The sequence below is a fragment of the Dermochelys coriacea genome, chromosome 7 (genome assembly GCF_009764565.3).
Source record: "Dermochelys coriacea isolate rDerCor1 chromosome 7, rDerCor1.pri.v4, whole genome shotgun sequence".
Lineage (NCBI taxonomy): Eukaryota > Metazoa > Chordata > Testudines > Dermochelyidae > Dermochelys > Dermochelys coriacea.
In genome coordinates this window covers 79,090,454-79,378,811 of record NC_050074.1, presented here as the reverse complement: position 1 = coordinate 79,378,811, position 288,358 = coordinate 79,090,454, and the positions used below count along the sequence as shown (strand labels likewise).

The window sequence follows — 288,358 nt, the reverse complement described above, 5'->3', positions numbered from 1 at the left end:
ACTGAGGCCAAATCCACATCCAGGTCACAATCATTGTGCCAAGAAAAGATGTAAAAAGGCAGCCCTGGCCACCACATCATCCAAGACTCCAGGAGCAATCAGGTCCAGTAGTACACAGTACCAAGATTCACCATCACCACCTTCACCACTTCTATTTCTTTGGCTCCTTCCCATCAAAACTCTCACCCCTGCCTCCCATTCTCCTCCTCACTCTGTTTCTTTTCATCGCTCGCCCTCTCCTTCTACTGACACTCAGTTTTATTTTAATCATCTCCTCTGATGTGGCATTTGAGGCATTTGTCTCTCTCAGCAATCTCTCTTCCTCACTCACAGCCCATCCTGAGTCATCACTATGAGCAGGGTGTGGAGATATGGAATGAGATATTAATGCAATTTCTGTTTCATTAAAATGATCAGAGCTGATGCAGTCTGAATCTGGTTACAGTATAATAACCACTGCAAGTCACAGAAGTAAAAAGAAAGAAAAACTACTGTTAAAGTGGACAAAGTAATGGAAATCTCTCTCTCTATATATATCTCTATGGATATTTGTGTGGTCATGGTATTAGTTATTTGTAAGGCTACAATTCTATCACAGAGGTTGCGTAAGTCATGGATTCCATGATGGGATCAGCCCTGGGGTCAGCCACTACTGGAGTGGCCCCAGGCTACTGGCCCCGGAGAGTATCCAAGCAGTGGTCCCAGGGGCAGCCCCAGGGAGCAGCCCCTGGGAGCACCCGAGCAGCGATCCTGGGGCAGACCCGGAGCCAGCCACACCAGCCACTGCTGGAGTGGCCCCAGGGCCAGCCACTCTGACAGTTCCCAGGGCCAGCTGCACCGGCTACTGCCCAGGCGGCCCCGGGCAGCTGGCCCCAGGGAGCGCCTGAGCAGAAGCAGTCCTGGGGGCTGCTGGAGTAGTGGCCCCAGGGAGTACACGAGCATCTGTCTGGGGACGGCCCTAGCGACCACCCAAGCAGCAGTAGTTCTAGGGACGGTCAGAGCAGCGGTCCCGGGAAGCATCCCAGCATTGGTCTTGGGGAGGCCCCAGGGATGGCCCAAGCAGCAGCAGTCCTGGAGGCAGCCCCTGAGGCTGTTGGGAAAGTGATCCCTTGGGGACCTCAGAGCAGCAGGCCCCCCAGAGTAGCCAAGCCCAGGAGCAGAGATTTAGCAATGGGTATTTATAGTAAAAGCCACAGACAGGTCACAGGCCGTGAATTTTTGTTTATTGCCTATGACCTGTCCATGACTTTTACTAAAAATACCTATGACTAAATCTTAGCCTTAGTTATTTGTGAATATTTATACAACTGTTAATATTCATTAACATCCTCAATGTTTCTCATATTTGTACCAGAAATGTGTTATTCAATATTCATTATTTATCATTCATTATTCTCTAATATTTTCAGTCAACCAATTAGAGAACAGAAAATACACCACAAGACTAAATCAGATATAGTAAGCAGCATTAATAAATAGTGCAAATGAACTGTTCCCAATTCACAAAAAATTCTATAAATTATCCTTGCACACTATTGAGCAAATACTTACAAATATGAATAAGATTGGGACTTTTCAGCTTGGAAAAGATGATGACTAAAAGGGGGGTATGATAGAAGTCTATAAAATCATGCCTGGGGTGGAGAAAGTAAGTAAGAAGGTATTATTTACTCCTTCTCATAACACAAGAACTAGGGGTCACAAAATGAAATTAAATAGGCAGCAGATTTAAAACAAACAAAAGGAAGTATTTCTTCACACAATGCGCAGTCAGGCTGTGGAACTCTTTGCCAGAGGATGTTGTGAAGGTCAAGACTATAACAGGTTTCAGAGTAGCAGCCGTGTTAGTCTGTATTCGCAAAAAGAAAAGGAGTACTTGTGGCACCTTAGAGACTAACAAATTTATTAGAGCATAAGCTTTCGTGAGCTACAGCTCACTTCATCGGATGCATTTGGTGGAAAAAGACTATAACAGGGTTCTAAAAAGAACTATATAAGTTCAGGGAGGATAGGTCCATCAATGGCTATTAGTCAGGAAGGGCAGGGATGGTATCCCTCGCCTCTGCTTGCCAGAAGCTGAGAATGGGCAACAGGGGATGCATCATTTGATGATTACGTGTTCTGTTCATTACCTCTGGGGCACCTGGCATTAACTACTGTCGGAAGACAGGATACTGGGCTAGAGGGACCTTTGGTCTAACCCAGTATGGCTGTTTTTATGTAATACATAAGTAGAAATCAAAAATAGTTTGTGAATCATTCACAAACTAAGAGGCCTGTTTGTCAAAGTGTTGGGTCAATGAATACTGTTCAATGAGCTGTAATTACTACAATAGTTATGTATTATATCTATACCAGTCACTCAACTACTCTTAACAAAGCTAAGCAAAAAGGAGGAGATTTCCAAAGGCATTTAGGTGTCTAAATCCCATTTGTGCCTTTGAAAATCTCCTTCATAAATCTATAAATGCTCACCCAAATAAATATAATATAATAAATATAAATGCTCACTCAAATGTATGTATTTGATACTTCTCTGTGTGCAATATTTTCTAAAACAAGTATTTGTATTAAAAACATACATTAAATACATTAAAATAAAATACCATAGCTACATTTTTGCAATATAATTAGTCATTCACTTTTTTCATACCTTGATGAAGATGCCACAAAAATAGAGGAAAACGTGATTTTAAGATCAAATCTATGCTTCAGATAGAAAGTTAAATAGTAAAAAATGATAGATGTGTCTACCACAATTCAGTGGTAGTATTTTTAACCAATACATTGTCTAATGGATACAAAAACTGGAAACTAAACAAAACAGTTTTCATTTCCAAATCACTTTATAGTTATGCATTTGCAATTTAAGTAACATTCTTAATCCTGTCTAATAGGCCTCCTGCCCGATACAACAAGTTCACACTGACCTGGGGGACATTTTCTTCTCTACATATGACATACAGTTATAGCTCTGTGAACCTAAACTATAAAAGAGTTAAACTTAGATAGGATGGTCTCAGAGCACAGGGATGCTCTTCAGTTACTGTTACATAACTAGTTATCTGTTTCCTCAGCTAGGCAAATTGCTGCATTCTGATTGGTGCTGGAAGTATGATTTCCATTGTCACTCTAGTTATTTATTTCTTTCTAAATCCCTGTATGCCAACTGGCTAATAGCAATTACCATCTAATCAGAGTGCAGGTTTTTCAATAATCACTGTATTATCATTTTTGAATTCCTATGCAGTGAATATGAAAGTCCCTTTGTTCTGATTGGCTCTACTAACTGGCTTCTGGACTTACAATTATCAAGTTGTTTCCAGAGATGCCACCTCTCCCTTAAAATGAAACAGAAAAAATCCAAAAGTTACATAAAAATAAAGAAAAAACAACAACAATTAGCAGATAAAAAGGAGGAGTCTACCCATAAAAGAGGAAATTGTATTGAAAATATTGTTATGGCAGGAATCATCAGATGGAACTATTCCACAGTCTTACTAATTCTTTTTATCAGCGTGCAAGCAAGGTTTCAGCCTTTGAAGATATAGTGTATTGTCTTTTGTGAGTTTTATTATGCAGTGATCCTCTGAGAGAAGCTGACAGAGTTTCCTGTCTGCTTTATTAGCTAGATTTAGAGGTAATTCTCAGGACAGAGAAGATTTCTCAGAACTGGGTCATGGCTGTGTGGGCTGAGATTTGTGGAAAAACAGCATGAATGCTTTTTGTGATAGCCTCTGTTACAGGACTGGTGTATTTGTTTAAGTAAAGTTAGTTACACTTATACCTACCCTGTTTCACTGATTTCTCCTTCACTAGGGAGCCAGCCTGCAAGGCCCCAGACATCTGCTACTACTTGGTAGAGGGGGACAACTGCCAAGAAGGGGACACTGGTATCAGAAGAAAGTGCAACTGTATTTTAAAACTGACTAATTTTGCCTTCAGGCACAGTCCCTCACCCACTATAGTTGATGAAACTTTTACCCTTTTATCCAAATCTGAGTCCGACATGCAGCTGAGTATGGGCTATTTCTCTTCAGCTTGATCTCACAATCAACATCAAGAAGACAGAAGTGATGCACCGGAAAGCCTTACGAAGAGCCTGCTATCACAGTGAATGGCCAAACCCTCCAGGCAGTGGACAAATTCATCTACCTTGGGAGTACACTGTCACATGCAGTTCACATCAGTGATAAAACCAATGTGTCCTTTGGCAGACTACATGCAAATGCGTGGGAGTGCAGCGGCATTAGTCAACAAACAAAACTGAAGGTCTACAAAGCCATCATGTTGCCAATTTTGATGTATGTATGTGAAACCTGGACAGTGTAAGATGCCATGTTATGAAGCTGAATCAGTTTCACATGGGCTGTCTGGGGAAACTGGTGAGGATAAGTTGGCAAGACAAAGTTCCAGATACTGAGATTCTCACATGGGCAGGTATTCCAAGCATCCATATTCTGTTGATGAAATCACAGAATCTCACCAGAATGTCAAATAAGCAACTGCCAAAGAAGATGTTTTATGGTGAGCTAAAGAAGGGAGGCCAGAAGAAACGTTTCAAAAGACTCCCTCAAGTTATCCTTGAGGCTTTTCAACATTGACCCAGAGTTTTGGGAAGATCTCGTTCATGATCATTCTACTTAGCAAAGTGTCATCTATTCTGGAGCTGCAGTCTATGAGCAGAGGAGAACTGCTGAGGCCGAGCAGAAGCACCTGCAGCGTAAATCGCACGACAGCAGCATGTCTGCTTTTAATCAAGTAACCCACAGTGACGTCTCTTGTTCAGTGTGCCACAGAGCATTCAAAGCTCAAATTGGCCTGATCAGCCACTCGCGTGTTCACGGAAACTAAATCAACCAGTGATGTCATGGTCATCTTTGAACTTAAAGGACAAACAACAATCCTTTGAAACTCTCTCTCAGTAGAAGCAGGTTCAGGCCATGCTCTCAGCCCTCCCTATGATCCCACTCAGATCTATGAATTGAAAACATAGGATTTATTTGGCACTGATTAGCACCCTTGTTAGCCATCCATGACTTTTTTGTCATCGCTAGTTGTTTGAACTGACTTGTTAGAGGAGCTAACAAATTAATTAACAGGCATGAAAACTAACTTGCCCTCTCAACTCTTAAAAACCAGTATTTTCTCAGGGAATAATGCCATCTCTGAGTCTGATAAGGTCCTCTGTCATCAGATACACTGAAGTTACTTGCAGATTGAGATGTGGGATGGCAAAAAGGAGGACCAAAGTATCCTTACAATTTGGTGTATAATCATTGCTCTTCAAAAGGTTATAGTACAGAGCATTTTATTGATAAAGTGGAGTGTCTGAATAATGATCAGTAGTGTAATGGAAATAACAAAACTAAATGAATTAATCTACTTGTCACCAGACAGCATTAAAAATCCCATGCTTGAATAATAAGAGTATTGCAGGAGGAATATACTATCCACCATCTGACCAGGATGGTTACAGTAATTGTCATATGCTCAGGGAGATTAAAGAGGCTACAAAAACAGAAAACCCAGTGGGAGATTTCAGCTATCTCCATACTGACTGGGTATATGTCACCTCAGGACAGGATGCAGAGATAAAATTTCTAAATATCATTAATGACTGCTTCTTGGAGCAGCCAATGCTAGAACCCACATGGGAAGAAGCAAATCTGGATTTAGTGTTAAGTGAAGCACAGTATCTCATCTAAAAAGGTTAGTATAGTTGAACTGCTCGGTAATAGTAACCATAATGTAATAAAATTTAACATCTTTGTAACAGGGAGAATACCAAAGAAACCCACCATGGTAGCATTTAACTACAAAAAGGGAAACTACACAAAAATGAAGAAGCTAGTTAAATAGAAATTAAAAGGAACAGTTACAATGGTAAAAAGAAAAGGAGTACTTGTGGCACCTTAGAGACTAACAAATTTATTAGAGCATAAGCTTTCGTGAGCTACAGCTCACTTCATCGGATGCATTTGGTGGAAAAAAACTTTTTCCAAAAAAAAAAAAAAAAAAAAATTTTCCACCAAATGCATCCGATGAAGTGAGCTGTAGCTCACGAAAGCTTATGCTCTAATAAATTTGTTAGTCTCTAAGGTGCCACAAGTACTCCTTTTCTTTTTGCGAATACAGACTAACACGGCTGCTACTCTGAAACCAGTTACAATGGTGAAACACCTACATGCTTCATGGAAACTATTTAAAATCCACCATAACAGAGAGGCTCAAACTAAGTATATACTTCAAATGGGAAAAAAAGACTCAGTAAGAGGACCAAAAAAATGCCACCATGGCTAAACAGCATGTGAACTAACTTAAAGACTGTTAAGGCAAAAAAGCATCCTTTAAAAATTGGATGTCAAATCCTACTGAGGAAAATAGAAAGGAGCACGAACTCTGGCAAGTCCAGTCTAAAAGTACAATAAGACAGGCCAAGAAAGAATTTGAAGAGCAGCTAGCAAAAGACAAATATTTTTGCTGCTAGTTTTTGGTAAGTATATCAGAAGCAGGAAGCTTGTCAAACCACCAGTGTGGCCACTGGACGATTGAGGTGCTAAAGAAGCACTCAAGAAAGACAAGGCAGTTGCAGAGAAGAAAATTAATTCTTTATATAGATCTTCATTGCAGAGGGTGTGAGGGAGATTCCCACACCCGAGTCATTCTTTTTAGGTGACAGATCTGAGGAACTGTCCCAGACTGAGGTGTCAATAGAGGAGGTTTTGGAACAAATTGATACATTAAACAGTAATAGGTCACCAGGACCAGATCGTATTCACTCAAGAGTTCTGAAGAAATTCAGATATAAAATAGAAGAACTAACATGGTTTGTAACCTATTGCTTAAATCAGCCTCTGTACCAGATGACTGGAGGAAATAATACAACACCAATTTTTTTTTTTAAAGTCCCCAGAAGTAATCCTGGCAATTACAGACCGGCAAGCCTTATTTCAGTACCAATCAAAATGGTTGAAACAACAGTAAAGGACAGAATTTCCAGCACTGCTTTTGTAAAAGGAAATCATACTGTGATGGGTTTGACTCCCCTTCCGGGGTACCACCTGATGTGCTGGGGTCCCACTGAGCCCGCCTGTGCCACCAGCCTGGGTTCTCCCTACTCTGTGCTGCTGACAGGCTCTCAAGCCCTCTTCCAGCACACATACAGATAGGGACCCAGCTGTAGAATTACACAGAGTCTGCAATGAGCTCTCTGTGGGGGGGGGCTCAGCTCAGGGAATTGCCAGGCACTCTGGTGCACACACCATCTGGAGCGTAAACCCAAAATTATATTGTCTTGCACTGTATCGAGATCTATACAGTATAAACTCATGAAATTCAGCCCCTCCCTCTGTGTGGAGAAAGATATGCTTTCCGCCCCCCCCCCCCCATTATGTATTGCACAAACTCGGTTTAGAATAAACAAAAAAAACCAAGTTTATGAACTACAAAAGGTAAATTTTAAGTGATTATAACAGATATCAAACAGAACAAAGCAGATTAGTGAGCAAATAAAACAAAACACGCAAACTAAACTTAATCCACTAAGGAATACTGCCTACAAATAATAACGTCTCACCCTAAATGTTGTTTCAAGCAGGCTGCAGAGTTTCTTGAAGGCGAACGGGCACTGCTTTCAGCTTAAAATCTCCAGGGATTCATTTTACAGGCTGACTTTTCTTGCCTGGACTCAGCCCCTGCCTCCCCCAGCTTAGTTCCTTTGTTTCTTCAGATGTTTTTAGTATTCTTCCTTCCTGCAGCAAAATGGCAGATGAAATTCATTGACGACAAGAATGCACATTGGAAAACATAATCCCAACTATACATGCAAAAGGATGGGTACTAAATTAGCTGTTACCACTCAAGAAAGAGATCTTGGAGTCATTGTGTTCAAAGAACTATCCACATCTGCTCAATGTGCACAGCTAAACAAGCTAAAAGAATGGTCGGAACCATTAACAAAGGGATAGATAATAAGACAGAAAATATCATAATGCCACTATATAAATCCATGATACACCCACAGCTTGAATACTGCATGCAATTCTGATCACTCCATCTCAAAAAAGATAAATTAGAATTGGAATAGTTGCAGAATAGATCAACAAAAATGATCAGAGGTATGGAAGAGCTTCCATATGAGGGGAGATTAAAAAGACAGACTGTTCAGCTTAGAAAAGAGATAACTAAGCGGGGATATGATAGAGGTCTATAAAATTATGAATAGTGTAGAGAAAGTGAATAGGGAAATATTTACCCCTTCACATAAACACAAGAACCAGGGGTCATCCAATGAAATTAATAGGCATCAGGTTTACAACTGATGTAATAAAGTATTTCTTCACACAACATACCATCAACCTGTGGAATTTGTTGTCAGGGAATGTTGTGAAGACCAGAAAGTATAACCGTGTTAAAAGTTAGATAAATTCATGGAGCATATGTCCATCAGTGACTATTATCCAAGATGGTCAGGGACACAACCACATTTTTGAGTGTCCCTACTAAACCTCTGACTGCCAGAAGCTGGGTCTGGATAACTCAATTGCCTTATTCTGTTCATTCCCTCTGAAGCATCTAGCACTGTTGGAAGATGGTATAGTGGGCTAGATGGACCATTGTTCAAACCCAGTATGGCCATTTTTATGTTAAACTTCCTTGTACAGTTTTACAGTCACAGGATAAATTATGAATTATGTATATTGCACATAATCACGCAGCTCTGGGGGAAGCACTGCAAAGGTGAAATCCATACCTTCTGTTCATGAATGTCAATGCAGCTGAAGCCATGGAAGCCAGTGTAGCTATCAAACTGCTACAAAATGAAAAGAACAGAAAACAGTTTGAATAGATGCTTGCCACAAATAAAGACAGAACAAAAACCTCACTATTTGAGAATAACCAATAGTAGCACCCAACAGAATGGAATCCTAAGGGTCATACAACAAAGTCACTTAGAGTTTTCACAGGCAACCCAAAAATAAATGAAAAAGTATGTCCAGTGTATTCCCTTTGGTTTATCTCATAACAGAGGGAAATGGAAAAAAAAGTCTTCTTTCAGACTTGGTGTATCAGAGTTTCCATCACCAAGCATTCAAAAAATCATGACTCAGACTCCATCAAAAATCATGAGATGAAAAAACCTGACATTACTACATTGCCTTCTGATTCGAGCATTTAAATGAGAAAATCTCCTGCCCCCCATTTGTGCGTGACCTTTTCAAGCTCTGGAATATAGAAGCAGAAAATAGATGAGTAGCAAAGTGAACAGAGAGACTGAATGGAAGATTCAGATAATGGCAACTCAAGATTATTTTGAAATATACATTCTCTCTCTTGTACAAATGTGCATTTCTTGGACACCTTTTCCTCTTTCTTTTGATATTATTCAGGCTACTATTCAAATATTCGCACCTCTCCTGACTTTTCCAGTAAAAGATGTGATGGAACCTTGAACCAATATAATTATCCTGCTTTCTTTTTACTAAATTGAGATTAGCTGTGTTTTAACATATATTGAAACAAGACAATTGACTCTGTAGCTGTGCATGATTTAAGTACTTTGCAATGATAATAATGTTGTAAAATGAAAAAAAAAAAGTTAAATATAAAAAGAAATACAACCTAACTTGCACAAGTGAAAGTCTTTTCCCCAAGTATTAAAAAGCTCATATTCCCTACTACCAATTTGTTTAAACATATGCAGATAATTTGACATTATTCTAGTTCCAAAGTTTTTCCATCCAAACTAGTTACTGTCACTACAAAAAATTTCAAATTCTAGGTCTAGATAAAGCAATGTTACATGTTTTATCATTTCCACATAAGTTGCATGGCTTGCACCTCCTGTAAAGTGAAAAAATGCAACCCAAAGAAAATGGCTAGCAAGTCATATGAATGCAAGTGTGAATGCTTAAAACTGGTATAAATGAAAATGTAAGCATAAATCCTGACAACCAAAATTCTGTACTTTGCAGACTTCTCAGACAGCACAGTCAGCTGTGTTATGGAAATCCAGACCCTTACACCTGAATTTCCCTGTGGGCCAAATTCATCCCACCGTGATTCAGCTGGTCTCAGAGGAATAATGGAGGGATGAATTTGGACTTGTGCTTCCAAACTTGGTACCATATTAACTGTACAACTTGAAACTTACCCCTAAACTTAAAAAATGTTGTTGGGATTTTACCTAAGAGAATACAAAGCTCATGTCAAAAACAGTGGAAACCATGGTGCTAAAACTCTATGAAGTTTTTAAGATACGTTTGGAGTGATTTTTTAAAATCAACATTTAGAAGTAGTAGGCACTACTGGCACCATTTAATACAGCATTCCACATAATCAAATATTTTATTGATGTATATGTACTGCCAAATACCTCATGACACATGATTTGACAAGTGATACCCACAGGAGAGCATTTCATAACAGTGTTGTATATTGAGCTATACAATCATCACTGGCAGAAGGCAGAACTTATTTTTTTCTATTCCTGAAAGAGAATAGACCATAATTCTAATGGCAGGACATGTGGTACATCAAGGAGCCCTTATCATGGAAGAAATACTTGGTTTTGTTTACCCTATGCTTTTGATGAAAAAGTTGGCCCCCAAGAAAACTGTGTTCACAGGATGCTTTGAATGAGATAATCAGACGATCACATGGAGCACATGGTTTGGATGATTATAAGGCTCTTCCAAAAGTGATAGCTGTTCTAAAATAAAATCTTTTCAAAACATTTTTTTGCTTTGATTCTGCCATGAAACCTACAAGAAGGGGGCACATCTACTGTTAAAAAAATCTGACAAAGTTTGAGTGTTGGATGAAAAACAATTTTTTTTACTATTCATGGAAGAAGAAAAGATGTTGGTCCAGATTAGAAACTGATTTGCCTCCAGAAAGCATTTGAAAGAGGTGGTGAGGTTGAGCTTGAATTAATCCATACCTAAATGAAAAAAAAAAAAAAATCTTATGCTACTAAAAAGCAAAACCCCCTGATTTCAAAAACAGTGAAACTATCAGCATACAAATAACTGGAGTTTGTTCATGATGGGATTCCGTGTGTTCTTTTGTTATTCTGATAGCTAATGACCTCCTCCCCTTTTGCATCACTTGGTCTTCTTGACCCTGACAAGTTAAAGAAAAAAAAAAAAGAGAGATAGTTCTGAGAAATAATCTTCCAATAGGCCTCCAAGATTTCACTACCTATTCTAGTAGCATAATTCTAAACTGCATGCTTGTCCAGTATAGTTCTTTATATTTAATTAATTACAATTTTGAAAGTGTTTGTCTGATTCAGGTTCTTTATTGGTTGGGGGGGGGGCAGAAAGGAAGAAACTTAAAAATTCTAAAACAATCTCCTCTCTCTCTCTCTCTCTCTCTCCTCTCCCTTTTTAACTCTAATTTCTATGCTAGGAAGGGACAGTGGGTTGCTCATTTCTTTGGAGCATGCTGTTCAGGAAAGCAGTACAATCAATCTGCATTGTGAGAGCTCAACAATATTTAGTAAAGTTCCTGTGCTCTTAAACTGTTTTTTTTTTTTTGTAACAAACAAAAAAAAGGCAATTCTTATGTGGAATAAATCATGTTCAAATCCTCCCAATCATCTTGTTTCAAAGGGTCCTAGCTGAGACAACAGTTCAAATTTTGAAAGAAGTGATAAAAAGATGGTGCTGGACTACTCCAAATTATCAAGATTCCAGCTGAAATATAAGACAACCTGTCAGAGTGCTATACTAGCTTTCAATGGGAATAAAGAAATTGACTTGGAATTATTCACTCACTTGGGACTTAAGGCATCCAAATATAGAAGGTGGTCTGCTAAAGAAAGCTATTCAAAGAGGAAAAACCAAGACTATCATGTCAAAAAAGAATAGGAATCAAGGGAAGACTTAATACAACTTTACCTGGGGGGTGACTTGTTTCTAAAATCCATGTTCTACAAAAGGATAAATATGACTGTTATATCAAATTGGGGTTCATCTATATGGTGCATTAGTCTGCCCCTCTGGTTCTAGTTCTAGAGCACACTAGTTTGTCACACACTAACTGGCACATGTGGACACTGTTGGCATGCACTAAAAGTTCCCTTGTGTGATTTAATTTCAGACAATGCTACATTAATATGCACTAAGGAACTTTTAGTAAGGAACCTAGGAAATCACACACAAAAATACTACGTTAAGAGAAGATTGTAAAGATTACGAAGTCAAGCACTCAGAAGTTAGGAAATACCAGAATTAGGGTAGCCAGGGCAACCATAGTTCATCTCCCTTGTGATAAGTGTTTAATTACTTAATCATATACTATATTTTCCACAAGACCCCTTCCTCATGCAGTGCACAGGATGGTCCTGTGCTCTGCAGATGAATCAAGACTGAATAGTGAAGGAGACTGCTGTCTGTAGGAAGTCCTTGGTGCATTTGTGGTGAAAGTTGGGAACTGTGAAAGTGAATGAGGCAGGGCACAGGAGGAAGAGAAAGGAGGGTCTCATAATTAAGGCCATTGAATACTGTCCTGGAGAATTAGATTCTATCCGTGCCTCTGCCCCAGGGTTCCTAGGTGATTCTGGATGAATCACTTAAACCAGTGGTTCTCAACCTTTTTTCATTAGCAAACCCCTAGAAAATTTTGAATGGCCCCTTTGGAAATCTGTTGTCTGTATATATAGTTGAATGATGTTCAGCCACTTTTCAGTCTAAGTCTTTCGTGGATCCCTTAGACATAGTCCAGGGTCCACGGACCACAGGTTGAGAACCATTGACTTAAACCAGACTTTCCACATGTTATCATTAACTCATTTTCTGAATCTCCAACTTATTACCATAAGCTCCAGTTTGCAGAATTGCTGAGCACTCACAATCATTACTGAAGTCAATAGGAATTGTGCTTTGAACATAAACTGCTATATAATGCTAAGTATTCTAACGCCTAGTCTACATTACGAGTTTGTCAAATTTAGCAGCATTAAATCGAATTAAACCTTGTCGACATAAAGGGCTCTTAAAATCGATTTCTGTACTCCTCCCCGACGAGGGGATTAGCGCTGAAATCAACATCGCCTTTTTGAATTAGGGTTAGTGTGGACGCAATTCAACGGTATTGGCCTCCAGGAACTATCCCACAGTGCACCATTGACCGCTCTGGACAGCACTCTGAACTCAAATGCACTGGCCAGGTGTACAGGAAAAGCCCTGGAAACTTTTGAATCTCATTCCCTGTTTGGCCAGGTGAGCTCATCAGCACAGGTGACCAGGCAGAGTTCATCAGCACAGGTAACCATGCAGTCCCAGAATCGAAAAAGAGCTCCAGCATGGCCCGAACGGGAGGTACTGGATCTGATCACTCTATGGGGAGACAGATCCGTGCTATCAGAACTAAGTTCCAAAAGATGAAATGCCAAAACATTTCAAAAAAATCTCCAAGGCCATGATGGACAGAGGCTACAGCAGGGATGCAACACAGTGCCATGTGAAACTTAAGGAGTTCAGACAAGTGTACCAGAAAACCAAAGAATCAAACAGATGCTCTGGGACAAAGCCCCAGACATGCCGCTTCTACGCTGAACTGCATGCAATTCTAAGTGGGGGGCTGCCACCACTACCCCACCCGTCTGTGGACTCTGATGATGGGGTACTCTCTGCCATGCCTGAGGATTTTACAGATGGGGAAGATGAGGAGGACGATGAGCTTGAGGAGAGCACACTGTTCTCCCCGACGGCCAGGATCTTTTTATCACCCTGACTGAAATACCCTCCCAACCCAACCAAGCCAGAGAAGGGACCTCTGGTGAGTGTACCTTTTTAAATATAATACATGTTTTAAAAGCAAGTTTTTTTAACGATTAATTTGCCCTGAGGACTTGGGATTCATTTGTGGCCAGTACACTACTGGACAAGTCTGTTAACATGTCTGGGGATGGAGTGGAAATCCTCCAGGGACATCACCATGAAGCTCTCCTGGAGGACTCTAAAAGCCTTTGCAGAAGGTTTCTGGGGAGAGCAGCCTTATTCCATCCTCCATGGTAGGACACTTTACCACGCCACGCTAGTAGCAAGTAATCTGGTATCATTGCATGACAAAACCTGGCAGCGTATGGTCCCGGTGTTTGCAGGCATTCAAGCAACATCCGTTCTTTATCTCTCTGTTATCCTCAGGAGAGTGATATCGTTCATGGTAATCTGGTTGAAATATGGGAGTTTAATTAAGGGGACATTCAGAGGTGGCCGTTCCTACTGGGCTGTTTGCTAGTGGCTGAAAAGAAATCCTCCCCGCAGTTAGCCAAGTGGGGGGGCGGGCATTGGTGCTGAGCTGTTCACATTTGGCTAGCAGGGATCTTCCCTGATACCAGCCACAGTGCGGGGAAGGGGTAAAGCGATCATCCCAGAGACTTGGATGGGGCGGGGGGAGTTTGGTTTCTGCTGCTGCACGTTAACACGAAAACCTCAGCACTAAATGACCAACTCAACGAGCTCTGCTTGGTATGGGAAAGGAGGGCCCTGCTGTTATGAAGGTTGTAGAAGCCGAAAGACTATGGCTTACCATAGCTGCATGCAAGCCGAATTCTATTGCCCGGCACTGCATGTGTGATCTCTAACACCAAAGCTGCAGGCACTCAATATAAGATGCAAAATGTGACCTTGTACTGAAATCACGAGCTATGTAATGTGAATAGTGTTGTTCACCGTTAAAGAGTATAGCCATTGTTCTGTAAAATGTATCTTTTTAAATACTTCACTCCCTTTTTTTCCCCTCCCGCATCTGCAAATGTTTCAAGCTTCCCTCCTCCGTCCCAAAGGCTATCTCAGATAAGGCGGCAAAAAAAAAAAAACCATGCACGATGAAATGTTCTCTGAGCTCATGCAGTCATCTGTCACTGACAGAGCTCAGCAGAATGTGTGGAGGGACACAGTTGCACAGTACAGGAAAGTGGCCAATGAACGTGAGGACAGGAGAGACGATCGAGATGAGAGGTGGCAGCAGGAAGATCAGAGGAGGCGGGATGCAATGCTGGGGCTACTGTGGGATCAAACGGACATGCTCTGGCATCTGGTGGAGGTTCAGGAATGGCAGCAGGATCACAGACTACCACTGCAGCCCTTATTTAACGGCCCTCCCTCCTCCCAAAGTTCCATAGCTTCCTCACTCAGACGGCCAAGAATGCAGGGGTGGGGGGGAGGCTCCGGGCACCCAATCACTCCACCCCAGTGGACAGCCCAAGCAAAGAAGGCTGTCATTCAAGAAGTTTTAAAGTGGCCTTTTCCTTCCCTCCTACCCTCCTCCCACACCCCACCTGGGCTACCTTGTGAGTTATCTCCCTATTTTTAATAATCAATTAATAAAGAACACATGGTTTTTAAATGAAAGTGACTTTATTTCCTTTGCAAGCAATCTGTGATCAAAGAGGGGAGGGCAGGTGGCTTACAGGGAATTAGAGTCAACCAACAAGGGGGCAGGTTTTCATCAAGAAGAAACAAACAGAAGTGTCACACGGTACCCTGGCCAGTCATGAAACTGGTTTTCAAAGTTTCTCTGATGCGCAGCGCTTCCTGCTGCGCCCTTCTAATCGCCCTGTTGTCTGGCTGCATGTATTCAGCAGCCAGATTTGCCTCAACCTCCCACCCTGCCATAAACTTGGATACTAGTGATGAACATCACAGAAAAGCCCATGAGGTAGGTAATAATTCTGTCTTCAGAGTAGGGTTTGGATGGTGTGCAGTAAATAAGGCATGGGGGGGACACACTGATGAGGAGAAAAGAAAAATTTTAATTGCTGCTCATTAGGTGAGCACCCTCCATCCTGTGCGCTGAATGAATCATGGGTCGTATAGAGAAAAAAAAAAAAAAGAGTATGTGATCATATAATTAAAGACTGTATAATAATGCGTACATACTAGGCAGCTGAATTAAGGTTGCAGAAGCAACCTAAGTCTGTCATTCCTTGACTTTTGAGTGCTTGACACTGCAACCTTAATAATTCCTTTTAACATAATTTATGCTTGTGTGATATAATAGAAATAATAAATACTTGGCATGTATACACCATTCATCCCAAAAATTCATCACTTTGCAGGAGGATTATTATAAATATGTTGAAAGTTAATTCCTCTCCTCCACCGAGCTATAGAGGCTGATAACTGTATTTCCTCCATGCTGTAGAGGGGTGGAGGCGTTGGTAAAAGGTTGTTACAAAATGGCCTGGGACAGGACATTCCATCCCACCTCACCCACAGCAGCACAAAAAAGCCATGATGGCATCTCCCTTCAGGGGGTTAGGGAGAAGCATGGCCTTGCTGAGGGAGGAAGAGTCAAGGAGCAGCTGCACTAAGCAGCATGCTTCCTGGGGAACCCATCATTACTTACATGGCAAATTACAATACACATTAACAAGTTAGAAGATGAATGTAGAAACTGCCATAGTTACAAGGACCAACAGAAGAGGCAGGAATTCATAGCAGGTGGGGGCCTAGCCAGTGGCTGCATAGCATGCCACGCAGCTGTGGAGGCAGAGACTGACATACATAGCAGAAGCTAAGCAAGTGGGAATGGCCATGTATTTCCGAGAGGGCCCCTGGCTTCTGTCTAATGGCCTGATGGCCTGTTAGTGCCTTACTTTTATTATAGATGTGGCCATGTGCCCCACCTTGAGGGGATAACAACTCAAGACATTTCAATGCAAAGCAAGCTCCAGTTCCACCCAAGTTTTCCCTTCTACAGATTTTCCTACATTGTTAGCAGCACTGTCCATAATTGCTTAGTCCAAGCCAGGACATGAAGAGATCCTATATTGTGATGCTAGGTAGCACAGACTGTGTTTAGTTATTCTAGAAACTAGAGAAGCAGGGAGAATTACTTCAATACAGAGAACTTCATATTAGTTTTAACCAAGTCTTGTCTTCTCTATTGCAAGGGACACTGCTGCTGCATGTCCTAAAACAAGAGATATAGTAAAGAGAGTAAAAAAAAAAAAAAACCTAAACAAACAAAGGGAGGAAGGATATTAACTTGTTTCCCTTTTTATACCTAGATTTGGTAATAGAGACAGTTACATCACCTCACGATCCAACTCTCTTTACCAGTCTTGAATATTACTAGGACTTCAGCTGGGCAACATGAGAAGCAATTAGGTTTTTTGCTTGAATTAAAATGTGCCCATTAGTGATCAGTAGTTCAAATCATTTTATCTGATAATTAGCTGTGAGGGGCCTTTAGAATAGGGACACTATGCTCTTTTGTTTTCAGTACATTGATCTAACATATTGGAAACTGTTAATATGTATAGATCAGGAGTGGCCACTCTGGCTCACAAGCCACATGCGGCTCTTTTACCATGAAAGTGCAGCTCGTGGAGCCCCCCATGCCCTACCCATTCTCCACTTACCAGACTGGGGGTGGTGGGAGATCAGAACCTCTGCCTTGCAGTGGGGTGGTGGGGTAGGGGCTTCTGCTCAGCAGGGAGAGGGGGGTCGTCTCAGGGATTCTGTCCAGCAGGGTGTACCTGCTGGGCTTCAGGGCTTCAGCAGGAGCGGGGCTGAAGCCCTGAGCCCCATCAAGCAGCTCCCATGGGACTGAAGCCCCAACCCCCAGCATATGTGCCCTGGCTCTTGAACTTCTGAACACTGAGTCATATCCAGCTCGGAGGGCCAGTAAGTTTGACCACCCCTGGATATATACTTTTAGATTAAATCATATCACTCTGCGAGCCTCTTTTAGTGTCTGAGTGTGAGTATGAAAAGTAGGTGTAGAAATGAGCAAGTGGTTTACTTTTTGTTTTACCAGGATGTATGTATTCATTCTTTAAATGTGAAGTTGATCTTTTTGTAGATGGTCTATTTTGTCAGAGTAAGAGGGAGTTTGGAGCTTGGTTTCTGATTTGAGAGTGTAAGATTTGAGAGATTAATCTTTGCTTCAAGAATTTTCACTTGCTCAAACTGGAGGCTTCACCATCACACCACTGTGACTTGCACTCAGTCAGTTGCAAAACCAAAACCAAAAAAAGTTGGGCTTGCAGACACACTGAAGCGCCCTCCTCCTAGGACCCAATATCCTGTTCTCTGTATTATGGCAAAATTCCTATTGATGGCTACATTGTACCTGTATCGGGGTGTTACACTACCCATAGGGAGTTCAGCAGGGGCTTGCTCCTCAGAAATACAATCCATTCCCTCAGATCCCTGGTGCACTGAAGTGAGCAAGGTACACCAGACCTTGATATGGTGCAGTCTGCATCCTCCTATACCGGGGGTCAGATTCACAGGCTGGGGCCTTGGCCCGCTCCTTTCTGGGGTTGCCAACTTTCTAATCACAGAAAACCGAACACCCTTGTCTGCCCCCTGACACGCTCTTTCCCCTAGACCTCACCCCTTCTCCAAGGCCCCACTTCTGTTAACTCCATCCCCCCTCCCTCCATTGCTTTCTCTCCCCTACCCTCACTCACTCATTTTCACCAGTCTGGGGCAGAGAGTTGGGGTGCAGAAAGGGGTGAGGGCTCTGCTTAGAGGTGCAGATTCTTGGGTGGGGCCAGAAATGAGGGGCTCAGGGTGCAGGAGGGCGCTCTCAACTGGGGTAGGGAATTGGAATGTGGGAGGGGGTGAGGCCTCAAGCTGGGTGTGCAGGCTGTGGAGTGGGACTGGGGATAAGAGATTTGGGGTACAGGAAGGGACTCCAGGCTGGAGGTAGGGCTGAGGGGGTTCAGAATGTGGGAGGGGGCTCTAGGATGGGGCAGGTGGTTGGGGTGCAGGTTCTGGCTGGGGATGAGAAGCTTAGGGTGCAGAAAGGAGCTCTGGACTGGGCAGAGAGTTAGGGTGCAGATGGTGAGGGCTCTGGCTGGGGATGTGGGCTCTGGGGTGGGGCCAAGGAGGAGGGGTTTGGGGTGCAGCAGGGGGCTCAAGGCTGGGGCAGAGGATTGTGGTGTGGGAGGGGGTACAGGAGAGGGCTCAGGGTGGGGCTCAGGGCTCAGGGGAGTTGGAGTATGGGAGGGGGCACAGGCTGTGGGAGGGAGTTTGGGTGCAGGAGGAGGTGTGGGGTGCAAGCTTCGGGTGGTGCTTACCTCAGGCGGCTCCAGGAGGCAGTGTCTTGTCTTTCTGGCTCCTAAGCGGCCAGGGGCTCTGAATGTTGCTCCTATCCTCAGGTGCCACCCCCAGAGCTCTCACTGGCTGCAGTTCCTGGCCAGTGGGAGCTGGAGAGCCAGCACACAGGGCTGGGGCAGTGCGCAGAGCCTCCGTGGCCACCTCCAAGCCAGAGGAACATGCAGGCTACTTCTGGGAGCCGAGTGAGGAGCCTGCCAGCCCCGCACCAACTGGATTTTTAATGGCTGGGTCAGCAGTGCTGACCTCAGCCACTAGGGTCCCTTTTTGAGCGGGTGGTCCGGTTGAAAACCGGACACCTGGCAACCCTACACCTCGCCCTGCATTTTTTGAGGTGATGGATACTATTGGAGACTTATGGAGTGGATAACGGTTTCATGGATCTTCACAAAAGTCAGCAACAAACTCATTCTAAATGAGCAGGAGTTTTGCATGAGTAAGACACGGAGAACAGGACCTTTATACACTGTTACAGTGAGCTACTGATATGGAACAGTGACTATGTTTGCAGAAGGAGCAACCCTGAAATAACTAATCCAGCAGACTTTAGCAACTTCCAGTAGAAGGAGAGGGTTATTTTTCCCAAAGACAACAACATCGCACAATTATTTTTGAGTTTGGAAGATACACAAAAGCAGAACATTAAGTTAATTTTTTTTAAAATTACTAGAGATTTCTTTCAGAGTAGCAGCCGTGTTAGTCTGTATTCGCAAAAAGAAAAGGAGTACTTGTGGCACCTTAGAGACTAACAAATTTATTTGAGCATAAGCTTGATGAAGTGAGCTGTAGCTCACGAAAGCTTATGCTCAAATAAATTTGTTAGTCTTTAAGGTGCCACAAGTATTCCTTTTCTTTTTGCGAATACAGACTAACACGGCTGCTACCCTGAAACTAGAGATTTCTGAAGACTAAAATGAGTCAGTTTCAAATAAACAATGAACAAAAAATTCTAATGATGTATGGAATTCTTTTAAAAATTCCCAGGGATCCTTTAAATACTAGTTGTCCTATAGCACTCAGAATTTCCTTTGATTTTAAATTCCACTGTAATCTATAAATCAGAGTTATGAAACTGGATCAAGTTTATGTATGCCAGACTCTGCGGGCTGAGATTTAACATTGTCTGTTCCCTCCCTCTCCCACGCAGATGCATTCCTGACCTCACCATTCTTCTTCCAAACACAGTGAGTCTTCGTCCTGACCCTTAGCTGTGCTACATCCCCACTATAGTCTTCATTAATATCACAGACCATGACATTTTAGTTGAGGTCAAGGGACTCCTGTTTTCAAGAAGTCTCAGAGCCATTTCAACATTGCGGGTTAGAATTTTCCAGAAGAAGCTGACCCTTTTGGTGGCTATTAGCTAATATGTACTTACTTTTACAAAATAAAACACACAACAGCATTTAATAATGTTGTGAAATATGATTCTAAATAACTAAACTCTGTGTAAATGTAAAAAGTAGTTAACTAATGCATACTTCAGTAGTGCCACTAAAAATCAGTAATAATCACTAAACTTAGATTAGCTCTTTGCAGAGAAGTGTAATGAAAACATTTTTGATGAGGTAAGGAGACCTTCCTACTTGCAAAATTAAAGTTAGCAACGTTTTAAAATGTATATCCAGAGTCTGTAGTTCTTTTATAATTCTTTTCATTTAAATAGCTCCTTGCACCCAATGATCTAAAAGCACTTTACAAAAGTTGTTAAATACTGCTATTCCCATTTTACCAACCCAAGGTCACTCAACAAATCAGTAGCACTGTCATATATCCTAGATGTAGATTTATTCTGCGGCTTATTGTGCTTTCTCATTCTTTGTTTTCTTTTTCTGAATCCAATGATAAACTAAGAGGAATTTACTACTCTGCAAATATACAAGATTACTCATCTATTTACATTATGGCATGTTATCACTGTTTATTTTCACTTGTGTATAATCTTCGCAAGTGAAAGAAGTCATTGCTATTTGCAAGGCCCTTAAAAAAAAAAAACCCTATCATCAATCACAAGTTCAGCCCTGGTGCTTGTCAAATCTATTAGGAAAAAAAGTGTCATTTACAGTGCTTTTCATTTTGTGTAGCCCTAACCACTAGCAGGTGGATTGAGATTGCCTTTTCATAGTTCACAAGGGACTTTTACTGCTGTCAGATGTAAGTAAGTCTTAAAAACCATTTCTCAAAGCAAGATTTATTTGAGGGCTAGCATCTGGTGACAAATGAAGGAATAACAAAATCCCTTGTAGTATGGATTCCTTGATGTTCCTGTTTATTAATGTTCATCTTTTCTCAAAACTCAAAGTCATAGCATTGGCCTATGCTTATACACCCTTTGGAGACAAATAAAATGAAACATCTCTTTGCTTCTCCAAATAAGAAGAATCAGCTCCTTAAAAAGTTCACACCAGTTACCCATAAATACATTTAATGGTTCTCCAATGCAACTTTAATATGGTGTCACTACCAATACTTTCATAATATAAAAGAAAGTGATATTCTTCCTCTAGTTTAAAAAAAAAAGGGTATTTCTTTTATTCTTTTATTTTTTAAAAAACTGATCTGTGTTATAAATAGGAACCAGTATAATAGCAGTAATTTCAATACACTCTTAAAATCCAAAGGGGGAATTGTCCAATATGCTGAATATTTAATGTTGCTGGCTATTAGGTGAGGGAGAAGTTTGTCTCTTGCACCAACAGAAGTTGGTCCAATAAATGATATTACCTCACCCACTTTGTCTCTCTAATATCTGACACGGCTAAAACTACATTGCATGCATTGTTGGCTATTAGCAGTTTATTCTCTATCTTTTTAATACATGTTTAATACATGTTCTATGTTAAAGAAAGAACAAAAAAAAAAAAAAAGGGTAAGAGACCTGACCCTGCTGTTTTTACTCAGGCAAAACTCCCATTGCCTCCAGTGAGAGAGAGTTTTGCATGAGACACATCCACAGGTTTAGACACAGAGTCTGGTAGGTTAACTGTAAGGTGGTGAAGGCAAGACTCCCTTCCTTACACAAATGGAGACATATTTGCAACAACTTACTGATGTGTAAGGCACTCTAAATTAGTGTAACTCACATTCTGAAGAGCCAGAAGAAAGCTTTAAGGGCCTGGCCTACTTTAAGTTACACATTCCCATTAGGTGCTTTTGCTCCATTCCTCTCTTCTTGCCCCTTAGTTTCAGAGAGCCAACTTCAGAGGTGGTGGCTAGACCTCCCTACACTAATGTAATCTTTCCTCATAAACCTATCCCTCCAGCTCCATTGCTATTCTTTGAGCCCCGCTCCTTCAGTCAATGTCACACTGATAATGTGGGGCCCAGTAATGGGCATTCTATTCAAGCTACAATAAACACCAGAACCATAAACAAATGCACCATTACCTCTCTGCTACATGAGGAACTGCTTCTGTATATGTAGACCAAACTTCATTGCCCCCTTTTTGCTACCTTGGATAACTCACTGCCAACTATTACCACTCATTCTATGTCAGCATTAATGCTTTCCAGGTTTCCACTTCACATGGAAATTAAAAGTAAATAATGCAAAACATTTAGGGAAATAAAACATATTAGCACCATAACCTGATTCTAAAAATAACCCTTATCCTACTAGGAAACAGAAAGAATAGCCATGTTAACTATGCCCAATCAAAACTAACCAACAAAACTTGAATTTCTAATATTTATTACAAGCTACTTACAAAGAAACAATCTACAGGCTAAGAATTAGGCCCTTGATTCTGCAAAGAGTTACATTTGTGCTTGACTTTACACACTGTAAATAGTCCCACTGTCTTCAGTGGGTGAAATCCTGGCCACACTGGGGTCAATGGCTATGACATTAAGCACTCCTGTATTCACACCCTACAAACTACTGTAATAATCTTTGTACAAAATATGCCTGTGAGGTATCATTTGAAAAGCAAGAACTCACTGATTAATATTCTTGCATGATCTATGTACATGGTAGGTATTAAGAGTTATGGATACATGCTAGAATTATGACTAAAAAGTGTGTTTAAGCCAGGCACGTTAGGAGGAATTGGTAAACAGCTCTGCCTTAGAAAAGGAATGTTTTTGTCTGACCAGCCTGATCCTTAGACAAAGAAGGTCTAGTTACACCTTATTTAAACAAAGCTATTAAGCTGGGGGGGGTCGGGGAGAGAGCAGATCTTCCTTTACCACCAGACTTCATGTCACCGTCCTCACAGTTTGAATAAACTTCACATTGAGGGGTAACCCTCAGAACAATCCATTTCAAAGTTTTACTGGTATATAAAGACAGAGGGTTTGCACCTCAAGTGATAAACAATGGAATCAACTGACTATAGACAATATTACTGTATTATAAAATCATATAGCATGAGGTCTTTTATGAAAGCTTGTGATACACTGGTGATTAATATCATTGTGAATGGTACATATTAACACTACATAAGGAATGATGCATATTCAAAGCACAGGCTTTCCAGTCTGTGACCAAACAAAGGGAGAAACAGCCTTTCCTCCAGATAGCTGCCTTCCCTCCTATCTACCTGTCTCCAGTGAAATTAAGCAAGCTGTGACCTGAAATAATGGAAACCTCATTTACAGAAATCAACAGGGGCATGGGAAGCTCACAGGAGGGGAAAAACAGCATGAGGTCATCCTTCCCCTTGAACAAAGGTCATTGAGCTTTGGAAGATGTAAGCACAGAGAAGCCATCTCTGGCATCCATCATAGGACAGATGCAAGGAAACAAAGCTCTTGCAAGCTGTGAAAGATGGGTCCTTCAACCAAGTGGGGGTTGAAGTCTCTGGAAACTGAATAAAGGTGAGAAAACATCTTGAACAAAGCCTATACCTTACTAGATTAAGTTTTAGACTTTTAGAGTATGGTCTACACTGCAGTTAAAAACCTGCAGCTGACCTGTGTCAGCTGACTTTGGCTCACAGGCTCAGGCTAAAGCTAAAGACTGTTTAATTGCAGTGTAGATGCAGTTCACGCTCAGTGTAGACAAACCCGGTAATGCATGTTTTCACTTTTATTTGCTTCTAGCTTTATTCCTTTTACTTGATATCACTTAATCTATGTTATACTGTTAATCAGTTTATTTTATTCTTACTACAAACCAACTCAGTGTTGCGTTTAAATGAAAAAGATACATGTTCCCCAGTTAATAAACCATGATGTGTTTGTGTCTCTTTAAAGAAAGAAGTGAACCATATTATGTCTCTGAACTGTCCAGGAGAGGACTGGTCATTGCACAACACATGGTTTGGGGAAATTTGGGACTCAGGGTATGTTGGGGTCACCTTGCTGATTGCAACCAAGGTCTGCTGGAAACCAGAGATGGGCTGTAGACAGACCAGTGGGGATAGAACTGCTGAACTGTCTAGCATACAAACATTCTGTGCTTGCACACAACTGGGGCTGTCTAGCATGCAAACTTAGTGCTTGTAGGCTGGCTGTGAGCTACAGTAGCAAAGCATCACACAACACCCAATGTTGCAGGACAAGCGGTGACAACACTTCACTGGTCTGGATTGCACCCCCAAACTGCAGTCACAATGACAAACTCCTGTTTATTTCAATGAGGCCAGAATTTCACCTACGGTCTTCAGTGGGACTACCTACAATATGTAAAGTTAAGCACAGGCACAAATCTTTGCAGGATCAGGGCCTGGTCTACACTACAAAGTTTTACCAGCATAAATTGCCTTCGGTCAGAACATTTGCAGGCATCCACACCCATCAACCCTGTTACTAAAACAGACAAGAATTCTTCTGACCTGTGCAGGATCCATAACTCTGAAAAAAACAATGAGTCGTCCTTGTGGCACCTTATGGAAGAGAGATTGAAAAGCATCACAAGAAGTTGTGCAACTTTAAAAAATAAAATCACATGAAAAAATCTTTATTGAATGAAAAAAAGGGAATTGGGGGAACTTGACCCCAAGCTCCCATAATTCTCTGAGCAAAGTCCTGCTACCCCACAATGAATTGCAAAAACATCCCAGAAGGCAGTGTGCTGGATGGTAGCATGGGGGACATTGGAATGCCTACACATGGTACACTGTAGCTTTTGCCAGCACAACCTCTCATGGCAAGGACACATCACATATGCAAAAGCAACCAACTGTGCACATGCTTTACTGCTACAGCAATGTCAGCAGCTGGCAAAAAGTTCTACTGGTAAAACCTTTTAGTGTACACATGCCCTTAGATTGTAGGCTGTCTGGGGCAGGAACTTCATACATATGGGTCTTCATATGTGTTTGTATAGAGTCTACTATAATGAGGCCCCAATCCTGATATGGGTGTCTGAGTCCCACTGCACTGCAAATAATGAAGTGATGAATTATTTGTAGTAATTATTCAGCAAATCATTTTGAATAGCAAATACATTCAGAGAAATCATCAGCTGCTACCAGAAAATTTGCTGACAGAATAAGGGGATAAATTCATCAAATAAATTATTCACTATGAATTATTTTGCAGTTCCAGTAAATATATGACCTTCCCCCATTTTTATTACCTTCTTTACAGCGGCCATGTTCAAAATGCCAATGATCAGCTGTACAATACATATTAACAGTTCATAAATTAAATGACATTACTCTTCCTGACATGCCACCATTTCTGCAGGGTCCCACAGAAAAGGCACAGCTTGCTTGTTGAACAAGCTCTGGAACAAATAATATGCCTCTCCTTCTTTTAGAAGTGTTTGGTTTGTCAGGCTTTATGGCATATATCCAGAAAGCTATTAGGGCAAAGTTTTTAGGCATATGCAATAAGTCCACAAACACTGAAGAGGAAAAAAAACAGGGAAGTATTTTCTATGAAAAATACCTGAGTTATAGAATTACATTTCAAAAATTGTATATGCGGTATGTATAAACAATTTGTACCAGATGGGCTTGTGTATACAGTTAACATCACATCTCCATAGACAGAAAGCATTATTATTATTTGTATTACAGTAGTGCATAGAAACCCCAGTTACGGATCAGGGTGCCGTTGCGCTAGACACTGTACCAACACAGAACAAAAAGTTGGTCCTTGCTCCAAAGAGCTTCTGATCTCAGTTTATAAGAGGGAAAAAAGGTAGATACAGATTCAGACAGAGGGGGACATAGGCGCTGACTCTGTGGGTGCTCTAGGGCTGGAGCATGCATGGAAAAAAAGTAGTAGGTGCTCAGCACCCACCAGCCAACTGCCAATCAGCTCTTTGGCGGTTGGTGGGAGGCGCTGGGAGGAAGGGGGCGGAGCTGGAAGAGGCAGAGCAAGAATGGGGCCTTGGGAAAGGGGCCGAGTGGGGGCAAAGTCTCGAGCCGGAGTGGGGGTGGAACACCCACCTGGAAAAATGCAATTCTGCGCCTGTGGATTGGGGACCAGAAGGTAATATTGGTCCGCACAATAGGCAGGGGACTCAGCACATCAATGGCCTGTCCATTGTCTAGCTTCTTGTAAGCACCACAGCAAATGCGGGTTTTAAGGAGGGATTTGAAGGAAGATAACAATGTAGCTTTATGAAAAGGAGTACTTGTGGCACCTTAGAGACTAACAAATTTATTAGAGCCTAAGCTTTCGTGAGCTACAGCTCACTTCATCGGATGCATTTGGTGGAAAAAACAGAGGAGAGATTTATATACACACACACAGAGAACATGAAACAATGGGTTTATCATACACACTGTAAGGAGAGCGATCACTTAAGATAAGCCATCACCAACAGCAGGGGGGGGAAAGGAGGAAAACCTTTCATGGTGACAAGCAAGGTAGGCTAATTCCAGCAGTTAACAAGAATATCAGAGGAACAGTGGGGGGTGGGGTGGGGGGGAGAAATACCATGGGGAAATAGTTTTACTTTGTGTAATGACTCATCCATTCCCAGTCTCTATTCAAGCCTAAGTTAATTGTATCCAGTTTGCAAATTAATTCCAATTCAGCAGTCTCTCCTTGGAGTCTGTTTTTGAAGCTTTTTTGTTGAAGTCTAGCCACTCTTAGGTCTGTGATCGAGTGACCAGAGAGATTGAAGTGTTCTCCAACTGGTTTTTGAATGTTATAATTCTTGACGTCTGATTTCTGTCCATTTATTCTTTTACGTAGAGACTGTCCAGTTTGGCCAATGTACATGGCAGAGGGGCATTGCTGGCACATATCACATTGGTAGATGCGCAGGTGAACGAGCCTCTGATAGTGTGGCTGATGTGATTAGGCCCTATGATGGTATCCCCTGAATAGATATGTGGACAGAGTTGGCAACGGGCTTTGTTGCAAGGATAGGTTCCTGGGTTAGTGGTTCTGTTGTGTGGTGTGTGGTTGCTGGTGAATATTTGCTTCAGATTGGGGGGCTGTCTGTAAGCAAGGACTGGTCTGTCTCCCAAGATCTGAGAGAGCGATGGCTCATCCTTCAGGATAGGTTGTAGATCCTTGATGATGCGTTGGAGAGGTTTTAGTTGGGGGCTGAAGGTGATGGCTAGTGGCGTTCTGTTGTTTTCTTTGTTGGGCCTGTCCTGTAGTAGGTGACTTCTGGGTACTCTTCTGGCTCTGTCAGTCTGTTTCTTCACTTCAGCAGGTGGGTATTGTAGTTGTAGGAATGCATGATAGAGATCTTGTAGGTGTTTGTCTCTGTCTGAGGGGTTGGAGCAAATGCGGTTATATCGTAGCGCTTGGCTGTAGACAATGGATCGAGTGGTATGATCTGGATGAAAGCTAGAGGCATGTAGGTAGGAATAGCGGTCAGTAGGTTTCCGATATAGGGTGGTGTTTATGTGACCATCGCTTATTAGCACCGTAGTGTCCAGGAAGTGGATCTCTTGTGTGGACTGGTCCAGGCTGAGGTTGATGGTGGGATGGAAATTGTTGAAATCATGGTGGAATTCCTCAAGAGCTTCTTTTCCATGGGTCCAGATGATGAAGATGTCATCAATGTAGCGCAAGTAGAGTAGGGGCATTAGGGGACGAGAGCTGAGGAAGCGTTGTTCTAAGTCAGCCATAAAAATGTTGGCATACTGTGGGGCCATGCGGGTACCCATCGCAGTGCCGCTGATTTGAAGGTATACATTGTCACCAAATGTGAAATAGTTATGGGTCAGGACAAAGTCACAAAGTTCTGCCACCAGGTTAGCCGTGACAGTATCGGGGATACTGTTCCTGACGGCTTGTAGTCCATCTTTGTGTGGAATGTTGATGTAGAGGGCTTCTACATCCATAGTGGCTAGAATAGCGACTGGGAATGGATGAGTCATTACACAAAGTAAAACTATTTCCCCATGGTATTTCTCCCTGCCATCCCACCCCCCACTGTTCCTCTGATATTCTTGTTAACTGCTGGAATTAGCCTACCTGCTTGTCACCATGAAAGGTTTTCCTCCTTTCCCCCCCCCCCCGCTGTTGGTGATGACTTATCTTAAGTGATCGCTCTCCTTACAGTGTGTATGATAAACCCATTGTTTCATGTTCTCTGTGTGTGTGTGTGTGTGTATATATAAATCTCTCCTCTGTTTTTTCCACCAAATGCATCCGATGAAGTGAGCTGTAGCTCACGAAAGCTTATGCTCTAATAAATTTGTTAGTCTCTAAGGTGCCACAAGTACTCCTTTTCTTTTTGCGAATACAGACTAACACAGCTGCTACTCTGAAACCTGTAATGTAGCTTTATGGAAGTTTATGGGGAACTCCTCCATTGGAGGAGGAGAAGAATGGGAGAAGACAAAGGCACTTGTTACATTTTCAAACAAGTGGGCAACAAAGGCTACCTATCAGAGCAGAAGTGGGAGTCAAAAATCTCTATAGCATGAGGGATGCTGTCAGGATTCCAACAAGGGCAGTTAGGGCCAAGGGGCAAATCAGGGGCAAATCTAAGGTGAAGAGCAGGGCTGGCCTTAGTGATGGGCGAGGGTGGCCATCTCCCATGGCGCTACGTACAATGCACAGGTACATGCTGTGAGGTATCTCCCAGCTGACCTGCTGAGAGCCAGCCAGACTTATGGAGGCAGCAAGGCAGGCAAGCAGCAGAGTCTGGAGAGGGTGGATGGACCCGAGCTGCAAGGGTGCAGCTGAACCAGCCAGGTAACTCCTCAGGAGCAGGGATGCCCCTTCTCTCCCCACTGCCCAGCTCCACTGCTGCTGCTCCTGTACCGCCCCCACCATCAAGCTTCTGGAGACCAGGACCCTGCCTCCTCTCTGCTGTGCAAAGCCAGTGGGAGGTAGGACTGATGTTGGGTTGTACCCCTCCCCCCACCTGTGTACCCAGTCTCTGCTGAGCTGTAATGAATAGACAGGGAGAAGCCGGTCTGTGTTGCTGCCTCTGAGTCAGGAATGGGTGCTGCCAGCAGCTGCTGCCTGAACAAGCATTCAGGCTCTTGAGTGCTTGCTGACACACACACACTCTCTCTCTCTCTCTCACACACACTCCCTCCCTCTCTTACACAGTCCCCAACAAAAACATACACACGCTTTCTCACACAGTTCCCCCAACACATACACACTCTCCCTCACACACATTTGTATTATTATTATTATTATTATTATTATTACTACTACTACTGTTTCTTGGTATTTCCTGTCAAAATGCACAATGCACACATTCTCTGTAATTATATTCTTTCAAAGTTCACTAAGGATTACAGTACTGTTATTTTAGTTTTTTGACTGATCTGTGCATTTCATAATTTTATTTCTCTCTTATGCTTAAATTTAATTCTTTGAGTAGTGAGTTCTAAAATGCCTAACCTCTCCTGGCTGGAGTAATTATCATTATTACTTTTATTACCACATTGTGCTTTGTCTTTCATTATTTAAAGTAGTACAATCAAATAGTAGAATGTACTTCTAGAATGTAAATTTAACTTGTACTCATCTTAGCAGTGCCAGTTTAAAAAAAGTTTGCTAAACATACAACATAAACATAAAACAGACACTGTGCAGGGGAAGGTTGCTTATTTTCAAATTGCATTTTTAGTTATATCTGTAAAATAACAAAATTTGTCCAAAAATAAATGCAGTTCCAAGTCTGATACTAATAGTAATGATGGAATCAAATGTTAGTGAGTCACTTACTTGATTGTGATTAGTAAACATAAATGGCAAAAGAAAAATAAATTCCCATTCTTAATAAAAAGAGAAAAAACTCTTAATCGCCTATGTTAAAATTAAATAAATATGTTTTTAGTGGAGTAAAAAAATTGACTAAAGTAGAGTAGATAATGGTTGTTACACAGTATCTCTGTTAGAGAAAGTAAGCAGATTTTAAGCATCTCGATTAAAGATAGTGTACAAAGTATGAAACTTGTGTTTCTGATATCTGTGTTAAGGCTCCAAAACTCATTTCAAGGCTTGGGATTGGGAATACCTTGCTGTATTACCTCCTGATTGTTCTAAATTTACATATAAACTTAATATATGGCTTTAAATGGTGTTTGTGTACATTTTTTTTTTCTTTCTTTATATACAAATTACATACAGTGCTCCTGTCAGCTAATTTCTAAGTTATTAACTGAAAAAATACCTAGAGTTCTCAGGTGCCTTAGCAGCCCCTAGAATCACAGTTAAGGCTGCCACCCTCCAGCCCCCCAGCTAGTTCTTAATTTGTGCTGGGTCCCAGCGCCTCTTTCAATACCAATTAAGCACTGGGGGGAGGCAGCAGGGCCTAGAGGAGATGGGGGGAACCTGGAAAACCCATGGAGACCAGGGGCACCAAAATACAAGTTCACCCAGGGTGCCATTTTCCCTAAGGCCAGCCCTGGCTAGGAGTAGCCAAGGCGTTCATAGTTCCAGGCCAGAGTCAATGCCAAGGGTCCAAGTCTAAATCAAGCTGAGGTCAAGCCAGAAGTTCAAGAGCATAGAACAGGAATGGTCATGGCAGCTAGAGGAAATCAACGCTTGTTGCATGGACGCTCCCTGAAATGCCCCTTGAGTTTATATAGGGTAGGGAGCCAATCAGGACCGCTACAGCTGCTGCCTGTCAAATCTTTGAGGTGGAACTTCCCATGGTGTGTGTGTGTCAATAGCGGGTCATGGGAAGTGGAGCGGAGGCTGGTTACAGCTGCTGTGCGTGGCAGTCTGGAGATGTCACCTGCCTGATAGCTCTACTGGCCTGGGCTCTAGATGTGTGGGACATTACAGATGATAGTCAGGATGACAGTACTCCATGAAGAGTCTTGAAGATGAATAGTTTGTGTATGATGTGATACAGAAAGCAGAGCCAGTGGAGAGATGCAAAGAGAGTGGTGAGTGGTCAAATTGACAAGCCAGGGGAAATATCTTTGCAGCAGTGTTTGGAATGCATATAAGTGAGGCAAGAGCACATTGGTCAGAGAAGATGATATTGCAGTAATCAAGACCTGATATGAAGATACCCGGGATGAGAGTTTTAGTTGTGTGGATGGAGAGGAGTGGCCATGTCTTAGACATATTCTGGATGTGAGAATCTAAAAAGAGGGCCAAGTTTATGACGACATCTAGGTTACAGGCCTGAGTAACAAGAAGGATGGTAGTGTTGTCCACAGTAACTGAGGAAGGTGGGGGGGCTTCGGTGGGCCCTATTCCTTCCCATTTTGACTTTGTTAGCTCCTGTCACCTGGGATCCTGGAATGGCAAAACCAATGCATTGTCCAGAAGGCAGAACACTATGTTGACTTGAAAGGGTCTAATCACAAGCCCTCCTACCTCCTTAAGCCCCATAAACTTCCTCAGTGAGATTTTCTGCCAGGATCTGCTTGCACTATTCTATACATCCTCTAACCTGGGGATTGCACTCAGTGAACAGGAAGCTATAAACAAAGAATAGCACAACACCTGGAATGGGTTAAGTTTCATTAAGGGATTCACATATGTTCCACCCTGGAATTCCACCTGTTGCAACCCTGCATCTATGCCATGATCCCGCCTTGGTGGGACGTTTTGGTGGCTACAAGACCCAGCACTTAACATCTCGTTTCTTTTAGTGGCCCCAAATCCCAAAGACAAGACTGGCATATGTTGCCTCCTGTAATGTGCGTGCCTGCGTCATGGTGCCATGCAGTAAACCCATGAACTCCTTCAACTTCTAGAAACTCCACTTAGACTCTGGGTGGCTATTGCACTAGACTTCATCATGGAGCTATCTGAGTCCAACAGGTATACAATGATTTTGACTGCTTTTCACAAAGACAGTTTACTTTGTTCCCTGCAACCAACTGCTCTCTTCTGAGGAAGCCATCTGGCTATGAGTGAACAAGGTTGTCCTCCTTCATGGGCTTCTGGATTGTACTTCTGATCTCAGCTCACAATTCATCTCCCATTTCTAGCATGAAGCACTTGCAATATGCGGGGTTTACTTCTGCCTTCTTCTCGCTACCACCCCCCAAACAAATGGCTGGATGGAGAGAGTAAATCAAATACTAGACCAGTACCTACCCTGTTATATCTGCCATCACCAGAACAACTGGTTTTTGATGTTACCCTATTTGGAGTTCGTATAGAACACCACAGAATTGCCTCTACTGAAAAGTTCCTCCCACTTTTTTGTGAAAATTTCAAGTTCCATCCCAATTCCACTGGATCTCATCCAATCTCTCTTCCAATCTCACAATCTCAGATTGGATACAGCCAATTCACCAGACCCAAGAGTACTTAAATAACCACACTGAAGTAATGAAAAAAAATTAAAAGCAGTATGTGGATCCACAATAGCAGAATGGTCCCACCTTTTCGGTAGGCCAGAAAGTGTGGCTCTCAGCTAAACATCTCCACATGGAGAATGTCCCGTAAACTGGATCAGCAATTCCTCAGCCCTATTAGTGTTGACAAGTCAACCCTGTTACTTTTGAGCTCCATCTGCCTCAGTCCCTCAGAATACACCATTTGTCATATGTTGTCCTGAAGCCATGTAGAAAGAACCCATTTCCCCATTGAACCCAACCCCACTCTACCCCCCATCAATACATATCTAGGACCATAAAGAGTATATAATCCATGAGGTCCTCTATACTAAGGTCAAGCAAGGCAAACTTTGGTACTTGATCAACAAGCAGGGCTACAGGCCTGAAGAATGCTTCTGAGAGAAAGTAAGCCCCCCAGAGCTGATGCAAGCCTTCCATAAGAGCTGCCATGAAAAACCCAGTCCAGTAATGCCCTGAAGGTACCCTAGGGGAGTGGGTGATGTGAGGATCCACAGATCTTAAACCTAAGTCTGCAGGCCCCCAGCCAGCCTTCACATCCCAGCCACCATCTGGTGGTTTGTTAGAAACTGGTCGACTGAGTAGCTAATGGAACCCTAGCCCTACCAGAGGCTCTCCACTTACCCACACAGGCCTAGTTCCACTTGTCACTGAAGATGGGAATGGGGCAATGGCCCCATTCCCTCCTTGGAGGCTAATACAAGGGAAGCACAAATACAATGATTGCACCTGGTGCATCAGAGAGGCAGAGAGAATGCATAAACTGCACTTGTGTACACAATTGTACATTCTCTCTCTCTCCCTCTCTGAAGGACTAGGTGCAATTTTAATAAATTCTATAATCCCGAGATCAAAATGTAACTAACTGATGGGGCACTAAAACTCAGAGAAACGTGTGATATGTAAATGCAAAACCTAACTATGTTTATGGCTTCTGTTCCCATGCAGTAAAACTATTTTTTTCCGCTCAGTTAATTTTTTTCTCAGTTCAGAAATCCATGAGACTGAAAAAGGTAATAGTCACAGTGAATAGAAATTCTCTCCACTTGGTTAATGTTACTTATCTAAGTATTTGGAGTTAGTTCATTTTTCAAATACTTTATAATAAAGGAGAGCTCTACTGGGGGCGCCTTTTCTGCAGTTTTACTGTGACCCTGAATTGTGCCTCAGACTGCTACTTGAGCAGTTAATACCTTTCTAAATGTACTATTTCTGTTTGCATTCACTGCCTGGGTCAAAAGAGTCATGTATCCAGCATCCAAAGAACCCTACATACCTGTCTTTTTTCAGGACCAGTAATAAGTACCATATTTATATTGAAAGTAAAGGATATAAAAATACAGAACACCTGCTCGGTGCCTTCTAAAGGACTGCTGGGCCTAAAATGATTAACTGTGGTAATTTGTAAATTTATCAAGCAACAAAGGCAATAAAGTAGGAAGCAACACCACAAACAGAAAAAAAAAGTGGGGCGAGTCGAGGGGGGAGGATGAATAGAGGTAATCTGGCCAGAGGTGACATAGATATTCCTGCTACCTTCAGCAAATAAAACATGTTCTGTCAACCAGAAACAGCATTCTGGCTCTGTCATCCATTTTACAAGAAGGATGGTGTTGAAAGAAGGTCAGCTGCCACTGCTGTAGAATATTTAATGTGGTTTTGCTCTTGTGATGGAGAGTAGTGCTAGGGCTTCTAATAAGCTGAAAGAACTCCATTTTATACCCTATTCAAAAGGGCCAATGGGCAGGGCTTCAGCTGGAATTTCAAGGAAGAAACACTAAAGTCAAACAGCTCTTTAAAATCTAAAAAGATCCTGCCTCATCCCAGGCCATCAGAGTTATAGAATGTGGAGTGGGAAACGTAAGAATTAAACATTATAAGGTGTTCACATGAGCCTTTGCCAGTTCACTCTTCCCTTCTGCCCATTCCCCCTCTCCCTCCCAAGGGTTTATTTGTACTATACTTTCCTCTCCCATCCCAAAAGTTCTTTCTGTACAATGGCCCAGATCAGACCAGGTGTAACCACCATTGACTTCAAGGGAGTTTCACCTGTTTACAAACAGAACGGAGTTTGCTTTCCAAGGATTTCTTATGCTCCTGGAAAGTTTTGACACCAGTGTCACAAATCTAAGTCCAATGAAGATAAAAGAGTACATCAAATCAGTACACACACTTCTCTTCAGAAAACAAAAGAATGTCTGGGGCTCAAGATCCTATCACTCAGAAACCACTATATGAATATGCCCTTATTATGTAGATTTGGTGGGTTAATCTGGATGTGGATCTACCCAGTAATTTGAAGCTTTATTTTTTTTTAACTAAAGATCACATTTCATCGAGATGTGGTAAAATTATGTCTCTGCTGAATAGTAATTACTTGTTGAAATTACAATAACCGTGATCTTTTAAAAAAAAAAAAATAGGCTGCCCTCTTCCCTCTGCAAACAAAAAAATAATAAGGAAATATATTGATGTTTCTTATTTTCATGAGAGTTAATTTTCTACACAGGATGGGGGAGTGGGGAAAGAGTGTATAGCAAGAAAATCAAACATTTACTTGAAGGAGAGCTGGGAAATTTCACACACAGCCCTCCCAGACTTTTGTTCACTGCCCCTAATGCTCAATAACTTCCACCAAAGAAGGAGCTGTTGTTCTCTAGTCAGCATCACAATTTGCCAAATTCTCCTCTAAGGCATGTTGGCGTAAATCTGTAGTAACTCTGTTGGATGTCAATGTAGTAACACAGGTTGATTGTCTTCTCAGATCAGTTTATACCAATAGAGCTCCAGTAACTTCAACAATTTTGCTCCCAATTTGCATTGGTCAATAATGATCAGAAAAAATAGAATTTGACAATATATAGAACACCACTATGCACTTTGAAACTGGCATGTTGCTTCCTCCAAGCAACTGCACAAATACATGTAAAAACGGTGTGGAAAAATCCCACAGTTCCACACAATGTGAAATCAGCCAGTGTACACCACATATATTCCTTTGCCTTTGTTGCGTCTGACAGGTGTGCAATTTGTGATGGATGACAGAAATGGTCTGCTCATCAAGCACAGGGGAGGATTTAAAGATAGAAACCTCGTGAACAGAAGTACTTCAGCTGTGGTGTCAAGTCTGCAATGTCACTTCCAACATGGTAATAATTTGTACTCTATTTTTCTATAATGTAACTTTTTATAAAAATATTAGAGAGATTGTTAAACTGAATTTAAATGCTTTGGGTGGATTTCCCTACTGCATAATAGAACTAAGAAAAGTGAGCACCTGGCAGATTCTGGATATCAGAATGTATGCAGAAGCACCTTTCACCTCTAAACTGCCAATTCAAGAAAATAATCTGCCTCGGTCAAGTGTTTGCTGACAAGAAAAATTAACTGGTAGAATCAGTCCAGCTCCAGTGAAGAGGAGATTCTGATCACATTTAAATCAGTGTGAAATAGGAGTAACAAAACGTTATTGGATGAAACCCCAGATTTTTATTGGTGCAATTGAGATTGGAAAATCATGTTGCTGCTATTGACATTACAGTAACTACCATCATGAGGGGTGCTAAACGTTCATCTCAGCAGAGTGAGCAAGGATTTAATAGACCTACGGACTAGAAGTGGGGTAAACTTTTCAGGGCACCAAACCTATTCGCAAATTCAAGTCAAATTCAACAATTATTTTGGCCAAAAAAAAACGAACACAGAAACGTTGGAAATATTGAAACAGTTTTAGAAAAATTTAAATGAACCATTGAATTTCATTTCAAATTAAAATTTTCAAACGAAATGTTGATTCAAATCAACACTTGAACTGTTTTGTTTCACCCTGAATGAAATTTTCTTCATTTTCTATTTCAGCAAGAAAAAAGAAAAAAAAAAACTTAGAAAAAAATCAGTTTCCTTGAAATGAAGCAATTTTTTAAAATTTTTATTTATTTTATTTATTTATTTGGTTCAGCTACTAAACTGGGCGGGGGGGGGGGGGAGAAAGAGTGATTCTCTCATGTCTGCTAAGGAAACAAATACTTCCTTACACTTGTGGAGATGGTATCTCCAAGCCAGGTTTGGCATAGTGTGGAGAACCTCATCCAACCCCTAGGCTACTCTTGTTCTGCTAACTAATTCTCCAGCATGTTTCACAAATACCAGATTCACAGGGAATGCTTTGGCTTTTCAAAGGAGCTAATAGCATTAGAAGATAATGTTCCACTTAAACAAAGAAAAAGTATACATACCTTATCAGCCTGCATCTCATGAGGTTTGATACACAAGTATCAAGGAGAAAAATGAATAACTGTACAACTAAAACGGCTTACACTCAGTCTAGCTTTAGGACTTGGGTCATTTACATGAGTTGTGTTTATTTGGCAGAAGAAAAGGGCAGAATGAACATTTCCACTGGAAAAAAAAATCTAATTTTGCTATTCAACGTGATTTTTCTACTCTGTAACCAGACTTCTTATTTCTAGATTATGGGAATGTGAAACATAATACTAAGGGGAAGAAGGCACCCTTGTGGAAGCATCATAACATAAAAAAAACTGATGAAAGAAAACCATTAAGGCCAAAGTTGAGTAGGTTTCATGATACTTTAGAAACTCATTTGGATTTTATGCTACTGTAACTTGGAAAAAACAGAGAAATCTCATCAATACTATTTATACTGAATTTTTTGAATGTTAAAGTACAGTACTGTAAGGAATCCCTATTTGGACCTAAGAATTAGGCTGCTTGTTTAAGGCAAGACAATAGCAAATAAAGGGTGAATGCTGTTGGTTATTTTACTCTACTTTTATTTACAAATCCTTGCAAAATGTGTGGCCAGAATGGATTTCAACAATGAATGCAGTTCATGGTTGCACTGAGAGATTAGCAGATTTGTGATCTCACACAAAGCAGGTTACACAGCTCAGAGCCTTTCATTAACAATAGGTTTGGTGACTAAATGGAAACACTGACCATATGCTCCCTTACATGGGTGTGCACAAGATTTGTGCTCTCAAGAACAGCAAGGGCCACTACTCCACAAATATATACACACTGGTTCCTGACCTCCTGCATCTAGGTAACCCTACAGCCATGGCTCCATGCTTGACTTTGACAACAGATCCATGATATGACCTCAGTGGCCTGGGCTTTTTAGCTATGCCCACTATATTTATACCACTCTGGCTTGCACTCATATGAGATGACATGATGCAGTACCATTTCTGACACCACTTCATTTCACACATTAGTGTGACTGTCAGCTCCTCCAGTGTTGATATTAGCAAGATAGGAACATACTACCCTTAATATCAAATTCAAGCGGACACTGAAGAAGGTTCCTCAGAAGTTAATAATTGATTTTACATTCACTGTCATCTGTGGTCACAATAGTTGAATAGCTGGGTCCTGCTGATTCACAGAGAGGGCCAATCTGGCTCCCATTAAAGTCAACAGCAGAACTCCTATGATTGAATCCTACATCCTTTGGTAGGATTCAGGGCTTAAATTGAACTGGAGCTGTCTGGAGCAGAGCTCTGGTAAATATTTTCAAACCCTCTGGAGTTTTATAGCATGTTGAGGGGAAGGCAGGGGGATTCCAGGAAATACTTAAGAATTTAAGCTTTGAGTAGGATACTGAGTATCTTATTGTTATAGAAGCAAAACAATGACAACTTTTCCTGCTTGCACATGCTAATTTTTCCACTTATACAAATACCATTAATATTCATTTATAATATAAACCAATTATTCCCTTATACATACCACAGTACATTGGGAGATGCCCAAAAAGCCACCATACACCCAGATGGCAGTTACTCCATGTGTATTTATGCATGTATTTTTTATTAATTTTCCTTAGCAAACATTGGAACGTATGCTGCAGAAAACAAGGACTCAAGTTATACATGTTGGACAAGGAATCTAAAATAAAAGTAACAATTTTTGTGTGATGAATAAATGTGAACAGCTAAAAGCGGTTGCCAGCAATCACTTTAACAATCAATGCAAGAAAGTAGTGACACTAAATTAGAGTAAAATGTTCAATGACAAGATGTTCTCTGTGCCCTTGAAGTCTGTGTCAACTTAAGTTGCCTTCATGAAATTTCAATATTGTTGGATCTTTGGCTGTTTTACATTAAATCAGAATAACCTTAAACAATGATCACACTTGGGTTTTCTAAGCAGCTATGTTGTCAAATAATATGTATGCAGGAAGAGGGTATTACAGTTCATGGCAACTGCTCCTGTTTTCCCCCTCCATAGTCCCTTAACAGAACCACAATATGCTCTGGGCTCCTCAGCCATCACCTGTCTCAGACAGAGACCGTGTCTCTGTCCCTCATGGCTGGGGTTTTTCCAGGCTGCACTGTGATATCCCTAGCAAGCCAGACTGCCTAAATAGGCTAGTGTCTTCACTTTGCTTTCCTCTTTGAAGGCTATAAATAACTAATTGACACCATTCATCACACAGCTCTTCATAAGCAGGCACATTTATTCTTAAAGTGAATGAATAGAAAAAATTGCTTATACGCGGGCTAAGAGCTTACCAGAAATCATCCATCAATCTCATGGGGAACACTCCCAGCTGCAGGGTAGACATACCCTGAGCTTCAGCCTGGCTGCACTAACTCCAAACTCTGGCTGTCCAAAAAAAAAAAAAAAAAAAAAAAAAGGATTCTGAAGTGCTCTTGAGCAACAGGGACAGAGATCTTAAAGTCTTAGTATCCATATAAAGGACATCCAGATTCAGCACAGTATCACCAGTAGGACTGCGAAAGCACTAGAAATAGAACTCTAAAGCTAACCAATATCAAGGTGATTTCAAGGTCTAGCTCTATTACTGAACAGCCTGCCTAAGTCCAAGAATGTTCACAGCTGTTGCAGTTAGCACCGGTTCTATAACAGCCAAAGATCAGCATTTCCTTGTGTGTATAAAATGTAACGATACTGCATTACTTATTAAAATGAAACTAATTGACAAAAATCCTAATTCATATCACACGAGGTACTTATTTCTTTAAATTTTATTTGTTTTCCATCTTATCCCTTATAAACAATGTAGGCATTGGTGTCAGGCAGCTCACAGCTCATAATGGATATAAATTATATTGGATAGATTCACTATGATACATTTCTTCTTTCTCACAATTTTCAGTGGGAAACTTAAACCCCTTGCACCATCTTGCATGTACCACTGTTTAATTACTGTTACTTTATATATATATTGTACTTTCTTCCACCTCATAATATTTTCAGCTTTGTTAAACAAGATCTCATTTGGATTCCCTAGGTCTGACATGGTGTTAGAATAACTTGTCATAACTGCTTACATTGGTACACCACATTATGCATGCCAGCAGGCAGGATGAACCCTCCCAACCATATGTCAACCCTGCTAACTTCAAAAGGACAGTTCAGTAAAATTGCGTGGTTTGCATTGTTTATCAAAGCACACTTCCTACAGTTTACATTGTTTGTATAAAAGTACAGGAAAGAACAAGTGCATTGGCATTGCCTCTTGCCATGTATGGAGCATGTATGTTCTCACTAGCATAATTCTATTGATTTTTTGTTGTTTATATTCTGAGGATTACATTGCTCTAACTACATAAGAACTGCCATAAAGGATCAGTGGTCCATCTAATATTGGCCAAATGCTTCCAACAAAGAGGCAAGAAAGCCTAAGATGGACAATTATAGAATAACCTGTTCTTAGGGAAGGTTCTCTCTGAACAGATGCTGTCATTTACTGCAAGTAAGAAAATTACTAGGTGCAGGCTATCATTACCTGACCATGCAATAGCCTTTACTAATGACAACACCATTTAAAAAGATTACTCATTTGAGTAAGGGTTTGCAGAACTGGGCTCCAAATTTATTTAGAGACAACGTCTTTTCCAATTCATCATATTAATGCTTTTCCTGTAAAAAAGTTTTTTACTGAGCATATGGATTTTCTTGTGTTAGAATTATTTACCAATTTATTTAATTTGATAAAGACAATTTTAAAAGTATGTTTTCTCTTTTACCATCAAAATAACCTATCATGTATACAGCACAGAGTCTGAAAACTGTAAGATCAGGACCATGTTAAGATTAGGTCTCTAGACATGTTATATAGATTCAACAGTGCCATGTAAATGGGGAGCAAAAATGAACACTATTCTAATTTAAATCAATTGTTAGACATGACAATGGGGGCAGGAGGGAGGAGGAAACTTTCTCTAATCCTCTAAGTCCTTGAAAAGGTAATGACTTAGCATTAGGAGAAGTTAACCATCTCTCTAGATGATGGATTTTGAATGCTAAAAAAATCTAATGTTAGTTCTTCCTATTCAAAGATATTCAGCTAAATCAAGCCATCAGCTTTATCTGTAACTGTAACTACTTAGAAGGCAAGATCTCCAAAAGTGGAAAAATACACATTCAGTTTTTTTCATTATGTTATATTTTGTGCACATAATTAGCAAGCAGAATGCACAACTTATAGCACCCAAGTTATTTTTAGCAAGCGTTGTATCCAATCTGAGATATAATGAATATCCAATCAATCAGAACTCTTTACTCTCTCAACCAGTTCCCACACTGAACAGAGCTATTCAAGATCAGGCATTTTTATTGTTTTTTGCAAACTTCATTAGCATTATCTAATAAATGTAATTTTTATCTTTGTCCTATGATCACATTGCCTCTAGTGAGAAATCACCAGTTCCACAGGAATTTAGATCAAAAACACAATTATTCCTCCCTATACTTGCTGTGCAGAGGTGGCCTTCTGCACAAATCCTCACCATCCCATGGGGCTTTTCTGGATGAGGAAGAGTCATCCACCTCCACATGTTCATTCTCCCCTTCTCCTAGACCCTCCCACGTGGTTGGAGTTCCACTGCTGCGAATGACAATGAGTGGGGCCAGATTGGGAGCAAAGTGGCCCATTCCTACACATACACCCCAATCAAACTTGGGGGGAGGAGAGATTCCTCTTTCACCCTTTCAGATATCCCTTAAAGGGGGGGTCCCTCCAGTATGACTGCCTGGCTTAAGCCCTTGCAGCAACACTCTAATACAGCTGCACTATCAGCAAGCCATGGGAGCTGAAGAACCAACACAGAGACACAGGGCTTCCATGGCACATTTGGGCAGATCTATATCTTCTGGGGCAGTACCACCATCTATTCCATTGCAAACCAAATCCAAGCACCACAATCATGGACTAGCTCAAGGGAAATTTAACAGCATCTTCCTCTCTCCAGAGCCTGCTCCCACAAGTATTTCAGAGGAAAGGACTAATGATTCACAAGCTTTTGTTCATTCATGAAGCCAAGATCAATCATTCAAAATCTGATGCTCCTGTCTTTATTAAGCCTATTTATATTGCTGGGACTGAGTAATTTTTGACAGACAATATTACTAGCTCCTTGGGACTAGCTTCATCTAAAAAAATAGTAGTACTACTATATATTTTTCAGTTTCAGAATTGAAATAACTTAATGCATCACATACTTGTTAAAATTCAGAATTGTAGAGATTATGAGCAATAATTTGGATTTTAAAAAATTCTGATCCTTCAGGTTCAGTCAAGGACTGGTTCAGTCCAGGAATTCTCTCTTGAAACTTTACAAAATAATTACATTTCCTTAAAGACAGTAATAGTTGGTAAGAGTAGATTCAGTTTGTCTGATGTATGAATTGCACTACCAGCACTTCAGCATTTTTTGCTCCATATTACATAGTCTATTTTCTTTTCTTTGAGAACCAGAATGAATACATAAAAACTAATATATCCATATCACTAATTTCAGTGCTTTCATCTTGATTTTCTTGTGACTTTTTCCACACATTTACAACCTATTTGAACATCTCTATTATAATTACGACACTGGATTTTCATACATCCAGTCTACAATCCAATAAACTCATTACCTACAAGACACTTCAGAAATCTACTAATACCCTCCAATGCAGTCGTAGACTTCCATACTGACTAGTTGTCAGAGATAACTAGTTAAACCCAAACTCCCTTTATCCCAAGAGTTTCCATATACCATTGGGCTGGTAATAGATACATTTTCTCAGTGCTAATTACTTGCTACAGTGTTGCTTATTTTAATATTCTGATTCTGGAGCTACTTTTGTTTGTTTGTTCCCCGTGACTCACCTTTCTGAACTTTAGTCTCCTGCACTGCTTTTTTCACATTTATATTTGTGACAAGTAACTGAAGTTTGGCCTATTGTGAGCAGTAAGCTCATGACTGGACGTTACCAGTATCTAATGCAATGGATTTGTCTAGGCTCTTTTTTCCTTCCTTCCACACATTAAACAACATTAATGAAACTGTAACTGCTCTCTCTCATGCTACTGACACATCTAACAATCTTATATTCTGACTTTGAGCAAATACTTTTTTTCTACAAAAAGAAAAGGAGTACTTGTGGCACCTTAGAGACTAACAAATTTATTTGAGCATAATCTTTCGTGAGCTACAGCTCACTTCATCGGATGCATTCAGTGGAAAATACAGTGGGGAGATTTACATACATAGAGAACATGAAACAAGGGGTGTTACCATTTTTATGGCTGACTTAGAACAATGCTTTCTCAGCTCTCGTCCCCTAATGCCCCTACTCTACTTGCGCTACACTGATGACATCTTCATCATCTGGACGCATGCAAAAGAAGCCCTTGAGGAATTCCATCATGATTTCAACATTTTCCATCCCACCATCAACCTCAGCCTGGACCAGTCCAAACAAGAGATCCACTTCCTGGACACTACAGTGCTAATAGCAATGGTCACATAAACACCACCCTATATCGGAAACCTACTGACCGCGATTCCTACCTACATGCCTCCAGCTTTCATCCAGACCACACCACACGATCCATTGTCTACAGCCAAGCTCTACGATACAACCGCATTTGCTCCAACCCCTCAGACAGAGACAAACACCTACAAGATCTCTATCAAGCATTCTTACAACTACAATACCCACCTGCTGAAGTGAAGAAACAGATTGACAGAGCCAGAAGAGTACCCAGAAGTCACCTACTACAGGACAGGCCCAACAAAGAAAATAACAGAACACCACTAGCCATCACCTTCAGCCCCCAACTAAAACCTCTCCAACGCATCATCAAGAATCTACAACCTTTTCTGAAGGACAACCCATCATCTCATTCTTGGGAGACAGGCCAGTCATTGCTTACAGACAGCCCCCAACCTGAAGCAAATACTCACCAGCAACCACACACCACACAACAGAACCACTAGCCCAGGAACCTATCCTTGCAACAAAGCCTGTTGCCAACTCTGTCCACATATCTATTCAGGGGATACCATCATAGGGCCTAATCACATCAGCCACACTATCAGAGGCTCGTTCACCTGCGCATCTACCAATGTGATATATGCCATCATGTGCCAGCAATGCCCCTCTGCCATGTACATTGGTCAAACTGGACAGTCTCTACGTAAAAGAATAAATGGACACAAATCAGACGTCAAGAATTATAATATTCAAAAACCAGTTGGAGAACACTTCCATCTCTTTGGTCACTCGATTACAGACCTAAAAGTTGCAATTCTTCAACAAAAAAAAAAAAAAAAAAAACTTAAAAACAGACTCCAATGAGAGACTGCTGAATTGGAATTAATTTGCAAACTAGATACAATTAATTTAGGCTTGAATAAAGATTAGGAGTGGATGGGTCATTACACAAAGTAAAACTATTTCCCCATGTTATTCCCCCCAACCTCACCCCCCACTGTTCCTCAGACATTCTTGTCAACTGCTGGAAATGACCCACCTTGATTATCACCACAAAAGGTTTTCTTCCTCCCCCCCCCTTCCTGCTGGTAATAGCTCATCTTAAGTGATCACTCTCCTTACAGTGTGTATGATAAAACCCATTGTTTCATGTTCTCTGTGTGTGTATATAAATCTCCCCACTCTATTTTCCACTGAATGCATCCGATGAAGTGAGCTGTAGCTCATGAAAGTTTATGCTCAAATACATTTGTTAGTCTCTAAGGTGCCACAAGTACTCCTTTTCTTTTTGCGAATACAGACTAACACGGCTGCTACTCTGAAACCTGTTCAGGATAATGTCACCCTTCCTTCTAGACACATTGTCAGCTCGAGTACTGTTAAAAATCTGAATTCCTGTGAGCATCTTTGCATTTTTTTACTATATACAATACCTTGTTAAAGGTCCCTTATGCATATGTGAATGTATAAGAATTAGAACAAGCAGCATTATAGATTTACAACATTAAAGGAAGAAAAAAATCTGACACGCTATGTGGTGGTCATTACTTTGGACAATCCAAGGTGAACCATTCCTCAAATTAACACAAAAAAATTATCCACCATTAAGAAATATTATTGTGATTAATCGCAGTTTTAATCGCACTCCCACACATTCTAAATCTATGCACAGCAATTGCTTTGACATTCCTGTGTGCCACTCCCTTGGCAGTGGCAAAATTGGTTACTTATAGCCTACCAAGTTTAATTAGCAAAAGTTGACAGAGCTTGTCTTGAGGTAATTCAGACATTGCAGTTCCTTCCAGAGTTAACTACTTTACAATCAATCCTGTCTCAAAAGAAAAATGGAAAACAAGAGTTTGGTTAACAATTGTTAACTAGAATCTGAATGGAATATTGAGAGATGAGTCTAGCAATCTGCCTGGAGGAAGCATAGCGGGGCATTAGCAATCTAGAAGTTACCCTATAACTGCTGTACTGACTGAAGCTGCATTGCTCATAAAGAGAAAAGTATATCTGTCTGTATTTATTTTTTAATTCTTCAGTTTTTAAAAAGCAATAAGAAACTGGGCATTGAGCATTTCTGCAAATTGATGACTAGCTGGGGTTTGAGATATCAACTCCTCTGAGCTAGATATTAAATCTCTAGGAAATGCCCTGCACCTGAATCATTATGACTTAATTAATAGTTATTCCTCAAGAACATTTACTTTAAAACTGCCTCCTACTGAATATTGCCCATTACAATATGATATTTTTATAAACAAGGGATAAAAAAAGGGTTCAAAACCTCCAAATTTATCATCTCAAAAAAGAAACAATTGTCTAGACTATCAGTTAATAATATACGGTATATCCTTGACAGGTAGTACAGTGGCAAGTTACTTGACACTTAATCTATTATAGTGTCTATATTAAACTGAAAATAGGATTGTTACAATTTGGGGAATCTATGTACAATTTATGAATGCTGGCTCTTCTTATGAAACTGCTGTGTCATTCAGTGCCTCACTATATATGGAGTCAGCCACATACCTGTCAAGGCTGTATCACATATTCCCTGGATCAGAGATAATGGATGATCGTTAAACCTTGATGGCTCCCATCAAGTGCAAGCACCTCAGGACAATGAGATTGCTGAAGCCTAGGGAAAACAGTCTGACCAAGTCTGTGTGTAGGGCTGGCATTTAGAGCAATGGAATTTCCCCAGGAGAACAAAGAAATCATGTGTTAACACTGAGGGCAAGTCTATGCTACAAGCACCGCTGAAGCTATGGCACTGTAGCACCATAGTGTAAATCAGAGGTTACCAACCTGTGGCTCCGGAGCCACATGCGGCTCTTCAGAAGTTAATATGCAGCTCCTTGTATAGGCACCGACTCCAGGGCTGGAGCTACAGGCGCCAACTTTCCAATGTACAGGGGGGTGCTCATTGCTCAACCTCTGGCTCTGCCACAGGCCCTGCCCCCACTCTACTCCTTCCTGCCCCCTCCTTTGAGCCTGCCGGGCCCTCACTCCTCCCCCCTCCCCCCAGAGCCTCCTGAACGGCATGAAAAAGCTGATCGGGAGGTGCAGGGAGAGAGGGGGAGGCGCTGATCAGCAGTGCTGCCAGTGGGTGGTAGGTGCTGGGAGCTGGGGAAGGGGGGCTGCTGACATATTACTGTGGCTGTTTGGCAATGTACATTGGTAAATCCTGGCTCCTTCTCAGGTTCAGGTTGGCCACCTCTAGTGTTGATGCTTCCTACATTGACAGAAGGGGTTTTTCTGTCATTGTAGGTAACCTACCTCCATGAGTGACAGTAGCTAGGTCAACTGAAGAATTCTGTTGACCTAGCCGGGTCTACACTGGGAGTTAATTTGGCTTAACTATGGTGCTCAGGGGTGTGATTTTTTCACACCATTTAATGCCATAGCTAGGTCAAGCTAGATTAATCATTCACATACATTATCGGTTTTACTCTTGGAGTAACAGTGTCATACTTCACCCAGACAATAACCAAAAAAATAAGATCAGCCAGGAATACAAATAACAATAATGATGTTAATAGTGAAGTGTAAATAACAGGCAAGATTCTCTCCTGCGCCAGGAGTTCCATTCAGCCCAGGAGAGATGAGGGCATCAGGGAATCAGTTCCAACTCTCTGATTCTTGGGCCAATCCTGGCTGAGACACAGCTTCAAGCTGCCACTGGGCAACTCTAAGTCATGCCACTGACATCAAGTCCTTAGTGGAGCAGGCATCAGTGGAGGAATGCTGCCTTCCAAGTTCAAATTCTCAACCAGTTCTCCCTATTTGTCAAATCAAATCTAGAACAGCCTCTTCTCAAGTTGCTTCTTCCACCTTCTAAGAGAATTAAACGGTAAGCCACATGGCTCACACCTTGGGATTGAGTTCTGGGATTGGGTAAATTTAAGAGACGGGAATCAAAACTCAGCCATGAGCACAGGGGTGAGGCAACTTGACAACAGGTTCCAGCTTTTATGAGAGCGTGCTAGACAAAGGGTCTGAGACTTGAGAATGTACCTAGGACACTCCTCTCTTAGAAGACGAAGGCAGGGGCTGGACTCTGTTCAGACTGCAGTGTCTTAAAACACCCAGGGATCCAGAAGTTTGGATTTCTTTCACAGCAGTCGAGTGGGTGGACAGCAGGGGGCACATGACTGGATCTGTGACAGATTCCATACTATACAGTAAATCAAGAAAATATGAGAGCTGTTGCACCAAAATTCAGAAATGGGCTGCCCACAAGAGCGTTTATACACTACTCTTCACTTACTTAAAAATACCTGTAACAATGACAGCATAGGTCTTGTGACTCCATTTTATAAAACCTACGTCAGGTGGATAATTTTACAATGGCTGAATTTGACACATTGATCATTTTAGATATTGCTTTCCAAATGAACTTCCTAGTTTTGTTAATTTTCTGAGGCTTCAAAAATCAGTTTCCCAATCAGCCTTAATTCAGCTATTTCCTAACTTTTGAGCATTAGACTTTACGGTCTTAACATTCTCCTAACACAGTTATTTTGAATGTAACACATATAAAGGGTGGCATTCAGACTACCTTAATTTTTTCCTCACTGATCCATGAATAAGGAGACTGGGATTATGCTGCACTCTTGCATGCCTTTTAACTCTGGGAAAATGCCCTTGTTCTACAAAAGTACAGAAAAATATATTTACTCCTACATAATCTTCCCTGGATTTCTGTTCTATGCATAATCCCAAAGGGAGTACAATAGCAGAAGGGTGAAGAGAAACAAAGGGGGGGTGGAAATTAGGTGGCTGATAGCACAGGTATTAACCAGGTCAACCTACACACATTGCACTGAATGACTCTGCTGTTTGCTGACTCTTCACATAAAGATTCTTGCCTCTGCTATATTAAATATTTTATCAGTTCTTTGTTGGCTCTTGCAAGCAAACATGGAGGACTTGCTTAGCAGGGGCTATGGAGACCTAGTAAATATTAAATTATACCTCAGAACCCTCTAGGGTCCCATCCAGTGGTGATGAGAAAGCAGGAGTACTTATTGGGAACCTTGAGGAGAAAGAATTGGAGGCACCTTAGTTAAGCAGTAAAGCCCTTGCAGAGCTTTCTTAACTGTGCTTATCAAACCCAGATTGCCAGCAGAGCTGAGAACCCCTCAGCTGCAAGGAGCCTCAGTCCCTCCTTATATGAAATAATATTTGCAGATCTATTATCAGAAGGTCTGAAGAATTGGTACTGCCATCTCCTACTAGCACACAATTGTCAGCACAAGCACCCACATGCCATGGCTGCGGCACTGGGAATGTTCACTAATTGCTTTCACAGATATTTTCGTAATACAATTTACAGTAACTAATTCCAGTCAGTTCTCCATCAAACATTGGTGATTTTGTTGTGGAATTTATGGGCCCCTAAACCTGTATGGCCACAAGACCCCAGATTTCCACACACTGGCTCCTACAACTTTTACCCAAGCACTTGAGGAACTAAAAGCCATGTGACCACAGTCTGGAGATGAGCAGCAAAGTCTGTTTATCTTTTTCTTTCATTCCTTTTCTTTCCTTGTTTTCCTACCTGAGATCTGGTGAGCTCTGCCTTCCTCTCACACCTGCCTCCTGCAGACACCCAAGCTGATTGTTCTGAGGCAACATCGCCTCTCTCTGCAGGATAAAGAAGAGACTCAGAACTTTCTGGAAGGTTGGATTTTCTCTCTTCTTTTTCTTTCTTTCTCTTCTATCTGTTTGCTCCTTCACTCGCCCTTTCCTGAGTGTTTTCTCCCTTCATTTTCCTTCTCCTCTCCCTTGTCTACGTTCTCCAACATTTTCTCAAACATATCTGCCTCTCCCATCTCATACTCATCAGTGCTGGTCCGGGGCTGCTCGCTAGACTCAGCACAAAGCACTGAAAAGGAGTCAAGCTCTCTTCTTTTGACACATTCCCTAAGATCCTTGTCCTGTCTCTCTTTCCTCCTCTCCCCATTGTTCCCCGCAACACACACATCCCTTCCCAACCCCCATATGTGTACTCATTCCTACCCCACATAATACAACTGTAACACGGTGGCTTTCCCATGGGCAGGAGAGCCTAGTGCTAAATCAAGCCAGCCCTGATTAAAGATGAGTCTCATCTGAGGAGGATCACATGCTGTAATATAAAAGGCAGCAGGAAGCTGCAAGTGTAACTGTGAGAGAGAAAAAGAAAGCAGAGATAAAGAGATGAGCTTTTCCTAGAAAGGGCTGCAGACTAACAACTTCAGGTAGAGCAGACTGACTAAGAGCCAGCTGTAGATGTGGCTAAAGAACCAGAGCTAAGTATGAAGTGCTAAATTATGATTTTGGGCTATGTTGAGGGTTCTTTGGCTTATTTTGTGATTAATGACTCTGAAGTCTGTATGAACTTTATTTGAAATTAAACCAGCCCCAGAAAGGGGCACTGTGAACCACAACCCAGACTGACTGGAGCTTAAGGAGTTAGTCTCTAAGGTGCCACAAGTACTCCTTTTCTTTTTGTGAATACAGGCTAACACAGCTGCTACTCTGAAATCAGAGCTAAAAAAGGCAAGCTGCCTGTAAAACCACAGCAGGGGGCACTCAAGAAGCAGCCACAGCAGTATAGCAACCTTCAAAATTTAAGAGGCCTTACATTTGAACCCTGACTGGTGTCCTTTCCCATCAACTCAAACTACACCAGTTACACAGAACATATGGGCAGTTGCTCTTCTCCAATATCCACATGTCAGAGTGAGGAGTAGAGCACTGATTCCAAGGAGCACTGGGGTGGTAGGCTTGGTAGTATGAGAACAGCACAAAGAGCATCCCATGACTGAGAGAGAACCCAAAGCTCTTGATTTTAGCTTCCATACATGCTCTCTTACCAATTCTATGATTACAGATTAATTCCCCTCAGCAGATTAATGTTATACCCTTTCTTCCTTTTCACTGCTTGTCTCTAGCCAGTCCATTTTTAAGTTATTTACCTATCTTAGGTAGCATAGTGTGTATTTAACAAGAACACCCCATGGTACCTTTTATCATCTTGTCACAAAGCTGTAAGAGGAAACAGCAAAGCAAGAGTCTATTAGATCCAGGAGCTTCTTGTTGCAGACTGCAATGTATTCAATTATTTTCCTTTCCTACTGCAAGAACCTACTAATGAGACTTGTGCACACACAGTGAGGGGGAAACACACACACACACAGGTATATTTGTAAAGGTAAGTTAACAAATACCAACATTATTTCAAGTCTGACACTGCTATACAATGGGATATTTTTTCCATTTGTGCATCCACATGATGAACTTTCATCTTCCTTGCCAAATGTCAACACACCAGTGAAATCAGATTAGTTGAGCATCTATACACTTGCAATCAAAAATATTCTTACATTTTTAATCTCAACTTCATTCAATACATAGAAAAGTTTTCAGATCAAGTAATAAATAATATAGAATTGTGACAGATATATAAATTTAGATCATTTATCTAAATAATTACTACATTAGCATGCCATTGAACACCTGTGCAACTCTGAGGTTTATGATAGCACCAAAAATCTGAGTTAGTAATGAACAGTAATAAGTATTTCTATTTATATAGCACTTTTTATCCAAAAGGAACCAAAACACTTTCATGCTTCATATATATAGAGTCATTTCCCCCCCCCTACAACGAAGCAGCCTCTTCTGGGATAGTAATCTGCAATTATTGAAAGAAAACCACAGAAAGTAGGTAGCCAGAGACTCCCACCGGTAGGGACAGAAGACACAGCCAAAACTGTGACCTTTGGACTTCAGACATTGAGAACTGACTACAGTTCTGACTAAACTTTCTCTGCCTTGTGCTGATTGACTGTTTGCCACAACCCCATAGCTTTTCTCCCCCTCTCCTTCAGGCTCTTCACCTCAAATTCACTCCATCCCTGTCCGCTCACCCCTCCTTCTCCTTCACTTTTCTTTCCATTTTGCTTATTGCCTCCTAAACTCACCCCCCACACACAAACATTTGCTGCCTTCACATTGTTCATGCTGCTGGTGTGTTCTGCCATTCCCCTCCATCCTGGATCTGTCTTGTCGTCTTAGATTGTAAGCTCTTTGGGGTAGGAACAGTCTGCTATTCTGTTTGCACAGTGTCTAGGACAACTGGGCCTCGTTTTTGGTTGGCCCTTAAGCACTATTGTAAAACTGGATGAATATTTGGTAACTGCACCAATATTTCATGTTCTGGGCCAAGGTGCTCAAAGCACCACAGGCCTGGCAGGAGTACTCTGAGAAAAACAAGGCTTACACACAGCTGGGAGTTATTGGCTTTACTGAAGGTTAGTGACCCACCCGCAATGGGGACTCCAAGCGTTGCAGGCACGGAGGCGGGGAACCCAGCACACCGGAGCTCTGCCTGGGACGGAGTCCAGCGGAGGGGCAGACAGTCAGCGTTAATAAGCATTACACAAAAACAGCTCATGAATATAGAATTAGGTACTTCCCAAAGAGGGAGGCTTTCTGCTACCTGGCGAAGAGCCATGCAAAGCAGCTATGGCTTTCAATAACTATCTATATCCCACAATAACAAAGCAGCTGTGTCCTTCAGCTCAAGAAAGCAGAAATTCCCTAGCTAGGCCGTAACAAAGTCTTCCACAGTCCCTTACATTTCTACACAGTAGTTCAGGGCAAAAAGCATTTTATTCAACTGGAACCACACAGGAAACCGAGGAGACAGTATATTTACTTGGTTTTGAATTTAGCCAAGACACCCGCATTAACACTTTTACTCTTAGAAAAACAGCTGTGGAATCTTTTATTACTATAGGTTGTCAGGAGCTTAGTTTTGTCACATTTGAGAGACAGCACTACTGTTTATGCATTTCCCCTTGGACAATGCAAGGCTATTTCTTCAGTACTCACTCAGAGAGAAGAAAGCTACATATTCAGTCACCACTTCCTGCAGTACCTGAGCTTCTGAAGAGGTCTAGTGCAAAGCAAACTCTACATGGTCTGTGAGAACTGGAAAGTTCACAATCTGAGATAAGATTGCAGATAGTATTCACTCTCCTCCTTTGCATACAACTAATTACAAAGTAGAACAGTAATATTTTTACACAGTTCAAATTTTAAGGGAGGTGCTGGAAAGAATATGTAGTCTATATCTGACCAAAAGAATAAAGGATCAAATGTCTACAAGGTGTACTGTTACATAAAACAAAAAAAACTACACAGGCAAGAATTCTAGAATTAAATTACTGTACAAGCTAAAGAGGAAAACTGAGCAAATATAGGCAGGGGCCATAGAAAACAGATTCTGCAGCAGGAAAAATTGCATTCAATTGTTGGTCAGCTATAGAATTTAGGGTTGGCCAGAGAAGCTGCTGAGATGAACTTTTTCTCTAGGTCTCTTCTCCTCATTCACCCATCTCAGGTGTTAGAGATACTATATTAATGAGTGGCAAATAATAAGTAGCTACAAAAGTATAAGAAGAGAGGGAGGCACTATAGAGGAGGGCTGGAAGAGATTAAGAATGTAGGATGGGAAAGGGAGAGTGCTATCCGAGTAGCACGTATTAAGGGTATGTCTACACTACAAAATTAGGTTGAATTTATAGAAGTCGGTTTTGTAGAAAGCGTTTTTATACAGTCGAGTGTGTGTGTCCCCACACAAATGTTCTAAGTGCATTTAGTCGGCGGACTGTGTCCATAGTACCGAGGCAACAGTCGACTTCCGGAGCTTTGCACTGTGGGTAGCTATCCCACACTTCCCGCAGTCTCCACCACCCATTTGAATTCTGGGTAGAAATCCCAGTACCTGTTGGGGCTAAAACATTGTCGTCGGTGGTTCTGGGTACATATCGTCAGGCCCCCATTCCCTCCCTCCCTCCATAAAAGCAAGGGCAAACAATCGTTTTGCACCTTTTTTCTTGAGTTACCTGTGCAGACGCCATACCACGGCAAGCATGAAGCTAGCTCAGCTAACCATCACCATATGTCTCCTGGGTGCTGGTGGACATGGTACTGCATTGCAACACAGCAGCAGTATATTGCCTTTTGGCAGCAGACAGTGCAGTATGACTGGTAGCCGTCGTCAACGTAGTCCTGGGTGCTCTTTTAACTGGGCACCTGGGAAAACATGGGAGTGACTCAGGCAAGTCATTTCCCTTGTTTCGTCTCATGGCAATTGAGTCCTACCAGCAGTCTTTTAATTTGCAGCCAGCAGAAGACGATGGCCAGTAGTCATACTGCATCATCTTCTGCCGAGCACCCAGGAGGTGACGAGGGCTAGCAGTCATACTGCACAGTCTGCTGCCAGTATGATGTATAAAGATAGATGAAGAGGCTCAAAACAAGAAATAGACCAGATTTGTTTTGTATTCATTTTCTCCTCCCTCCCTCTGTGAAATCGATGGCCTGCTAAACCCAGTTTTGAGTTCTATCCTTGAGGTTTTGAGTTCTATCCTTGAGGCGGCCATTCAGTTTCTCACAAAGCCACCCCCTTTGTTGATTTTAATTCCCTGTAAGCCAACCCTGTAAGCCATGTTGTCAGTTGCCCCTCCCTCTTTCTGTGCAGACGCCATACCACGGCAAGCATGGAACCCGCTCAGATCACTTTGGCAATTAGGAGCACATTAAACACCACACGCATTATCCATCAGTATATGCAGCACCAGAACCTGGCAAAGCGAAACCGGGCGAGTAGGCGACATCAGCGCGGTGACGAGAGTGATGAGGACATGGACACAGACTTCTCTCAAAGCACGGGCCCTGGCAATGTGGGCATCATGGTGCTAATGGGGCAGGTTCATGCGGTGGAACACCGATTCTGGGCTCGGGAAACAAGCACAGACTGGTGGGACCACATAGTGTTGCAAGACTGAGACGATTCCCAGTGGCTGCGAAACTTTCACATGCATAAGGGCACTTTCATGGAACTTTGTGACTTGCTTTCCCCTGCCCTGAGGTGCAAGAATACCAAGATGAGAGCAGCCCTCACAGTTGAGAAGCGAGTGGCAATAGCCCTGTGGAAGCTTGCAATGCCAGATAGCTACCGGTCAGTCGGGAATCAATTTGGAGTGTGAAAATCTACTGTGGGGGCTGCTGTGATGCAAGTAGCCAACGCAATCAAAGATCTGTTGATATCAAGGGTAGTGACCCTGGGAAATGTGCAGGTCATAGTAGATGACTTTGCTGCAATGGGATTCCCTAACTGTGGTGGGGCCATGAACGGAATCCATATGCCTATCTTGGCACCGGAGCACCAAGCCAGCAAGTACATAAACCGCAAGGGGTACTTTTCAATAGTGCTGCAAGCACTGGTGGATCACAAGGGACGTTTCACCAACATCAACGTGGGATGGCTGGAAAAGGTACATGACGCTTCCATCTTCAGGAACTCTGGTCTGTTTCAAAAGCTGCAGGAAGGGACTTCCTTCCCAGACCAGAAAATAACCGTTGGGGATGTTGAAATGCCTATAGTTATCCTTGGGGACCCAGCCTACCCCTTAATGCCATGGCTCATGAAGCCATACATAGGCAGCCTGGAGAGTAGTCAGGAGCAACTACAAGCTGAGCAAGTGCAGAATGGTGGTAGAATGTGCATTTGGAGGTTTAAAAGCACGCTGGCGCAGTTTACTGACTCGGTTAGACCTCAGCGAAACCAATATTCCCACTGTTATTACTGCTTGCTGTGCACTCCACAATATCTGTGAGAGTAAGGGGGAGACGTTTATGGCAGGGTGGGAAGTTGAGGCAAATCGCCTGGCTGCTGGTTACGCACAGCCAGACACCAGGACAGTTAGAAGAGCACAGGAGGGTGCGGTGCACATCAGAGAAGCTTTAAAAACCAGTTTCATGACTGGCCAGGCTACAGTGTAAAAGTTCTGTTTGTTTCTCCTTGATGAAATCCCCCGCCCCTTGGTTCACTCTATTTCCCTGTAAGCTAACCACCCTCCCCACCTCCCTTCAATCACCGCTTGCAAAGGCAATAAAGTCATTGTTGCTTCACATTCATGCATTCCATATTAATTCATCACAAAAATAGGGGGATAATTACCAAGGTAGTGCAGGAGGGGTGGTGGAGGAGGGAAGGAGAAGGCCACACATCACTTTAAAAGTTTAAAACTTATTGAATGCCAGCCTTCTGTTACTTGGGCAATCCTCTCGGGTTGAGTGGCTGGGTGGCCGGAGGCCCCCCCAGTGCGTTCTTGGGCGTCTGGATGAGGAGGCTATGGAACTTGGGGAGGAGGGCGGTTGATTACACAGGGGCTGTAGTGGCAGTCTGTGCTCCTGCTGCCTTTTCTGCAGCTCAACCATACGCTAGAGCATATTAGTTTGATCCTCCAGCAGCCTCAGCATTGAATCCTGCATCCTCTCATCACGCTGCCACCACCTTTCAGCTTCAGCCCTCTCTTCAGCCCGCCACTTACTCTCTTCAGCCCGCCACCTCTCCTCCTAGTCATTTTGTGCTTTCCTTCACTCTGACATTGTCTACCTCCATGCATTCATCTGTGCTCTGTCAGTGTGGGAGGACAGCATGAGCTCAGAGAACATTTCATCACAAGTGTGTTTTTTTCACCTTCTAATCTTCACTAGCCTCTGGGAAGAAGAAGATCCTGTGATCCTTGAAACACATGCAGCTGGTGGAGAAAAAAAAAGGGACAATGGTATTTGAGAAGACACATTTTATAGACCAATGGGTAAACTCTTTCACAGTAAACCTTGCTGTTAACATTACATACATAGCACATGTGCTTTCATTACAGGGCTGCATTTTGCCTCCCCCCACCGCGCGGCTAACAGCGGGGAACATTTCTGTTCAGCCATAGGCAAACAGGCCAGCAGGAATGGGCACCTCTGAAAAGCATCCTATTTCAACCAGGTGACCATGAATGATATCACTCTCCTGAGGATAACACAGAGAGATAAAGAACGGATGTTGTTTGAACGCCAGCAAACATACACTGCAATGCTTTGTTCTACAATGATTCCCGAGTACGTGCTACTGCCCTGGAGTGGTAAAGTGTCCTACCATAGTGGATGGAATAAGGCTGCCCTCACCAGAAACCTTTTGCAAAGGCTTTGGGAATATATCCAGGAGACCCATGAATGCCAGGGCATATTAATCATTAAACATGCTGGCTTTTAAACCTTTTATAGTATTTTAAAAGGTACACTCAGCAGAGGTCCCTTCTCCACCTGGTGGGTCCGGGAGGCAGCCTTGGGTGGGTTTGGGGGGTACTGGCTCCAGGTCTAGGGTGAGAAACAGTTCCTGGCTGTTGGGAAAACTGGTTTCTCCACTTGTTTGCTGAGAGCTATCTACCGCCTCCTCATCATTATCTTCCTCATCCCCAAAACCTGCTTCCGTGTTGCCTCCATCTCCATTGAAGGAGTCAAACAACACGGCTGGGGTAGTGGTGGCTGAACACCCTAAAATGGCATGCAGCTCATCATAGACGCGGCATGTTTGGGGCTCTGACCCGGAGCGGCCATTCGCCTCTCTGGTTTTCTGGTAGGCTTGTCTCAGCTCCTTAAGTTTCACGCAGCACTGCTTCGGGTCCCTGTTATGGCCTCTGTCCTTCATGCCCTAGGAGATTTTCACAAATGTTTTGGCATTTCGAAAACTGGAACTTAGTTCTGATAGCACGGATTCCTCTCCCCATACAGCGATCAGATCCCGTATCTCCCGTTAGGTCCATTCTGGAGCTCTTTTGCGATTCTGGGACTCCATCATGGTCACCTCTGCTGATGAGCTCTGCATGGTCACCTCTGCTGATGAGCTCTGCATGGTCACCTGCAGCTTGCCACACTGGCCAAACAGGAAATTGAAATTCAAAAGTTCGCAGGCCTTTTCCTGTCTACCTGGTCAGTGCATCTGAGTTGAGAGTGCTGTCCAGAGCAGTCACAATGGAGCACTCTGAAATAGCTCCTGGAGGTCAATACCATCTAATTGTGTCCACAGTACCCCAAATTCAACCCAGCAAAACCTATTTCAGCGCTAATCCCCTTGTCGGGGGTGGAGTAAGGAAATTGATTTTAAGAGCCCTTTAAGTCGAAAAAAAGGGCTTTGTCATCTGGACGGGTGCAGGGTTACATCGATTTAACACTGCTAAATTCAACCTCAACGCCTAGTGTAGACCAGGGCTAAGAGAAATGTTTGCAGGAATTGTTAGACGATCATATCCTGTCACTCTGTCAGTTCAGGGCACAGCTATAGCTTCTGCATATTTTCTAGTTCATATTTTCACTTTGCTTATAATGTGTTTAAAATGGTACCAAAACTACCTAGAATTTTTATTTTCTGGTAGTTTAATGAAGAATTCCAGATCATTGCTATGGATGTGAATACTGTAGTGCAAACTTTTTTTTGGCATGATCCCATTGATTTACTCCAGGACCCCAGACAGCCTGGGGGGTGCGATATTGCTCAATCAAACGGCATCCTCACCACAGAAAGACTTCACAAGCATCCTACTTGCAAGGTCATGCGGTATGGAGCAAAATGGCACCCTCTGCACAGTAGGGATCAGTGCAACCCCATCTGGTGATGGTGTTACCCCATTTGGGGTCATGACCAAGAGTTTGGGAACTGCTGCTGTAGTATCTGAAGCCAAAAAGAGGAAGAGTTTTTGTTGGGACAAATTAAGTAAGGCGAGAGAGACAGAGGAGACATATTCCCTTTTATTTCCTCTTTTTAACCTTTCGTTGAAGCTTTCTGTTGACACGTTTTTCTGTGTTCCGTTTTTTTAGTACTAAAACTTCCATCATGGGCCAAAAGACCTGTTCCCTGCACTGAGCTTCATCAGTCCAGGATCAGACAGCTGCAGCGGCACAGGAGCTAGCAAACAGAGCTCTAAACAGGGGAGTTTGAGTGGGAGTTTGGAAGGGGGGTTTGTATTGTGGTGGTTGTTTGGGGTTTGCTTTTGCTGGGGGGGGGTGGTCTTTTTGGTGTGGCTTGTGTTTCCCAGATTAACAGGATTTAGGTGGGAAGGAGATGACAGATACGGAGGCAGCTGTGGGAGTGACTCCTGCAGTGAAAGACACATTGAGGATGACTGGATGTGGAAGCTGTGGTATGTACATGATCCTGGAGGGGGGAACCGGTAGAGTTGTTTCTGCATGAAATGCCGTCTGATAGAGCTGATGGAGGAAAAGATCCGAGGTTTGGAGATGCAGGTGGAAAGTCTGGTTGAGTTTAGGAAGGGGTTTGAGCAGATGATGGAGCAAAGATATGAGGTATCTGAAGGGAAAAGCTCAGACTCACAGATGGAACCAGGGCTGGGGAATTTTGAGGAGAGACTGGATGAGGAAAGTGGTCAGTGGAAACATGTGACTCAAAGAACCAGGCAGAGAAAAAGACGGGCTAGTGAAGGAGAAATAGAGCTTAGGAACAGGTTTGCAGAGTTGGAAAATGAAGAAGGGGCTCATCAGGTACTTGTTGAAGGTGGAAGGGTAAGGAAGAAGAGAAGAGAGGCTAGCCCTATAGAAAAAGGGGAAGAGTCAAGGGAGACTACACCAAATATGAGCCCCAGGAGGATACAGGATGGGTTGAAGAAGATTGTAAGGGAAAATAGGAATGGAAAGAACTTGCAGCCAGAGAGAACAGGGGAGACACTGGAGAATAGCACTGTCACCAGGAAAAGGCAGGTCTATGTGATCGGGGATTCTTTATTGAGAAGAATAGACAGGCCTGTAACTAGAGCTGATCCTGAGAATAGAAGGGTGTGCTGTCTTCCGGGTGCTAAGATACGGGATGTAGACCTGAGGTTGAAAAGGATCCTAAAGGGAGCGGGAAGGAATCCCCTAATTATCCTTCATGTGGGAACAAATGATACGGCTAGATTCTCGCTGGAAAGTATTAAGGGAGACTATGCTAGGCTGGGGAAGACGCTTAAGGAAATTGAGGCTCAGGTGATCTTTAGCGGGATCCTTCCTGTTCCTAGAGAAGGGCAACAAAGGTCTGACAAGATTATGACTGTCAACAGATGGCTTAGTCAGTGGTGCTATAAGGAGGGCTTTGGGATGTATGACCACTGGGAGACATTCACGGACAGAGGTCAGTTCTCTCGGGATGGACTTCATCTCAGTAGGGAAGGAAATAGACTTCTAGGATCGAGGCTGGCACAACTGATAAAGAGAGCTTTAAACTAGGAATTGGGGGGAGATGGATGGGAGATGTCCAGAAAATCTCCACACCAGATTTTAGCATTGAGAGGGAAGAAGATGAAGTAAGAATGGATACAGCCGTGGGTAGGAGAATGTATATAAGGAGTGAGGGCGGTGTGGATACTAGTCTAATAGGTTATACTGGATGTAGAATGACTGTGCCTAATAGGGTACAAAATGTGAGCGAGGCCAAACAGCAAAAATTAAGATGTTTGTACACCAATGCGAGGAGTCTAGGTAACAAAATGGAGGAACTAGAGCTACTGGTGCAGGAAGTGAAACCAGATATCATAGGGATAACAGAAACATGGTGGAATAGTAGTCATGACTGGACTACAGGTATTGAAGGGTATGTGCTCTTTAGGAAAGACAGAAACAAAGGTAAAGGGGGTGGAGTAGCATTGTATATCAATGATGAGGTAGAATGTAAAGAAATAAGAAGCGATGCAATGGATAAGACAGAGTCTGTCTGGGCAAAAATTACATTGGGGAAGAAAACTAGTAAAGCCTCTCCTACGATAGTGCTTGGGGTGTGCTATAGACCTCCGGGATCTAATTTGGATATGGATAGAGCCCTTTTTAATGTCTTTAATAAAGTAAATACTAATGGAAACTGCGTGATCATGGGAGACTTTAACTTCCCAGATATAGACTGGAGGACCAGTGCCAGTAATAATAATAGGGCTCAGATTTTCCTAGATGCGATAGCTGATGGATTCCTTCATCAAGTAGTTGCTGAACCGACTAGAGGGGATGCCATTTTAGATTTAATTTTGGTGAGTAGCGAGGACCTCATAGAAGAAATGGTTGTAGGGGACAATCTTGGCTCAAGTGATCATGAGCTAATTCAGTTCAAACTAAATGGAAGGATTAACAAAAATAAATCTGCAACTAGGGTTTTTGATTTCAAAAGGGCTGACTTTCAAAAATTAAGGAAATTAGTTAGGGAAGTGGATTGGACTGAAGAACTTATGGATCTAAAGGTAGAGGAGGCCTGGGATTACTTTAAATCAAAACTGCAGAAGCTATCGGAAGCCTGTATCCCAAGAAAGGGGAAAAAATTCATAGGAAGGAGTTGTAGACCAAGCTGGATGAGCAAGCATCTTAGAGAGGTGATTAAGAAGAAGCAGAAAGCATACAGGGAGTGGAAGATGGGAGAGATCAGCAAGGAAAGCTACCTAATTGAGGTCAGAACATGTAGGGATCAAGTGAGACAGGCTAAAAGTCGAGTAGAGTTGGACCTTGCAAAGGGAATTAAAACCAATAGTAAAAGGTTCTATAGCAATATAAATAAGAAGAAAACTAAAAAGGAAGAAGTGGGGCCGCTTAACACTGAGGATGGAGTGGAGGTTGAAGATAATCTAGGCATGGCCCAATATCTAAACAAATACTTTGCTTCAGTCTTTAATAAGGCTAAAGAGGATCTTGGGGATAATGGTAGCATGACAAATGGGAAGGAGGATATAGAGGTAGATATTACCATATCAGAGGTAGAAGCGAAACTGAAACAGCTTAATGGGACTAAATCGGGGAGCCCAGATAATCTTCATCCAAGAATATTAAAGGAATTGGCACCTGAAATTGCAAGCCCATTAGCAAGAATTTTTAATGAATCTGTAAACTCAGGAATAGTACCGAATGATTGGAGAATTGCTAATATAGTTCCTGTTTTTAAGAAAGGAAAAAAAAGTGATCCGGGTAACTACAGGCCAGTTAGTTTGACATCTGTAGTATGCAAGGTCCTGGAAAAAATTTTGAAGGAGAAATTAGTTAAGGACATTGAAGTCAATGGTAAATGGGACAAAATACAACATGGTTTTACAAAAGGTAGATCGTGCCAAACCAACCTAATCTCCTTTTTTGAAAAAGTAACAGATTTTTTAGATAAAGGAAATGCAGTGGATCTAATTTACCTAGATTTCAGTAAGGTATTTGATACCGTGCCACATGGGGAATTATTAGTTAAATTGGAGAAGATGGGGATCAATATGAACATCAAAAGGTGGATAAGGAATTGGTTAAAGGGGAGACTGCAACGGGTCCTACTGAAAGGCGAACTGACAGGTTGGAGGGAGGTTACCAGTGGAGTTCCTCAGGGATCAGTTTTGGGACCAATCTTATTTAATCTTTTTATTACTGACCTTGGCACAAAAAGTGGGAGTGTGCTAATAAAGTTTGCAGATGATACAAAGCTGGGAGGTATTGCCAATTCGGAGAAGGATCGGGATATTATACAGGAGGATCTGGATGACCTTGTAAACTGGAGTAATAGTAATAGGATGAAATTTAATAGTGAGAAGTGTAAGGTTATGCATTTAGGGATTAATAACAAGAATTTTAGCTATAAGTTGGGGACGCATCAATTAGAAGTAACGGAAGAGGAGAAGGACCTTGGAGTATTGGTTGATCATAGGATGACTATGAGCTGCCAATGTGATATGGCTGTGAAAAAAGCTAATGCGGTTTTGGGATGCATCAGGAGAGGCATTTCCAGTAGGGATAAGGAGGTTTTAGTACCGTTATACAAGGCACTGGTGAGACCTCACCTAGAATACTGTGTGCAGTTCTGGTCTCCCATGTTTAAAAAGGATGAATTCAAACTGGAGCAGGTACGGAGAAGGGCTACTAGGATGATCCGAGGAATGGAAAACTTGTCTTATGAAAGGAGACTTAAGGAGCTTGGCTTGTTTAGCCTAACTAAAAGAAGGTTGAGGGGAGATATGATTGCTCTCTATAAATATATCAGAGGGATAAATACAGGAGAGGGAGAGGAATTATTTAACCTCAGCACCAATGTGGACACAAGAACAAATGGGTATAAACTGGCCACCAAGAAGTTTAGACTTGAAATCAGACCAAGGTTTTTAACCATCAGAGGAGTGAAGTTTTGGAATAGCCTTCCAAGGGAAGCAGTGGGGGCAAAAGATCTATCTGGCTTTAAGATTCTACTCGATAAGTTTATAGAGGAGATGGTATGATGGGATAATGGGATTTTGGTAAGTAATTGATCTTTAAATATTCAGGGTAAATAGGCCAAATTCCCTGAGATGGGATATTAGATGGATGGGATCTGAGTTACTATTGAAAATTCTTTCCTGGATATCTGGCTGGTGAATCTTGCCCATATGCTCAGGGTTTAGCTGATTGCCATATTTGGGGTCGGGAAGGAATTTTCCTCCAGGGCAGATTGGAGAGGCCCTGGAGGTTTTTCGCCTTCCTCTGTAGCATGGGGCATGGTTGACTTGAGGGAGGCTTCTCTGCTCCTTGAAGTCTTTGAACCATGATTTAGGGACTTCAATAGCTCAGACATGGGTGAGGTTTTTCATAGGAGTGGGTGGGTGAGATTCTGTGGCCTGCGCTGTGCAGGAGGTCGGACTAGATGATCAGAATGGTTCCTTCTGACCTTAGTATCTATGAATCTATGAATCTATGTGCAACAGTGGGACTGACAGCCAATTTGAGAAAAAGTTAGCATGTATTTGAATAACATGGATAGAAATGAGCAAAAAAGTGTGGATTTGGCTTCAGAGATTTTTGACTTAAAACTGAAAATGTTTTAAAATGAAAACTTTAAAGAGAAATTGAAAGTGAGAAAGTGTGCCAAATTCCACAACTGTGGAGAACTATTTGCTTCCCTCATCACAACTCACTTTTTCAATTACTTCAAAAACCTTCTATGCTGGAGAAACCTGAAGATTGTTCATGGCAAACTTAGCAAAAGTTCAGCAGGGAGAAGACCATTTTCCCTCCTCTTTACAAAGGCACGTTTCCTTATTTTTTTGCTATGGCCCAGATTCAAGAAAGCACTGAAGCACGTGCATAAGCCTACTCAAGTCACCATCTCACTGCACTCTGACTTCCATGGGACGTAAGCATGTGCTCAAGTGCTCTCTTAAATAGGAAATCCTTCCTGAATTGGGATTTATATGTATGTGACTGTTTATACCTCTTGATAGTCACCAGTAGCAAGTCACTCCAACAACAGCTGGAGGGAAAATGCTACAGGTAACAGGGGCCTATTATGTCTAAGCCCACAGAGCTAAGTATAGTATGTGTTAATAGAAAGGAGGGGTTTAAATACAAATTTTATATGAAGTGTTCTCTCTGTGTCCCACTTATCAAATTTTCACTTTGAAACTTTAGCTTTCTAATCTCTAGTTTAAATGCATTGGAGACAGCACAGCATTTCTGCCTTGGTTGTCATTGTAAATGGAGCCTGGCAGCAGCAAGAAATATTGAAATCCCTGATGTATTTCTGTTGTTTCTTCAAGAGGGACCATCCCTTCCAGTAATGAAAAGTCTTCCAAAAATAGTGCCAGGGATGAAACTTCACTCATCATATTGCCCAAATTTGGCAGTTATGACAGTTTTATTCCAGTGTATTATTAAAGCTTAGGACTATAGTTACATAATTAAACATTGATCTGCTTTTTCTCTCTGCATCTGTCACTCATTTCTGTGGAATCCATTAATTCAATCTCTTCTGCATAAGTGAGATTTAGGATATATCAGGTGGTGTCACTCAACTGTACAAATTGTCCACTTGTAGAAACGTACATGAAATGTTTTAATCATAAAGTCAATACATGGTTGGGATAAACATCAGAGTAAACAGAAGGAAATGTCTGTGTAAATAGCTATGCTTTGGTACATCAGTTCCCATATTATTCAGTTATATGTATTCAACATTTTGAACAAAGCACAGAGTGTCTGTATATCTGATGTAAAAAATGCATGTATCCCAAAGTAATTGTGACATTTATATTAATAAAATACATTTTAAAAGCACCTACACAGAACAGTAGACACTTTCACTGTATGCAATCAAATCATACTAGCACAAAATAGCCTCTGGTTCCTTCTCCTTCCCCCAAACGCCCAATCCAGCCACTAATAGCAGCCTCAGTTTTCAAATACCAGTACTGAAGCCTGGGAAAAGAGATGGACTTTGAAGCTGGCTTTGATGTATATTACATACAAATAGCTGTAAAGGCTTCTCAGTTAAAGAAGACTGTGTAATTCTGTGATAAGTCTTTGGCCTTGAGCCTAGTTTTTTGAGTCCATGTAAGAATCTAAAGAAAACGACTACTTGTGGCACCTTAGAGACTAACAAATTTATTTGAGCATAAGCTTTCATGAGCTACAGCTCACTTCATCGGATGCATGTAGCTCTCAAAAGCTTATGCTCAAATACATTTGTTAGTCTCTAAGATGCCACAAGTACTCCTTTTCTTTTTTGCGAATACAGACTAACACGGCTGCTACTCTGAAACCTGCAAGAATCTAGAGAACAATATTAACACAATATAATTTGCCTTTGAAGAAAAGCACACCACTATTAAAAGCTTTTGGCAATTGTATTTGTATTACTCACAGTGTGATCCAGAAATTGACTCAAAATGAATATCAGGTGCACTGCCCTAGAACAGGCAGATACTATAAATGATCAAGTTATTAATAGAGATGGAAGAGCCTATTAAAATATATTTCAAATTCCATTGAACTTCATGGTCTTACATATATTCAGGGACAAAACTTTTGTATAGTTTTAAGTTTTCTACCATATAAGGTTTCCTTTTAACTGTACAAAGTGCTTGCAGAGGTTGACATCCTCACAAAATTCAAAAGCACTGATTCAGTCAGAATTTGCCTCTTTCAGAGTCAGTTATTTGAGGTTTTCCAGTTAGTTCAAGAAGGGTGGTGTACCACCATTTTAGGATTCTCAGATGTTATCAGGAGGAAGGTTGTACTCTGAATAGGGTAGCAGCAAGAATGGTCCTGTGATGCTTTCCAGGAGTGCCCATGGCTAGGAGCTGATCCACAGCAGGCACAGACTCCACCAGCCCCCGTCCAGCTCTCCACAGACCTCACTCTCTCTCTCTACAGATTAACGATAGAGATACACCAACTGCTTCATCCTCCAGAATGCTCTGTTTCACTGAACTCTTGGGGCTTGTCTTCACTACCGCACTAAATTGGCACCTCGATGCAGTGGCATCAATTTATCAGGGCTGGTGAAGACTCAAAAAGTCAACGGGAGAGCACTCTCGCATCAACAACATAGCGGCGGAAGTTATGTCAGCAGGAGAGCATCTCCCACTGACATAGCACGATGTAGAAACTGTGATAAGTCAATGTAAGTTATGTCGCTCAGGGGAGTGGGGTTTTTTTACACCACTGAGCAAAATAACTTATGTTGACTTAAGCAGTAGTGTAGACAAGGCCTAAGGTCCTCTAAACCCTATGGAAAAGTACACACCAGCTTAGTATATTCAACTGAGGATCACCACTCTACCTAAGACACAGTATTTAGCTGTATTTATAGTGAAAACAAGAATAAGTCTATCATTAAAGACAAGATTCAAATGATAGTAAGTAATATTATTGGAAACTTGATTGCAAAACAAACACATTTTCTAGAGCCTAAACTTAATTCACAAAACCTTCCTCTGTCTCCTGTAGGATAGACTACCCCAATTCCTTTTCCCAGCATTTTCAGCTAGGATGGTTGAGATCCCCTTTTCATAAGTTTAAGCCCGCTGGCAACTTGTCTTCATAGACTGAAGGATGCCAGAGCATCTCTCTGCACCCCCAGCTATATCAGACCTTCAATTTTTACCAGAAAAGAGGATCTCCCCCTTCCCTGCTGTTTACCTCTTCCTATTAATTTCCTACTGAAGTCTTCACAAGCTCTTCATTAGCATTTGATTCAGTATGCTAATAGATTTCTATTGTAGATACACAATGGTCCACCACAGAGATAAGGAGAAGTTTGTCTCACTGCACACCTCTGATGGACCTTCCTTTCACTATAAGGCCTAGAGAACATAATTTTCATCCTGTATACATAACTCCTCCCATGTTTTGCATAATACATCTCTCAAGGATTATGATGACCAGTGTGACACAGTCTTTCATGAGGGGCATTTTTTTTGATGAACCCAGAGGATACCTGTGCCCTCCGTCAGCTGGAATCAAGAGATCCTGGGGTCACAGGTCCTGAAGAGAGACCCTGAAGAAAATTAACATTTCCTCTCCTGTAAAATGAGATTGAGAGAAGAAAAGCACGTAAGCCCCAGTTCTGTCAAGTATTTAAGCACTTGTACATGAGCTGCCTCATTGACTTCAGTGGTACTGCTTACATGCTTAAATGATTTCCTGGATCAGGGCCCTAGAGAAGAGAAAAGAGAGGGACCTAAGAGCATTGGAGTAAGCTTTAAGGTGGGCACAGCCTTAAACAAAAAGAAAGACCCTAACAGATGAAGAGGAAGAATTGGAGGGAGGGGAAGAAGGAAGAGAGAATGCCCTTTAAAAAAAATAAAAAGTTTCTCCCTCTGAGTGGCAAGACCACTAAGGCCAAGACATCACAATGGGAGACACCGAGATATTTGCACAGGAAAGAATCAGAGATTTTAGTTCATTTATATACAAAATGTCATTTCTTTGGGTTTTAAAAAAAAAAAGTGTTTCTGAAAAAAATCAGAAGATAAGCACAGTTGTCAGACAGCAATCCTTACAGGGCCTGAGACTGAGTCGCTGTGTTAAGTATCAGGGAATAGCCATGTTAGCCGGTAGTCACAAAAACAACGAGGAGTCCGGTGGCACTTTAAAGACTAACAGATTTATTTGGGCATAAGCTTTCGTGGGTAAAAAATCCACTTCTTCTGATGCACGAAGAAGTGGGTTGCAGCTGAAGAAGTGGGTTTTTTACCCACAAAAGCTTATGCCCAAAAAATTCTGCTAGTCTTTAAGGTGCCACTGGCCTCCTTGGTGTTTTTGTAGTCACTGTGTTGATCATCATGGAATTACTGTAGCTATTTATCCTGTTTCAGTTGAACCTAATGTGAAAAAAATGGGTTAGCAATTGTTTTGTCCCCTGAAAAAGAAAAACAGGCAGTTGTCCAAGGAGGTAATGAGTGCCATTGTGGAAGTTCTACTGGCCATAGAGAGCTAGTAAATGTGGGGATATGCTCATATGGACTTTACATACAGCTAAATAGGTCACAATTTATTACTAATCTTAATGAGGAATTAGTCAATATTTCTTTGTGAAGAGTGGTGACCTCAATGAAATTACTGACGTAGATTCAGGCACTGATTGCAGAAAGGATGAGAGACCGTGTGTACAGCCCTCACTAGCAGACTTATGAAACGTGTTTTCACAGGTAATGTTATAGTTACTAACTTTTGATATTTCTGTTTCATGGACAAAAAAAGACTTGTTTGTGGATGACGTTTCATGTTTCATTAAAGACAAATCAAATGGGAACACACAAACGCTGTACCAAAAGGACTCAGCTTTATTCGGCCAAATGCAAAAAAAATCTACTTCTCTCATACGCATTGATGCTTAAGGGAGAAGGCACCAAGTGAGTCTCACCATAACTCAGTCAAATGACAGGGAAAAAGTGACACTACTCATTGCAATGGCAGCATCTGGCCACCTTTTGCTAGTCAGAAGAGAGTCCTCCTGATACCACACTCAGAAGTTTGAAAATATTTAGCATTCCTATTCTCATCAGAGTGCTGGAGTAATGATGCACCATTCTGTCAACACAGTGACTGAGCCTGTCACTAGAAAAAGAAAAGTTACCCAAGTGTCCTTCGAATTCACCACAATATTGTCTGACACTTTCGGGATCCTGAACTTCTCCATGGCAGAGACTTTTTTTCTTTGTCAATTATTGTGTTGAAATATTTAGGTCATCTAGTAAATGGTTAGCTCAAGTCTCTCCCTGAAGTTCAATTTTTGTTAACAGGATTGTCATAAATATAAAGGGAAGGGTAACAACCTTCTTGTATACAGTACTATAAAAACCCTCCTGGTCAGAGGCACAAAATCCTTTTATCTATAAAGGGTTAAGAAGTTCAGATAACCTGGCTGGCACCTGACCAAAAGGACCAATAAGGGGACAAGATACTTTCAAATCTGGGTGGGGAGAGGCTTTTGGTCTGTCTGTTCTGTGTGCTTGCCGGACACAGATCAAGGAAGCAAGCAATCCAACTCCATTAGAATTAGTAAGTACTAGCAAGGGAATGCGTTCGCTTATTTTTGTTTTGGCTTGTGATTTTCTCTGTGGTGGGAGGAAGGTGTATTCCTGGTTTTCTTTTTGTAACTTTAAAGTTTGGCCCAGAGGGAAATCCTCTGTGGTTTTGAATCTGATTGCCCTGTAAAATTATCTTCCATTTTAATTTTACAGAGGTGCTTCTTTTACCTTTTTTTATTTTTATAATAAAGATCTGTTTCTTTTAGAATCTGATTAGGTTTTTCTTTAGTGTCCTAAAAAAACTCAAGGTTGGTCTGTGCTCATCTTGCTTATTCTCAAGCCTCCCCAGGAAAGGGGGTGGGGGAGCTTGGCGGATATTAGGGGGGAGTAGGAACTCCAAGTGGTCCTTTCCCTGAGTTTGTCTAAATCACTTGGTGGCGGCAGCATTACCTAATCCAAGGTACAAGGGAGAATTTGTGCCTTGGGGAGTTTTTAGCCTAAGCTGGTAAAAATAAGCTTAGGGGGTCTCTCATGAGGGTCCCTATGTCATACCGTAGAGTTCAGAGTGGGGAGGGAACCCTGACAAGGATGGAGATCACGTTAGGATGCAGATCAATAGTCAGGTTCTGAAAGCTTTAAGACTGACTTGCAGTCATCACAGAATGTGGGGGTATGTGTATTCTTACTTTGGCACTGGCGAAGAATGATCCTCAAAGGATTCAGTTTCACCCAATTGTTCAGATTTTTAAACAGATCTGGAACATAGATATTTTGATGAGAAACTGGGCTGAAAGTCTGATAGCAATAGCATTTCTTCTATGAAGGCTGTTACCGTAGTTTCTACTGCCAGCTGGGCCACAAGTATTGCATACCACTAGAGTGTCCATTTTTGAGGGATTTAGGTAATTATATTTCTGATATTACTCAGAAGCAGAAAGGCCAGTGAAAGTGAAAAGTAATAAAAATATTCTGAACTTTTTCAGTTCTGAGGTTTAAACTTAGCTCAAATTTTGGGCAAAGGGTCACTTGCCACCAGAATACTTTCCTCAGTACTATTCTTGGACTCAAACAGTGATGGGCAGCATAGTGTGCAATACCTATGACTGCAGAGACCTGGAATTCCATGTGTTTATCTGACGCTATGGTACAGCTTCTATGCTCTCCAAAAGGTTTAGGGTAAGATTGATAGAACGTTTCATAACTGGCTAAACATCCCCTTTCATGTGATCTTAGGGAGATCCACAAATGGACGGCTCCATTCACATGCATAGTGTGTTCCAGTGTTTTTGAGTGCTAATATTTACATTGGGTATGTACATTAGAGGTCTAGTCACAGCACCACTCTGTTGAGATTCCCTCTGAGACCGCTTTTCCATTCAGCTTCTCTAGAACCCAGTGTGACTCCAGACTGTAACTGAGATCTTTATTTGGCATACAGCAACACTACACTGAGTTAATTAGACTTGTGGGATGGGTGGATTTAAGGTACATCACAGCTCCAAAGTAATACAGACACCCTCTACCTTTGTGTGCATTGCACATTTTGTTGCAATTATATACAATGCATTACATTTTTCGATTTGCTTGGTTACTTTGCAGGAACCAATCCCTGTGCAGGATGAGCTGTCCACACACTGTCCATGTTCGACCTACTCTTTTCCTCATCTGTCTTCCTAGTTTCTTCACAAATATAGGAAGCTACTACAGGTAGTATTCACTTCAGCTACGCAAAAAGAAAAGGAGGACTTGTGGCACCTTAGAGACTAACAAATTTATTTGAGCGTAAGCTTTCGTGAGCTACAGCTCACTTCATCGGATGCATGTAGCTCACAAAAGCTTATGCTCAAATAAATTTGTTAGTCTCTAAGGTACCACGAGTCCTCCTTTTCTTTTTGCAAATACAGACTAACACAGCTGCTACTCTGAAACTTCAGCTACGGTATCTCTTTTCTGCCTAAGCCACATCAACAACTACTAGAACTGGGCTCTTTGAATGAGTGTCCCTTATAGGCCATCCCAGATCATGCCCCTTTTTTAGGGAATTCTTTTCTCATTTATATACCATGTATGTGATTTCTCTATGTAAACACACAAATCATACAGAACATATGATAATGCTTAAATGAAATGTTTATTCAGATGAAATAGCTAAAACTTCAAAAATATCCAAATTCCTATTTAAATTCAGAGAAGTTTGGGAGCTGAAAACAGAAACTTGTATTTACTATTTTACTAGAAATGATGATCCCATTTAAACACAATCAATAATATAAAGCTTACCCTAGGCTGTTTATCTGCTGATACCTAAAAAATATCATCTTTTCCCATTTTAACTTAGCCATATTCATTTTTGTTCTGTTTTCTAACACTATAAATTGAAGAATTACCATTGTCTGGATACAAAAGAATGTCTCCTAAGAGACAGTTACATTTTCTGAAGTTTTATCTCTTTAATCCCTATCAGAATTTTTTTTGTAAATGCACAGCCTGAAATCCTGACTAGTAAGTGAGAGATTTGTTATGCTTGACATTTGAGATACATGTTTTGCCTTTTGTTTTGGGGCCTACTTTAAAGGGCAGTGAGCATCAAACCTAATCTGACTTCTAATGACTCTAGTAAACATGTCTGAATGAATAAATGCCAACACATTTAAAATACAGTGTTAAATGTACTTGTTTCTGTACAGAAAGAAAGGCAAAACTATAGCACTAGTCAGACATTGCAATTTATAGACAAAGGTGACATTTTATATTTATTTAAATAGCCTTGTCTTGACAATCTACTTGTCTTTGTAAGGCCATTTTTCTCTCCAAATGTTATCTTTGTTCACTGCTGTGTAGTATGCATTGCAGACATTTGGAACAAAATCAGTATCTTTCACATTCAAGAAAATAAATGTTAAGGAATGGCTCATTTTAATTTACTTCACATATCTGTTACAGGTGCAGTGAAATTTAACAGGCATATGCCAGAGGAATATTATACCTGATCACATAAGTTGCTAAGGAAACTCACTGAATACACATTTTAAAATTCTCCCTGAAGGGAAAAGGGGAACGAGGAGGGAGTCAGACAATCTGGGTGAATCCTTTGAAGTGGAAGGAGAGTCTTAGGCTCATCTGGTAAGTGGATTGAAGACTTGCTTAAGGATTGAGTTGTCACTCCCACGGTGTAAATAGCAAGTCCATATGTGCCTTTAGACGGTTGATCCAGGTTGCCAAGGAATAATACCTCCAGTTTTTAAAGGAGCAGTTGGAGGAAAACAAAATCTATGTAATTATTTTTGAACAGGACAAGTTATTATAGGTGGGGCTGGCATCACTGGTCCAGATAAAGCATGACAACCTAATGGTTACTCCATTTGTTCAAGCAGCAGAGTGCTGTCATGGATCTGAAAGTTTCTGACCTTGCTGATGAATCTTGTGTGGGCCAATAGGATCTCTGTGACTCAAAGCACCCTATGCACTATTATAATATCTTTGTACAAAATATACCTTGTGAGGTATCATTTGAAAACTAATAACTTGCTAGTCAATAATACCACGGTGAAATGTACGTACTGTTAATCTAAACCAACAGTGCTGTGTTTGTACGAAAGCAAGCGTCAGCTCCAGTTAATGTGGTAAGCTGTGGGGTTTTGTCTCCTTAAAAGAGCAAATGGATCTTATTGTTCTGAGTTGAAACAGGACTGGACATTGCAGAGTACATGGTCTGGGGAAGTTCAGGACTGGGGACACGTTGGAGGCACCTGGTTTCATTAACCAAGTCTAGTCAAGACAAAAAAGTGTGTCTGTGATAATTGTTAGCAAGATAGTTGGATTCAACCACCCTGAATCAGAGCTGTACAGCATACAGAACATGAAGTGCATGCTGGCTGTATGTCTCCAGTAGAGAGCCACAAGTAGCAGAAGCATTTTGGGGCACTCAGGATTATAATACAAGTGGTGACACAACCTCTTACTGGTCCAAATTTCACCCCAGAATGTGACAGCCACATGATAGAATTTGTCTTTTCAGTTTGCTTTTTTTAAAAACCTATGAAATTACACACAAATCCCGTTAAAACAATGTCATAAAATGTAGTAAAGTCAAGCACTTACAAGTTAGGAAAATGCCTGAGTTAAGGTTGCCTGAGTAACCTTAATTCAGCCCCTTGTACCATCATGAATGCAGTCTTTACACCATTTCATGTTATTTTCCCTCCCTCCACTAGGTCCCTACCATATTTAGGATATGTCTATACTTTGTACACACTTGAGGCAGCCAGCCCCTGCCTCCATTCATGCCACCATGACTACACTTCTATTTTTAGCAAGCTCTCTCAATCAGAGCTCCTTGAACTGGAAACATATATCTTTAGTGCACAGCTTGGACAGCACTCACCAATGACTAGCTATTCAATATTTTGTTTTCTCCTCATTCAGTGTGACACCCACTATTCTATCTTCAGAGCAGGCTTTAAATGATGTCCTCGTGGGCTTTTCTATGGTACTCATTACTATAGTTCCCATGTGAGGTGAGAGACTATTATCCTCATGTTACAAATAGGGAGCTGAGGCACAGAGTATCCACTAATTCTGGGTGCCTGAGATACCTGGGACCTGATTTTTTTCTGTGTACAAAGAGCTATATGCTAAGCACAGCTCCATGGATTTCAACTGCCGTGGTGAGTGATTAACACTTCTGCAAATCTGAAACCAGGGTTTCAAATTGGACATCTTGAAAATTCAGAACACAACCCAAATTAATGGTAAGTGATTTTTCCAGCACTTCACAGGATCTCTGGGGCACAGGTAGTGAGGAGTCAGTTCTCAAGTGTTTTAACCATGTGTGACAGAGTAGAGAGTGGGGAAGATTGACCTGGGGATGTTGCAGGGAGTTTTATTGGTACTGTCTGCATTGGTGATGGGATATCAGGGTGTGACTTCACTTGAGGGAGGATACCTGAGCAAGTAACCTGAGCCCAGGAGGGGGTTAGGGCCAGGTGACACCTTCTGCCCAGGAAACTGGACAAAGGCTGGAGAAGGAGCTGAGGAGGGTGTGGCTGGAGGAGATTGCAGGAGGGGGTTTCAGTTTGGACCTGACTGATGAAACAGAGGGAGACCCAGGGCAGGGATCTAGGCTCCCTGCCTCCCAAGATGGACCAGGCTGAGGGTCCTACAAGCTCTGTACCTACAAGCTCTGTTTTGGACTGTGTTCCTGTCATCTGATAAACCTTCTGTTTTACTGGCTGGCTGAGAGTTATGGTGAATCTCAGGAAGTGGGGGGTACAGGGCCCTGACTCCCCCACACTCTGTGACACCATGAGATGCTGCTTTCTCTTCCTTCAGTCCCCTGACTTATTCACTACTTAACTTCCAGCTTCTGCAACAAATGGGGCCGGGATCCTACAGACAATATCCTCCTTCACTACAGAGCCTTGATTCATCCCCAGAGCAGGTTCACATTGTGCATTGAATGAGGCAGGGGGCCTAGAGAAAAAAAATAAATAAAAATAAAAAAGTTTATCATGTAATTATAGACTGTATCATAATGCGTACTCACAAGGAGTCTGAATTTAGCATGCACAGGCCACAGGAAATGGAGCCATGTACCCTGTATTATCATTTTTATCACATTATGTAAAGTGCTAGAAAGCTCAGCACTGCAATCTTTATTCAGGCCAAAAACTCGCATGAAAGTTAAATCAGCATTTTGTGTAATTAAGAATTTCAGGAATGGGCCCCATCATGAAGGAATTTAGGCATTAAGAAACCAGATCCAAAGTCCATTGAAGTCAAGACTCCCACTAACTTCAATTGACTTTGAATCAAGCCATATATCTGCAGAGAGCTGTGAAATGGAGTTTAACAATGGAAGTGTATGAAAGAATTGTATTGTAGTTTTCTCAGAGAGGGCATTAATCTTGTCTGTTTCCTCCCCCTCTTTAGCAGGCTTATACTTAGGCCAACAGCCTGTGCTTTCTCAGGGTGCTATAATGCATTTTATAGCCACCTGACAGGTAGGGCATAAGATCAACATCTTGTGAGCTATTCTCCTGTGCTAGGCCAAGAACATCTTGTCCTCAGTGTTCCGTATCTGATAGCCCACTGAATGAGAGGACTAAGGTTATTATACAGGTTGTTACCATTTAAGACACCAGGCTGGCTACTACAGCATTAATGAAACAATACCACCAGTGAAGAGGAAATCATAAAAGAATCTAGAGTGACCCCACACAGCACAATTTATTGGATAACAACTAGAATTGGCAAAAGCTATTTTACAAGAAACTTTTTAGTTCATTTTAAACAAAGCTTTGCTGCAAGGACATTTCCAGCTGTTTCAGTCAGACACAGGAATAAAATAAAAGGGACAATGGAGAACATTAGGTCAGGAGGGTAATAGAGGGCTAGATTGTGGTATTCAGCTACAGCCCTGAGTAAGGGGCTCAGAAAACTCACAATAATTCCTAGAGCACCAATCTTGCCTAGGAGATGAAGGGGAAAAAATTTACTAAAGCTAACTAGAAATTTGATTAAATGTTTTCATTAGAAAATGCTCATTCATCCAAAAATATTTTACTTACCTTGCAACTGTGATTCTTGGATGTGTTGTTTACACAGATACCATTCTAGGTTCTCCATAATCTTTTTGAATAGCAACATCCATTGTTGTTGTGTCAGCACCCTAATATGCCCTCACAACCACTGTAGCAGATCTCCTTTGGCAATAAGAATCCCAAGTGGATAAGACTCCAAACTGGTGGGTAGGTTATGCAATCTGCATAGATAGCACATCTCACAGAACCTCAGTTGCTGTAGGGTAAGCAAGCATGCTTTCTTTGAGTGATTGTCCACACAGATTCCACGCTAAATGACTAACAAACAGTTCTCAAACATGGAGATGGGATTCAGAGTAGCAGCCGTGTTAGTCTGTATTCGCAAAAAGATGGAGATGGGAGTAGGAGTTCTACTTAAAGAGTGACTGCAGGACATTCCTATCACAGCTGGCACCTAATCTGGAAGGTAAGTAAAGTAAGTAAGTATGAACAGAACTCAGGCTATACCTACATATTTCTGATATAGTTATCTTACCCAAGAAAACAGAGAGGCTGCCTGAGGCCTAGTGCAGTGGACTCTAATGTGACCCTTTCACAAACAGAACGTGAGCAGTCTAACCTAGCAGACAGAGTGGGAGTCTGGAGTCAGACCAGATCTGGCTGGCAGAACTTGAGATCCCAAGATAGGCCAGAGGGCAACTGGGACTCAAGTGTCATGAGGGAGGCCAGGTCAGGATACTAAGAAGTCAAAATCAGGTAGCAAAGGGAAGCCAGTTGCACACATGACTTCCTGGACCCCTGTTTGGTTTACATAGAAGTAAAGAATCAATCAGATCCCAGGACTGGAGTCTTCTCCTGAAGTTGAGCTTTGAGTTCTGGTGACTGTTACCAGGTTACTGGGTGGCAGGTTGAAACATATTGGCTCCTAAGAGCCTGCTGGATGAGGGTTTGGAGACCTGTGGGGCAACCACTGAACAGTGTTGGATTGGAATTTTGGGGTGGTTCCTATGGAACACTTGTACATTTTTCCAATGGCTCCCAGGTGCACTCCTCAGAGCCATATCCCTCCCAGTTGATAAACAGGGGAGGTTGTGGTACTTTGTTCAGAGTCCAGGACCTTGTAAAGCACAACCCTGTACCTGAGCTGGAGGAGGAGGCGGCGTCTGGGTCATAAGAACATAAGGCCATACTGGGTCAGACCAAAGGTCCATCCAGCCCAGTATCCTGTCTACTGACAGTGGCCAATGCCAGATGCCCCAGAGGGAGTGAACCAAACAGGTAATGATCTAGTAATCTCCCTCCTTCCAACCATCTCCACCCTCTGACAAACAGAGGCTAGGGACACCATTCCTTACCCATCCTGGCTACTAGCCATTAATGGACTTAATCTCCATGAATTTATCCAGTTCTCTTTTAAACCCTGTTATAGTCCTAGCCTTCACAACCTCCTCAAGGCAAGGAGTTCCACCGGTTGACTGTGCGCTGAGTGAAGAACAACTTCCTTTTATTTGTTTTAAACCTGCTATCCATTAATTTCATTTGGTGGCCCCTAGTTCTTATATATAACTTATAACTTTTTCTTATTCACTTTCTCCACACCATTCATGATTTTATATACCTCTATCATATCCCCACTTAGTCTCCTCTTTTCCAAGCTGAAAAGTCCTAGCCTCTTTAATCTCTCCTCATATGGGACCCATTCCAAACCCCTAATCCAGTGGCTCCCAAATTTTAACAAGCTGTGAACCCCTTTCACTAAAATGTCAAGTCTTGCGAACCCCCTCCTAAAAATGAATATTTCCAGGGATTTTCTCCTTTACCTGAATATAAATTATAAAAGCAGTGATCTTGGAAATATAAAATTTGTTTTTATGACATGCTTATTACACACTATTTATTATTAATTATTTGTCACTACAGTATTTTTATTACATTATGCAAACGGCAACACTCTTCCAAGAAGATATCACTTTGAATAAGCCTGTTACAAGACAAGGCTCCTATGTGAAACAGCATCAAGTATTTAAGAAGCCAACTCAAAGAGTTCCTCCTACACAAGCATTCTGGTCTTGTTTGCCTAGACTGCTCAACGCACATTACAACAAAACTTAAACTTGTTCTTCATAATAATTTTAAAAACAATACTAGCTGCCTATTTAATTTAAAAACATCAAAAAATATCCACCTCCCTTTCCATTTCTTATAAGGAGTCTTGAAGTTTAAATCTCCTCAGTGTGATAGATATGCTTGTTTTGATCTGCTTAGCTCTTAGAAGTCTGCTGCTGGCCCCGTGCTGCCTGGGGTCCCTATGGACAGCTCTGTCCACCATTAGGGAATTTTTCCCCCGAGAACCCCCTGTAACATTTCATGAACCCCAGTTTGGAAACCACTGCCCTAATCATTTTAGGTTTCAGAGTAGCAGCCGTGTTAGTCTGTATCTGCAAAAAGAAAAGGAGTACTTGTGGCACCTTAGAGACTAACAAATTTATTTGAGCATAAGCTTTCATGAGCTACAGCTCACTTCATCGGATTTTACTGAACCTTTTCTGAACCTTTTCTAATGCCAGTATATCTTTTTTGAGATGAGGGGACCACATCTGTATGCAATATTCAAGATGTGGGTGTACCATGGATTTATATAAGGGCAATAAGATATTCTCCATCTTATTCTCTATACCTTTTTTAAGGATTTTAACATCCCGTTTGCTTTTTTGACTGCCGCTGCGCACTGTATGGACGTCTTCAGAGAACTATCCACAGTGACTCCAAGATCTTTCTCCTGATTAGTTGTAGCTAAATTAGCCCTCATCATATTGTATGTATAGTTGGAGTTATTTTTTCCAATGTGCATTACTTTACATTTATCCACATTAAATTTCATTTGCCACTGTGTTGCCTAATCACTTAGTTTTGTGAGATCTTTTTGAAGTTCTTCACAGTCTGCTTTGGTCTTAACTATCTTGAGCAGTTAAGTATCGTCTGCAAACTTTGCCACCTCACTCTTTACCCCTTTCTCCAGGTCATTTATGAATAAGTTGAATAGGATTGGTCCTAGGACTGACCCTTGGGGAACACCACTAGTTACCCCTTTCCATTCTGAAAATTTACCATTTATTCCTACCCTTTGTTCCCTGTCTTTTAACCAGTTCTCAATCCATGAAAGGATCTTCCCTCTTATCCCATGGGTCCTGCATGGGAAAGGGATTTTCATGTCAGGTTTCATAAGTGATGCCTGAAACATTGGTCAGTCTTCAAAGATTAGAGTAGTTGCAGTTCAAAGGGACTGGGTTGATCTGTTGCTGGATCCTAGGAACTGAAAGTTCAGTGTATGAGTGGGTCTGCATATGGAGGTGCTCTGTGCAGAGCCATACTTTTCCCCCACTGAATAGGTGAGACCTTGCTGTTGATGCTGATCCACGTACTGTTTGTGGTCTATTCTTGCCTTTTCAAAGTGTTTCACCAGACTCAGGAAAAAGGTAAGGAATCTGCCCCACTAGGTCTCAGGCAGCCAGCTTCAGCGAGACCATGGTAGTTGTGGGTAGAAGCTATATCTGTTTTTTTAAAAGGGGGTGGAGTTTTGACCCATGGATGTATGGTCTGCATTCTTATATGCAAACTCCCCATAAGGGAGAAACAAGGACCAATCATCCTGGTGATGAGTGACACAACATTGTAGATACTGCTTGAGGCTATGGAGATAGACTTCATGGCTAATCCATAGCTGGGCCATTTCCCCAGGGAAGGCAGAGGAGACCTGTTCAGGGAATGAAGTGGTTCAGTACAGTCAAAATTGTTGTAAATTTGTTGAACTCTGGTAATTCTACAATGAAGTCTGTGGTCATGGCTGTCCAGGGATGAGATAGGGTGCCCAAGGCCTGGAGGAGACCACAGGTTTTGTAGTGTGTCATCTTGGGAAGAATTAGGAGAAAATACTTTCCCCCAGAACTGCCAGTAGTTTAATGTTTTTATGCTATGCAGGCACTCCAGTTTGTGATCAATGAATACCTGGAATGGGTGGTGAGCTACTGCCAGATAAAGACTGCCTTTTCATAATGGCAGTGCTATCAGACTTTATCTAGTATTTCATAGTTTAACTCTGCTGGGGTGAGCCTCCTCAAATAATGAGTGCCTGGGTGTAATACTTGTTTGGGTCCAAGTCATGGGGAAAGGACATCCCCAAACGGGAGGCATCACCTTCTACCATGAAAGCTTGTGACACATCTGGGTGAGTCAATATGGACAGAGTGGTGAAGGCAAGTTTCAGCTAACTGAACACATGCTGGCCCTCAGGAAACCAATGGAATTAGACATTTTTCCAGGGGACAGCAGTGAGGGGCTCAATTTGGTACCAAAAAAAAAATAAGGATGAACAGTCAAAAATTAGTTCAACAAAACTAACCCCAGGAAGCATTGCAGGTCACATACCAAGTGGTCATGGAGACAAACATCTACCAAACTCCTGTGAGAAACAGATTTCCTGTGTTTACCACCAAATGAACAAATTGTGAAGGATCAGCCAGGAGATATGGCATTTCAGGGGAAATGCAGAAAGTGAATCATGCTGAAATGTGATGTTTTAGTGTCCCTGAATCCTGGCCACTAGGGGAGTGGTTTCCTCCATTACTGGACAAGATGGCAAAGGGGAAACTTCAATAGTCTCATGAGGTCTGTTGAGGTTCCTTCCCCACTCTGAACTCTAGGGTACAGATGTGGGGACCTGCATGAAAAACCCCCTAAGCTTATTTTTAGCAGCTTAGGTTAAAACTTCCAAGGTACAAACTATTTTACCTTTTGCCCCTGGACTTTATTGCTGCCACCACCAAGCATCTAAACAAATATATAAACAGGGAAAGAGCCTGCTTGGAAACATTTTTCCCAAAAAAATCCTCCCAAATCCTACACCCCCTTTCCTGGGGAAGGCTTGATAAAAAATCCTCATCAATTTGCATAGGTGACCACAGACCCAAACCCTTGGATCTTAAGAACAATGAAAAAGCAATCAGGTTCTTAAAAGAAGAATTTTAATTGAAGAAAAAGTAAAAAAATCACCTCTGTAAAATCAGGATGGTAAATACCTTAGAGTAATCAGATTCAATACAGAGAATCCCTCTAGGCAAAACCTTAAGTTACAAAAAGACACAAAAACCGGAATCTACATTCCATTCAGCACAGCTTATTTTCCTCAGCCATTTAAACAAAACAGACTCTAACGCATATCTAACTAGATTGTTTATTAACCCCTTACAGGAGTTCTGACTTGCATTCCTACTCTGGTCCTGGCAAAAGTTTTGTGTGTGTGTGTGTGTGTGTGTGTGTGTGTGTGTGTAAATCTCCCCTCTGTATTTTCCACCAAATGCATCCGATGAAGTGAGCTGTAGCTCACGAAAACTTATGCTCAAATAAATTTGTTAGTCTTTAAGGTGCCACACGTACTCCTTTTCTTTTTACACAGACCAAGAGAACCTTTGTTCCCCCCCCCCCCTCCAGCTTTGTAAGTATCTTGTCTCCTCATTGGTCATTTGCGTCAGGTGCCAGCGAGGTTATCCTAGCTTCTTAACTCTTTACAGGTGAAAGGGTTTTTCCTCTGGCCAGGAAGGATTTAAAGGTGTTTACCCTTCCCTTTACATTTATGACAAGGTCATTGTAGGGGAATCTGCAGGATACAGGCTGCTGCTGCGTATATGAAGCAGTCAGCTGTGTCCGAGTCACTCAGGCCTGTTAGGATGGGAATTCACCAGGTTGCCCCAGGTATGTGCAACTAGGCCAGCACCTGCATCGGGGAGTCAGGTAGAGCTCAGGGTGTGTTCCAGTCCAGAACAAGATGCAGGGGAATTCTTTTCTTCCAGGGTCCAGGTCAGTTCCCCTTCATGTTCCTGGGCCAACTCATTTCCCAGGTCCCTTGGAGTTTGCATAGGGCAGGTAGAGACAGAATGACCCACTACACCATAGTAGAAGCAGAGATTATGCTAGCGGCAGCATTCCTTCTCTACAGTGGTGAGCTGTTGACAGCCCATATCTTCTTGCATTGATTCAGCAGAAAGTATTGAGGAAAAAGTAACAGTATGTGGTTAAGATAATTTCAGGACCTCCCCCTCCCACCCTTTCTTACCATAACTAGTTTGTCTATATGGATGGTGAGATCCACTAGGGCATCCAGACTCAGGCATCTCCATCCAAGGCCAATTCATCATTAATTTCTACTTGCAGACCCCACCAGAACAAATATAGCTGTGCTACCCAGTGCCAATCTGTTTTGGCCATGAAGCAATGGACATGCACTACATTGGAGGCTATGATACCCTGCCCCTGTTGGAGCTTTCTTAGGGCAGTCTCTTCCATTCGAGCTTGGTGCAGATCATCAAATAGCACTGAGATGGCTTGGAGGAAGACCCCCTTTCCCCCCCCCTGCGCAGTGGGACAGCATATGGCTGTTCAACTTCAAGGGAGAGGCCGTCTAATGCTTCTCCAGACAGCAGGCCGATAATCAGGCTCACCTTTGTACAATAAATAGAACAGGACTGAGGATGCATCATGAACAGGAGGTAGCATTGGTTTATAAAACTTAAGGATTGCTGGTGGTTATAAATCAAAATTGTTTGAGCAGAGGTGTTAGGGAACAGGGCTCCACAGCCTTAGGGTGGCCAGGTGTCTGGTTTTCAACCAGAAAGTCCCATCAAAAAGGGGACTTTGATAGCATCTGATCAGATCTATTGACTGGACACTGCAGGCAGGGGAGGCACCGGGTTGTCACCTGTGCCAGCCCCTACTCAGCCAGGGCTGCCTACCAGCCTCGGGCAGCTGCAGCTCCTAGCCGTAGCTCCATGGGAGAGTCCCTCCCAACCTGGGTAGGGTTGGGATGGGTAGAGAAGGGGAAAGCAGTAAGCGATGAGGGGAGGGGGACAGACGAGCAAATGGGAAGCCGTGCCTTGAGGAGAAGAGGTGAGGCAGGGGAGGTTCCGGCATTCCAGTTGGAGTGTCTGGTTTTTAAATATTACAAAGTTGGCAACCCTACAGCCTCTGTAGAATGCAGCCTTTTCAGCACACAGCTGCCTTACCTGCTCTTGTAGTACCTAGTTCTCCAAGGTGAGCTGGAAGACACAGGTATTCAGGGCTTGGTTGTCCACCTGAAGGTAGGCAGCCCCCCTCGAGCATGTCTGGTGTTTCCAAAGGCAGCAGTTGGGTTGCTAGGTGCATTCTGGCAGCACCAGGCTCACTCTTGTGGCCTACGTGTCTGTACAAACTGTCACAACAATGATGTGAGTAGTCTTATCTAGTGTTCAGAGTAGGAGTCAGAAGCCAGGCTGGGTCTGGATATCAGAATCAGAGCCAGGGCAGACCAAGAGTCAGAGGTAGGCTGCACTAACAGCATCAGGCCAGTAGAGTGAGTGAGTGCACCCTATGGGCTGTCAGTCACGGTGTCTGCTGTGTGACCCGTGTAGATCTGCACATGTGTAGAAAGGATTCCTGGCCTGAGGAGGATGGGACTCCAGGTCCTGTTGTGGTTGTGACTCAGGTGAAGGTTACTAGTTCTACTCTGCCCAACAACAGTTTGATATATAGTTACCAGTTCTTTGGCAAGCATGCCATGCACAGGTGTGTGTGTTTGCCTGACCACAGCTCCAGTGCTTATGGATTTACTTTCATTTCTCTAATAAAAGTTTATTTAAAATACTTACAAAAGATGCCAGAATTTGGAGATCAGACAGACAGGTAACAGGAGAAATCTGCAAAGCAGCACTATTACCTCAAAAGGAAAAGGCTTAGCAGTTCCCAACTTCAGGAGGCAGGCAAAGGTTACCACAAGCCAGAGATCTGAGAGTCAGCATCAAAAGGCAGGCCAGTATATTAGGAGGTCAGAGTCAGGCAGCAGGAAGAGATAGTACAGGAACAGCACTCCTAAGCAGGCAAAAACCCAGTTACTTAGATGGGTTCCTGTTCCTCTGGTTGGTTTAAATAGAAGCAGGGCACCGATCAGGACCCACAGTTTCACCAACCAATCACTCCTTAATCTTCTCTTTAAGAAATAGCGCTCCTTGAATCTATTACTATAAGACATGTTTTCTAATCCTTTAATGATTCTTGTAGCTCTTTTCTGAACCTTCTCCAGTTTGTCAACAACCTTCTTGAATTATTAACACTGAACACAGTATTCCTGTGGTGGTCATTCCAATGCCAAATACAGAGGTAAAATAATCTCCCTACTCCTGTTTGAGATTCCCCTGCTTATACAGCTCAAGATCACATTAGCTCTTTTGGACACAGCATCATATTGGGAGCTCATGTTCAGCTGATTATCCACCATGATTTTCAAGTCCTTTTCAGAATCTTGCTTCCCAGGATAGAGTTTCCCCATCCTATAAGTAGAACCTAAATTCTTTTTTTCCCCCTAGATGTATGATTTTACAGCATGTTTGCTTGTGCCCAGCTTACTAAATGATTCAAATTGCTCTGTACCAGTGAGCTGTCCTCTTAATCATTTACCACTTCCTTGATCTGTGTGTCACCATCAAATTTTTATCAGTAGTGATTGTGTTTTCTTCCAGGTCACTGACGAAAGTATTAGATAGCATAGGACCAAGAACTGATCCCAGTGGGACCCCACTAGAAACATATCTGCTTGATTATTTCTTATTTTCTTGAGGAAAGATTCATGTCCCAGGGAAACCAGTAGGGCCAGGATTGAAACACATACTGAGATGGAGGATGCATGAGGTTAATAGTATCTTAAGGATTCTTTGAAAAAATCTCTACCTTCTTTCTGTGCCTTCCAATGGACTCCTCTTTATATTTCCCACTGAAATCTGGTTGAACCATCCAGGGTTGAGAGTGACGGTGGAAATGTGAGGAACATCCTCTGGGGAGGAAGAAGAGTAGACTTCATCCATAGGTGAAGAAATCCTGTCCAGAGTACCAAGTCTCAGAGAAGGGATGGGTGCCAAGTCAGGTTGAGGCAGAGGAACTGATGGCATGAAGCTCACATCTCAAACACTCCAGTAAAGGAGACGCCAATATTTGATCTATGAGTAGATCAACCTGTACTGTGAAAGGCTTCAGTACCAGAATATTTGCTGCCACAACGTTGATCAGTAGTGTGAAAGTTGTGATCTGTACCAGGGTGAAGAGATGGGTGTTGAAGGTTTTGGTGCTGAAGGCAATGCTAGCAAGCATGGGACCATGATGGACACTCCTTGAAGCCTGACTTGGATTCCACCAGCACAAGAAGTACACCCCTTTATGGGAGGAAAGGGACTTACCTGTAAGAATCCACCTTTTGTTTATACATACATTATATATATATATAAATAAAATGAGATAGTGATGGGGTATACAGAGGTACCCACATGAGTCATAGAAGATTGGAGTTGGAAGATACCTTAAGAGGTCATCTAGTCCAACCCCCTGCTCAAAGCAGGACCAACCCCAACTAAGTCATCCCAGCCAGAGCATTGTCAAGCCAGGCCTTTTGAAAGAAAGAAAGAAAGAAAGAAAAACACCACCTCCCAAGGTAACCTATTCCAGTGCTTCACCACCTTCCTAGTGAAATAGTTTTTCCTAATAACCAACCTAGACCTTCCCCACTGCAACTTGAAACCATTGCTCCTTGTTCTGTCATCTATCACCACTAAGAACAGCCTAGCTCCATTCTCTTTGGAACCACCCCCCCTTCAGATAGTTGAAGGCTGCTATCAAATACCCCCCCACTCTTGTCTTCTGCAGATTAAATAAGCCCAGTTCCCTCAGCCTCTCCTCATAAGTCATGTGCCCCAGACCCATCACCAGTGCCAAATAGAGGGGAATAATCAGTTCCCTTGATCTGCTGGCCATGCTCTTACTAATGCAGCCCAATATGCCATTAGCCTTCTTGGCAACAAAGGTACACTGTTGACTCATATCTAGTTTCTTGTCCACTGTAATCCCAAGGTCCTTTTCTGTAGAACAGCCACGTAACCAGTTGGACCCCAGCCTGTAGCGGTGCATGGGATTCTTCCATCCTAAGTGCAAGACTCTGCACTTGTCCTTGTTGAACCTCCTCAGATTTCTTTTGGCCCAATCCTCCAATTTATCTAAGTCACTCTGGACCTTATCCCTACCCTCCAACATATCTACCTCTCCCCCCAGCTTAGTGTCATCTGCTAACTTTCTGAGGGTGCAATCCATCCCATCATCTAGATCATTGAAGATATTGAACAAAACCAGCCCCACAACTGACCTCTGGGGGCACTCTGCTTGATACCGGCTGCGAAGTAGACATTAAGCCATTGTACCTGATGATCTAGCCAGCTTCCTATCCACCTTATAATCCATTCATCCAATCCATACTTCTTTAACTTGCTAGCAAGAATACTGTGGGAGACCATATCAAAAGCTTTGCTAAAAATCAAGATATATCACATTCACCGCTTTCCCCATACCCACAGAGCCAGTTATCTCATCATAGAAGGCAATCAGGTTGGTCAGGCATGACTTGCCCCTGGTGAATCCATGTTGATTGTTCCTGGTCACCACCTTCTCCTCCAAGTGCTTCAAAATGGATTCCTTGAGGACCTGCTCCATGATTTTTCTGGGGACTGAGGCGAGGCTGACCGGTCTGTAGTTCCCCAGGATTCTCCTTCTTCCCTTTTTTTAAAAATGGGCACTATATTTGCCTTTTTCTTATGTCCCCACCTATTCCCCTGGGGAAAAAAAAAAAAAAAAACAAAACACACACATTGGTGCGAATAATCTAATCCTAATGCAGCTATTCAAATAAATTAAAGGTACAACAAGACAAGATAACTAAAATTAATGATCAAAATGATGACAGCTTTTTAAGAGGTATATTCTACTAGTTGTGTTTTAATTTGTATTCTGAAGCTTCCACCGCATTGGTGTTTCCTATAGTTTGTTGGTGTTCGTTGTCAAATAAGGGAACTTGCTCCTTTCAGCTATTGCAATACAATTTCAGGATCCATTTCTATAATCAGAATACGAGTTTTTAGTTGCATTTACCTTTCTCCTGTGAGGATGGAGCCCAAATGCAGTCTGAAATCCTAACAAAAAATTTCTGGTTTAAAAAAATTCCACACTTTAAAAGTCAAAAATAAGTAGCTTTCATCCTTCTAAACCAGATAAATATTGTATCAAATGATACACAGTAATAAAGATCAATCTCCAGCACTTATCTGAGTTAGGAGAGAATGGCCGACTATAAAAAAAAAAATAATTTTCAAAATACAACTGTTGGCAGAAGTCGGGATGAGAAAGTTGTCAGACAGTATTCAACTAATACGTGTATTAGTTTTGCTAATCCCACTAAAGATAGTTATGAGACTCTTAATACACCATATTGGTGCACACATGCAGGAATGGAAGTGGTTAAATCAGATCAATACTAGACCTTTAGGAATGAAAACATCCTGACAACCAAGAAAGAATACAGTACTTTTCTGCAGAAATATATCACACGCACAAAACAGGTATGGTCAAACAGATCACATTAACCAAGTTTTAAACATCCTCTTTCTACAAAAGCAGTGCAGTTGACAGGGATATACTGTATAAAATTGTCCACAGTTATTATAGTCTCACCAAACTCTTCTGTAAATATCTTAATGCATGTTAAGGCTACAGTTATGTCTATTGCAGGCTGCAAGGACCCAGATCTTCAGCACATGTTAATTGGCAGTTATGTTTTGGAGGTACACTGATTTACCCAAGCTCAGATCTATCCGTTCATTTTTAGATAAAGCAAATGTTGGCAGACATAACTGCTTAGGGGGAAAGAGACTGAAATTATACAGTACTAAAAGTGTGCACCAGCAGGGTCTACACAGACCAATTAATACACAACACATTAGGTACACTAAAGGCATGTGATTTCTAAGGTGCACTATTACCCCACCATGTAGATTAATCCTTAGTCTTTAATCACTAGTTTCAGAGTAGCAGCCGTGTTAGTCTGTATTCGCAAAAAGAAAAGGAGTACTTGTGGCACCTTAGAGAATAACAAATTTATTAGAGCATAAGCTTTCGTGAGCTACAGCTCACTTCATCGGATGCATTTGGTGGAAAAAACAGAGGGGAGATTTATATACACACACACAGAGAACATGAAACAATGGGTTTATCATACACACTGTAAGGAGAGTGATCACTTAAGATAAGCCATCACCAGCAGCGGGGGGTGGGGGGAAAGGAGGAAAACCTTTCATTGTGACAAGCAAGGTAGGATAATTCCAGCAGTTAACAAGAATATCTGAGGAACAGTGCGGGGTGGGGTGAGGGGGAGAAATAACATGGGGAAATAGTTTTACTTTGTGTAATGACTCATCCATTCCCAGTCTCTATTCAAGCCTAAGTTAATTGTATCCAGTTTGCAAATTAATTCCAATTCAGCAGTCTCTCGTTGGAATCTGTTTTTGAAGCTTTTTTGTTGAAGGATAGCCACTCTTAGGTCTGTAATCGAGTGACCAGAGAGATTGACGTATTCTCCAACTGGTTTTTGAATGTTATAATTCTTGACGTCTGATTTGTGTCCATTCATTCTTTTACGTAGAGACTGTCCAGTTTGGCCAATATACATGGCAGAGGGGCATTGCTGGCACATGATGGCATATATCACATTGGTAGATGCGCAGGTGAACGAGCCTCTGATAGTGTGGCTGATGTGATTAGGCCCTATGATGGTGTCCCCTGAATAGATATGTGGACAGAGTTGGCAACGGGCTTTGTTGCAAGGATAGGTTCCTGGGTTAGTGGTTCTGTTGTTTGGTGTGTGGTTGCTGGTGAGTATTTGCTTCAGATTGGGGGGCTGTCTGTAAGCAAGGACTGGCCTGTCTCCCAAGATCTGTGAGAGTGATGGGTCGTCCTTCAGGATAGGTTGTAGATCCTTGATGATGCGTTGGAGAGGTTTTAGTTGGGGGCTGAAGGTGATGGCTAGTGGCGTTCTGTTCTTTTCTTTGTTGGGCCTGTCCTGTAGTAGGTGACTTCTGGGTACTCTTCTGGCTCTGTCAATCTGTTTCTTCACTTCAGCAGGTGGGTATTGTAGTTGTAGGAATGCATGATAGAGGTCTTGTAGGTGTTTGTCTCTGTCTGAGGGGTTGGAGCAAATGCGGTTATATCGTAGCACTTGGCTGTAGACAATGGATCGAGTGGTATGATCTGGATGAAAGTTAGAGGCATGTAGGTAGGAATAGCGGTCAGTAGGTTTCCGATATAGGGTGGTGTTTATGTGACCATCGCTTATTAGCACCGTAGTGTCCAGGAAGTGGATCTCTTGTGTGGACTGGTCCAGGCTGAGGTTGATGTGGGATGGAAATTGTTGAAATCATGGTGGAATTCCTCAAGGGCTTCTTTTCCATGGGTCCAGATGATGAAGATGTCATCAATGTAGCGCAAGTAGAGTAGGGGCATTAGGGGACGAGAGCTGAGGAAGCGTTGTTCTAAGTCAGCCATAAAAATGTTGGCATACTGTGGGGCCATGCGGGTACCCATCTCAGTGCCGCTGATTTGAAGGTATACATTGTCACCAAATGTGAAATAGTTATGGGTGAGGACAAAGTCACAAAGTTCAGCCACCAGATTAGCCGTGACAGTATCGGGGATACTGTTCCTGACGGCTTGTAGTCCATCTTTGTGTGGAATGTTGGTGTAGAGGGCTTCTACATCCATAGTGGCTAGGATGGTGTTTTTACGAAGATCACCAATGGACTGTAGTTTCCTCAGGAAGTCAGTGGTGTCTCGAAGATAGCTGGGAGTGCTGGTAACGAAGGGCCTGAGGAGGGAGTCTACATAGCCAGACAATCCTACTGTCAGGGTGCCAATGCCTGAGATGATGGGGCGTCCAGGATTTCCAGGTTTATGGATCTTGGGTAGCAGATAGAATACCCCAGGTCGGGGTTCTAGGGGTGTGTCTGTGCGGATTTGTTCTTGTGCTTTTTCAGGGAGTTTCTTGAGCAAATGCTGTAGTTTCTTTTGGTAACTCTCAGTGGGATCAGAGGGTAATGGCTTGTAGAAAGTGGTGTTGGAGAGCTGCCTAGTAGCCTCTTGTTCATACTCTGACCTATTCATGATGACGACAGCACCTCCTTTGTCAGCCTTTTTGATTATGATGTCAGAGTTGTTTCTGAGGCTGTGGATGGCACTGTGTTCTGCATGGCTGAGGTTATGGGGTAAGCGATGCTGCTTTTCCACAATTTCAGCTCGTGCACGTTGGCGGAAGCACTCTATGTAGAAATCCATTGGTGATCTTCCTAAAAACACCATCGTAGCCACTATGGATGTAGAAGCCCTCTACACCAACATTCCACACAAAGATGGACTACAAGCCGTCAGGAACAGTATCCCCGATACTGTCACGGCTAACCTGGTGGCTGAACTTTGTGACTTTGTCCTGACCCATAACTATTTCACATTTGGTGACAATGTATACCTTCAAATCAGCGGCACTGCGATGGGTACCCGCATGGCCCCACAGTATGCCAACATTTTTATGGCTGACTTAGAACAACGCTTCCTCAGCTCTCGTCCCCTAATGCCCCTACTCTACTTGCGCTACATTGATGACATCATCATCTGGACCCATGGAAAAGCAGCTCTTGAGGAATTCCACCATGATTTCAACAATTTCCATCCCACCATCAACCTCAGCCTGGACCAGTCCACACAAGAGATCCACTTCCTGGACACTACGGTGCTAATAAGCGATGGTCACATAAAAACCACCCTATATTGGAAACCTACTGACCGCTATTCCTACCTACATGCCTCTAACTTTCATCCAGATCATACCACTTGATCCATTGTCTACAGCCAAGCGCTACGATATAACCGCATTTGCTCCAACCCCTCAGACAGAGACAAACACCTACAAGATCTCTATCATGCATTTCTACAACTACAATACCCACCTGCTGAAGTGAAGAAACAGATTGACAGAGCCAGAAGAGTACCCAGAAGTCACGTACTACAGGACAGGCCCAACAAAGAAAAGAACAGAACGCCACTAGCCATCACCTTCAGCCCCCAACTAAAACCTCTCCAACGCATCATCAAGGATCTACAACCTATCCTGAAGGACGACCCATCACTCTCACAGATCTTGGGAGACAGGCCAGTCCTTGCTTACAGACAGCCCCCCAATCTGAAGCAAATACTCACCAGCAACCACACACCAAACAACAGAACCACTAACCCAGGAACCTATCCTTGCAACAAAACCCGTTGCCAACTCTGTCCACATATCTATTCAGGGGATACCATCATAGGGCCTAATCACATCAGCCACACTATCAGAGGCTCGTTCACCTGCGCATCTACCAATGTGATATATGCCATCATGTGCCAGCAATGCCCCTCTGCCATGTACATTGGCCAAACTGGACAGTCTCTATGTAAAAGAATAAATGGACACAAATCAGACGTCAAGAATTATAACATTCAAAAACCAGTTGGAGAACACTTCAATCTCTCTGGTCACTCGATCACAGATCTTAGAGTGGCTATACTTCAACAAAAAAGCTTCAAAAACAGACTCCAACGAGAGACTGCTGAATTGGAATTAATTTGCAAACTGGATACAATTAACTTAGGCTTGAATAGAGACTGGGAATGGATGAGTCATTACACAAAGTAAAACTATTTCCCCATGTTATTTCTCCCCCCCCCCACCCCACCCCACACTGTTCCTCTGATATTCTTGTTAACTGCTGGAATTATCCTACCTTGCTTGTCACAATGAAAGGTTTTCCTCCTTTCCCCCCACCGCTGGTGATGGCTTATCTTAAGTGATCACTCTCCTTACAGTGTGTATGATAAACCCATTGTTTCATGTTCTCTGTGTGTGTGTGTGTGTGTGTGTGTGTGTGTGTGTGTGTGTGTGTGTGTGTGTGTATATAAATCTCCCCTCTGTTTTTTCCACCAAATGCATCCGATGAAGTGAGCTGTAGCTCACAAAAGCTTATGCTCTAATAAATTTGTTAGTCTCTAAGGTGCCACAAGTACTCCTTTTCTTCTTTAATCACTATTATATTGTAAAAAGTCCTGTATTACAAGAATTAATTGTTCTAGTTATCTAAATCTTGTTCAAAGTTCAAAAATCTTAGTTATATCAATTCACAAAGTCAAATGGACATAATGTTTTGATGTGTTAAAGATTATTTCCTTAACCCCTTACTTTTTATCCAGTTAGAACAAATAAAAGTTTAATGAACGTTTCTACTATTGTGCCAGTGCTGTAAAGGTTTACCAAAAAAAACAAACACTGAGTAGAGACACAGTGCTGTGCATTCAGAAGTGAGCAATGGAATGTTATTAAAATGATGGGAAACATGTTACTCTCCACTCAACAGGAGTTGTAAATAAAAGTTGCAATCTGCGAAGCCAATCTGGAGAAAGAGAACTAAACACATACTTTCTGATATCTTAGCCCTTGCTGCCACCTGCAGCTCTCATAAAAAACAGTGTTTTCTCATTAAGAGTTTCCATTTCAGAGCCCTAGAAACCATTTCAAACACACTAACTATAAACTCTGCATTACAAAACTGTGGTAACAACTTAAATAAAACTATTGCCATGATTGTCAGTTCCAATGTAAGTGTTGTACCTCATTTAATATCCACATTACACAGGAGAATACAAGGGGCCAGACTCTGTTCTCATATACCTCATTGTATATCAGGAGTAATACTACTGAAGGCAATGGTGATAGAATGGTATAATACCAGTTTCAGAGTAGCAGCCGTGTTAGTCTGTATTCGCAAAAAGAAAAGGAGTACTTGTGGCACCTTAGAGGCTAACAAATTTATTTGAGCATAAGCTTTTGTGAGCTACAGCTCACTTCATCGGATGCATTCAGTGAAGTGAGCGGTAGCTCACGAAAGCTTATGCTCAAATAAATTTGTTAGCCTCTAAGGTGCCACAAGTACTCCTTTTCTTTTTTCTATAATACCAGTGTGAGAGCAGAGTCAAAACCTGTATCTTTTTGTTAAAGCCAAGGTTACCGACTGTCTTACCAGGAGTCTCACAATATTTAGTGTTTTTCTAAAAGCCCCAGTTCATGGAATCACATGATTAAAAGAGAATCTCAGCTTTCATTTTTAAGTAGTCTTGTGGTTACAAGGAAAAGCTTGAAAATCTGAATGCTACACTCTAGGCTCAAAAACTAGAAGGCAAACAAACAAAGAGAACCCAAAATGTATCATTTTTAAGATCTCATGATTTTTAAGCCAATATTATGACCTGAGTCTTGAACAGTTGTGGTCAGTAATACATCTCATACTTATCCATGCAGATTGTTGTTGACAGTATATTTTTACAAAGCAGGCTATGAAGGATAATGTACACTATATATAGTGCATTTGATCTGGATCTTCAGCTAACTGGCCTCTCTGAGTAAGCAGTCTGTGGGGTGTGCCCATTTGTCTTCTCCTCAATACTCTGGCACTTTATATTAAATTTTCTGGAGGGAACTTGCCCAGGGTCATTCCACATCTGGACAGTTATCAAACTACACCTACATTCTACTTCGCATCACAGTACTTCGCATCACAGCAAGCTTAGCAGCCCCTTGCTTTGTTCAGTAGCAGGACTAGAACCTGGCACCAGACCGGTGCAGTCTCCATTGTGGCTGGGAGGCTCCTGGGTTCAGCTGCTCCCTGAATTACTTCTGCCATTGAATATTAAGCCTGATTTGGGGAGCAGAGAAGATATGCTAGTCTGAATAACTATGGTTATGGCTACTCTAATCGGGATTTACCAGGTTGGTCCTCCAGGACTCCAACCACAGAGACCCATCCATGAGGGCTCTACCCAAAAAGATGTAGTCCAGAACATTGTTTCCTCACCTAGCAGGTTGCAACTCCAGAGGGTCACAGAAAGTAATGGGGGGCAGGGGTTGGATAGAACAGAAAATATTACTACTATTTAAATCAAAGGAAGTCTGACTTCTCTATACCCCACACACTCTTATCCTTTAAGGCCATATGTTCTCAGTCACCTTTCAAAAACCCACACAAATAAATTGTATAGACTTATCATGGGGACAGTTTTTACTCTTATTTTTATAGCAAGTGTAAACAGGACACAAAAGTGTTTTGACTTTGAATAAGAGATTGACAACCTGAGAAGGCTGAAAAACACTGGCCTTTCTAGCACATCATCTCACAGTTAGCCATAGCTTGGAGCTACGGCTAGAGCACCATCTCTCACCCATGCCTGGGAGCAATAACCAGGGAAAAGCAGATAGAGCTCATCCCACAAACCAGGGTGCAACCAGAGCTAGACACCCAGCAAGGGACCAGTCTCCCTGCCAGACCACCCCTCACAGACCAAAGAAAGAACAACTGGCAGTAGGGGCTAGTAACCCCACCCCAGCCTTCCACCCACTCAAAGGTTGGAGCAACCACTATCAGAGACAAGGATGTGGGTAGTAATACCTACTGGCTACAGCAGGAGTCAGTGCCAGAGCCAAAGGTCAAAGCCAAGGATCAGGAATCAGAGCCCAGGGCCAGGATCAGAGCCGAAGTCAGAAATCGGAACTGAATGTCAGAATCCAGGTTACCTGGAGCAAAGCAAGGGTAAGACCAAGGTAAGTGCAGGGCTGAGAACAAGCAGACACAAGGGCTACCACAGCCATAGGCAAATGTTTAGAGTAGCTACTATATTGCTGCTTCTGGGCTTAAAACCTGATCTGCTGACACTTCTAACCAATCAGGCAGTATAGCCTGTCAGGCAACCTACTACAGACCAACTGCGCTTGTTAAATTGCCCAGAGATCGGCTCTGCTGCAGAGCCTGCTTCTAGACTGACTCTACTGCAAGCCCTGATTCCTGACACTCATCAAAGTTTTCTGAAGAACAAAGTCAGGGAGATGGCCCAAAAAGCCTGCCAGAAGCATAGCAAATCTTATGTTCCTGAAATTCATGCCACACTGTAGCCTTGGCAGGCTTAAGTTCCAGCAATCAGAATATTTGCTATTGCTTCTGTAAATAAGGCAGTACATATTCAGATTTACAGATTAGCATTTTGAGTCATTTGCATAAAATCTCCACATTTTTATGCCTTCAGCTGTGACAGGCATTCCTGGGACCTTCATGCTACAGCACAGATCATTATCACTTTACAGAGCATGAATAATATCAGGAAAAGGTTATCTGGTAACAACTTATGTGTCCATGTAATCCATTCATTGCTTTATGGACAAGCAGTCAGTTCAGCATCCAAATCCATATAATATTCCTGTATGTTACAATTTCCATTTTGATTGCTGACACATGTGAAAAACTATCTGTTACCACACACCTCTTCTGTGATTACATACCTGCAGCTGCTGAAAAGCACACGTTATTCCAGCTAAAGTCAGCATCAATGCAAGCTCAAAATGTTTCATTCTGATCCACTCTCTGCGACTATATATTACAGTTTAGTGTTTTATTTTGTGTTTTTTAAAGATTCCACTAACTTTTCCTCAGATCTCTTTCAACACAGGTAACAAAGGTCTCCAGATCTTTTTTATTTTTTTGCAACAGAGCAGCATAGAATCTGAGCCCAAGAAGAGAAGATGCTGTCAGGTTTTCAAACACATAAGTAACATGACATTTCAGAAATATGCAGTGCATATTTATTTATATTAATATGTCATTAATATTCTAGCATTTGGAATCATATTTAATAAAGCATTTTGGAATGGAGTTAATTCCTGTTTTCCCCAACTACTGTCTATTTTTTATTATAATCACCACCACTCTCCTACTTTTTCTAGATCAGAAGGTAGACAAGCAACTTTATCAAGATTTGATGCTGTATCTCAAATCATTGTTATTCTGTGCTATATCTGAAATGCAAGCTAGTGTGACTGGAAACATGTCACCATAGGCATTAGTCAGAAAAATATTTTTCTCCATGTGAGTATATTTTACAACCATGGCAGAAACAATGTTCTAATTTGCTCTTCAGATATTATCATTTAGTTTATTACGATAGAGTCCAAAGACTCCAGGGCCCCACTAGTGCTAGACACTAGACACTAGTGCTAGACACTGTACAAACACAGTAAGAGACAATGCCTGCCTCAAAAAGCTTACAGCACACCTCCCAAATGTTCTAAATTTCCCCCCAAATCTCCTGTTCCAGTTAAAGCAGGGCATTTCCCATGTTCAGGGACATCTGGGGGGCAGTTTGCCCCAAGTCCCCCATTTGAGACCCCATCATGAGGGCCCTCAGATCAAGTGGCATTGCCACCTGGCACACAGGGTCTCAGTGCCACTCTGGTTTGGTCTGGCCACCCCTCTCTCTCCATTTACAGAGTGGTGGCCAGGTCAAACCTGGGTGGTACTGCTTCCTGCTTTAACCACTTGAAATGCTGGGAGGTATGTTACAGTCTAAATAGATAAAACAGGTGGGGCAGGGAAGGAACAGAAGCTTACCCAAGGTCACAAAGCAAAGAAAGGAATAGAACCCAAGTCTCTTTTGTCCTAGTGCAGTGCCCAACCACAGGACCACTGTGCTTCTCTAATGCTTAGCCACTCATCTAGATGTTGCAATCAAATCTAGCTGCAAAAAGATTCTATGCTTGTTGCCATGTATTAGGAATAATTAGGGAAACAACATTCTTAAAATATAATGCCTTTATGGTAACACTACTGGCACTTGTTTTCTTAAGTCAGCCATTTCCTCATTTCTAAAAACCTTCACTCCAGCAGTAGGGAAGCAGGAATCAGAGGGGTAACCGTGTTAGTCTGTATCCACAAAACCAACGAGGAGTCCGGTGGCACCTTAAAGACTCCTCGTTGTTTTTGTGGAAGCAGGAATGGTTCTCAATAATAAATACAGTGATTAATGTGTTGGCATTTATTATGTCTACGCTGCAGTTAGAAGGGTGTTTCAAAGTGTGAGCAGACAGATTCACGCTAGCTCCGCTCAAACTAACACACTAAAAATAGCAATGCAGCTTGTGGCAGCATGGGCAGTGGCTTGTACCCAGGCAGAGCAAGCACACATCTGTCCATCCATGCCAGGAAGCATGCTCCCAGCTGCAGTGTAGACATACCCATACATAGGAGTTAGTTCTCCTCACACTCTTTAGCTTACCTAAGGAGCACTAGCTATCTTTAGATGCATGAAGCAACAACATAATGTACTGGGGTCGACTTGCTGTTGAAATGATAGATTTCATTATTCTAAGCAAAGGAACGGGTGAGAGCAGCAGAACAAGGACAATAGACTTCAAAAAAAAGCAGACTTTAACAAACTCAGAGAACTGGTAAGTAAGGTCCCATGGAAAGCAAATCTAAAGGGAAAAAAGAGTTCAAGGGAGCTGGCAGTTTCTCACAGAGACAATATTAAAGAAACAACAGCAAACTATCCTGATGCAAAAGAAATAGGAAGAACTGTAAGATGCTAATAAGGCTGCATCAGGAGGTTTTTAATGACCTGAAAATCCAAAGGGAATCCTACAAAAAGTAGAAACATAGACAAATTGCTAAGGATAAGTACAAAAGAATGTTACAAGCAGGTAAGTACAAAATCAGGGCATGTCTACACTACGAAATTAGGTCGAATTTATAGAAGTCGGTTTTGTAGAAAGCGTTTTTATACAGTCGAGTGTGTGTGTCCCCACACAAATGCTCTAAATGCATATAGTCGGCAGACTGTGTCCACAGTAATGAGGCAACAGTCGACTTCCGGAGCTTTGCACTGTGGGTAGCTATCCCACAGTTCCCGCAGTCTCCACCGCCCATTTGAATTCTGGGTAGAAATCCCAGTGCCTGATGGGGCTAAAACATTGTCACGGGTGGTCTGGGTACATATCGTCAGGCCCCCGTTCCCTCCCTCCCTCCATAAAAGCAAGGGCAGACAATCGTTTTGCACCTTTTTTCTTGAGTTACCTGTACAGACGCCATACCATGGCGAGCATGGAGCCCACTCAGCTAACCATCACCATATGTCTCCTGGGTGCTGGTGGACATGGTACTGCATTGCTACACAGCAGCACTTTATTGCCTTTTGGCAGCAGACAGTGCAGTATGACTGGTAGCCGTTGTCGACGTAGTCCTGGGTGCTCTTTTAAACGGGCACCTGGGCAAACATGACAGTGACTCAGCCAGGTCATTTCCCTTGTTTCGTCTCATGGCGATTGAGTCCTACCGGCAGTGCACTGTCTTTTAATTTTCAGCCAGCAACAGACGATGGCCAGTAGTCATACTGCACCGTCTTCTGCCGAGCACCCAGGAGGTGACATGGCTAGCGCTCATACTGCACAGTCTGCTGCCAGCATGATGTATAAAGATAGATAAAGTGGCTCAAAACAAGAAATAGACCAGATTTGTTTTATGTTCATTTTCTCCTCCCTCCCTCTGTGAAATCGACGGCCTGCTAAACCCAGTTTTGAGTTCGATCCTTGAGGTTTTGAGTTCTATCCTTGAGGCAGCCATTCAGTTTTTCGCAAAGCCACCTCCTTTGTTGATTTTAATTCCCTGTAAGCCAACCCTGTAAGCCATGTCGTCAGTCGCCCCTCCCTCCGTCAGGGCAACAGCAGACAATCGTTCCGTGCCTTTTTTCTGTGCAGATGCCATACCATGGCAAGCATGGTGCCCGCTCAGAGCACTTTGGCAATTAGGAGCACATTAAACACCACACGCATTATCCAGCAGTATATGCAGCACCAGAACCTGGCAAAGCGAAACCGGGCGAGTAGGCGACATCAGCGCAGTGACGAGAGTGATGAGGACATGGATACAGACTTCTCTCAAAGCACGGGCCCTGGCAATGTGGGCATCATGGTGCTAATGGGGCAGGTTCATGCGGTGGAACACCGATTCTGGGCTTGGGAAACAAGCACAGACTGGTGGGACCGCATAGTGTTGCAGGTCTGGGACGATTCCCAGTGGCTGCAAAACTTTCGAATGCGTAAGGGCACTTTCATGGAACTTTGTGACTTGCTTTCCCCTGCCCTGAGGTGCAAGAATACCAAGATGAGAGCAGCCCTCATAGTTGAGAAGTGAGTGGCTATAGCCCTGTGGAAGCTTGCAATGCCAGATAGCTACCGGTCAGTCGGGAATCAATTTGGAGTGTGAAAATCTACTATGGGGGCTGCTGTGCTGCAAGTAGCCAACGCAATCAAAGATCTGTTGATATCAAGGGTAGTGACCCTGGGAAATGTGCAGGTCATAGTAGATGGCTTTGCTGCAATGGGATTCCCTAACTGTGGTGGGGCCATGAATGGAAACCATATGCCTATCTTGGCACCAGAGCACCAAGCCAGCGAGTACATAAACCGCAAGGGGTACTTTTCAATAGTGCTGCAAGCACTGGTGGATCACAAGGGACATTTCACCAACATCAACGTGGGATGGCTGGGAAAGGTACATGATGCTCGCATCTTCAGGAACTCTGGTCTGTTTCAAAAGCTGCAGGAAGGGACTTCCTTCCCAGACCAGAAAATAACCATTGGGGATGTTGAAATGCCTATAGTTATCCTTGGGGACCCAGCCTACTCCTTAATGCCATGGCTCATGAAGCCATACATAGGCAGTCTGGAGAGTAGTCAAGAGCTGTTCAACTACAGGCTGATCAAGTGCAGAATGGTGGTAGAATGTGCATTTGGCCGTTTAAAAGTGCGCTGGCGCAGTTTACTGACTCGGTTAAATCTCAGCGAAACCAATATTCCCACTGTTAATACTGCTTGCTGTGCACTCCACAATATCTGTGAGAGTAAGGGGGAGATGTTTATGGCGGGGTGGGACATTGAGGCAAATCGCCTGGCTGCTGGCTATGCACAGCCAGACACCAGGGCAGTTAGAAAAGCACAGGAGGATGCGGTGCACATCAGAGAAGCTTTAAAAACCAGTTTCATGACTGGCCAGGCTACGGTGTAAAAGTTCTGTTTGTTTCTCCTTGATGAAATCCCCCGCCCCTTGGTTCACTCTACTTCCCTGTAAGCTAACCACCCTTCCCACCTCCCTTCAATCACCGCTTGCAGAGGCAATAAAGTCATTGTTGCTTCTCATTCATGCATTCTTTATTAATTCATCACAAAAATAGGGGGATAATTACCAAGGTAGCCCAGGAGGGGTGGTGGAGGAGGGAAGGACAAGGCCACACAGCACTTTAAAAGTTTAAAACTTATTGAATGCCAGCCTTCTGTTACTTGGGCAATCCTCTGGGATGGAGTGGCTGGGTGGCCGGAGGCCCCATCAATGCGTTCTTGGGAGTCTGGGTGAGGAGGCTATGTAACTTGAGGAGGAGGGCGGTTGATTACACAGGGGCTGTAGTGGCGGTCTGTGTTCAAAAGTTCGCGGGCCTTTTCCTGTCTACCTGGTCAGTGTCCTTCATGCCCTGGGAGATTTTCACAAATGTTTTGGCATTTCAAAAACTGGAACATAGTTCTGATAGCATGGATTCCTCTCCCCATACAGTGATCAGATCCCGTACCTCCCGTTCGGTCCATGCTGGAGTTCTTTTGTGATTCTGGGACTCCATCATAGTCACCTCTGCTGATGAGCTCTGCATGGTCACCTGCAGCTTGTCACACTGGCCAAACAGGAAATTGAAATTCAAAAGTTCGCGGGCCTCTTCCTGTCTACCTGGTCAGTGCATCTGAGTTGAGAGTGCTGTCCAGAGCAGTCACAACGGAGCACTCTGGGATAGCTCCCAGAGGCCAATACCATCTAATTACATTCACAGTACCCCAAATTCGACCCAGCAAAACCGATTTCAGCACTAATCCCCTTGTCGGGGGTGAAGTAAGGAAATCAATTTTAAGAGCCCTTTAAGTCGAAAAAAAGGGCTTCGTCATGTGGACGGGTACAGGATTACATCGATTTAACGCTGCTAAATTCGACCTCAACGCCTAGTGTAGACCAGGGCTCAGAAAGGCTAAGGTACAAAATAGTTATACCTAGCAAGTTACATAAAAGCCAATAAGAAGAGGTTCTATAACTATCTTAGGAAGAAAAGAAAGATGAAGGAAAGTATAGGAATTTTAAAAATTACAAAAGAAGAAGTACATGTAAGTCCTGAAAGGGTGGACTGCAATTAGAACTTTATAAATTACATTTGCAGCAACGTCTTGCATAATTCTGACAAGAGAGCAGATTTTCAAGTTAAGAGCACATAAAGGCTGGTGGTCTCTGGAAACTTAGTGCCATCCAGTGCATCAAGATGAACACTACATGATGTATACAAAGATGCTAGTAGAAGGAAAATTAAGGAGGCAAGGTGGTGAGGTAATATCTTTGATTGGACCAACTTCTGCTGGTGAAAGAGAAAAGCTTTTGAGCTCACACAAAGCCCTTCTTCAAGTCTGGGAAATGTACTCAGAGCACCACAGCTAAATACAAGGTAGTACAGATTTTTTAGCATAAGTAGTTACTAGTTACATATTTCAAGGGGCCATTCAAGATGAAGTGGCCTGTTAATGCCTCTCAAGTCATAAGGGGTAAAGGAAGGGGAAGGGAAGGACAGCTGGGGAGGGAGGTTGTTAGAGGAAAAGTAATTTTTTCTGGCAAGTATGGTGTACTTGCTAATGAATTCTGACTAGTAGAAAACTTGTGGTTTTTATCGGGATACCACAGAGTAGGGAATTTTTTAAAAAAGTTTCTCTATTATGACAACACTGGCTAAAATACAAATTGAAAGAAGTCAGACACATTTCAGTAGGATTTTTTAAAATGTTTGTTTTAGAGGTGATGTGATAAGATACCTGATATGGTAGGGAGACAAATTGATGAATGATAAGATTATACAGCAGAAGAGGAATAAGTCTTTCAGATAATTCATATAATTTCATCACCCATGTTTCTATGCCAGACATAGAATGTGAAAAAAAAAATCCATTTACTTCAAGAAATTTTTAAATAAAAATTAGCATAATGTTGAATCTGTGTCCAGCACAGGCTGACAAGAAATAATTGTGGGGTTTTTTCCTTCCTATTTGTAAGAGGCTGAGAATAAATGGAAAAAATATCAGTGAGTTACTCAGAACTTCATTACTTTTTAAAAATAATTGCTAAAGCATTTTAGCTGCAAAGAAAAGGACAAAAATAAGGATGAAAGTAATTCTATGTGATTCATTATTTTGGGAATAAACTAGCAAAGCACATTTTCTCTACATATAAGACTGAATCCAAGTGCCATTTAAATCAATGGCAAAACGCCTCTTTGACTTCACTGGGAGCAAGATCAGGCCCATTATAAAATGACAAAAGAAAGCGTAGGGCCTGCTATTCCTCTTTCCCAGTTTCTTAAAGAATTTCCAGTTAGCTGGACATGTTGGGTATAATTGAAATTGGCTAATTGTTAAACTTGCACGAAGGCTTTGAGGGTTTTGCTATTCATTCATTTCAGAGGATTCTGCTGTTTTAGGTAACGTATTGTAATTTGGTAAATGGATAATACGTTTTTAATAGATCTATTCTTACATAATATCAATTTTTCTTGCATTTTACTTTTTGTGTTCTTGAGGTTTATTCTTTTAACTCAGTGTTCATTTTCTATGTTTTCAATGTATTTCTGGATGGATTTTGATTCGGTGCATGGAAAATATAATTTTAACTTTCTATTCCTTTACCAGGAATCTAATCACTGTGACCTCTGTATACTTGTTCCACTACTCAGTATGTACCATGAACCAGAAATTGTAAAACGGAAATCAGATTTGGAAAAGGATTATACTGAATGCCTACCATTGTATCTCATAAGCAACAAAAGCTTTTTTCTGAAAGATGAGGAGACTTCTCCTGATGGGAAGAAAGAAAAAGGGAATCGTGTACTGTAATGAGAAGGATGAAGAACATGAATCAAGCTGTCTCACATGAAGGCATATACAAGTTATTATAACTGTGAATCACACGGTAGGTGAAGCTCTAAGCCAAGAATAGCAAGGAATGTGAAGTGAGAAGAGAAAAGCAATTTCATATTGAAAGCAGCAAAACAAAAGTAAAAATCAAGCCTATCCAAACCATAGAGTTTCTGAAAGCCATGTTTCAAACTCTTTGACTTTTATTTACAAATCCCATAACATGATCCACATTTTTGCACAAACACAATTTTACTCAGCACAAAACTAATGAGCTTTGAAATTCATGAACAACAAGTTCATAATATATGAATCATGTCATTACCCCAGGCTACCACCCTATTTTCAAATTGGAAAAAAGAGTACACAGGCTGATAGGTTCTTTCATAGTAAACATTTTACATTCACCATGGGAAACTGGTATTTTTCACTTAGCACATAAAAAATGCAAATTATGTCATGCCATACGTAAATGGAAAAAAAACGGTCTCACCATAGTGGCACAACAATGTGCTGCATCTGTGAAAAAGGCTAATATCATTCTGGGGTGTATTAACAGGAGTATCATGTGTAAGACATAGGAGATAATTGTCGTGCTCTATTAGGCATTGATGAGGCCTCATAGCTGGAGTACTGTGTCCAATTCTGGGCACCCCAATTTAGGAAAAATGTGAACAAATTAGAGAGAGTCCAGAGGAGAGCAACAAAAATGATAAAATGTTTAGAAAACCTGAGCTATAAAGAAAGATGAAAAAACTGGGCATCTTCAGTCTAGAGAAAAGAAGACTTAGGGGAGGACCTCATAACAGTCTTCAAATAGGACTGTTATAAAAAGGACGGTGGTCACTTGTGCTCCATGTCCACTCAATGTAAGACAAGCAATAACGGGCTTAATCTGCAGCAACGGAGATTTCGGTTAGATATTAGGAAAAACTTTCCAACTATAAGGGTGATTAAGCTTTGGAATAGGCTTCCAAGGGAGGTTGTGGAACCCGCATCAATGGAGGTTTTTAAGAACAGGTTAGACAAACATCTGTCAGGGATGGTCTAGATTTACTTTGTCCTTCCTCAATGCCAGGGGCTGGACTTGATGACTTCTCAAGATCCCTCCAAGCCCTACATGTCTATGATTCTATGATACATACATACAAATAATATTTTAGTTGGAAAACCACAATCAATTCATCAATCCATATTTCAGCTAAAGGAACATGAATTGCTGAAGCAAAACTTGCTCTTCAAAAACAGCAAACTTTTTCCTTTTTTTGTTGCAAAATGAACACTAACAAAAACAGAAACTCCCCTTATAGACTTGGGGTGACACATGTGAAGTGACACTATACCCCAACATTTCCACACACATATTTAGTTTTCCTGCCCTCTTTAAGATGTCTTATCATTGGATGAGGAATGAATCAGAAAGGCCTTATGTTCACCAAATACTGAGAACCAAAAACCTTGAAAAGGTCATAAATTTGGCTTTTAACATTCTGACAAATCAAGTTCTTCACTGGGTCAATATCCATCATCTATCTCGCGGGCCACAGAATCTTCTAAGGTGTAAAGGGCTTCATCTGTCCTGCTATTGCACAGCTCATTATTACAACTAATCAAAACACAGAATTTCCCTTCTGTGGGAAATTTCAACATTTTAAAATTTCCAACAACAGAAATTCCATTAAATTTTCATTTTGGAAGTAATGACACATGGTGCTTCTGAAACAAAATATGTTCTCTGAAATCCCAGTAATTTCTGTTAGATGGTTGTTTCCAGGACCTCCATTTGGATTCTGAAGAACTGAAAACATAGCAACTTCCTCATAGCCCAAACAGATACTGCTGGCCAAAAGAATCTTAACTCACATGCACAGAGCCCATGAGTAGCATGAGTGTGGACAATCACTTAAAAGAGGACAATAAGATTCCCTAAATACTCTCAATTAATCTTCAGACAATTTCACCAGTTTATTATTCAATCAGATTGGGGAGAATGTAATAGGGTTATATAAGGAGAAAGATCCTACTAAACATTTTTTTCCACAAATAAAATTAGCATTTCCTGAAAGCAAATTTTTTCTTCTTTGCTGATGGTGTTCACAAATATAATTTTATGGCTAATAATATAACCATAAATTCTACTGTACAGTATTCACTTTCAACAGCTCAAGGTCGGAGATAAAGAAAGCATCTATGAAATTTCAGGAAGTTAATAGCCTCCTGTTCTAAAAGCTCAGTTGTTTTCTTCTTCTTGCTGAAGAATGTCTTAAGGGGCCCAGCAACTTCCTGCTGAGGCCAATCAAGTTTACCTTCAAGAGATGTTCCACTATTGCACCATGGGTACTGTAACTGACCCCAGGGCAGAGTATGGCTGAGAGTGTTGTGGTACTCTAGGCCCTAGGTGTCTGGTAGCATGCTTGATGTACCACAGCCTTGGAGGCAAGTACTGTTGATGCCCCAAGCGCTACACTGTTCAGGCTCCAGCCCTCTGTTAGTTCCCAAGAACACTCACACACTTCAAGTAACCAAGAATGTTTCTTTACTAGAGTCGCCAGAAATGAGAGCTGCAAACAGCCTAGGCAACATTGTTTTAAGTAACAGCATGAAAGAGAAATAACAGTTTCTAACTCAGCCACTAAAGGCAGCCCAGTGCAGGGCTGGGAAGGTAAGAGTACAATTGCAACCCTTCCACAATGTCGTCCTGCCTGCAGGCCACTACTTTGTATGCTATTGTAGCTACTCCTGGCCACCTGCAAGCAATAGGCTGTGTTCTGGTCAGCTTTCCTGGCTGCCTGTTATCCAGCACTCCTTCCATAGCCTGCTTCCATGCTGTGCCTCCAGCCTCCCTCATCTGCCTGGTCCACCCTGACCTAAGGATATTAATTCTCATTCCTGTGGTTAAGGGATTATGGAGCCCACTACTGGCTAGAAGTTAAACTGGGTGGGAAAAGTGCCCAGAAATGACCTAGCAGGTTGCAATACAGAACTGCAGTATCTGTTTGGCATACCTGAAGACTTAAAAGCTTTTATTATGTTGGTTCCATTGTTTCAGGGGGCCACACTGATAACGTATCCAGCAATCTGCCATTTATCAAGCATGACTAGAAGTGTCTCCAGAATAAACGTGCCCATGAGTTTGCTATCAAAATCCTTGGTGTGCAGCACAACTGTGTTTCTTATTAACTCGTTGTCTACCATGATATTGCTTCATGTCCACATATCCACAGTAAGATCCCAATCAAAGAACTTAAGACACTGCTTCACTTTAAGGATATGAATAAAAGGCAGTGGGGCTATTCACATGCTTAAAGTTAAGCACATGCAAGGTGCTTTGTGAGATTGGGGCTTATAGGAGTAGAATTTCATGCTTTTAAAATCTAATTTATTTGCTTCCAAACATTTTCACACATCTAAGACGTAACAGCATGGGGGGAAAAAACTTTGGGACTGGAACAGGTAATGAGGATCTAGTAGTTTGATGTGCTGACCCAAACACAAATCTTTAGCAACTATTGCCCACTGAACAAATTTAGCATTGAGGACAGTTTCTCTTCAGGTTTGGAAAATAAATTTACCAAGAACTCCTTTGGGCAGCATACTTGTGTGTAGTCTGTTCTTAGTGATGTGCTTATCTTGAGTTGGATTACTCTTCTAAAAATTCAGTGCTCTCATAGTATGGTTACATTTCAGGAAACCTGATCTCCACATGTCCTCATAGCAGTTGTGGCAGAATCTGATACTGGGTTGTCACAGGAGTTTGTAGTTTTGCATTCATGTAATCAGCTTTTGGTAGATTTCACAACAGAGAAAATCTGTTATATTATAGTCTGCTATTTTCACCTAGTCTTTTTAATGATATTTCAGTAACAAAATTAAAATATATTTCATTAATATACAAGCACAAAATAGTACAGTGCTTTTATACTATAATCATAAAAAAATTAATGTATCCATGAGAGAGGTGAAAACAAAATAGGGATACCACATGAAATTACAAAACTAGTTGTTGCTAATTAAATGGATAATAACCAGTAGCAAAAAAGAAAAAGCAGGGGAATTAATGTGTTCCATGCTCCAAATGTTCAATTAAGCTTCACTTCTGCACCCAGCACTACTGTTCATGCATCTTTGTCCATTTCATCTAGCAGTTTGAATATCACCTGACTTTACTCCCTCCAAAAGATGTGTTCATTTCTGCTATTTCCACCCTGAATTTTGCAAGCTATACAAGGATAGGTTCATCTTTTTCGTCTTTACAGGCTATGATTATAGGCAGATGTTGTCTCTTCCTGAGTTAGATGGCCATGGTCAGAAAAAAACAGAATGACCCTACAGATGGATTTCCTTGCCCAATCACATAGTCACTAAACTGGGGGAGGGAGGGTGAGATTACTTGTTTTAATGAGGATCTGATCATCTAAAGATAATTATATTACTGGAACTAAATTCTCCACTGATTTGTACCCCATATAATTCCGGTTATATTAGATTATTTATGAGGTGTCACCTAAGTCTGACATCCTGCACGATACAGGCCATATAATAATAATATAAAATAAAACCATATTGTAAATCAGCGGAGAATTTATCACAGGAGAAATCAAATCCGGTGGCAATTTGTTGGAAAAATGATATTCTATCTGGGTCCCTGCCTGAAAAATGGGTTTTCCAGAATCCATTGTCCCAGGAAAGGCAACAAGATTTGCCCCTTCTCCCTAAAAAGCCAATACTAACATTACAGTAACACTCTATTTTCAAGTATTTTCTTCTTTAAATTTAGCATTTTATAACTTTTCAGTGGGCTGTCCAGCAGCTTCATTATAAACAAGGATTAAAATAAGGGAGGGTGAGGCAGAGTTTAGTTTCCTTCCTTCCTCCCTCCCCTGACCTTTATTGTATCACTGTGACCTTTGGTAAATCTTATCTATACTCCAGAGTGCTAGTCTTGTTCTCCCAGTTATTAAGCCAGTATTCAACAACCCCAAGATTTTATGTGGCTCATTTTTCACTGTATGCTTTTCATCCTCCGAACAGTATTTTCTAGTACGGTGGCTGATGACTCTTTCCTTCCTCCTAGACTTGTAATGGATTGCACCTTGTGGGAATTTCAATATACCAGTGGTTCTCCAACTTCATTGCACCGTAACCCCCCCCCCCCCCCCCCGCATTAGAATCACCATCACTGTAGTTTCTGGGTAGGAAACATTTACAAAATCCTAACCCCCGGACTTGAACAGAGGGATTTGAAATTGATAGTGCTGTAGCAGTAGTGCTAGGCTAAGCAGTCTGTTTTGTCACTGTAGATGTCCCCATTAGCCCTCTGGATTTACGCAGGCTTCGCCTAAAACTGTTCAAGAGAAAAGATCCTACCTGGTGTCCTGAAGCTGGGGAATAGTGGGTGGACGATAATGTTCACCAAGAATGCAGCCCCAAATATGCTGAACTGAAGGAGCAGCAGTTGAAAGTTTAGAGAACACTCTGTGATTTCTATATTTCACTTATCAACTGAGTCCTCAAAGTAAAAATAGCAAATGTCTTATGCCCAAATCTGCCTCCACTGAATGCTCAAAGTCCTATCATGACTTGCAAGAGAATATGCATGGTATGCCACTACAACATCACTGGCAATTATAGCTATATATTTCTCAAAACCTTACGTGCGTAATTCCAGATACCTTCACTATCAGTGGATTCATGTACTACATGAATTTGAATTGGGAAATATTAGCCCCAGAATCTGTACCTGCAGCCCAGTTTTCAGAGCTTACCCCTTTTCTCTAACCAAATCTCAAATCACTGCTGTAGCTGTTCTCTTAGGAGAGCAGTTGTAGCTGCATGCCAAAAGGGGAGATAGAAGACATTTGCTGGGTAGACAAATAGGCAGGGAGGTGCAGTTGCAGAGATGGCTGAAGAATGCTGTCCTGAAAATAGAAAGTGTACTGTAACTCTTATCTCTAAGCTGTTCCCGAGAAGCTACTAAATTGTTTTTTGGGGACTAAAGGGCTAAGTACACTGCAGGGATAGAACTATATAAAATTCTCATTCTCTGTCAGACTCATCGTGTTATCCTGCAATGCAGCAGGAAAAGACTTGGTGCAAATGTAGGGAGCCACTTTTCAGAAGGTAAATTAATGAAACACCTCACAGACACTTTGTCAGGTTGGTTCTTCCAGGTGACTACTCGCATCTATTGTTCAGATACTAGCAGATAGCTAGGCAAGCTCAAGTGTGGTACTTCAAAGACTACGTATGCTTAGTTTAGATTTTTTTTTAAATGAAGTAAATGGTTTATTCTGAACTTTTAAAAACATTTACTTCAGCATTCATACGTTTTATTTCATGGGTAAATGTGAAGAGTATTAATTGCTCCACTTGTACTGGTAAACATTCTGCATCATACCATGGATCCATTTGAAACCATCCATCAAACGTGCAGTCATTTTTTCTGCACATGTACCCTGCCATGAACATTCTATTTTAAATGCTACCCATTATTCCTCTATGCTAACTGCATATAGCAGTTATAGCAAAGGGCCATTTGCCTACTATCTCTTAAAATGTCTTCCAAATGCCTTGATTTCCCAAAGCCTCTCTAGATTTACAGTGTACTGACTTTTGGAGTCCATACAATGGGGAGAATGAACGTGAATGAAACTCTATTCAAAATAAAACTATAAATGTTGCTCTTAGCATTCAGATACTCAGCAAGTTATTCAGTGAGTGACCTTTTCACAGCTGGTATTCTATTTCACCGGTAGTGCTACCAGTTGTGCATTACCTTTCCATTGAAATCAATGTAATATTAGGCTATAATGGGTACATTCACTAACACAATAGATAGTTATACCTAGCTGTACAATGCCTATAATATTTCTCAGCACTCAATTATTTAACACATTTGCCTTTCATTTCTAGGGTTAGGTTTAATCCATGGCAAGGATACATATGTGATATGAGTTTTAGTTGTTAAACCTTTGATCCTAGTTATTGATTTCTGTGTAACATTTTGGTTTAATCATGGTTTGATATACAATACTTTCATACCTACAAAATAAATGCTAAACATTTAGTTTATTATGGGTTGCAAATGCATGTTGGCCCTATTCTCTTCTAAATGATGGTAGCATGGCTATAAAGTGTATGTTTAGACCTTCCTCTCTCCTTCACAAGAGCATCCGGTCTTTGGCTTCGTCAAATACACCATGCAAACCACAGACCTTATTCCAAAGCTCCTTCCTCTTCTGCAAAAGTCACAAAAATCTTCTCTGGTTCTCATAATCCTCCACTGCAAACCCCTGACTCTCACCGAGCCAAGCCTCTCCAAATTCAGGGCTGCAAGATTAGTCCCATAATTTAAACAACTGTGAACTTTTTCTTGCAATACATTCAGATTAGGCTTCAGTTCTGTTTAATAATTTGCAGAGGGCTTCCAGCTCACAGAAAACAGACTTCATTCACCAATTGCAGTTAATTAGCTTCACTTCATTTTCTGACATGCATGAGGAAATTTATCCAGTTTTACATTTTCTGAAATAATTATTTCAATATTCCACACTACAATTTTTGACAAGTTGATTAATGGCCTAGAAAAAACAGTGACATTTTTGGCATATTATTACATGCATAGCATATTATTGTAAAAGTGATAATGTAGTCTTTTGAGAAACAATTTCTCATATTATAAATACTTTGTGATATGCATGCTGTAAATCCTGTGCAAATTTAATTATTTGTAATCAGTTAGTTGTGTGTTTGTAAACCTAACAGTTTAATCATGTTTAATTAGACTCATTGTCATTGAAACATTTGATAGCTGCATGTCATCTTGTTAAACTGACGAACACCTGGAATGTGTAATTAGTTCCACCAACAACAAATTAACTTTAACTAAAATCTGCTATTAATAATTATTTCCCTTCCTTCCTTATTGATGACTAGGCAGAGGATCATAACAAATATCCAGTTTACAGCCAATGTAATTTATTTTAAAAAGAACATGGCTGCGTAAGCCCATCGACTACCAACTTTACTCTTCAGAAGCACATTCTAAAATACATGGGTGCCTTAACAAAGATGCCTATGTATTTTGCCCAGGGCATTGTTTCTCCTGTTGAAAAAAACAGCAGACAAAAGTTTACTTGTATTTCCAACACTAATTTTCAAACTCTAGAGATTAGGTGAGGCATAAGTGGGTGGGTGGGTAGAAATCAAACAAAGGGGAAGCCCTTGATGATACATTTTTCATGAACTTCCTCAGCACTGGGAATTCTTTCATGACATTTTCAAGTAGTCTTAGGCTCTGGCAGCTATTTTGATAAATAACTTGAAAGAGCAGGGTTTCTTCTGTAAAAACTGTCCATCAAAACCAAAATTAACAAAATAGTCATATGTGAGGTTAAGATTTTGAAATGGTTAATTTTAGTAAAAGTCATGGACTGTTGTGGGCAATAAATAAAAATTAATGGGAGCTCTGACTTCTCTGTGACTTTTACTAAAAAGAATGGGAGAGAGAAGGCGGGTGGGGAGAGGAATGACAGCTGGAGCCCCACAGGGAAGGACTGACAGCCCCAGCCTCATCCCAACCAGCACAGCCCCAGCTCCAGCTCCTGCTGTAAACAGAGGAAAAGGGCTGCAAAGCCCTAGCTCTGGCCCCAGCTGACGCCGCGGGGAAGGGGTGCACAGCCCCAATTCCATTACTAGCTGAAGCCACGGTGGGCAGGAGAACCCCCACAGTTCCCTACTGTGGCAGCAGCAGGGGGATACCTGCAGCTCCCCGCCACGGGGGGAGGGGAATGGCTGGGGATCCCTGAAGCTCTCTGAGTCCCCATGAGTGGTGGGGGGCCACAGAGCTCTCAGCTACCCGCAGCTGCCCAGTCCCTTCCCATTTTATCATGGATATTTTCAGTAAAAGTCAGGGACAGGTCACAGGCTTCCATAAATTTTTCTTCATTGCCCATGACCTCGCCCTGACTTTTACTAAAAATATCCATGACAAAATCTTAGCCTTATCTATGGTACATCTCCAGCCTTAGTGGAAATTACTACTGTAACCGTGACTCGGAGCCAATGGACACTTATCCCTGTCATGTGACATTAACCTTTTGTAATCCTGACTCATGTTAGGTGGCTGGGGAACAGGACATATGGCCAATGCCTTCCCAGCACTCCTGTGTTCCACATCCTTTTCACAACTACAGCCCATCTTGTGCACTTCTTCTAGTCACAAAGAAGAGAGAGAAGAAGAGGACAAGAGCCTCTTCTCTTATTTTACTATACAAATTTCAAAAAAATGTATCTGCTGCACTTTCAGGCAGGAAGTGCCTTCCACTGTCAAATGCTGCTAAGAGGACATTGGGGGCACTGCACCCAATCAATCAGTCCTTGTTCAATTAATAGTTACCTTCCTTATCTTCTCTCATCCTTCTACCTCCCATTTGTCTCAAATAAAATTGAAGGAGGTACACTTCAGCCTAATGCACAAAGAGTTCTCTCTGGCTACACTGCATTTGTAATCTGTCTGCCAGGGATCAATACTCTGGCTCCATGATCCCTTTAAGGATTTTCCCTCTCTGATTTGACAGTTAGCTAGGGAATACAAGCCCACATCTAGGGTATTGGTCCTGTTCAGTTTAATTTTAGTCATTATTCACTATATATAGCATGAACTTTCAAGAAAAATCAGCCCAAAGTAGACACATAACATGGAAAATTTCAACCCAAACAATCAAGTTTCACAAAGTTATAAGCAACTGAAAACTGGGTCTTATAATGGAAACTGTCAGACAACCCTAATTAAGCACATTACTACCTGCACTGCCTAGAACACAGAGCACATATGGCCATTAGGAGGTGTCAAGGTTCCTTCGCCACTCTGAACTCTAGGGTACAGATGAGGGGACCTGCATGAAAACCTCCTAAGCTTACTTTTACCAGCTTAGGTTAAAACTTCCCCAAGGTACAAACTATTTTACCCTTTGCCCTTGGACTTCCACTGCCACCATCAAACATTTGACTAGGTTTACTGGGAAAGCACTGTTTGGAAACGTCTTTCCCCCCAAAATCCTCAAAACCTTGCACCCGCTGCCTGGGGAAGGCTTGATAAAAATCCTCACCAATTTGCATAGGTGAACACAGACCCAAACCCTTGGATCTTAAGAACAAGGAAAAAAGCATTAAATTTCTTACAAGAAGAATTTTAATAGAAAAAAAGGAAAAAGAATCACCTCTATAAAATCAGAATGGTAAATACCTTACAGGGTAATTAGATTCAAAACATAGAGAATCCCTCTAGGCAAAACCTTAAGTTACAAGAAGGACACAAAGACAGGAATATCCATTCTATTCAGCACAGTCTATTTTCTCAGCCATTTAAAGAAATCATAATCTAACGCATATCTAGCTAGATTACTGACTAAGTTCTAAGACTCCATTCCTGTTCTGACCCCGGCAAAAGCATCACACAGACAGACAGACCCTTTGTTTCTCCCTTCCTCCAGTTTTGAAAGTATCTTGTCTCCTCATTGGTCATTGTGGTCAGGTGCCAGCAAGGTTATCTTAGCTTCTTAACCCTTTACAGGTGAAAGGGTTTTTCCTCTGGCCAGGAGGGATTTTAAAGGTGTTTACCCTTCCCTTTATATTTATGACACGCCCCCTCAAATCACAGTTAGGGTGAAACGTTGGCTGGGATTTCTTCCTGGAGCTCTAGGAAAAAACAGGGTTAATAAGACACATGCACCTCTAAATATACTACCAAGTATATAAAGACTAACAATATTTTCCACATCTCAAGGACGATTTTAACCAGTTGATTCGGGGAAACTTTCACAGGAGAGTGCATCAGCCACTTTGTTAGAAGCTCCTGAGATGTGTTGGATGTTGAAATCAAAATCTTGGAGAGCTAAACTCCACCGAATAAGTTTTTTGTTATTTCCCGTGGCGGTATGAAGCCACCGTAGCGCAGCATGGTTGGTTTGCAGGTGGAAATGCCGTCCGCAAACATATGCGTGTAGCTTTTCCAGAGTGTAGACAATGGCGTAACATTCTTTTTCACTGAATGACCAGTTGCTTTCCCTCTCAGACAGTTTTTTGCTGAGAAACATTACAGGGTGGAATTCTTGATCTGGTCCTTCCTGCATAAAACTGCTCCTACACCACTCTCGGACACATCTGTGGTTACTAGGAACGGTTTGTAAAAGTCTGGGGCCCTTAGTACAGGGTCAGACATGAGTGTCGCTTTAAGTTGATTAAAGGCCTTCTGATCCTCTTCGGTCCACTGAATGGCATTTGGCTGTTTCTTTTTGGTTAGGTCTGCCAGTGGGGTGGCGATTTGGCTGTATTGCAATACAAACCATCTGTAATAACCAGCCAAGCCTAAGAAGGATTGAATCTGTTTCTTTGACTTTGGGACAGGCCACTTTTGGATAGCATCCACTTTGGCCTGTAGGGGGTTGATAGTTCCTTGACCCACCTGGTGTCCAAGGTAAGTCACTCTGTTTAAGCCTATTTGACACTTCTTAGCTTTAACAGTTAGTCCTGCCTCCCTTATGCGCTCGAAGACTTTTTGTAGATGTTCCAGGTGTTCTGCCCAGGAATCCGAAAATATGGCCACATCGTCAAGGTAGGCGACTGCATATTCTCCTAATCCCACTAGGAGACCATCTACAAGTCTTTGGAAGGTGGTGGATGCATTCCGCAGCCCGAAAAGGAGTACATTAAATTCATACAGCCCGACATGTGTGGTGAAGGCTGACCTTTCCTTGGCGGATTCATCTAGCGGTACCTGCCAGTACCCCTTGGTTAAGTCCAAGGTAGAGATGAACTGGGCCCATTCCAGTTTCTCTAATAGTTCATCTGTGCGCGGCATTGGATAGTTGTCTGGGCGAGTTACAGCATTTAGCTTCTGGTAATCCACGCAAATCTTATCTCCCCATCTGGTTTGGGAACTAGAACCACTGGAGATGCCCATGCAGTGCCAGAGGGGCGGATTACACCCATCTGTAACATATCCTGGATCTCCCGTTCTATAGCAGTTTTAGCTTGAGGAGACACTCGGTAAGGTTGCACTTTAATTGGGTGAGCATTACCTGTGTCAATGGAGTGGTATGCCCGTTCAGTCAGTCCTGGGTTGGTTGAGAACGTCGGCGTATAGCTAGTGCACAGCTCCTGGATCTGCTGTTGCTGCATGTGCCCGAGGGTCATGGAGAGGTTCACCTCTTCCATGCCACCAGCACTTTTTCCTTCACAGTAGACACCTTCAGGCCACTCAGCGTCATCACCTCCTGGGCTGTAAACTGACAAACTTTTAATTCTCTGGAATAAAAGAGCTTTAGAGAATTAATATGGTATACCTTAGGCTTTTGGTTGGAGGTGGGGAATGCTATGAGGTATTTAACAGCTCCGAGGCGCTCCTGGACCGTGAATGGCCCTTCCCATGACGCTTCCATTTTATGGGCTGGAGCGCCTTTAAGACCATAACCTGGTCTCCTACTTTGAAGGAACGCTCTCTGGTATGTTTATCATACCAGGCTTTTTGCTCTTTTTGAGCATCCTGTAGGTTTTCTTTAGCAAGGGCTAGAGAGGTTTGGAGGGTGTTTTGTAGGTTGGTTACAAAGTCCAGAATGTTAGTTCCTGGAGAAGGTATAAATCCCTCCCATTGCTGCTTCACCAACTGTAATGGCCCCTTAACCTCATGGCCATATACAAGTTCAAATGGTGAAAACCCTAAACTGGGATGTGGTACACCTCTGTAGGCAAAAAGCAACTGCTGCAACACTAGGTCCCAATCATTGGAGTGCTCATTTACGAATTTACGTATCATGGCCCCCAAAGTTCCATTAAACTTCTCCACCAGGCCATTTGTTTGATGGTGGTAAGGAGTGGCAACCAAGTGATTTACCCCATGAGCTTCCCAAAGGCTTTCCATAGTTCCTGCCAGAAAATTAGTTCCTGCATCTGTGAGGATGTCGGAGGGCCAACCTACCCTGGCAAAAATGTCTGCTAGTGCCTGGCACACACTTTTAGCCTTGGTGTTGCTTAGAGCTACTGCTTCCGGCCATCGGATGACAAAATCCATGAAAGTCAGTATGTACTGCTTTCCTCTGGGTGTCTTTTTCAGAAAAGGACCCAGAATATCCACAGCTACTCATTGAAATGGAACTTCAATAATGGGGAGTGGCTGCAGAGGGGCTTTGACCTGATCTTGGGGTTTTCCCACTTTTTGGCATACCTCACAAGACCAGACATAGGTAGAAACATCCTTGCTCATTCCCTCCCATTGGAATGACCTCCCCAACTGGTCTTTGGTCCTGTTCACCTCAGCATGGCCACTAGGATGATCGTGGGCTAAGCTCAAGAGCTTGACCCGGTACTTAGTTGGAACTACCAACTGTCTCTGAGGATGCCAGTCTTCCTGGTGTCCACCAGAAAGAGTTTCCTTGTATAAAAGTCCTCTTTCTACAACAAACCTGGATCGATTAGAAGAGCTGAGAGGTGGTGGGTTGCTCCATGCCGCCATCCAAGCTCTCTGGAGGCTTTCATCTACTTCCTGTTCAGCCTGGAACTGTTCCCTTGATGCTGGAGACATCAGTTCCTCATTGGATTGTGGACTTATTCTTGGTCCCTCTGGAAGCGATGTAGGGGATGGGGCTGTTTCCGTTGACTGTGAACCACTGGTGCACTATGTTGCGGTTCAGGCTCCGGCTGAGCTTCTTGTGTAGGGTTATCGGCTGCTGCCAGTTCAGGTTCAGTGGGGCCCTCTGGGGTTGGGGTAGCAAGTACTGGATTCAGTGCTGGCAATGGGTCTGGTGCGGGTTCTTCCGCCGGTTCCGGTTCTGGGACTGGATCCACTACTGCTGTTGCAGACATTGGCCTGGAGTCCGGGTCCATCACCTCTGACCTGGTCCTGGTAGAAGTTTCCAGAACAGTGCTAGGCGTGACGGCTGGTTTAGTCTGGCTGTGGGTGACCATTCCCACCCTCTTGGCTGACTTCACATGATTGGCCAAGTCTTCCCCCAACAGCATGGGGATGGGATAATCATCATAGACTGCAAAAGTCCACGTTCCTGACCAGCCCTTGTACTGGACAGGCAACTTGGCTGTAGGCAAATTGAAAGAGTTGGACTTGAAGGGTTGAATCGTCACTTGGATCTCTGGGTTGATTAAATTGGGATCCACTAAGAAAGTATGGATAGCTGACACTTGTGCTCCAGTGTCCCTCCACACGGTGACCTTCTTCCCACCCACAATCACAGTTTCCCTCTGCTCCAAGGATATCTGGGAGGTATCTGGGCCTGAGGACCTCTGGGGTGATTCCGGTGCAATGAACAGTAATCTGTTGGGGTTCTTGGGGCAGTTGGCCTTTACATGCCCTGGCTCATTACATTTAAAACATCATCCAGCTGACGGGTCACTGGGGCAAGGTGGGTTGCTGGAGAATGGTGTGGCGGGACGATAAGGTGGCTGGAGGGTTCCTTGCAGGGGTAGGTGGGGCTTTGGGCGGCCCCCGGTAGTAGGGTGTGTTCTGAGGTTGTCCCTTCTGGTATCCGCTCCAACTGCGACCAGTTTTTTTCTTCTCTGCCACCTCCACCCATTTGGCTACAATCTTCCCCGCCTCGATTACAGTTTTGGGCTTCCCACCTAGGATGTATCTTTCTATTTCCTCAGGAACACCCTCTAAGAACTGTTCCATTTGCATTAAAAAGGGCAAATCTGCTAGAGATTTAACACTTGCTCCTGATATCCAGGCATCCCAATGTTTCACAAGGTGGTAGGCATGTGGGTTTAAATGACACGTCTGGTTTCCACCTTAGGGCTCTGAACCGCTGATGGGAATGCTCGGGGGTTAGCCCCATTCTGACTCTCACCTTGGTTTTACACAGTTCATACTGGTTCATGCGTTCCTTAGGCATTTCAGCTGCCACCTCAGCTAAGGGTCCACTGAGCTGTGGCCTCAGCTCTACCATGTATTGGTCTGTAGAGATGCTGTACCCAAGGCAGGCCCTTTCTAAGTTTTCTAAGAAGGCATCGGTATCTTCCCCTGCCTTGTAGGTGGGGAACTTTCTGGGGTGGAGAATGCCTGGAGAAGGATTGCTAGGGTTGTTGGTATATTCTGCTGAGCCTTTGCCTTCTCCATCTCCAGTGCATGCTTCCTCTCTTTTTCCTTCTCCTCCTCCACCTGCTTCCTCTCTTTTTCCTTCTCCTCCTGTTCTTTGGCCCTTGCCTCCATTTCCATCCACATGACTTCTATCTGCCTTTCATGTTCCTTTTGTTTTTCCTCAGCCTCAAATCTGGCTAATTCCAGCTTTTGTTGAACCGTGGAGTCTGTCATCCTAACCTCTCTGTTTTTAACTAACTTTACACCCGAGAGTTAGACAGAAAACCAAAACAAAAAAAAACTTGGCTTGTAAAATTTTGCTGTGCTGAATATGATACCTATATTCTCTGATAGTGATTGTCAACCTACAGAGAAATCCTAAAAAAAAAAAAACCTAACACCTTTGGCTCCAGGAAAATAGGCAGAAACCCCTTCTAGTTGCTCTTAGGAAAAAAAAAATTCAGGTCTGTGAAGACTGGTGAATTTCCCTGCAGGAGGTTAACTATCCTGCCTTTAGGTAGAAAAAACTCCAGCTCACAAAAAACAATTCCCTTTTGTCTCTGCTCTGGCCCCAAAGCAGAGAGACGGACTCCAACTACTTCCAGTTGGAAACCTGCTTTCTAGCAACCCAAAGGAAAAAAAAATTCCTTTTAAAATCTGTTCTCCTTGTTCAAAAGAGCAAAATTCTAAAAAAACAACAACAAAAACTAACATCTTTGTCTTCAGGCAAATAGGCAGAAAACCCCTCTAGTTGCTCTTAGGTAAAAAAAAACCTTCAGGTCTGTGAAGACTTGTGAATTTCCCTGCAGGAGGTTAACTATCCTGCCTTTAGATAGAGAAAACTCCACCTCAAAGAAGACAATTCCCTTTTGTCTCTGCTCTGGTCCCTAAGCAGAGGAAAAAAAAATGTAACTATTTTCAGTTTAACCTGCTTTCCAGCAGCCCAAAGAAAAAAAAATTCCTTTTCAAATCTGTGCTTCTGGTTCAAAAAATCTCAAAATGATTTCAAATTGATCCCACCGCTTTGCTACTGTGTCAAGGTTCCTTTCCCACTCTGAACTCTAGGGTACAGATGTGGGGACCTGCATGAAAACCTCCTAAGCTTACTTTTACCAGCTTAGGTTAAAACTTCCCCAAGGTACAAACTATTTTACCCTTTGCCCTTGGACTTCCACTGCCACCACCAAACATTTGACTGGGTTTACTGGGAAAGCGTTGTTTGGAAACGTCTTTCCCCCAAAAATCCTCACCAAAACCTTGCACCCCCCTGCCAGGGGAAGGCTTGATAAAAATCCTCACCAATTTGCATAGGTGACCACAGACCCAAACCCTTGGATCTTAAGAACAATGAAAAAAGCATTCAGTTTCTTACAAGAAGAATTTTAATAGAAAAAAAGGTAAAAAGAATCACCTCTGTAAAATCAGGATGGTAAATACCTTACAGGGTAATTAGATTCAAAACACAGAGAATCCCTCTAGGCAAAACTTTAAGTTACAAGAAAGACACAAAGACAGGAATATCCATTCTATTCAGCACAGCCTATTTTCTCAGCCATTTAAAGAAATCATAATCTAGCTATATCTAGCTAGATTACTGACTAAATTCTAAGACTCCATTCCTGTTCTGTCCCCAGCAAAAATATCACACAGACCGACCCAGACCCTTTGTTTCTCCCTTCCTCCAGCTTTGAAAGTATCTTGTCTCCTCATTGGTCATTTTGGGTCAGGTGCCAGCAAGGTTATCCTAGCTTCTTAACCCTTTACAGGTGAAAGGATTTTTCTTCTGGCCAGGAGGGATTTTAAAGGTCCCTTCCCTTTATATTTATGACAGGAGGTATCAAGTTTGTCTATTTCCCTGGACTGGGACTAGGCTGCCACATAAGAATGACACCAGAATGACATCACTGGCCTGAGACATCTGTGACGAAGGTGGAAGGAAATTGAAGCTAGACAAATTTAGACTAAAAATAAGAGTTTTTTGAAAAAAACAAACAGTGATTGCAATTAAGTATTGGAACAATTTATGAAAAGTGGTGGCAGATTGTCTATCACTGAAAATTTTTAAATCAAAACTGTATTGTGATTGAAGCGGACCAGATAGGTTATAAGGCTCTGAATACTATAGGTGTTGCTCTGTATTAATCATAGAATCATAGATACGTAGGGCTGAAAGAGACCTCGAGAGGTCATCTAGTCCAGCGTCCTGCACTTAAGCAAGACCAAGTACATCTACACCATCCCAGTTAGGTGTTTGTCTAACTTATTCTTGAAACCTTCCAGACATGGGATTCCATAACCTCCCTTTGGTCACTCATCCCAGTGCTTAATTACCCTTAAGAGTTAGAAAGTTTTTCCTAATGTCGAACCTAAATCTCCCTTGCTGAAGATTAAACTCGTTATTTCTTGTCCTGCTTCAGTGGACATAGAGAGCAATTGATCACTGTTCTCTTTATAACAGCCTGTAACTGGGGTATAGTGAGGGCCAGCCGTGGTCACCCAATTAGGGTGAACTGCAATCCCCAAAAAAGCTGGTGGATATTCCAATACTTAGATTTATCAAGCCAGAATAAAACAGCTTCTTTATTACCTCACTGGTTACTCAGAAGTCCAAACAACACAGTTCCCTTAAAGTGATCCAGCCTCAGGCCTCCATCCAGGTATCTAAGTCAAATATGATGATTTCTGAAAACCTTATTTCATCATATAAAAGAAAAGTTTCTACCAATCCCAAAGGATTGGACACACTCCCTCCCAGGTTAATGAATGTTTTAGATCTTGCCCAAATTCTTATTAACTAAACTAAAATTTATTAAAAAACAACAGAGAGAGAGAGTATGGTTAAAAGATCAATATACATACAGACATGAGTTCAATTCATTGAGGTTCAGATTCATAACAGAGATGGTGAGCTTTGTAGTTGCAAAAGAGTTCTTTTAGAAGTAGTTCATAGGTTATAGTCCAATGTCCAAATATCATATTCAGGGCATACCAGCATAACTGGGACCAAAGTCTTGTGACTCAAACTTCCCCTGATGAAACCTAAGCAGTTCTGAGATGACAGAATCAGGACCCAAGGGTCTTTTTATACAGTGTTCTAGCATCCACTTGACCACACAGTCCTGGTTAAACAATAGGCTTTTGATGTAACCAATTGCGTTCTAAACATCACCAGTAATTAGTTACACAAATTAACATAGGACAATTTATTCATTAGGCAGTCTATTACAAACTTCAAAGGGTATGTCTACACTATGAAATTAGGTCGAATTTATAGAAGTCGGGTTTTTAGAAATCGTTTTTATATTGTCGATTGTGTGTGTCCCCACACAAAATGCTCTAAGTGCATTAAGTGCATTAACTCGGCGGAGTGCTTCCACAGTACCGAGGCTAGAGTCGACTTCTGGAGCATTGCACTGTGGGTAGCTATCCCAAAGTTCCCGCAGTCTCTGCCGCCCATTGGAATTCTGGGTTGAGATCCCAATGCCTAATGAGGCAAAAACATTGTCGCGGATGGTTCTAGGTATGTCGTCAGGCCCTCCCTCCCTCCGTGAAAGCAACAGCAGACAATCATTTTGCGCCTTTTTTTCTGAGTTACCTGTGCAGACACCTTACCACAGCAAGCATGGAGTCCGCTCAGCTCACTGTCACCATACGTCTCCTGGGTGCTGGCAGACGTGGTACTGCAGTGCAATAGGCCTGATAACCATCGTCATCATGTCCGAGGTGCTCCTCGCCGCCTCGGTAAGGTCGGTCAGGAGCGCCTAGGCAGACATGGGTGCAGGAACTAAATTAGGAGTGACTCGACCAGGTCATTCTCTTTAGTCCTGCCGGCAGTCCTATTGTACCATCCTATGGCAAGCAGGCAGGAGATGAGGATGGCTAGTAGTCCTATTGCACCATCTTCTGCTGAGCAGCCAGGAGATGAGGATGGATAGCATTCTACTGCACTGTCTGCTGCCAGCCAAAGATGTAAAAGATAGATGGAGTGGATCAAAACAAGAAATAGACCAGATTTGTTTTGTATTCATTTGCTCCCCCCTCTCTCCCTCCATGAAATCAACAGCTGACAATCATTTTGGTGAGGTCTGTCAGGGGCACCTTGAAAATTTTAATGGAGATTCAGTCCTGCCTGAAATACAGGAGGAAGGGATAGCTCAGTGGTTTGAGCATTGGGTTGAGCATTGGCCTGCTAAACCCAAGGTTTTGAGCTCAATCCTTGAGGGGGACATTCTGTTTTTGTTTCTCTTTGATGTAAACCCACCCCCTTTGTTGATTTTAATTCCCTGTAAGCCAACCCTATAAGCCATGTCGTCAGTCACCCCTCCCTCCGTCAGAGCAACGGCAGATAATTGTTCGTGCCTTTTTTCTGTGCAAACGCCATACCATGGCAAGCATGGAGCCTGCTCAGATCACTTTGTCAATTAGGAGCACATTAAACACCACGCACATTATTCAGCAGTATATGCAGCACCAGAACCTGGCAAAGCGAAACCGGGCGAATAGGCAATGTCAGCACGGTGACGAGAGTGATGAGGACATGGACACAGACTTCCTCTCAAAGCACGGGCCCTGGCAATTTTGGCATCATGGTGCTAATGGGGCAGGTTCATGTGGTGGAACGCAGATTCTGGGCCTGGGAAACAAGCACAGACTGGTGGAACCTCATAGTGTTGCAGGTCTGGGACGAATCCCAGTGGCTGAGAAAATTTTGCATGCGTAAGGGCACTTTCATGGAACTTTGTGACTTGCTTTCCCCTGCCCTGAGATGCAAGAATACCAAGATGAGAGCAGCCCTCATAGTTGAGAAGCGAGTGGCAATAGCCCTGTGGAACCTTGCAACACCAGACAGCTACCGATCAGTCGGGAATCAATTTGGAGTGTGAAAATCTACTGTGGGGGCTGCTGTGATGCAAGTAGCCAACGCAATCAAAGATCTGCTGATATCAAGGGTAGTGACCCTGGGAAATGTGCAGGTCATAGTGGATGGCTTTGCTGCAATGGGATTCCCTAACTGTGGTGGGGCCATGAATGGAATCCATATGCCTATCTTGGCACCGGAGCACCAAGCCAGTGAGTACATAAACCGCAAGGGGTACTTTTCAATAGTGCTGCAAGCACTGATGGATCACAACGGATGTTTCACCAACATCAACGTAGGATGGCCGGAAAAGGTACATGACACTCGCATCTTCAGGAACTCTGGTCTGTTTCAAAAGCTGCAGGAAGGGACTTTCTTCCCAGACCAGAAAATAACTGTTGGGGATGTTGAAATACCTATAGTTATCCTTAGGGTCCCAGCCTACCCCTTAATGCCATGGCTCATGAAGCTATACACAGACAGCCTGGACAGTAGTTCAACTACAGGCTGAGCAAGTGCAGAATGGTGGCAGAATGTGAATTTGGACATTTAAAAGCATGCTGGCACAGTTTACTGACTCGGTTAGACCTCAGCAAAACCAATATTCCCACTGTTATTACTGCTTGCTGTGCGCTCCACAATATCTGTGAGAGCAAGGGGGAGACATTTATGGCAGGGTGGGAGGTTGAGGCAAATTGCCTGGCCGCTGGTTACACGCAGCTAGATACCAGGGCAGTTAGAAGAGCACAGGAGGTGCGGTGCACATCAGAAAAGCTTTGAAAATCAGTTTCATGACTGGCCAGGCTACGGTATGAAAGTTCTGTTTGTTTCTCCTTGATGAAAACCCCCCACCTTGGTTCACTCTACTTCCCTGTAAGCTAACCACCCTCCCCTCCCCACTTAGATCACCGCTTGCAGAGGCAATAAAGTCATTGTTGCTTCACATTCATGCATTCTTTATTAATTCATCACACAAATAGGGGGATAATTGCCAAGGTAGCATGGGATGGGTGGTGGAGGGGAGAAGCACCGGGAGGGGTGGTGAAGCAGGGAAGGACAAGGCCATACAGCACTTTAAAAGTTTAAAACTTATTGAATGCCAGCCTTCTGTTACTTGGGCAATCCTCTGGGGTGGAGTGGCTGGGTGGCCGGAGGCCAACCCAATGCGTTCTTGGGCATCTGGGTGAGGAGGCTATGGAACTTGGGGAGGAGGGCGGTTGGTTACACAGGGGCTGTAGCAGCGGTCTGTGCTCCTGCTGTCTTTCCTGCAGCTCAACCATACGCTGGAGCATATTAGTTTGATCCTCCAGCAGCCTCAGCATTGAATCCTGCCTCCTCTCATCACGCTGCCGCCACCTTTCAGCTTCAGCCCTCACTTCAGCCTGCCACCTCTCCTCCCAGTCATTTTGTGCTTTCCTGCACTCTGATATTGTCTGCCTCCATGCATTCGTCTGTGTTCTGTCAATGTGGGAGGACAGCATAAGCTCAGAGAACATTTCATCGTGAGTGCGTTTTTTTCACTTTCTAATCTTCACTAGCCTCTGGGAAGGAGAAGATCCTGTGATACTTTAAACACAAGCAGCTGATGGAGAAAAAAAAAGGGACAGTGGTATTTAAAAAACACATTTTATAGAACAATGGGTACACTCTTTCATGGTAAACCTTGCTGTTAACATTACATACATAACACATGTGCTTTCGTTACAAGGTCGCATTTTGCCTCCCCCCACCGCTTGGCTAGCCCTTACCTCCCCCCCCCCAGTGGCTAACAGTGAGGAACATTTCTGTTCAGCCACAGGCAAACAGCCCAGCAGGAACGGGCACCTCTGAATGTCCCCTTAAGAAAAGCACCCTATTTCAACCAGGTGACCATGAATGATATCACTCTCCTGAGGATAATAGAGAGATAAAGAACGGATGTTGTTTGAATGCCAGCTAAAATACACTGCAATGCTTTGTTCTACAATAAGAAAAGGAGTACTTGTGGCACCTTAGAGACTAACAAATTTGAGCATAAGCTTTCGTGAGCTACCGCTCACTTCTTATGCTCAAATAAATTTGTTAGTCTCTAAGGTGCCACAAGTACTCCTTTTCTTTTTGCAAATACAGACTAACACAGCTGCTACTCTGAAACCTCTTTGTTCTACAATGATTCCCAACTATGTGCTACTGGCCTGGAGTGGTAAAGTGTCCTACCATGGTGGATGGAAAAAGGCTGCCCTCCTCAAAAACTTTTTGCAAAGGCTTTGGGAGTACATTGAAGAAAGCCACCAATGCCAGGGCACATTAATCATTAAACATGCTTGCTTTTAAACCATGTATACTATTTAAAAAGGTACACTCACCAGAGGTCCCTTCTCTGCCTGGCAGGTCCAGGAGGCAGCCTTGGGTAGGTTCGTGGGGTACTGGCTCCAGGCCCAGGGTGCGAAACAGTTCCTGGTTGTCAGGAAAACTGGTTTCTCCGCTTGCTTGCTGTTAGCTATCTACAACCTCATCATCATCATCTTCCTCATCCCCAAAACCATCTCCATTGAAGGAGTCAAACAACACTTTTGGGGTAGTGGTGGCTGAACCCCCTAAAATGTCATGCAGCTCATCATAGAAGTGGCATGTTTGGGGCTCTGACCCGAAGCGGCCGTTTGTCTCTCTGGTTTTCTGGTTTGCTTGCCTCAGCTCCTTAAGTTTCACGCGGCACCGCTTCGGGTCCCTGTTATGGCCTCTGTCCTTCATGCCCTGGGAGATTTTCACAAATGTTTTGGCATTTCAAAAACTGGAACATAGTTCTGATAGCACGGATTCCTCTCCCCATACAGAGGTCAGATCTCGTACCTCCCGTTTGGTCTATGCTGGAGCTCTTTTGCGATTCTGGGACTTCATCATGGTCACCTCTGCTGATGAGCTCTGCACTCACCTGCAGCTTGCCAAACTGGCCAAACAGGAAATGAAATTCAAAAGTTCGCGGGCCTTTTCCTGTTTACCTGGCCAGTGCATCTGAGTTGAGAATGCTGTCCAGAGTGGTCACAATGGAGCACTCTGGGATAGCTCCCGGAGGCCAATACCATCTAATTGCGTCCACAGTACCCCAAATTCGACCCGGCAAGGCTGATTTCAGCGCTAATCCCCTTGTCGGGGGTGGAGTAAGGAAATCGATTTTAAGAGCCCTTTAAGACGAAAAAAGGGCTTTGTTGTGTGGACAGGTGCAGGGTTAAATTAACACTGCTAAGTTCAACCTCAACTCCTAGTGTAGACCAGGGTAAAGAGACATATAGACAATGACATTATTTTACCCAAGATTCATCTAAATGTTAATATTCCCTTTTGAGCTCTGAATTAGTAGGTATAGTGACAGACAGGAACTGTTTGTTTACATGAGTAGCATTTAAGATACACACAATTAATATTACTTTTAACTTCTAACAATATAGATTTGCATTTCAAAGTTCTAGCCTACTTAGCATGAATGCCCTCATTACCATTCACATACCTTTCTAACATGACTTTAAAGTGGGTTTTGGGTCATTCAGCTTGCTAGCTGTTTAACCCTTTCTGGCCATGAGTTATATTTTGTATAAGGACAAGTTTCATAGTAGCAGCCATGTTAGTCTGTATTCGCAAAAAGAAAAGGAGTACTTGTGGCACCTTAGAGACTAACAAATTTATTTGAGCATAAGCTTTTGTGAGCTACAGCTCACTTCATGCATCCAATGAAGTGAGCTGTAGGTCACGAAAGCTTATGCTCAAATAAATTTGTTAGTCTCTAAGGTGCCACAAGTACTCCTTTTCATTTTGTATAAGATTTGCTGCAATTATATGGCAGTGGTAGCAACAATGGTTTGCATGGTTATATGTTAATTAGACATGTCACACAACCCTTAACATATTTAAAGACCAGTATGGGGTCCCCTCTCAGTTTTCTTTTTTACAGACTGAACGTGCCAAGATTTTTTAACCCTGTCCTCATAGGTCAGGTTTTCTAAATATTTTATGATTTTTCTTGCTCTCCCTTGACTCTTTCCAGTTTCTCCACATCTTTCCCAAAGAGTGGCACCCAGAATTGGACACAGTACTCCAGCTGAGGCCTCACCAGTGCACAGCAATACAGTACAATTACCTCTAATGTCTTACACACCACACTACTGTTAATAAACCTCAGAATATTTGAGTTTTTGCAACTGCATCACATTATTCACTCATATTCAGTTTCTGATCCATAGTGACCCCCAATCCTTTTCAGCAATATTACTACCTAGTCATTTATTTGCCATTTTGTATTTGCACATTTGATTTTTCCTTCTTAAGTACACTACTTTGCACTTTTTTTTATTGAATTTCATCCTATTGACTTCAGACCAGTTCTCCAATTTATCAAAGTCATTTTGAATCCAAATCTGTTCTCCAAAGTGCTTGTAATCCCTCCCATCTCGCTGTCATGCACAAATTTTATAAGCAAACTCTGCACTCCATTATTCAACTCTTACTTAATACTATGTGACCCAGAACAGACCTCTGAAGGACCTGGCAAGATACACCCTCCCAGTTTGACAGAAAACCACTGATAAATACTCTTTGAGTATGGTTTTTTTAACCGGTTGTTCATCCACCTTATAGTCATTTCATCTAGACCACATTTTGCAAGTTTACTTAGGAGAATTTCATGTGGGACAATCTAAAAACCTTAATAAAATCAAGATAAATCATATCTACTACTTCTCCCTAGCCCCTAGGCCAGTAACCCTAACAAAGGAAATTACGGTAGTTTTGTATGATTTGTTCTTGACAAAACCATGCTAGCTATTCCTTATAACTTTATTGTCATCAAGGTAATTACATATTGACTGTTTAACAATGTGTTCTAGAATCTTTGCAGGTATTGAAATTAGGCTAGCTGGTCTGTAATCCCCTGGGTTCTTTGTTCCCCTTTTTAATGATAGATATTATGTTTGCCCTTCTTCAGCCTCATCCTCAATGAGTTAGCAAAGATAATCGCTAATCATTCTGAGATTGCTTCAACTAGTTAAGTACCCTAAGATGAATTTCTTCAGGCCCTGATGACTTGAATACATCTATCTCATCTAAAAATGTTCTTTTAGTTATTCTTTCCTTGTTCTGGCTTGTATTCCTTCTCCCTTATTGTTAATATTGGGTGAAATATCTGGCCACAATAACTTTTTTAGTGAAGTCTCGCACAAAGAAGCCTTCTTAGTATCATCTGTTATTATCTCTCCTTCTCTTCTAAGTAGCTGACCTACAATGTCCTTCATCTTTTTCCTGTTCCTAACATATTTATAGAACTTATTATTGCCTTTTACATTCATGCTAGTTGTAGCTCACTTTGAGCCTTAGCCTTTCTGATTTTATCTCCTCTACATGCTTCCACTATTATTTGCACTCATTCATAGCAATTTGTCCACATTTCCATTTTTTGTATGATTCTTTTTTGATATTCAGTTCATTAAAATGTTCCTGATACAGTCATATTGGCCTCTTACTGTTCTTATCTTTCCTTCACAACAGGATGGTTTGCTTCTAAGCCTTTACTATTGTCTCTGAGAAACTGCCACCTCTCCTGAACCCTTTTTTCCTTTAGATTTTCTTCCAATGGGATCTTGTCTACCAGTTCTCTGACTCTTATCAAAGTCATCCTTTGAGTCCATTGTCCTTATTCTGGTATTCTCACTCCTTTCTTTCCTTAGAATCATGAAATATCGTGCAAATATACCCAAGCTCCCTTCCACCTTCAGACTCCCAACCAAATCTCTCTGTTAGTCAGAATGAAGTCTAAAATGGCTGCCCTCCCAGTTACTTCCTCCACCTTCTGAAAGAAGTTGTCCCCAACAAAACCTTATTAGACATTTTGTGCTTTGCCCCATTACTACTAGACCTCCATTATTGCTGTAAGAAAAGGAGTACTTGTGGCACCTTAGAGACTAACAAATTTATTAGAGCATAAGCTTTCGTGAGCTACAGCTCACTTCATCGGATGCATTTGGTGGAAAAAACAGAGGAGAGATTTATATATACACACACACACACACACAGAGAACATGAAACAATGGGTTTATCATACACACTGTAAGGAGAGTGATCACTTAAGATAAGCCATCACCAACAGCAGGGGGGGGAAGGAGGAAAACCTTTCATGGTGACAAGCAGGTAGGCTAATTCCAGCAGTTAACAAGAATATCAGAGGAACAGTGGGGGGTGGGGTGGGAGGGAGAAATACCATGGGGAAATAGTTTTACTTTGTGTAATGACTCATCCATTCCCAGTCTCTATTCAAGCCTAAGTTAATTGTATCCAGTTTGCAAATTAATTCCAATTCAGCAGTCTCTCGTTGGAGTCTGTTTTTGAAGCTTTTTTGTTGAAGTATAGCCACTCTTAGGTCTGTGATCGAGTGACCAGAGAGATTGAAGTGTTCTCCAACTGGTTTTTGAATGTTATAATTCTTGACGTCTGATTTGTGTCCATTCATTCTTTTACGTAGAGACTGTCCAGTTTGGCCAATGTACATGGCAGAGGGGCATTGCTGGCACATGATGGCATATATCACATTGGTAGATGCGCAGGTGAACGAGCCTCTGATAGTGTGGCTGATGTGATTAGGCCCTATGATGGTATCCCCTGAATAGATATGTGGACAGAGTTGGCAACGGGCTTTGTTGCAAGGATAGGTTCCTGGGTTAGTGGTTCTGTTGTGTGGTGTGTGGTTGCTGGTGAGTATTTGCTTCAGATTGGGGGGCTGTCTGTAAGCAAGGACTGGTCTGTCTCCCAAGATCTGAGAGAGCGATGGCTCGTCCTTCAGGATAGGTTGTAGATCCTTGATGATGCGTTGGAGGGGTTTTAGTTGGGGGCTGAAGGTGATGGCTAGTGGCGTTCTGTTGTTTTCTTTGTTGGGCCTGTCCTGTAGTAGGTGACTTCTGGGTACTCTTCTGGCTCTGTCAATCTGTTTCTTCACTTCAGCAGGTGGGTACTGTAGTTGTAGGAATGCATGATAGAGATCTTGTAGGTGTTTGTCTCTGTCTGAGGGGTTGGAGCAAATGCGGTTATATCGTAGCGCTTGGCTGTAGACAATGGATCGAGTGGTATGATCTGGATGAAAGCTAGAGGCATGTAGGTAGGAATAGCGGTCAGTAGGTTTCCAATATAGGGTGGTGTTTATGTGACCATCGCTTATTAGCACCGTAGTGTCCAGGAAGTGGATCTCTTGTGTGGACTGGTCCAGGCTGAGGTTGATGGTGGGATGGAAATTGTTGAAATCATGGTGGAATTCCTCAAGAGCTTCTTTTCCATGGGTCCAGATGATGAAGATTATTGCTGTGAATCTTAAAACATGATAATGGTACTAAAACTGTATGTGACCAGGTGAGTGAGAGAAGTTATTTCATATTCAGTTATAAGACTTTCATGTGTGATTGCATTAATCTAAGTTGTATTGGAATAAATGGAACATTTATTAGATACCCTATAATGCTTGAAATCAATGGGATGGCAACACAATGGCTTCCCAGATAAGAATACCTAGCTGCACACAACAGAGAGGCACTGGGGGCAAGTTGATAGCTTCAAAGATCTTTTATCTTGTCTCCAACATGCTGTAAACCCAATAGTGTAATGCTAGGAACTACCAGACCAAAGGGCAATAAACCATTTAAATGTGTTTTGATTCCTGGAATGGGGCTTCATTTGTGAGCAGCTGTCTAGGGAGAAAGGCTGGCACAGACAGGCTCTGAGGAATAATCTGAAGGAATTTGCCCTCCCCACATCAGATCCAGACAATGGTAAGCCTTACACAACAACCAGATATGTATAGTATTCTTTATTGTTTTTAAGATATGCGTCACCAGCTATTGGTTGAGAACTCCTGATGTAGGCCACCTAATAGCTGTCAGTAGTTAGGACTTCTTTGATACAATATGATTTTTGAACAAAACCAAATTGTGTATATTAAATGTCCAAATGTGAATTTACTCTATTGTCTGTCTGATTTCATTGGAGTAATCATGACGTATCAAGTATTTAGATGTTGGTTTTTCCTTTGTGTTTTTGTTTTTAAATGCATCTTTAAAATTAATATAATTGAAGTAAATTCACGAAAAAATGTAAGTTAGGAAGTCTAGCTCCTTCTAACACAATCTGGTGTGCATACATGGTGTGCTAACAGAAATCTCAAAAGTGGCTGATATTTTGTACAGCTTGTATATTGCAATACCACCTCACCCAAAGATTCTCCTTTTGTGCAAAGCAAGGAGAAATTAATTCTGTTCTGCATTTACAAAATAAAGCAGGGGTAGGCAACCTATGGCATGCGTGCCAAGGACGGTAAACAAGCTGATTTTCAGTGGCACTCACACTGCCCGGGTCCTGGCCACCGGTACGGGGGGCTCTGCATTTTAATTTAATTTTAAATGAAGCTTCTTAAACATTTTAAAAACCTTATTTACTTTGCATACAACAATAGTTTAGTTATATATTATAGACTTATAGAAAGAGACCTTCTAAAAATGTTAAAATGTATTACTGGCATATGAAACCTTAAATTAGAGTGAATAAATGAAGACTTGCCACAACACTTCTGAAAGGTTGCCAACCCCTGTTCTGTATTAATATGCCTAATAAGGAATCTGTTTGTGAAAAAATATTTCCTGATCTTTTTTGTTGTCTGTATTATTACAGACATAATTGCTAACAGGTATTTTCAAATAAATTACCAAAATAATTGCAAATGTCAGGATTACATTGTGTTAATTTTGATGAATAAAATAAGCAGAATTTTGCAGAATTTTAAAATATTGTGCACAGAATTTGTTATGTTTTGGCACAGAATTCCCCAGGAATAGACTTTCACAAAATGTCAAATTTACAAAAAGCTTAGTAAATGCTGAGCAGGATACATTACAAATTTAAAAAAATTGGGAGATATAAGCACATTTTAAATACAATTTATTTTTATTACCTGTTTTCTACAAGAACTGGAATAAAAGGATGTGGAAATTCATTATTGAGGCTGATACATTAAACATCTGGCAGAACGGGGACATGAGCCATTCACCATACAATGATGTATTTATGGAGATCCTATCTCAATGTGTTACTTCTGCTTCTAAGAAAACAATACGTTTAAGATTCAATTTTTATTACCAAAAAAATAAGAATCAACAGCTTTTTGTAATAAAAAGTTCTAAAGCTCCTCTTTACATTTCCTTGATGATGTAATTATCCTTTGAAGAGGTATCCTCAGTTGTTGTGGTTCTGAACATTAAAGGAAGGTAAGAGACTACTAGAAGGTATTCAAGGACACTTTCACCAGATGAGTTCTAAAGCCGACAAAAATGGAATATAAGGCAACTAAATATATATAAGAAAACAAGAATTGTGTGCTTAGTGTTACTTTGAACTTTGGCACAGGACTTAAAACAAACGCACATATATAGATGTTTTATGCAATCTAAAATCATAACTTTCTCTGCAAACTGTAGTTTGTGATTTTAAATATTTTTATACAATTCAAGGATTCAGTCAGGCCATTTATAACACTCAGATGGACTGTTGTGCCCCTACAGACTTTACTAGGGTTCTACAGAGCACAGCAGTCTGCCCATTTGTTATAACTTGCAGGCTCATAGTCTAAATATGAAAATTATGTCAAGATGCAGTGGCTTTTCCTACCAGATGCATTTCACAAAAGGACTAAAGTCCAAACGATAGGAAATATCCTTATAAGAGCATAACAAATTTACATGTAAAAGAGATACTAATTTTATATTTATATATATTTTTTTATTTAAATTACAATACTGTTTTGGTGAACCAATCATAACAACTATGATATCCCTACTCCAAAATAAATATTTTAATTGGTAAGTGAAATCTATTGAATTTATTTTTCTATTGCAGATATTTCCAATTCTAATTGAAAATAATAATTTTTGATTATATATCATATTTGATACATTTTTGACAATTTTATTCTAGTTTTGCAATTATAACTAACATTTAGCTACTGGATAATTGCATTTTTTGAATTAATATTTCACTAAATGTTCAGTACTAATTTACTTCCTCTTTTACATGTACCTTTTGTCTGCAAAGACCTCATATTATTCTTTCCACCGTTGCAATTTTTCAAGTTAAATTTCTTTGTTGTTCAACTGGATCTTATAAAAAAAACCCTACTGTATCCGGCATTAAAGTTAATTTACTTTCCTTTGAAATTTCCTGATCAATTTGATTGAGTTTCTTACATTATTAGTGTTACTGTTACAGCAATAATCTATACAAATCTTTGGTCTTTTTGTATTATGAGGTATGCAGTAGTTCAAAGCAAATGAAAAAAGAAAAAAGAAATCTGTTGAGTACATTAGCATCCATAGGATACAATTATTTCTAACAATTACAGAATACTTGAATATACTAGGCTGCCCTGCAACCTTTCAATCGGAAAATATCTTTTAAAAAACACTTATTACATACTACCTCAATTTCATCATTACATTTCAATTCCCAGCTAGCAGTTACATCTTACAAAACAAAATAAGGAATATTACATTTTTTTTATATATAAAAACTGTATCTTGTGTCCTAAGAGTGTGGTTAAGTAAGTCATTAAATTAATGCAAGAATTTGCCATCTCTTTTTTCACAAATTTTGGCAAACTTTCTCCATTTTCTCAATTGACCTCCAGATAAAAATAAACAGTGCAGCATACTGGAAGTGGCATTATACTTTATGTCCCTTGACGTTTCCATTCTGGTATCTCAGTGGCTCCACACTTTCACCATGAAAGCACTTTACTAAAAATGCTTGATTTTTCACCAGAAAGACGTTTTTTGAAATTGTAAGTGTTTTCTTCTAATTGGTTTACCTGTTAAACAGATGAAATAAAAATTATTAAAACCATTTTAAGTGTCTTATTTTCCTGATGTTCACAAGTTAATGTCAAATGGGGAAATCAGCACACATTCAGTTGATCAAAATTCAAAAATTAAGTGAAATTAAAAAAAAACTGCACAAATATGTGTATAAGAAAAAACAATGAGAAGTCCTTGTGGCACCTTAACAAATTTATTTGGGCATAAGCTTTCGTGATCTAGAACCCACTTCATCAGATGCATGGAGTGGAAAATACAGTAGCAGGTTTAAATACACAGCACATGAAAAGATGGGAGTTGCCTTACCAAGTGAAGGTCAGTCTAATGAGACAATTCAATTAACAGTAGCCAATTAACAGATATCAAGGCAGGAAAAATCACTTTTGTAGTGGTAATGAGTGTGGCCCATTTCAAATAGTTGACAAGAAAGTGTGAGTAACAGTAGGGGGAAATTAGGTTTTGTAATGAAACTGTTTCTATTTCTTTTCATTTCAACTGAATTCAGTACTACCAAATATTAAGCTACATTAAGTATATATGGACTTTTAATTTCTTAAAACTCATTAATTCTTTAGTACAATAATTAACATAACTAACAAAACTCATTAATTTGTTCGTGTGTTAAGGACTCTTAGTATTCTTTTATTTCCAAGCTACCTGTGTTGACTTCATAGGATAACCTTTGTTGTTGTCATTAGAAATCAGACCATTCATATTCATCTGAGTAAGACGACATACGCAAAAATCTTTGAATGTGTTACACATTCTATATCATGAGATAATTACGTTTTGATTCTTCACAGTAAAGTTTGTTTCAGAGTAGCAGCCGTGTTAGTCTGTATTCGCAAAAAAGAAAAGGAGTACTTGTGGCGCTTTAGAAACTGTAGCTGTAGAGCTGTAGCTCACGAAAGCTTATGCTCAAATAAATTTGTTAGTCTCTAAAGTGCCACAAGTACTCCTTTTCTTAGTAAAATTTGTGTCACCATACACGATTGGAGGGGAAAATGTTTTTGTTTCTACAGTATAACAGTGATAGATTGAGGATTGCTGATTTCTTTGAAGAGACTTTATGCAAATTCCATCAATTTGCATGAAGTCACTGTACTGTTAACTGTAGTAATAAATTTCAGCTAAAATTAAAGCTACAGTATATCTTTTCAAATGGTCCTTGTTGTACTTTTGAAACTACCATTGTTGACCATTAATCAGAGAAAACTAAGTTACTTTTCAGTTTCAAAAGTTTTATTAGGCATTCATCTACTAGAGGAAAGTATTCCAAGTGCTTCTAACAATAGAGGAAAAATAAATAAGGGATTAAACGCTCACCTCAAATATCATACACTGTTTTTTTAAATACTATATTCTAGTAAGGGACTTGACATAATAAAAAGGGTACAATGCAATACATGAGAGTGACTTAATTGCCTTACTGCAGAAGTATGAGTTATGTTACCTACAGTATCAACTGTGACTATTTCAGGTTGCTTTTTATAGATTCATAGATACTAAGGTCAGAAGGGACCATTCTGATCATCTAGTCCGACCTCCTGCACAGCGCAGGCCACAGAATCTCACCCACCCACTCCTATGAAAAACCTCACCCATGTCTGAGCTATTGAAGTCCCTAAATCATGGTTCAAAGACTTCAAGGAGCAGAGAAGCCTCCCTCAAGTCAACCATGCCCCATGCTACAGAGGAAGGCGAAAAACCTCCAGGGCCTCTCCAATCTGCCCTGGAGGAAAATTCCTTCCCGACCCCAAATATGGCAATCAGCTAAACCCTGAGCATATGGGCAAGATTCACCAGCCAGATATCCAGGAAAGAATTTTCAATAGTAACTCAGATCCCATCCATCTAATATCCCATCTCAGGGAATTTGGCCTATTTACCCTGAATATTTAAAGATCAATTACTTACCAAAATCCCATTATCCCATCATACCATCTCCTCTATAAACTTATCGAGTAGAATCTTAAAGCCAGATAGATCTTTTGCCCCCACTGCTTCCCTTGGAAGGCTATTCCAAAACTTCACTCCTCTGATGGTTAAAAACCTTGGTCTGATTTCAAGTCTAAACTTCTTGGTGGCCAGTTTATACCCATTTGTTCTTGTGTCCACATTGGTGCTGAGGTTAAATAATTCCTCTCCCTCTCCTGTATTTATCCCTCTGATATATTTATAGAGAGCAATCATATCTCCCCTCAACCTTCTTTTAGTTAGGCTAAACAAGCCAAGCTCCTTAAGTCTCCTTTCATAAGACAAGTTTTCCATTCCTCGGATCATCCTAGTAGCCCTTCTCCGTACCTGCTCCAGTTTGAATTCATCCTTTTTAAACATGGGAGACCAGAACTGCACACAGTATTCTAGGTGAGGTCTCACCAGTGCCTTGTATAACGGTACTAAAACCTCCTTATCCCTACTGGAAATGCCTCTCCTGATGCATCCCAAAACCGCATTAGCTTTTTTCACAGCCATATCACATTGGCAGCTCATAGTCATCCTATGATCAACCAATACTCCAAGGTCCTTCTCCTCTTCCGTTACTTCTAATTGATGCGTCCCCAACTTATAGCTAAAATTCTTGTTATTAATCCCTAAATGCATAACCTTACACTTCTCACTATTAAATTTCATCCTATTACTATTACTCCAGTTTACAAGGTCATCCAGATCCTCCTGTATAATATCCCGATCCTTCTCCGAATTGGCAATACCTCCCAGCTTTGTATCATCTGCAAACTTTATTAGCACACTCCCACTTTTTGTGCCAAGGTCAGTAATAAAAAGATTAAATAAGATTGGTCCCAAAACTGATCCCTGAGGAACTCCACTGGTAACCTCCCTCCAACCTGTCAGTTCGCCTTTCAGTAGGACCCGTTGCAGTCTCCCCTTTAACCAATTCCTTATCCACCTTTTGATGTTCATATTGATCCCCATCTTCTCCAATTTAACTAATAATTCCCCATGTGGCACGGTATCAAATACCTTACTGAAATCTAGGTAAATTAGATCCACTGCATTTCCTTTATCTAAAAAATCTGTTACTTTTTCAAAAAAGGAGATTAGGTTGGTTTGGCACGATCTACCTTTTGTAAAACCATGTTGTATTTTGTCCCATTTACCATTGACTTCAATGTCCTTAACTAATTTCTCCTTCAAAATTTTTTCCAGGACCTTGCATACTACAGATGTCAAACTAACTGGCCTGTAGTTACCCGGATCACTTTTTTTTCCTTTCTTAAAAACAGGAACTATATTAGCAATTCTCCAATCATTCGGTACTATTCCTGAGTTTACAGATTCATTAAAAATTCTTGCTAATGGGCTTGCAATTTCAGGTGCCAATTCCTTTAATATTCTTGGATGAAGATTATCTGGGCTCCCCGATTTAGTCCCATTAAGCTGTTTCAGTTTCGCTTCTACCTCTGATATGGTAATATCTACCTCTATATCCTCCTTCCCATTTGTCATGCTACCATTATCCCCAAGATCCTCTTTAGCCTTATTAAAGACTGAAGCAAAGTATTTGTTTAGATATTGGGCCATGCCTAGATTATCTTCAACCTCCACTCCATCCTCAGTGTTAAGCGGCCCCACTTCTTCCTTTTTAGTTTTCTTCTTATTTATATTGCTATAGAACCTTTTACTATTGGTTTTAATTCCCTTTGCAAGGTCCAACTCTACTCGACTTTTAGCCTGTCTCACTTGATCCCTACATGTTCTGACCTCAATTAGGTAGCTTTCCTTGCTGATCTCTCCCATCTTCCACTCCCTGTATGCTTTCTGCTTCTTCTTAATCACCTCTCTAAGATGCTTGCTCATCCAGCTTGGTCTACAACTCCTTCCTATGAATTTTTTCCCCTTTCTTGGGATACAGGCTTCCGATAGCTTCTGCAGTTTTGATTTAAAGTAATCCCAGGCCTCCTCTACCTTTAGATCCATAAGTTCTTCAGTCCAATCCACTTCCCTAACTAATTTCCTTAATTTTTGAAAGTCAGCCCTTTTGAAATCAAAAACCCTAGTTGCAGATTTATTTTTGTTAATCCTTCCATTTAGTTTGAACTGAATTAGCTCATGATCACTTGAGCCAAGATTGTCCCCTACAACCATTTCTTCTATGAGGTCCTCGCTACTCACCAAAATTAAATCTAAAATGGCATCCCCTCTAGTCGGTTCAGCAACTACTTGATGAAGGAATCCATCAGCTATCGCATCTAGGAAAATCTGAGCCCTATTATTATTACTGGCACTGGTCCTCCAGTCTATATCTGGGAAGTTAAAGTCTCCCATGATCACGCAGTTTCCATTAGTATTTACTTTATTAAAGACATTAAAAAGGGCTCTATCCATATCCAAATTAGATCCCGGAGGTCTATAGCACACCCCAAGCACTATCGTAGGAGAGGCTTTACTAGTTTTCTTCCCCAATGTAATTTTTGCCCAGACAGACTCTGTCTTATCCATTGCATCGCTTCTTATTTCTTTACATTCTACCTCATCATTGATATACAATGCTACTCCACCCCCTTTACCTTTGTTTCTGTCTTTCCTAAAGAGCACATACCCTTCAATACCTGTAGTCCAGTCATGACTACTATTCCACCATGTTTCTGTTATCCCTATGATATCTGGTTTCACTTCCTGCACCAGTAGCTCTAGTTCCTCCATTTTGTTACCTAGACTCCTCGCATTGGTGTACAAACATCTTAATTTTTGCTGTTTGGCCTCGCTCACATTTTGTACCCTATTAGGCACAGTCATTCTACATCCAGTATAACCTATTAGACTAGTATCCACACCGCCCTCACTCCTTATATACATTCTCCTACCCACGGCTGTATCCATTCTTACTTCATCTTCTTCCCTCTCAATGCTAAAATCTGGTGTGGAGATTTTCTGGACATCTCCCATCCATCTCCCCCCAATTCCTAGTTTAAAGCTCTCTTTATCAGTTGTGCCAGCCTCGATCCTAGAAGTCTATTTCCTTCCCTACTGAGATGAAGTCCATCCCGAGAGAACTGACCTCTGTCCGTGAATGTCTCCCAGTGGTCATACATCCCAAAGCCCTCCTTATAGCACCACTGACTAAGCCATCTGTTGACAGTCATAATCTTGTCAGACCTTTGTTGCCCTTCTCTCGGAACAGGAAGGATCCCGCTAAAGATCACCTGAGCCTCAATTTCCTTAAGCGTCTTCCCCAGCCTAGCATAGTCTCCCTTAATACTTTCCAGCGAGAATCTAGCCGTATCATTTGTTCCCACATGAAGGATAATTAGGGGATTCTTTCCCGCTCCCTTTAGGATCCTTTTCAACCTCAGGTCTACATCCCGTATCTTAGCACCCGGAAGACAGCACACCCTTCTATTCTCAGGATCAGCTCTAGTTACAGGCCTGTCTATTCTTCTCAATAAAGAGTCCCCGATCACATAGACCTGCCTTTTCCTGGTGACAGTGCTATTCTCCAGTGTCTCCCCTGTTCTCTCTGGCTGCAAGTTCTTTCCATTCCTATTTTCCCTTACAATCTTCTTCAACCCATCCTGTATCCTCCTGGGGCTCATATTTGGTGTAGTCTCCCTTGACTCTTCCCCTTTTTCTATAGGGCTAGCCTCTCCTCTTCTTCCTTACCCTTCCACCTTCAGCGACTACCTGCTGAGCCCCTTCTTCATTTTCCAACTCTGCAAACCTGTTCCTAAGCTCTATTTCTCCTTCACTAGCCCGTCTTTTTCTCTGCCTGGTTCTTTGAGTCACATGTTTCCACTGACCACTTTCCTCATCCAGTCTCCCCTCAAAATTCCCCAGCCCTGCTTCCATCTGTGAGTCTGAGCTTTTCCCTTCAGATACCTCATATCTTTGCTCCATCATCTGCTCAAACGCCTTCCTAAACTCAACCAGACTTTCCACCTGCATCTCCAAACCTCGGATCTTTTCCTCCATCAGCTCTATCAGACGGCATTTCATGCAGACAAAACTCTTACTGGTTCCCCCCTCCAGGATCATGTACATACCACAGCTTCCACATCCAGTCATCCTCAATGCGTCTTTCACTGCAGGAGTCACTCCCACAGCTGCCTCTGTATCTGTCATCTCCTTCCCACCTAAATCCTGTTAATCTGGGAAACACAAGTCACACCAAAAAGACCACCCCCCCCAGCAAAAGCAAACCCCAAACAAGCACCACAATACAAACCCCCCTTCCAAACTCCCACTCAAACTCCCCTGTTTAGAGCTCTGTTTGCTAGCTCCTGTGCCACTGCAGCTGTCTGTGCCGCTGCCTGACTGGCTGGCTACCTTTATAGGGCCCCTAGTCAGAAGCCCTACCCCCTAGGCAGGGCTCAGCTGCTCTCTCAGCACAAAGCCCCACCCCCTAATCAGGCTCAGCTGCTCTCCCAGCACAAAACCCCTACACATACACACACACACACAAATACAAATACTAAAAATAGAAAACCAAGTACAACTACCTTCTCCTCCAACAGAACTCCCACTCAAACTCCCCTGTTTAGAGCTCTGTTTGCTAGCTCCTGTGCCGCTGCAGCTGTCTGATAATTTTTAAAATTATGTTCAACAGTAACAAAAATGCACTATGGCTTATGTGCTGTATCACATGCACAGATGAAAATGAGTGCAAGAAAATTTATTTTAAAGCTTTCTTGTTTGACATACAAACTATTTTTAAAACTCTATTTAACAAATACAGAGCAAAGATGTTATTAATAAAGAAAAAACAGAAATTTAAGATTAATGCCCAAGTTGAATAACTTAGAAATGTGTGCTACAGTGGGACTTGCGTAAGATGTATGGAAACCTCTTTAATAAAAAACTAGATTAAAAAAAAGTTTTTTTACTCTGCCTTTTTGTTTTTAAGCATTTGGTATACAGGACTCTGAAGGTCTTCAATGCTCTCTGCAATTGGCTTATTAAGAGTTTCCGGAAGAAGAAGAGTCAAGAATCCTGCTGATACTCCACTGATTCCAAACACCATGAAAGGTACAGATGGGTGAAGAGATTTCTGAAATTAAAAATCAGTGATAAAAACCCAAAATTAACTCATGCCCCAGTATATTTCTAAAAATATTGCAGCATTATTTGTTCATGTTTCATAAATATATTTCAATTAATTATACACAAAAACAAGTTATATCAAAAGATCTGTTCTTCACAGCATTCTTGTATGTAATATCCATTAACAACAACGATAATTATTTAGACATACATTAAGAAAAGAACAGATCAAAAACTCACTATAGAAGCAATTATTCAGATCAAAATCTCCATTATGAATGTTCGCAAGCCAAAGAGCATTCAGGTACTAACTAGGTATCAATACAAAATTTGTTTACAAAGACAGCAGTAGCAGATAAATACTAGGTAACTCACTTAATGTAAAAGATAAAATGTTAATTTGCTTTTTTCTCAAAGGAATGAAGTTTTATAAAAAGATATACTATTTTGTAAATACAAAAAAAAAACCAACAACCCCAAAACACACAACAACCAGAACACCCTCTCTCATTAGTTAAGTCTGGAATTTGACTATATCAATATACTGTAATTAAATAGAGCTTAAATATACATTTGCGGAGGTATGTATAAGTATCCCTTGAAAAAGATCTACCTGCCATGCCAGAATCATGAAAGCAATTCTGAGATTATGCCAATAAACTAGAAGTCTTGGGGGGGAAAGTGTCAGTAATTAACATGAATAAAATAAAAAGTTAACTTACCATGGATGGCACAAATGGAGCCAAAACACCACCAAATCTGCAAGTCATTGAACAGACACCCAAGCCAGCATTTCTGTACCAAAGGGGGAAAAAAAGGATGTATAGTTTCACAACATATGATATGATTAGAACGAGCCCTTAACAAGCAATTCTATTGTCAGGTATCATCCAAGGTTTATTTTTCTTTTTTAAATGAAATTTATACAAATACTTTTTTAAAATGTCAGTCGATGACTCGAGAGAGCCTGACAATGGTTGGGGTTTGTTTTTTTTTGGCGGGGGAGGGAGGGGGAGGGTAGAGGGGAAATCAGTCTATTCATGTAATTAATAAAAGTCCAGCAGGTAAATCAACTGTGTAACTGTAAAAATTACTATAACCAGCCAATGAAGAAAATATCCCACCTATCTCCCAAGGATATCCATGCCAAAAAACCCATCCTTGGATGCAATCCAGTACTTCCCAAAAGTCTGAACAAACAGATAGGCTTTACATCATGCCCTAGAAATCAATAAATGTGGGCTACTTTGGACTGGGCTACAGAATGAATTCCAAATGATCTAGCAAGTCCCTCCCTTATAAACTGCGTAAGCTCCATCTTAAGGACCTCTAATGCAATATCTCACAGGGAGAGAGGCAGTCTCTGCGACAGGCAAGGTCCTAAGTCATACAAGTCTTTATTGATCAAAAAGAAAACCTTAAAGTTCACAAAGAAGCCAGTGGCCTGTCAGTGCAGATCCCGGAGCACCAGTGTATCATGTTCCTAGAGAAATACACCAGCTATCAACTGCGCTGCTGCATTCCACTCAGTTTTCAAATTAACTTTAAAGGTACAACATCATAAAGAGTGCACTGTAATAGGACATGGATAAGTGTAGAAAGATCCACCTCAGAAATAAATGGCTGCAACTTCCTGATCAAATAGTAATTCTTTTTGGGCCACTGCAACTACATGACTGCCTAACAGCAGCTGGGAGGTCTATTAATACCACTGGTTGTAAACCTGAGTGACAGAGAATAGACACAGATGATATTATCTTCAACAAATCTTTCAGTTGCTTCTCCCAACCTATCATCACCTCAGTCATATCCGGTCTGAGCTTCAGCCTGGTTGTCCTCATTTCCCTAATCTCAACCACAACCTGGCTACATCACTGAACCACAGCTAATGGATTAAACAAGACAGATATAAAATTAGTGATAGGTCACCAACATACCAAAATGACTGAGGTCCAGGTCTTCTCCTCACTAACTTCTAAAATCCCTTTACCCATGTTGAGCAAAACAGATGACTGCAAAGAACCCCATGGAAGCCCACACAAGAGTAACTTTGGGTTTTAAAAAAGAAGCAATTCACTACTATCCTCTGGCATTCTCCCAAAAGAAAAATAAGGAAGTCACTCAGAACCTCTGCATCTACCCCTCTCATGTTTGCAGGAAAGCCAATAATGCCTCAGGCAACTGTACCACAAGCAGCTGGCACATCTAACAGCAGCAGTGTGGACATCTGATCTTTGGCCACTGCCAGGAGGAGTTCTGCCAACAAAACTCAGGGCAAACCCATGTCTTCTCGCAGGATTACATGGGTCGAAAATTCTTAATTGTCATCCTTTATCAGGTATGGTTAATATTCTCCCAACCCCTCTAGATGACCACCAGCTCCAAACACCTCCTTTCTCTGACAGAATCCATACAAAGAACAACCAGTTAACATATTGAACAAAAAATCATAATAAAATTAATCTTTCCTCTCTTTTCCATAAAATCTAGGTCTCTCAAATCCAGAATGTTAGTGGATTTTGTAACTATAATGGGGGAGAACAGAGTGTTCTAAATGCAAAATACTTATTTCTTTTGTATGCAGATGAAAATATGAGTCCATTAAAAAATTAGTACTTAACTAATCTAATCCAAAATTCAACAGAATGTTGCTCATGTAAAACACTGTCACTACAACTTAGAGAACTGAATCTATTAGCATTCCAGAATAATTTAGGGAATATTTTCTAACATGGTACATTTTGCTCTGACTGACTAGAACCTCCATTACCTCAATAATGTATCTACTGCAGGAACTATCAAAACTGAAATGAAGGATTATGGTTAATAAACAAAGTATAGAAAGCCTATGCCAAAGCAAACCATGGATAAAAAAGGCAAGTGTGTTTTGAAGAACAAACATATCTACCATCCTTCTCCTCCATTGTTTACATAAAAATTTTATGACACCTTTCAGACCATTGTGAAAGCAAGTCTTCAGATGCCATCTCAGACAGTCTAAAGGCCTGATTCTGAGATCAGTGTAATTCCAGAGTAATTACACGTAGTCAACAGAATTACACTGGTGTAAAACCAGAATCAGGCCCTAAATGTTGTTCTAATTAGAGGTCATTTAAAATTCACCTGTCAAGTTTATTGTTTTAGTTCTACTACATCGTTTATACATCAGGATTGTGGAAGCACCATATAAAGCTTCTCACTCAAAAATGGTGGTAAACTTATTATATCCAATTTATCTATCATTTAGATAGAATTTAGTGGCAGGTAACTGAAAACCAGAAGAACATTTAACATTTCAGTTCAGTGGATACAAAAATTCATCAAGCAAAAAGGAAATCTACTCCCCACATTCTTAAAATTGATGATTTGCAAATGCTTGAGTTTCATATACAAACAAGAAATAAGTATTGATAATATACAGTTTTGTCTATGTGGTTGCATTAGGGTGAATGACAATCCATCCAAAGGATTTAAAAAAATGTTAATACATTAACTTTTGTTGGTCCATCTTCTATTGGTGAAATAGACAAGCTTTCAAGCTTAAAACAGAGCTCTTCTTCAGGTCTGGAAAAAGCTCTGTGTAAGCTTGAAAGCTTGTCTTTTTACCAAATGGATGTTGGTCCAATAAAAGATATTACCTCTCCCACCTTGTCTCTTTAATATCCTGGGACCAAAATAGCTACAACAACACTGCAACCAATAGATTAACTGGAATTAACAGAGATTGCTCCACTGCCTATATATTGAAATAAACTGGTGTATAATATTCTGGGAGGTTCACATATACATATTTTCTCCATGGTTTTATCTTAATGAATTCTAATGATTAGTTCCACGCATCTGAGAGTCTACAGTACATTACTATTGTTGAGGCTGAAGTTCTCGCTACAAATATTCTGTTCACAGTATGTACTCTTAAAGGGTAAGGTGCTAAAACATATTCTCAATAATCAGAGTACTCATTTTCTGAAAAACTATATATCCTATATTTTATTAGTCTATGAAGAATCACTGACTGATATGTTCAAGAAGATTAAAAAAACAAAGAAAAATGATCTCTTATCAGCAAAGACCACAAACGGTCTAGGGGTGTTCCTGAATGATTTTGTCCTGTCAAGGTAGTACCAATGCTCTTACTACAACTAGAGTACGTAACTTAGTTTCTCCAGGGTTGAGTGAGGCTTTGGGAAGAAAATTGGGAGATGAATACACTGGTTCATATGAACTTTAAACAACTTTGGGCAAGAGGCCTGAGAGCAATCCTGTCCTTAGAAAATCATGTGTAGTAAGATGAGGCCCTGAAACATAAACCTTTTGGTATCAGAGGCACGGTATGAGACCTAAGGCCTGAGATAAATTAATGGTCAAGACTTTGCTGACATAAAGCAAAGTTAAGCTGTGAGCCAAAGGCAGGCCCTGCTCACAGAAGCTGGCAAGGAAAGGGATGATGTTGCAAAAAGATATGCTGTTGCATAAACATATATCTAAAGTGCATTAGATACCAGAGCCATACACAAATGGTACAAGAATGTTCTTCTACCGTCCACATAGATAACAAGGACACGGGCAAAAGGCTAGTATGATGGATAGAGTTGTTTTGTTTGAACCAACATGTACAAGGTAAGAAGCAGCACCTTACCACGTAGAAGGGTGGTGCATTGTTACGTAAAAGGGTTGCACCTCACCACGTCAGGAGTGTTATGTAACTTGTTTGTACCTGTGTATAAGAATACATCCCTGGGGCGGCGGTGTCTTTTGTCCGGCCTAGGGCGCAGTGGAAAGTCCCACCACTGACTGCGCTGAGTCCATTGCCAGGGAGCACAAATTCATAGTATGCCCTGTAGAGTCTACAGGGAACTATTATTGTGCTTCGTTTGACAATAAAACTGGCTGATGTTCCTTTGTCCCTTACTAGAGTCTGTGGTCATTGGGGGTTCTCTCCGGGTCTGCTATGTTAGCTATCCGCGCAGAGCTGGGGCAGCACTCATGCACGCAGCCGACTTATCATAATCGAACAAGAGCAGAGCACCACACCAGAGCTACTGACATCATCATGTATAGTGGGGACCTGGCATAAGGGCCTGAATCTCCCATACCCTTCAAGCTGAAGTAAGGGCTCCAAAAAAGTCTTCACTGACAGGTGATACAGTGAACAGGTTGCTAAGGGCTCAAAGTAGAGGACCCATCAACCTCATTAATGCTATACTGAGGTCCCAAAAGGAAGAAGACTACTGAACTAGAGGAAAACCATCAATAAAAGCCTTTTAGGAATCTAGCCATTGGAGGGTGAGAAAATACAGTGAGGATAGCCTTGGAGAGGAAGGTGATATGCAGATATTGCTATTAGATGGACTGTTGTGGAATTAATGCAAAGATTGTTTCAGAGCTAGTAAACAGTCCAAAAACAATGTTGAGAAAGGAGCCAGCTGGTGCTGAGACACCCAAATAGAAAAACCTTTTCCACTTCAGCTTTCTAAGTCAGTCTAGATGAGACTTTCCTGCTTGGGAGCAGAATGTTCTTTACTTCAGCTCAGTAAGTTGTTTCAGTGGATATCAGCCAGTCACATATAGGCCGTCAGACATAATTATGATGGGTTTGGATGGAGAATGACCACTATTCTGCAAGACTATGTCAGGCAGAGCAGAGAAGGTGACTGGGGCTGCATTGAGACGCTGGTGAGGAAGACTGACATCTTACAATAACCTGCTGTGGTCATCTTCCTCAGAGCAACTCATGAACAGACTATGGGCAGACTTAGATCACTTGTCTCTAAACGTGTGGCTATCTCTAGCAAGCAGTTGGTGAACACTCTCAGTGCTATAGAAAGACCAGAGGACAGGACCCTTCCCTAGAAGTGAAACATTCCCACCAGGAATCTGAGGTACATTCTGTGAGCTGGATGTTGAGACATCGAAGGTACAGGGGTAGGACTTCAACCCTCTTTCTTCTTTTGAATGAGAAAATAATGGGGAATAAAAATCAGAATCTCATGAAAGAGGCTCCTGACGAGGAACAGGGAAGGTGGGTGGACATGGTGGTAGAGAGATATTAAAACATGTACAGTACCGATTGCTAACAAATCTCCTGGTATTCCCAGTCCAGGTGTCCAAAAAAAAAAAAAAAGGCAGCTGCCAAAAGTGATAAGGTTGTAGCAAGGAAGTGATCTTCAAAAAGTTCTGCTAGGCTTTCAACAGTGGTGTAGAAACTGCTGTTCAGAGGACGATGTCAGGTGGGCTGTAACTGAGAAAGGTATCTATGTTGCAACCTCTTTATTCCTCAGTGGCTCTGAAGCCTTCTGTGAATTAAAATGAGGTCACTGTCCACCATACTATCTGAAGGAAGTTTTAGGTCTGGCTTGCTTTCTCCTTGGATAGAGTATACAAGCCCAGTGAGAATGCAAAAGTAGCTCTAAAGTCCTTTAATGAATGAAGGGCTTTATCAATTTTTGACTTGAAGAGACTGTGGCCCTCAAACAGAAGACCTGCTATGGTGGTTTGGACCTCGCTAGGTATTCTCCTGATGACTGGAGCCAGGAGGATCTTTGCATCACCTCAGATAGCTACCCCCCCCCCGCCTTCTCCCCCAGGCCAGGCTCTCAGCTCCCCGCTCTCTGCCACAGCCGGGCAACTGCCCACATGCTCCCAGGTCTCCGCTCAGAGCCTGCCGGCTCCACTGGAGTCCAGGAGCCACCCAGACTCGAGGCATGGAGCTCACAGCAGTAATTACTGCAGTGATTGTAAGACGACCTACGTTTCTAGTGTAGACATGCTCTAGTCTCCACAGGAATGCGGCTACCAAAGACATATGTTTTGTGAAAACTTGAGAAGCTGCCAACAGGCTAAAAGGAGCACAGTGGATTGGTAATGTGAGTGCTTCACTGTGACCTGAGAAACTTCTGTAACCTTAAAATATTGCCACATGAAAGTAAGTGTCTCCTAAGTCAAGGGAAGAATATCAGTCTAGCCCTCCCAGCCCCAACACCTCTATCCAATGCTCCCCCACAGTGGCTGAAGTCCCAAACACCCCCCGCCCCGAGAAGCCCCAAGGCGTGCCCCTGTGGCTGGAGCCCTGAGCACCCCCTCTGCCTTCCTATGGCCGGAGGAGCCCCGGGCCGGTTGGAGCCCTGCTAGCCACACCACACCTCCTCTCCCGAGACCCCAAGCCACGCAGCAGGAAAAACTTATGTCTCTTCTGAAGAACCTGAGCTTTTTATATGTGTCATGCAGCTTCCAGGGCAGCTGAGGAGACAGTATGTGTTATTTAGCTTCCTGGGTTCATCAGTAATCTCCTGGAGTTCAGGGAGATTACTGATGAACCCAGGAAGCTAAGTAGCACATGCAGCCTCCTCAGCTGCCCCAGAACATGCATGGTGCATAATAACAAGCAAAAACTTTCTGACAAACTCCGCAACCAGCATCCAACAGCCACAGCTGTGCCAGGGAAGGCTTAGCCTGCACTGACCTATTATACCCACTGTCTATGGTCTGCTGCAGGTAGAAGTGCTTCCTGGAAGGTGCTGGAGTATACAATCACAGGGACTTTAAGGTTGTCCTCAAATGCTTCAAGCCACTGAGCTTAAGAGACTGCTTGATCTGAAAAGAGCAAAGACCCTTCAAAGGACTGGTGCAGTAAAGTTTGTTGGACCTGCAACCAGGCGCTCCTGCACATGGCCACTGAAGAAACCAGGGACCTGGTCATCAAGTCCACTGCATGCAGTACACCTTGCAATGAAGCTCTTCAACACAGATTTCCCCTCGTCCACTAATGAGAAGAACTCCTGCTAGCTTCTTCTGGGAGCAGGTCTCTAAACTTGGGCATAGAGTCACAGACATTAAAATCATATCAGCCCAAGAGAACATGCTGGTTGGCAATTCTAAATTGCAACACCCCCCCCACCCCAGTAAAATAAAATTTCTTACTAAAGAGATCTAATTTTTTGCATCTTGATTTGGGGGTCACGTTTTGATGCCCATCATTCCCTCTCATTGGCCACGGATACCACCAGCGAGCCAGGGGGTGGGGGAGATGAGAAAAGGAGAACCTCAGATCCCTGTGCTGGCACATAGCATTTGCACGTGGTCCTTTTGAGGTGGGGGAAAGAGACGAAGATCTGCCAGAGTGTCTTAATGGGATCCATAATTCCCCATTGAGAGGCAAGACCACTCTGGAAGGACCTTCTGTGGCCAAAATATGTTGTGAGGGTGTAAGAATTCTTTCACTTACTCCACCTGGATGACCAGGTTCAACGTCACCCTCTTTAACAACTCTTGGTGTGCCATATAGTCATCTGGGGGACGTGAAATGCCTCCTGAGGAGGCTACCTCATTAGGAGAGGATTAAGAGGAGCCCAGCGCAGGTTGGGACTGCTCTTCCTCAATCACTTGTCCAGCGGGGTCCACCTGAGCCAGCTCTTGGTGCTTAGTACTGGGCTTGTTGCCAGGCTCAGGAACTGGTGTTCTCTGTTGAATAGGTGCTGTATGCCTCTCCGAGGCCACTGAAAAGGAATGCCTCGAATATGGTCTGGAAACCGGGAAGGGGAATGCCACAGATTACAAAAAGGCCAGTGGACAGGTTTAGGACCCCAATGACCTCCTGGCCATCCACTTGATAGTGCTCCGTCTGAAGGATCCATGGCGGGGTAAGTAATGCCTCAGTGGGGAGTAGTGAGAACAGCTGTGAGGTTGGGAAATGTAGGATTCAACCTCTGAATCAGAGCAGGATAACTCTCCTTCCGTTGACTGACGGTGCCAGTGACTGGTGCTGAGCTGGAAAAGGAAACAATGTAGCAAGTGTTGCAGGCTTCCCCTTTGACAGTACTGAAGGATGAGCCATATGAGGCAATCAGGGCTGACCTGGCACAGAGTCCTGCAGTGATATTGTTGCAGCTCCCAGGTCTGCCGGTACCGAGAGCACAGACTCCTGTACCATTGGCAATATCAGTATTGAGAAGCTCAAGAGATCTCTGGCAGCCACAAACGTCTCCAGCGTAATCGGTGCCAAGATGGTGTCAGTACAGTGTGGTGCTGCAGATGTGGAAGGTGCTCCCTCAGGCTCCAGACTCAACAATACCTGCCTCAGTCCTGGAGTCAATGGTCCCTGTTTCTGCATTGTCAGAGAAGAGATGTGCTTGGACTTTGGCAGCACTCTACTCTTAATTGCACCTCTAGCAGATTTCAGTCCCAGAGATCTACTCTCAGCAGGCTACTTGGAGGCCTTATGCCTCTTCTTAGGCAATGGAGAGGGTGAACAGTGTCAGGACTCAGGCAAGCAGGAGATGCATTCCTCACTGAAGCCAAAGCACTCAGTGCAGAGTCCAACTGACCTGGCTCTGACAGAGGTCGCAAGCCCGCCTCCATAAGTAAAAACTTTAGTCTCTCTTCATGGCCCTTGTTTGTGTGAGGCTTAAAATCTCTGCAGATCTGGCAGTGATGCCAAATACAAACTTCTTCCAAACACTTCAAGCAGCCTAGGTATTGGATGCTCGCAGGCAGCAGCTTACTACAGGTAACACAGGGGCTTGAAGTCCAGTGACTGAGGCATCCCTCTGTACCTGGTATTGGATGAAATCATCAGGTATGGTAACACTTAATCTAACTACACTAATAACTAACTAATAACTTTAATAATACTATAAAACCATTTACAATAAAATCTAGAAAGAGCCTATTGAGAATCCTTGCAAAGGCAAGGCTGGGTGGTAAGAAGAAACTCAAGGGGCTTGAAGGCAGCTGGACCCTTTATATTGGTGCCCAGAGGGGCATGACAGCTTGAACTTGAGCCACCCCAACAGGTTTCATTAAGGGAAAAATTTCCAATAAGTGTAAGCTGAGTGCACAAACACCAAGAATGGAATGCATCTGTGCAATCACTCAAATAACTTCTGTTTCATGAACTACTTTGAGATTTTGAAATACAGGCTTAATTTCAAATCTGAACAAAACCCAAATTATTCAAAATTCTCTGAAGGAAAATTCCAGAAAAAACTGTTTTGGATTGAAACATTTTGTTTCAGCAGAACTGATTTGTTTTGGCTTTGACCTTTTATTATTATATATTATCTTCTAATTTATAATACAAAAAAGAAAAACAAAGTAATTTCTAAACAAAAATTGATTTTTTTTTCATTTTACTTAAAATTTCTCTGAAAATAAAACTTCAGAGTTTCAATTTTGACCAAGCTGTATTCTCCCTCAGAAAATGTTCTGTCAAAATGTTTTTATAATCAAACCTATTAATACCTATCTATGAAAAATTAGTATGAACTAGTACAAACTTTAATTTTTTATAAAGCCAAGAATCAAACTAAAAGTTACAGTAACACAAACTGTAACAGAGTCACAGAGAAGCTCACGGACACTGCAAGGGTTCACAGGTGATAAGAAGGATCTAAGTGACAATTGGGCCTGCCTCTACACTTTATGACCTGGGAGTGGGGAGGTGGAGAAAAATCTAGGGTTGGGGTGTGGCTGCAACAGACACTTCTGGCCAAAAGAATCATCTTGCATATGGCTGGGGTGCTTGTGCACCCAATAATAATGAACAATTATTTGAAGAAGAAACATGTGTTCTTAGTGGGTACTGTAGATTTGTGTTGGTTCTAGTAAACTATATTCCTAGACTTAGTCATTTTCTGCCATTGTTTCTGTTAGGATTAGTCTCTGGACCAGCAGACAATGCATTTTTGTTTTCTTTCCATATTTTCTGGATGTTGGGAGTCTTTGGCACTAAATAGGTGTTAACTGAACTTAAAACCTGCATGTATTTTACTAGTAATAAAATTGAAGAAATGGATTATATTATGACATCTCTGGTTTCCTCTATGTTTTTAAATTTTTGCTTTTGAACAAAATATTTAATTTAACATACAGCATAGTTACACTTCAATATAAAATGGGGAAAGGAATACTGAAGATGTCTGCAAAAGTTCATAATACCACGAGGTGGTGCTAACGTTTTGTTTTCAAATTAACCATCTGGCACAAAAATTGAAGTACTAGTGTGACATTTTTCTTCAATAAAATAATGAAAATATTTGAAACTGATTAAAATATCAAGAATATATAAACATATTCATGTTAGTGACATAATCACTAACCTGTAAGTGAAAACAGTTTTAGTATAGAACGTGCGATGCAATAGCATACTGTTTTATTAAACGTAATCAAATTTGAAGAATGAAGATAGTTTAGAAAAATGGTACTCTTCCTCTCCCCACCACTACACTCCACCTCTCTAAATATAACATTTGGTTATTTCTGTTCTAGAAATAAGTGTACAGATTCTCCAGGGGGACAGAGCTGTACCTGATTAACTCTTCTCCGCACTTCCCCCCGCCCCCATCACAAAGGGCTTATTTCAATTACAATTGAGTATTGGTATAATTCTCAGTAAACATGAGCTGTTGCATATCTGGCAATAGCAGCAATATGACTTATGAAATAAAACATTTAAACCATGTGATCACTGTGAAACAAACAAAAGCCAAGAAATTAAAACTTATCACTCCAGGCTTAACTTGCACAATTCAGACTCAGAGAATGATAAGTACAGGATGAGGAGGCAAACATTAAAAATACACAAAAGTTTTGTAACAAAACCCAAATTCAACTAGTTTTTAGTTAAGTTAGTTATAAACCTAAAACTTGGCCCAGGTTTTCAAACACAGGGATTTGTTTCATGTAAAGCTCCTCCCATGGTCTATGACAGAAACTGCAAAATCCTGAAGAGTCAGAGTGTGCAGATCTCCTTCAATTGTGATATCTTATAAGATGAGAATTACTATGAACCTTTAGTGCTAAGTGCAGTTCAAGGTGTTGGTGACCATTTTTAAAAGTTCTGGCTCTCCTATGACCACCCTCAACTCAATGTTAACACACTTACTATTAGCTGGGATGCTTCTGCTGTAATTCCTAGCTTATAACTCTCCAGGAGCATCAGTGGGTTTTCCTTAATGGAGGGCCTCAGCCTATGGAATTTGCTCCCATTGACTGTACCCTAGAGCCGTAGATTCATGTATTTCAAAGCAGAACAGCATCTCCTGGGTGTGCAGCCAGCTCCAATGAGCTGCAGGGAATTCGAAAGCAATACAGCTTGGAACAGCAATGACAGCAGAGCAGGCAGAGGCTCAGCCAAAGGGATTTTAACTACCATGTTCTCCTGACCTCTACAGCTAATGAAATCAAACTGATTTTTACTATTTGAACTCTGAACATTATTATCTGGTGTTTGGCCCAACCTCTTCCAACCCCTCTCTCTCACGTTCCTTCCTCTATGTATATAAATCTCCCCACTGTATTTTCCACTGAATGCATGCGATGAAGTGAGCTATAGCTCACGAAAGCTTATGCTCAAATAAATTTGTTAGTCTCTAAGGTGCCACAAGTCCTCCTTTTCTTTTTTGCGAATACAGACTAACACGGCTGCTACTCTGAAACCATTCCTTCCACTAACAGCCTCACTCTCCTTGTCTGCTGCTCCTCCCTTCCCTATTTCACTCAGCATCCCTACCCCCTTTCTTACTATTTACTCATCTCCTACTGCTATTTCTCCCTACCCCCTAATAAAGAAAAATGAATAAAAGGAAAAAGAAAAGGAACTAACAAGCAGTGTGCCTACCATATTCCTGATGACTTTGCTTATATGTGGTTGCCCCTCACCTCTTTTCTCCTTACTTATTGTTTTATTGTCCTTTCTGACTGTAAGCTTTCTGGAGAAGGACTCATATCTTCCTTTATGTTTGTTTACACAGTGGCAAGCACAACAGGGCCCAAATTCTGACCAGCATTTTTGGGGCACTACTCCCATATAGATGATAATATTTTGGCGGCATGGGAAAGAGGGGAAAAACAGGAAGGGTATTGTGTACTTCACTTCTGTAACTTGGCTGTTAACTTACTCTTGATAACAGGTGTGATAATTCACAATAGATTGACAAAAAACTATGTAATATATGATGGGGTTTTCAGTTCATTTGTTTGCATATTATACTTCTGTAAAACAATGTGTGGTTGCTAAGGCTCTATATAAATTATTTGTTAACAATACTTAATTAAACAACATGAAGGTATAAATAAGTAACTTTTTTTCAAAAGACATCACATAATTACTACATAAGGGACTTTAATTATACAGCAGTGTTATAAGAACTCAGCTTTTTATTGTATGTGCCATACTGAAGAATTAAGTTAAAATGTTCTTCCATCATGTCAATTATGGTATTTTGTATAACAGCAAGACAAGGGAGAAGTCATGGAGTAGAAATTTGTGATGGAAATAGGAAATATATACCTAGGGTTATATTTAATTAAGGAACGATTTTTATTTTTCACATTTTTAAAGTACATTTAGTTTTTGTGAAAGTTGCCAGTTCAAAAGCTATGTGGAATGAAGTCCTCAACCCATCAAATGGCGTAGAACAGCAGTCCCCATCCTTTTTTGTGGGAATAGCATATTGCCAGAAGACTGTGGTGGGTGCCCGACACCCTGCCGCTGAAATACTGACACCAAGAAGCATCGCCGCTGAAATGCCGCTGAGAAACGGAAACGTTTCTAGGCGGCATTTTGGTGGCGGGGTGTCCTGAGGGCACCGCGTTGAGGACCCTTGGTGTAGAACATGTGTCTGACATAAAAAGTATATTCAAGTAATAAATTTTATTATCAGTTGCCTTGATAAGTGTGAACTCATGTTATTTTACTAAAAAATTAACAAACAGAAATGAAAATAACCCAGCCACTAGTAACTCCTTTTGTGTGAAAATTGTTTACATTTACATACATGCTATATCAACTGTTTCAGACTCTTTAGCCTAACTAAAAGAAGGCTGAGGGGAGATATGATTGTTCTCTATAAATACATCAGATAGATAATACCAGGGAAGAGGAGGAGTTATTTAAGTTCAGGGCCAATGCTAACACAAGAACAAATAGATATAAACTGACCATTAGTTAGTTTAGGCTTGAAATTAGACTTCCATAAGAGGAGTGAAATTGTAGAAGAGCCTTCCAAGCGGAGTAGTGGGGGCAAAAAAAAAAATCTAACTGGCTTCAAGGATGAGCTTGATAAGTTTATGGAGGGTATAGTACGATGAAACTGATACAATGGCATGTAGTTGATCTGTGACAACTATTAGCAAATATCTCCAACAACCAGTAATGGGGGACACTAGTTGCAGAGGGTTCCGAGTTACTACAGAGAATTCTTTCCCAGCTACCTGGCTGCTGGATCTTGCCCACATGCTCATGGTCTAACTGATCACCATATTTGAGGTCAGGAAAAAATTTACCATCAGGTTACATTGGCAGACATCCTGGGATTTTTTGCCTTCTGCTGCAGCATGGGGCATGGATCATTTGCAGGTTTAAACTCATCTAAATTGTGGGTTCTCTGTAACTTAAAGTTTTTAAATCATGATTTGAGGACTTCAGTAATTCAGCCAGAGGTTATGGGCCTTTTACAGGAGTGGGTGGGGCGAGATTCTGTGGCCTGCAATGTGTAGGTCAGACTAGATCAGACTCAAACTTCATTGCACTGCGACTCCCATCTAACAACACAAATTACTACACGACCCCAGGAGCAGGGAGTGAAACCTGAGCCTATCTGAGCCCCACCACCCCAAGTGTGGGAGCCAAAGCCAAACCCTGAACCCCACTGCCCCAGGCAGGGTGGGGGGCAAAGCTGAAATCCAAGGGCTTCAGTCCCAGGCAGTGGGGTTCAGCTTCAGCCTCAGGCCCCAGCAAGTCTAAGCCAGCCCTAGTGACCCCATTAAAATGGGGTCTCTACTCACTTTGGGGTCCACACCCACAGTTTGAGAACAACTGGACTAGATGAGCATGATGGTCCCATCTGGCCTTAAAGTCTATGAATCTAAATGTTTTCATTTGAGCCAAGATTAACAATTAATTCAGTAATACAAATTTAAACAAATCATTAGCCAGAAGTTACATTTCCTATGTCAAAAATTATTCAGATCTAAATTTTCAATTACCTCACTACTGTTGGGTAGAGTTCAGAAGTATAAATATACACTATATTGAAGGCAGCACTGACGGTCAATTTTCCACACAAGGCTAACAGGGTTGGACTGAAGAATAACCCTTTGGAAGAGAGAAAATAAATAAATGTGACTTTAAAGAAATATATACACTTTTCTGGGGTTTTTTGTACTAAGTTGAAAACATGGTCTTTTTCAAGAGACTTAAACACAAGTATTGCATTTACACTTTGCTACTGAAGTTTGTTCGTCCAGCGTAAAAGCTATCTGTCCTGTCACTTACCAAATATCCTCCTGAACTGGGATAGGAAGGAATTAAAGACCTCTTTCCTGAAAAAAAAATAAAAAAAAAAACCCCTACAGTTCACTAATTAAGTGTAGACCTTTTTTAAAAAATTATTTTAAACCACTTGTAAATGGGTTTTGCATAGTAATATTTTTATACATTTGTTGTCTGACCTCGTGCATTCCCTGTGGGATCATAAATTGATGCCCTAGCTGATATACTCAAATTTATGATGCTACTGCACCACATATACAGGACTTCATCACACTGACAGATGTCTTTCTGACAACTAAAATCCTTGCCTCCAGAGAAAACATATATTCTGTCATGTGACTAAGATGTATATTTCTTACCAAGAAGTCTCCCCCAATGCTTTTTGGGAAACCCAAGGTTACAAGCAATAATAATGACCCCCCCGCCCACACACACACACACAGAAAGAAAGAGAGGGAGGGAGAGAGGGAGGGAGAGAGAGACACACACACACATACATACACACACAAGAAAAGGTGGGACTTTTTAAAGTAAAAATGAAATAAAAACATGAATATATTATGACAATACAAATACAAAATCATGTACTATGTGACTGAATTCATAAGCCTATTCAATCAAAAGGCATACATTTTCTAAAAGGAAAAGCTTGAAATTCTGTAAGTAAAACCAAGAATATTGTAATTGATACCCTAATCTACTAATTAGATAGGCCTACAACTCCCTTGTATTTTTCCTTAGATAATGACACACTTAACACTTTATTTGCCTTTCACTAAACACACACTCAATTGATGCTACATTGACTGGAGAAGAGTGCAGATCTTTTCAAATCTGAAAGAACTAAGTTTAACTCTCCTGTTAACATGATTTTACTTCCACCATTTTGATAAAACAAACTATGACACAAACTCATTTGTAAAAAGATGTTTTGAGTAGAAATCTGGATCTTCAATTTTACTTGCTAGAAAAAAAGGAAGAAAGTCAGAATTATGTTCCAAGAACTGTATTTCAGATTCTTCTCCAGTTCTGGGTTCAACTTATTTGGATCAAGTCATATTGGCTAAGTATTGGAAAAGATTGTTTCTCAATTGTTTATTTTGTCCTTGTATGATTCCAATTCTTTTTAACTGGATCAAGCCAGATTTCTACTTGAACTGAAATACTAGTGAGACCTCACCTAGAATACTGTGTGCAGTTCTGGTCTCCCATGTTTAAAAAGGATGAATTCAAACTGGAGCAGGTACAGAGAAGGGCTACTAGGATGATCCGAGGAATGGAAAACTTGTCTTATGAAAGGAGACTTAAGGAGCTTGGCTTGTTTAGCCTAACTAAAAGAAGGTTGAGGGGAGATATGATTGCTCTCTATAAATATATCAGAGGGATAAATACAGGAGAGGGAGAGGAATTATTTAACCTCAGCACCAATGTGGACACAAGAACAAATGGGTATAAACTGGCCACCAGGAAGTTTAGACTTGAAATTAGACGAAGGTTTTTAACCATCAGAGGAGTGAAGTTTTGGAATAGCCTTCCAAGGGAAGCAGTGCGGGCAAAAGATCTATCTGGTTTTAAGATTCTACTTGATAAGTTTATGGAGGAGATGGTATGATGGGATAATGGGATTTTGGTAAGTAAAAAGAAAAGGAGTACTTGTGGCACCTTAGAGACTAACAAATTTATTAGAGCATAAGCTTTCGTGAGCTACAGCTCACTTCATCGGATGCATTTGGTGGAAAAAACAGAGGAGAGATTTATATACACACACACAGAGAACATGAAACAATGGGTTTATCATAAACACTGCAAGGAGAGTGATCACTTAAGATAAGCCATCACCCACAGCAGGGGGGGGAAAGGAGGAAAACCTTCCATGGTGACAAGCAGGTAGGCTAATTCCAGCAGTTAACAAGAATATCAGAGGAACAGTGGGGGGTGGGGTGGGGGGGAGAAATACCATGGGGAAATAGTTTTACTTTGTGTAATGACTCATCCATTCCCAGTCTCTATTCAAGCCTAAGTTAATTGTATCCAGATCTTTAAATATTCAGGGTAAATAGGACTAATCCCCTGAGATGGGATATTAGATGGATGGGATCTGAGTTACCCAGGAAAGAATTTTCTGTAGTATCTGGCTGGTGAATCTTGCCCATATGCTCAGGGTTTAGCTGATCGCCATATTTGGGGTCGGGAAGGAATTTTCCTCCAGGGCAGATTGGAGAGGCCCTGGAGGTTTTTCGCCTTCCTCTGTAGCATGGGGCATGGGTGACTTGAGGGAGGCTTCTCTGCTCCTTGAAGTCTTTAAACCATGATTTGAGGACTTCAATAGCTCAGCCATAGGTGAGGTTTTTCGTAGGAGTGGGTGGGTGAGATTCTATGGCCTGCGCTGTGCAGGAGGTCGACTAGATGATCAGAATGGTCCCTTCTGACCTTAGTATCTATGAATCCATGACTAGTCTCATCAGCATATACACTGGAACTCTGAAACTTCCTTCAATTGCTTTTCCAAGTTTCATGTCTTCTTGCAGAAACCTTTGTAATGTAAAGTGGATACAAAGATTATTTTAAAAAATCCTCTATGTGCTCAATGCAAATTTCAACATAGATCTAATAGCTGGATGCAAATGCAGAAACCCAGTCTTCCTGATAGTTACACTGAGTGTAACTGAGAAACTGGGGCATCAATTTTCTTTTTTCAATCAACAAATCATGAATCTGATGGTGGCTGCAGTGCATTTTAGAACTTCAATTATTACTGCTTTTTCAGTGAGGCTTAAATGATGTGCTGAACAGCAATACATTAGACATTTAGGATTACTATACCCGAGATGTTATCATGTTATTGCTGAGGCAAAAGATTCACTTGCCATATTCCCCTTTGCATTCCTGGATGGCATTGTTAGCAACTCTGACACAACATTCCTTGGCCTTTTTTCCAGAAGTAGAATCAACAGCATTAAACACATTTTCTCCTGAATGGATGTTGGTAGCTATCAGTGAGGCAATTCTAATTTTCAACCAGCAACTTCACATCAAGTGTCAACGTGAAACCTTTCAGTTCTTCCTTTATTTCTTCACCTGAAGCATCTAGTGGCGGCCTTGTGAATTTAAATCTGTCTGGAAGAATATATCCAAAGGGAAGTTCTTCAAATATTTCTGAAAATGGGTAATTTTGTGCTACTATTTTGGGCAGAATTTTGTGAAAATGATGTTAGAAAATAAGAAAGTTCCAAGTTTCTTATCAAGCTCAAATATTTGCCATTCAGTTATTTTTTTTTTGTATAATCACCAGTTGGTTGATCTTTGCCATTTTGTGTGTGTCAGAGATGACCAGAGATTGCTCATAAATGAAGTTGATTTAAAAAGCTACTGGAGCACCTGGAATAGGGAATGGTCACCATGACTATGCTTTTATGATAATGGCATCAAAAATGTTGCACATAGAATATCATCATACACATTAATGTTTTGCTCTTCTACTTCAGTAGGCAAAGTTTCATTCAGTGGCACTTTCCATCTTGAAGAATGCAAATATATGTTTACATTTTACTTTAGAAGAACTATCCATGCAGGAAAGTGTAGCTCTCAAAGTCCCTATTACAAAGATTAAAACTCTGTCTGGCACTCACAGTCAAACACTAAGAAAAAAGTCCCAGGATATGATTAATTCAGTATGAATTGCTTTTAAAAAAAATTTCCCTCCCAGATACACAAAATAACTTTCAACTTCAATGGACCATTGACATCAATGGAAGAGCTGTACAAGTTAAAAGAACATGCATGTTGTGTACTACCACGCAAATCTGAGTAAATAATTTTCTCCTGGTTGGAACTTGCTACCTTTGTTCACCAGAGTCCATTACAAGAGATGAAAATGGAGGAAGCTGCTCCTACCTCTTAGAATTATTTTTGAAATCAAATAAAATTATCACTTAGTTTGCCCCATCTTCCAACTCAGAGTTCTTATGAATGAATGTCTTAATCCTAAAAGAAATGTCTTAATCCTAAAAGAACGGGAAGAAGGAGTGGAGTGGGAACTATAAGAAAGTTCTAATTTTGTTTTAATTTAAAAAATAAGTTTTTAAATTGACCAATAGACATCTTTAATGGCTGAAAAGTTGTAATTTGTCTTATTCCACATGTGAAATTATTTGGATCTATTTTGGTTGATAAACAAGCTGAGCTATCTAGAAATCAAGTTTCTGATAGATGAGGACATGCAGTGCATGTGTTTAGTACCTAATTATAATTTTAAATTCACTATAATAAAAATCAAGATTTTTTTTGTTAAATACTTCAAGGAACGCAGACTCAGGCTAATAAAAATTGCTTTGTTCTAATAACTACAGGGTCAGATTAGAGAGGGAACAATCCTCACTTCATGCTGGGAACTGAATCAGACTGTATGATGCTGGGAGCTGAATGGTTTAACTGACTACAATCATTCTGGGCCCAAGAACCAACTTTACTCAGACCAGGCTAGAAACTGACACATACATAGTAACTTTATCAGCCACCCACAACATCAAAACTCCAAACGGAGTAGGTTTTATGAAATTCAGCAGTGCTTTAGCAATCATTACTCTGTGCTGGTGCACTATCTTTAAAGAAGATTTTTTTTTTTTTTATTTTTACTCTTGCTCTGACACATGGATGAACAGACCTACATGCTGTTTTTAAAAAATCATCAGAAAAAGTAAAAAATTAGTTTGGATTGAAAGTGATTGAAATGAAATGAAAGTCAGTCCATCACATAAAATAGCAGAAGCTACTATTTATTTCCGCCTGCATGCCAAACATAAATATAACTTTTTCTTAAATCAGTCTATTTTAAAAAGTGGTTAGAATTCAGTGTCTATGGAAAGCTGATATTTGGGGCTGCAGCCCCACATTAGCAGAATAAGCTACCTGTTGCACTGAAACTGACACCAATGTTATATGGTTTTAATAAATGTTTGATCCTTCACTTGCTCACCAGTATAATATAAATGGAGGTTGCAAATGCTCAATGCAGTTTAATAATTCAGACTGAGTGATCTTACATTCTATTACCATTGTATTGAAGTGTGTTATGGTAATATAGTATATCTTATCCTCCTCAAGCACTCACGCAAATGAGATGTGTATCTCATGAGGCTATCCCATTGAGAAAAGTTCTACATTAAAAAGGGGAAAAAATGCTTACTTGTACTTTTGTTTCTCTGAACATATAATTCCAAAAAGATTTCCATTCCTAAGCCTTAGGTCATTATCACAAGCCTGGAAGAACTACCTCAGCACTTAAAGAATTTTGACCCTTGAGGCTTGCAGTTGTAGACAGAGAGAGAGTCAAGTCCCCTACTGGCTGATGTATGCTGGATATAAATGCTTCCCTTTGAACATTCCAGTCAGTTCCTTTGGTTTCACAAAAACAAAAGGAGTACTTGTGGCACCTTAGAGACTAACAAATTTATTAGAGCATAAGCTTTCGTGAGCTACAGCTCACTTCATCGGATGTGAAACTCCCAGGATGGTCATCCAATTCAAAATGGTTAATTAGGACTCAAAATAAGTCCCACCCCCAAAACACAAAAACTAAGTGCAAATTCTGAGGCATCTTAAAAAGGGACTAACCCTCAAACTCTGAGGGGAGTTATGATTGCTGAATGAGAATCCCTTCATAATGGTATCTCCAGAGAACAAGACTTACACATAAGTAATTCTTTCTTCTCTAAATATCCTATCCATCATGATTCTTACTCCTAAACAGTAAGAACCGGGAAGAATGTCCCAAAAGAAAAAACAGGCAATATTGATACATGCAGCAACAACATAGCAATTGCCAATAGCGAGAAAAAGAAGCAGGCTTAGTTTTAATTACGACTGAGTTCAGCACTTTGATGACAACTGCCTATCTGGTCTTAGTCAGGGGAAGGATCTACAGCAGCATGGGAGGCGTTAGCACTGAGTCCTGGAGCTCAAAAGCTGTGGCTAGCTCAGGCTTACACTTTGAGAATTTACCCTTTGCAGTACTCTAGTCTGGCCTTGGGCTAGACTTACAGGAATCCCTGAGCTGTAGCTCATGACAGCTTATGCTCAAATAAATTTGTTAGTCTCTAAGGTGCCACAAGTACTCCTTTTCTTTTTAGGAATCCCTAGAATGCCTTAAAGAGGGATTTCAGGCACTCCAATATCTTTTTCAGTACACTGGGTAACATCAGCAGGCAAATTGACATACCCACATATCAAGGTCAACTCCTAGGCAAATGACATACCAAATACAGTTATGCAAACTGGACACAATCGTGTTGCACTAATATTCATATGTTTGCAGAACTTAAAACTACAATATCTTTCTAGTTTCCATTCTTATATTATTTTCCATTCAGTACAAACTAAAAATTCATACAGACAATGACTTGTTTATATTGCTCTATATTCTATACACTGAAATGAAAGTACAATATTTATATTCCAACTGATTTATTTTACAATTATATGGTAAAAGAAGAAACTAAGCAATTTTTCAGTAATAACTTGCTGTGACACTTCTATATTTTTATGTCTGATTTTGTAAGCAAGTATTTTTTAAATGAGATGTAACTTGGGGGTATGCAAGACAAATCAGGCTCCTGAAAGGGGTACAGTTGTCTGGAAAGGTTGAGAAACTCTGCCGAACTGTATCTCAATAGTAACACTACTATTTTGTAACATTAAGTAAAATAAAATTTACATATGAGTAGATAGCTCAAGGTTCTACAATGAATCTGGTAGGATTTTTTAAAAACTACTGTAATTGTGCAAATACTGTTTGTCACAACTTTATTCAATAGTTTGTACCATGTCCAGTTCTAATGCAATCAAAACATCTCCAAAATATACAGGTCTTTACTAGAAAAAAGAAAAGGAGTACTTGTGGCACCTTAGAGACTAACAAATTTATTTGAGCATAAGCTTTCGTGAGCTACAGCTCACTTCATCGGATGTGATGAATGCATCTATATAAATAATAAATTTCATAGAATCATAGAATCATAGAATATCAGGGTTGGAAGGGACCCCAGAAGGTCATCTAGTCCAACCCCCTGCTCAAAGCAGGACCAAGTCCCAGTTAAATCATCCTAGCCAGGGCTTTGTCAAGCCTGACCTTAAAAACCTCTAAGGAAAGAGATTCTACCACCTCCCTAGGTAACACATTCCAGTGTTTCACCACCCTCTTAGTGAAAAAGTTTTTCCTAATATCCAATCTAAACCTCCCCCATTGCAACTTGAGACCATTACTCCTCGTTCTGTCATCTGCTACCATTGAGAACAGTCTAGAGCCATCCTCTTTGAAACCCCCTTTCAGGTAGTTGAAAGCAGCTATCAAATCCCCCCTCATTCTTCTCTTCTGCAGACTAAACAATCCCAGCTCCCTCAGCCTCTCCTCATAAGTCATGTGCTCTAGACCCCTAATCATTTTTGTTGCCCTTCGCTGTACTCTTTCCAATTTATCCACATCCTTCTTGTAGTGTGGGGCCCAAAACTGGACACAGTACTCCAGATGAGGCCTCACCAGTGTCGAATAGAGGGGAACGATCACGTCCCTCGATCTGCTCGCTATGCCCCTACTTATACATCCCAAAATGCCATTGGCCTTCTTGGCAACAAGGGCACACTGCTGACTCATATCCAGCTTCTCGTCCACTGTCACCCCTAGGTCCTTTTCCGCAGAACTGCTGCCGAGCCATTCGGTCCCTAGTCTGTAGCGATGCATTGGATTCTTCCATCCTAAGTGCAGGACCCTGCACTTATCCTTATTGAACCTCATTAGATTTCTTTTGGCCCAATCTTCCAATTTGTCTAGGTCCTTCTGTATCCTATCCCTCCCCTCCAGCGTATCTACCACTCCTCCCAGTTTAGTATCATCCGCAAATTTGCTGAGAGTGCAATCCACACCATCCTCCAGATCATTTATGAAGATATTGAACAAAACGGGCCCCAGGACCGACCCCTGGGGCACTCCACTTGACACCGGCTGCCAACTAGACATGGAGCCATTGATCACTACCCGTTGAGCCCGACAATCTAGCCAGCTTTCTACCCACCTTATAGTGCATTCATCCAGCCCATACTTCCTTAACTTGCTGACAAGAATGCTGTGGGAGACCGTGTCAAAAGCTTTGCTAAAGTCAAGAAACAATACATCCACTGCTTTCCCTTCATCCACAGAACCAGTAATCTCATCATAAAAGGCGATTAGATTAGTCAGGCATGACCTTCCCTTGGTGAATCCATGCTGACTGTTCCTGATCACTTTCCTCTCCTCTAAGTGCTTCAGGATTGATTCTTTGAGGACCTGCTCCATGATTTTTCCAGGGACTGAGGTGAGGCTGACCGGCCTGTAGTTCCCAGGATCCTCCTTCTTCCCTTTTTTAAAGATGGGCACTACATTAGCCTTTTTCCAGTCATCCGGGACTTCCCCCGTTCGCCACGAGTTTTCAAAGATAATGGCCAAGGGCTCTGCAATCACAGCCGCCAATTCCCTCAGCACTCTCGGATGCAATTCGTCCGGCCCCATGGACTTGTGCACGTCCAGCTTTTCTAAATAGTCCCTAACCACCTCTATCTCTACAGAGGGCTGGCCATCTCTTCCCCATTTTGTGATGCCCAGCACAGCAGTCTGGGAGCTGACCTTGTTAGTGAAAACAGAGGCAAAAAAAGCATTGAGTACATTAGCTTTTTCCACATCCTCTGTCACTAGCTTGCCTCCCTCATTCAGTAAGGGGCCCACACTTTCCTTGGCTTTCTTCTTGTTGCCAACATACCTGAAGAAACCCTTCTTGTTACTCTTGACATCTCTTGCTAGCTGCAGCTCCAGGTGCGATTTGGCCCTCCTGATATCTTTCCTACATGCCCGAGCAATATTTTTATACTCTTCCCTGGTCATATGTCCAACCTTCCACTTCTTGTAAGCTTCTTTTTTATGTTTAAGATCCGCTAAGATTTCACCATTAAGCCAAGCTGGTCGCCTGCCATATTTACTATTCTTTCGACTCATCGGGATGGTTTGTCCCTGTAACCTCAACAGGGATTCCTTGAAATACAGCCAGCTCTCCTGGACTCCCTTCCCTTTCATGTTAGTCCCCCAGGGGATCCTGGCCATCTGTTCCCTGAGGGAGTCAAAGTCTGCTTTCCTGAAGTCCAGGGTCCGTATCCTGCTGCTTACCTTTCTTCCCTGCGTCAGTTAGTCTCTAATTAGTTAGTCTCTAGTTAGACTTTGTTAGTCTCTAAGGTGCCACAAGTACTCCTTTTCTTTTTGCGAATACAGACTAACACGGCTGCTACTCCGAAACCAGTCTTTACTAGGTCCTTACTATTTCCTAACAGATTAGTTGAGTTTAATTGTAAAACAGTTATCTGTAGATAGACTAGCTCAAGTTTACTTAGACAACAGTACATACTCACCAGAATTTTCTGGTAAAAACATGGTAAACATACATGTAAACCCTGCAAATATCAGGAAAAAAGTTGTAGTTTTACGTCTTCCAGACCTAAGAGGAAAAAGAGTACATGGTTAGATAAGGTTAAAATCTAATCTCACCAAGACAGAAAATTTGCCTTTTTGTATTTGTCTGTGAAAAGCCCAGGGCTGTAATAATAATAATTATAGACATATTGTACCATGTTTCAGACAGCGGTTTCAGTTATATAATTATATACTTTTTTAATTACGATGCATTAGTATTCTCAGAGACTGCTTTCTAGCAAAATGTTTCATTTTTTTCAAAAAAGTTTTAGTGAATTCATTGTTCATGAAAACCGTCATCTTCTGCAACAAATGAGCGAGGGTGTCCTACAAACAGCAGCCTCCTTCACTACACAGCCTTGATTCATTCTGTGAGCACAATCCATTCTGTACCAAGAATGAGGCTGGGATCCTGTGGAAAATATAATACATGATCGAGTAATTAAGAGATTATATACTAATGCATACACACAAGGGGACTGAATTAAGGCTGGATAGGCAACCTTCATTCTGGCCTTTCTAACCCGAGTGCTTGATATTAATACTCTTTTACATAGTTTTTGTTGTACTATAAAGTAAAAAGTATACAATTCATTTTATATTTAAATTTTGACAAGAATACATATGACTCCACAAAGGCTATTTCCACACCTGTTTACCCAAAATAAAAGTGAAGTGGACGTGACTGAGAAGCACCAGCCAACAGTCATATTTGCAGTACTATATTATATACAATTGATATTTACTTGCAAAGGATTACAAATAAATTTGATTCTCAGTCAGTAAGTTAGAAAATCACCGATAGTTCAACTGAAAAGTTAAATATATTCCTAGAATAGTGAATGTGCCTGTTACTCAGTTTACACTGTAAAATATGTTAGCTATATCTACAGATTTCTCTTAACAGCAGAATTCTGGATTCTTTACAATCAATGTTGAATATTTGCATTAAAATGATCCTTTTCACCCTTTTGAAACAAAATGTAAGAATTTCTTAATACGTTATAGATTAAGGCTAATACCAAACTTCAGGCTATCTGGCTTGTTACAGATAATACCTTTTAAACTTTTATAACTACATACATCATTATGCCCTCATAATAATGAATAAAAAAAAAGTTCTCAAATACAGATGAATATATTTTCAACAAACTGCACAGGGACTAAACTGCTTATATCCCATGAATGTATGTTATGCAGTTTAAATTGAAGTCCGTGATCATGTTAGCTTGGCAATACAAGCTCAGTGAGTTTATATGTGAATTCCTGGCCCCAATGAAGTTAGTAGAGTTTGCCACTGATGTAAATAGGGCCAGGACTTCACACCAAGTTCCCTGAATGGCAGTGGGACTGCAGTTTTACATAGCTTTGGATTTCTAGAGCTAATGCTTAGCTTTTGGCACTGACAAAAATTTTTGTAACTGAGGGCCTCCAAAAACAGAGAGAAATATGAAAAATTATGGACTAAGTGATTATGACTTTAAAAATACTGAACCAGTTTTTCTTCATAACTGGCTTCATTTTTTAATGCTTGATAAAAACAAGCTAAGTTCAAAGTTTTTGCTACTTCAATTTGTTTAGTTATTTGGGTGCAAAATTTCTAATCCTGTGGGAATTCTGCGCCACTGCGCGTGTACAGAATTAATGTCCCTGACAAATTTTTTTGTCTCTCTAAGCCCCTCTACAGTTAGATTCTGCTGGGCTGAGCCTGCTGCCCATACCTGCTGTGCCTAGCACAGAATGGCAGGGCCTGGGGTGTTTCTGGGACAGGCCTAGCCCTTGTGCTGTGTCAGGGTTGGGTACAGCCTCACCACTGAGTCCCTGCCTGGGAGTAAGGGGGCTGCAAGCTGATCTCCCACCTCCATGCAGTCAGTGGCCTGTGCTCCTCAATGCCATGCTGGAGCCTCCATATTTATATATTGATAACATTTGCAAAATTTTAAAATATTGTGTCCAGAATTTTTAATTTTTGGCACAGAATTTCCTCAAGAGTAAGATATATAAAAAAAGTATTCTATCCATACTGACAGGTTTCAGAGTAGCAACCGTGTTCGTCTGTATTCGCAAAAAGAAAAGGAGTACTTGTGGCACCTTAGAGACTCAAATAAATTTGTTAGTCTCTAAGGTGCCACAAGTACTCCTCTATCCATACTGACAATTATTTTACTCAGATTTTTCCAAAAATAAAAAAAGTTCATACTTAGGCTGACACTAAACATTGAAAAATTCTACCTAATAGGACAAAGTTAGGTGACACCAAAAAGAGAGGGGTGGGAAATGCTGAACACATTCCTACCTTAAGTACAGGAGGCCCTACAGTTAGCTGCCTCCCAAGAGAAAGACAAAGAGGACAAGGTAACATCTTTTATTGGGCCAACTTCTGCTGGTGAAAGAGACAAACTTTCAAGCTTACAGAGAACTTTTCAGGAAAAAACAGTTTCAGAAGTACATAGTATCTTACCATTAGGAAAAAAAAAGAAGCTAAAATAAGCTTTTCCCTATCTTATATATATGATTCTAGCCTTATAATATAGACATAAAACTATAAAGTTACTATTCTTACCAGGATTTCTCAATAAAAAACATGCAGAGAGGAAATGCAGGAACTTCTATAAGGCCATAAAGAGCTACATTTAGATATAGATTTCCTCCTAATTCACCGGCATTGAATGTTAGGCCATAGTATACAAGGCTGCAGACATACCTGAAAACATCCATAAAGTTGTATTAGTTTTGATAATAAGCATTTAAAGCTAAGATCTTAAGTTAAAATTTCTTTAAATACGTACTAGTAGTACAAAGAGAATTATTTCATACACAGCATTATGGATCCATTCAAAGAAAGAAAAGATACCACAGATTCTACTTAAATTCACAAAGAAACCTGATCTTCTTGCCAAAGTACCACCATAAATATTATATAATATTTTATATATATATTGTGACAAAGCTCTGTCCTTGCCTCCGTGGGTCCCGCGTTTGCTGGTGGATTTCGCTAGCCTCAGAGGCTCACTGTGACCCTCAACGTAACCCTTCTTTCTCTAGAGACAAGGGTCACAGACTACTGAGCCATTTTCATCATAAGCCAGCGAGGGAGGTGAGGAGACGTTATCCTTCCTTGAACTGTCTCTGTCATCTTCCAGTCTCAGTGATTAAACAGGGGGCAAAGGTGGGTGAGGGGAAAGCCTAGGCCCACCCTCTACTCCGGGCTCCAGCCCAGGGACCCTAATAGTATCAGCTATGGTAGCTGACCTTTTAGAAACATGACATGTACAATTCCCTGGGCTACTTCCCCCACAGCAGCCCTCACTTCCTCAAGCTCCACTTCACCCTTACCTCAGGGCCTCCTTCCTTGTGCCTGATATGGTGCGAACTACTCAGCCTCTCCAACAGTGCAACTTTTTCCCACAGCTCCTGACATGCACACCCACCTGACTGACTGGGAGGCTTTTAACTAGTTTCAGCCAGCCCCTGATTGGCTTCAGGTGTCCCAATCAACATAGCATTCTCTCAGCCTTCTGGATAGTTCTTAATTGGTCCCAGCTGTCTTAATTGACCTGGAGCAGCTTCCATTTCACTTAACCTGGTACCAGGGATTTGTTTAGCCTGGAGCTAATATATCTATCTTCCACTACTTTTCTATAGCCATCTGGCCTTGCCTGGTCACATATCCTCCCTCTCTGCTCAACACCATAGAGTTGGGTAACTTGGGACGCCAGGCAGTATGCTCGTGACAGACCATCAGCGTTACCATGGTGGCATCCAGCCCAGTGCCGTATACGGAACTGGAATGGTTGGAGGGATAAGAACCACCTGGTGACCCTTGCATTCTTTTCCTTATTCCGCTGCATCCACTGGAGGGGTGCATGGTCCGTCACAAGAGTAAATCGCCGGCCTAAGAGGTAATAACGCAGTGTCTCCCTAGCCCATTTGACAGCAAGGCATTCTCTCTCGACTACTGCATATTTCTGTTCTCTTGGGAGAAGCTTTCTGCTTAGGTAGAGGATCGGGTGTTCCTCTTCTCCCACCATTTGCATCAGAACGGCTCCCAACCCCACCTCAGACGCGCCTGTAAAATAAATTCCCTGTTAAAGTCTGGGGCTATGAGTAGGGGGTCATTACAGAAGGCCGTCCAAAGGTCTGTAAATGCCCCCTCTGCTGCGTCGGTCCACTTTACCATGTCTGGACTTTGGGTCCTCACCAGGTCCGTTAGGGGACTTGCCCTAGTGGCGAAGTGGGGAATAAACTGTCGGTAGTAGCCTACCATGCCTAGGAACGCACGGACCTATTTCTTTTGGGTCGGCCGCGGCCAGTTTTGAATTGCCTCTAGCTTATTCGTTTGGGGCTTCACTATGCCCCTTCCCACAATATATCCCAGGTACCTAGCCTCTGCTAGCCCTATGGCGCATTTAGCGGGATTAGCAGTGAGGCCAGCCCACCTTAAGGTGTGCTCAACTTTTTCCAAGTGGGTTCCCCAGTCTGGCGTATGGATGACAACATCATCTAGGTATGCAGTTGTATAACTAGTATAGGGGCGCAGCAGCTTATCCATGAGGCGCTGGAAGGTGGCTGGAGCCCCATGTAGCCCAAAAGGGAGGACAGTGTATTGGAATAGCCCATCCGGGGTGGAGAACGCTGTCTTTTCTTTAGCTTCTTTGGTCAGGGGAATCTGCCAGTACCCTTTTGTCAGATCCAGTGTAGTCAAGAATCGGGCACTACCCAGTCGGTCAACCAGTTCGTCGATGCATGGTATGGGGTATGCATCAAACTGGGATATTTCATTCAGTCGGCGAAAGTCATTACAGAATCTCATGGTACCGTCAGGTTTAGGCACTAGAACAATTGGACTGGACCACTGACTAAGATTCTTCAATAACCCCTAATTCTAACATTTTCTTTACTTCGGCCTTGATTTCCTCTCTTTTGGCTGCTGGGATTCGGTAGGGTCTCAATGTTACCTTGGCTCCAGGGATCATGCGGATATGGTGATAGGTCTCAGTTGTCCGCCCTAGTTTTGTAGAGAACACATCTCTGTTGCGATTAATCATGTCGGCTGCCTCGATCTTTTGGATCGGCATCAAGTCAGATGATATCCTCACTTGCTCGTGTAAGTTATCCTCCTGTGGAAGGGTCTCCTGCATGACTAAGCATGCCTCTCGATCGTGCCAAGGTTTTAGAAGATTGATGTGGTAAATTTGCTCCGATTTCCGGCGGCCTGGCTGCCGCACCTTATAGTTCACCTCTCCCAAGGCTTTGATTATTTCGTAGGGTCCCTGCCACTGGGCCAACAGTTTACTTTCTGCTGTGGGCACCAGTACCATCACCCAATCCGCTGGTTGGAACCATCGAAGCTTCGCTTGGTCGTTATAATGGGTTCGTTGGATCTCCTGTGCTCTCTCCAAGTGTTCCCATACAATGGGCGTAACTCCACAATTAAAGTTGTCAGCTGACATAGGGAGTAGAGGCATGATAGCCTTATCAGGGGAAAAAGTGAAGAAATGGAGTGGCAGTAGAACTTCCTCTTCCAGTTCTTCTTCCTCATCTGCTATGGAGAGCGGCTCAGTCTCTGGTGGTCAAGAGACCAATGGAGATGGCAAACTTGTAGGCCTTCGGCTTTGCTCTATGGGAGGCTTCCCAAACTATGCTCTATACATGTCCCAAGAATCCCAGTATGGCCAATATGGAGGGAGTGGCACCTGGGGTTGCATCCATGGCAGTCCATACCAGGGCCCTGGTCTGGTTGTGAATAGTGAGTACATGTAGAGGATGCCTTTTTTGCCTGTCCCGAGTATGAAGGTGGGACGGAGTACTCCTCCTCCTCTTCCTTGCTGGGAAAGGGCAGTGCTGTCCTCAGAGGGGAAAGAGAGCAATGCTGAAATTCCAGAGAAGAGGACAGAAGCAGAGGGAGGTTGTGTCTGAGTAGTGGTGACTCAGGCAGATCAGATACAAGCAGGTCCTTGGAGTATCTGAACTCCTGGATGCAGGGGAGGAGCATCATCAGCACTGGCGGATGAATCAGTGCCAAGGGAGAGGTTCATTCTCTTGAGCAGACAGTAGATGGAGCTGAGCACTTGCTCAGTGTCAAGGATTTGCTCGGTGCTGAGGACTTGCTCAGTACCAGTGATTTCACCTGTGCCATGGTGCCTGAAGTTGATCTGGCTGGAGTGGTCAGCACTGTTCTTGAAGGTCTTAGTCCTGTCTCTGGTGATGACAGCTGTAGGTCTGCCAGCTTAGGGTCTTTAGATCTGTGCTTAGCTCTGGCACTGGAGGTACTTGGATGGTCCCTGGAGCTATATTCCCTTTCTGAGGATGTCGAGGCAACTGACCTTGCAGGGGGTGGCGTTCTGGTGGGCAGAGCCTCAGAGTGTGATGAGGGAACCTGTTTCTTCCCATCAGCACAGGAAGGAAAGATTTTCTTTTAGAAGGACATATCAAATCAGGGCCAGTGAACGACCTAGGGGAATGTGAGAGCTGCCCAGGGCAAGTGGCTCGGCCAGAGTCTGATGCTGGACGCAAAGATCTCTCCACAAGGAGAAGTCGTAACCAAACGTCCTGGTCTTTTCTGGACCTGGTAGTCAGGTTGTGGCAATGAGTATACTTTTGTAGGACATGTCCCTCTCTTAGGCAGCGAATGCCCCGTGGGTGACCATTAGTTACCGGGAAGGCATTCTGGCAGAAAACGCACCTCTTAAACCTGGAAGTTCCAGGCATAAGGGTGAGGGGAAAAGTTTCCCGAAAGATAGACAGACAGATAGATAGATAAATAGATAGAAAAAGCTAAGAACTACTAAACTACACTAAAACTAACAGGTTTCAGAGTGGTAGCAGTGTTAGTCTGTATCAACAGAAAGAACAAGGAGTACTTGTGGTACCTTAGAGACTTGTGGTACCTTAGAGCTTATGCTCAAATAAATTTGTTAGTCTCTAAGGTGCCACGAGTACTGCTCATTCTTTCTGCTAAAACTAACAGATAAGATGCTATCTAACAGGTCAAAATGAGAAGTAGGCTCTGTGGCAGATTCCATAAGAACAGCCATACTGAGTCAGACCAAAGATCCATCTAGCCCAGTATTCTTTCTTCCGACAGTGGTCAATGTCAGGTACCCCAGAAGGAATGAGCAGAGCAGGTAATCATCAAGTGAACCATCCCCATCCCAAACCAAAGATAGTAGAGAAGGAACTGGGCAGTGGTTGGGCTGCACAGCGCTATATCTAAAGGTAAGAAAGAAATCCAGACTAATTTTTTTTCCTGGCATACTGAAGACTTCCAAAAACATAGACTATTAGTTAGTCATAGATTAGAAGGTTAGTGATAGGTGTTCCTGATCATCTTACACAAAGTCAGAGCTCTTCCCATGGCTTATTGCTGTTCTGGTCCAGGGCCTTTATTTCCAGATGTGTGATTTTTCTCTCCCATTATGGGCCCATTTTTGAAACTGTGCTTGATGCAATCAAGGGCACTAAGCCCAGTGCATTTCCCAGTGCATATGTATATCAAGAGTGCACCCACATCTGATATTTAAAAAAAAAAAAAAAGTTTGCACCTGCATTTTGTCTTTTATGTAGCTCTGTAGTAATTACAGCAGTAATTAGAAGATAAAGGGGTAAGAAACTAACAGCAGGAATGCAAGAGACCTACAGGCCTAAATCTATAAATACAGCTTAAGCATTTAGCATAGGCATAAGGCCTTAGGGAGCCTGAATAGGAATAGTTGCTCAATATATTAGCATAAGTAAGTAAACTAACAATGACCTTAAGAAGGCATTAGACTTTGTTTATTGTTTTGTAACAATCACAAGTGCTACAAACTGCTGGTAGGTAACTACAAGAAGGCAGTTTATATCACTTTAAAGTATTTTTGGAGGGGAACATTAGCAGATGCTCAACCGCAGGTAACCATAGTAATCCAATTGACCTATATGTTAATCAGCTTTGCTTAATTAATATACTAACCTATAGGATAATGACATCCCAATATTATAAGGGCGAGAAAGGTAAGATACGGTAAAGGAGGGAAGAGTTATGCATACATATGCATGAGGACCATCAAGGACTATAAAACATCTGATTTTATGTACAACCATTGGAGTGCTTCATCAGCATGCCAGAGTTGGACTGGATCTGTCTCAGCTTTTAGAGCTCTCCCCAAGGATAGAGTGAGTATATACCTGTAATGGAGCCAGTCGCACTGACAGTGTTCTATTACATAACTTCACTTGTTTGGATTGTTTTACTTATTGGACTAATCATTGTAATAATAAAACTTTCACAGTTACAGGTCTTCCCTAAGTAGTGTTGTCACTGCAGTGCCCCACAGGCAGTAATTCTGACAAGAATCTAACATATTAGAGTGCTAATTGGACAAACTAATCAATAATCTAATCAATAATTAATTAATAAATCAGGCAACAGGTGAAAGCTCATGACTAGATGGTGTGCCCACACTTTGCCCCCACTTACATCTACACCGGTCTATTTTGAGCTTTGTGTTTCATTTTTACACCTATATTTTGACAATTCATATATTTAGTATATATTCAGTCAGAATGTAAGATGGAAACAATTATTAATTTCTGCATTAGCATTTAATTTTTTTAATGTTTTGTTGTCTCCAGCTAATGTCTTATTAGTCTTTGGAACAGTTTCCAGATAATACAACTTGATCAAAGGCATTACAATGGAATACCAGCACAATGTTTCAGAAAACCAATGCCTGGAATTACTAACAGAAAAACTCAGAATTTTATTCCGAGAATGCTATTATTAAATGAAGGGAAGAAATTGAAAATCAGTTTCTCATCTTTGACTAATTCATGCCATCTCAGCACCACTCCTTTTTACTACTTACCAGATATACATCAAGATGATAGTTCGCCACCGAAGGACTGGGTGTTTTACTAGGTTTAGGACACCAGATGCTGAGTCATTCTTTTTCACTGTTCCTGCACATGGTTTCAATTTTATAGTCAACCTTTCTTTTCCATTACCACAGGCCAGGTATTGAAGCACATCCTCTGCTTCTGCAGTATTCTGCTGGGAATACAGCCATCTCGGTGATTCTGGAAGCATACTACCAAGGAAAGATACAATAGTGAAAGTTCAGTCCTACCAACAAACTACTGTATCAATCTTCTTTCTCTGCAAAACACCTCAAGTGTCATCTTGTAAAGCAACTGTATATTAAATCTAAACATTTGAGATCTAACTTATAGTACAAGTAAGTTAAAACCCAGATATTTTCTCAGTCATTTTTTATCAGATATCCAAATTCTTTTTTTTAAAACCATGTAAAATATTGTGGGCAAAATGCTATGTCGTCTAAATATTTGTAAAATGTAATTTAAAGCCAAATCTTGACCTCTGCTGAAATGATGCACAAGGGAACAAAATAAAAGAATACATCAGAAACCTTCTCAATTCCCATTCATTGTGCTGCCCAAGGCAGAATTTTGTCCTTTATGTTAAAAAATGTCTTAACTCTTCACCCCCGAACAGAATACCCACATACTCATACCCAAGGAAAATACCCTCACTTAGTAATTACCTTGACGCTATACCTCAGTACCAATTAATCTCCAGTCTCAGAAAAATTTGGAACTTTAGTTCCACAGTAACATTAAAATGTTTAAAGCCAACTCCAAAACAGTATAAATCATAATGAAAAATAGTAATATTGAATTGTTAAAACAGTTCACTAATTCAAACAAACAAAAAGCTAGAGCAGAAAATTAGGTCTTGCTGCATTTGATTATAATCAACATGATCTTTTTCACTTTTGCTAGCCTAGCAAATAAAATAATGTTTCTAAAATTCTCTGCTCTTCAAAGTCAATATATCTAAAGGTAATAAAGAAATCCAGACTAATTTTTTTTCCTGGCATACTGAAGACTTACAAAAACAAACACGTTTGCCACAAGACAAAAGCATACAAGATACATGCATAAACAGACTAACTTAATATTTACTTATTTATTTTGTATTTTAATATTTAATATTTATTTAATTGCTGATTTAAATTATAACAAGCCTCCTAGATAATGTTTGGCAAGTGAGGAATCAACTTCTACAACAGAAAATTCATTTAAAGACACCATAAGCTAGTATTTCTAGAAGAGACAGACCAAAGCTGAACTGATTTAGTCAATATGACAAAAGCAACATTAATAAACTAGGCTTTGATATTGTTTTAGTGCCAGTATAATACTGAATTGCTACTTGTCTTAACAGTATCCACCTAATTTAAATATGTGGAGTATTATTTATTATTGCAGCCTAGCTCATGTTGTAGATGGGGACCTGATATGTGCAAATGGACTAGAAGTCACCCCCATCCCCATTTTTTTTTAAATAAAAAAAGGAAAAGGGTTTTCCTATTGTAGCTCTGAGTGACAAAAGTTTTGCCAACAAAAGTGCAGTGTAGACATAGCCTAAGTAATTTATCTTTCACTTTTGCTCTAGATGCTATTCTCTGTGTCTGAGAACATGAGTTTTACAGAAGAATTCTAGGTAGCACTGCATGCAAATTTAAGGATCTTATTTTCTTCACTGGGAAAACAGTTCTAACAAATAGTTTTAAAATAGAAGATCAATTAAATCTGATACTCAGTAAGTCTAATTTTTTTTGCAATAGTATAATAGTTTACAGTTTACAGACAATATTTGTTGATTTCTTACCACTTGATTTCTCCAGTTTTTAGAAGCATATCTTGCTAGTCTACATTGCGAGACAAAAATTTCTCACCTCTTATTTGTTGTTTTAAACAGGAACTAATATATAATGTCTGCCTGGAAGTATTTATCAGTATTTATACTTCTAACTTCTCAAATGTAACAGTGCAAAGTGAAAATTCTATCATCCCCTCATTATTTTCCCAAAATGTTATTGGATTAAAATGGTCATCAAGAAGAAAAACTTTAAATTGCCTATCAAAATGGAAGGAGTGGGTTCTCTTAAGACAGCTTTATCCCATGATTCCTCCCCCTTTTACATTTCTATTTGGACATTTTGGTATTGTTTTTGCACAATACTGTTCCAATAAAAGTCATAAAAAACAAACTAGAAAATATAAAAACATTTTAATTTAACTTGGTTTTGTTCCATGTTGTATTTTGGTGTATAAGTTACTTTGTCAGATACCTTGAAACCAAAGTTAAACTTTGCTCATTTCAAAATCTCTGATGCTCTTTAATTAAAATGCAATTAATTTTATTAATTAGGTGGTGAGTAGGCTCTTGGAAATAATATTAAAAAATGAAAAATAGGTTTGATAAGACTACATACATTTCAATTTCTGAAGGAAATTAAATTTTTTTATATGGGCCTCTCCTTTTCATCAAATTAATCTTGGGCCCTACAATTAAGTATCTCAGAAAATAAATTCTATGTCAAAGAGATAGCTCCATTTCTATCATAAATATAACATGCTAGAGAAGCAAATAATGTTAGATGAGGCGTCCCCTCAGCTCTCCCAAATCTGCTTTTTGGGGGGCGGGTGCAGGAGAGGATTTTTGTACACTGCAGTATCTTTGCATGACCAGTAATTTCAAAGGCAGGCCTATGTGGAGCCAATATCATGAAGGTGAAACATTGTTTTTGATATTTATTTAGTGTGCATACTTTTGTATTTCTATGACGATACTATATTATGCTAGCAGCTTTAACTACAGTTTTCTGATAATGTGTATATGATGCATGATTTCTTTTCACATAATACTTCTAAAGTGTGTCCTGCAACAGCACAAGTCAGACAAAAATTTATTCAAGTCTTTAAATATTCATGTATCTAAAATTCACTCTATAAATAATCTGTATTAAGAGAATCAATTTAGTATCATCCATCTATCATATAAACAGCAACGACATGTGCTACTTTCAGAGCCAGGAACACTCAAAACAAGCAAATTCTCCCCTGACCCTTTAATTATACATGCAGAACTCAGTGAATGCTAAAATTATTTGATAACAGAGCCCACTCTCTTGGCTAGCTCACAGCTCATATCCTCTGGCAGCCCTCATCTTCCCTCTGCAGATTTGCCACTACATTTTCTTGGACAGTTATCACACAACTGCTTGCTCCATGGGTCTTTGTCCACCACAGCTTTAACAGCATGCTGGCAAACCATCTCCTCTTATGACAGGTTTCAGAGTAGCAACCGTGTTAGTCTGTATCCACAAAAGGAACAGGAGTACTTATGACACCTTAGAGACTAACAAATTTATTTGAGCATAAGCTTTTGCGGTCTACAGTCCACTTCATCGGATGCATAGAATGGAACGAACAGGAAGAAGATATATATATATATATATACACACACACACACACACACACAACATGAAAAGGTGGAGTAGGAGGCTAATTAATTAAGATGAGCTATTATCAAAAGGAGAAATCTCTTTTTATGGGTTCCGCTGTCCCTACCCTATGCTGCTCCTGTCCTCTTATTCCTCCATTTTTACCCCAGCTCCTGATGAGTCACTTGTACTTCACTTATTACACAAGTCAGAAGGAAGAGGTTAAAAGATTTCTGTGTACCAGCACTAACCAAATGGAGACATATTTAACAACATTAAGGCAAAGCTTCTGGCTTCTAATGCTTCAGTGTCAATGAGGTTAATATCTCTAAAGACAGGGAGGGTAGGCTTCTTTTTGCATCTTTTCTTCAAAGTCAAGTAAAATCTCAAAGCCTTTGTTTTATTAGTGAAAATATCTGCCAAAAAAAACCTCTTCCACCTTTGACCTCATATATGCACTAATCTTGTCTTGCTTTGAATATAAAAATCAAACATACTTCCATTGCTCTACCTTTCAATAACAAAATAAGGTATTTTTGTTAAACTGCTACACATTATATTCTTATACACATAAAAAATTTGAACTACTTACAAAGAAAGAAGAAAGAAGAAAACCCCTGGAGAATTTGATACAAATGCGAGGAAGCGCCATTCTCGTATGTAGTAACCCAGTAAGGCATAAACTGCTATGCCGACTGCAAATGTTAAATTTGTTAACGAGCCTGAAAATAAAAATAAAAAAAAAAGCTACTACATCAAACAATAACAAAAACCCACACTCAGATGCCTCAAATTTCTAAGCAGTGAAATACACTAAGTATATACTCTTCCTACAGTACATAAAGACTTTGCAACATTCTTGTGCAGTTATATTGCTTTGAGTTCATTTGAATAAATTAACGGATTCTGATAGCATATGGATTATGTACATGTATTTACTGAATTTTAATATGTAATTGTTTTGTGGGAGGCAATAAAAGCAAAGCTCAATGTAAAAACTGTATAGAGAAGCTGAGGTGGGAGAGGAAGTGAAAGGAAATACTACAACGGATTTAATTGGATGCATGATGACAATTTGGAGTGATCGTGAGTCAGACAAAATTGGAAGAGAACTCTAAAACTGGAAGGGTAGTTAGTGTTGTATAGAAAAAACATGAACTTGACTGATACTAGGGTAAACTTACCAAACTTTCTGAAGAACAAATATCTATAAAAGGTGTTATGGAAAATATACAGTCAATGTCCATCACTAAAGCCTAAGAGCAAACTTTTTCAGTCAATTATGTGAGATATAGTACTAAACTGGAAGTTCTCAAACTGTGGTTGATGAAGCCTTGGCCACTGCTGCTGGCAGCTAGAAACTCTTCTTTAGCACTGCTATCAGGAGCATTATTATTAGCTCCCTCTCCCTGCCAGCCATTGATCTGTTCTTCAGCACTCCCTACTCAACAGCTGAGAGGTACTAAAACAACAAAGCACCTGAAATGGCAAGGAGCGGAGTATCTCTTCAGTCCATCAGGGGCCAGCCCTGCAGGGGAAAAGACTGGGAAGAGCTGAGATAGACAAACAGGAGGCAGACAGAGACAACGTGAGTTGGAAAAGCAGAGACAAACAAATGGGAAGGACCATTAGGGGAGAGGGGGGAAAAAATCAGTAATTGAAAGAACAGGAAGATAGAACAAAAGAAAAACCTACTCCCTCATTCCCAGAAGGCAAGAAAATATAAAGAAACAAAAAAAAAGAGTGTGTGTAAAGATTGAAGAAATAAATGGGGAAAATAAGCTCACAGCCACTACAGTTAAATATTTAGAGCCAAATTCTACCCTCAGTTACTCCAGTGTAAATCCACTAAAATTAGAGTTTCTCTACATTTACAACAGTGTGATGGAGAGCCGAATCTCAACCTTTATAATTAAATGTACATTAAATACTCGCACTGTCAGAACAGAGAGACATTTTTAAAACATTTGATTCAATACAGAATATGAAAAAAGCCCCAAGTATGTGCTATCTTATTTTTGTGGGACAGGAGAAATAAACTATTTTTAAAAAAATGGTGATGGGGGAAGGAGGAAGACTTCTTGCCATCGTAAATATTTTCTCAAAACACTGATGGTGAAATCGGGAAGTTGGGGGGAAAGGGGGTTTCTGGAAAAAAATTTGTAATGCAAAATAGTCCAGAGATTGTTTTGGGAATCATTATGCTAATCTTGAAATATCACCACTACACTGTTGTTAATCACACTGGCCCCAATCCTGCAGTCCTTATTCAAGCAAAATTTTCACTAGAATCATTGATATTTTGGGCGGAATATTACATTTATTTGACTCATGATAGTCTTTAATATGTACTAAAATAACTTCATACATTTAAAATTATTTCTAAAATTGCAAGAATTTACAAAAAAGAAAGTTTTGGGTAAGATATTAGCATCATTCTTAAATCTTACCTGTTAATGCCCAGAAAGACTTTCCTACATATTCTTGTGTCAAGACAAAAGACACTAGAGACATTCCACCATTCATAATCCCAACAATGAAGCGTGACATTGCAAAAATTTCATAACTTGGAGCGAATGCTGTGACATATCCAAAAATGACATCGAAGAACAGACCTGAACAAAACAGAGTATAAAAATCTGGTTTAACAGTCTTCTCAAATAGTGTAAATTTAGAAAAGAGAGAAGGAAGGAAAGAACAGGACTGAATTATTTACCATAACTAGTGTTCTAAAGGTAGTATCTCTGTGGATTCACACACTTGGGGTTACAAACATCTCGGATAACATGAGGACTCCAAGGGGCTCCAAATTGTTAGTATCTATTACCTCATCTCCAAGTCACACACCTGAGGTTTGTAATACCAAGAATGGATATCTAGAAGAGGAAACTTACCTTTAGGCAATACTATCATTCAACACTAGACCCTTCAGCTGGAAGTACAACTACAAAATAAGTGACCACGACATGAATTGTAATCTGAAAATTAAGTCCAGATCAATTAACTCACACCAACACCCCTACCAGCAGGAGCTACTGGTAACTAGATAATGTGACTGGTTGATAGCAATTCAGCGATAGCACAATTATCACGTAACCCCAGTGTTCTAAAATATACTCTAAATCAATTAACAAAATGGTTTAAGAAAATTACCATCTGCAGAAAATGACGATTACACAACTAAATTTCTTCCTTCAAAATTAAGTACAACCATTGGCCTACAATCTTCAGTTCTGAACTTTAGAGCTAAAAGGATGCTTCATACAACAATTTAGAAATCAGGAAATTGAGTCCATAGGGAACCATGGGCACAACTATTTTATTTCATACAAAGATTAAAAATGCAAAGAGCAACTATAATTTAAGAAAATGCAACTGTGCCTCAAGAACCTCTTAATGCCAGCTGGCAAAGGGGCAGAGAAGTAGTGCACAGAGGTTCCCGAGTCTGGCATGTACATTCTAGTTCTTCAAAGAGAGTCACGTGAGGTCTCTACTAAAAGCTTATGTCATTCTGAACCACATCATCACTGAGAGATGTACATATGGATGACATCAGTGGAGCTGTGGATATGTACTGAAAATAAGTTTTAAAGTTTACCAGAGAGGAAAACAGATATTCTTCCAGACAGCAGGTAAGATGTGTGTATCTCTGTCAAAATGTAAGTTAAGCATTGTAAGCCAACACAGTGAAATCCCAGTTTACATACAGAGTCAACAGGAAAGGCAGCACACCAGAGAATAAACTACAAGGGGATCATCATGACTCTGGGGGTACAAACAATGAACTTGGGGAAATATAAGGATAAAGCAAGGAAGACACCACTTTATCCTGCACCTATGAAGTAATCGAGCAGTATGATTACATACATGAAAACAGGTTCTCAAGTAGGCTTGGTTGAAAACGCTGCAAAGGACATGTTGGGTGAGATAAACTTATTTTGATTGGAAGTTAGCCTAAGTTAAATTTAGTCTCTAGGAATCATGTTATGATTTTGTTTTATATGTAACCCTTCTAATTCCGTTACCCTTACTCACTCGCTCTTAAATCTTGATCTTTGATAATAAACTTGCTTTCACTGTAAATATATCTCAGTGCTATGATATTATACAAGGAGCTGATGCTTAGTTGAATCAAACAAGTTAGTGTGTACATTGTCTCCTTGGGGACAGCAGGCGTGATATATCTGTGTGTGTTAGGAGGATAAGGGGCTGGACACTTCTGGGAAATGCTTTGAAGAGGCTCAGGGACTGAGTTACACCTATTGTTAACCTGCTAGGCAAAGTAAGGGTTGGCATAACAAACTGGAGGTGTCAGGGAGCTGATACCCATTTAAAGCACAGCAAGTCTCCCTCTTGCTGGAGGCAGGAAGATAAAGTGATTCTCAGCTCTGGTACTCCGAGAATCATCACAACAAGGTTTTATGGTAGTAATACACAAATTAAGGAGATATAACTAAGTTTCTGGAGAAGGAGGAACTGTAAAAAATCAAGATGGAATTAAAAAACTCATGATAAAAGAACCATGATAAAGAAACTATTGATAAGGTTTCTTTAGAGCATATGGAAGCTCTGCAGTATGTGTCTGATCAATCTTGAAAATATCAGGCCAGGACATAGACTTTCCTTATTACTCAAAATGGCTTGGATGCTATCCCTTTATTCAAATAGAGTCCCTGATGCCATGTGGTTTTGTGCTACACAAAGGGGTCCTAGAAATGGAAGTAATCTTTTCTGAGAAAAGCAAAAGCAGGCCCAGGATTTCAATGGGACTAATTGAGAAATATTATAGGGATGGTAAAATGCTACCTCAGTTGTGAGGTTGCAAGAGAGTGTGGCTGAAATTGACTTTCAAAAAAAAACCTGAGAAGTGAATTCCAATGGGATGAAACTGTTCTGTTTAGACTACACATTAATATATTTTGACATCTTGCCCTGAGACGTGAAAAGCTGCTACAGAGAATTAGTCCCAGTACTACTAACTGTATCTAGACGATCTGCTTTAGTTTAAGTAGTAGGATTAGTGATTTGAGATCCAAATGTTCAAATCATAGAAGGGCTGGATTTCTCACACACTGGCAACAGTGTCTCTTGAGGAGCTCAAATCACTTTAAAAGCACAAGAGGGACAAGGTGGATGAAGTAATATCTTTTGTTGGATCAACTTCTGTTGGTGAGAGAGAAAAACTTTCAAACTTACAGAGAGCTCTCTTCAGGTTTAAAATAAGAACACTCATGACACAACAGGAAGAAAATATATTGTATTATGTGCTGGAGAAAGACTTAGCTTTACACATCTGAAATTGATGGGTCTGTGTGTTGCAAATTCTACCAGAAATTGCAACATATTTTCTTATCTTTTTATGGATAGGCAATGATTTGTGAAAACCCACAGTACCAACTCCTCTTATAATAGACAATAATTAGTGGAAGGCTGGAGAATGCAAGTCAGGTTGCATTCTAGCTGGCTAAGAAGTAGTAAATTCAAAATCCTATGCTGAGGTCTCAAACATGAAGAAAACTCTGGAAGTTTAACATATTGTGCTATACAATATAGCCAATTTGAAAATATTTTAACCAGGAAATAGATTGCCAAATAGTACAGAAAAACAAAACAAACAGACCACAAGTTCAAATGGATCCTTTTTAAACCACAGCTGGTGGAACACCACAATCAACACAAAACAATACAAGCTTTCTTTCCAAATACTCTTGCCTCAGAAATATTCTTATCCCCATCAAAGAAATAAACTTTTAATTGAAAAGTGTGATGAAATGCATACACTGTGTACTTGCAATGGAAAAATATGAAATGCTCTTATTCTGGCCCTCATTTCCTTCAGATTCAGATATTATGTCCAAATTGAAAACGTATAAGAAACAATTATTTTACTTTTATCTTACCTGACATGTACACTGGTTTCCTGCCCAATTTATCTGACAATGGTCCAAAAATTATATTTCCAATAAGCAATCCAGAAAAATACAAGGATGATGCCAGGTTTACTTTATAGGCTTCATGTCTGATTAAGTACCACTGTTGAAAATAAAGGAATCTATAGTTTAAAAACAGTAATATAAATTCATTGGCTTCTTGAAAATATTGAAGAAAACTTAATACTTTTACAACTATGGACTATTTCATGCCATAATTCTGTATTCTGATCTTATGTTATGTTCAACTGAGTTTTGTTTAAAGCTCCATGGCAGATTATGGCCCAACAACTTTTTAAATTTACATACTTCTGTCAAGAAGTTTCATTACAATATATTTCTCATGCTAAGTTTCAATGTTATATGTTCAAGCAAAATAGAAATGCATCACAACAACTTTGGCCCATCAACAGCAACACAGTCAAAGTTATTAGAAATAGGAGATACTGAATTTTTAATAGCATGAACTGGAAATCTTCAGACTTGTTTCTGAAGCACAGGCTTACAATAATAATATGCTATTAAAGCCATTTTGACAGCTTAAAATGGAAAGATGAAAAAAATGTTCATCAGGAACAAAGCAATATAAGATATGCTTTACTAGACTATTGTCTTGCCCAGAACAGTGTTTCTCAGACCACCAGAGGTCCATGGAGCTTTTTCTGATAGTCTGCAGAATAAACCACTGAAAACCAAACAGAAAGGGATCAATCGATTGCACAGGAAGGTGGTGTAAGAGAATCCGTCTCTTATGAGAATAAGTTTGAGAACCATTAACCCATATTACTCTATATCAGGGGTCGGCAACCTTTCAGAAGTGATGTGCTGAGTCATCATTTATTCACTCTAATTTAAGATTCTGTGTGCCAGTGATACATTTTAACGTTTTTAGAAGGTCTCTTTCTATAAGTCTATAATATTGTTGTATGTAATTAAATTAAAATGCAGAGCCCCCCCACTGGTGGCCAGGACCCGGGTAGTGAGAGTGCCACTGAAAATCAGCTCGTGTGCCGTCTTTGGCACGTGTGCCATAGGTTGCCTACCCCTGTTCTATTTTGTAAATGCAGAACAGAATTTATTTTTCTTTGCTTTGCACAAAAGGAGAATCTTTGGGTGAGGTGGTACTGCAATATACAAGCTGTACAAAATATCAGCCACTTTTGAGATTTCCTGTTAGCACACCATGTATGGACACTAGATTGTGTTAAAGAAGGAGCTAGACTTCCTAACTTACATTTTTTTGTGAATTTACTTCAATTATATTAATTTTAAAGATACATTTAAAAACAAAAACACAAAGGAAAAACCAACATCTAAATACTTCATAGGTCATGTTTACTCCTATGAAGTCAGACAGACAATAGAGTAAATTCACATTTGGACATTTAATATACACAATTTGGTTATTTGTTCAAAAATCATGTTGTATCAAGGGAGTCCTAACTACTAACAGTTATTAGATGGCTTACATCAGGAGGTCTCAACCGATAGCTGATGACACCCTGGAAGATCACAAAAAAAGTTTTACTGGGCTTGTAAACTACCCTCTTTCTCCCCATTTTTCCCTTGCATTTTATATATATACATTGTGACAAAGTTCCAAGCCTGAAACTGTGGATCCCACACTTCCTGACGGATCCAGGGGCCTCAGACACTCACTAAGGTTCAAACGTGACCTTCCTTTCACAGGGTAGTGGCAAGAGTCACAGCCTATTGAGTTACTTTCATCACAGGCCAGTATGGGAGATGGAAAGGGGAAATACCCCACAGTCTTTGTCGCTCTGTAGAGCTCAGTAGGCACAGTTCAGCCTCCTGAATGAACCGAGTCTTGCTTCCTCCCTCAAGGGGATCTCTGTAGAGTATGGGCGGGGGGGAACCTGGCCCACTCTCTATTCCAGGTTCCAGCCCAGGGACCCTTATGGGGCTTCGCCCGCCCACTTCCTGGATCCCAATAGGTCCACTCTTATACCTTTGACCGCACTCCTGTCCCGGTTATTTCATTAGTTGTCCCATGTACTCATTTGGTTTCCACGTCCTGTGGACCCCCCTCTTAGGCTGGGGGGGATCCTTTAGCAGTGGATCCTTTAGCCCTCCCACTTCCCGGATCCCAATAGGATCACTCTCTTATAGCCTTCTGGTCTGACTCCGTCACAACATACATAATCTCTAGCCCTTGAAGTTGCAGAGATAACCTTGAAAATGTGCACCAAGCATAAACTGAAGCAGTGATACCAGCCTGAATCTACAGATAGCCTGCAAGAGCAACTCTGAAAGGTATGAGCTGCCCCTTTTATCTATTCTGTATCCATAGAATTTGACTTTTTTCCCAATATGCCATGGAATTCAGCATTTCATTGTTTTGTTTTAGTTAGAGCTCAATATTTTGGTTTGGTCCCCCTGCCCTGCTGGCTGTTGCCTCTGCATTCTCAGCTTTCCCACTCAGGGGAAGATATGTGGATTATAGGGCATGCCTCCTGCACTGTTCCATAGAGCCAAACAACAAGGCAGACATGGCTATCCTCCATTTCTTCCCTCTTCTATGGAACTGGCTCTTTCAGCCAGACTTTCCTCTCTGATAGCTTCCTACCAAAATGCACATCAGAATACTTATCAGCTATTACACCTATTCAAAAGGGTGGCTGCAATATCTGACAAAGGATTCAGGGGCATATACATAGCCACTAGAAAGAGAGCACTCTGCCATTTGAAGGCTAAACGTACATCTTTCCAAAATAATCTCCTGAATTCTTCAATCAAAAGTTTACAAAATCAGGTGACCTTCATTATATGGCAATGCTGTAAACATGAAAGCCCTTGGAGAATCATACTTGGTGTCATCCCAAATAACAAATGTCTCAAAGTCTCATAACTAGGGAACCACTGATTGTTCCCCTAGTCTCATATATTAGAATCAAGTGCTGCCAGGCCAATCAAAGCACTGTGCCTTATTCAATATCAGTCAGCAAGATGACAAATTAATGACATGGCTGCTGCTGTTTGGAAACAGATGTTTAGAAGCCAGTAGTTCTCAACACAGAAACTTTCAATATTTGTCCACTATGAGCAGCATGGACTTCCTGTTTTGCTGTCCACTGAGAGGATGCACTACAAAGGAAAAATATCTTTGAAGCTTTTGTTGGGATCGATTGGTATCGCTGTACTTGATATTCAGCAATGATGATGCCAAAGATATGACAGGAAAACACACTGGCTTTATGTCCAGGATAGCTAACCAAGCCATTGGAACATGTCGATCAATTCAAGGGGAAGCTTTTGGTAGCAAAGAGGATGGCAACAGAACTGAAAACTGGTACTTGGAAGAGAACTTTATGTTATGTTATGAACTTTACAACTTCTTATCTATATTATGTGAAGAAATGGGCATTCAACATGAGCAACTCCTCTTCCACAAAGAAGTTTGCTGGTTTTTACTCTGAAGTTTTGAATTTCTTTTCTGAGCCCAGAGAAGACCTTTTAATTTGGCTCTGCCCTTGCAGAATAATTCACAGATCAGCATTCGATTATTCTGAATACTTCTTTCCAGGAATGGACCATGGCATGGGTTCTCAAACCAGGAATTCCAAAATCCTGGAGTGGGTACTTCCCATATTGCTAAATGGAAAGAGACCCTGTGTTAAATGTTGCCATACCAGGCCAAGATTGAGAACCACAGGCCTACATGAAGTGTGCTGGCATATTCAGCCCAGGTCATAGTGATCTGTGTCCACATACCTAAACTACTACCACAATTATCACAAACTGACATTGTTGTTGTCAGTCTCTCTAGAGAGGTCAAACTAAACAGGTATGGAAGTGAACTATCCTCTCCATCCCTAGATGTGGCCTCTTCAGGTCACAGTTAGAGCAAATTGAAGGGGATTGTGGGGAAGCATGAGTATCATATAAGATGCATGACATCTGGCAGTCTGAGAAAATAAGCATGGAACCCCAGGATGCCATTTTCACACATACAGTAACTCCTCACTGAAAAAGAAAAGGAGTACTTGTGGCACCTTAGAGACTAACAAATTTATTTGAGCATAAGCTTTCGTGAGCTACAGCTCACTTCATCGGAATTAAAGTCGTCCCAGTTAACGTTGTTTCGTTGTTACATTGCTGATCAATTAGGGAACATGCTTGTTTAAAGTTGTGCAATGCTCCCTTATAACGTTGTTTGGCAGCCACGTGCTTTGTCCACTGCTTGCAGGAAGAGCAGCCTGTTGCAGCTAGCTGGCGGGGGCTTGGAACTAGGGTGGACGAGCAGCCCTCCGCTCCCCTAAGCTCCCTGTGCAGCAGTCATCCAGCAGGCTATCAATTGCCAGCAGTTCAGCTATCCCTCCCCACGCTGCCATGTGCTGCTCCTACCCTCTGCCTTGGAGCTGCTCCCAGGAGCCTCATGCTTCCTGTGTGGGGGAGGGAAGGATGGGGGGAAAGAAGGGAGATGGGGGCTAATGTCAGGGTATCCCCCTCCCCCCTGCTCCTGCCCCCCGCCTACCCCTTCTCCATATAGAGCAGGATGGGGACAGGACAGGGCTCAGGATGGAGAGAGCTTGCTGGCTGCAGCTGCTGTCTCAACTTCCTGATACATTGCCTTTTTAAGTGTACTTAGAGTGGTGTCAGCGTACTTAAAGGGGTAATGTGCATTTCTCTCTTTCACACACACTCACACACACACACACACACACACACACACACACGCACTGTACGTCTCTGTCTGCCATGTTGTTTCCCCTCCCTCTATTCGTGCTGCCTTGTAGAGTATGAGGCTACATTAACAACGTGTTAACCCTTGAGGGCTCAGCCGAATGCTAGTTCATCATTTAGCAAGTAAGGCATCCCCTGGGAAATATCCCACCCTCTAACTTCACCTCCTCAAGGAGCTTCACAATCATCATTGCTGTGTACAGTATTAAATTGTTTGTTTAAAACTTATACTCTGTGTGTGTGTGTGTATATATTTTTTTTTCGTTGGTGAAAAAAATTTCCCTGGAACCTAACCCCCCCTTTCCCCCCGACACATTTACATTAATTCTTATGGGAAAACTGGATTCGCTCAACATCGTTTCACTTAAAGTTGCATTTTACAGGAACATAACTACAACGTTAAGCAAGGAGTTAGTGTACATATTTCATATCTGAACTTTAAGGAGACTGAGCAATTACTGCAAATTCACAATAAAATATTCCATAGCCATCTTCAAAGGATCCATACAATCAAGTCCTAGCATCTTTTGCAAAACAGATTACACACACACAGTTACTGTTGCTCATGTACATAATATGGAAAATAAATAAAATGGGAAGTTGTCTAAAAAAAATATTGATAACCATCCCATTACTTTCAAGAAAATCAGAGATTTTTTAAATATTACCATTAAATAACGTACAATATAAATTGATAACAGTTCAGCCCTATTTTCCAAGTGAATTGGCAAAATTCAAAAAATGATCTGATCATGACAAAATGTAGAAAAAAGAAATAATTAAAAGTCAAAAGTGGAAAAACAGAAGTATATGATAAATAGTGGCAAAAATCAAGTCTTATTTTATATTGTAAAAACATACTATCAAAATATTAAGAAATGAATTTTAAATCCAAAACTCTGTAACCAATCAAGTAATTATAAATGATGTATGTTTAACTGACTTCTAGATGACAATTATTGTAGTTAAGTACAAAGCCTGAGAAAAACTAAAAATACTGCCAAATCTTATTTACTGGGTAAAAAATCATTGGGACAACCATGCAAAAGGTTGACAGCAGGCTCTTTATGTTCACACTGAGAACATTATGTAGTCCTTACTACAGGAGGTAAAGCCCCTCTTGAATAAATCTGGAGCTCTGCTTAAGAAAAGACAATAGAGTTTAACATTGGTTAAGTGACTAACAAAACGTCAAATTTCAGAGTGGTAGCCATGATAGTCTCTGTCAGCATCTGATGAAGTGAGCTGTAGCTCATGAAAGCTTATGCTCAAATAAATTTGTTAGTCTCTAAGGTGCCACAAGTACTCCGAAATGTCAAATGGACTGCATAATGACCACATTTTAACAGCTGGACCTCATTTCAGTCTGTGGCTAGAAAGTTTTGGATTTGAAATACATGATGAAGTCCTTGATACGTAGGTGAAACATCAGTATAAAAATACATTAAGCTATATCCAGGCACGTTTATCCAAGAAGAAAGGATCTAAGCTACCGGAGCCACTGCCTTGATGGTAAAATTTAAATGCAGAGGATCAAAACTTGCATTGTAAATGATGGGGTAGCAACTAATTATGCCAGAGAAAATATCTTCACTTACATATCCCTAATTCAGATATTTAACTTTTGGGATGAAAACTAGTTTTCTATAGTTTCTCACCCTTACTCTCAGAACATTTTGAGACAGTTTGGAGAAAGAGAGGAAAATATGTTTACATCAATTAGTTTTCAGACAATTCTTGGTGTAAATGAGTAACTCAAAACAGCTTCTTTTTAAAAGTTGAGAACTTACCAGTTATGACAGCAATATAACAGAAAAGTCAGGAAAATCTAAGTTGTAGATCCACAAAACAATCTTAAATATATTATATAGTGTGGCTGAATTAATACACAGTAAAGAGTATATCAACTCAAATAAGACAGATATCGCTGAAGGAAAAGGGCTGAACTTGGAGGAATATCTAGGAAATGCAACCTCAATCTTCATTAATGGCATCTTCCAAGTGAATATCTGGACAGTCTGAAAATTCAAGACATTTAACTTTTCATGGACACAGCAGCAGTAGCCAGAAACATCTTGTTTCACCTTCTACTAGCCAGGAGACTGTGCTCCTTTTTCCCAAAGGCAGACTTGTTCACAGAGATCCACGGTTTGTCACCTCAGACCTAAACTTCCGCAACATGCTATACTTTGATGTGATTCTCAGACGACAGATTGCTCAGGGCTCATAGCACACATGCTAAATAAAGCAGGGTTGGTAAAAATGGATGATTTTTTTTTAAAAATACAAAAACAAATACAAAACAAAAACAAACAGATTTTTTAGACTTCATTATTTAAATTGTAAGTTTTTCTTTTTAAAAATGAACCTGTTTATAATAAGTTTAGGCCTTAACATATTTTACATTAAATTCAGATTTCATTTTAATCTCTTAAAATATTTAAATAAAAATAAATATGCTGAATTCATGAGCCTCTTTCAAAACCTTTGAGTTAAATGCTGCTTTTCTATATAAAGAAAGAATCGGGGGAAAACATCCAATTTTTAAGATCAAAGTTTATAAATATGGCACAATAGATTATGTACTGTATTAAGATCCTGATCCTGTGGGGGACTCAAGGGTTGGGATACTGGGTGCAAGAGACTGGCTAAGTCTTCACAGGTGTTGGGATCCAGCCTCTGGCTCCAAGTTAGACACCATCATGTATCTCATCAGGATCATCCACTGAGCCCACGTGGGTGTCTCATACTCCTGTTTTATAGCTTCTCCCTACCTGAACTGTGACTAAGTTCTCAAATTATGAATATTTATGACTCTACTCACCACAGAAACTTACTCTCCAGCTCATGGAAAAACACTGAAGTTTAGGTATCCAAAATACTGAAGGTTGTTTTGTTTAATAAAAATAAACTTTATATGCTGTTTGGTGTATTTAATTAAATTCCATTTACTATCCTAATGCAGCTTGGCACAAATCATGATCAAAATGTTAATTATCTAGTATTTATCATTCAACATTTTCTCACACACTAAAAATGTACAATTAACAAAAATCTAAAAATATTAAGCTATATAATGCTTAAATAAATGTACATAGCTATAGTGTACCCTTCTAGGTAGCAAAAAATATATACCAAATCTAGTATAAAGGCTCTACTTAGTTGTAAATCTACATGTTTTAATGGTTATATCAATCAATGAGAGTGCACCTTTCCTTAGAAAATAACTGAAGTACAAATAGAAAAGTTGATTAAAATTGATGACATAAATTGAGGTTTTCCACTTGGTGATTTAAATCTTACACTGTTTGCAGTGTTGTTGAGTCATGTCAGCCCCAGGATATTAGAGAGACAAGGTGGGTGAAGTGATTTTTTTATTGGAAGAACTTCTGTTGGTGAGAGAGAAAAGCTTTCAGGCTTATGCAGAGTTCTTCTTAAGATCTGGGAAACGTAGGCTGTCTATACTGTGCACCTTACAATGGTGAGGCTGTACCACTGCCGCCAGGCTGTTGTAAGGCAAGCAGTGTAGCCGCTCTTTGTTGCTGGGAGAGAGAGCTCTCCCTGTGACAAAATAAAACCACCCTCAATGAGGAGCGGTAGCTTTGTTACTGGGAAAGCATCTCCAGCCAACAAAGCGCTGTCCACACCGAAGCGTTTTGTCGTTAAAATTTTTGTCATTCAGGGGCGTGTTGTTTTTTTTCACATCCCTGAGCAACAAAAGTTTTAATGACGAAAGTGCAGTGTAGACATAGCCTTATTCAGCCAGGTATACACCAGAAACTTCCACTGGTATAACTACATCGCTCAGGGGTGTAAAAAATTCACACCCCTGAGCGATGCAGTTTTACCGAACTAACACCTGTTGTAGACAATGCTATGTCGATGAGAGGGCTTCTCCTGTCAACACACCTACTGCCTCTCATGGAGGTGAATTACTACACTGAGGGGAGAATGTCTCCCCTCAGTGTAGTAGCATCTTCAATGAAGTGCTGCAGCTGCGCCACTGCAGCGTTTTAAGCATAGATCTGCCCTCAAGTGTCACACCTAAATACAAGATGGAACACATTGATTTAGCATATGTAGTTAACATATATTTCAATGGACCATAGAAGGTGAAGTGGCTCATCATCAGAAGCAAACTCCTCACAGATACTCTGAAGTTTCCTAAAGAAAAGCTCTGTGTAAGCTCAAAAGCTTATCTCTCTCACCAACAGAAGTTGGTCCAATAAAAGATATTACCTCAGCCACCTCATCTCTCGAAGAATATATACCGTCATGCTCCAAATTGACTGTCAATACAGTTCTTAGCACAGTTCAAGTTCCTAGATCTTGTTTTCAAAACACTGCAAATGTCATGAACAAGCCACCTCAAGACACTGTCTCTCACAGGGAGAGACCTCAGAGTGGAATCAATTACCATAGGAGATGAATACAGCTCTTGCAGCCTTCTGATTGTGATACAAGACTTAGCTCTTTCAGAAGAAATTCCCTTAATAGCCAAACAATAAAATAACTCCAGCTGGTGAGCATACAGCAAACAAGCTATATCCAGACACTTGTATATGGCTCAAAATACTGAGGAGGGGAAATACCAGGCCAAAAGAATCACGTCCCTAATTTTCAATGTATGTAATGGTGCTAAGATACTGCCATGATGGAAACTTTAGAAATGCCTTTTTTAATAAGATATTTAAAATACCACCACATACTAGAATACAAAATACAAATTAACAAAGCTATGGTTCTTATTGCAACCATTTACAATTTATGTTATGCATATAGTAATACAGTACACATGGTACCACCAAAACTATGTGGTCTGAACAATCTCAAGGATTTTCTTCAAAACTGTTGTATAGTTTTCAACATGGATTACTTGACTGTAAAGTTCAGATATGCATGCAATCATCTTTTTCTTTTCATAAGTTATTTCTCAGTTCAAATTTGGTACGTTTTATTTATTTTATATTATTATATTGTAAAAAAGATGGGAAAGGAAAAGTTATGGAAGATTGAACATATACCTACAAAAACATCTGTAGTCAGTTGCAGGTACATTACAAATTTCAACAAGGAATATATTTAAAAATTATAAAAAAGTTAATTATAATGTTAAAAATAGATATGCTTTTAAAGTTATCTACATTCTCCTGAAATTCCATGCAGTAGCATTCCAAAACAGTAAGGCTTATCTCATGTTTTTAAATGTTTGAGAATCTGTTTCTTAGTCCTGAAGGTAGCCCTGCATTAGTGCTGAATTAATAAAGATCTCTAAATATATTAAGAATATTGAGTCCTTGATTGTTCTAGACTGGAGAATCATGTTTATCTTTAAATATTTCTACCAGAAAGATTTCCACCTATTGCTCATCCACATAATGTTTTTCTTTTGCTTTACACACACACACACGATAATACATTTTAATTTGATGGAAAAACGCTCTTAAAATACCACCTCACTACTGAATTTCTTACATATAGGTTCATATTCTCTGTGGTGGCTTTGCAGATCACATTACCCCCTTTTCTACAGATATAGAAAGTTGACTTAACCTACATAAATTTTAAAAAATTAGAAAAAATTCTGATACCAAATCCCAGTTTAATCTGTTTATCACCTTACAGAGAACTAAGTAAGAAGTGTTCTGCTTGAATTAGAGGATGGCTACTTGTTCATCAGTCATATATTCTAAAATAGTCTTCCTTTGTTTTAATCTATTCTTCAATGTTTTTGTAGTCTTCTAGAAGCTTGAATATAAAATTGTGGTGGTCTTCACTTGTGGGGAGCATTGTCTAATGGTCAGGGCTTAGGCCCTTCAAAATGCGGAGGGAGTGGGGGGGGGCAGGTCTCCCACTACACCAGGCTCCAGTCCGGGACTCTGCGAGGGTTATCCAAATTCTGACAGCCAGGAATGCCTAAAGGCTGCCCTCCCTGGGCATCTTCCTACCACCCCAAGCTTGTCCAAAGTTTGAAATCTCTAGTGAGGAGATGCACAGCAGGTCAGTTCACTGCTTGGCACCTCCTTGTGGCCACGTGTGGCAGCTCCCTCTTTCTCAGGGCAGTGGCTGCCTCCTCATGTGGCTTGGCCCTCGGCCAGGTCAGTTCCAAGTCTCTCCTCTGCTGGGTGGTCTATAAACAAAACAAGGGAAATTGGCACAAACAAACTGAGTCCTTTGGGTGGGGCGGGAGGGGGGAAGAATGCTTCTCTCTCGGGTTCTATCAGAAGCAGGTCCTCTGTTCCCTCAGGGAGGGACCTTTGGGCAGTTGTTGTAAGAAGAGATCCTGCCTTTCCTCAGCTCTGTTCTCAGGAGCTACAAGTCTTCTCTCTTCCCTGGTCTGCCCCAAGGGTACGTCTACAGTACGAAATTATATTGAATTTATATAAGTCGATTTTTCAGAAGAGATTTTATACAGTCGATTGTGTGTGTCCCCACTAAGCGTGTGAAGTCGGTGGAGTGTGTCTACATGCTAGCATCGACTGTCGGAGCGGTAAGCTATCCCACAGTTCCTGCAGTCTCCGCCGCCCATTGGGTTAAGCTCCCAGTGCATGATGGGGTAAAAAACAGTCTCACGGGTGTTTCTGGGTGCATGTCGTCAGTCACCCCTCCCACCATGCAAGCTACGGCAGACAATTGTTTCACACTTTTTTTCTGCCATCATCAACCGTACACCACCGTTTCCGCTGCCATTCTGCTCTCCTGCAGCAGATGGTGCAGTAGGTCTGCAAAACTCTGCTGTCCTGCAACTCGTGCAGTATGCCATCGTAAACCGTACACCACTGCTTCTGCTGCAACTCTGCTCTCCTGCTCTCCTTCGTTTCACGCCTTTTTTCTTGGATTATCCGTGCAGGCGCCATAGCACAGCAAGCATGGAGCCCGGTCAGCTCACCGCTGCAGTTGTGACCATTGTAAATACCTCCCGCATTATCCAGCAGCATGTGCAGAACCTGCAAAACTGGGCAGGGAAACGACGACAGCGCGACTACGATAGTGATGAGGACATGGACGCAGAAGTTCCTAGAAGCACGGCATGTGGCGATTGGGACATCATGGTGGCATTGGGCCAGGTTCATGCCATGGAACGCTGATTCTGGGCCTGGGAAAAAAGTACAGACTGGTGGGACTGCATAATGTTGCAGGTATGTGATGATTACCAGTGGCTGCGAAACTTTTCCATGCGTAAGGGCACTTTCATGGAACTTTGTGACTTGCTGTTCCCTGCCCTGAAGCACAAAGATACCAAAATGAGAGCAGCCCTCACAGTTGAGAAGCAAGTGGCAATAGCCTTGTGGAAGCTTGCAATGCCCGACAGCTACCGGTCAGTCGTGAATCAATTTGGGGTGGGCAAATCTACTGTGGGGGCTGCTGTGATCCCAGTAGCCAAAGCAATCATTGACCAGCTGCTATCCAGGGTAGTGACTCTGGGAAATGTGCAGGCCATTGTGGATGGCTTTGGTGCAATGGGGTTCCTAACTGTGGTGGGGCCATAGATGGAATGCATATCCCTATTTTGGCACTGGACCACGAGAGCGGCCAGTATGTAAACCGCAAGGGGTACTTCTCGATGGTGCTGCAAGCACTGGTGGATCACAAGATACATTTCACCAACATCAACGTGGGATGGCTGGGAAAGGTACACGACACTCGAGTCTTCAGGAACTCTGGTCTGATTGAACAGCTGCAGGAAGGGGCTTGCTTCCCAGACTAGAAAATAACCGTTGGGGATGTTGAAATGGCTGTAATTATCCTTGGGGACCCAGCCTACCCCTTAATGCCATGGCTCATGAAGTTGTACACAGGCAGCCTGGACAGTAGTAAGGAGCAGTTCAACTATAGGCTGAGCAAGTGCATAAATGGTGGTAGAGTGTGCATTTGGCCGTTTAAAAGAGCGCTGGCGCAGTTTACTGACTAGGTTAGATCTCAGCAAAACCAGTATTTCAATTGTAAGTGCTGCTTGCTGTGTGCTCCACAATTTCTGTGAGAGTAAGCGGGAGATGTTTATGGAGGGGTAGGAGGTCGAAGCAAATCGCCTGGAGGCCAATTTCGTGCAGCCAGATACCACGGCGATTAGAAGAGCAGAGCAGGGCGTGCTGCGGATCAGAGAAGCTTTGAAAACCAGTTTCATGACTGGCCAGGCTACAGTGTGACAGTTCTGTTTGTTTCTCTTTGAGGTTACCCACCCCCTTTCTTGACTCTAATTGCCTGTAAGCCAACCGCCATGTATTCTTTATTAGTTGATTAAAAACACAGGGAAATAAATCACAAGGTAGCCTGGGTCGGGTGGAGCGGGGGGGAGGAGGGAAGAACAAGGCCACTCTACAAATCAAAATTTAGGATATGCCAGCCTTCTGCTGTTTGGGCAATCCTCTGGGGGTGAAGTGGGTGGGTCTCCGGAGCCTCCCCCCTCCGTGTTCTTGGGCGTCTGGGTGAGGAGGCTATTGAACTTGGGGAGGGAGGGCGGTTATACAGGGGCTGCAGCGTCTGTCTGTGCTCTTACTGCCTTTCCCCCATAAGATCCACTAGACAGCGGAGCATGTCAGTTTGCTTCCCTATCACCTTGGGCATGGCATCTTGCCTCCTCTCATCGCGGTCAATGAACGTTTTCCGGGACTCTGCCATTGTTTCCCTCCACGCATTCAGCTGGGCCCTATTAGTGTGGGAGGACTGCATAAGCTCTGCAAACATGTCATCCGGAGTGCATTTTTTCCACCTTCTAATCTGGGCCAGCCTCTGGGACGGAGTTGATAGGGGGCGCGTTGAAACATTTGCACCTGCAGAAGGAGAAAAAGGGAGGGTAGAAGTTTAAAAGATACATTTTAGAGAACAAAGGGGAGACTGTTTATTAGTGAAACAAGCAATTCATAGTACCTAGCACATGTTATTTCTGTACAAGGTCACATTTTGTCTTTTATATGGAGTGGTTGCCAGTTTGGTGTGACTGCATCACACGCGGCTGGGCAACAGCGTTCAGCTTGCAGGCAGCCACTGTAAGCCCTAGGGGCACAAGGAATTCTGCTTCTTCCGCATTCATTACAGTGCTTTCGAACTGCGGTGCCCTCCTTTCCCATACCAAGCAATGCCTGGTGGGTTGGCCATTTAAAAGGAGGGCCTGTGGTCTCTCTGGGATGATCGCTTCACACACACACACACACACACACACACACACACACACACACCCTCCGCACCCCGTGCCCTTTACGTCAAACGCCAAGAGGCCAGCGTGGATGGATTTCCCCTCACCCCCACTGCGGGGCTCTGACCCTTTAAGCCAAACGCAAACAGACTTTTCCTGTAGCTGTACTGGACGCGAATGCATCCCAAGTCTTCAGGGCAAATGAATAGTAAACACACTTTCTTTAAATCCTGTATTGTATTTACAAAGATACACTCACCAGAAGTGAGTCCCGGAGCCCACCTTGGGAGAGGGTGGAGGGTATTGACTCCAGGGTGATGAACAGTTCCTGGCTGCCAGGGAGAACAGATTCACCACTTGCTGCCCGTGCACTGTCGTCCTCCTCCTCCTCCCCATTCCGTGAAAGTCCCCCTTTGCAGGCGTCCATGGACAGTGGTGGGGTAGTGGTGGCGTGCAGCTCATCGTAGAAACGACATGTATGGGGCTGTGAGCTGGAACTCCCGTTTGCCTCTCTAGTCTTTTGTTAGGCTTGCCTGAGCTCCTTGATTTTCATACGGCATTGCTGTGTGTCCCTGGAGTAGCCTCTGTCCGTCATGACCTGGGAGATTTTCTCAAATTTGTTTGCGTTCTTTTTTTTGGAATGGATTTCAGCCTGAACAGATTCTTCTCCCCAAACAGTGATGAGATCCCCTACCTCCTGCTTGGTCCATGCTGGAACTCGTTTGCGCATCTGGGACTGCATGGTCTCCTGCGCTGGTGGACTCTGCATGGTCACCTGCGCTAATCAGATCTTCATGCTGGCCAAACAGGAAATGAAATTCAAAAGTTCCTGGGGCTTTTCCTGGCTACATAGCTAGTGCATCTGAGTTGAAAGTGTTGTGCAAAGCGGTCACAATGGAGCATTCTGGGATAGCTCCCAGAGGCCAGTACCATCGAATTGCGTCCACAGAACCTCAAATCCAGAACAGTGATGTCGATTTTAGCGCTACTCCCTTGCCAAGGTGGAGTACAGAAACCGGTTTTAAGAGACCTTAAAGTCGACAAAACCGGGTTGGTTGTGCGGATGGATTTAGTTTTAATTCGATATAACACGGCTAATTTTGATACAATCGTGTACTGTACACCAGGCCTAAGTGTGCTGTTCTGCTCCCAGGTGGGGTGGGGTGGGGTGGGGCTGACCTTGTTGCATTCTTTTTGATCACATTTTCAATATCATTCTGCTTTTAAGCTCAGAAGGGATGAACATATTGAAAAACTGACCACAACAGTCACAAAATCTGTCACTCAGAGGACTTGAGACAATGTTGCATCATTTCTCCAATTGCATGTAGTCCTTAAACCCTTCCAGACAAATATTACATGGCCAGGTTTTGGGACAGCAGTAAGAGAGGAGAAACAGATGAATAGTTTCTCTAGATCAACAAGTCCCAGACTTTACCGGTTCACATACCAATGCTTAAAAAATTGTTGTCAAGTGAATGGATGGGCCAACACACTCACGTACCAAAGTTTGAAACCCCCTGGCCTAGATAACATTCCCTAGCAAGTTAACTGAAAATTGGCAATCGGCATAACTCGTTTCTACGAGAATCCACGCAACCCTCTCGAAAAAAAGTTTTGATGCAGGCGGGGATGTTCTTAAGGCATGTATTTCCTGGGTGATGGGGGCCCAGGAAGTAAGACAAAGAACACCTGGCTTTGAACAAATGCAACAAAACACATAAAACTAGAGGGTAAAGTGCTCTGTCCAGTCCCCAGGATGCAAACCCTGGTCCAGTCCACCTCCACTCCTCAAGATGGCATGATATTTTGGGAAATCCAGAAGAGTTGTGTGAACTTAGTTTTCAGAATAATTTTAATCCTCCTATAGGGCAATCTATGGGAGGACATGATGCAGCTATAGTAAGATTTATTACACCGAACAATACAAAACAGAACAAAGAAATCATTCCAACTCATTAGCTCTTCCTGAGTCATAAGTATTTCTTCAGAGGCTGAATTCATTTTCAGTAGGAAACTGACTGTATAGTGGGCTGATGTAAGATTTCAAACATGTAATTAAATGATGTAAGCTACAGTAAATTGTCCTCTTTAGTGAAGGGCTCAAAAAGATCTGGGATGAAAAAAAAAAAATCCTAAAAATCATGAAATTAAGACCATAAAGCGAATTTAACCTAAAGCGAATTTAACCCCATTTTTCTCCGAAGAATACTGAACTTATGCTAAGTAAGCCAAAGATAATAGTATGCATAATTTGAACAATTAGACACGATTACAGATTTAAGGAAACTGAAGGAAATAGTAATAAAGCAGACACGTGAGTTATGGTAAGTCAAAAAGTGAGAGACCTGGCCCAAGTGACCTTTTTATCTTCAGTAATTCCTATGTCCTCATGTACAGAAGAATTACAATTTGTGCAAGGCAACATATTCAACAAAGTCTTCTTCAGGCTTCACAAGAAGGAATCCTGCACTGATGATAAATGAATAAACCAGAGCACAGAAAAAAATAGTTAAGAAATGATATAGCACAAAGTACTTGCCTCAGTTGCTATAGATGTGAAGTTATCTGCAAATCGGACATGTCTGGCAAGCTCCTCTGTGCTCGTAGGAATTTCTCCCTGGTCAATATGATACTCTGGCACAGCTCCCACTAGTACAATAAGCATAGACTGACAGGCCACATATACCTAAAAAGAAGAGACAAAATTGTTTAGGATAAACAATTTACATGATATTTTGCCCTCTTGTTTATCATAAATATTTTAACCTCTTCATTGAACTAATATTTAAAACTTGAGCTACAATAGTTCTCTTAATTCAAAATCACAACAGCTCAGCTAGTATATTGTCTTTAAGTCCCTGGACAGGAACACACAGGCCAGGGCATTCTGGAGAGACAGCAATCATGTCATATTTAAGATTTTCAGTGGGTTTCTATTAACATTTTGATTTTGCAACCCTCCTGCAAATTTCAAAATTCTTCAAACTTCTCTTTTGCTGCTTTGTAGAACACAGAAAGGAGATTATAAACTACTTTACTAGGGACTTCTAGCTAACCTAGCACCAAAGGCCAAAATTTAATTCAATTAAAGCTTGTTTCCAAGAGTTACTAACATTTTATTTAGTAACATCACTAAGGAATACCAGTTCCAGAAACAAATCAGTACAGCAAACCAATGAAGTTACAAACCTCTAGCTTTTCTCCTTGCAGAGACTGAACCAGATCACTAGGGAGGTTAGATCAGGGGTAGTCAAACGGCCGCATGCATTTCTTTAACACTTAAAGTGTGGCTCACAGAGCCCCATCCCCCCCCCCCCCACATTCTCCACCTAACAGACTGGGGTGGGAGGGAACTTGAAGATTCTGCCCTATGGCAGAGCAGTGGGGCTAAGGGCTTCTGCTAGAGACAACCAGTGCCTGCTGAGAGTGGGGGAGCACAATGTAAAGGTTTCCCCCAACAGCTGGAGTCACACCCATAAGCCCTCGGCATGCCTCCCCTTACCCTCAACAGCCCCTCCCTGCAGCTCCCAGGCATTAGCTCTGCATGGAAAATCAGTGGCAAACAGCTGGAGCTGCCACTTTAGCTCAGCGGGGAGAAGCAGCAGCAGAAGCAGTGGCTCTCCCTGCATCTCCCAGCTGTTTGCCATAGCCTCTCCCCCTGGCTGCAGCTCCCAGCTTGCTGGCTCCAGCAGTTGCCATGCAGGGAGGGGGCCCTCCAGCACAGAGTGACTGATTTGGTCCAGCAAACCCTCGCAAAAATCCGGGAGGGCATGTGAACCCTATCTGCCCTCCCACACACGTTACCTCTGTTTTCTGCCCACTAGGATGCGGGGGTCTCAGGGCTTCAGCCCCATGGGACACAGCTGCTAGGACTCAGGGCTTCAGCGGGAGTGGGGCTGAAGCCCCAAGACCCCCTGTCCCCGCAGAGCTAAAGCCCCGAGCCCCATGCAGGTGCCTCTCACAGTGACAGGACTGAAGCCCCAAGACCAACTCTGCAGGGAGGGGGAAGCCCCAAGCCCCAGCAGGGGCACCCCATGGGGCTGAAGCCCCAGCAGGCGCTCCACGGTTCTCGAACTTCTCAAGTTTGTCGTATGTGGCTTGGAGGTTTGGCCACCTCTGGGCTACATAGTAAAAAAAGAAAGTTTTCCATCACAAAGCTTATGAGGAGACTCTCCCTTCCTGCAGGCCTCAGGAGGTCCACAGTAAGTTTGAATGCCTTCTACGAGAAGTGCAATCTTAGTTCTGTATTTCTAATTTTTTTTTATTTTAATTATTATTTTATTTTTTTTATTAAAACCAACTTTCTTGAAAAATAATATATACCCAAACTTTAACCACTTTTTGATGCTGTATTGTCAATGGAAGGAATTCAACTCCAGAGCTAGTTTCCCCCAATAGGTCCAGCAGGGCCCAATACATCTAGTCTTGCAGTTTGATTTGGAGATTGGATCTGTTTATATTTGGATTAGCCAATTTTGCCGTTGAAAACAATGTGTTTACATGACTAGTCATAAATATGATTTATGCATAAATAGATGCAGTTTTAGAAATAAAAATAAAAAAATAAGTATGCTGTACTCAGGAATGAAACAAAATTATACATTTTTTCCTAAGGCTTGAGATTTTAATGAACTAAGTAAGAGAAGTATTCAATTAAAAAGGTCTTATTTAAAGAAACACTTAAGATACACTAATCATTGAAAAAATGTTTTTAATATTACCTCTTATGTTTTAAAGTATTTATATTTCATATCTGTCTTTTTAAAATGGCACTTTTTTAAAAAAAACAAAACAAAAACAGTTTTCATATGAACCATGCCCAACTTTCTCAAAAATGGGTACCTAACGTTAGTCAGTAATTAGGTCAATGGACGTTACTGGGTATTTAGATCTTCTGAAAAACCGGATGAGCTAGAGACAGCTGCCTGGCATCCGCCCCCAAGACTTATTGGCAGAACAAAAAACTTAAGTGCTTCTATAGCCAAAGACAATCAGTCCTGAAGAAGTTACAAAAGAACAGTGAGGACTGAAGAAATACTACAATAAGCATGCCAAACAGTTCAATTACAAATGCAAGAGAATGTTAGATTTCAAACAGAAAGCAGCCAGCAAACTGCCAAGGTAAGCTATTCTATCTACACAAGGTCCTAAATCATCTTGCGGCTCATTCCTACTGGCAGAACCAAAAACCATCTATCTAAAACCATGGAAGACGCTACCTCTTATCTCCAGATGAAATCTAGAAAAATGATAGCGTTTTCTTGATGAGAGAAATTCACATATGCCCCCCAAATACCTCACCACATCTCCGACAATGAAAAATGCAAGGAGCAGCAAACATAAGGTTCATCTAGCAACTCCATCTCAGATCATTGCAGAAGAAATCCTGAAGAACAAGAAGTGGTCGTGATCAAAGACACTGGTGGTTTGTTTGTTTTCTTTACATTTGATTTTTTAAAAAGGAATGATTTAGAAACAGTAAACTCCAACACCTTCATCTATCTCATGTGAGTGGAGCTATAAAAGATCAGCAGCTTTTCCAACACCATTCATGCTGTTTTGTTACACTGTACCTACAAGGCAATCTTCCTGGAGTTCATCTTGAAAGGCCAGTTGTAAACTTTGCTACAGAAAAATGTAGTAATTATTCTCCACAATCCTACAGGATATTTAAGTACTATCCCAACTTTACAATAGGGAAAAATAACATGTAAAGAACTTAAAAGACTTGCCCAAGGTCGTACAGCAGGTCACTGACAGATACGAGAAGAGAACACAGGAGTTCTTGACTTGCAGTACTATGGCTCAATCTACTGATTGCATGGGGTGGTGGGAGCAGGAGATTACTTTTCACATTGTGTCAACATATTCACAGGCTGAAATATAAAACTTACTACCAAAGATTATTTGTATCCTGGCTCTTGCATATCCAGGCTTCCTCCTTATATTAAAGGTTTCAGAGTAGCAGCCGTGTTAGTCTGTATTCGCAAAAAGAAAAGGAGTACTTGTGGCACCTTAGAGACTAACAAATTTATTTGAGCATAAGCTTTCGTGAGCTACAGCTCACTTCATCGGATGCATTTGGTGGAAAATACAGGTGTATATCAATCTCCCCTCTATATTTTCCACCAAATGCATCCGATGAAGTGAGCTGTAGCTCACGAAAGCTTATGCTCAAATAAATTTGTTAGTCTCTAAGGTGCCACAAGTCCTCCTTTTCTTTTTCCTTATATTAAAACAACACATGTAAATTTTACCATCCTGGCCTTCCAAAGTCCAAGGGAACTTCAAAAGATAAACAACCAATAACAACATCTGTTTAAGGGGATAAAGACTGGTTTGCACTGTAGGGGATGTACGAACAAGGAACAGCCTAGTTTAATATTCAATAACCTTCTTGCCTAACGATATAAAACTATTCTGACACAACTTTCATCCGACATCTATTTTTATAGTACAGTATCCACATCGTTTCTTTTGGAAGCAGTACTCGGATAGGCTGCACTCCTGTGAGAGAGCCAGCGAGAGCTTCTGGTTGTTTGTTAAAAGAAAAAGGAGGATTCGTGGCACCTTAGATTTCAGAGTAGCAGCCGTGTTAGTCTGTATTCGCAAAAAGAAAAGGAGGACTTGTGGCACCTTAGAGACTAACAAATTTATTAGAGCAGAAGCTTTCGTGAGCTACAACTCACTTCATCGAATGCATCCAATGAAGTGAGCTGTAGCTCACGAAAGCTTCTGCTCTAATAAATTTGTTAGTCTCTAAGGTGCCACAAGTCCTCCTTTTCTTTTGGCACCTTAGAGACACACATTTATTTGAACGTGAGCTTTGGTGAGCTACAGCTCACTTCCTCGGTTGTTTGTTAGTGCAAACGTCCCAGGAGGTGGCAAGGCGAGGCCAGCGTTGGCGTCAGAGCAGGGCTCCGTGCCAATAACCCCGGCAAGAAAGCCAGGCCCGCGGCCGCGAGAGAAAATCACGCTCAGAGCCAGGACTCCTCCGCCAGCCACGCCTCGCTCTCCGCTGGCAGGGGGACGCGGCGCAGCCACTCAGGCTCCAGTTTGGCCCCCCGCCCGGGGCTCACGGAGGCTCTAACACGCGCACAGCCGGCGGCGCGGACGGACGCTTGCTGGAGCCAAGGGAAAGAGCCTCCTGCGCCCTCTCCTCCCCCACGCGCGTCCTCCGGGCAGCCGCCCCCCGCCCTCGTCCCATGAAATCCCGCCGTGCCTCCACAGCGCCCCGCCCGCCCCAGCCAGCGCCCCGCGGCTCTCCACCTCCACGCAGCGAAGGCGGGCAGGCCACCGCCCGGGACCGGGGCAGGCCGGGCTGAGCAGCCGCGCGTCCCCCGCCCCCGCCCACCTGCAGCAGCGCCAGGAAGGCGGTGAGGCGCTTCTGGCTCCGGCCGAACTCGCCCACCGAGCCGAACGCCTCGTCCAGCTCCATGGCTCCGCTGCATCCCCAGCGAGCGGGGCGGCGCCCTCTGGCGGCAGGAAAAGCCTCCGCTCTCGCAGGGGAGGGGAGAGGCGGCGGGCGACGGCCGCGAGGCACCAGCGGTCTCCTCCCCGCGCGCGGGGCTGGCGCGGCGGCCGCGGCCCGAGAGGCGCCGCCCCCCGTGTGGGTGGGTGGGAGCGTCCGCCCAGCAGCGCTGCCCAGAGCTCAGGCGGGGGCGTTGTATCTTCCTGGGGCCAGGCACGGGGGAGGGGGGTCGCCGCGCCGCGCCGCGCCTGCAGAGGGAGGCGAGTAACCGGCCGCGAACAGCCTGGGCGGCGCTGAAGGGACCCAACCGCTGGGTGACCAGATAGCGTGAAAAATCGGGGGGTGGGGAATAGGGGCCTATATAAGAAAAAGCTCCAACTATTGGGACTGTCCCTATGAAATCAGGACGCTTGGGCACCCGAACTGCCCCAAACAGCAGGGGCAGAGCCTGGGGGCTCGGTGGGAAGCACATGGCCTGAGGCACAGTAGCTTAGAGAGCAAAACAGGAGCGAGGCCCCAGCAGAACTTGTGGCGCGGGGAGAGGAGCTGAAGGCTTTGCCTCTGTCTACACTGCGGCGTAAGGCCAGGGGTCGAACTGAAGCCTGTCCCCCTTCCAGCCACACTAACCTAGGGCTCAGACCTGCCGGCCCCTGGGAATGGAGACTCCACACCTGAGTCAAGCGGGGAATCAGGCTTCAAGCCCTGTGGTTTTGCAGGCAGGGTAGAGGCAGCGGCACCCGAATCGGAGTCTACTGAAAGTAACGCCCAGGCTGACTTTCTTATTTTCTCCATAGGCACCTTTGATGGACAGTTGGGGTTTCCCCTACTGCACGGAGAACAAAGGGCTAGAGTGGCCATATTTTTGGATTCAGAGTAGCAGCCGTGTTAGTCTGTATTCGCAAAAAGAAAAGGAGTACTTGTGGCACCTTAGAGACTAACAAATTTGTTAGTCTCTAAGGTGCCACAAGTACTCCGTATTTTTGGAGAGCACGAAGCAGTCCGGGATGTGGATGGGTGGATCTGGGCTTGCCTAACGCAGTGTAGATGTTGGAGCCCTAGATTGGGACCGCAGGGTTCAATAGTTCTTAGCCTGGGCTCACAAATGAGTGTAGACACTTAAGCCTTAAATTAACAAACCCAGTGTCCGTTAACTCAAGTTCAGCTAACCCTGGGCTTACAGTGCAGGGCAGATATCTGCTCTGAGGCCCACTAGGAACCATGTTACAGCAACTGTGGGTGCCAGTTTAAACCCTAACATATATTTGGAGGAACTATACAAACAATAGCCAGTATGCTGACAATCACACTATTTCTCCTGAATTAGAATGTATGGCTGATGCAGCCGTTGTCCAGATTAGCTTCAGCTTTCTTTCGTTCTGTGATGGTATTCTTTTTCCCCCACTCTGAAAAGACACAAAGAGTTGGTATTTGGCCCAGTCACCACAGGTGATCTTGAATTGGAGATTTATTTTAGTCCAGCTCCATAGACCAACAATGAGATGCCCGAACATCACAAAATTGCTATCACAGAGTTTTCTTTTGGAGGTTTGCAGCTCTCAGCTGTAGCAGAAGCATTTTGAGAGGTAAGAAAAGATTTCAGCAGCAGTCTCTTCACAGGGCAGACCAGGACACCCATTCTTACTACTCTGTGCTCCTCAGGTGGAGAGGCCAATGTGAGTAGCCTCTTCCCCAACAAAGTCCATTTCCAAATGTCATACTACATTGTTTTTTTTTCTCTTGATATCACTGCTGCTTCTCTGTTGCTCTCATCTGTATCTTTTGCTACTAATTTCTGTTGCTCCCAGAGCCAGTCTAACTTCCCTTAAGATATCATAGTCTCACCAACTACAGCAGAGTTGGATCGGAACCTTAGGACTTATCTACACTGGCAATTTACAGTGCTGCAACCTTCTGGCTCGGGGTTTGAAAAAACACGCCCTTGAGCGCAGCACGTTTCAGCGATGTAAAGCAACAGTGCACCAGTGCTGGTATCCATGCCCCTCGTAGGCATAAATAACATGTAAAATTCCCATCATGTGGGAGGAGATGCATAGTTATAAAGTTATTTGATTTCTTATTAGTAACGCTCTCTAAAATTCTCCTTTGTCGGTCCCATCAGATCTGTTGTTCCAGGTTTCAGGCCACAAGAGATCCTGGGCAGTACTTGGCCAGAACTCAGGGTAGAGGTCTGCTCCCTTCCATTGCCTGTCCTTTTTTGAACTGCTCTGCTTCCCTTTTTAAGCCCCATCTTCAGTTTGTGCAGGCTCAAAAGCAAAAAGGTGATGACTTTCAAGCATGAAGTATGGTGCCATGGAAGGAACAGTGCCTCTTTTCCCACATCTGTGAAGTTACTTTTCTTTGTAATGTGCTTTGAGTTCTATAGATGAAAAGAGCCAAGTATTTCATTAAGGGGATGTTAACTGATGCATACGAGGGTCTTTCACCTTCCATATTCATGGAAACGGAATTGCAGAATCTGACTGGCTTAGTGAATGTAGAATTCCCATATTATGCTTTGGAGAGGGGAAATGCAATCCAGTCCTCTGCTCCCCTAGCCCTCTGCACCCTCCCAGTTCCTTGCATAGCTATATCCAGTGATCCCAGCTGTAACTTGTAGGGAAGAAAAAAAAAGTAGTTTGTTGGGAACAGAACTGTTGTTCTGCACTTCCTTAACCAATTGCAGCATTTGATAGCAGCGCAATATTAGGACAGACACATTAAACAACTGAAGGGGCAGAACATTGTTAAAGAACTGTGATTCATAGATTCCAAGACCAAAAGAGACCACTGTGATCTAAACTGACCTCCTATATAACGCAAGCCCCAGAACTTCCCCAAAATAAGTCCTAGTGCCAGAGCCGTCATGTCCATAAGGGTTGGCCCAGGCCCTGTGCTTCAGGGAGGCGGGGCGATAGGCAACTGCCACAGACCCTGTGCTTCAGGGAGATGAGGCGAGGCCTGGAGGGCCTGGTACTAGCAGCAGGGGTCAGGACTGCCGTGCACTCACCAGCCCGAGCGTTTATTTCTTTTTCTTGCTTGCAGCCTCTCAGGCTCAGTCTCTGTGGTAGCAGCAGCAAGCGGCGCAGCCCCAGCCTGCTCTGCTCCGCTGGCTCCCGGTGTTGCCTGCTGCTGCAGGCTCCTAGCACCGCTCCCCCCCCCCCCAACCACTAGTGCGAGGGTAAGTTGACCCAAGCCGAGCCTGACCTTCTGCCTCAGACGGACCCTTCCCTTTTCCAGCAGGATCCTCCACCAGCACAGGGGGGCCCCCTAGCACAGGTGAGTGCCAGCCATTAGTCTCCATCATCCGTGGCCCAGCATTGATGTCCCCCAGTGCCCCACACCTCCCCCTCCCACTGCTCTTTCTCCCCACTCCCAGAACTGGGTGGGGTCCTCTGCCATCTCTAGGCCAGTGCCAGACCTTATCACTCTCCTGCCTCAGGGTCCTCCTTGCCTTTCTGCTCTCCAGCTTTGGGGTTCACCTCCCCGCAGTACCAGGACCTGGAGTCCCACAACTCTGCTCTCTTCACGACCCACCAGGACTGGGGTCCTCCATCCATCTGCTTTTCCGCCTTCCCTCCCCATCCCAGCCCCCAGAGAAAACCGATCTTAGAGCCCCTGCTCCATGCTGGAGGGTCCTGGGGTCCCCGAGCATGAGGGCACATATAGGCCTTCTAAGAAGCACCCAGTTCCTGAGGCAAGGAAGTCCAGGAAGGTGGGTTTCAGAATGTAAGAGGTGCAATTCTGATCATGATCAGTGAGGTTTTTTTTAAGTATAGGAACTTAGATTCATAGATATTACGGTCAGAAGGGATCATTATCATCATTTAGTCTGACCACCTGCACAACACAGGCCCCAGAATCTCATTCACCCACTCCTGCGATAAACCTCTCTCCTATGTCTGAGCTATTGAAGTCCTCAAATCATGGTTTAAAGACTTCCAGGAGCAGAGAATCCTCCAGCAAGTGACCTGTGCCCCATGCTACAGAGGAAGGCGAAAAACCTCCAGGGCCTCTGCCAATCTGCCCTGGAGGAAAATTCCTTCCCAACCACAGATATGGCAATCAGCTGAACCCTGAGCATATGGGCAAGATTCAACAGCCAGATACCCAGGAAAGAAGTCTCTGTAGTAACTCAGATCCCACCCCATCTAACATCCCATCACAGGCCATTGGGCCTATTTACCATGAATATTTAAAGATTAATTAATTGCCCAAATCATATTATCCTATCATACCATCTCCTCCATAAACTTATCGAGTTTAATCTTAAAGCCAGATAGGTCTTTTGCCCACACTGCTTCCCTTGGAAAGCTATTCCAAAACTTCACTCCTCTGATGGTTAGAAACCTTCATCTAATTTCAAGTCTAAACTTCCCGATGACCAGTTTATATCCATTTGTTCTTGTGTCCAAATTGATACTGAGCTTAAATAATTCCTCTCCCTCTCTGGTATTTATCCCTCTGATATATTTATGAAGAGGGATCATATCTCCCCTCAACCTTCCTTTGGTTAGTCTAAACAAGCCAAGCTCCTTGAGTCTCCTTTCATAAGACAAGTTTTCCATTCCTCGGCTTATCCTAGTAGCCCTTCTCTGTACCTGTTCCAGTTTGAATTCTTAATTCTTAAACATGGGAGACCAGAACTGCACACAGTATTCCAGGTGAGGTCTCACCAGTGCCTTGTATAACGGTACTAAAACCTTCTTCTCTCTATTGGAAATACCTTGCCTGATGCATCCCAAAACCGCATTAGCTTTTTTCACGGCCATATCACATTGGCAGCTCATAGTCATCCTATGATCAACCAATACTCCAAGGTCCTTCTCCTCCTCTGTTACTTCTAATTGATGAGTCCCCAGCTTACAACTAAATTTCTTGTTATTAATCCCTAAATGCATGACCTTATACTTCTCACTATTAAATTTTATCGTATTACTATTACTCCACTTTACAAGGTCATCCAGATCTTCCTCTATGATATCCCGGTCTCTCTCTAAATTGGCAATACCTCCCAGCTTTGTATCATCCGCAAACTTTATTAGCACGCTCCCACTTTTTGTGCCGAGGTCAGTAATGAAAAGACTAAAAAAGATTGGTCCCAAAACCAATCCCTGAGGAACTCCACTGGTAACCTCCCTCCAGCCTGACAGTTCACCTTTCGGTATGGCCCACTGTAGTCTCCCTGTTAATCAATTCCTTATCCACCTTTCAATTTTCATAATGATGCCCATCTTTTCCAATTTAACTAATAATTCCCCATGTGGCACGGTATCAAACACCTTACTGAAATTTAGGAAAATTAGATCCATTGCGTTTCCTTTGTCTAAAAAATCTGTTACTTTCTCAAAGAAGGAGATCAGGTTGGTTTGGCACAATCTATCTTTTGTAAAACCATGTTGTATTTTGTCCCATTTACCATTGACCTCAATGTCCTTAACTACTTTCTCCTTCAAAAATTTTTCCAAGACCTTGCATATTACAGATGTCAATCTAACAGGCCTGTAGTTACCCGGATCACTTTTTTTTCCTTTCTTGAAAATAGGAACTATGTTAGCAGTTCTCCAATCATACGGTACTACTCCTGAGTTTACAGATTCATTACAATTTCTTGCTAATGGGCTTGCAATTTCAGGTGCCAATTCCTTTAATATTCGTGGATGAAGATTATCTGGGCCCCCCGATTTAGTCCCATTAAGCTGTTTGAGTTTCGCTTCTACCTCAGATATGGTAATATCTACCTCCATATCCTCATTCCCATTTGTCATGCTACCATTATCCCTAAGATCCTCTTTAGCCTTATTAAAGACTGAGGCAAAGAATTTGTTTAGATATTGGGCCATGCCTAGATTATCCTTAACCTCCACTCCATCCTCATTGTTTAGCGGTCCCACTTCTTTCTTTTTCTTTTTATTTATATGGCTATAGAACCTTTTACTATTCATTTTAATTCCCTTTGCAAGGTCCAACTCTACTTGACTTTTAGCCTGTTTCACTTTATCCCTACATGTTCTGACCTCAACAAGGTAGCTTTCCTTGCTGATCCCTCCCATCTTCCACTCCCTGTATGCTTTTTCTTAATCATCTCTCTGAGATATTTGCTCATCCAGCTTGGTCTACAACTCCTGCCTATGAATTTTCCCCCTTTCTTGGGATGCAGGCTTCCAATAGCTTCTGCAGCTTTGACTTAAAGTAATCTCAGGGCTCCTCTACCTTTAGATCCGTAAGTTCTTCAGTCCAATCCACTTCCCTAACTAATTTCCTTAATTTTTGAAAGTCAGCCCTTTTAAAATCAAAAACCTTAGTCGCAGATTTATTTTTGTTTATCCTTCTGTTCAGTTTGAACTGAATTAGCTCACGATCACTTGAACCAAGATTGTCTCCTACAACCATTTCTTCTATGAGGTCCTTGCTACTCACCAAAACCAAATCTAAAATGGCATCCCCTCTAGTCGGTTCAGCAACTGCTTGATGAAGGAATCCATCAGCTATTACATCTAGGGAATTCTGAGCCCTATAATTATTACTAGCACTGGTCCTCCAGTCTATATCTGGGAAGTTAGTCTCCCATGATCACACAGTTTCCATTAGTATTTACTTGATTAAAAACATTAAAGAGGGCTCTATCCATATCCAAATTAGATCCCAGTGGGCTGTAGCACACCCCAAGCACTATCACAGGGGAGGCTCCAGTAGTTTTCTTCCCCAATGTGATTTTTGCCCAGATGGACTGTGTCTTTTCCATTCCATCGCTTCTTATTTCTTTACATTCTCATCATTGATATACAATGCTACTCCACCACCTTTACCTTTGTTTCTGTCTTTCCTAAACAGCACATACCCTTCAATACCTGTAGTCCAGTCATGACTATTATTCCACCATGTTTCTGTTATCCCTATAATATTTGGTTTCACTTCCTGCACCAGTAGCTCTACTTGCTCCATTTTGTTACCTAGGCTCCTCATATTGGTGTACAAACATCTTAATTTTTGCTGTTTGGCCTCGCTCACATTCTGTTCCCAATTAGGCATGGTCATTCTACAACCAATATGACCTATTAGAGTGGTATCCACACTTTATAATTATAAAAAACTACAATATAACAACAATCATACAGCGGGGTGCTATCAATAGTTAACCTGCAGCTAGCAGCTGCTCTTGAAATTCACTGTAACCAGATTTCACCTGTATAAAAACATGTTAAGGGAGGGTCCCATACAGGCTGATTTGCTCCAGCCGCTGTACCCCCCTAGGGACAGCCCTGCCTAGAGCCTATCTTTTCGGAAAATATCCAATCTTGGTTTAAAAATTGTCAGTGATAGAGAATCCCCTGCAACTCTTTGTAAATTGTTCCAGTGGTTAATTAACTTAAAAGTGTACATCTTATTTCCAGTCTGGATTGATGTAGCTTAAACTTTCAAACCATGGGATTGTGTTATACCTGGCTTCCTCTACTAGACTGAAGAATCCATTTATATATTTGTTCCTCATGCAGGTAGTAGTAGACTAACTGTCACCCCTTAAACTTCTTTGTTAAATGAAAAAGATAGTGCTCTTTAACTCTAATCACTATAAGGCATGTTTGCTAATCCTTTAATCATTCTTGTGAGTCTTCTCTGAACCCTCTCCAAGTTATAAACATGCTTCTAGAATTGTGGACACCAGAACGAGACATAGTATTCCAGCAATCATCAGTGGCACAGACAGAAGTAAAATAACCCTCTCTACTCCTACTCAAGGTTTACTGTTGATGCATCCAATGATCACATTCGCTCTTTTGGCCATACTATTGCACTGGAAGCTTATTCAGATGATTATCCACCATGACCCCCCAAAAGGTTTTCAGAGTCATGGCTTCTGAGGATAGAGGTTCCCAACCTATAAGTATGCCTACGGTCTTTGTTCCTGGATGTATACATTTAGCTGCATTCAAATGCATATTGTTTGCATTAGTGACTCATTCTCTTCATTGTTTAGGATCACCACCAGTTATCCTGGGAGCTGGGTGGAACCTCAGTGAAGTTAGACATGATAACATATCCTGATGAAGGGTGGCTAAGCTCCATTTGGAATAAGGGAGCTAAAACAATAGGACCACCACCCAAAACACAGGCCATGTGAGAGACTGGGGGTGGGGGCGAATGCAGATACTATATCTATAATGGCCTGGGATCTGTGTAATAGGATTCCTTAGAAGTGCTACCTCTTCCTGGTACCCCTTTCCTCTCTACCCGTTTCCCCTCAGGCTTTGTATATCAGACCACCCCAAACTCTTAAATGGCAATGCTCTGTGATGGACAAGACTGACCAGTAGGCAGTAATACCTTTAAGGGGCAGACTATCCCATCACCATATCCTAGAGCAGCACCATAATGCAGGACATTTCCTCTATTGCCAGTTTTTTTCCATGATAGTTAATTCATCTCTTCCAGAGGAAGAAGCTAGGTCCACAGAAGAATTTTTCCACTTACCTAGTCGCATGTATAGTGGAGGTTAGGTCAACTTAACTACAGCATCTAGGGTCCAAAATTTTGCACTGCATTGAGCAATCTTGCTAGGTGAATCTAATTTAAGGGTAGACTACTCCTAAGTTTAAGTAAAACAATACACATCTTGACCTTTTGTAGTTTTAATCCTTTTCTCTCAGATTGCTAATTTTTATGAAAATAAAACTGTTTTGAAGAAAGCATTTTCAGTATCTACCACCCTCAACTCTAAGAGGGAAGTATAAAGGAGGGAAAACTCCAGCTGCCAACTGCTGGTAAACAGGGATGCTGTAATTGGGAGACTCACTGTATAAGTAAGGTGAATCACAGATGATGGATCTGGCCTTTGGAAGGATGTCTGTGGAAAGGAGCAAGGGGTCACAGATATGGCTTACTCTGGAACAATGACACTATGTAAATATAGAACAGTGATTTCCAGAAGGTAATTCACAAAACACTGGTACAATCTAGGATTCATTTAAAAGTTAAGAATATTTAGCCACTGTTTACCAATATACATTACTTTTGCCCTTGCACTTGAAATACACATTTCTGGGACACTGGCATTGCTGAATATAGGCTTAAATCAGCTGCAAAGGTTTTGTGTTTCCTTTAATGTCATTGTTTCACTAATTCTGACTTCAGCATAAAATCCTCAAGGATAGCCAGGACCTGAATTTCTAGTGGAAAACACTGAGGGGAAGAAACAAAAATTCCTTAAAAGAGCAAAACTTTCAGTGTCTTCAGTATACATCATAAAGGAGCAAAAGAAAAAAGGTCACAAGCTCTTTTCGGGTCCTTTCCCCAACAGAGCATCAAGCATGGTAAGTAGTACCTTCATTAGTGAGAAGGGCACTTGTTTACGGCCTACTCCTGATAACACTTTGTTCTTCTTAGTAGAGAACAGCGTCTGCTGGATCAGGCCCAAAAGCACTTGTCTACACTAGAGAAATTTTCTCTGAATTTCCCACCATTGCTACAGCTGCTTCATCTCAGTCAGTGTTAGCAATGCTGATTTGCCATCTGACACCACTTAACATTGACATGTTTTCTATGGCTAAATAGATTTCAAGCGATATTTGAAAGCAGACAAGATTAAATAGTTTTAAATGCGAGTTGAGAAGAAATAGGAGATACATACTTCGTACATACATCAAGGAGCATGCTACCTTAATTTCCATTGTCATGAGTTCTTGTTCAGTAAAAGCTGTGCACATTTGAATTCTAACAGAAGAGATCCACAGGTCACAAGAATGAACTCGACATGTACCACCAATAACTAAAGTAATGATGGAACCAATCAACGAATGAAGCTTCACAACACAGCAAAATTAAGTTAGCAAGGTTTTTCATTTGGGATAAGGAGCAGGCATGTAGCAGTAACCTTTAAAGGTTATACAGCACCCCCTACTGGTTAATCTGTGAAACTTTATTTTGACTTCAAAGATAACTCTTTACCTTTGTCAGATGAAAAGCATGGGTGCCATTTCAGATTTGGGGAATGGGGGGGGGGACTTCAACCATGATGCCAGGAGCTACTTAGGAACCTGAACATTTTCAGGTTTTTTTGCATGCATGCGCAGATAGCTAATTTAAGTTGTCAGGAGCATTGTATTGAATTCCTATATAAAGAAAAAAAGTATGACCACCACTTAAAGCCATATTGTAAATTTATATGAAGTTTAAAACAGGTAGGTGATAATACAGCAAGATATTCCCAAACCCTAACCTTGAGGTATCAGTTCTGGAGCCTTAACACATATCAGAAACACAAGCTTGGTAATTCATACACTCTTTAGTAGAGAGAAAAAAAATCTGCTTACCCCTGCCATTATTTTTAAATGCAGTGGAGGACAGATCTGAAGCAACTCAGTGCACCTACTTAGTGGAAAAGTAGATGGAGATTTTAAGTATGAACAGGAATGTCAAATTGACAACTTGTTTAAAAAAAATACACAAAGTAGGGACATTTAAATAGCTTTAATAAAAAAATAAAGGAGTCTTCATCCAAATCAAAGATGCTTGGAATTGGAAGGTCTATTTAAAAGTCAAACTCCTGTTGGATCCCAACCATAACCCTGTGAGAATAATTAGTAGTAACCTCCAGGGCCTGAGCATGGAATCTCTGGTTATGAAGCTAAATGATTTATTACTATTGTCTAGATTACAGTTCAGACAAACTATATTTAAACCACATTACATAATAGTAAAGGGTTACTGTAATAATAGGCTACAAATAAAGACTTCTCTCAATGTTTTTCAAAGTATGTCATTGGAGGAAAATAAAGCTTTGCTTTTTGATTTAAATGAGCTGAACTTGCCAGTTATAACTTTACCAACTTCAGTGGAATACTCGGACCAATATTGTTAATTAATAAACAAAACAGTCTTCAAAGAGTCTCAAAATTTTACAGAAGTTTATTTCCTGTTTTCTAATAGCCTTTAAAAATATTAAAATCAAATTTCTTTCCCGCTATGTTTGCTTGATTTGTATATTTCATTCAACTTGGCTAATGAAAACAGCTGTGTGCATTGCCTGTTTAGGTATCTGTCCTCTAGTTCTTTCACAATACTATAATTTCGAGTTGCAAACATGACATGGAGAATGTCTGAATGGGAACAGAAACCAGCTCTCTCTCTCTCTCTCTGTGTGTGTGTGTGTGTGTGTGTGTGTGTGTGTGTGTGTGTGTGTGTGTGTGTGTGAGAGAGAGAGAGAGAGAGAGAGAGAGAGAGAGAAAGAAAAAACATTTGTTAATGTTGGGTTTGGTATACAAATAATTTTAAGCAAACCTACAATATATATGGAGATGAGACTGTTTTTTTTTTTTTAAACTGACATCCTACCAAAGATATTGGTAGCAGTCTTAGGGGAAGGTGATTTATGCACCTCATTGAGTAGGGCATATTAGGGAATCTCCATGCTACACACCAACCTGCCAATTTCAGGCCTGATTCCTAATTCCCCCTTCTAGTCCCATCTGACTGATAACAGCGTGCTGGAATCAGTTCCTTAACTTTCCTGCTTAGAAAGGTGTTCACCTCCTGACTTCCCAGTCTATGGCTAGGCTTCACCACAAGAGCCTCCCAAATGCCAGAGAGGTTCAGCACTGCTTCTAGCCATCCCAAAGAGGCCAAACATGAGTACACTGAGCTGGTGTACTTGGGAGATACTGGCACTGCTTTAGCACCTCAAGTGCACCATACAGACACCATTGAATGAGGGATGGAGAGCACTGGGTCATAGGGAGCATGAGAGCAATTGGAGCTCCACATAGGTCTCTTCACCCAGGAGAGCCCGAGGAACCCTGTGCTTGAGTCGACGGTGCTTCCACAAGTGCGAAGCTGGCAAAGTACCAGGCTCTCTCTGAACTGAGCGAACCAGGGAGATGCCCCCTTGGCCACACCACTGGCCAGACTTCTACCTTTTTCAGAGGACTCCTTAAGGTGTAATGCCCCTGTGTGAACAAGTGGCCTCTTTCCCCAGAGGCTCCAGATGCATGGCTCAAGCTGCCTACCTGCAGCTGGAACCAAGCGGGGCCAGCCAGAGCTCAACTTGCTCAACTCCCCACGTGCCAACAGGCCCATCCCCACCAAGCCATGGCAGGGGCAGCACAGGAGGAAACATGCTGCAGCTGCCTCCCAATGCTGCTTCCCACCAGGCAACTGCACCCATAAATGTGGCTTGGGGAAGGTGAGAGTGGGGCACTGCCTGGAGTCACCTAGCTCTTCATATGCCTCCTTATGCCCTAGTATGTGAGGGAGAGGAGTATGCTGTCTGAGGAAGTTGATAGATCTGTGACTTCTGAATTTGCATGTAAAATTATTGAATATGAAATAAAACTTGGGGGTCAAGTGCCCTCCCCCCTCTGTAAATGGTGCCCCTGCATAAAAGCAGCTTCAAAAGAAAAAGGAGTAGGAATGAAAGGCTTAAAGTATGTTAGTTAAAATGACATGTTTAATTTAAAAAAATCCACTTGAATATCCTAATTGGTAGAATACCTGAGTAGACTTGCAGTTTAAAAACCAAAAAACAAAAACAAAAAAAACCCCCACAAACCCTGACATTTGCTCATCAGATAACTACTCATTTTGTTTACACACTTAAAAATGTTTTACCTATTTCAAGTCTGCATTAATGGAACAACAAGCTTTTATGCACACAATAGCCTCCTCTCTCTCTCTCTCTCTCTCTCAAATCAGGCACTCCAAAAATATTTAGTGACAATTTAACCATACGTCAAACATTCTTTAAGGAGCTCCCTACAGTTAGTGTGCGGTTTCAGATAAGGAATTTATAATAAAAATACAAACAAGTTAGTTTCTAGTAAGTCTGCAGTTTATTTTACATTGTTTTTAAAAGTCATACTTACGGTAACCTATGCACTGCATCCTGCTCAGAAAGTAAAATTTACAAAAGAATTTCAAGAGACGTGGATAAGTGTTTAAAAAGCTCTCTACAATACAAATATGTAAACAAGTTGACAGTAATTTAATTTTACAATAAAAAAGTTAAAGCTTTTATTTCATGATTTTTAAAGCTACTATCTTTAGTCTCAATGCAGACTAATTTGGGGGTTCTTATAGCATTACAGAATACGAGTTCTTGAAAATGTTACAATATTCCCTTCACAAACATGCATCCTTTACAGAAAAAATATTTTCAAAAAATAATGAAGTCCCAACTGATAAAATGAACATAAAAAATATAAAATGCATCTAGTCATGAAATCACTGCTAAATACTTTAACATTTACTTTGTCATTCTGTAAACCGAATTTTTCAGTTTTTCCTATAGTGCTTAATAACTTAAGTTCATTAATGTTTGTGAGGTGTTCAAGATATCCAGTCATCTGATAGGCAGGGAAGTAACAAATAAAATAGTCAACACTGGTAATTGCTTTGCTTTCATGGTTTGCATTAAGTTTTTCAAAGACGCTTATCAACGGTTCACTCTTTAGATTTCTATTGGTGTTTGTACATGTGACCAAGATGAATCCGTTAAACATTAATACAAAGCTGAAACATTTTCCAAAATGTATGTTGCTTCTCTGGCTAATCTTGTTTTGTCTGGTTTTCAAATCTTGCATAAATTGTGATTTTAAGTAACTAACATTATAAATACTGTAGATGGCAGACAAGTCCAGAGTTCCCTGAAAATGCTTTCTTCTTTATATCATATTTGGGTCATTTGTTTATATATTTAATTTGCATAGACATTTACTGATAGAATAAAGTGCTAGTTTCCTCAGAAGCAGACTTAGATTTCTCAAAAAATGTTAAATAAAAATGTAATAGCTAGAACTATACAGATCATGTTCAACATCGCTCAAACTAAATCCTCAAGATACTCTGCCACTAATGTTTGAAAGATTGCACAATATTTCAGATAATTGGCTGACACAGTTTATCTAGCATGGTAAGAGGACAGCCAATAAATTGGCATAGTTTGGTTAAACAATGACTAACAGAACAACGAGCCTACACTTTTGAAGAGTGTAAACTCAAGGAATGAGAAATTTACCATTGAGTCATAATTAAAAAAGAAGATTAATTTAAAAGAGAAAAGCATAGGCTGTCAGAAATGACTAGGTAGTAAAAGCTATTAGATTGAAAAACAGTGACAGGAAATAGTCTGAAGCAATTAAAATTAGATAGGACAGTATGCAAATACCTTAATTAACATGGCGCTAAGGTTGCCAGCATCCCCATCCTGCAATTCTCATGCCCTTCCAGGATAATTTAATTCCCAGAACTCAAACACTGGAAAACTAGGAATGCAGACAACCGTTTTCTGTTCAGCAGCACAGCACAGTAAGTTACTCGGGGCACATCTGCACTACAGACTTAAGTTGACCAGTGGCTGTAAGTTGACTTAACATAGAAGTAATTACCATGGTGACTGACGTCCACACTACCCTCCTTCTGTCAGTGGTGCGCACCTTCACTTGGAGCACTTCCACCAACTGAAGAGGGGCGGTGTGGGGAGCTGAGCCAAGAAGCCTAGCTACCCCCTGGGCTCAGCTGGGAGCAGGGAGCAGCTGCCCAGCTTCTCGCCTACCCGTTCACGACTGAGAGCCGGGGCCAGGCTTCTTCGCTCTCTGAGTGGGGAGCAGGGAGGCCGGGGCAACAGCCAGGCTTTCTTGTCAACTTCATGGCCCAGCATGGAGCCATGAAATTGACAAGACGGGCAACAGCAAATACAAGTAATTCAGTGTCTACACAGGGACTGTGTTGCCCTAACTACATGGACATAAGTGTTATTCCTCTCATGGAGGTGGTATTATGTCAGTGTAGTAGGGCACTTACATCGGCGGAACAGGGCTGTAGCATGTACACGGATATAATTAGGTTGATGTAAGCTGCCTTAGGTCGACTTAACTGTATAGCATTGCCCAGGCCTCAGAGGAGCAAACCCCACATCACCCTGTGTTGAGTGAGACTGACTATGAACACAGCTAAAGTACCTTCTTACTTAAGTGCTAAATACAAAATGCTCACTCAGTGGTGTAGTGCTAATCAAGTTTTGTTGCAAGTGCAATATGTTATTAAAGTATTTAAATAAGAGGAAGCAAATATGGTAGAAGAAAAGTGATTGAGCCATACTAAGAAAGAGGAATGAGTCGCAAACCACTGAGAATGGGATGAGAGGCAAAAAAGAAGGTGTGGGTTACAATCTACCCCCACTACATTTTGTATCTTCAATGGAATAATTATTGAGCCACAAGACCACTTTATTATAATATAAATGTCTGGCTAAATCCTTATGGTTGAGATTTTCAAACTAATGCATCTAAACGTCTGTAGAGATTCCTGCATTACAGAAGAAATGCTGCAAAAATGATCTGGGAAGTTACTGAGCTTGGCAAGTCAAGTCAGCCACAGAGAAACCAATCTTAATGGTCCCATGTGTAACAGACTATGTGTAATGCATATGGCTGTGCAATTGTGTTTCAGAGTCTAAGCTTTTTTAAATTAAAGTCTCTAGCTCTTAAAATCGCAAATACCCTTAAAATGCGAAGAGGATGTAAACTGGAGTAATTATGTGCGAGTAGGGAGATCACCTGAAACTTCAAATTTGATAGGTGAGAATTGCCCCATTCCTCTACAAGGAATGTTAACAATGATGCCTAATGAGAATACCTTTACAGCTATCATGTTATCAGAAAATGAAAGCTAATGTTAGCAATTATTGGTGGTTACAGTAGCAAATATTAGAGTAATGAGATGGGGAAATGAGGTATTCAAATGTCAGTCTTTTCAAGTTTAAAGTCACCTCTGCCCATCCAAAGAAGGGACAGAGAAAGATGCACTTCCTCCAACTACGAAAGCCTCAACTGATTCCCATGTCTTCCCAAGTGTCACAAGGCATGAACATCCCCTCCTACCCTTTTGTCAGGACAACCAGCCTTAACATGCCACAACAGTTACAGGGTTTCAATACAAAAATATGCAGCATACTGAAAGTTTGGGTCTGGTATTAGATCAACTGAATTTATCAAAATAAAGGCTACTATGTTAGCTAGACTAGGATATCCGGGAGAGAAAAGATTTAGGAAGGTGGTCAAAAGAAAATCAAAAGGTCCCTGCTGCATAATTTAAGTCTAATGGGCAGCAAAGGACACAATGCCCAGCTAATGGTGCTCAGATACCATGGCAATAGGAATGGTATAAGAACTTACGTAGAACAGAATGGCAGAACAAGTCTCTAACAAAAACTGTTGCCCAAGTATGTAAGGAAAGAGACTTTACCCCCTTTATAAAATTGGGACTAGTAACCTCAGTTTTATTTGGTAGCATGACACTGGCATCAGTGGTACTATACTCATTTGGGAGAGGATGGATGTCATCTGGTATGTCATCAAAACTTTTAGTAAAGCTGTGTGAATCTTAGCCCTTTTAGTCCCTTATGGAATGTAACTGGTACCAACTGAAGTGTTTCTGAAACCCCCTTTGCACAATATTCCCACTGTTCCCATCAGTATTGTCTCTCTTGTCTATAAAACTGTGTCTGCAGTAATTTCACCTAAATTCCTACAGTTGCAGCCCCACTGATTATAATGCTAACATAAACCAGCCCTCATTTTCAACTGTGTCATTTAACTCTGCTCAGAGATGATCTACATGCCACTGTGCTTAGAATGCCAGCAGCTGCCCCAAAAGATGCTCTCACTAGTGGAGCTGCTGGCAGTAACAGTAGGAATAAGAAAAATTCTAGCTAAAACAAGTAGGCTGTAGAGGGGGTTGCTTCTGAATGGGGGAGTGAGGAGTTCCAGAAAGAAATGTGATTTTACTGCCCTCTTACAGTCTCTACTTGGTGTATTTCTCTCGTAATTGGGAGAAGGTTTGCAGGGCAGGAAGTTTTTGGAAGTGATCCTATGACATACCTTCTTTTAAATTGAGAGAGTGACTTCTGTCAACACAATACATTTTAAATTCCATTTAATTTTTAAACATAGTATTTTCCTTCCATCCCTACTGGCTACAGAGATATTTGTATAAAAAACTCACAATAGTATTTTCCTTCCATCCCTATTGGTTAGAGATATTTGTATAAAGGATTTTTAAAATTAAATAAAATCATATGTCAATTGGGTTACAGCATTCCTGACTGAATCAGCAAGAAGACAGTCTTGTAAAGAGCTATTTATACACAAATACCTTAATAACTTCAGGAATAATGAAAAGTATATATTTTAAACATTTGTCAGAACTCAAGTTTGATATCTAACAGCTATTCTGAAATAGAATATTGTAAAGTAAGCCTTAGCAAAAACCTATAATCTAGGGCCTGAACAGTCCCTCAGATGTGACTGCATTACTCCCATTCATTTCAATGGTAGTTGATCAGACCCCCGATATCTAGCAGTTGCTTCTAATTTGTATCTACCACAATTTAAAATTGAGAACTGGCTATTAGTCATAAATCACTTTACATCTGAATGTGCTGGCGAAAGTACTCCCCCTAAAACACAAAAGGCACCTGATGAAATTCTCTAAAGGTTAGTAGCAGTTATCTATAGCATCTTCCATGAGCTTAAGTAACCAAGAGTAAGATGTGGTAATACAAGGATTAAATTGCTGCCATTTAAAAATACATTGGTGAAACCTGGTTTTTTTTTTAATCACTAAAATTACATGTTTACTGTTTTACAGCTGTACAAGTATGCAAAACTGTTTTATAGATATCAAAGTGCACCTATTAATATTTAAAATATTAGGAAATAAGGTGCAAGAAGTTCTTTTAAGGACATACCAAATATAACTGGCTTTTCCTTTTCCCACCTTCATTCAACTGTCCTCTAAAACTGTACATTTTTACACAATTATGAAAGCTTTTTCAGGAATCGTGGTTTAGAAAAAAAATTCAAGTATACCTATTTTTGCATTGTAAACTAGGAAACACTATGAGCTTAAGTTTTGTAAGAGCTGAACACCACCAAGTTCAACTGATGTTAATGGAATTTGCAGCTGTTCAGTATCTTTGAAAAAAATCAGGCTTTGTTTCTGTCATTCATTAAATTCTTACAAAGTTTAATGAGTGCAGAAACCTAGAATTTTTCCTAGCCAGATTTAACAGTCAAGTCAAAATGATAAGCCATTAAAGATTGGAAGCATCTTATACAGCTGTTTAGACTGATAAAAATGAGTCCTACCACCATGCTTAAAGTTTTATATATACACACACACAAATCCTGAACACATGATATGCTAAGTAAAGTTACTGTAGTACAGCATTTTGTCTTTAAAGTGTAGTACACTTAAAAATACACCGCAGGCCTCTTCTTTACTTTATATTTTAATGAGCCGTATCGTATCTGAAAGAGAAAGTGGTGTAGGAAATCAAGTGTTACCATTTAAGTTGCATAAAAATTACCAAGACAAAAAGGTGATTTTTTTAAAAAAACAAACATTTGTTATGATTCAACTTCAGCACATTTCAATTCAGTTGCCACAACCGAGTATTAAATAGGATTAGACCACCTGATACAGAACTAGATTAAATAAATTCATCCAGCTATTACAGGGGCGGGCAATCTTTTTGGCCTGACAGCCACATCAGGTTTCCAAAATTGTATGGAGGGCTGGTTAGGGGAGGCAGTCTCCCCGCAAACAGCCAGGCGTGGCCCAGCCCTGGCCTCCTATCCGACCCCCCTGCTTCTCACCCCGACAGCTGCCTCATCCAGCCCCCCCAGTCCCCTGACGGCCCCCTGCTCCATCTATCACCCCCAGACTCCCCACCCCTGACTGCTCCCTGCCACGCCATCCAAACCCCCCCCCTCATTCCTGACTGCCCCCCTCAGGACCCCTGCCCCATCCAACCCCCCGTTCCCTGCCCTCTGACCACCCCGCCCCCTATCCACACCCCCATTCCCAGACCACAGCCCCCGAACTCCCCTGCCCTCTATCCAACCCTCCCACCCCTTTACCACGCTGCCTGGAGCACTGGTGGCTGGCGGCGCTACAGCCACATCACGCTGCCTGGCCGCCCAGAGCATTGCACCAGTGGCACAGCGCACTGAGGCTGCGGGGGAGGGAGAACAGCAGAGGAGGGGCTATAGACTATCCTCCCAGGCCAGGACCTCAGGCGCCGAACAGGAGGGTCCCCACAGGCCATAGTTTGTTCACCTCTGAGCTATCGTGACAGGGACTGAACATGTTACTTGTTAAGATCTTACAGCAGTCATGAAACTCACAGAGAGTGATTTACAGAATGTGCCCTTCTGCCCAGGAGCCTCTTGTGTGGGATTCTGATAGTACAAAACAAAACTTATATATATATATATATATATATATATATATATATATATATATATATATAGGGTTACTAGGAAGTTGCCTGAGGAGGCAGGATGCTAATACCCAGCTGTTTATCTCACCTGATTCCACCAATGCTAACAAACACTTTACTCAAGGTTAGGTAGAGGTTGGGGCATAGAAGACTAGCTGATTGAAAGTCAGCAAGACCAAGATATATTGGCAGGCTGGAGAAGTAACCAGAATATATTCCCTCTTACTTATGGTTATGTACCGGCCATCTAATATTAAAATTCATTGCCTGGTGATACTGCAGGATGCCCAGCTGATGTTACATAGCCATCCAATAGCGAGAATATTTATTTCAGCTACAGCTGGCTTGAAACATGGAGCCATTTCTTTTGTATAAAGACCCTGTTGTTGCCATCCATGCATCTGTCACCTCCAACTCAGATTATTGCAGCAGACTTTACTTGGAGCGTCATCTTAAATAAACTCAGAAGCTAAAGTGTAAAAATGGCATAGTCCACAGCAGCTCACTTGGTAAAAAGGTATTTGAAAACACGACGCCAATACTCTAGGATCCGCTCTGGCTGCATCTTGATTTCCAGACAGAATTTAGAGTGATGTTTTGAGTTACAAAGCCCTAAATTACCTGGATGTGTATATGTGAGAGACTGCCTTTCCCCCTTTTGTTCTGGTGCTTGAGCATGAGAGGGGGCTGTCAGCCAGGCATTCTCTATGAGGGGCCCTCAGCTTAGAAAGCTACTCTTTCCCTTTCCCACCTCCATTTGCATCTAGAACAGGCCAAAATTTGTTGACCTTCAGGATGTGCTGAAAAACCCAGACTTCTGAAGAGCAGAAATGTTGTTGTGAAGAGGGCTTCCATGTGTGTTTACGCTGCAATATTATTGGTTTGTAATTTGTTTGATGATACTCCTGTTTTCACACTGCATCTTTAAATCTGTGTGAAGAGCATGTAGAGCCCTGCATAGGATCTTTTCCTCTTTGCCTTATAAATCAAAGTACAGTGTTTATTGGCACTTGTTCAAAGTATCCATAGGATACAACAAAAATGTGAATGGTCCTATACCTTATAGGATCCCTGTATGCATAGTGAGGGACTGTATTGGTGTATCAACCACACCTCAAATGAGATGTCATATAGGCTCCCTCCCTCCAAGCTGTTTCTAGACTCGGGGCCTGTAGTTCCACCATTACTATGATAAGTACACTTTTGAGAGATGATGCTCAGAAGTAAAGAGCTTAATTTCTTTTATTCAATTATATTTATATGTTCATTAAGTTTTTTCCCTTTGTCTTGTATAGTTGACTAGCTTATTCTTCTCTCATTTCCCTTTAGAAGATAAACATGAGTGGTGGCTTTTGGAACATAACTACACCTGTTGTGTTCCACATTCCACTTACAATTTAGAACCACCCTATGTCCTTTATAAATAAAATATTCTGATTTCTTGGACTATTATATTTTCAAATTACATTGTTATTAATGGAATGCAATACTTTCACGTAAAACGCTGCACTTGCCTCTTTACGGCCTTTAATACTTTTCACAGATTTCATGCTTTGTGATCGTCTGAGACCCCTCTGAGCAAACATTTCATCTTCTGAATGAGTCCCCTCCATTTCCTCATCTGTATTATCATCTCCAGAATCTTTTTTCAATGGAATTCTGTAACCTAAAATAAAGCACATCAGGCAGAAGTTTGTATGCCGTAAGTCTGTAGAAATAGCGGTAGCACAAACTTTAAAGTAAGTATTTGTAGAGACAGTGCAAATGAGGACATTCAGGAAAGTTAAAGCTGTTTCTTAACTCAGATGCTATAAGAGCTTTTCAATTTATTGAATTTTTCTGAAAAAACATGAAAATTTAGTCCATTTTAACATGTATGACATTCTTTATTCATCTAAAACGCAGAAATCATAGCTATGGGGAAAATCCATCAATTGTCATTCTGCCATCTGTTTCAAGATCGGAGGGCAAACAATAGTACACTATAAAAATGTCAGGCAGCACAAAAGCCATTCATTGGCCCTTAAAAGTAATCCTTAAAACTATGCTGGCCATGATACAGTGATCTCCTTTAAGTGTCTCTACTGGCAATGTAATTGTTTATATAGTGAAAATCAAAGCTACCCTACCACCATTTGCTGTTTTCCTAGAGGAGTTTTCTTGAGTCATTGCAGTTTGGGATTAACACCAAATACTGCACACTCATGGCAAGTACAGAGCTGCCTTTTAAGAAATACTTGAAGTTTCAAATCAGTTTTTTGTATTGCTGTTTTAAAGGGGACATTTTTTAAATGAGCTATTTCAATTTTCAGATAAAAAAATCCTTTATGTAGCACATCCTGAATAGAGAAAAACCTACTATGATTAAATGACAAGGTTCCAGAGATTATTCAAGACAGACAGACAGGTATCCTTAAGAAAATGGAAATGCAGTCCTAATAAAGCCAATAGAAAGCAGCGTAAACTATGGCAGGCAAAATGCAAGATGGAAGGTAGAAGGGCTATGATAGAACTTTAATAGTCAAAAATATAAAAGAAGAAATTATGTAACATCAGGAAAAAAACCAAACAAACAGTTACCTACCTTTTCGTTACTGTTGTTCTTTGAGATGTGTAGCTTATATCCATTCCAAGTAGATGTGTGTGTGCCACGCACACAGTCATCGGAAGGTTTTCCCTAGCGGTACCAGTCAGGTCAGCTTAGATACCCCCTGAACTCACGTTATCATGGCGCCGCATATAGGTCCCTGCCAACCTGCTGCCTCCTTAGTTCCTTCTTGTTGGAGGCTCCAACGGAGGGGAAAGTGGGTAGATCTTGGAATGGACATGAGCAACATATCTCGAAGAATAACTGTCACAAAAAGGTAGGTGACTGTTTTTTCTTCGAGTGCTGCTTCATGTCGATTCCAAGCAGGTGACTCCCAAGCAGACCGTCAGAGGAGGGTTGGAGCTCATGAATTTGCTGAAAAGTGCCATTCTGACGAAAGTTATCTCGTCCCTGGCATGCTGACATAATGCAAGGTGAATGTGTGGATTGACGGCCAGATTGCTGCCCTGCAAATCTCCTGCATAGAGACTTATGCCAGGAATGCGGCCGAGGAGGCCTGCGTCCTTGTGGAATGCGCTGCTAGCGCTGGACTGGCACTTTCACCAGGTCTTAAGCTCAAATGCAGAACATGATCCATGATGAAATTCTTTGGGATGATACAGGGAGACCCTTCCTCCTGTCTGCTAGAGCAGCAAAGAGCTGGTTAGACTTTTGGAAGTGTTTTGTCCTTTCAATATAGAAAGCTAGTGCCTGCCTGATGTCCAGAGAATAGAGCCTTTGTTCCCAGCTGTAGGCATGTAAAACACTGGGAGGAAGATGTCCTGACTTGCGTGAAACTGAGGTACTACTTTTGGCAGGAAGGCTGGGTGAGGCCGCAACTAGATCTTGTCTTTATAGAAGGCCATATATGGAGGCTTGGATGTCAAGGCCTTGAGCTCAGACACCCTCCTGGCTGAAGTTATCGCTATCAGGAATGCTACTTTCCACAAGGAGATAGAGGAGCGAGCATGTTGCTAAGGGCTCAAAGAGAGGTGCCATTTATCTGGAGAGCACCAAGTTAAGGTCCCATACTGATATCAGATGGTAGACTGGAGGATATAACCTGTCTAGGCTCTTGAGAAAATGACTACCATCGGACCTACCAAAGATCGATCAACCGTCCACCCCGGGTGGAACTCCGAGATAGCTGCCAGATGAACCTTTAAGGATGACACCAGACCTGACTGCTTCAAGTACAACAAATAGTCCAAGATGAAGGGTATTGATGCTTGAATTGGAGATGTGCCCTTCTGTGTCACACAAATCGAAAATCTCTTCCACTTGGTTAAGTAGCTCTAATAGACCGCTTTTGGCTGCCACGTAGTACCTCCCTGACAGATGCTGAGCATGCCAACCCCATGTGGTTTAACCAAGAAATTTCCACGCTGTGAGGTGGAAAAACTTGAGGTTGGGACGCTGGAGGCGACTGTGGTCTTGAGTGATGAGGTCCAGCACCTATGGCAGAGTGATCGGAGAGACTACTGACAGTTCCAAGAGTGTTGTATACCAGTGTTGGAAGAGCCAGGCCAGTGCTATCAGGATCACTGATACTGTCCCTTCTGACCTTGTGAACGAGTGTTTGTGGGGGAAGATATGCATAGAACAGACAGTCCTTCCACGGTGTCTGCATTTGAGCCTGAGCTGTGATTCAGGAAGGAGCAAAACTGCTGACACTTCCTGTTCAGTTTCATCACAAACAGGTCCACCTGAGGAATTCCCCACCATTGGAAGATGCTATTCACAATGTCTGGGCGAATTGACCACTTGTGGCCATGGAAGGATCTGCTGATGGTGATCCATCAGCTCATTCTAGGATCCCGGAAGTTAAGACACCTCTAGGTATATTGAGTGAGCTATGCAGAAGTCCCATAGCTAAGGGCTTCCTGACATAAAGGAGGAGAGAGCTCCACCGTCTCTTTATAGAAAAGAAAGATCGGTGTTGTATTGTCCATCATAACCGATGCACACCTGCCCTCCAGGTGGGCTTGGAAGGTTTGATAGGCTAAGCGAACCGGCCTCAGCTCTCTGACATTGATATGGAGTGAGTTCTTCTTGGGACCAGAAGCCTTGCATCCTGAGGGCCCCTAGATGCACACCCCACCTCAACATTGAAGCATCTGTGGCCAGCGACATCGATGGTTACCACCTGGAGAAGGACACTCCTGCACAACTGCTTGAGGGTTGAGCCATCACTGGACGGATTTAACAACCCGAGTAGAAAGCGAGACTACCCTGTCCAAGCTGTCCCTGCTTGGACAGCATACTGAAGCCAGCCATATGTGCAAGCGGCCATGTTACTGAGCAGCTCGGTGCCGTCGTGGTGGGGAAAACGTTGAGTCTCCTCCTCTATTATGGAGCACATGAAAGCAGAATGCCCTGGCTTGGGTGGAGTCTAGGACTGTTCCTATAAACTCTGGTTTGGGGATAGGGTGTACTTGGGCACATCCAGCAATAGACCCAGACATTTGAAGGTCAATTGCATCAGATGTACATTTGCCTCTACCTGAGCCCTGAAGTGGCCCTTGACAAGCCAGTCAATGAGACACAGGAACACCTGTACCTGCCGTATTCTAAGGAAGGCGGCCACGACTGTCACACATTTGGTGAACACCTGAGGGGCAACTGACAGGCCGAAGGGAAGGACTGTTAACTGGTAATGGTTACGATTCACTACAAACCTGAGAAAGTCTGTGGGATGGGGCTATCGATACATGCAAGTATGTGTCCTTTAAGTTCAGGGTGGCATACCAGTCCCCTGGATCCGGGGAGGGGATGATGGTAGCCAAAGAGATCATGCTGAACTTCCATTTCTTTATGAATCTGTCGAGAATGGGTCCGAGACCCTCTTCGGCTTTGGGGTTCAAGAAATATTGTGAGTAAAAACCCTTGCCCCTTAGGTCCTGAAGGACGTCCTCTACCATTCCTGAGACTAGGAGCCTTTGCACCTCCTGCATGAAAAGAGTCCCTGAAGAGGGACAGGGAAGGGGGATGGGAGGAAGGGGAGAAGTAGAATTGGAGAGAATATCCCATGTCTACTGTGCAGAGAAAACTCAGCGTTCTGAGGATATCTGGACCCACACAGGATAGAAGTTTCAGAAAACAGGGAGAAGGATCCAGTGACTGGACTGGTGCATTGCCCCTGTGCACACTATCAAAAAGGCATGCTTGGAACCGGAGGACTGCCTCTTCAAGCCCTGGCCTTGATTGATCTATTATTCCTTCCCTGCTTCCTGGAGAAGTCCTGCCTAGGCTGGGGGACAGGAATGCCTGGGAGGATGGGCCTTAAAATGCTTTCTCTGGGTAGCAGGAGTATGCAATTCCAGGGATTTAAATGTTATCCTTGCGTCCGGGTGGAGTACACCTTTCTGCTGAAGAGGTCCAGCTTCTTAGAGTCCTTGGATTTTGGAGTTGGGCCCTGTTGCCCCATCTTTCTCTCATTCGCAGCTGCTGTCACCAGTGACATCAGGTGTTGATGAATAAAAACGGTATTCGTACCCTTTTGAAAGTACAAAAAGATTTCCTTTTTATCCACTTAGCTGTATGTGGGATAGAGGCATGAGTCTGCCACAAGGTGTTAGTGGTGGTCTGGATAGTTTTTATGAGGGGTAATACCACCCTTGAGGGCCCCTTGGTGCTAAGATGTTCACCATGGGGTCCACTGACTTGACCACTTCCTCAGCCTGGAGACCCATGTTTTGGGCCACCCTGTGCAACAGCTCCATAGGTTCGATTGTCAATGGGGGTGGGAGGGTAGCGCAAAAAGGCCACCACCTCTTCACTGCCTCATCAGCAGGACGATGACAAGGACACCCTGGGCGTTACCGGGCCCTTCTGACCCCCAGCTTTCATCCTCCACAGTGCCCTGTTTGGTGCCGGGGATGGTCTCAGTGCCAGCATCTGCACAGGCCTCTTCTTCAAGGTCCAAAGCTGTCTTTGTGCCTCATGGTAGAAGAAGGTCCCGGGGTGGTTAAAGGGACTGGGAGCCCCTGGAATAGGTACCCTGGGCCTGATGGTATGCCCACAGGGTCCAGAATGGCCATTGCTTGGGCCTCTGCCACTGCACTGGCCACAGTACCATGGTGGGTAGCTTGACCTCCCTATAGAGGCGCCATTCTGACCTGTGCTGGCTGCACCTTGAGTATTAAGACTCTGCCTCTGAGTCCAGTGAATGACCAAGCACAGAGACCATGGTGATGCCAAGTGGGACAGTGCTGGGGGGTGGGAAGAGGAAGGAAGGCAAGCGGTGCTCCATCACTGCTAGCTTGCCTCTGGATGGCGCCGTACCTTGTAGGGCCAGAGGTCTCTCTCACCTGGCAGGGGACTGTGGTGCCATCATGGCTGCCTCGAATGTGTCTGGGGTGGAAGGGAGCTCCAACTCCTCCACCTGGCATTCCCTAACAGGAGAGTCCACTGGCGCAAACTCTATGGACCCCTTCTTGTGCCTCTGGTCAATGCCAACTGCATATGTGGACTTCGGTGCCGGGGAGTGACAGTGATGAGAGTCTCTATGCGTAGAGTCCTTCCTCAGTGCTGTAGCACCTCTAACCTCACAGAGGTGCTGTGTGCTGTGTCCTGCTGGCCTGGAACTGGTTGGGGACAGAGGGCTGACTCCATGATGAATTGCTTGAGCCTGAAGTCCCTTTCTTTTTCAGTTCCAGGGTGGAATCCTTTGCAGATCCTGCAATGATTTGTTTGATGGGATTCCCCAAGGCACTTTAGGCAGGAATCGTGAGGATCACCCTTTGGCATGGGTTTGTGGGAGGTCCCGCACAATTTAAACCAGAGGTCTCACATTCAATTTATCTTAGGACCAGTGCCAGTCCTCAAACCCTCCCAGAGGGTCAATAATGTCACTCATGCTGCCCAGAACCTGCCCCACAAAACTCCACCCCCCCCAAACTCTGCCCCCCACTTGCCTAAGGCTCTAGGAGGGAGTTTGGGTAAGGAAGAAGGTCTGGGGTAGGGGATTGGGGTGCAGGCTTTAGGAGGGAGTTGGTGCAGAAGGGGTGAGAGGTTGGGCTCTGGAGGGAGTTTGGATGGGGGAGGGTCTGGGGTGCAGGCTCTGGGATGGCGTTTGGGTATTGAGTGCAGGCTCTGGGAGGATGTTTGGGGGGAGGTGTGGGGACAGAGACTGGGAGAGAGCTGGGGGCAGGAGGGGGTATGTGGGGAGGGGTGGGGTGCAAGCTCTGGGAGGGGGTCGGGGGTGTGGCACTTACTTGGGGCTCCAAGGCGGGGCAGGCCAGGGGGCCTCCATGCGCTGCTTCCCCAGGCACTGCCCCCGCAGCTTCCCATTGGCTGTAGGAGTGGTTGGGATGGGGGCAGCGTGTGGAGGCACAGCCCCGCCCTGGGGCCACAGGGAGGGGCCAGGGGCCACATGGAGCGAGCAGGCACAAGCCACGCAGTTCTGCTGTGCAGCTGATGGTGGGTGGGGCCCCGAGCCATTGTAAATTGCCCAGGAGACTTGCCGTGGGGGGAGGGGGGGAGAAGAGAGAGAACAGAAGGCAGGGCCAAGGGAGAGACCCGACCCCAAAATTGCTGGAGCCCTGTGGACCACATCAGTGAGATTCTCGGGCTGCAGATGGCCCGTGGACCGGGAGTTTGAGACCCCTGGTTTAAACCCTTGGGATCAAGACTACCCTGAACTCTAGAAGGGAAACAAATTGGGGGAGGGGGACCCGAACACAAACTAAATATAACTAATACTAAACTATTTAACGATTTACAGGTTTGGAGATAAGAGAAATCACTAGAGAATTGCTTGCCGAAGCAAGAGAGACAGCTCCAACAACCGTCACTGGCGGTGGAACTGAGGATGGGGAGGGTTGGTACTGGACTTCTATGCTGTGCCATGAAGGAGCAACTCCAGGAGATTCCTCAGCTGACCCAACGGGTACCTTCTGATGACTGTGTACATGGCATGCACACACCTACTTGGAATTGACATGAACAGCACTTGAACATACATACATACATTTTTGGTTAACTGCACTGTTCTTGAGGGTTTAAGATGGCTTACATTTTAAACGTCTGTAATCAACCTTACTGATGTTTTGTATTTGGGAATATATATTTAAAAGAACAACCCACATCACTAGCCTCCCTGCCCCAGTATTAAGAGACTTGCAGTTAGAGATCACCTTATAAGATTTAGAACAGGCAAGCTCCTAATACAAATAGTTTTTCAAATTTCTGTGCATAGAGGATAAGCACAAGACATCCTTATTTCTATAAACACAGTGCCAAAACTTGTTTCCACTCAGGTATAGTATCTCCTGTTAGCTAAAGAAATAGGATCAAAACTTCTTTAAGAAAAGGAACTCCTGTTTAAGCACTGAGGAAAAGGACAACAGGTCCCACCTTTTGCATGCTGAGTGCAAATTATGACTGTACCTAAATTTAACTGAGTTATTAAGATTCTCACCAGAGGGCGCAGCTGTTTCCAATATACAATTTCAAAGCTTAGCTACGACCTTTCTGAAACATTTTATTTTGTATCTAGGAATAGAAAATACATATAAAATGCAAAAAACAAACAAGTAGATTACTAAATGGATCAAGTTTAAACAAGACTAAATATTTTATGATTTAATAATACAGATAATTTAGATTAAACTAATTTGTATTTGGATAAATGTTCTTTTCCTCAAACAGGAATGTCAATAGATCATTGTCAAACAATTCAACAGATAATCTATTAGTTATCTAGAAACACCATGTACATAGCAGCTGCATCACCTGTAATACAACCATATATACACATACAATAGGAATTTGTAAGCTTTTCCACTGACCAACTCTCATATTTTATTTAGATGATGGTCTCTATGCCAGGCACTTCCTGGGAATTGATCCTCAGCTCAAGCTAATATCACCTCCTCCAGATAGCTATTAATCCCCAGGAAATGCCCTATATGGATATTATTTAAATAATGAAAGCCATTTTTCATGTAATACTTACCTTAGGCTTTTCAATACTTAAATCAGGGGTAGTCTATTTTGTGTCAAGGTCCAAATTTCTTGGTCAAAGATATAGTCAAGGTCTAGCTTCCAGAGAAAAATAATAATAATAATAATCATAATAATAAATCAAACACTAATATAATAAGTAAATGAAAAGATTTTGGGGTCTGTTCAAAAGTGTCTGGCGGTCTGGATTTGGTCCACAGTCTGCCTATTGACTACCCCGACTTAAATGAAACAGAAAGGAGGAAAATAAAGCAGAACTATTCCTTTGTAAGAGGCAGCAGCTACTTTATAATTTTAGTCAGACTTCAGCTATAAGTAAGGCTACAGTTATGTCACGAAGTCATGGCATCCAGGGCTGAAGCTCCCAGCCATCCTCCTCAGCTCCCATCCCCCGCCCTGGCGGGGATACTGCAGCTGCCCGGCATGTGGCGGGGGGACCACCCCACAACAGCCCAGCCGCAACAGGGGGACCTTGCAGCTCCCAGCTGCCCCAAGGGCAAGGGGACTCCACAGCAGCCCAGCCCCGCAGGCAGGGGACCCCAGAGCTCCCAGGCACCACAGAGGTGGGGGACCCAGGAGCCCCAGCAGCACTGTAATGAACCCACCTACCTGTTTTGTCAGGGATATTTTTAGTGCAAGTCAGAACAGGTCACAGGCTCCCGTGAATTTTTGTTTATTGCCCGTTACCTGTCCAGGACTTTTACTAAAAATATCCATGACAAAAAACTTAGCTATAAGGGATGATTTCTACCCTTCTGAACTTTTTCATTTTCTTTAAGGTAGCACAGAGATTCATAAGCGCTATTCATTAATAATGGAAGTTGTGATACCTTCCAGAAACTTTACTATTTAATCTAATGTCAAAAAATTCTGGAAAACCACCTGTTAACTTGTGCATTTGCACTTAACATACAGCACAGAAACTGAAATGCTGCATCATTAAGTACTATTCTTCACTCCCAAATTTTAATTTTCCTATGGCAACTCCTCAGTGGACTAAATTTCTTTTGTTGCTACAAACATGTTCACTTTTTAACCATCTTTTTAAAAAGCCTGTTACATTCACCCTTTTCTCATTAGTTTGTTCTCTTCCGATTTATTTAATTGCCACAACTTTTCACATGTTCCATGACACCAACAGCGACAATTATGAGTAGCATCCAATAAATCTGACTTGCATTTCAGCATTTCTTTTATTTATTTTTTTTAAAGTTAGCAACACAAACCACAGACTCAACAAGATAGATAGCAAATAGATTATCCTCATATCTCCCCCAGTAGAGCCACGAAGAGAAAAGAACTACCAAGAAAAAAAAAGAGTTTTGATGGATATAATCCTAGTTGAAAATGTTGCATATCAAGACAAATCTATTCAAATTTGCAGGAAGAGATTGGGGATTTTTCCACCACAAATATTTAAGAGAATAAAAAAGTTCTGCTCTTTCCACTTCCTGGCTTTTACATATCAGAATTTAACAACACAAGTACCCCAAAACTTTAAACAAGATACATACCCAGAGACTCACTGACAGAACTTTTGGTTTTCTTTTTGATTTCAGGTAAAGTCTGATAGGGTCTTTGTCCCACTGGCTCATCTCCTTGAATAGCTGTTAAGTCATGCATACTGAAACTTCTCAACCGTTCAGTTATTGCTCCTTGACCCTGGAACACAATGATAGCACTTTTCAAGAACAAATGGAGAAACCTTTAGATTTGCTCTTCAAATTGAGGTAAGGGTAAGTACATGCTTTCTTGCTGTATTACAAAATTCTCTTAAACAGAGACATGCAGTAGATGTTCATTTGTTTTGAGCAGCATTTACATTTGTGTTTTTTCCTCATGTAAATACTGTGACATACTATGGACACATGGAATATTCAAGACTATCAACTTTATAAATGTTACGCGTGTCTTTATGGGATTGTATTCTGGCTCCACTGGAAAATTACAGGAGCTTCCTGCAGGAACTAAAGTCACAGGGCAAACCCTTAGACAAGGAACAAGTCTGAAGAAGCTTTGCCCTCTAGGGAGATCGTATATACTGGCATGACCTCATTAAACAGGCTGTCAAAGAAATAACAAAAAACTATACAATGTGACCACCCTAACATGGGAAGAGAGGTCATTCCCCTTGATCCAAGAACTGACAGACTTCAGGTCCTCTCAGAGGGCCTGCCCCTCTGGGCCCAGTCTGAAGTACTTTAAAAATCTACTAAGGTCCCCATGTGGAAGATGGGGGACACCTGGGAAACCAGACATGCATGTAAACAGTTTATTGTTTTAAGATGTGTTCTCTACAATGCTTTTGTTCCAAATACATACTTGGCTTTACAAAGGCTGACTGATCACGGATTAACTCTGTCATTGCCCCTGAGAGAACAGGACTAAGTGCTAAACTAAATTCAGACCTGCTGAGATGATCACAGTGAACTGAAGAATTGCAGCCTAAATCCACAGTCTAGACAGAGAGAGTTGTGGGACTCCATCCTAAGAAAGATAATGGCTAGAGGCCTGATGCCTAGTGGGGTACCCTGAAGGAGGCCACAAAGGGGTCAGAGGTGCAGTTACCCTGAGAACTGTGACAAGGAGCATTTTGTTCAAGCTTAATATTAGACTATATCTTGTAAAAGGAATTTTTAAAAAATCATGAATTAAGTTAGTAGTCCCAATTCCTAATGCTTTTGGACACTGCTTTTTATTTCTGATTTATTTATTCCTTATTCTAGGTGGATTAAAAGATTTTTCCCCCCAAAAAAACCTTTAATGCCCAATCCATTAGACAATGTACCACCTAGTACCACTTTTCAAGTATATGAATGTAGTTGTAAGAGCCGTTTAATTAAAATTACCAAAACATATTACATAAAGATGGACTTGTACTTGTTTCTCCACAGTATGAAAAGTATTTGATACAGAATATCAATCAATAAACATGAAGATAAGATACTATACTTTTATCCTATATACACAGTAGTGTGTTTTGCCTAGGGTCACCCTTGTGTCTGTGCATTGCAATACAATCTGCATGCAGTGAATGAGGCAAAGGAGATGTATTTTTATCACTGATCAATAAGTAGACCCCAGCTTCAATCACTACACAATACCCAATCTTTGCAGTGAGGGACCCAAAATGAAGAACAGGCCCACATGAACACCCATTTACAATCTAAACTCTTTCACTAAGCATTACCTAATTATTTCCATGGAACTAATATAATATATGACAACCAAATGGACTACTGTAATGCACATGCACAGAGAAGAATTAGAGTTGCAATCCTAGTATTTAACGTTTCCCAATTTTAGTCATCTATTTTGCAGCTATATTTTTCAGTGTAGGTTTTGGATAGAACTTTTAAGTTTATTTTCAAGAGAACATAGAAAAAGCAGAAGTGTTTGGCAGAGAGGAAAGTAATGCTGTGTCCTATGAAAGCTGTGCACTCTGAGGCAAGGGCTCTTGTGGAGCACTGCCTCATTCAATGTGCATATAAAAGATGATTCAGAATGGCTCCATCAGGGCTCCTTCTTCCCATATATACCCTCCAAGATTGAAAATGTCAATCAACTTTGTTATGCAGATAGCAAATAAAACATTGGAAATCTTTTTTATTTTTGTTAAATGAATAGGTCTTGCAAATCCTTAATTACATTTTATGGAACACAGAGGATGAAACTGGAATAACTTTCATATACACTATTGGAGAGCAGTGACTTACTACACACGCTCACTGTGTGCAGCACAATAGATCCCTATCCTGATTGGGGCCTCTAAGCAGTGCTGCTAATGATCAATAATGAAGGAGCTACTGAAGAAACAATTCTATGGCAGACTATATAGCAGACCAATATTATTCTTCATATCATGATACAATGGAACCCAAAATGACAGTCAAAAAAGCCACTTCTAATTACTAGAATGTAAGGATCACAAAATGATGAGATATTTAATAGAAAAATATTTTTAAATAAATAATGCATTCTTCAGGATCAAGTCTTTTCTCTCTCTGCAGCTCAAATTTCCACAGGAACATTAGTTTACTACATGATGAAATACCCTTAAATCCCAATTCTCAACTACACACACACACACACACACACACACACACACACACACACACCTGTGACTTAGTTGATAATTAGTTAAACTCTCACTTTCCAGCCTGGTATTTCCCACTACACTGCCCAAAAAGCATAACACCCCTCTTCAGGTCTCAGACGCCATGATTTTGTAATGGTGGCCTGGCTAATTATTCAAAGGCAACAGGAAGCCTTGAACCAGCTCCAGGAGCTGGGCTCCCTGAGCATCGGCGGCTATGCTATTTTGCCAGTCTACACCTCTGACTCCTCCTGCTCCCTAGTTCTGGCTCTCTGACTCCCTGGTGCTTGGTCCATTGAACACTGCAGGGAGAATATACTGTAATTAACTCCCCCTCATGTGGAAAGTTGGAGAGGAAGAGGCAGCTGCAGGCAAATCCTGGCAGGCCAGGGCAACAAAGCAAAATTTTATCTGCAGCAAATTGATGTATTCCACAATAAAAGTGCTGCAGTGTGAAGTCCATGGCATCTTGAAAAATGCCAAATTCTGCAATTTCAGAATCCATGAGCTCCTGATTGAACTACCCCATTCATCTCACACAGCTACTGTTACAGACTCTCTACGGACACAGGCAAATATTGCTGAATCAGTTTACACTGCACGTTTTCAAGGCTATCTCCACATAAAGATTAAAATTCTCTTTTAAAGGAATAAAGATTTTTGAAGCACAATTCCACATGAAGGGGTTAATTACGCAGCTATGGAATCACTGAATACCTGGGACACCAAATATACTCACTAAATAAAAGATTAAAATACAAGCCTTGTATTTAGGGCTTCCTCACCATAGTGCACTGCTACACAAATTAATCCATGCTTGTGTTTTTGTTTTAATTAGTTTCTTAAAATGTTAAGACTGTGTTATACCTTTATGATTCAAAATCCAGGAAGAGAGGTGCAGGCAGAGCTTTGGGTTCAATATCACTATGGATATTCCCCGCACACAAGTCGACATGTAAGCCTCTCAAATGATATATTTAAAATATTTGACATGCTCTGACAAAAAGCATGTGGTCACTGCACATAGACTAACTTCACAAAAACCTGACCAAGGGCACCTCTAGACTAAGAAAATTGACTGTTTTAAGTTGCGTTAGCTAATGCAAGTTAACTAACAGTGGTTGAAACATCAATTAGCACCTACTGTAAACAAACAGGGACATTTACACACTTGTTAGCCGATAGTGGTTAACAGGGGGGGGGGGGGGTGCATGCCTCAATTTACCTTCATGTTGTTTACTTAAGATGGAAAAAGTAGCTGTGTGGTCTAAGCTCTTCCTTGGGGCAAAAGCAATAGTTTTGTCCAAGGCCTTGTTTTCAGGAAAATCTTTTCCCTGGGCTATACAGTGGAAAGAGTAAGTCTACCCCATTAGGCTGAGATTAGTACAGAACAGAAGGAGAGCTGCCTGTGATGTTGCAGCCCTATGTTCCCCTTATCTATGAAATGCTTTGGCTGCTGGAGTTCTTCACCAAAAGCAGCCCTACTGAAAGGTTAAGTGACCAATCTGGCCTTGAATGTCTGATCAGCCAACCACTGCTTCAGCCAAAGAAGCCTTTCCACTGTTATAAAGGCCATTATGGTTCTCAACACGGTCCTAATGATGCATGTAAAGTCTGACAAAGATGAAACTGCAGACTGATCATAGAAGCCTCTGAGACTGTTTTAACTGTTCAGCCCTCTCAAATGCAGCTGAGTATTCCTCTAGCAGGATAAAACGTTTAGATAGCCATATCAAAAGCTTGGCCAGATAATTCAAAATGATCTCCCTACATGACCTTGGGCAAGTCACTTATCTCTGTGCCTCAGTTTCCCCACCTATAAAATGGAATATTAATAATTTACGACCTCACATGATACTGTGAGGGTGAATACATTGAAAATTGTGAGGTGTTCAGATACTAGAGTGATGGAGCCGTAAGTACCGAAGATCTCTTTCAAAAGTAGACTCTACCTTTGTTGATTTGCCCTGAGGTAAACACCCCATTTAACAGAAATTTTTGTCCATGTAATTCTCCAGACTCCTTGAGGAAGGGTATTCTCATTTACCAACCAAGCGCAACTATCCTCGCATCGTCCTCTGGGGATCAACCTGGGTAGATGCTGGGAGGCAGATATACTAAATCCAACACAAGAAGTCCACCAAGGCAGAGATACAGGCAGGCTCAAGGCCATCTGTAACACCCTGGGTATAGATGTGGAAAACTACAGTGTGGGTTGTCCCAGTCGTAAAAGAATTTCTGGAATTGCAAACCTCCTCCTTCAATGTCAGCTGTTAAAAGGTATTGTTCTCTTATTTGTTGGAGGCAGGAACAGCTGACTTGGGCAAACTAGCAAGTCCTTTATATACTAGGAATGAAGTCTCCAGAAAGAACATATGTGCAATCTCCAAGTGCAAGCATGAAGGAATTACACCCAAGCTTTTGGAATGGCATAGGGCATTAAAGAGAGAATTTCGGCTATTAATATAGTTTAAGAGTTGCAGGGAGTTTGCTCTCCCTCTCCCTCCTCTTTACAATCACATTGATACTATGACTGTCATTTTTCCCAAGCAACTTATTTGCACTGGATTAATTGTACAAATATTCATGAGGATGCATAACAAAATTAAAAACAGAGTAAGTATCCTTCCATTCACAATTGAATGGCTTTGAAATCTAAACCTCATTGACGCTGAGGCAGAAATCATTTGTTACTTCAGAGAGAAAGGAATAGCTGGGTCTGAATGTAACTTCAAATTCTGTATCTTTGAATATTTCTGGCCAGCCAGAAGTAAATCATTGTGATGTAATCATGGCCGGCCAGCCAGATATTGGAGGGAGGGAAATGACCACAAAGCAGTCGTGTAATACTGCAGGTGGTCATTTTATCTTTTCAGAGTGCAAAGTGTGGCAAATTAAAATAGGAATGTTCTGCTCAAACAGCAATACTAACCTCCTTTTTAAAAAGAGTTCACATTCGTTAAAAACAGCTATTTTTGATATTCCCTCCCAGCCCCCAATTCCCACTCCGATATTTAGGGCATACTGCCATAGGAATATAATTTGTTTAAAATTGTTATGGCTTCATGCATGTAGCATTAATAACTTTAAATGATTAATACATGAGAACAAACAAACAAACCACCACCAATATGAAACAAATGTTCAGCAAACAAGCTCACCATGCACTTTTCTTTATAATTACAATGATCTTTTGAAGCACCACTCAGGCAGAAAAATCTCACTTTTAAAGAGTTAAGGAGTCCTAGAAAATAAAAGTTTGGATACTTTTTCCCAGTCTTGTTTAAAAATAAACCTTTACACAAAAGAATGTTTTCTTAATTATAATATTTTAAAAGGTGGACAGTTGTTTATACAAACTCTACAATAGTATGAATTACAGTATTCACCAATTTTATTTATATTATAAGTTACATTTAGGTAATAAAAGACATAAGGTGTGTTAGATGTTGGGATAGCAACAGGCTAGTTTTTTGCTGGGCTGACTGGCATCACACCAGAGACTGCTGAATCAATTTATCACATCTTAATGAATGATACAGGTAAATATTTAGGTTTATAGATCTAAATTTTAAATTTCAGACCAAGGAAAATGTTTTATAATTAAGAAACCAATGGAAACTTTAAAACACATTCTGTGCAGTGTCTGAACATCCCAAACAGTGCAACATGCACTAGTGTATGAAAACCAGAAAATGAAACTGCTTACAATGTTGTCAAGAGAAATACCAAAATCAGGGCAATCTGGGACATCCTATCTGACAGATGTCTTTAAATGGTAATGTGAAAATATTCCTTTTATGGAAGTCTGTTTAATTTTCTTCGTTGGATCCAAAAACCCAACAGTCAACATGTTTCTCCCAAACAATAGGTCAACTGTGTTGCCATTTTAAGATGTTTACATAATATTTCTATATATTACTTTTAGTGGCTTTTTTGGAGCTTTAAAAACTTTTCAATAACATTACTTTAAGCATTCTAATTTCACTTGTTTTCACTGGAAATTACGCCTGAAATTGTTTACCAAATCAGAATGTATGAATTCCTAATGCTATTTCCTGCATTTTTTTTTTTTTAAGTAAAAAAGTGCAGTTTACACTTCAAAGATTACACTATACTAGTCAGTTCAACCTCTTCAATCTTCTATGTTAACCAAAACACATCTTTCAAGCATACAGATTGTTTCTAGACTTATTTCACTAATTAAAAGTTGACAGCTTTCTTGGTTGCCTTCAGTTAGTGGCTTTTCAATCAAATATTTTGAGAAACCCCCTTCATTAATTTCAGTTAAGTGGCAGGTAACCATGAATATGTACAAGTTATTAAACTGACATTACATTTTATTCAGCTCTACCATTCAATATAAAAATGCTACTCAAAGCAAGAATATGCAAATCAGACAACTATGAGGCAAGCTTTCATGTAGTGCATTACTTTAAAAATTGGATCTGAAATTATGAACTAGGAATTAAATAGCACAAAACAGCTTTTATCTGGGGTAGTAGTATTTCATGCCTTATTTTGCAGATGCAGTTACCTCAACTTGATTGAAGAAAGACCGCAGAAAGAAGCCAGAAATCCTGTAAATAGTGTGATTACCAGCAAGAAAGTGCAACAAAGACAGAAAAAAAGAATGTTCATCTTTCACTAATAGCTTGAACATAACATTGTAGTCTATATTTTGATTTACCACACTCAACGGATATCCATGATCCAAAAATTTTACACACTACTCATTTTAAAAACTAACAGACATGGTATAAAAATGCTCACAAAATTGCAGTCCTTAAATTACATCCCCCTATTTTTAAACACGTTACTTTTAGAATGAATTCTTTGACTTAAGATGGGTAAATATCCAATACCACTTCACTTTTTTGTGCATAATATTTACTCTGAACAGTTTAGTGTAAATGAATTTACCTTTACAGCAGCAGTCACTGCAGCAGTAGCTGCCAAATTTAAACCCTGTCTCCCAAAATTCACCATAGTTTCATAACCTCGTTCTTTGGCTTGTACAATATACCCATCGATCTCCTAAAAAAAAAAAAACAAAACAAAAAAAAAAATACATATTTAAGTTTGCACACAAAATACCTGAAAGTCATGAAGTAATGTTACCCCATAGCATTATTTTATCAAAATTTTGATAGATGAAGATGAAATATAAATATATTTTGAACTTGTATTAAGTCTATTAGGCTATGTTTATACTACAGACCTTACAGTGGGACAGCTGTACCAATGCAGCTGCACCACTGTAAGATCTCTCATGTAGCCGCTCTATGCCGACAGGAGAGAGCTCTCCTGTCAACATAATTAAACCACCCTTAATGGGTGGCAGCAGTAGTTACATCAGTGGGAGAAATGCTGTGCACGCTACCACTTATGCCAGTGAAACTTATCATTGAGGGAGGTGTTTTTTCACGCCCCTGAGCAACATAAGTTTCGCTGGCATAAATGGTAGTGTAGACATGGCCTCAGGTAATATATTAACGTTTTAAGCACAAAAAAAGGATTTAATTCTTGCATTTAATGCCAAACTTTGAAAATAATAATTTCTTACCCGTTCCTTTGAAGAAAGGAGAGGATGGAGAAACCTCCTATACATTAAACTTGCCCCTCTAGTATATGGAGAGAGCAGCCAAATAACAAAAGCGATCTTCAACTCATAATACAATGGAAGCCTGCAGATAAAAAGTTATGCAAGTACTCTGATAAGAAGGTAGATATTAATTCACTACCAAAAACAAAGCCTTGTAAAAAAAAGTGTAACAAGTTTGTTTTTTTTGCAACAAAATGTTACACTATCTTTTCATCTAAGATTCTTAACATCTATATTGATTTAAAATTAACTATTTAAGAGTATTATCTGTTTCGTTGACTTTTATTTGGTTTTCATTTAATGTAATACCATCAAAAGCAGAAAGGGTAAGAGATTTAAAAATCTTTCCATGTTTTCTTGCATTATACTATTTTATTTATGACACCAGATTTTTTTTGCATGACTTTTACAACTCCATTCTCCTCTCTTGTGCTTTACTGCATGGGTAGCATTTTTCTATCCCCACTCTGTAAGGAATTAAAAGGCACCGCAAATTTAGAAATGGGGGACATTATTCATTATGCAAGTTCCTTACAGCAGTTTTTGGAAATGTCACCTATAAATACTAGTTAGTAATTGTATCATCATCTCTACATTAAATCATCAGAAAAAAAAAATTATACCATCTCCCATGTTCCATATTATGCAAAATCTTACCAAGAGATCATTAGGTCTGCTACTGTTTCAGTAACTGTATAAAGAGCAAACACAATCCAGTACATCATCCATCGAACCTGAGAATGAAAAGACATTATCTTTAATAGAAAAGTTTTAATTTATATTTCCACTTCTACAATGAAAAACGTTTAATTGCTGCTACAACACAAGAAATTGAGCAGCGTTTTTCCCTTGCTCATATTGAGTGACTTTTTTTTTTTAATTTTTAAAAACACCACACACACACACACACACACACCCAAATTACCAAATCACAAGAACAAATAGGTTTTGTTTTGCTTTGTTTTGCTGTTGTTCTGAGAAGATGGTCTGGAGGCAACTGTCTAAAGCTGCTGGTATCTTCAGCAGTGTGATCCCACTCAACCTGTCTTGACTGACACATCTGGTTCTGCTTCCAACTAGCTGCAAATAGGGGGGGAAAAACCATTGTATAATTAAGCTGTGGATCTCCTCTACAAAATGGTCATCAAGTGGAAACTCCTACTGTGTCTGCTGTCCACCACCAAAAACAGGGAATCAGACTTGAAAACCAATCATTTAGATGCTCTTTTCAAAAAGCAAATCTTTACTGAACAAGAGAGTCCCAAAAAGCCTAAACTAAAAACTTCTCCTCACTATGTGCAGCTAAAAACGATTAAATGTTCATTTTCCATCATGGTTCTACAAAATAGCTTCTTCCCCACAAGGCTGTAGGTGGAAGAGAATTCCCATTATGCTGGATATGACAATATGAAATTAGGTTGGTAAACTGGTGAAGGACATGAGTCTCTAATGCAGGGGTGGCCAGCCAGCAGCTCCGGAGCCGCATGTGGCTCTTCAAAAGATAATATGCCGCTCCTGCCAGGAACCAACTCTGGGGGGGAAAATGGTGGGTGCTCAGCATCCACCAGCTCCCCTATCAGCCCCCTGCCCTTCCCCCAGCACCTCCCGCCTGCAGACACATGCCCCCAGTCAGCACCTGCCCCTCCCTCATGCCATGATCAGCTGTTTTACAGTGTTGAGGCAGCTCTGGGAGGAAGGCTCAAGGACACAGTGCCCAACCCTCCCCCCCCACGATCAGCTGTTTTGCAGCATTGGAGGCGTCTCGGAGGGAGAGGGGCTGGGTGCTGCACCCTTGCTCTTCCCCTCCCCCCCCCCCCAGAACAGCATCAAAGCCATGAAACAGCTGATCCTGGCTGGGGGAAGGACGAGTGAGGTCTTCAGTCCCCGTGCCTGCAGCATGCTGCAAATCAGCTGTTTCATAACAGCAGGAGGCTCTCGAAGGGGAAGGGGGAGGAGCAAGGACACAGCTCACTGGGGGAGGGGGCAGAATGGGGCAGGAAGAGGCAGGTGGGGATGTGGACTTGGTGAAAGGCCAGCAATCCCTGGCCAGAGCCTGTGTCTCCTTGAATCAAGTACACAGCGACTAGCTGGTGTGGAAATATTTAATCAAAATGTCTCTTGCCTTCCATTGTTAAATAGTGTAAGAGCAAACAGAAAAAGAAAATACAGATAAAAAAATTAAGGCTTCCAACAGGTGGGAGAATAAAGTACTTTTTTGTTGAATGTAATAAGGTCATGTGTCTTCTTTGCCAGACATGTATCTCTCAGTTCAATTCTTCAAACTTGCAGCGTCATTCCGCTTCTAGCCATGCATATATGGATCAAGAATTCCCACAAGGTTCTGAACGCTGCACTTTAAACTGAAAACTTGGGAGGGGGAGGGAAGAGACACCCACCACGCAGATGTAGAAGCCCAGTTCCTCTTCAGATTTGCCACCCAATCACAGACTGTAACATTAGCCTCCTATTATGTGTCCTGGCACATAACCCATACAAAAAAGCCCTACTCTGAAAGTGAGTTTATAAAAATGTGCTTCACTGATGTGATTTCAATCCTGTCACCAAAGAAAGAGAATCTACAGAAGAAAGTTTCTGGCCTGCAGCTTTCAAGCCACACAATAGAAAGGAGAATCTCCAACCTGAACAGCAACATCGAATCACAACTGCAATTGCAACTTCAGCAGTGAGAGTATTTGAGCATCTCTTTGGATGAGTCATGCGATGTACAAGATAAACCTCAATTACTGGTATTTGTCCAGACTGCGTCTGACAACTGTGTTGTAAGGGAAGAACTCAATATCATGGCACTGAAGGACACCACTTCCCTTTACAGAAGCTCATGCCATCAAAGGATGGCAATAGCACCCCATAATCCAAAGCTCCTATTAAAGGAGAGCATTATCCACTGCTATGCGCGAGAAAAGAACAAAGCCACTGAATAGCTACCCCATCCACTATCACCAAGATCTGCAGGTGAGTCAACAGAACCTTATGATTAAAAGTACTGAAGGTATCAGATAATTCCAATATCAGCAAAGACACATTGGTCAATACAACCAACGCAGTCTGTGACAAAACCATATCTGTACTAAGGCTGACAATGACCAAAAGAGACCTGAGGCATCTCGATAAAGAGAGTTCTCACTACAACCTCTCTCAAAAATATAAGATGTGATATGTTACTGGCCACAGTCAATATCAAACAATTGTTTCATGAACAAAAGGCTATACCACTGCTTCCTTCAAGGCAGTAGTCTTTAACTTTAAGACGTTTATGATCTGCATCAACAATAGATGAGGAACTTTACCAGCCAAGGCAGACATGGGTTTAGGGCAGTTTGTAAAACAAATTTCTCTCAACATTTCAAATCTCTCAGTAAGTGACAATTCCTCAACTAAAAGACTTTATATACCTTCGTCCTCCCCCACACCACAACCTGCACTTGCCTAAGTAAGTTATGGCAGCTTAGAGTCAGCAGAATCCAGAACTCCCCACAATATTAACACCTGTTGAATTAACAGAGGTGGGCAAACTACGGCCACATCCGGCCCGTGGGACCACCCTGCCTGGCCCCTGAGCTCCTGGCTGAGGAGGCTAACCCCCGCAGCCATGCAGGCAGCACAGCTTGCGCCCACCCACCTCACAGGCTTTCCAATAAGCCTGTCCTGCTGCTCGGAGTGGCATGGTAAGGGGGCAGGGGAGGAGGGTATTGGATAAGGAGCAGGAGGTCCCGGGGAGCAGTTGGGGGCAGTTGGATGGGGCAGAGGCAGGGAGGAAAGTCAGCAAACAGGGACCGGGGGCAGGGGGGTTGGATAGGGGGTGCAGTCCTGGGAGGGCGAGGATAGGGACCGGGGGCGTTTGATAGCGTGTGGCATCCTGAGGGGGCAGTTAGGGACGGGGGTCCTGGGAGAGGGCGGTCAGGGGACAAGGAGTGTGTGTGTGTAGGGGAAATGGATGGGTCGGGGGTTCCAGGGGGCCTGTTAGGGGCCGGGGTTGTGGATAGGGGTCAGGGCAGTCAGAGGACAAGGAGGGTTGGATAGGAGGTGGGTTCCTGGGGCGGTGGTTAGGGCCAGGCTGTTTGTAGAGGCACAATCTTCCCTACCTGGCCCTCCATACCATTTCACAACCCCAGTATGGCCCTCGGGCCAAAAAAAAGTTTGCCCACTCCTGAATTAACAGGTTTATCTTCGTAAACAGGCAAGCAAAAACAGGTCGGACAAGGACTGTGCTAATCCAAAATTATTAATGTCTGCTTGAAGGACCATCTTTTTCTCAAAGTAGTTGAGTAAGAAAATCTACATTTTGTGAAACAGAATGACTTCAAGAAACTATGATATAAATAACAGGGATCAAAAAAAGGTTAAAGACAGAGACTGACTGGCATAGATATGACACTTCAGTCACTATGATGCTGACTAGCACATGAGACAGTTCTGATGTCCCATTCTCCAGAACAGCTACTACTACAAAAAATAAGAAGTTTGTAGATTTGCTAAAGTAGCCATACTCTAAAAACCAAGTCCCTATTCATATATCTAGAGGCCTGCTTCTAGAATAGCCAATCAGACATCATTCTGAAGGACAGTATATTACCAATAAGATCTGATAAGCATGTGCAACCAAAACCTATTTGTTCACTATTGTGCTCCATATTGCTCATGTCAGGTGTAGACTTCACTGACCATTTCATTAAAAATCACAGCTCTAAATTTTATTACTTTGGTGGACTTTTTGAAACCCAATTTATTCCCAGTAAGTAAAGGAACGACAAGGGATTTGGTTATGTGATGGAAGCCAGATACATAATCTCCAGACATACGAATTCTCTCCTCTGCAATAAAACCTCATTTTCAGTACAGAATGCTGTCTACCAATGCCAGTTAACAAGTCACTCTTAAAATTGTACATAACTATACTTAATTTTTAGGCTTATGCTGTAGTATTAAGCCAAACATCCTAATTTGTGGAAGACATTCTGCAAGTTGTCAGTAAAGGTAATACATATCTATAGCACTGCTTGCCACAAGCAAAGAGTGGCCTGCTCTTAAGTACGGTAGATGAATGAAAATATTATTTTTACTACCAAGATTATGTAGATATAGCTGTGAGTAAAGTTAAGCACATACATGTTTGTAGCTTGAGGGGCTAAAATTTTATTTTTATTAAAAATTTCAGAGGAATAAAAGTTTGTCACTTCTAAACAAAACTCCTTCCGTGTTAACAAAACAACATTTAGACTTTGAATACATGAAAGCTATTCTAAACATTTCACACACACACACACACACACACACACACACACACCCCTGAAGTGTTCAGAAATAGAGTCCTAAACCCATGCTGAAGTGTTCAAATATGGATTTTTCCTACATGACATCAATGATTCAGGTGTCAAAAAAGTCAATCTGAAGTGATAATTTAGTAAGTTTCATGCTTCAAATGCTCATCTGCAATGAAAAAAAGACAAGTATGGGGGGGCCTCATTAGCATCCTTACTGTGGTAACACCACAAACTCAAAGGCAGTTGATAAGCAAATACCTCATTCTATGTTTGCAACTACCACCACCTTTATATTGTACTTCCACAAAATAGGAAAGCCAAAATGCTTCAGCCAGATTTATATTTTATCAGGGTTTGTAGTTCGAATTTAGGCTCCAGAATGACTTCAAATGACTTAGGAGCACAAATTTCGGTACTATTGTGAATACTTTGGCTTGTGTGTAAACAAAAAATGCATATACACCACATTTCTAGTTTAAGGCTTTAATCTAAAATAGAAGCAAAAGTTCTCAAATTACCTTTATGATCTTTTGACATGATTTTAACCTTTTTCATTTTAAATCAAGTGACTTAAATTATATTGATATAAATTGTTCTACTCTGCTACAAAGCAATATTTCCATTTCATGAAATATTTGTGGATCTAAATTAACTAAATGGGAAGTAGTATAGATACATAATACCTCACTCCAATAGCAGTATTTTCATTAAATATTTTATGCATTGAACATTAAAGAAAGAAACGCTAACTGGACTTTGCCATAAAAACACTAAAATAAAAAATGGAATTCAATATTATTTGGCATTACTTAACTATCATTTCAATTGTCCTTGTCACGTAGCTGAATCAATCTAAAAAGCTATGATACTCTTTTAATATGCAAAGCCTAAAAAAACCAAATACTTTATTAAAGCTGTACTGAATCACAAAGTGATTTATTAAGTATTCACAAATCTAATCGGTCTGAAAGGACCTTCATTAGTAATTTAGATCCAGGTATGTAATCACCATTCATCTAAGTGACCTGCATAAAGTAAAGCAAAGCTAAGCACACTTCAATAATTGCTGGAAGAATGCATTTATTCAAAATCCTTTGAGTTTTACAACCATCCATTTTATCTTTGAATGGTACTGGAGTAAAGCCAAATGCAGCTTCATATTTGGAATCTAATTATCAGAAAAAACCTAAGTGAAAAACTTTAAACAAACAGCTACTATACTTTACAATTGGTTCTCTCTCCATTTTAACATTGGACAATTAGTTTAAGCAAAGACCGCAACATTAAATTAAATCACGGCTTTGTTAGAATAGCAAAATAAATCTTGCAACTGCTCCCCTGACTTCAGTCAATCAGGAAAGCTCAAAAATCAAACCCAAGCATTCAGAAGAAAAAAGTCAGCAGTTCTCAATTTAGGTAATATCTTAGAATACAGAAGAATCTAGAAGCCTTGCTCCCCTCCTGATTACAACTGTATATCATCCCTCTGGTAATTACAAAAATTGCTTACATGGAAGAGTAGTAAGAAAAAAACCTATGTATTTTTAGATGTTTAATTGCAGCATAGTTAATTACACTGTCTAGTCCAGCATGGCATTTTATTTCCCCTCTTATCTGTTCTGTCCCCTCCTATGCTACCTGAACCCCCCTTTGTCTTGTACTGCCTAGTCCTCTTCTCCCTGTACATTTGCTTTCTCTCCTGGACATGCCACCTAGACAGCCTCTTGATTCTCTTCTCCCCTTGCTCTCTCGGGTAAAGTGTCCCACTGCTTCAATCCCATCTCCACAGCTCTCCTACATATTCCTCTGCAGGTGGCTGGAAGCTGCACTCTCATTATTGGCTCTGTCTCAGAATGGCAGCTTCCATTTTCCTCTCTACTTAGGTGGCAGCAGACCCTACTCAGAGACTTTTAGGCTGGCTCCTCTTCCTCATTTTTAGTAACTAAGAGACTTCCAGGCTCCTCTTCCAAATGTAAGAAAGGGTCAGGACACCATGTGGCCAGCCATATACAGAGCATCTGTGATAAATGAAGTGGGGGGAGGGTAGCTCCCTTTTATGAACGCCTTGCCAGCAGCTATAAAATCCCTCTTAGTAGCAGTCTCTAACTGCTCTACATGTAAAGGGTTAAAAAGTCTTACTGCTATGCACAGATAAAAGAAATGAGTGGACAGCTGGCCAAAAGAGCCAATGGGAAGGCTAGAACTTTTTAAAATTGAACAAAGACTCCCCTTTTGTCTGTCTGTTCTCTGGGGGAGAGGCGGACAAAGCAACAGGTATGCTGTGAGAAGCTTGGGCCAAGTATGGGGGGGAGGGAGGGGGAGAAGAGACAATATCATACCTAGAAACTACTCATTTAAAACCCCAGATATGTTCTTAGATCAGGAAAGGTCTAGGAAGACGTGATTAGGTTTATCCCTTTTATTTCTTTATGGCTTGTGGATTCCTCTGTGCAAACCCAAGTGCTTTTGTTTTGCTTGTAGCCTTTAAGATGGATCTCAAGGAAAATATTCTTGATGCTTAGACCTTGTAGTTGGTCTTTTTTTTTAAAAAAAAATAAAATCTAGCAATAGCCTGAGTTCCCAGATGTATTTTCTTCTCTCTTTTTTTTTTTTAAAATAAAAATTTACCTTTTTTAAGAACAGAATTGGATGTGTGGGTCTCAAGAGGTTTGTGCACATGTTTAATTAGCTGGTGGAAACTGCTGATTCCCCTCCCCCTTCTCAGTTCTTCCCTTCCTGGGGAAGGGCGGGGTGGGGCTTGAGGGTACCCCACAGAAAAGAATTCTGAAGTGTGCCTTCCTGGGCTCTCAGAGGGGTTCTGCACTTGTGTGGTGGCAGCATCTACCAATCCAAGGTCAGAGAAAAGCTGTTACCTTGGGAATTTAATACAAGCCTGGAGTGGCCAGTATTCATTTTTAAAATCCTTGCGGGCCCCCACCTTCTGCACTCAAAGTGCCAGAGTGGGGAATTAGCCTTGATTTACCTAAAGATTAATTTATTTAACCATGGGTTTCAGAGTAGCAGCCGTGTTAGTCTGTATTCGCAAAAAGAAAAGGAGTACTTGTGGCACCTTAGAGACTAACAAAATTATTTGAGCCTAAGCTTTCGTGAGCTACAGCTCACTTCATCGGATGCATTTAGTGGAAAATACAGAGGGGAGATTTACACACACACACACACAGAACATGAAACAATGGATTTTTTATCATACACACTGTAAGGAGAGTGATCACTTAAGATGAGCCATAACCAGCAGCAGGGGGGGGGGGGGGGGGAAAGGAGGAAAACCTTTCATGGTGACAAGCAAGGTAGGCTATTTCCAGCAGTTAACAAGAATATCTGAGGAAGAGTGGGGGTTGGGGTGGGGGGGAGAAATACCATAGGGAAATAGTTTTACTTTGTGTAATGACTCATCCATTCCCAGTCTCTATTCAAGCCTAAATTAATTGTATCCAGTTTGCAAATTAATTCCAATTCAGCAGTCTGTACACACCATTAAGTTTCACTCAAAAATTCAAAATATACTACCTATTTATTTCAAATGGAAGACTGTTCCTTTTCAGCATGCCCACTGCCATACTCTACAAATTTTAATTAAAAAGATAATTTTCACCTCCATTGTAGAGCTAGCCATCAGATGGTCAATCAACATGGAGCTCTAGTTATCTTAACTCTGCAGAAAACTGGCACGCAAGAATCCTAAGGTAGGTCTATCCTACCCGCTGCATCAGTTGGTAGGATTGATATATTGGGGGGTCGATTTATCGCGTCTAGTCTAGACGCGATAATTGATCCCGAGCGCTCTCCTGTCGACTCCAGAACTCCAGCGCCGTGAAAGGCGCAAGTGGAGTCGACAGGGGAGCGGCGGTAGTCGACTCACCATCATGAAGAGACCGTGGTAAGTCAATTTGGGTAGGTCAACTTCAGCTACGCTATTCTTGTAGCTTAAATTGCATACCTTACATTGATTCCTCCCCTCCCCCCCATGTAGACCAGGGCCTAGGAGCTGCAATAGAGGGAAACCACACCTCATTACACCGTAGCTATGTGTTTCCTTAATGCCTAACTAGTTCCCCTTACATGCAGTCAGTATTAAAGGAATACTGCCAAATCGCATTTTATGCCTGAAAGTTTTTTACCTACTGTTTACAAGATTACACAACTTCAAAATTAGGATATCACTTTTGTCTAGTCAGCTTCACTGTTTCCCCTGGGTAGTCAATGTCACGTATTTGGAGAGTCACAGATCAGCAATGGGAAAAAATGCTTAAAGAGGGAAATGTGGTTTTCAAGCCACAAAAACTGTCCAGGGAAAACAAGATCAGGTTTAAATTAGGGCTGTCAAGCAATTAAAAAAATGAATCATGATTAATCACCACTGTTTAAAGAAACAGTATTTTATTATTTAATATTTTCAGATGTTTTCTACATTTTAAAATGCATTGATTTCAATTACAACATAGAACACAAAATGTACAGTGCTCACTATGTTTTTATTACAAATATTTGTGCTGTAAAAAAACAAAAGAAATAGAATTTTTAAATTCACTTCATACAGAACTATAATGCAACCTCTATCATGAAAGTTGAACTTACAAATGTAGATTATGTACAAAAAATAACTGCATTCAAAAATAAAACAACGTAAAACTTTAGAACCTACAAGTCCATTCAGTCCTACTTCTTGTTCAGCCAGTCACTCAGACAAACAAGTCTCTTTACGGCTGCAGGAGAGAATGCTTTGCGTTCTGTAGTTTCTGCATCAGACTGTTGCTCTTTTAAAACTTCTGAAAGCATGCTCAACACCTCATCCCTCTCTGATTTTGAAAAGCACATCAGATTCTTAAACCTTCGGTCGAGTGCTGAAGCTATCTTTACAAATCTCACATTGGTACCTTCTTTGTGTTTTGTCAAATCTGCAGTGAAAGTGTTCTTAAAACGAGTATGTGCTGGGTCATCATCTGAGACTCCTATAATACGAAATACATGGAAGAATGCAGGAGAAACAGAGCAGAAGACAAACTATTCTCCCTCAAGGAGTTCAGTCAAAATTTAATTAATGCATTTTTCTTTTTTAAAAAAGTGTCATCAGCATGGAAGCAAGTCCTCTGGATTGGTGGCTGAAGCATGAAGGGGGATACGAATGTATAGAATATCTGGCAATACTAGCTACAAAAGTCCCATGCAAACGCCTGTTCTCACTTTCAGATGACACTGTAAATAAGAAGCGGGCAGCATTATCTTCCATAAATGTAAACTAACTTGTTGGTCTTAGCGATTGGCTGAATAAGTAGGACCGAGTGGACTTCTAGGCTCTAAAGCAGGGGTAGACAACCTATGGCACACATGCCAAAGGCAGCACGCGAGCTGATTTTCAGTGGCACTCCACTGCCCGAGTCCTGGCCACCAATCTGGGGGGCTCTGAATTTTAATTTAATTTAATTTTAAATCATAGAATCTCAGGGTTAAAAGGGACCTCAGGAGGTCATCTACTCCAACCCTCTGCTCAAAGCAGGACCAATCCCCAATTTTTGCCCCAGATCCCTAAGTGGCTCCCTCAAGGATTGAACTCACAACCCTGGGTTTAGCAGGCCAATGCTCAAACCACTGAGCTATCCCTCCCCCTTCATTAAGAAATGAAGCTTGTTAAACATTTTAAAAACCTTATTTACTTTACATACAACAATAGTTTAGTTATATATTATAGACTTACAGAAAGAGACCTTCTAAAAACGTTAAAATGTATTACTGGCACACAAAACCTTAAATTAGAGTGAATAAGTGAAGACTCAGCACACCACTTCTGAAAGGTTGCCGACCCCTGATCTAAAGTTTTACATGCTTTTATTTTTGAGTGTAGTTATGTAACAAAAACAAAATCTACATTTGTAAGTTGCACTTCCATGATAAAGAGGTTGCATTACAGTACTTGTATGAGGTGAATTCAAACACAATTTCTTTTATCATTTTAACAGTGCAAATATTTGTAATAAAAATATAAAATGAGCACTGTAAACTCTGTATTCTGTGTTGTAATTTAAATCAATATATTTGAAAATGTAGAAAAACCAACCAAAAATATTTAATAAATTTCAATTGGTAGTCTATTGTTTAACAATGCGATTAAAACTGCAATTAATCATGATAAATTTTTTGGAGTTAATCGTGTGAGTTACCTGTGATTAATCAATAGCCCTAATTTAAACATTAAAAATTCTTTAAAAAACTGAAGTTTGAAGTTGGTGTCACTTTAACATATACTACTTTGAAACATGGACTAAAGCATCATTGGGCTATTTTCATAGAATCATAGAAATTTGAACTAGAAGGGGCCTCAATAAGTCATCTAGGCTGGTCCCCTGCACTGAGGAAGGATTAAGTATTACCTAGACTATCCCTGACAGGTATTGGTCTAATCTCTTCTTAAAAAACTTCTAATGACAGAGGTCCCACTACTTGCCTAGGTAATTTGTTCCATTGCTTATCTGCCCTTACAGTAAAGTTAAGCATTAAGAAAAAGCTTCCTAAATCTCCCGTGCTTCAATTTAAGTCCATTACTTCTCATCCTGTCCTCAGTGGATATCACCCTCTTCTTTATAACAACCTTTCACACACTTGAAGACTTATGTCCCCCCTCAATCTCTCTTCTCCAGAGTAAACAAACTCAAGTTTTTAATCTTTATCATGGATCATGTTTTCTAGACCTTTAATCATTTTAACTGCTCTTTTCTGGACTTCTTCCAGTATGTTCCACTCCTTTCCACAGGTGTGGTGCCCAGAACTGGATACAATAGTCCAGCTAAGGCCTTATCCATGCTGAGCAGAATAACTAGTTAGTGAAATACAAGTATACAACTCTCAACCAATTTGGCGTTTGTGCTCTACTTCTTAACAATGTGTCCTGAGGTTGCTAGTCACGCTCTGGAGCCAGCGTGAGATAGCTTGACAGAGAATATCTGCACCTTGGATGGTATTATTCCTAGGGATGTAAAAGTTTAAACTGTTAACCAATAAGCTTAATGCTTATCAGTTTCAGTTCTGCTGTCGCCCCGCGCCTGGGGTGGCAGGCAACAGGGCCCCATGTAAAATGTGGGTGTGCTGCAGCACCTACCACATCCTTAGTTCCCTGGTTAAAATGTTTAACCGACAGAATTTTAATAGGTTACATGGTTAGGTGTTTTATATGCTATTTACATTCCTAGTGGTTCCACCTTTCATTTTCTGAGTTCATAGGTGATGGAATCTTAAGACTCCCTAATGCTACTTGATTAGCTAGCTGCAATGCCTCACACACCCTCTGTCCATTCAAGACCAGAAAGATGCAATTATTTCTTTGCATGCAGACCTTGCTATTGTCATTCATGCCTTTGTCACTATGGGTTTGTCTACACTACCTGCTGGATAGCGATCCATCAAGCGATGGTCGATCAATCACGTCTAGCATAGATGCGATATCGACCGCTGAGCCCTCTCCCGTTGACTCCAGTACTCCACCAGAACGAGGAGTGCAAGCCGAGTCAACGGGAGAGCGTCAGCTGTAGACTTACCGCAGTGAAGACACCACGGAAAGTAGATTGAGTACATCAACTTCAGCAACGCTATTCACGTAGTTGCAGTTGTGTATCTTAGATAGACCCCACGCGGTAGCGTAGACAAGTCCTGAGACTGGACTAATGCAGTGTAATGTTAAATCCACGACCTATGATCTGCATTGCCTGCTGTCCGGTTTCTGGGTGGAACATAAGGTGTTGGTTTCGAAGTGCTAGTTGGCCTAGAAACTGCCAGAGACACCATTGATTATTTGTTGCAAACCCCAGCTATAATTTTGGGAAAAGGGAGACTTCATGCTCTAATGGCCAGGAAAAATAAAACTATGTGGACTAAAGAAACTAATAACTGGCATTACTATACATGTTTTCTTAACTATTAAGGACACCTAAAATTATTGGTAGGAGACCTTCTTATATTTTATGCATAATACAAATAGTAATATTTCTGCGGGGTTAATGAAAGCATTTGATATTTGCAACCCCTTGGTCTTCACAAAGTTTTCACAGCACAGACAGTTGTGGAGCAAAAACAGTTATGTTGACATAAAATGGAGTAGAAATCTGCTCAGTCTTGACTATTTTGTTTCAGAAGTGCTAACATTAGAGAAAAGCTATAAAAACCTCATGGAAGTCAGAAGACATGACATGACTGACTATACCAAACAGAAACATTTGTTGAGTAAGGTGGTAAAGCATGATTCTACTTGAAAACTTAAATAGCACCAACCTCTCCAAACAATACTTAATGTTTCATTAAGGCAGCATAGTTAAGATCACAAAGGCTATATCTACACTACTGCCAGATCAACACTCCTGCAATCGATGCACTAGGGGTCGATTTAGCGGGTCTAGTGAAGACCCACCAAATTGACTGCAGATCGCTCTCTGGTCAACCCCGGTACTTAACCACGAACGAGAAGAGTAAGGTGAGTTGACGGGAGAGTGTCACCTGTCAACCCAGCGCAGCGTAGACACCACAGTAAGTTGACCTAAGCTACGTCAACTTCAGCTACGCCATTCATGTAGCTGGAGTACTGCAACTTAGATCGACTTACTGCAGTTGTGTAGACATAGCCTTAGTCAGGAAACTCAAACTAAACATCTTACAACATCAGTCCACAATCCTGTAAACACTTATGCACATAAATAACTTTACACACAACTACACCTAATAAAGTCAATGAGACTACTCAGAAACACAGTCATATAACTAAGTTGGCAAAATCAGGGACCTAGCTTGACCATGGTACATATTATTGGAACATATTTTATGTTGTTCTTCATATACCATAATTATGTGTGTTATGCTGTGTGATTTATATGGAAACCTTAACTTCATTTCTAAATTAGCTAAGCATTCATAAGCATATATAATGATGTTACAGTCATAATTTTTGTACCTAATATTTATGAAGATATATTAAAGTCGTGTCACGCTTTCATGTGACCAATATGTTACACTGAATAACTTGGTGAAATTTATTTCTGCTAAGTTTCAATTGAAGCATTATGTTTCATTGGACAAACAAGACAGAAGTGGGACTTACATATTCCTTCACATTTTTTGTCTTCACAGCTTTGTAAGAATAATAAGCAGGGTACAACATCCCAAACACCAGCCTATGGAAAAATAAACAGTTTTTAAAATCTGACAAACTGTATATAAAACAAAGCAATAATCTCAGATATACAATTAAAAGGGTGAACAACCTAGCAACAGCACTCTAACAGCTTAAAAAAAAGATTTTACAGCAGTTTGAAGGAAGCTTTGGGCAATGTATAATGGCCTTGCTTTAACTCAGGGATGGCTAAAATGACCCTGTAGAGACTTATCTATTTCTTAGGACCTGTCTCTTTAACAGAGGACGGTAATATTGCCAATTAAAGAAAGTGCACTAGTAGCAATGGTACTTTCAGCAATGGTTTCAGGTGTCATTCTACCACATATCCACATGTAGCTCCATGGTAAGTGTTGTCATAGCATTGCTCTTCAGGGAACTATTCTGCAAGTGCAAACCCAGCTCCTTGAAACAATGATTTGTGGGTGGTTTTGAAACAGATTCTACACTATGAAGAGAATTATGGAAAGTCCAAATCCATTTTTCTGGAACTCAGGAAGCTCAGTCATTTCTACAACATATTGCTGAGATGGAGGCTAATCCAAATGGAAGAAGCTCAGATTTTGCGCAGACAGCTAATTTCTGCTCCAAGTTTTGAAAGTTCTGCACCCCTCCCAGTCAAAACAGAAAAAAAAGATGACCCAAGAGTGTGTCCCAGCAATGCATGCTGAGAGTCAGAGCAAGACCAGCAGATAACTGAATTCACACTACAGCCTGCCTCATGAGAGGCTGTATTCTCTTCACCCCTACTAATTTGTCATGGTAAAGAGCTTTTAAACGAGAGCCCCATAAGCATGGATTCGTGAGACAGTGAATTGAGACATGGAATCAGCAGCAGTGGCTAGAGCAGGGGCCAGCAACTATGGCACGTGTGCCAAAGACGGCAAGCAAGCCGATTTTTAATGACATGCTGCTGCCTGCCGGGTCCAGCTGCCAGCCCCGTTCAGCCCGCTGCCGAACCCAGGCCAGGACCCCAGCAGGCCGCAGCGTGCCATTAAAAATCCTGTCTGCCCCGGCCCGTTCTCCTCCGCCCCTCGGCGGGATGAAGAAGCTTGGTCCTGCTGGCTACTGCTGCAGAGCAGGCAAGCTCCAGCTTCCCCAGCCTCTTCCTCCAGCATGCTGTGTTCCTCCCCCTCCTCCTCTCCCTGCCCTCAATCAGCTGATGGCCCTTGTGAGGGAGGTGGGAGAAAAGGAGCCACAGTGCGCTCATTGCTCTGGGGAGGAGGTGGAGAAGAGGTGGGGGTGGGGAATCAGGCCTTATCCCCTCCAGCCCTTGCCATGAGCTGCTCTGGGCAGGGGGCTGGCAGCACCCCCACAACCCCAGCCCTCTGCCCGGACCCCTGCACCCCCCCCACAACCCCATCCCTGCACCTCCCACACATACCCAGCCCCCTCAAACTGCATGTCCTGACTCTTGCACCCCCCACATTCCCACTCCCACCCTGAGCACCAAAAAGGAGCTCCTGCACCTCCTCCCACCCCCCCATTCCCACCTGCACCCCTCACACCAAATGGGAGCTGCCCAGGTAAGCACTCCACACCCAAACCTCTTGCCCCAACCCTGAGCCCCCTCCCTCATTCTAGCGCCTGGCCAGACCCTGCACCCCAACCTGCTCTTTCATCCCCAGCCCTGTGCTCAGTGCACTCCCACTTCAGCTCAGTGCAGAGAGAGAGAGAGAATGGACTAGAACCAGGGAGAAAGTAGTTACCCACTCTTGGGAGCAGGGCTGGGATCCCAGACTGGCAGCGGGCTGAGCGGGGCTGGCAGCCGGGACACTGGCTGGCAAGAGCAGGCAGACTGAACCCCAGACCGGCAGCAAGTTGAGTGGCAGCGGACTGAGCCGCTCAGCCCACTGCCAGTCTGGGGTCCCAGCTGCTGGCCCCTCTCAGCCTGCTGCCAGTCTGGGGTTCTGGCTGCCGGCCCCTTTCCAGCCAGGATCCCGGTCGCAGGCCCCGCTCAGCCTGCTCCCAGCCTATGTGAACAGAAGCCCAGGCTGGCAGTGGGCCGAGCGGGGCAGCGGCATAAGATCAGCATTTTAATTTAATTTTAAATAAAGCTTCTTAAACATTTTGAAAACCTTGTTTACTTTACTTATGACAATAGTTTAGTTATATTATATATATATATATAAACTTCTAGAGAGAGACCTTCTAAAAAATGTTAAAATGTATTACTGCCAAGCGAAACCTTAAATTCAAGTGAATAAATGAAGGTCGGGAACCTTTCAGAAATGGTGTGCCAAGTCCCTGGGCTAGAGAATCCCTAAATGAGGAAAGAACTCTAACTTTGCAACACCATTATGAAATCACAGTTCATCGAGAGAGAGAGAGAGAGAGCGCACGCGCGCCAATTAAATCGGAGAAGTTAGTGCCAGTGACTGCAAAGTATGCCCCAATGCTGATAAATCTACTGTAGATGCAGTTTTGCTGGAGGCAGACATGACCATATTTTAAGCACTACAGGGGTTTGTGGTCAAGGGGGCAAGTGATTGAGGATTTTGAACAGCAGGGAGATGGTATCCATGGACCATCCACCTATTTTGTGCCCACCCTACCAAAAGGGAATAGACAAACAGAAAAAAAGATCAATACAGTAATGCAAGTTTTGACGGAACTTCATGCTTACTTCTTGCATCTTTACAATATATGGCAAAGGAAGTTGTAATATGCCAGAAGTTTAAAATCTCTTGGTTTTAAGACCCAAACAAAAGGGCAAGATGTTCATCTATATGCCATAGGAGCAGTAGAATCTGTTTATGACTGGCTAAATAACTTTAAATTCTGCATAACCTCCATACTAGCACATATACAGCATAGATGCACTGAATCATTTGTTTCAATCAGTTCAACACAAACAGCTGAAGCATAAGCTATTGCAGTTACTAAGGCCTTGTCTACACCAGACTTGACAGTCAGATTAAATGGTAAAATGATGAATATACTCCCAGGACTAAAACCCACTTTTCCCTCCTCCTCAACACCTGCCCTGACCTCCCGCATCTCCCAGGCACTCCATCCCAACACACCATAGGTACTCCACTCCAGATGTTTCTACTCCATCCTCTTTGGATATTGGACATGGGTAACACAGTGTAACTTAGCACCCCATTTTTAAACTGGAATGTCTTAATGAGAAGCCATGTTTAAAAAAATATGCATGGTAAATAATGTATCCAAAATATAAATCTACTTCTGAGCAGTGAGCTGTGCTAAATTATGGTCAGTCAAATCTCCAAATTCATCAATTGTGGATATCAATGAAACAACAGGATTGCAGTTTAAAAAGAAGCTTTTTTAGCAGCTATTGGAATTCTTGCTGGTTGCCTTAATTAAAGCCATGTTATTTGCATTTTGACAAATAAAAAGGAAAATGATGGATGGGGGAGGTGAAGCAGAAATGAGATAGAGTCAACACCTTCTGTATAATGTTTGGATTCAAGCATGAGGAAGGGGTAGCTGGGAAATATAAGGCTATAATGCCATCACGGATTTTTTTTTTGTGACATCAGTGATTGGGTTGCGGGTTTTTTTGGGGGGAGGGTAGAATAAGTACTTAATTTCAGCTTTGCATTATGGAATCACATAGTAGAGAGGAGGAGGTTATTTACCTGTTACTGAAGGTTCTTTGACATGTGGTCCCTATCTGTATTCAACATGTGGGTGCACATGCATGCCATGTGCCCGAGTCTAGAAGTGTTTCTTAGCAGAGTCCTTTGACCCACACGTGTCTCCTCGTTCTCCCAGCGCTGAGGGTATAACAGGTAGTGTGGGTGGACGCCTCTCCAGTCTCCCTCTTACCATAATGGAGTCCAGTCTGAAGCAGAGGGGATGAGGACAGTTAATAGAATACAGATAGGGACCAGGCGTCTCAAAGAACGTCCAGTCACAGGTAAGTAACCTCCTCCTCTTGAGTGATGATCCCTATGTATATTCCACATGTGGGTGACTCGCAAACAGTTATCAGCATGGAGGTGCATGCACAGGTGCCAATGGAAGTGCAGTATGGCCTGACTCACAGTAGTGTTTGTTGCTCCTGCTTGTGTGACGTACTGTGTCGTGGACATGCGGAGTCCAGCGAGGCCAATGTGGTGGGTTGGGCTCTGTGACGTTGCACTCCACATGTTTATGGAAATATGCGTAGGAGAGTAAATATGATGTAACTGGAATATGCTTTATGCAAAAGGTCTCTTGTAAGGTATCATTACAAAACTTATAATCTACTCAGTGTGTTCATCCTATGTGTATGACTGTATCATTCTTGTATCTGAAGCTAGAAATATGAAGTGTTACTCTGAACTCCTATTGTAACTATGCAAAGCGTGGACCATTAATGGTGGTTTAGAACAGTGGTCCCCAACACTGTGCCTGTGGGTACCATCGTGCCCGCCAGGGCGTTTTTATGCACCCCCAGGACATGCCACTGGAGAACTGGCCACCGAAATGCCGCTGAGAAGCATTGCCGTTTTTCAGCAGTATTTCCACGGCCAGTTTTCAAGCAGCCGCACTCATCGGCGGCATTTTGACGGCGGAGTGTCCGACGCCCACTATAGCCTTTTCAAAATAGCAATATGCTATTCCCACAGAAAGGTTGGGGACCATTGGTTTAGTATCTTGATGGCTCCAATTAACCAGGATAATTGATTGTAAATGGCTGTTTACTTGAAAGCCTTCCTGTGTTCATGCGAGTCAGGCCGGAAAGAATGGACGCTTGGGGTCTCACAGGACATGTGATTATGTCACCTGGTACTGCAATCCATCTTAAACCTGGTGCTTTTCCATTTAGAAGGAGGGGTGGGGTCCCAGAGAGAAAAGATTCCCACCTTGTGCCAAAGCCATAAAAGGGGGCTGCCAGAAATGAGAAATCCCCTAGTTGCCACCTGAGCTAGAACTAAGGGCTTGTCTATATTGGCACTTTACAGTGCTGCAACAACAAAACACATTCCCCCGAGAGCAGCAAGTTTCAGTGCTGTAAATTGCCAGTGTGAACAGTGCACCGCACTGGTAGCTATACCTCTCGCGGAGGTGGTGGTGTTTTTTTTTTTTTGTTTTGTTTTTGTTAAGAGCGCTGGGAGCACTTTAGCATGCCAGCACTTTAGTGTTGCCAGCGTAGACTAGCCCTAACAAGAACAGTACCAGGGGAAAGGATTGGGACTGACTAGGAAGGAATCTAGTTTGTGAAAAAAGCTTATTGGAACATCACTGAGGGTGAGATTTTTATCTGTAATCAGTTTCTAAATATATTAGGCTTAGACTTGCATGTTTTATTTTATTTTGCTTGGTAACTTTGTTCCATCTGGTATTAGCTGAAACCTCACAAATCCTACTTTTTATACTTAATAAAATCACTTGTTTATTAACAAACCCAGAGTAAGTGATTAATACCTGGGGGAGCAAACAGCTGTGCATCTCTATCAGTGTTATAGAGGGCAGACAATTCATGAGTTTACTCTGTATTAGCTTTATACAGAGTATAATGGATTATTTGGGGTTTGGATCCCATTGAGAATTGGATGTCTGGGTGCTGGAGATAAGTAACCTGCTGAGTGGTTTTCAGTTAAAGCCTGCAGCTTTGGGGGTGTGGTTCAGACCTGGGTCTGTGTTGCAGCAGACTAGCTTTGCCTGGCTCAACAAGGCAGGGTTTTGGAGTCCCAAGCCACCAGGGAAAAGGGGCTCAGAGGTAATTTCAGCACATCAGGTGACAGTCCCAAAGGGGTTTCTGTGACTAAACAGGCTCGTGTTGAGTGTACTGTCATTCTATCAGATGGAGGTATGATGGATTGGTTTTAGCATTCGCAGACGCACCCAGAGACCCATTTGGAGATTCATTGGGACGAGAGGGCTTCACCACTGGACTTCTCAACTATGGCTACAAATAGCTTTGGTGATGCATGAAAGGGTCGAGTCCTGTGGAATGCCAGTGCACAACGGACATCAAGGGAGCACAAGGCCTTGTCAGTAAGGGAGGAGTGTGGTTTGGGGCAGAAAAACAACAGGTGTATGCACTGATTTGGCCGGAAGGAAATGGGGGGGAAGCGTAGCACAAATTGCCTGTCCAGAGGAAGAGAAGAGCATTGCTCTGAGAGTCCTCCCTTAGAGCAATTGAGAGTCTCATGAGTAGCAAAGAGGTCCCATCAGGGAGGGAGGGTGCCCCACTTCACAAAGAGGTACAGGAGCATGACATCGTGTAGCTCCCACTTGTGACTGAGTTAGACTCCTGCTGAGCATGTCAGCCAGTGACTTCTGGATGCCTGGTACGTATCGTGCTTAAAGCGTAACATGGTTCTTGATGTACCAGTTCCAAATCCAGACCAAATCAGAGCAGAGGGAGGGAAACCTGGCACTGCCCTGCTTGTTGATGTACACCTCTGCTGCTATGATGCCGGAGAACAGTTGAATGTGGAGGCACTGAATGAGCGGGAGGAAGGCCTGGCACACTTACTGGAAGACCTAACACATTTATGTGCATCCTGGCTTCCTGTGGCATCCACACACCCCGAGCAGTGAGATGGCCTAAGTGGGCTCCCCAACCCGCGAGAGAGGCATCTCTCATGATGCTGGCCTGTGGTGTGAGAGGAGTAAAGGGGGTGCTGATCATAATCTTGGAGAGATGAGACCATCCTGCGAAGGAAGACAGCATGGCCTGGGGAACTGACACCCTGGACTCTATAAGGTTTCTGTTGGGTCCATAGATGTAGAGGAGCCATGCCTGAAGACAACGCATTTGGAGACATGTGTGCAGTGTCATGTAGGTGCAGGTTACCATATGACGAAGAAGGGAGAGGCAGCAGCTGACCATGGTGAACCGTCTGTGACACATACCCGCTATGACAGCTGTCAGTACTACAAAGTGATCTGCCAGGAGAGAAGCCCTCTCCACATTTGAGTTGAGTTGCACCCCAATGAAGCGTATTGGTGTGTGTGTGTCAAAACTGACTTTTCCTCATTAACACAGATACCTAGAGATGCCAGAAAACTGAGGATCGTGGAGATTGTTTCCTATCACAATAGCGACACAAGGAGCCAGTCATCGAGGTAAGGGTATGAGTAGGATAGTTGGCGCATTTGTGATGCTAGCAAGGCAAAGACTTCAGTGAACATTCTTGGCACTGTTATACCAAATGGGAGGACCCAAAATTGGTAATGCTAGTCCCCTACCTGAAAATAGAGGAACTTGCAGTGGGCTGGGTCAAAGTGTAGGTGAAAGAAAGTGTCTTCTATGTCAAGAGTCACAAACCAGGCTCTCTTGGATAGGGAGCAGGATAATCAAGCTAATGTCTGATACTGTCTGATAAACATGTTGAGCACCAGAAGATATAGAATGGGGTGGTGCCCTCTGCACTTCAGGATGATGAAGTAAGGCGAGAAGAAGCCTCAGCCCTTGTAGTGAGGTGGGACAGGTTCTATTGCCTCCTTGAAGAGCAGAGTGTGTTGCATCTTGTTGGAGGATCTATTGATGGGATGGGTGCAGGGGGAGGGGAGAGGGAGTTTGATACAGCAGGAAGGAGAGGAACTCTATGGAGTCTCTGGGGTGAATAATCTCTAGTACCTGTCCGTGGTGATCTTGCCCCAATAGTGAGCAAATAGGGCAAGACAGCACTCAAAAGACAATAAAGGATTCTAGGGGTGGCATTGGTGGAGGTTCATTGGGTCTCAACCTGCATGTCAAGCTGAGGCTCGGTCTTCTGCTGGGAGGTAGTTGAGGAGATGGCTGTGGCAGAGGTGGGAAGGAAGGCTTCTGTGATTGGTGCTCTTGTTGGTGTAGACAGTAGATTGGGCAGGTAGTATGTGGGGGTGGGCAGAAGGGTTGTTTCTGCTGTCTGTGTCTCAGGGCCAGAGTACATATACATCAATGGACCATAGTGTGGCTGTGGAGTCCTTCAGCAAGTGGAGGGATTCATCCCTCTTATCATTGAACAGCTTGCACTCATCAAAAGGGAAACCCTCAATTGTATTTTGGGCCTCACTGGGGAAGCCAAACGATTGTAGCCAGCAGTCTCTTCGCATAACAATCCCGGTCACTAGAGAGTGAGAGGACATGTTGGCCGCATCCACAGCTTCCTGAAAGCCCACGTGGGTGACCATTATCCTTTGTCTAGCAGCACCTGGAATTGCTGCTGGTGCTCCAGTGGCAGCTTGTCCTTGAACAATAATAGGCTAGTGTAGTAGTTAAAGTCCTACTTGGCTAGCAGAGCCTGGTATTGGTGATGCAGAATTGTAGTCCTGCAGAAGGTTAGACCTTCCTGCCCAGGAGATCCAGTCTCTTAGCTGCCTTGTCCAGCAGAGTAGACTTTTATGGTTGCTGCCATGCCCATTCCATGGCCGCTTGGGCAACCAGGGAGCTCAGGGCAGTGTGGCCAATGGATGAAAAGAAAATCTGGCCCTTTAGAAGGCACAAAATATTTCCTCCCAACCTGTTTAGGTGTGTTTGGGAGGGGGCACAAAGCAGGGGTATGCCACACTGCTTGCGCCAGCTGGAAGATGGCCTCGTTGATGGATAGGGCTAGCCTAGATGGCCCCTGGGTTGGATAATGTCCAGAAGTTGTTGATGCGAGTCCTGAACCTCCTCCCACAGGATTCCCAGGTCTGCCACTACTCTCTGCAGCAAGTCCTAGGATGACCACTGCCAATACAGTGAGAAAACAGGAGGAGGATGATCACCTCATCCAGCAAGGACAACGTTCCAGTCGGGGCCAGTAGTATTAGTTTGATGTCTCCCTCTTTTCCGTACACTGATGGCACTGGTGGGTGTGCAGGAGACAGCCAGTAGGATGCCTGAGATAGTACCTGGTGCCTGCGGTAAGGATCCCAAAGTCCCCAGTATGGTCTAAAGCAGGGTCTCAAAACACACAGAGCTATTTCCTGCAGCCCAGCATAGGTGCCGACTCCCCACCTCTGCCCCCTCCCCGTCCCGCAGTGTGCCACATGCCCATTCCTCTGCCTACCTCCCAGTGCTTCCCGCTGCCAAACAGCTGTTTGGCAGTGCTTAGGACTTCCCGGGGGGGGGGGGGGCGGAGGAGCAGGAATGCAGCACGCCCAGGGGAGGAAGTGGAGAAGAGGCGGGGCAGGTAAGATGTTAGCTGGATCAGGAAAATATAACCCACTTCTGGCCCTGCTGCTGCCAGCTCTCCCACACATGCTCTGGGGAGGAGGGCAGGCAGAAGGGCTCTCGGAGGTGCTGTTTAAGACAGTGTTTAAAGTCACTCTCACTCGGGGGGGGTGGGGGAATGTATGCTGCATGCATTTCAATGAGCCGTTTCCACAGTCCTCTGAAGTTTATCTGAGTCAAACTTCCCAAGCTTAACAAACAGCCTTGCAGCTCCAAGCTCCCGACCAAGCCATTGAGCCTGCTCTTCCTGAATCCCAAATCCCCCGCTCCAGCTATACCCGGACTCACACTAACCCTTGGCCAGCTCCTCTGCCACTCTTCAAATCTCCCCTCCCTCAAGGGAAGGCCAAACACACCCACCATTGAAATCTGTCCCCATTGATCCCATGCGCAGTGTGAAATGCTGGAGGAGAAGGGAGCCAGGAAAGCAGCAGCAGCCAGTCACTGGGAAAAGTTCTTTTCCTTTAAGACTGGGAGGGAGGGAAAGGGAAGGTGAATCAGAGAAATATCATGGGGGGGACGGGACTTTTAATAGCATACTATATGAGAAAAGTATAATCAAAAATGAAGAGTATCATTGTATGAAAAGGTTTCAGTGATGTGACCCTCGGGCCAACGTACTAGTCCTCATGTGGTTCTCGTGGTGATTTGAGTTTGAGATCCCTAGCCTAAAGGAACGGCCCCTCAGATGTAATGGGCCCCACAGAAAGGGGTACCAGGCCTCTGTCGGATCATTTACCCAAGGGTAGGGCAGTCTGGGGTGTACATCCAGACTCCAGCATGACGTCTGGAAGACAGAAGGTTCCAGCTCTGAGAACTCCTGGACTCTGAAGACTGTTTCAGCAGGGTGGGGCTGGGGGTGGACTGTTGGTACCAGAGGGCTGCAGTGTGACAGAGGAACAGTCTTCTCTGGCAACAGCAGAAGGGGCTTGTCCTCTGGAATCGGGATGTTGTGGGTGAGCAGGGGGCTGGATAAAAAGGGAAGACTGAGTAGGGGAGGATCAACTCTTCCACCAACAGAAATGCCTCTGAGTGTCCAGGCATCCATGGGGTACCTGTGGAGATGTTGAAAGAACCTTGTGGAGTCTGCAGGGCTGGCCTGTATGGCAAGCACACAGGTAGTGGTGGAACAGGCAGCACACATGCCGGTGACTTTTCTGAATACTTGGGTGCAGAGATCACCATCGGATCCCATTTGTGCCTGGCCTTACCCTCCAATCTTGGGCACTGATCCAGTCTGATCCATAATGGACATGTCACCCGACCTGGCATGGCTTGGGGAGGAAATGCTTGGGGTATCTGCTCTTGTGCCCATGAGAGTGTTTTTTTGCTCTGATGCTGGAACTTCTCCTTGGTCTTCAGTATCACCAGTTCCAGGGCATTCAGAGTGCTTGAAGGGGCACTCACCACTGTGTGATGGCCACACAGGAGTCTCCTGGGCCCAGAACCAAGTACACCTTGGGTCTCATTCCTTCAGATATTTACGAAGGTGGAGCTCACGAGATTCCCAGATCTGGGGCAGGAAGGATTTTCAAAGGGCACAGTGAATCAGGATGTGTGCCTCACCAAGGCAATAGAGGCACCGCTGGTGCTCACAGAAAAGGAGCACAGGCTGGAAACAGTTTTTGAAGCCTGGAAACTTGGGCATAGTCCCCAGGTGGGGGTGTGGGGAAGAAGTCCCCAACCAGGGGAAAGAAGAGCTACACTAACTAAACACTATAAAAACTAGTTACAACTATTTACCACAAAGCAGAAGTGAATCACTCTCTCAGAAAACCAAGAGCATGAAGCAACAGGGTGTTCTGACTCAGGCCATGGAGAGGTCAGAAGAAACTGGAGAGGCGTCAACTCTCACTACCGCTTATACCCTTGGCTGGGAGCACAAGGAGACACAGTAACCGTGGGCAGGACAGACACTGCTAAGAAACACTTTGGGACTCCAGCGCATGGCATGCACATGCATCCATTTGTGGACTCTCCGTAGGGATCATGACTCAAAGAAAAATCTTTTTTCTGCGAATGAGATCATAGTATTCTAGATGGAGAAGATCTACTATGATAATAACTATGATGAATAACTTTGGGGACAGTCCAGTTGGGCAGTGCATCTCAAGCATGCATGCATCTCATCCAAAGTACTTGGAACAGTCAAAGAAGTCATTCATTGCATACAACTACTACTGGATTGCAGAGGTCTCCCTTTATAGTAATCCAGAACTAGAGCCATACATTCAATTTAAACCTTACTCTTCACTGATTTCAGAAGTATCAAGAGCAGCCTGAGTGGGAAACAGTACTACACTGGGGCATTAAATACTGCCTTTTCATTTGAGTTATTCTTCAGAGGTTCATATGTCTGGAGCTTCGATTTAAATGCCTTAGATGAATCACAAATTACAGCAGAACCTCAGAGTTGCAACACCAGAGTTACGAAGTGATCTAACAACTTCATTTTGAATCAGAAGTACACAAACAGCAGCCAAGACAAATGTAAACTGCTTTAAAAAAAAAAAAAAAAAGAGAAATCAGAATTTTTCTTCAGCACAGTAAAGTTTCAAAGCTGTATCAAGTCAATGTTCAGTTGTAAGCTTTTGTAAGAACCACCATAGTGTTTGTTCAGAGTTAAACATTTCAGAGTTATGAACATCTGGGGAATGGAGGTCGTTTGCAACTCTGAGGTTCTACTGTACCCCTCCAGAAGCGCTCTGAAATTGTCTGGTATAAGCAAAGACTACATTATGCAGAATTTCTTGAAGACATAGATCCTGGAAGAAATGATCTTCAAACTCCAATTTAATAAAGCACAAAGTTCTTTGATTTACATTAATTAAATCTTCATGATAAAAAACAAACAAAGTAAGGACAGGAGAACCAAATACAATCTAAACCAGCTGTTGGGATGCTCTTGCTGGGAAAAATACAAAACTAAATTCTGGTCTTGGCAAGTAAGAGAAAAATAGATTTTCACATTCAATAAATCAATGCATGATTTATGGTGGTTGATCAAGACATCTGCACAGTTTAAGGAAGAGTTTAAATTCAACAATAGTGGTTTTCAAACAACTTTTTATTTTTAAAAAAATTTGAAGGACCATATGAAAACATGAACCAAGCATTGAAACGTAATTTTCACTCTACAGTAACCAGAATCATATTAGCTAGATAGTCTAAAACCCTAGTTCATAATTCTAGCCTGAAGTCGGCTAAAATTACGTTGGAATTAAGATGGGAAATAGTAAGATAAAGTCTCAGACAATGTTTTTCCTAATCTTATAGTCAGATTTTAAAGCCAGAAGGGACCACCAGATTATCTAGTCTGACTTCCTGCATATCACAGGCGACCAACACAACACAACCCAGCACCTGCACACTAAACCCAGTAACCGAAAGTAGACCCAAGTATTACAGCACACAGGAGACTAGACTACTACATGCAACAGACAGAAAACAGTAGGGACTGAGGTGCCTGAGGACTCTCCAACGGCACGAAAATGATTAAGTAAGATGTACCCTCACAATCCTGGCAAGTGACCTGCACCCACACATTGCAAAGGAAAGTAAAAAACCCTGAGGTCACTGCCAGTCTGATCTAGGGCAAAATTTCTTCCTGACCCAAAGTATGGCCATCCATTAGATCATGAGCCTGTGAGTAAGAACCAGACAACCCATCACCTCAGAGAGAAAATACTCCGTGCCACCTCAGAGTCCTAGCCGCCCAAGACTATCTCTAGCCATGGCCATCTCCGATGCTTCAGAAAAAGGAAATTAAAAAAATATGTACATTTTTGGGAGAGAGGTGATCCCTGCAAGTATCCAGCTGAAACCCTGAAGAATTAGATTTTAGCAACGTAAGACATGAACTGAAAATGATCCCCAGCGCTGTTGAGCCCACCCTCTACCATCACAAGCAACCCATTGAAAGAAAAAAAAAATCACAAATAGGGATTGAGAGCAACATATTTAGCCAATTGTGATGCAAGCAGGAAGTGTGAAGTTTCCCCACATGGCTACCACTGGTCCTCAGTCAGGACATGAAAAATTCATCTAATCCAGAGTCATCTGGAAAGTATACCAGTTACGAAACTGACATTTTTGCCCACACCTATGACCTAAAAACAAAGAATATATATTTTTTTAAATGTTTACTTGCATCTTCAGATTTGCTTCCAGATCTATAGAGAGGGATCAGTGTGTGTGGGGTGAGGGGCTGCAGCTGACTGGGTACTGAGGACAAGCATTGGATCTCAACATTACACAATATTGCTGCCACAGCTCCAAAGAGTGCAGCATCTACTGAACTCTATTCCCCTGCAGAAACCAACATTAAAAAGTCCCAGCATTTGAGGAACACTTAAATATTCCACCATGTGACAAAGATTTCCATCCTTGGATATAGATATTGTGGGAATATCTAAGACAATTTAAAGGACAAATCAGATTGTGTTTACGCTTATCCAGCTTGTGTGCTGCAGACCTTAAAATTATTAAAAGGAATTTGTGTTTAATAGTTGATATTGGTGCATTGCTCATGAGAAGATAAGATGAGCAGATGAGAAGAAAGACAGCTTCTCAAACTGAAGCTGTTTTCAACTGAATCTAATTTACTTTATTCCACACTGCTAGATTTATAGGTAATCCTGTTTACTAGTGTGTTTTTACTGCTAGTTGTAGGCATGGCTATTTCATTTTTCCAGATGTATTCAACATTAATGTAGTACTCTTAGCAACATAGCTTAAATTCCCTCAATATTTTCTTAGACTCAAATATGGCGAGAGCAGATGCTGATGCACCTTGACTCCATCCTTCCAACTGAAGATCTGCCATCAGCTCATTCAAAATTAAAAAGTTAAGAATTTCATAAACATCTCCAACTGACATCATCTTCAATTCAGATCCAAGCGGGAAAGCATGCAAGCATCAAATAGCCAAATTTGAAATTGAACTGAGAAGGCTCTGATGCAGCTGAAAGACAACAGGAAAAGAAAGAAAAAAAAAGAAATTACATTTCATAAGTTCCACAAAGTCCCACTCATGGACTGACCCTCTCAGGGGCACACACCATTACAAAAAAATACCAGTGGAAATACCATCATGTTTCTTATTGATACCATTTATCACTCACTTTTTTTTTCCCCACCAAACGCATCCGATGAAGTGAGCTGTAGCTCACGAAAGCTTATGCTCTAATAAATTTGTTAGTCTCTAAGGTGCCACAAGTACTCCTTTTCTTTTTGCGAATACAGACTAACACGGCTGCTACTCTGAAACCTGTGATTATGCAAGGCACTGAATTTAGCCGTATAGAGTGGAAATCTGTCAACTTCATGAAAAAACTCACACAGATACAGACAGACATCATCTTCCTCTCCAAATGCAAACAGATGGACATCATACCGAAAGGACTGAAGGTAAAAAATCCATTACAATCTACATACCACACAGACTATGCTGACAGCTTGTGCCACACACTCTCAAGGAAACTGCGGAACCACCTGATCAACATCCTCTACAGCAAACAGGGAAAGATTAAGAATGAGCTCTCAAAACTGGATACTCTCATAAAGAACCAACCTTCCACACAAACTTCCTCGTGGCTGGACTCTACAAAAACTAGACAAGCCATTTACAAAACACACTTTGATTCTCTACAAAAGAAAAAGGACACTAAGCTATCTAAACTACTATATGCCACAAGGGGCCACAACAATGGTTCCCGTAACCCACCCAGCAATATTGTTAATCTATCCAACTATACTCTTAGCCCAGCGGAAGAATCTGTCCTATCTCGGGGCCTCTCCTTTTGCCCCTCCACCCCCACGAACATGATACAGTTCTGTGGTGACCTAGAATCCTATTTTCGACGTCTCAGACTCAAGGAATATTTCCAACACACCTCTGACCAACATATTAACCCACAGAGACCTTCCTGCCAACACTACAAAAAGAAGGATTCTGGGTGGACTCCTCCTGAAGGTCGAAAGGGCAGCCTGGATTTCTACATAGACTGCTTCCGCCGACGTGCACGAGCTGAAATTGTGGAAAAGCAGCATCGCTTACCCCATAACCTCAGCCATGCAGAACACAGTGCCATCCACAGCCTCAAACAACTCTGACATCATAATCAAAAAGGCTGACAAAGGAGGTGCTGTGGTCATCATGAATAGGTCGGAGTATGAACAAGAGGCTACTAGGCAGCTCTCCAACACCACTTTCTACAAGCCATTACCCTCTGATCCCACTGAGAGTTACCAAAAGAAACTACAGCATTTGCTCAAGAAACTCCCTGAAAAAGCACAAGAACAAATCCGCACAGACACACCCCTGGAGCCCCGACCTGGGGTATTCTATCTGCTACCCAAGATCCATAAACCTGGAAATCCTGGACGCCCCATCATCTCAGGCATTGGCACCCTGACAGCAGGATTGTCTGGCTATGTAGACTCCCTCCTCAGGCCCTTCGTTACCAGCACTCCCAGCTATCTTCAAGACACCACCGATTTCCTGAGGAAACTACAGTCCATTGGTGATCTTCGTAAAAACACCATCCTAGCCACTATGGATGTAGAAGCCCTCTACACCAACATTCCACACAAAGATGGACTACAAGCCGTCAGGAACAGTATCCCCGATACTGTCACGGCTAACCTGGTGGCAGAACTTTGTGACTTTGTCCTGACCCATAACTATTTCACATTTGGTGACAATGTATACCTTCAAATCAGCGGCACTGCAATGGGTACCCGCATGGCCCCACAGTATGCCAACATTTTTATGGCTGACTTAGAACAACACTTCCTCAGCTCTCGTCCCCCAATGCCCCTACTCTACTTGCGCTACATTGATGACATCTTCATCATCTGGACCCATGGAAAAGAAGCTCTTGAGGAATTCCACCATGATTTCAACAATTTCCAACCCACCATCAACCTCAGCCTGGACCAGTCCACACAAGAGATCCACTTCCTGGACACTACGGTGCTAATAAGCGATGGTCACATAAACACCACCCTATATCGGAAACCTACTGACCGCTATTCCTACCTACATGCCTCTAGCTTTCATCCAGATCATACCACTCGATCCATTGTCTACAGCCAAGCGCTACGATATAACCGCATTTGCTCCAACCCCTCAGACAGAGACAAACACCTACAAGATCTCTATCATGCATTCCTACAACTACAATACCCACCTGCTGAAGTGAAGAAACAGATTGACAGAGCCAGAAGAGTACCCAGAAGTCACCTACTACAGGACAAGCCCAACAAAGAAAACAACAGAACGCCACTAGCCATCACCTTCAGCCCCCAACTAAAACCTCTCCAACGCATCATCAAGGATCTACAACCTATCCTGAAGGACGACCCATCACTCTCTCAGATCTTGGGAGACAGACCAGTCCTTGCTTACAGACAGCCCCCCAATCTGAAGCAAATACTCACCAGCAACCACACACCACACAATAGAACCACTAACCCAGGAACCTATCCTTGCAACAAAGCCCGTTGCCAACTCTGTCCACATATCTATTCAGGGGATACCATCATAGGGCCTAATCACGTCAGCCACACTATCAGAGGCTCGTTCACCGGCGCATCTACCAATGTGATATATGCCATCATGTGCCAGCAATGCCCCTCTGCCATGTACATTGGCCAAACTGGACAGTCTCTACGTACAAGAATGAATGGACACAAATCAGACGTCAAGAATTATAACATTCAAAAACCAGTTGGAGAACACTTCAATCTCTCTGGTCACTCGATCACAGACCTAAGAGTGGCTATCCTTCAACAAAAAAGCTTCAAAAACAGACTCCAACGAGAGACTGCTGAATTGGAATTAATTTGCAAACTGGATACAATTAACTTAGGCTTGAATAGAGACTGGGAATGGATGAGTCATTACACAAAGTAAAACTATTTCCCCATGGTATTTCTCCCCCCCACCCCATCCCACCCCCACTGTTCCTCTGATATTCTCGTTAACTGCTGGAATTAGCCTACCTTGCTTGTCACCATGAAAGGTTCCCCCCCCCCCCCCGCTGCTAGTGATGGCTTATCTTAAGTGATCACTCTCTTTACAGTGTGTATGATAAACCCATTGTTTCATGTTCTCTGTGTGTGTGTGTGTGTGTGTGTGTATATATATAAATCTCTCCGTTTTTTCCACCAAATGCATCCGATGAAGTGAACTGTAGCTCACGAAAGCTTCTGCTCTAATAAATTTGTTAGTCTCTAAGGTGCCACAAGTCCTCCTTTTCTTTTTGCGAATACAGACTAACACGGCTGCTACTCTGAAACATGTTCACTACTGTTATTCAATATATTACTTTGATGCAGAAATAAAGCCACTGTTATTTTTCACTGGTAAACTGAATCTAATATGTTCAGTTGTAAGACATTGCTACATTCCAACTATACCACTGATGAATTTGAATAGAACTCTGACATACCCCGGTTAAGACGGGGGGAGGGAGGGAAGAGAGAGAGAGCGGGACACATCCCTTCTCCCCCTTGAAGGCTGAAGAATTAAAAAATTTAAAATGTTCCTCATTATACTGGTTCTATTTAACTTTTGACAGTGAGACAGCTTTAAATACTCATCCCTCATTTGTACTCCAAGCAGCAATTATCCATTCATCCTCCTGAGGAAAACAATCCTTTTGTTATTTAAAAGGTCACAGGGTACAGAGTCATCCTTCCCTTTTTCTCGGATATATTTTTCCAGCGTTATATTATTCTCAAGACAGACAACATAGTCACTATTATGCTAATCATTCTGTAACATGGAAGAGTTTCTTAACTTCTGAATCTTTTTGTGAATAATGTTAAAGTATCTGTTAGGAAAAACTTAAAGTTACACTGTTACGTGATTGAATGTCAGGTGGTGGCAGTTACCTATGTAACCTATCCCAGGGCATTATGCATTTAAGTTATGATTAGCTGTTAATCATACAACATTATTGTAATATAATACACCAGAAAGGGCAGAGCTACCCTTCATATTTTTCCAAGTGGCAGCTGCAGGCCTAAGGTTAGACACTGATGTTTTCATTAAGCTTATCTACCAGAGGCAAGCTTTGGTTATAACTGGGCTCCTGTTGGTCTAACTTCAGCACCAGCATGTGAACTACTTCAGAAAAGGGAATTCCATTCCTTATGGGCAAGGAAGTCACACTTGACTGGCAGTACCTAAAGAGACTAAAAACAAGTTGGAATGCATCCGATGAAGTGAGCTGTAGCTCACGAAAGCTTATGCTCAAATAAATTTGTTAGTCTCCAAGGTGCCACAAGTACTCCTTTTCTTTTTGCCAATACAGACTAACATGGCTGCTACTCTGAGAACTAAACAAGAATTTCCTTCTACAGACTTTTCACCATAGATTCCTTTGAGGCCTGGATATGAAAGTTACATAAGGAGAAAATTATGACAACAGCCAGAACAAAATACCAGAGAGTGAATGGGAAGGAAAGGAGGGCACATTTTTCCTTATCTACTCTTGGCTTCCAAAGCCAGGATTTCTATTACAACAGCCACATTAGCAAAGGGAAACAAAGCAAAAAGCATTATATTGGAACTCTTCACAGAAAGTTCTTCTGTCTTGGATTCTTGCACTTAAAAAAAAATAAGTAAAATAGAAATTAAGTAAAAGCAGGGGATACACATTTCTTTCCAAAAAACTTTAGCTCAGATGAAATTGTGACATCTGGACATGGGAGCAGATTGCTGATCTGAAGTTAGAAAACAAATGGGGAATGTTCAATATTAGTTAACCCCTTTTCTCTCTGTCTATACTCATGCCTATTTGAGAGTTCCTTAGTCTTGTTCACAAAAGTAGTTGCCTCATTATTTTAACAAAATTGTAAAATGCTTCCTAATTTGAATTATTGCTACCTACTACACGTTTATGCTGAAAAACAAAGGCTCAATGTTTGGTTTAATATTTTGCACTTCTGGAAAACATTTTCCAAAAACGTTACATTCAAATAGATAATGTACCTTGCACGTCTTTTGCTGGTTACATTCAAATCATATCTGCCATCAAAAAGCTATATTCTTAAAGGAATAAGGACTATTTCTGTATCATTACAGCATACACCTGTGTCTGTCACAGGGATGATTTTCCAGCGGCAAATTGGCACCAAATTGTTTAGCATCACTACTACTGTAGCCAATAGTTTGCTACAACCCAAAGAAACACCTTTAAATTCAAAGATAATTAACATCCCTTTGAAGTGTCTAATTCATGTTCTTTTCAATAGTCTTCAAAATCTGAAGTTTCTATCATGGCATGTTATTTTCACATAGTGAAAATTCTGGAATTTCATGACAAATTTCAGTTGTCTTTTAAAAGATCAACCAGCTTGTCCACAGCAAAGAGATAGCTTTCCTTTAAACACAAAACATATGGGAGAGAGGTTGTTTGTTACACATTCACATCTTTTAGAGACCTGTGTTTTTATGGACTTGGTCATCAGGGATTAAAAGCCATCCAGATCCAAAATGCACATGAGGTATTTGGATACCAGATTTAGCTTTGGACCCTTAAATTCCTGAAATGTATCTGTATTAACGTATTAGTTTTTGGTTTCACATAAGATTACAAAAGATAAACACTTCCATACCTGTGGTGGAATAATTTATCAGCTTGAATACCTCAGTTAAGCATATTCTGGATAGCAAAACATGCATGAGTGTTGTTTTGTATGCCACAACACAATGCTTTTGGTATTCTTCCATCTGAAATGTGGGAGATACATACATTTAAAAACAGTTTGTAATCTGGAATATATACCAAGAGCATTAACTAAGAATGTCATCCCCCACAGAATACATTTAGCCATTCTCCATTTGATCCAGGCATGCTTCAGCCTCTCAGTTTTTGCTATGGGTCAACTGCACTGAGCATGCTTCCAGCCCTATAGAGTTCCCTATGTAGCACCAGAGAGTATATAGGCAAAGCAGCAGCTATAAAATACCATTTGAACTAAACAAAAGGTGTGCTGGGCTGCAGAGCAGAAGACTAAATTCCAGCATCAGCTCTACTCCTGGGGGAATTTTGTGAGACTGCATGCCTGCAGAAAACACACACCCTCCTGCAGAATTCCTGTGCTTCCCTGCAGAAAACAGCAGTGAAGCAAAGGGAAGCCATGGGGTAGGGGGGGAAGACTACCCCAAAAACTGTGCCCATGGGAGAATGCACCCCCAACAGAGGCAAGGCACAGGGGCCACACGTGGTTATGAGCCACTGCCCCCATCCCCCATTTCTGCAAGCAGCAGAACTGCTCAGCTGAAGGAGGCTGCATCTGTGACTCTGCAGATGAATGCCGTCTCCTAGGTCCTAGTGCCAGTCATGCACCCTTTCTGTGTGCTAGAAGCCTTTCTGGTTTCTGTGCAACAGAGTGCGCCTACGGTGGAGCGGGATATGGGAGGGTAGGGGGAGCAGTGGAATAGGGTAGGGGAATGTGGGAGTGAGGAGAATCACATGTTGGGGGCGGGGGAGCGAAGAGAAGCACAAGCACAGCATGTGGCATCCCCTCAGCAGCAGCCGGAGCTCCCCCATTAAGCAGGCCCATTGAACCCTCACCCTGACAAGCCCTACCCCCCTACACTTGGATTCCTCTGACGAGCCCCCCACATCCAGACCCCCAACCAGCTGCATCTGGACCCCCACTCCATCAAGCTCCACTCCTCCAGCACCCAGACCGCCCCCATTGAGCCCCCCCAAATGCAGACATACCCCTGCGCTGTGTCCCAACCACCTTCTTGTGGATCCCCTGCAGAGTCCCATTGCCCCTGCACCCAGAATTCCCCCCCAGTCCCTGTGCCTCCAGACTTCCCATTGAGCCACCCACACCCAGACTGCCCCACACAGAAACCTCTCACTCCACACCTAAATCCTGCCAAACTAAGCCCCTCCACACTTGGATCCCACTGGGCTGAACTTGCCCACCAACACCTGGTGCGCTTGGCGCAGAGCCCCAGGATGTTTCTGGGGCAGGCCCAGCCCCTGTACTGTGTTAGGATCAGATGCAGCCTCACTGCCGAGTCCCTGTACTAGAGGAGGTGGGAGCTTCAGGGTAATCTCCCACCTCAATGCAGCTAGTGGCCTGTGCTCCCCACTGCCATGATGGAGCCACATTTAATTGACAAATGAGATTTGCAGAATTTTAAAATATCGTGCACATAATTTTTAGGAACAGAATTCCCTCACGAGTAACTGATCCCATTACTCTCACCCATTCACTTCCTGCAGCATGCAGTTTACTATCCCAAAGACTGATAAATTTTAGTTTAGCTTCAGGTTTTGGTCTTAATATAGTGGTATCCAGGTGAAAGATATGGACATATGACATACAGGAGGTCAGACTGGGAGATCTAATAGTCCTTTCTGGCCTTACTCTATGAAACTACTATCTCTGTGTGTTGTACGGAGAAACTGTTTTTATTCCTTAATGCTATCAGAAGCATTCTGAATCCATTTCAGGCTCCAATGCTTTTGATAGTAACAGAGTGATGGGCAAGCGGGAGGTGGAGACGGTACTTTACGCTTATTGCTGTACACCCAAAAAAATTGCACTGCACTCTGCAGAAAGTAAATTACCAATTTTTACAGATACAGAGGGCAAGTCACTGACAAGTTCACTTAAGGTCACACGTTAGTGACAACTGTGAATACAACCCAAGTCTTTTGGCTCTTTTGCATTTTGTGTTCTCATCACTGGACCATATTATTGTTTCCCTTTAGAGCATGCACCCTCAGTTCAAACGATGTATTATGTTCCAGGCTTTGGAAATTCAAGGAGACAAACAAGAAAACTTTTTGCCATGCTTCCCAAAGGTTTAACACAACTCAACATTATAAATCATTTGTTTGGTGCAGACAATGGAAGCTTCAACCCAAAGTGGTTTGTACAAGCTTCTCTTCAAAACATATAATTTAAAACAAAACCAAGCAGCATTTCAAAGTATTACACGATGTTGGCTATTTTTATCATCACTAACAAAACTTTTATTCAAACATCAATTTCCCATATTTTGGGAATATTTTATTTAAAACCAGTATTAAGAGTACAGTAGAGGACAAAACTGGGAATGGAGTTGCAAGTCAGTGTGTCACCTCAGTTAAATACAGACAATTGCAAAATGTAGGTTAGGTGGACACACGTTTTAAGCAGTGGACTGACACTAACATAATTCACCTATATGGTGACTGGTCAGTGTTTTAGCATCACTATCAGACCGAGCCACATCTTAATCGTGGACAGAAGCTGAGACTTATCTACCCTCAGAGCCATTCAGATGCCTCCAAAGTAATTAAACAGCTACGAGGTTTTTGTCAAACACCACATTTAAAACACATTTCTCAGTGGACTGAGAAAAACGCTTATTTAAAAAAAACAAAACAAAGACCATATTGAGAACAATCCTACTTTGGAAGGTAATACACTACATGGCACAACCCATCTATCACCAGCTTCTACACTTAAGTGAATTACCAGAAAAATTCCAATAGTGTCTCTGGGCAAAGGCAAAGCTATGTTTAACTACAGTATGAATGGCAGCATACTAACTCCAGGGTTTAAAGGCTGCTGCACTTACCCATCCCTCTCTTCCTTTAATATTCCAGGTTAGAGAAATAAATCACGATTAAGGCTACGTTTTAGTCATGGGTATTTTTAGTACAAGTCATGGACAGTAAACAAAATTTCACAGCCATGACCTATCCATGACTTTTACTACATACCCGTAATTAAATCTTAGGCCAGGACCCCGACTGGGGCTCAACGCGTGTTCCAGGACCCCCGCTGGGGCTCGGGGCAGGGCTGGCAGGCTCCCTAGCCGGCTCCAACTACTGTGTCCCTGTAGCTCCTAAGGGGAGGGACAACCAGGGGGGTTCCAGGCACTGCTCTTGCCCCAAGCGCTGGCTCCGCAGCTCCCATTGGCTGGGAACTGCAGCGGTGGCACCTGCAGGTGGAGCCCCCTTGCCCCTCCACCTCAGAGTTGCAGGGTCATGGCCGTGGGAGCTGCCCCCTCTCCCCCGTGAGGTAAGTGGAATCCGTGACTTCTGTGACAGACACTCAGCCATAGTCTTGATGAGTTCTATAATAAGTACAAGTGACAGGGAGCCAAGAGAATCTTCAGTTGTAATATGGACCAATAAATCATCTTTTGACAATCTGACCTTCCAACTCAATTGACCCAGGTGGCTAAGTTGTACGTACAATATTACTTTTTCTCAGTTAAAAAGTCCCATGTATGGGAGACCTTTCGTTTCTGAAGAGCATAACGTGGTAACTAGGAAAAAAAAACAGTTTGTTTTTCACAAGGTTTGGGTTTTGTTTTGTTTTTTTAAATAAAGAGGACATTACTTTTGTTTATGTAGGACACATCACGTTATTATTATTAGTGCCAAACATGCTGCTACAGAATAGTCTCATCTTACCCATATCAGGCTGTAACTGACACCTAGTATATAGATAATTTAGTTTCAAGTTTGACAACATATTGTCTTCCAGTAACTGATATATACACAATTGCTAAGACCCTACAAGTGAGAAAGAATGCTTTGATTCATAGTTCAAGTTCAGTGAAAGTAGTTTTTAAACAGTAGAAGTCACCAAAACATGTAGGAACAAATTCACTCAGTCCTACTTCTTGTTCAGCATGTGACTCAGATAATAAAATGAACATTCGTCAGTCTGCACTGCTTTGGATCATTATCAAGCAGAACCCATTATTAGCATGGAAGCATGCGCTCTGGAATGGTGGCCAAAGCATGAAGAGGCATACGACTATTTAGCGCATCTGGCACGTTAATACCTTGCAATGCCAGCTACAACAATGCCATGCAAATGCCGGTTCTCACTTTCAGGTGACATTGTAAACAAGAAGCAGGCAGCATTATCTCCTGCAAATGTAAACAAACTTGTTTGTCTGAGCAATTGGCTGATCAAGAAGTCGGACTGAGTGGACTTGTAGGCTCTAAAGTTCGACTGTTTTGTTTTTGAGTTCAGGGGTTTTTTTTTGTTGGTTCCCCCCCACCCACCACACAATTCTACATTTGTAAATTCAACTTTCATGATATGGAGATTGCAATACAGTACTTGTATGAGGTGAATTGAAAAAAATGCTATTTATTTTTTCATTTTCAAGTGCAAATATTTGTAATAAGACAAAATGAGCACTGTACAATTTGTATTCTGTGTTGTAACTGAAATCAATATATTTGAAAACATAGAAAAACATCCAAAAATATTTAATACATTTCAATTGGTATTCTATTGTTTAACAGTGTGATTAAAACTGGGATTAATCACAATTAATTTGAATTAATTATGAATTAACTGCGATTAATTGACAGCCCTATAATAAAGCATTTGCTTAGACAAGTTCAGATATTTCACGAAGGATTCATCCAAGCACTGACAATATATGGGCCAGTTATTTTAACCCCTTCTAATATTTTTCAAGACTGTCCACATATTAGTCAAAAGTATGTACTCCAGTCTTGGCTCTGATCAGATTCCTTCCAGCCCTAGCAGTCACTACACATCACTGTAATTTTACTAAATCTGAGATTAGACTTCAATTTCAGGAGACTCTTCTAGAGAAACTATCATTTTAGGTTGTTTTGTTTTAAAGACACTTGGGGCAAATATAGCAAATCCACTGTCTAACAGATCAGCAGAGGGCCAGGTTATGTCTGCTTCAGATGAATCTACTGCACCTTTTCTGGCTACCAAATAGAAAGCAGTACGTCAGCCAGGAGGCAAAGGTTCTATGGCAGTTGGGACAACAGCTGGAGACCTGGAGGGACACCAATAAAGGCAGCTGTTCCAGGAGGCTGCTCAGGATGAATAAAACCAGGGTTTCTGGAGTAGTTTGTGTGCAATCTGGTCTGTCTCTATTTAAAATATACAGGACTCATGTAGATATTATATAGATAAGAACAACCGCACCATACGCAATTCAGTTACATGACTTCCCTTTTCAAACACTAGACAACTCAACTTCTGCAAGGCCCAGAGATAAGCACTGTTTGGCTGAGGGGCACCAATGTTTATATCTTTCCCACTGTGTCATTCCATTTCCAAACCCACAAAACTGGGTCCAGCAGAACAGGGCCAGGGGAGGAGGGACAGGGCAGGGCAGAGGAGCAGATCAAGAAGCAAGAAAGGAAGGAATCAAAGACTGGAGACCATTTAATTGAAAGCCGGCTCTTATAGCTGGGGCCCTACCAAATTGAAGGCCATGAAAAACGCGTCATGGACCATGAAATATGGTCTCCCCTCCCCCACGTCAAATCTGGTCTTTTGTGTGCTTTTACCCTATAGTATACAGATTTCACTGGGGAGACCAGCGTTTCTCAAATTGGGGGTCCTGACGCAAAAGGAAATCACAAGGTTATTTCAGGGGGATTGCGGTATTGCAACCCTTACTTCTGCACTGCCTTCAGAGCTGGGTGGCCAGAGAGTGGCAGCTATTGGCCGGGCGGCCAGCTCTCAAGGCAGCACCCCACCAGCTGCAGCACAGAAGTAAGAGTGGCAATACCATACCCTGCCATTCTTACTTCTGCTCAGCTGCTGGCAGCAGCTCCACCTTTAGAACCAGTCTCCTGGCCTGCAGCCACTGCTCTCCAGCTGCCCAGCTCTGAAGGCCGCCACCAGCAGAAGCAAGGATAGCAATACCGCAATGGCCCTACAATAACCTTGCGACCCCCACAACTATTTTTGGGGTCAGGACCAATCTTCCCTCTAATTTTTGACAGGCCGTGTGCACAAAAAATTTCTTCTGTGCAAATTTTTGTGCATGTGGTGTTTCGCCGTGTGTGCAGGGTTTACGATCTGTGTGCGCATGCACACGCACACAGCTTAGCAGGATCAGTGGTCAGGACCCCTAAATTACACCACCATGAAATCTCAGATTTAAATAGCTGAAATCATGAAATTTAGGATTTTTTTTAGATCCCATGACCGTGAAGTTCACCAAAATGGACAGTGAATTTGCTGGAGCCCTACTTGTAGCATGCCCCATACCTTCTCCTGATCTACTTCCCCATTTCCCACTCCAGCTCCAGCTCCCTTCCCTCACCAACTCCATTTCAGTTTTTACTCCCCTAGCCTCACAATCCCTTAGTTTACCCTCCTGGATGCAGTCATCCATCCTCCTGCCTCCACCTTTCTGAGATACTGGATATAGCCACTTTGTCAGGGATCTGCAGCTAGGAAATGGGGCAAGCTGAGTACGAAGCGGGTCTTAAGACCTGTACTTTTAAACATCTCCCCTTCTCCCAGAAGAGACAAAAATTATCTGAGCCTCTCAAGGAGAGTAGATAAAGAGCAGAACCATACTACATACTGCCTCAGTTCTCCCCTTCCTCCCCACAAAAATCTGAAATGTGGGCATAACAACTGCTTCTTTCACAGGCTGCTGTAGCATTAATTTACTTTTAAGTCTCTGGATGAGAGACGTGCCAAGTACAACATTCAGTCATTTTGTGTAAAATAATGCCAGTCATCATCATTAAGGGCCTATGCCATAATTACAAACTGAGGTTCTCAGCCATGGCTATTTTAGGACTGTTGCTTTCAACAATACATGAAACTACTACATGAGATGGCTGACTCTGCTTTTTTACCCACTGAAGTTCTTATCAAACATTATATTGCTTTGTATTAATTATATGTGACAATGCAGTAACAGAAATAACTGGAAGCAGGTGACTGCATACTTAGCTACACATTTGATATGAGGATGTTTACATATGACTGTATGCATTGAATATTTGAATAGGGATGCTTGCAGTCACAGTCTACTTTAGCCATCAGTGATCTAAACATTGACTAGCAATGTCTTTGACTACAACATTTGTTTGCGAACTGGGTAAGTTAACTAAAGATTTTTCTGGACTCTTAAGCATCCACTATCGAGACTGAACAGTTAGTTTGGGGCTTTGTTCAGTGAAGTTTGTCAAAACAAATAAAGCTTAAGTTACAGGGACAATTATCAAAATCCAAAATGAAGGACAAGACAGCAGCAGAGAAACAAGCTCAACAACATGGGAATGATTTCCTTACCACAAATAAAAAGTTTACAGCTTCATGTCTATTACTGTAAATAGTTTACAGCAGAAACAGCAAAAAATATCAGCTTCATTAGAGAAAAGCATTTTCTCTAAAATGGACAGAGATTATCAAGCAGTTTATGTCAAAGTGTAGGCATTTTCATTACAATATAGCAGTCAGTATTTGAATACATAAAAGGCCTAACACTTTTCACTTTTAGAATTTATCCTCTTAAACGCCATCTGACTGTTGGCATTGGGAGCATCCACAGGAAAGCTAGTACACCAGCACATCTCCCATCTTCACATTTGTTTCCTCATCTTTTATGGCCATACACTCACTCAGCAGCCCTCCCACCCTCTACTCCAACATCTATTTTCTTTTGTTGCAGCCAGGGAAGCACTATGGGATGTGCTAAACCCCAATCTCCAGCGCCAAGGTAGAACGCAGCCTGGATAGCACAGGCAGAGATACCATGCAGTTCTACAAAAAGAAAAGCAGTACTTGTGGCACCTTAGAGACTAACAAATTTATTAGAGCATAAGCTTTCGTGAGCTACAGCTCACTGTAGCTCACGAAAGCTTATGCTCTAATAAATTTGTTAGTCTCTAAGGTGCCACAAGTACTGCTTTTCTTTTTGCGAATACAGACTAACACGGCTGCTACTCTGAAACATGCAGTTCTACAGGCCTCCAACAACCCCGCCCCTGGAGCATCCAGGCTGCAGTACCCCTCCCTGCTGCTTCCCTGTCCACAGCTTTCCCTCCCAGTCCACAGCACTGGGACACTGCCAGGGGCTCCCCAGTTGGACAAGGATTGGGCACCACAGCCCATTATTGCTTGAGAGAGAAGGTCACCGGCCACAGGCAGGTTTGCAGAAACGCAGACAGGGAAGAAAGCAATGGGGTTGGATGGATCTCTCCCTGAGCAAGTTGCAATGCTTCCTTCCTTAGTTGCAGCCTAATAAATCTGCCGATGACTGAGGTCAACCCCCTCACCCTAAAGAACACCCCACAACACCCCCCCACAAAGTTGTCTATATGCAGCATGACAGTTGCTAATATCCGAATCCCATTAACATTGTAGTCAATCAGATAGGATTGGTTCTCAGGAAAGTGCTGCTGATAACCAAAAGTCACCTTTATCAGGATTGGTAGCATCCCTTGTATTCTGTTTTTGTGACATGTTTCTTTGGTGAGTTTTTTTGTTTTGTTTTGTGTTTTTTAAAAGTGTTCCTAGTAAGCATTTTGAACCCTGTGAAATTTAAGAGGTCCCACTGCAGTTGTTCCTAAAAATTCTAATTAAATTAAATTAATTTAATTAAAAATTCTACACCATTCTTCATTAAAACTGTTACTGGACAAATGTTTTAAACAGTTAACTTGCTTATTTTTTTTAAAGTATCACATGTTATGGAAATGTAGTTATTATTTAATACAATAATTATGTTTAAACTATATGCCTATTGTATATTCTAATAAAGGGGGGGGAAGGAAAATGGCCAATCACATTGTAGGAGAAGCTCTGGTATCACACAAAGCTACTCTTGGTTTAGTATATAGATATATCAATTATGGTCAGGAAACTGATTGCCGCCCTAAATTCAGCAGATTTAGAGTACACAATTATGATTGTTAGCAAAGTCTGAAGGTATATTATTATAGACTAATTAATAGCTAAACCTCCACCCTCTTACATAGGTGTGCAAGTTGGGCCAAATACTCCATCATCTGTGTAGTCTTCCTACAACAACCAAATTGTTATATGCAAATTAGCTGTAAAGTCAATGTGGTGATTGGTTTAGTTATACCTCTCTGATATCACAATGGTCTTTGCACCAGGCAGGCAAGTCACCATTCGATTCTCCCAGTCATCACATACCCAGCTATCTATAAAAGAAGAAAAGGAGTACTTGTGGCACCTTAGAGACTAACAATTTTATTTGAGCATAAGCCTTCGTGAGCTACAGCTCACTTCATCGGATGCATCCGATGAAGTGAGCTGTAGCTCACGAAAGCTTATGCTCAAATAAAATTGTTAGTCTCTAAGGTGCCACAAGTACTCCCTTTCTTTCTGCAAATACAGACCAACACAGCTGCTACTCTGAAACCAGCTATCTATTGTTTCTAATGATCAAATGGCCCATTACTAATACCGGTCTCTTCCTAATAACTGGAGTTCCCTCCCCCAGAGAGAGGGACACGAAAAGTTTACTAAGCCGCTGGAAGCATAGGCAGACAAAGGTCAAGCCCACACATGACCGAGGCATGCTGCCCGAGGGCATAGAAATCTGGCTCAGGCTGTCACACTAGGAGCAAGGAGCCCTCTGGAGACACAGCCCTGGGTGCCCATTCGCCGCCCCCCCAAGCTGTCTGCACCGTTACTACAGCGCAAGAATGTCAAGTGACAGCAACCAGACAAAGGGCCGAACCGGGGACACCAGGCCATAAGTGCCGCCCACGGTCAGGGGCCCAGGAGCAGAGAGGCCACCGGGCGGCGCTTCGGCTGCACAGGACGGCTTCGCGTCCCTCCTTGATGGTACTAAGGAGACTCTAACAACAGCCCCAGGGGGGCACGGCTGAACCGCGCCAGCTGCCCAGGGGCCTCGGCAGGGTCGCCGGGGTCACCGGTCCCAAGCCATCCCCCGCAGGCCGACCCACAAAAGAGGAGACACTTGGGCTCCCGAGCACGGTCCCCACAGGAAACCGGGTCACTTACACAACCGCTCGGGAGATCATCCACGACACCATCTTGGCCGAGGCCGCTGCCGCCTCTCGCCGCCACCGGCAGCGGAACTCCAGAGCCTGTAAGTGGCTCCACCCCCTCGTACGCCTTCCTTCCGGGCCCTGCAGCCCCACTCACTCCACGCCCAGGCTCGGAAAGGCCACGCCTCTACAACGTGATTGGCTGCAGCACAAGGCGCTGCCCCTCCGCTTGTTGGGTTGCGCAGGCGCTGTGCTCACGTGCGGCAGGGCAGGAAGCGGGCCAGCGACATAGCCAGCGCATGCGCTCAGTTTTCTCTGGGCGGGGCGGGGCGGGGCGGGGCTGCGTCTCCTCTGGGTTTAGCCTGCCTCGAGGAGAGGTGCTGCTGGTTCCTACAAGAGCGGGGGTGGGGAGGAGCAGCAGCGGCTCTCCCGCCTGCGTGGACCGGCGTTTGGAAGCCCGTCCTCTTCAGTGGGCGGCGAGCGCCTCGGGGTTGCTCGTGTCTCGGCGCGGCACAGAGCCGGTGGGGGAGGGCCCCGGGGTGGGCGAGGGGGTCAGTCTTTCTCCCAGGCAGACAGATACAACAGCAGCCGCCTTCTAGGACCACTGAAGGGGTCCTGGTGCGGGATGTTGGGGGAGAGGCAGGTAGGTCTAATTAAAGGCTAATAACGGGCGTCTCCAGCTACCTGCCTGTGAACTGGCCAAGTGTCACCCCAGCAGAAAGTTAAAACTGATTTTTTTCAACACCCTAAATTAGTTCTCCAGCTAGTCAGTTCTAGACTCGTAATGATTTAACTCACAGCTATGACTCAACCACTGAGTTATAGCACAAACTAGCTAATTCCTCTTTAACATCGTGTTCGAGGGAGATGTAAAATGCACACACAAATGAGATAATTTCAGCTTGTCATGAAGAAGCCTAAAACTATCAGAAGGATTGCTGGAGTACCAAAGAGCAATTGAGGACATAGATAGTTCAAAGGAGCTAAATCCTTTCCTTGCATCAGTCTTCAAAGCGTAAAGATATCTACCCCCCTGTGACCGTTTTTCAGGTAATATAAAGGAGATACTACCACAAAATAAGACATGTCAAAACAGCGAGGGTGCTGGAACAAATTCATGAAAGAGCAAAATCACCAGCTGTTAATCCAAGAGAATTGAAGGCTTTCAAGTGAGCCTCAAATGTAGGCCACTGAGTTTAGCTTTAGTACTAGCAAAGTTGGTTGAAACAGTAAATTATTTACAAAAAACCCAAACTATATGATAGGCGCTAACCATTACAGCTCCTGTAAAAGAAAATTGTACCTCCAGTCAACATGCTCAAATAATTGCACTAATTAAAATAGTGCAATGGGGTCTAAACTTTTCCTGTCATGCCTGCACCACCCTTACCAGCAATGGAATCTGTCCATGCCTCGCCTCCATTGCTGCACAGCCAAGGCTTCCGCAGCAGAGGA

At 42.0% G+C, this 288,358-nt stretch overlaps 2 protein-coding genes across 11 annotated transcripts; both read right to left on the bottom strand.

The window, feature by feature from the left end:
* Positions 1 to 130,803: 130,803 nt before the first annotated feature.
* On the bottom strand, positions 130,804 to 204,143 carry LOC119859462 (solute carrier family 22 member 15-like). Of its 7 annotated transcripts, none has more exons than XM_038411629.2 (12): positions 203,926 to 204,143; positions 199,111 to 199,257; positions 182,702 to 182,834; positions 179,252 to 179,416; positions 177,394 to 177,523; positions 173,358 to 173,579; positions 167,072 to 167,212; positions 164,448 to 164,533; positions 154,736 to 154,844; positions 140,473 to 140,545; positions 139,594 to 139,757; positions 130,804 to 132,741 (listed from the first exon to the last, which is right to left on the bottom strand). In XM_038411629.2, the coding sequence occupies exons 1-12, from the start codon at positions 204,007 to 204,009 to the stop codon at positions 132,738 to 132,740; spliced, it is 1,458 nt and encodes a 485-aa protein (XP_038267557.1). In that variant the 5' UTR covers positions 204,010 to 204,143; the 3' UTR covers positions 130,804 to 132,737. The 7 variants fall into 7 exon arrangements, with proteins under 7 accessions (XP_038267557.1, XP_038267556.1, XP_043374751.1 ...); XM_038411628.2 differs by having other exon boundaries at positions 139,599 to 139,757; positions 203,926 to 204,141; XM_043518816.1 differs by having other exon boundaries at positions 130,804 to 131,202; positions 139,600 to 139,757; positions 203,926 to 204,141.
* A 17,664-nt stretch (positions 204,144 to 221,807) lies between these two features.
* On the bottom strand, positions 221,808 to 287,158 carry REEP3 (receptor accessory protein 3). Of its 4 annotated transcripts, XM_043518582.1 has the most exons (10): positions 286,917 to 286,971; positions 285,338 to 285,452; positions 256,949 to 257,021; positions 243,227 to 243,303; positions 242,531 to 242,651; positions 241,888 to 242,001; positions 234,383 to 234,530; positions 224,830 to 224,981; positions 223,203 to 223,274; positions 221,808 to 222,341 (listed from the first exon to the last, which is right to left on the bottom strand). In XM_043518582.1, the coding sequence occupies exons 3-10, from the start codon at positions 257,006 to 257,008 to the stop codon at positions 222,285 to 222,287; spliced, it is 801 nt and encodes a 266-aa protein (XP_043374517.1). In that variant the 5' UTR covers positions 257,009 to 257,021; positions 285,338 to 285,452; positions 286,917 to 286,971; the 3' UTR covers positions 221,808 to 222,284. The 4 variants fall into 4 exon arrangements, with proteins under 4 accessions (XP_043374517.1, XP_043374516.1, XP_043374518.1 ...); XM_043518581.1 differs by lacking the exon at positions 285,338 to 285,452 and having other exon boundaries at positions 286,917 to 287,062; XM_043518583.1 differs by lacking the exons at positions 285,338 to 285,452; positions 286,917 to 286,971 and adding an exon at positions 276,787 to 276,863.
* Positions 287,159 to 288,358: the final 1,200 nt, after the last annotated feature.

Bases quoted from the DNA above. Each gene is read 5' to 3' on its own strand.
- LOC119859462 (XM_038411628.2), bottom strand. From the start codon at position 204,009: ATGGAGCTGGACGAGGCGTTCGGCTCGGTGGGCGAGTTCGGCCGGAGC. The intron at 177,524-179,251 runs GTAAGATTTAAG...TTTTATTTTCAG, and splicing joins GTCTTTCTGGGCATTAACAG to GCTCGTTAACAAATTTAACA. The intron at 167,213-173,357 runs GTAAGTAGTAAA...GGATGTTTTCAG, and splicing joins ATCATCTTGATGTATATCTG to GTATGTCTGCAGCCTTGTAT.
- REEP3 (XM_043518581.1), bottom strand. From the start codon at position 286,948: ATGGTGTCGTGGATGATCTCCCGAGCGGTTGT. The intron at 224,982-234,382 runs GTATGTATCTTG...GCTTTATTTTAG, and splicing joins TTCTGTCAGTGAGTCTCTGG to GTTACAGAATTCCATTGAAA. The intron at 223,275-224,829 runs GCAAGTGCAGCG...TTGTACTATCAG, and splicing joins GTATTAAAGGCCGTAAAGAG to AATCCCACACAAGAGGCTCC.